This window comes from Schistocerca piceifrons, chromosome 6 (assembly GCF_021461385.2).
Source record: "Schistocerca piceifrons isolate TAMUIC-IGC-003096 chromosome 6, iqSchPice1.1, whole genome shotgun sequence".
Lineage (NCBI taxonomy): Eukaryota > Metazoa > Arthropoda > Insecta > Orthoptera > Acrididae > Schistocerca > Schistocerca piceifrons.
In genome coordinates, this window is record NC_060143.1 from 224,000,097 (window position 1) to 224,288,454 (window position 288,358).

Here is a 288,358-nt window from a genome sequence, read left to right on the forward strand (position 1 = left end):
CGTATTAATTACATCTTCATATGGTGATCTAATGAGAAAAAAAATATTGGAATATCTCAATCTTTAGAGAGACAAGGAGGAACGCTTCACTATGCTGCTGTTAGATCTATCGTAGCTACAATTTTATTATTTCGTTTCGTTATCGATCGAGAGTCCAGAATATGAAAAGAAAAATGGAAACAGAAATACGACAGAAATTAATCGTTTCAGTGAAGGAGTGTGTTTTCAGATACTTCAGGAAATGGAAAAATAAAAGAAAGAGGAAATTTAAACTTTGATTGGCCCGACTGCGTTGTATAACAGTTCGTTAATAATACTAAATAGCTCCAAGTTTAGTGAGGGCACTCGTAGCGAAGGCACGGTCTCACTGGTCAGTCATATGACCAATCTCAACGGTAAAGGATTAAAACATGCCGTTTAACTCTTGGTCTTTAAAAAATAAAACAAAAAAAGTGTCAGTCTTGTTGCAACCCTTGTTGACTCAAGTACGAGCAGCCCTCAGCGGCTCGCCATCTTATTTACAACTATTCATGCCGTCGCATTTCCGGGTTAGATCTTTTTTAAAATGTGACTTGTAAGTACTGCATCTCGTTCCAGTCAGTACAAACTTTAATTTTATTAATGTATTATATACCTGATATGTTTTAGAACAGTTAGTTTAATTCTGAAGACGGCGCTCATAGTAGCGTCGAAACCTGGTCAATTTTGACTTAATATTTGTGACAGAGGGCTTATTTGTTCTAATATAAAATAAAACAAATATTATTCTCGCAGCGAGAAATAAGCCGACGTTTTTTGTGTTAACGATGGGTGTCGCATGAAAAATGTGGTGAGCAATAAACGTTTGGTCTGATTTCAACTGTGCACTGAAAAAATTGCACATATATACCGAAACACCGTGGAAAATGAACATGGCGGCTCGCCTGATACTCGTGGTACATGGTTTATGTTCGTTGCCTACTCTTTATAGAATGGGATTTAAGAAAAATATATACTGCGTTATTATAAATGATTGCTAGGGAAACTGGACTAAAGCTTGTGTCACGGATAAATAATTCCCAAAATGTCGTATATTTTCCTGTGTTCACGGGGCAGAAACGTAAATTTCTGCATGATATCTCTACACCAATTAATGATTCAGTGACAAAACAAAGCGTTTTCTAAAAAAATACTTTCGGGGCTGCTGTATGCTAATACAATGAAAAGTAAAACTAAAGCTTCGCGCAACTGTTAAGGGGTGGAGTAACTTGGAATGATTGGGCCTGTTGATAAACGACGGGGAACGAATAAAAATTTTCGATATGCAGTGGCACTGAAGCGTAAATCGTTCGCCTGTAATAAAAAGGAAAACATGAGGCTATAAATTCAACAGATGCCGCATGAATATGTATCTCACAGTTCACAGCTTCATCTCGCGGGACAGCGCGATAGGCCACACAAATAGCTTATTTTGATTGTTCTTAAATTATTCTCTATTACTCTCTTACAAAATTCCACTTTGCAGTGAAGAATACGGAATGAGAAGTTATCAGAACATAAAATTTCACAATTAATACTGGGGAGAAAGAATAGCGGTGTTCAAGTAAATTATCTGGCATATGTTGATGGTTCTACTGTAATTTCAGACAGCCTAACAAATGTTATGGTGCAGAAGAATCTCTTGCAGGAGGTGGTGTTCAAGAACTAGAGAATTTTCTTAGGAACACGAAATTTGGTACAAAGATAAAGAATTATCGGAAAGTTTCGTAACAGATATTTGTTAAATACAAAAAGTAGAAAAAATATTTGGGAAAAATAACTGAAGAAAATAAATTACTAAAATCTTCTGCAAAGGAAAGAATCGTAAGTCACAAATAATCTTGATCTAATAGAGAGCGTCATGATGGATACAGGGATTAGTGAACACAAGGTCATTCTAGCGAGGCTCAAAACCATATCAACCAAAACCACTAAAAATAAACGCTAAATATATCTATTTAAAACAGCAGATAAAAATTCGTTTGATGCCTTCCTAAGAGAGAGTCTCGATTCCTTCCAGGCTAATTATGTAAGTGTAGACCAGATACGGCTCAAATTCCAAGATACGGTATCGATAGCAATAGATATATTCATACCTCATAAGCTAATAAGAGTCGGGACTGATCCACCATGGTACACAAAACACGCCAGAACACGGTTGCAGAAGCAACGAAAAAGCATGCCAAAGTCAGAAGAACGCAAAATCCCCAAGACTGGCTAAGTTTCACGGAAGCTCGAAATTTAGTGCGGACGTCAATGCGGGATGCTTTTAATAGTTTCCACAATGAAACATAGTCTCAAAATATGGTAGAAAACCCAAAGAGACTATGGTCGTATGTAAAGTACACCAGTGGCAAAAAGACTGTCAATACCGTCACTGCGCGATAGCGATGGAAATGTTACCGATGATAGTGCCACTAAAGCGGACTTACTAAATACAGTTTTCCGTAATTTCTTTACGAAAGCAGACGAAGTAAATATTCCAGAATTCGAAACCAGAACAGCTGTTAGCGTGAGTGACGTAAAAGTAGATACCTTAGGTGTTGCGAAACAATCGCCTAAGAAAGGCAAGTCTTCCGGTCCAGATGGTATACCAATCAGGTTCCTTTCAGAGTCTGCAGACACAATAGCGCCTTTCTTAGCAATCATATACATTCTCACTAGACAAAAGGTCTGTTCCTAAAGACTGGAAAGTAGCACAGGTCACACCAATATTCAAGAAAGGAAATAGGAGTAACCCATTGAATTACAGACCCATATCACTGACCTCAATTTGCAGTACTCGAACATTTTGAATCACCTTGAAGAAAATGAATTATTCATACATAACCAACAAGGATTCAGAAAATATAGTTCTTGTGCAACACAGCTAGCTCTTTATTCCCATGCAGTAATGAGTGCTGTCGACAAGGGATCTCAGGTCGATTCCATATTCCTAGATTACCAGATGGCTTTTGATACCGTTCCTCACAAGCGACTTTTAATCAAATTGCGTGCATATGGAGTATCGGCTCAGTTGTGTGACTGGATTCGTGATTTCCTCTCAGAGAGGTCACAGTTCGTAGTGAAGACGGTAAATCATCGAGAAGAACAGAAGTGATATCTGGCGTTCCGCAAGGTAGTGTCATAGGCCCACTGCTGTTCCTGATTTACATAAATGACCTAGGTGATAATCTGAGCAGCCCTCTTAGATTGTTTACAGATGATGCTGTAATTTATCGTCTAGTAAAATCATCAGACGATCAATCCCAATTACAAATGATCTAGAAAGAATTTCTGTATGGTGCGAAAAGTGGCAATTGGCTCTAACCAAAGAAAAGTGCGAGGTCATCCACATGGGCACTAAAAGAAATCCGATAAATTTTGGGTATACCATGAATTGCACAAATCTAAGGGCTGTCAATTCGACTAAATACCTAGGAATTACAATTACCAGCAACTCAAATTGGAAAGACCACATAGATAATATTGTGGGGAAGGCGAAACAAAGACTGCGCTTTGTTGGAAGATCACTTAGAAGATGCGACAAACCCACTAAAGAGACAGCCTTCATTACAATTGTCCGTCCTCTGCTGGAATATTGCTGCGCGGTGTGGGATCCTTACCAGGTAAGATTGATGGAGGACATCGAAAGAGTGCAAAGAAGGGCATCTCGTTTCGTGTTATCGCGCAATAGGGGTGAGAGTGTCACTGATATGACACGCGAATTGGGGTGGCAGTCACTGAAACAAAGGTGGTTTTCTTTGCGGCGAGATCTATTTACGAAATTTCAATCACGAACTTTCTCTTCCGAATGCGAAAGTATTTTGTTGACACCCACCTACGCAGGGAGAAATGGCCAACATAATAAAATAAGAGAAATCAGAGCTCGAACGGAAAGATTTAGGTGTTCCTTTTTCCCACGCGCCATTCGAGAGTGGAATGGTAGAAAAGCAGTATGTAGATGGTTCGATGAACCCACTGCCAGGCACTTAAGTATGAATTGCAGAGTAACCACGTGGACGTAGATGTAGATGAAAGAGATTTTGGGTAGCAGAAAGATTGTTTATAATAGAAAAAGGTTATATATCGAAGTTAAGTGGGCATGCTGAAAGCTAATGCGTCCGAAATGTTCATATGAAAGCTCTTACAACTTTTTAAATAAAACAAACTTAATCAACATTATACATATTTATTCTTCGTGTCTAGAAGTTTACTTCTTAACATAGTCACCCTGGCGACGAACTCATTTCTCCCAACGAGAGACCGCCAACGACAGACCAGTTTTTTGATGTCGTCACTGTAGAATGTTTGACTATGTTGACGGACCAACAACCTCACCTCCGCTTGCTCCACTTCATCATTATCAAAGTAAGTCCTCGAAGATGTTCTTTAAGTTTTGTAGGTAGATTAATACAGATGGAAACCCAGTTTTAAGCAAAGAAGGGAAAGCAGAAAGGTGGAAGGAGTATACAGCTGGTCTATAAAGGGGCGATGTGCTTGAGGACAATATTATAGAAATGGGAGAGGAGGTAGATGAAGATGAAATGGGAGATGTGATACTGCGTGAAGAGTTTGACAGAGCACTGAAAGACCTAAGTCGAAAGAAGGCCCCGGGAGTAGACAAAATTCCATTAGAATTACTGACAGCCTTGGGAGAGCCAGGCCTGACATAACTCTACCATCTGGTGAGCAAGATGTATGAGACAGGCGAAATTCCCTCAGACTTCAAGAAGAATATAATAATTCCAATCCCAAAAAAAGCAGGTGTTGACAGATGTAAAAGCCGGCCAGGATGGCCGAGCGGTTCTAGGCGCTACAGTCTGGAACCGCGCGACCGCTCCGGTCGCAGGTTCGAATCCTGCCTCGGGAATGGATGTGTGTGATGTCCTTAGGTTAGTTAGGTTTAATTAGTTCTAAGTTCTAGGGGACTGATGACCTTCGAAGTTAAGTACCATGGTGCTCAGAGCCATTTTTGACAGATGTGAAAATTACCGAACTATCAGTTTAATAAGTCACAGCTGCAAAATACTAACGCGAATTCTTTACAGACGAATGGAAAAACTGGTAGAAGCCGACCTCGGGGAAGATCAGTTTGGATTCCGTAGAAATGTTGGAACACGTGAGGCAATACTGACCCTACGACTTATCTTAGTAGAAAGATTAAGGAAAGGCAAACCTACGTTTCTAGCATTTGTAAGCATAGAGAAAGCTTTTGACAATGTTGACTGCAATACGCTCTCTCAAATTCTGAAGGTGGCAGGGGTAAAATACAGGGAGCGAAAGGCTATTTACAATTTGTACAGAAACCAGATGGCAGTTATAAGAGTCGAGGGACATGAAAGGGAAGCAGTGGTTGGGAAGGGAGTGAGACAGGGTAGTAGCCTCTCCCCGATGTTATTCAATCTGTATATTCAGCAAGCAGTGAAGGAAACAAAAGAAAAGTTCGGTGTAGGTATTAAAATCCATGGAGAAGAAAAAAAAAACTTTGAGGTTCGCCGATGACATTGTAATTCTGTCAGAGACAGCAAAGGACTTGGAAGAGCAGTTGAACGGAATGGACAGTGTCTTGAAGGGAGGATATAAGATGAACATCAACAAAAGCAAAACGAGGATAATTGAATGTAGTCGAATTAAGTCGGGCGATGCTGAGGGAATTAGATTAGGAAATGATACACTTAAAGTAGTAAATGAGTTTTGCTATTTGGTGAGCAAAATAACTGATGATGGTCGAAGTAGAGAGGATATAAGATTTAGACTGGCAATGGCAAGGAAAGCGTTTCTGAAGAAGAGAAATTTGTTAACATAGAGTATAGATAGAAATGTCAGGAAGTCGTATCTGAAAGTATTTGTATGGAATGTAGCCATATATGGAAGTGAAACATGGACAATAAACAGTTTGGACAAGAAGAGAATAGAAGCTTTCGAAATGTGGTGCTACAGAAGAATGCTGAAAATTAGATGGGTAGATCACATAACTAATGAGGAGGTATTGAATAGAGTTGGGGAGAAGAGAAGTTTGTGGCGCAACTTAACTAGAAGAAGGGATCGGTTGTTAGGACATGTTCTGAGGCATCAAGGGATCACCAATTTAGTATTGGAGGGCAGCGTGGAGGGTAAAAATCGTAGAGGGAGACCAAGAGATGGGTACACTAAGCAGATTGAGAAGGATGTAGGCTGCATTAGGTACTGGGAGATGAAGAAGCTTGCACAGGATAGAGTACCATGGAGAGCTGCATCAAACCAGTCTCTGGACTGATGACCACAACAACAACAGGTAGATTAATATCTTATGGATCGAAGATGTACAGAAGTTGATCGATGATAGGGAACCCAAGCAGCAGGTGTCTGCGAATGTCGAAACGCTCGTGCGTGGTCTGGCTTTGTCGTGCTGAAGCATAGGGTGCTCCATGTGTGGAACAATTCTTCGAATTCCAAAATCGATTACAGTACGCTGTTTCTCAAGGACTGGCACAGTTATGTTACCCAACGACATGTTACACACCACATTTCGGAGCCATCTAGTGACAGAGGGATGCAGATATTTAGGTATTAAAAATAAAGATGTAGAATGTTAACAGCGTTTGGTTTATTTGAAAAGATTTAAGAGGTTTGACATTAAAAAAATACAGAGGCATTGATTTTCAGCACACCGTCGTACAACTGAACATCACAATATAGTGGTGAAGCCAGAATGCCTGTATACCAGTGAGTGCCTAATGGTAAGTGGATACACTAGACAGATTGGAGTAAAGAACTGCAAGGAAGATACTGTCCTCTAAAAACGACCAGCTCTTTTCAGTTAATAAATAACGATGAAATATTTACATCACAATGCAGAAACTGTAAAAAATGGTTCAAATGGCTCTGAGCACTATGGGACTTAACATCTACGGTCATCAGTTCCCTAGAACTTAGAACTACTTAAACCTAACTAACCTAAGGACATCACACAACACCCAGTCATCACGAGGCAGAGAAAATCCGTGACCCCGCCGGGAATCGATCCCGGCATCCCGGGCGCGAGAAGCGAGAACGCTACCGCACGACCACGAGCTGCGGACTAAACTGTAAGAATCAGGAGACTGATATTCTTTTGCCATTTTTATATAATGATGTCAGCAGATGAAATACACATTTTCCCAAATACCTTAGGCGAAGGAAGTGAGCTGCAAACTGGACTGAAGAGGTCAAGAAATAATGACAGAAAAAAATCACGGCACCAAAAAGAAGTTGTGCAACGTAAATGAAAGCTGGTATGCGTGTTTCTACATCTGAAAGATGATGTCTATTCAGATTTTATGCCAATGGCATAAGAGTATAGCTAGTAGCGCCACTATGAGAATGAAAATCACGTTTGCTTTAAATACACGCTGTAACGGTCATGAGCTTTTGTTATCTCTGAGACTGGACGCGGTGAGCTGATGTTAGTCAAGAGTGGCTTTAAGGCGACAAAGACGCCATTATCAACTCAACACATCACTGAGGCTGAACGAGGTTGTTCACATGGCTCTGAGCACTATGGGACTTAACTGCTGTGGTCATCAGTCCCCTAGAACTTAGAACTACTTAAACCTAAATAACCTAACGACATCACACACATCCATGCCCGAGGCAGGATTCGAACCTACGAGCGTAGCGGTCGCGCGGTTCCAGACTGTAGCGCCTAGAACCGCTCGGCCACTCCGGCCGGCCAACGAGGTTGTCTGGTAGGGCACCGAAAAGCTGGGTGTTCCTTATGCGATACTGCAAAATAACTTGGCACGAATGCAGCCACTGTGTATGGCTGGTAGAAGCGGTAGTTACGAGGATTTGCTGAAGCAAGATGACCAGCCTCCGGAAGACAACGTGGCATTATCGAGATTGAAATTGAAATATCACCTTCATAATCGAATAACAGCGAGGAAAGAATCCATTATTGCTGACTGGTATTTTGTACTGCACAATTCTTTCTTCTATGGATGACTTTGGAAGCAATTATCATTATACGCAATTGAAAAAAAAATCAAGTTTGAAGTCGGATAACAAATGAAAAAAAGATATATTTTTCCCGTGATATAATTAAAAATGGATAATTTCGGATGTTTCCCTTTACTTGTACTGTAAAACCTTGCAAAATCTCATGATTCCGGATTAATAGGATGTATCATGTAGGTTTTGATGAGTCAGCTCTCGAGTACCAAAATATGTGGCGTAAATCTTTTGATTGAATTGACTTTAAAGCTTAAAATTTTTACACCGCCAAGGGACCACAAACCCTAGTATGTGAGATAAATTCGAACTTGATACGCCAGTTTGTTCCAGAGAGAAAGAGACAGACAGATAAAAAATACCAAAAATATTTTTTCGTGTTATATGATTAAAATTTTCGAATTTTTTCCTGTACTTGTACTGTGAAACCTTACTTCTTGTTGAAGTTGATGATTCTAGGTCAACGGGAAGTACCCCAAAGATTCTTGAGAATCAGAATATGTGACATAAATGGTCATATCTTTTGATTGTTTTAGATGCTTAAAATATTTACACCGCAGACCGTAATATGTGACATGCATTTGAACTTAATGTCTACTCGTTCCTGAGAAAAATGGTTCCTAGCAGTCGGACAGACAAACGAATGGACAACAAAGTAATCCTATAAGGTTCCGGCTTTACAGATTGAGTCACAGAATCCTAAAACCACACAAGGAAAATATTATCTTCAATTAAACAGGAAAGTTTTTTCGTATTGTGTCTGTGTTTGCAAACTCTCATAACAACACAGATCAACATATTTTTGTAAGGTGGCGTGGTCTCCTGACCTTCATTTCTTACATATTCCGACCTCACCATCGTATTCTGTGTAAGACGTTTCATTCGAGCCCAAACTCTGTGGGGTAGAGTGAGTTTTACATATTTCCATTTAATCGATATGCTAATCTAATAAATAAATCGCAAATGCGCACCGAGATTAAAAAGTCGAGGCTGGCGTACATAAACATTCAAGACATGACGGCCACAGGAGTTTTTGTTCGGCAGAGGTAACCAGCCCACTGGAAAGTCCATAGGAGGGTGACTTAGCATGCAGCTGTGTCGGCCGGCCGACTGCCCAGGGACCAAAACAGTTTTTGCCAGAGAAAAGGGATAATGGCTTGCATGATCACCTTAAAAGCAAAACTCACTATATTGTTTGGGAGAGCCCCAGCATACGCATTTTTTGATGGACCTAATGCGCATTTCAGAGTTCTCACAGGTGGACAGTAAACACCTAATGCAGATGCTGTATACAGGGTGATTCAAAAAAGAATACCACAACTTTAGGAATTTAAACCTCTGCAACGACAAAAGGCAGAGCTAAGCACTATCTGTCGGCGAATTAAGGGAGCTATAAAGTTTCATTTAGTTGTACATTTGTTCGCCATTTCAGCCAATAAAGTTTTTGGTCCCTTTTTCTTCGAATGTGCTACTGTAACTGGACTACAGTATCTGGAGATGTTAGAGAATTGGCTGTTCCCTCAGCTCGAACAAGAAGCACAACAATTCATATTTCAGCAGGATGGAGCGCCACCACATTGGCACTTATCTGTCCGTATCTACCTGAACGTCAACTACCCGAGGCGATGGATCGGCCGCCAGGCAGCCCGTGACAGAGCACTTCATCACTGGCCTCCAAGAAGCCCTGATCTTACCCCCTGCGATTTTTTCTTATGGGGGTATGTTAAGGATATAGTGTTTCGGCAACCTCTCCCAGCCACCATTGATGATTTGAAACGAGAAATAACAGCAGCTATCCAAACTGTTACGCCTGATATGCTACAGAGAGTGTGGAACGAGTTGGAGCATCGGGTTGATATTGCTCGTGTGTCTGGAGGGGGCCATATTGAACATCTCTGAACTTGTTTTTGAGTGAAAAAAACCTTTTTAAATACTCTTTGTAATGATGTATAACAGAAGGTTATATTATGTTTCTTTCATTAAATACACATTTTTAAAGTTGTGGTATTTTTTTGAATCACCCTGTATTTCCAGATTGGTCGGCTTAAACGGAAAGCCATTCTGCCGTTTGTAAGAGTAACGCTGATTGGCGGACTATTTCTGATGCAATGAGCCAGAAGAGTGAGGGAAAGACAGCAGATGATATACCCTTTCACTTTTTGCGTGGAGAGGGGTCATTCTGGTGACGCTCTTGATGCGGGAACACGTAATGGGAGCGAGTGCCCTCGTGTGTGTATGCAGAGAGCGAGGAACAAAGACTCTACTCAGTACTGCACTAAGAGAGCACCTCTGTCGCTACCGAATTGGAGTGATACTCTATATTGAGTTGCTCGTGATTAAACATTTGTTCACTGTGTTGGCTGCAACACTTAATGTGCGGTGTGCGGTGTGAACACAGACAGAGTATTAGCGGCTGTGAGCGAACATTGAGTGGCATCATGGTGGACTGGTTATCTGACTGATGTACCACGCCAATAATTAGACTAGGGTCAGATAGGAGTCCTTGACTTCATCAAGGCGTAGTGAGAGTTCGATTGGCGAAGGTCAATCCATAGTTTTGTTATTTTTCAGCGGCGAACGACACAGGCAGCAGTCGTTGCAGCTCATGATATTGTGCGCTACAGTGTAGGCGAGCCCCATCTTTCCCCCATTAGAAATAACGTACTCCATTCACGTCACTCCATTACATTTCTCACGCAACAGCCTCGACCGTACTTAGAAAAATACAGTTGGATAATTATTCAAGTTGAGTAGGTGCAGCTCTCAGCGATTCTGCCGAGAAAATAACACTCTTAAAGAAAAGGGATAAAAGAGCTTTCCCACACTTTGTATGTAAATTTCATTAACAGGATTCCTATCCATAAGAGGTAACCTCCTATTCCGAAAAGAACTCGGAAATTTGTGTATCAGTTGTTAAATAAAAGTTTCACTTGATTTTCTCAGATTTTGCAATAAATAATATGTTACATTCGTTTAATGTTTTTCTTACACTAACTATCAATACTCCAGTATCCAAGTATCCCACTAGTTACATAAGAAAATAGATTATTTTTGTGTCTTTTTCCTTACAGTGCACGACTCCAGAAGATATTTATTTCTGAAAGTTTTTCAGGCAAGAAAAAAAAAAAAAGGTTCAAATGGCTCTGAGCACTATGGGACTTAACATCTGAAGTCATCAGTCCCCTAGAACTTAGAACTACTTAAACCTAACTAACCTAAGGACATCACACACATCCATGCCCGAGGCAGGATTCGAACCTGCGACCGTAGCGGTCGTGTGTTCCAGACTGAAGCGCCTAGAACCGCTCGGCGACTGAGCCGGCTTTTTCAGGCATTTGTTTTTGGTACGTTAGGAGAGTCTGTCTGAATTCTGTGGTAGTGTGGGGTGGAAATTGCTTCTTGCAGGAGCCAAAGGGTACTTGTCAGATAAATCCGTTGCGCAGCTCGTCAACAGAACACCCAAACACTTACATTATTTATATTTACACAATTCTACTATAATAATTTGTTTAATATAGTGATGATTTGTATTGTGGTGGCTAAAGGAGGTGTGTCATTATTTTTATTTTCAGAGATAGACCCATGTCGGAAAAAAGTAGACAATAAAGTGCCGAATATTTAAACTATGGCTTTATTCAACAAACCTTAAACAAGGCATTACGAATGTGTCTCATATATCAGGGAGTACTCTCAAAGTAGTGAAACATTACATGTTAGAAGAACAGCAAACAAAACTACATTCTGACTGAAAAAAGAAATAAAATAATGCCTTACTTTCAAAGCCTCAAAGCACAACTTCCAAGGCATCAAACGTTACCTAATATATCTGGGGTTGCATCGAATCTAGAAGTAGTTGGGTTGCTTGCCTCTTATAAAGTTTCTTTACATATCGTTAAAGTGGGAAAATCCCACAGCACTGACGAGAAACTGATACTGCCAGCTGTTAGTGATGTTTCTCAAACTGTTCTGCACAAACCACCACCAGATACCATTAAGAAAGTCCCTTTGGAAAACAGAACGGTATACAGATCAACCGTTGAAGTTTTTGTGTGTTTATCATTTTGACTGGAGGTCTGTGGGAACACGGCCGTTCACCATTGTAAGAAAACGAAACACCTACAGCCGTCCTTATGGTCTTACTTATTGTGTATCTACCAGTTTCGGCGCTTCAGTGCGCCATCTTCAGGACGCAGTTCATGCTGAAGGGGTTATCACGATCCATAATCACGCTGCATCAGTGTCCAAAATAACTGGATTATGCAGGTTATCTGTAACTGAGATGTCAGCACTGCAACCATCAACTGCCAGTTGGGTCTTCCTCCCTCTGTCCAAGAATGCACTCCACACACAAGCAAAATTTCTACTAACAGTCTCTCACAGCTCAACCTCTTTGGGGATGTTGCCCGCTATTACTCAAATGCTACTGAAGTTTTACTTTTCCGCGTGACATCCAAAATATTAGAATTTTCTGTATAAAACAAAACTCTTACACATTGACCTGTAGACTTGGTACGTAAAACACATACGTCTTCAGAAATTCTGTTATATTGTTTATATATTGGCGTATGTAATTTTGGAAAAATTTTGTAATGTGCACAGGTACACCTCAAGATGGGACGTGAAGTCTTGAAATCGATTACGAAATAAAAATTTAATACCATCCTTGCAGATTAAGGTATGTTATTTACTGTTCCTATACTAAACTGCTGCGTTCCCACCAGTCCACTATAATGTATGGTCAGGGCATAGGAAACATTTCCGAAGCATTGTCTTACAAGTGGAAGAGACTTGAGACAGGACACTCGAAAGCTTGGATGAGTAAATTAGAAATCTGTACTGAGCCGCACGTGCTCTATAAAAGCTGAAAACGGGCCAAGTGTGTCACAAAAATAAAACTTAATGTTCCACAATCTGAAACCCATGTGATTTACAGCCAAGTAAACGCAGTACAAATGTGTGAACCCAGCAACAATTTCACCATAGACCAGAAAAAATCAGGTGAATGCCTCAATCCTTAGATCTGCATATGATGTCGTCACGATAGCAGGAAGAGAAGATGTGTTCCTTTATGGTGCGACCACGAGGCTTCCCAGACCTAAATGCGGTGCCCAACATTGTGATTGGCCAGAGCCTGTCAAGAAACGCTCGTCGTGCCAAGGTAAACGTTGCAGCTTCTGCCAAGAGATGTACTGCGTTAGATACGTATAGGTAACTACATAGCTTTGGGGCTAACGAGTGACTGCCGCGTAGCACCCACAAATACAATGTATGGAAGGTGTCAAGTTCTCTTCGACAATAATGTACACTACCTGCCCATTAAAATTGCCACACCACGAAGATGACGTGCTTCAGACGCGAAATTTAATCAACAAGAAGAAGATGCTGTGATATGCGAATGATTAGCTTTTTAGAGCATTCACACAAGGTTGGCGACGGTGGCGACACCTACAACGTGCTGACATGAGGAATGTTTCCAACCGATTTCTCATACACAACCAGCAGTTGACCGGCGTTGCCTCGTGTACGGAGGAGAAATGCGTGTCATTACGTTTCCGACTTTGATAAAAGTCGGATTGTAGCCTATCGCAATTGCAGTTTATCGTATCGCGACATTGCTGCTCGCGTTGGTCGAGATCGAATGACTGTTAGCAGAATATAGAATCGGTGGGTTCAGGAGGGTAATACGGAACGCCGTGCTGGATCCCAACGGCCTCTTATCACTAGCAGTCGAGATGACAGGCATCTTATCTTCATGGCTGTAACGGATCTTGCAGTCACGTTTCGATCCCTGAGTCAACAGATGGGGACGTTTGCAAGACAACAACCATCTGCACGAACAGTTCGACGACGTTTGCAGCAGCATGGACTATCAGCTCGGAGATCATGGCTGCGGTTACCCTTGACGCTGCATCACAGACAGGAGCGCCTGCGATGGTGTACTCAACGACGAACCTGGGTGCACGAATGGCAAAACGTCATTTTTTCGGATGAATCCAGGTTCTGTTTACAGCATCATGATGGTTGCATCCGTGTTTGGGGACATCGCGGTGAACGTACATTGGGAGCGTGTATTGGTCATCGCCATACTGGCGTATCACCCGGCGTGATGGTATGGGGTGCCATTAGTTACACGTATCGGTCACCTCTTGTTCGCATTGACGGCACTTTGAACAATGGACGTTACATTTCAGATGTGTTACGACCCGTGGCTTTACGCTTCATTCGATCCCTGCGAAACCCTACATTTCAGCACTATAATGCACGACCGCATGTTGCAGGTCCTGTATGGGCCTTTCTGGATACAGAAAATGTTCGACTGCTGCCCTGGCCAACACATTCTCCAGATCTCTCACCAAATGAAAACGTCTGGTCAACGGTGGCCGAACAACTGGCTCGTCACAACACGCCAGTCACTACTCTTGATGAACTGTGGTATCGTGTTGAAGTTTCATGGGAAGCTGTACCTGTACACGCTGTCCAAGCTCTGTCTGACTCAATGCCCAGGCGTATCACGGCCGTTATTACGGTTATTACGGCCAGAGGTGGTTGTTCTGAGTACCGATTTCTCAGGATGTATGCACCGAAATTGCGTGAAAATGTAATCACATGCCAGTTTTAGTATAATATATTTGTCCAATGAATACCCTTTTATCATCTGCATTTCTTCTTGGTGTAGCAATTTTAATGGCCAGTAGTGTATTATCGACGGAATGTAATATCAAATTGAGGATGGATGGTAATCAGTAAATGGTACTAGAAGTACGCTACGTCACACACCGTCAGGTTGATTGCGGAATGTTGATGCAGATGCAGAAATAGGCCCCTCCCTTTCTAAGGAACGATCGCCGGTCACGAAAACTGACAACGGCCGGGAGAGTGGTGCGCTGATCACATCAGTCACCCCCCCCCCCCCCATGACCGCATCCACTGGCGCCCATCGGCTGACATGACACAGCGATGTTTGTTTGTTTGGCCTGTACGGTACGTTTCCCAAAAGGGTGCGTGCGACAGAAATGCGGTAGCAAATTGGGAGTGCATTGTGATGTAGTGTAGAGCAGATAAGCACGCTCATTTCTAAAAACATTATCGTTAATGCAGTTGCGTCAATATTGCGTGACTTACTTTTTACACGCAAACGAAGTAAATGTGTTACATCACGTCTTATCAGCATACTATTTCTTCGGAAATAATAGGCCTAACAGTGTAATTCTCGATCTGCATGGTTCTGGTATCGGAATCTATTCAATAAATAGTTCTTGTACAGTGCATGGAACTCCTGAAATGCGTACTTTTGTCAGTACACACTCCTCGCCTTATTCAATTAAAACACTGTGATAGGAGAGAGTTTTCACATGTGTTTCTTGTAAGCAATAAGGATTTGATGTCTGCACGCACGTTTCGCAAGGATTTTCGCCTTCACCACTGAATCTGTAAATATTAATACTGTGAATAACGTAATGACTACAAATACTGTGCACTATGCACTGTCTTTTACATACAGACTTGAGGTGATAAATCAAGAGATAAGAGAACTAAAAATAAATACCAGAAAGATGAAAGTCATGGTTATAAATTAGAAAGGAGGCGGAGGAAAAACCGACACAGAACTAGGCATTGAACTACGCTAAGAAGTTACCGAATTTCAACAACTCAGTAGGATTGTGGAGGAAAACAACCGATGCCTCAAGGAAATCAAGAGAGGAATAGCAGTGGCCAAGACTGCCTTCCTAAATAACAAGAACCTTCACTGAGCAACCGCATCAGCTTCCACTCTAAGAAAAGATTTGAAAGGATCTTAGCGTGGAGTGTCCTGACATATTGATGGGAAACCTGGACGCCATCAAAGCATGTGAAAGCCCCTCTGGAAGGTGCGGTAATGTAGTTCTGGAGAATTACAGGAACTAGGTGGAGTTCAGAATAACAAAACAAATGAGATGGTTCTGCAAGAAGAAAGAACTGCCGAACGTTATGCACCAACGCTAAGCAAAACTCATTTGGCACTTAATTATGCATGATAATTTTCTGTAAAAAATTTTAGACGGAAAGATTGCCGAGAAGAAGACGAGGGGACGGACTAGGACATCCTATTTAAAAATGTGGTTAGTAAGTTGGGATGTCCATACTTAGAGATGAACAGAATTTCTGAACAGAGGAAGCTGTTGCTGCAGCGAAACTTTTGAAACAAGAAGAGTAAGAAGAAAAAAAAGTGAAACGAACAACAAAACACGACACATCAAGTTTGGCAATGAAATCTTCTAGCAGGTAAATATTTTTCCGATGACCAGTACCACTAACTGTAGGTAGCCACAGGGCTGAAGAGAGAAAGTGAGAGATTATACAAATGAGCACGTACATCTGGTATGTATAAAGTTATTAGAGGTGGTGCAGCTGAGAGCTTGTTTTGTCGGACATACACGGCTGTGGCAGGGGGGGTACATTGGTACTAATTTAAGAGTACGGCGGATAGACGTGGCTTCCCAGGTAGATGCCGTGTTTTTTGACTTCCGCAAGGCGTTCGATACAGTTCGCCACAATCGTTTAATGAACAGAGTAAGAACATATGGATTATCAGACCAATTGTGTGATCGGGTTGAAGAGTTCCTAGATAACAGAACGTAGCATGTCGTTGTCAATGGAGAGAAGTCTTCCGAAGTAAAAGTGATTTCAGGTGTGCCGCAGGTGAGTGTTGTAGGACCGTTGCTATTCACAATATATATAAATGACCTTGTGGATAACATCGGAAGTTCACTGAGGCTTTTTGCGGATGATGCTGTAGTATATCGAGAGGTTGTAACAATGGAAAATTGTACTGAAATGCAGAAGGTTCTGCAACGAATTGACGCATGGTGCAGGGAATTGCAATTTAATCTCAATGTAGACAAGTGTAATGTGCTGCGAATACATAGAAAGAAAGATCCTTTATCATTTAGCTAAAGTATAGCAGGTCAGCGACTGGAAGCAGTTAATTCCATAAATTATCTGGGAGTAGGCATTAGGAGTCATTTAAAATGGAATGACCATATAAAATTAATCGTCAGTAAAGCAGATGCCAGATTGAGATTCATTGGAAGAATCCTAAGGAAATTCAGCCCAAAAACGAAGGAAGTAGGTTACAGTAGACTTGTTCGCCCGCTGCTTGAATACTGCTCACCAGTGTGGGATCCGTACCAGATAGGGTTGATAGAAGAGATAGAGAAGACCCAAAGGAGAGCAGCGCGCTTCGTTACAGGATCATTTAGTAATCGTGAAAGCGTTACGGATATGATAGATAAACTCCAGTTGAAGACTCTGTAAAAGAGACGCTCAGTAGCTCGGTACGGGCTTTTGTTGAAGTTTCGAGAACGTACCTTCACCGAGGAGTCAAGCAGTATATTGCTCCCTCCTACGCATATCTCGCGAAGAGACCATGAGGATAAAATCAGAGAGATTAGAGCCCACACAGAGGCATACCGACAATCTTTCTTTCCACGAACAATACGAGACTGGAGTAGAAGGGAGCACCAATAGAGGTACTTAAGGTACCCTCCGCCACACACCGTCAAGTGGCTTGCGGAGTAGGGATATAGATGTAGATAGCGAAAGTATGTATCAGCAGACAGAAGGAAGACTCTGGCTGGCGCTTTCACAAAGCGGAAGCCGCTGCAGAGGACACAACATAACCCACAAGGGGTCCACGGCTGTGAGAAATGGCGAGCTACGAGCAGGCCACAGCGTATTGTCCCAGAGGCCAGAGGCAGAACATTTTACTACTGCTTTTGCCTTGTTGCGATGAACCGAGGCACTGACAACTGGTCTCGGGCGAGCGGCAGTGCACTGCATCGTTTCTGCAGGCATCCTTACGTTATTTTCTGGGAACCTTCCTGTAAGACTGGCATCAGGCCTGCGCGAAAATTTCGTCGAAGCGGCCGAAATGGGTTGACAGTGCAGGACGCCTGAGGCTGTATTGCCAGGAGAGCTGGTGCATTTTTCTGGGGCCACTTAGGCACACAGGCCGCACTGTTAACTGATCACGCGAAATAACAGTGATCTGCTTGAGACACTGACCGTGACAGCAGCAAGGGTAACAGCGGACTCCTGTTTAATACCTAGAGATGTGTTAGGACTGGAGGAACAGCTCTTTCCCGTCTTACGGAGGAAGGCTGTACAGTACAGCGTCTAATATGCGTTAGTGATACGCGACTGGATAAGGAGACTGCTACCATTTTCGATTGGTGGTTTTCAGCTTTCTGGCATGCTCTACAAATGGAACATTTCGCGGACTTGCACTAAGTGTGAGGAGGAAGAATTCAGTCAGATGCCGTGGAGCTGACAAGTAGACTCAATCTTGTGGTGTGTAGAAGAGTAGTAGGGTTCAGATGGATGCCGTGGAGCAGAGAAGCTGATTTGATGTTGTGCCCGGGAGGAGGGAGGTCGATTTGTGCTGGAATGTGGGAGCGAAGATGGACCCGAACGAGAGACGGAGATCCACCATTCAACCTGATGCAGAGGCGCAATGGCAACCACATTGAAGGGTCCTACACGTAAATGGTGAGCTTTCGCAGCATCATTACGATAAACCTTTAGAGTGAATTTCACTCACTGCACCCCATGCCCACGGCAGCAGCAGTCACTGTCCGATTTAAGCACACTGTGCTACTTTGCAGCAGTCAACAGTTCACAGTCACTGTCAGTCGTGTTAGTTACAGTCTGGTCATGTTATTCGTCTTTAAACTCTGAATTAGAGTAAAATTGCCGTCCCCTGTTCAACATTGTCACCTGTAACTCAGTACACTTCATTTTATGAATCAAAGTATAAATATAATCGATGTATTATATTGAGCTACGTCAAAGTAATTCATGTCTTTTGGAAATAAATCTGTCGTGATACTGAATTATATTTGTTATTCAGGAAGACAAGATTCCTTGATCACCTGTATCAATTTTGTTTTACTACGCGTGGAATAATAGGATTAGTCGTGGAATAAAATGCTTTATTTAATTTTCAGTTTCACTACACATTCTTGTCGTTCGTGTTTCAACTCTGTTGCATAAAAATTTTGCAGTAGTGTAAGAGAAGGGTGGTTCTGTGTCTCAGAGATATTCGGAGGCAGAAGTCATCAGACGTGCTGCCATACCTGCACACCAAACAGGTCATTACGTATGTTCTGAAAAGGCTGGACGGACGTTCCTAGTCTCGCAAACGGTCGCATGGGAACTGCTGAGTAACATACACAAGTTATGAGGTAGGAGCACTGATTATAAAACTCTTGTGGCGGTTTGCTTTAGAAATATTGCAGGAACTCGTCCTGGTATGCAATTTAGAGTGGTCGAGGTAGCATCTTACGTGGCCAAGCCAAAATCCATGTAGATAAGCAACTGCTCTGCATGTCTCCGCTGGCGCAAAAGAGTGTTTCATGAGCACAGACTCATGTGTAATTTCTTCAAAAGCAAATTAACATACAGTGCATGCTCACACTACAGCATGCAAAACTGTCACCTTTTTTCAATTATTCCCACAGCATTACTTGGTATTGATTGAATGGGAATTATTTATGTCTTAGGTTATCAATATCATGTCGATGGTAGGCAACGAAAACCTCGTAACTCTATTTTGTTAAATTTTACAAGAGAACTAAGAACGGTTTCTTAAGAAATGTATGAAGTGATACAGTTAATGTTGTTACATGTGTAACAATCTAGTGGAACGCTACTTATTGACAGATTACAGAAATCCATGCACTTTTAAATCTGTCTTTGGTAATGGAGTTACTCGTTACTGGAAACACGAGGTTTTCACAGACAGATGGAGTTAGGAGGTTTTCATTGCCTAACATACTGCTGGACAAAAAAGCGAAGCACGGAGAATGGTTGGAGAAACGGAAATGAAACTGCACGGGTTGAGAGGGTATGTAATGTTAGTTCAGTTATTTTTCGGAGAACCCTCTTATCAGTATGACGTTGCACTGATTCGGCTGGGAACAGCGTTATAAAACAACTTCATCCTTTCCTGAGGCAAGCAGTCCCACAACTGATGTAACTGGTGGTTGAAAGCCTAGACACTGTGCATGGGGGCTTAATTAAATAAAATGCAAATATTTTTAGTTTTTTGATTTAGTAGCTGACTGTACGGTTACGCAGTCTCGTAAACGGTTGGCCCTGACTAGTATTTGTACGCAATCTGGCTGCATAGAATAACAACAAAGAATGAAAGAAAATGTCCGTTAACACAATTAGTTAATTAAGTCCCCAGCAACTATAAAACCTACGAAACAACGAGGCACAAGTGTCGCTGTTATGTATGTGGAAGTGTGATTCAACGTACACATCTGGCACGGTTCTTCCTCAATACGACAAGATATTTTAAATACCATTTATACTGAAGTAATTAAAAAAATAAACACAAATACTATAATTGCACATAGAAACCAGAAATACAGTCTAATACAAGAACACGAGCCAGATGCTTTGTTGACTGAACCTGTGACCAATAGGCATTATTGTTTAAGACATTGAAATAATGAAAAAAAAGGAATTTTTGTACCTTCATATATATTGACGGAAAGCACACTCTGATCATTACAGCATCAGAAAGGCAAGGCCTACGTTACAACATGGGAACTTCTCAACAACGACTCACCACTGCTACATCTCAACAAGCACTCTCCACCACGACTTCTCGACAAGAACTCTCCACTACCACATCTCAACAAGCACTGCCCACTGCTACTTCACAATAAGCACTGCCTACTGCGACTTCTCGACAAGAACTGCCAGTGGAGGCGGCTGAATAACGCTCTTTGGCGCAATCTCTGGCGCTGTGGCTCAGTGTAGCCACCTTTCATATGCCCCTCCTCCACGGACCAGAATTTGATGGTATTTTTGCCAGCATTGGTGGTGAAAATACCACCAAATTCGTCCAAAAAATACTGACAAAAATAAAAGATAATATTAATAAGTAAATATCACTTCACTAAATAAATTTTGGTTTTGCACTGACCATTCCATAACCTAATATATAAAATACAGTAAGGAGTATAAATGCTTTCATTCATGTGATTTTACATAATAGTTTACACAAGTACCATTCAATCAATGGCACCAGCAATGTCAAATAGGTGTAGGTAAGAGTCCATAACATTTCACAAACAGTAAATATACAAAAAATCAGTTTATACAAATATTCACATAAAATGCTTTCCATAGTTCAATAGACAAGTAGTTGCCAGTTCCAGCAGTAGCACCCAGCAATGGTCAACAGGTGCAGACACCAACGAGTGACATTATTTCAGTAGAAACAGTTCCATCAGTGGCACCCAGCAATGTTAAACAGGTGCAGACACCAACAAGTGACATTATGTCAGTAGAAGCAGTTCCATCAGTGGCACCCAGCAATGTTGAACAGGTACACACAGCAACAAGTCACATTATTTCAGTAGAAGCAGTCCATCAGTGGCACCCAGTAATGTTGAGCAGGTGCAGACAGCAACAAGTGACATCATTTCAGTAGAAGCAGTTCCATCAGTGACACCCAGTAATGTTGAGCAGGTGCAGACACCAACAAGTGACATTATTTCAGTAGAAGCAGTTCCATCAGTGGCACCCAGTAATGTTGAACAGGTGCAGACACCAACAAGTGACATTATCTCAGTAGAAGTGGTTCTATTAGTGGCACCCAGCAATGTTGAGCAGGTGCAGACACCAACAAGTGACATCATTTCAGTAGAAGCAGTTCCATCAATTGCACCCAGCAATGTTGAGCAGGTGCAGACAGCAGTCCATAATATTCACTATCACTAATCACACTGTTCATTAGAGTTTATCAGCAGAAATTAAACATTTCCAAGTGGCACCCAGCAATGTTAATACGTGTATACACAAACAACAGTTTGAATGCACACACAATTGCTTTTACAAAATTATCATCAATGCTTTTACACTAAACATACAATTTATAACAAACACACAAATGATATCAGATAATTGTCATATTAAATATTACAAATACACAAATATCAGTAAACCTATAATATTTATGGGAGTCAGTGCAAGCCACAACAAACAAGTAAAATAATATTTAGGAGATAGGTCGGTACCAATTATTTGGGATTAGGAAAGGAAAACACACAAAACACACTCACTCATCTTTCATCCAGATTAAGTACTACTGTGTAATTGAATAGTGTTAACTGTGTAAATGCAATTCTGTCAAAATTTGATGTTCGACATGTGTATCAAGTAGTAATGGCAGCAATGGATAACAGTCAATAATAGTTAGTCAACGTCGTAGTCATCATGTCAAGACCAATGTTTGCCAAGCCAAATCAAAATGTACGGTTTCTGAACAACTGTCAGTGTGCCAAGATATGCAAATACTTCCTCTCTCCAAAAAAAAGTATATACTGCTTAGTGATTTAACAAAGTGTGTGTGTAGAAAATATTCCTTCCACTTGAGTGTTCTAGTCTGCTATCTTCATCCTCATTGTTTCATATAAACCAACAAAAAAAATGCACCTCACTTACTTTACCTCTTATCCACCAAAACTCCAATAATCATCAGCATCACATAATCTTAATACTTCAATAATACCTCTTACGTCGATACATATAAACCTTATCATCAATATCATTTACCTTACCTCTTGTCCACCAAAACTCAAATAATCATCAACTTCACACAATCTCAATACCTCAATAATATCTCTTAAATACGTCGACACATATAAACCTTATCGCCAATATAATTTCACTTCCATAACAACTCTTTCCTCTAGTCGGTCTCCTCGAACAAGTACAGATAAAATCCTAGTGCAAACTTCAATTCATCATCCCATACAATCCGAAGACACAATGTCCACACACAACTTCTGTGTAAATTATTTGACCCAAATCTTCTACCCATTATGAATTATAAAATAAATTTTGGTTACCTTGTCCATCATTAAATAAAAGAAATGCATACATGACCTCTAACAGCCTTTAGTTCGAATAACTCTCAGTAAGTACGTACAAGTACGGAGTGTTAATGATAGTAATAATTCACAGTGTGTAGACCACTTTAAGAATCATGGCAAAACAGAAGCAAACATGTGGAGTATTTCTTGTGTCAAGTGTCACTTGCTATTTCAATTGCTCACGAAGAATGCAGTGTAATTACTGTCAATGGTCTAAACCTAGTGTTGGTATGTCATGTCGTTAGCTTCCTTCCTATTAGCATAAATTTATACAGCTTCCATAAAAAATCCAGCTCATGTGACTTCTATGAAGTTTCTTGTACTAATGTCGTTCGTCGAATTATAGCAGTTCATTTTCTTATCTTAAAAATATAAGGCACTGAGCGTAAGCAAAACATGCAATAGCGAGCAAATATACCAGTGGAGAACAGAATGTCAACAAGTGGATGCAGCACAATTCCTACAACGAGGCTCTGCCAAGCGAACAATCTATAATTAATACCATAGTGTAACCTAAACTCCATGTTCGTACACCGCATATCAGCATTTCTATATACCAAATTAAAGAGTAGTTATGACAACAAACAGAAATGTAGAAATATGCAATCCATACGCAAAGCAGCAAATATGTATCTTACATAATAAACAGGTCATTAGCATCATTTCAGCATAAGCAAATAAATGTTCATATGTAATCTTAATAAGTAAACATGAAGGCGCAAGCAGATAAATCACAAAGTGTAACCTACATGCATAACCACATCAGCACAATTAATCAGGTGACAATTATAATTTAAATAAATAAGCACAGCAGGCACATAACAGAAAAATATGACATAAGTGAAAAAGCAGTGCAGCCAAGCGATGCATAATATACACAAGTAACAACCCTGTTCATTAATCAATCATTGTCAAAATCAGTTAATGTACGCAAGCACGTCGCTTCACAAGTAAATTCATGGAACATAAAATTTAGCACAAAGTATGAATCATGTAATCGCGAGCAGCAAATTACGTCTAAAGTACGTACCTAAGTGGAAATATGTTACCTGAAAAATAAACTCAATTAATAGTTACCTTTTTAGTTTATTAGTTTCTTCTTCGAAATTACGTTCTTCCTGAAAATATTCTCGATAGCAAGTCCTCTTAACGTCGAACACGCACATAATTTACCTGAAGTTCTTAAATATTTTATACAACCGTATCCTGAAAAATACTGAACATTAATAACATAATTTATCAAGTCACTACAGCTTGATACTGAATTTATTCAGAGAAATTTGACTGTGTATTTGTTTACGGCTGTCAGTGCATTCGCACTGAGCGCTCGATCAGCTGTAGGTACGCGTGACGTAGGAAGTAATTGTTTGCGGTCAACGACTGCCTTGTGCGGCGCGCAGACTTCACTGTTGCTTTGAGTATGTGCCGCCGCCAAAACACGGCGCGGTATCCTTATACTCTCTACGTGTTTTCGTATAACTGCTGATGTCTCAAAAGTATGTCATTCCACAAAAATTTTAACGTTTGATATATGATGTATTCCCTTAGAGCGTCGAGATTTGAGAGTTTCTACTTCGACAGTGTTATCATGAATAATTTTGCGAACTCTATATGGACCGTTATAAAGCAGAAAAAATTTGCGACTCAAGCCTTTTCCTTTGTGAGACAAAGGATGAGACTTAATTAATACCTTTTGACCAACTGACAAGGTTTTCAAACGACCAGGACGTTTAGCTGATTTCTCTCTTCTAGCAGCCGCAGATGCAATATTTCGTAGAGCCAGGTTGACAACTTCAGAATGCCGCAGTTTCCGTGTAGGCGGAAAAGGAACGATTTCAGAAATGCGATTTGTCGGTGCTTTATTTTTTAATATCAATATAGGCGGTAAAGAAGTTGAATCATTAGGAAGTTCATTCAGAATGTTTTGAAAAATATGAAGATACTGATCCCAAGTTCTGTGATTCTGATGACAATAAAGACGACACAATTTATTGATTTCCTTCATCCATCTTTCTGAGGCGTTAGATTGAGGGTGAAAAAATGAAATGAAAATTGGTTTAATCTTCCGACGCCGTAGAGTACGAAGCCAAATTTTAGAGCGAAACTGTGATCCATTATCTGATATAACCTTATCAACATGCCCCACTTCTTTAAGAAAATGTTTGATGAAAGCGTTAGATACTGAACGAGCTGTTGCTTTGCGTAAAGGTGTAAAACACACACATTTTGATGTCAATTCCACTGCTACCAAAATGTACGCAAAACCATTAGTAGAACGAACCACTGGACCGAACAAATCGACTGCAGCCATGTCCTTTAATTTCGCTGGAATGATAGGAAACAACGGTGCTCTGTGAGAAATAGTTGGCGGCTTAGCCTTTTGACATAATTTGCATTTGGCAAGAACAGATCGAATACGTTTTTCCATATTACTGAAGTAGCAATTTTCTCGTAATTTATGAAAGCATTTTCTGGGACCAAAGTGTGCATAACTGAAATGTGTGTACCAAATCAATTTATTAACCCACTCATCAGGAATGCAAACTAACCAAACAGAGTTGTCGACCGATTTTCGTTTAAAAAGAACATCATTGCAAACTAAATAATACTGTCTAATCGCTACGCTTTCCTTTCTCCTCCACTTCTCCTTAATGTCCTTCCAGATTGGATCCTTACTTCGCTCCTTAGCGATGTCCTTGACCGAGGACGAAATAAAATTTTCAAACGCAACACCTTGAATATACATCAAACAATAATTGTTTTCCTTGCAGTCCTCCTCAGCACTTTGTTTCAAACCCATAGGTGCACGTGATAAAGCATCAGCAATAATATTTGAAGAACCCTGTATGTAAACAATATTAAAATCAATTTCCTGTAGATACAGCGCCGATCGTGACAATCTTCCACGAGTTAACTTTGTTGACATAAGAAACTCCAGAGCTCGATGATCGGTGTAAACCTAAGTATGTCTGCCATACAAAAATATGCGAAATTTTGTGAAAGCCCAAACAACAGCCAAGGCTTCAAGTTCCGTAATCGAATAATTCTTTTCTGATTTAGAGAGAACACGACTTCCAAATGCAATAGTTTTCTGTACTACAACGCCGTTTTCTTCTATCTCTTGAAATAAGTGTACACCTAGGCCTTTGTATGATGAGTCCGTCGCCAAACAAAAATCTTTAGATAAATCCTGGTGTGAAAGAAGTGGAGCAGCAACTAAAGCATCACGAAGTTGTTCAAATTCTGATTGAGCTTCCTCATCTCAACACCAATTAGAATTCTTTCCAGATAGTTCACATAAATGAGGTGTGGTCAAATCATCCAATCTAACAAAGCGTCTAAGAAAATTACAGACACCAAGGAAACTACGAACATCACGTTTTGTAGTAGGAACAGCATAATTACGAATAGCGTCTAGTTTCTCTGGATCAGGAAGAATACCTTCTGTAGAAATAATATGACCAAGAAATTTCACCTGAGAACGACCAAATTCAGATTTTTCCAAGTTCACTGTAATGCCAACTCTTGTAAAAATATGTAATAATGAATCCAAAAATTTGTTATGCTCACTCCAAGAACGTTTAGCAATAAGAATATCGTCAACATATGAAGTAATATTGTCACGAAGATGAACAGGTAAAATTTCGTTTAAACTACGAATGAATGCTGCTGAAGATACAGTAAGTCCAAACGGTAATTCCCGAAATCACTTTTGGGTAAAATAGTCATATCCGGTTATTCTTTACCGACTCTCTAGATAGATTGATAGTTGAAGAGTAGTTTTGATAGATACAAAGAATAGTAAAAGAGTAGGCAGCAGTGCAGAAAACTAAAAGGGAAATAGCACTACTAAAGCTCGGGGCCCTGTGCACGCTACGGCACATATTCACTTAGTGTAGCGAATCCCCTGAGGACATTAATAGCCGCACATAATTTCCAGTTTGTGACTTAGTGGACCATTTGGTGGAAGTGCGTACATAAATTGATCTAACCATGAACATGGATGTATGTCATTCTTAGAATTGCGAAAGATCTTAAATTTCCAAACAGATAAGAAGTGTTTATAGTTAAAGTTTTAGCCTCGTGGCGACAAAGACCTACCGCGTCTGCCCCAGTCCCAATGTCGATTATTGTCAAGTTCGCGCGCCTGGCGCTCTCTTGTTGCATCCCGTAAATGAAATAAATTATTGTCTTCAAAGCCCTCTGCTATCGGTGATTCCAAATTTCTTCTCCCGTCTTTTTCTACGATTTCGCCTTCAATTTGCTTGACTTGCTTTCGTAATGCCTCAAATTCCCTTTTAACGCTTTCATTAAATTTTCCCTGATTTTGAACATGTTTATTTATGTTCTGATACTCTTCGGTTTCTGAAAATGGCAATGCAGCTGTATCATCTGAATCTCTGTCCCCATTTAAACTAAGACTTGTCAGTTTATCTGAAATCTCCTCAACTCTTTCCGATGAGTCACCTATTTTTTCTTTCTGTTTATTTATGTCTTCCGTGAGTGTCGCGACTCGGGTTTCGGTATTGACACATTTAGTAGTTAACTGTTCACATTGTTGTGTTAGTTTATTTATTCTGTCATTTGGTTCGGATCCCTCAATTCTTTCAAGTATTTCTTCCTTATCGTGTGCACGTTGTAAATTTAACTCTGAAAATTTTTGTACTATCTCGCGATCTCTTTCTTCCTGTTCTCTGTCCTGTTCCTCTTGTCTAATTTCTATTGAAATTAAACTATCATTGTGAGCATTCAAAATCGGTTGTACTTCTTCTCTAATTTATTTCTTTGATTCATCATTCATGTTTTTGAAACCTGTCCTTATTCGTGAGCTTAACCGTGTTGCCATTGCTTCCATCTCGGTTTTAATTGTTCCTATTTGTGATCCCAAATTTAATATTGCACTCATCAACTGCTCCGTATCTTCTGTCGTTAATCACGTATTCTGAAAATTTTTTGATTTTGAAAAATTTTGAACTGTTTCCGGACTGTTTTCCCGACTTATTAAATTGTTTTCCATTTCATTATTCATCATCCTGTTCTCCTTTGTTGGCGAGTTCGCCATGTCAACAATTTCGTTATTCTGACTATTCATCATTTTTGCCTTTTTCATCGATCGTGTAATCATTTACAAAATATACAAAACTTGTCCCTATACGAAAATTACACACAATGACACCTTATCTCCAACAATACCATTCACACGAAATACTTTCCGACAAACGCGATTAACGAACAATTGAAATCTTCATAATTGCACAAAATTGTCAAACGCGTATACAAGGCATCAAAAATTAAATTCTGCAAAAAATACTATTAGAAGAATGACAATTACCAAATCTACATATGCAATATAGATTATAATTACTAAACTACAAATTACTACAACAATACTACTGTCTGCTATTTTTACAATCAGAAGAATTCCAAGGGACGATCCGAAGTAGCGGTCGCCACGTGCATGGGGGCTTAATTAAATAGGATGCAAATAATTTTAATTTTAGTAGCTGTATGTACGATTACGAAGTCTCGTAAACGGTTGGCCCTGACTAGTATTTGTACGCAATCTGACTGCATAGAATAACAACAAAGAATGAAAGAAAATTTCCGTTAACACAATTAATTAAGTCCCCAGCAACTATAAAACCTACGAAACAACAAGGCACAAGTGTCGCTGTTCTGTATGTGGAAGTGTGATTCAACGTACACATCTGGCACGGTTCTTCCTCAATACGACAAGATATTTTAAATACCATTTATACTGAAGTAATTAAAAAAATAAACACAAATACTATAATTGCACATAGAAACCAGAAATACAGTCTAATACAAGAACACGAGCCAGATGCTTTGTTGACTGAACCTGTGACCAATAGGCATTATTGATTAAGACATTGAAATAATGAAAAAAAAGGAATTTTTGTACCTTCATATATATTGACGGAAAGCACACTCTGATCATTACAGCATCAGAAAGGCAAGGCCTATGTTACAACATGGGAACTTCTCAACAACGACTCACCACTGCTACATCTCAACAAGCACTCTCCACCACGACTTCTCGACAAGAACTCTCCACTACCACATCTCAACAAGCACTGCCCACTGCTACTTCACAATAAGCACTGCCTACTGCGACTTCTCGACAAGAACTGCCAGTGGAGGCGGCTGAATAATGCTCTTTGGCGCAATCTCTGGCGCTGTGGCTCAGTGTAGCCACCTTTCAACTGGATCTAGGATTTGACGCCTGACCAGGTCCCACACGTGTCTGACGATCTTGATGACTACGGGGTACCTAAAAAATGATGCAGGCAATTCGTAGAGATACGTGCCAATATGCAGTTGAGCATTGTCCTGTTGAAAAATGGTAGCACAGTACTGTTGCTGTGGAGTTATCACATGAGAACGCAGGTTGTCCATGATGTACCGTTGTGCTTTCAGTGCTCCGTCAGTCACTACCAGCTGTGACATGATGTCATACACGATGCTTCTCCGTACCATAACGCCAGGAATAAGGCCGCTGGGCCTCCCCAAAACATTGGAAGAATGGTAAATCTCCTGAGACAGCCGCCATACTCCCCGAGGACGGTCATTCGGGGTAGTGCAGAACCGCGATTCATCGCTGAACACAAAGCGACTCTTTGCATTACCGGTCCATGCTTTCCGTCCACAGCAGCACTCAAAACTCTAGAGGTGTTGACAGCTACGCACGATATGCATTCTCTAGCTCTGGTGCTGCTAGTCCCCGAGCAATAGTGTGGGATGACAGAATGTTGGAGGTGTCTATTACTTGTTCTCGAACGGCAGACGTAGTTGTGGATGAATTACGATGTACCTGGTGCACAATACGGCGATACTCGCCTGTGGTGGTCAGACGCAATCGATCGCAATCTTGACGATGTGTACGCCTATCCACACACTCCAACATCGGGCCATTGGCACATCCAGATGACCTTCAAATTACACCATTCGACCAGCCAGCCAAATGGAGACCTATTTCAAACTCAGATGCTGGTAACGTTTTCTCACACGAATATGTGGCGTCTCTGTGGTACTTACAGTGATCACTCAACATCTGAAACTGCTCACACCCCATGTATTCCCTATCAGGGCTGGTAACAATACTAAACACGATCATTACTAACGTATTCTGGTAGCCTTTCTGTCTGTCACAGAGAGTTACAACTCTATTCATTTACACACCTGCTGTCGGTGTGTACGTATACGAAATTACATTGATATCAGACCGTGTCTTCAGACTGCTTCACTCTCCTTCTCAGGTAGTGTATAACGTTTTATGAGAAGTAGTGCGTTTAAATACAGAGTGTTTCGTTTCATGTGATCCGTACTGGAGCGCAATCCTTTATGAAACTCATTTCATTATTATTGGCTGACCGGCTCAAAAGCTGCTTTGTTGAACTGTAGCATAATGGTCACTAAGGCAGAGTGCATAGTAGGGGAGAGACGATAGCGACAGGCAGTCGGAACCAAGCTAATAGAAATAGTGGGGAAAGCATAGTAACCTCGACTTGACTGTGAGGTCGCGAGGAAGCGTCAGCGACTCGAAAGAGTGAGGACCTCCGTCTTCAGAGCGCGGCCTTATAAATTTTATGTGTAACCTGATTTCTGCACGGTAACTGGCTGCGCCGTGCTAATGTTGGGACCTCGAATTGCTTCGCGAGTACAGTTCACATCGTGAATTAGAATTATTCCGCATATGAAACTTTTTACGAAGAAGGGTGTTGACATACATCGAGGATTTATTCATGAACTGCGAGGACGCTTTGAATCAGCTGTTGTGAATTTGGTTACGAGCTTTTGTTGCTGAGACAACTAATGCCACTACATCACACTTATGTTCTAGTGAATAAACTACTGTCTTCCTCCCGGATGCGAGTCTATTGTATTAACCACTGCGCCACCTCGCTTGGTAGTCGAAGTTATGCAGTATCTAAACGCTGAAGTGGAAACTGCACGAGGTGGAACTAACACTGCATGAGCCGGTGTTATGTAATACCCAGGTCGTGAAGACTCACGTTCAGATTCTGCACAATGGAAGATAGCGCCATCAGTACTTGTCAAACGACACAAACTTTGTGACCTTGTACAGTAGACATCACCTATATCAGCCAGTATTGTTGTCCCATATATTACATTTCCTATAACTGCGTGTACAAAATGTTCAAATGTGTGTGAAATCTTATGGGACTTAACTGCTAAGGTCGTCAGTCCCTAAGCTTACACACTACTTAACCTAAACTATCGTAAGGACAAACACACACACCCATGCCCGAGGGAGGACTCGAACCTCCGCCGGGACCAGCCGCATAGTCCATGACGGCAGCACCCTAGACCGCTCGGCTAATCCCGCGCGGCTAACTGCGTGTACACAAGTTCGGGTTCCAATAAAGCGTCTTCAATACAGGCGATGCTGTGATTACTCCTCGTGTAAATTGTAATGTGTGACGCATGTCGTTGAAATGACAACTTCGAGGCTCTTTACATTTTTTAACTCTTGTCTGTAATGCGTCTCTGCAAATTCACGAGGGCTTCAAAGCCACACCAAATACCGATGGTGGACGGATTAAGGCCGATACACACAGAACTTTACGTCACATCACGTCATAGACTGTGTCACCGCAGCATTTCGCACAGTATTTTTTTTAAATGGCCGCACCCACACTGTCGACGGAAGTGGATCGTACGTAACCGCATGAAGCGCCACCATCACCTCACGTCAAAGACTGTCAGCGGCAATGTTTTGATGTGGCGTTGACGAGGCGGTGACGTCAAAAGACCGAATGATCCAGTGCAGTCCGATTCTGTCAAGTTCTGACGTGAACTACTTCGCGCAACGCAAACGTTGAGTCACGTTAATATTTATTTTATCATCCGCTCTCCTCGCAGCAGATTTTCTGTACTCACGTAAGGAGCGTTTTCATGAGAAAGGAATGCTGTTGTATTTCGGAAGGAGAAACATTATAAAATTTTGGATTACATCGACCAATAAGTGTATAAACAGAAGTCCTGAAATTTCTTCCACGACTTTTGCTTCAACAGTGAAAGACATGTCACAATGCTGTTTATTAAAGGTATTTTAAAATTATTTAAAAAAAGGAAGAAAGCGAAGGACAAGGAAAGCTAGGCTGCCTAGCAAATATTCTACTTTACCCGTATTTATTAGTATCTGCTGGCGTGAAAAAAAGCTTTTGTTCCAAAAATAACAATAATTTCTTGTGGCTTAGTGCCCTTGTGCAAGTTTTTCTATTGGACGCCACTTCGGCGACTTCCGTGTCCCTAACCTACCACAGTTGTTAAACTGAGGTCAGAGAGCTATAGTTGAGCCGTGGCTGGCTCGTGTTATGCTTTGCATTAAACCTTGGTTGCTATTCTGTGATTAGTCTCCTGCCGTTATAGCGATTATGCTGTTATCCTCTCTCTCCGCGAGTGTCAGCAGCAGCGTGTGTCGATATTCGCACCCTTGTACCATCTTTGGCCTCGCGATTATAGTTTCCGGCTGTGCCGTATGGGCAGTTGGCCGGTTGGCCTGAGAATCGAGGAAATCTTCGTGGTGAATGTCTGGAGGACGCCGCTGGCTCACCGATCCCGGACACGAAAGTTGAGTCTTTACTTAATCTACCAGCCAGCCCCAACTGTTAATATTTGGTCGTTTGAATTTCGTTGTGAGCTGTTGGGACATTCCCGCGAGCAACAACGTGTGTTTTCAAGTTGGCGAAATTCTAGCCGTCCTCCTGTGGATTTTAACTTAACTTTATAATTTTTGAATTGAAGTGCACCAGCGGAATCGTCCGTGCCGGCCGAAGTGGCCGAGCGGTTCTAGGCGCTTCAGTCTGGAACCGCGCGACCGCCACGGTCGCAGGTTCGAATTCTGCCTCGGGCATGGATGTGTGTGATGTACTTAGGTTAGTTAGGTTTAGGTAGTTCTAATTTTAGGGGACTGATGACCTCAGATGTTAGGTCCATAGTGCTCAGAGCCATTCGAACCATTTTTTTAAATCTTCTGCCTTGTGACCGTTAACGTTCCGGTTACCTGCCCTGGCCGTTGACGTAAATTCAGGCAGTGTATCTTCCTCGTCGTGTTGTGGCTGTCCAGCACAGCGTGTATTTTGACAGCTGAATGTGTAATTCGTTGTGGCCGCCGATACCTTCAACGCAGGTTGTTCCATTGAACTCCCTGTTGTGTGCTGGTCGGGTGGAGCGGAAGTTATCCTGTCGCTTGGTCCGTTGACTGTCTGTCGGTTGGGTTGCCGTCGTATTGAGAATTTCTGGTCGACTGCCTGTCTCACCTAACCGAGCGTTAGTGTTCGATTTCCAGGCCGATCCTTGGAAACTTCTGAGCGCCGTTTGATGTGCTGCCTTTTCTTATTTATCCTTGTTGTTTCTTTGTGTATGGTTCTAGCCGAGTTTAAAATAAAGTTGTTTTCCCCTTAAGGCGTGAGATTGCTTGGGCCTTCAGCCTAATTCAGAGAAATGTTTTAGGATGAGGCCTTATGCCTTTTAAAATTCAAATTCTTGTTTTTGAGTCTTAAGTGATTGGCCTTCAGTCGGTTTTAAATTAAAGTTGTTTTGCCCTTGAGGCGTGAGATTGAATGGCGCATTTAGCCGAGAATTAAGTTCTAAAATTAAAGGTTGGCTTGCTCTGTTTTTAATGTTTTCTCTACTCTTGTAATGTTTGTCAATTGAATAAAGTAGTATGTTCGAGTGCAACTTACAGCCACTCATTTTGGCCCCTTTCCACCAATTAAACTGTCTGTCCTGTCCTGCGGGTATAGCAGGGGATCTCAATAGTTTTTTTTAGATTTTAACGTCCCGTCAACAACGACGTCATTAGAGACGGAGCACAAGATCGGATTAGAAAAAGATGGAGAAGTCGGCCGTGACCTTCCAAAGGAACCCTCCTGTCATTTGCGTTAAGCGATTTAAGGAAATCACGGGAAACCTAAATCGCGATGGCCGGACGAGGGTTTGAACCGTCTTCCACGCGAATGCGAGTCCAGTGTGCTAACCACTGCGCTACCTTGCTCGCTTTTGACGTAGAATCCGAATCTCGATTCGTTCATGGCGATTGTTCACATTGTTGAGAGGTGAAGGCTAGGTTAAAACACTAGTTGAAAAATCCACGGGCAAGTCGGATTGGATCCCTCGACTTTTCGGCTTCCAGGCACGCGATTTAAGGCCAGACCAGTATACCCGACATCTGCTTCTATCTAGCGTAGAGGTACTATGGTTTTCTTCTTTTCTGTGCCCTGTGACTCGGCGATACTGTCTTGCATTACCTAGTTTCTAAATTTTACTGGCGTCTCACTGCCGTGACCAAAAACCATCCTTGGTCATGCGACTCTTAAATCTGGACAAATGAAACATTTTAAAAACAAAATTTATTAAAACAAAATACAAATGAAAATGAAAATCCTTTTACATAAAAGTAGTGGCATCATTCAAGAGTAACATTACTCGATGTAAACCCCTTCAGCCGCAATGACCGCCTAGAATCTTGTCCTGAAGTGATCGCAGGGAGTCTTTAAAAGAGCGGTGTCCATATTCGCGAATGCTGCTTCGATAGCGGTGCGTAGAGATGAGACATTAGTATGCCTTGTCTTATTGGTAACTCTTTCGACTACGCTCCAAACATAATCGGCGAGGGGGTTCAAATACGGGCTGTTCGGTGGCCAGAACTCCTTTGCCCAGAACATGTCAACGCTGTCCGCGAGACAGTTTTGGACTAAATGGTTCGTATGAGGTTCTCCTCTGCCGTCCGATGCATTGTTCGTTCGCTGACATTCAATGCTGACGCCAGTTTCCTCAGCGATTGCCCCGGGTCCTCCAAAATCAGAGCGTGAGCCTTTTCGATGACTGATGCAGCTCGTGACACGCGTTTTCTGAAATGAGGTTTCCTCGACGGGTTTGCGGAAACTTCCCCAGACTTCACCGAAACGTTATACTTGGCCACAATACCGTAAAGAGTTGACATTGGGTATACGAATAATCGAACTATTTCAGTGGGCGAACGCCCAGCGCGAAGATTTTCGACAATCGCAGCTCTTCGGTTGTACTCCACACTTGTCCGTAACATATCGGCCATTTTGAGGTTCTGCAGCAAACACATCGTAGCTCTTTCACTTCTGCGCCACACAAGAAGAAGCAACAGACTCCCTGCAGTATTCTGTCTCATATCGCAACAATGGACGGAACCTACAAGCAAATGGACTAGGGAATTTCCGTCCCACACGTAGCCCGCTGTTAACAGAGGAACACAAACGGGTGCGCCTGGAGTGGTGCTGTGACCAGAAGCGTGGACTGCTGATGAATGGCGTCGCATACTATCCACGACCCTGGATGACCATTGTGGGCGAATATGGCGGCGATCTGGGAAAGTCTCGCTTTCCAATGTTTTGGAGAGGCACAGCGGTCTTACTTCTGGAGTCGTGGTGTGGAGGTCCATTTGGTACGACTTCAGGAAAAGAAAGGAAGATTGGGCTTAACGTCCCATCGACATCGAGGTCATTAGAGGCGGAACATAAGCTCGGATGGTGTCAAGGATGGGGAAGGAAATCGGCCGTGCCCTTTTAAAGGAACCATCTCGGCATTTGCCTATAGCGATTTAGGGAAATCACGGAAAAGCTAAATCTGGATGCGGGTTTGAGCCATGACTTCAGGCCATGGCTGAGAGTGACTGAAGGAACTCTGACAGCACAATGGTTTGAGACGGATATCCTGCGTCTTCATGTGTTATATCTCATGCAATAACATCATGGCACCATTTTTTAACTGGACTATGCTAGTTCCCACATGGCACGTATCTCTATGAACTGTCGGCGTTATGTGGAGTTACTCCTGTGGCCATCAAGATCCGCAGATCTGTCCCCAATAAAACATGTGTTGGACCAGTGCCTAAACCCAGAATATCAAGGATCGGTTGCTACAGCTGTAGACCAGCGTGCCTCAAGAGATTATACAGCAACGTCACGAGACATTTCTTAACCGACTAAGGATGTCCATCCAGGAAAGAGATGGCCGAATTGTCATCCTGGTAAGTGAGCTCCTACTACCAAGTGCTTTGTACATTACATTCGATGTTTTAGTCACTGAAATAACGTCACACACTTTCTCAACTCGTGAAGTTTCATTTCATTTGTTCCTCACCTTTTGAGAGATTGACATTTTCCATCAGGCACTGTATGCAGCTCGGCTGTATACCTATTGTAAAAACTCTTTCCCACGATGCTTGTTAATGCTGCTGTACGGAAGTATTAACTACCTCTACAGCGTGTATTAAAAAGAAAACTCTGTAAAATTCATATAAAAATTGAAACCACAATAATAGCATGTTTTAGCATATGGTGAAAAATAACTGAGACAGGAGAAGAGGAACAAAAAATGTATCATAGCTGGTATCTGGACCACCTGCTTGAAGAACACCAGGGATCTGACTAGGGACTACATTGCTTGTCGAACAAATGCACGATCGAATTTGGTTCTGCAGATTACCGGTCATTAATGTCATGACTTCAATATTTCAGGAGTGAACCGTTGTAAGTTGCTAATGGTCTGGGTACGAACTTGATGAAGAGACTTGGATTTACAGCTAAATATGCTGTCGACCTGACGAGGGCGTAGTCTCCGTATTCATAGCAGTGCAGCAGAATGTCGCTTGTTAACTGGCGGTCAGAGTGGCAGGGATTACCGCAACTGTCGTTTCTACGTTGTTATCCCGACTGCTACGTTAACAGCTTCAGGCAGACACAAGGCGACAAGGGTTTAGTCCTGCAGTCCAGATAGCGGCGATTCGCTCGACCGTAGCAACACACCAGCTAGCGTGCAAAACAGTCAGCTGTCTTCGGGGGCGAGGCAGTCTCTAATCTGCTTCTGACGTGAAGGGAAAGCTTTACTTCTGCTAGGCGTGAAATAACTCAGGGATTTAGCGCCGAATTATTTGTCAGTAGCACGGACACCTGGCTTTCAGAATATCGTTAAGCACTCCAGAGGAGCACCGACAGGGCGTCAAACATTCAGAGGCTGTTACGCTCTTAATAACGTAGCATCGTAGGGCGAAATCTGTTAAAGTCCCAGTTCATAAGAGCTGCAGCGCCTGACACGATACCTGACTAGCTTGTACCTTTTGTTTGCACGGTTGGCTGTTTCATGTAGTATGTACAACGTATGTACATGTTACAACGAAGTGCATCCAGACAGCTTCCAAAACTGATTCATTTCTGTATGTGGTTATGTGCAGATCATTTATGCTTTTTGTTAACTGAAAAGAAATGTTTTGTTTCAGTACCACATCATGATGACAGTTGCTCTCTATTGTTTATTTATTCATTTATCTGCGAACAATCCTGGGATAGAACATTTTTAACACAACAGATACGTTAGAGAGAACAATCGCATTAAGCATAACACAGGACGTAGTGGTAGTCATGAAGTTTTGATTATGACCTCGAAAGGAAAATTTTATGTAATTCATTTTTATTTTTTTGCGGGTACATGTCGGCAGTGTTGAAAAACAATGAAATCCCGGCGACACACTCTCTTAGCACACTGCTACAGGAGCCGAAAGGATCATGTAGATTATCGCGTTGTAAACGTCTTGTCTGCATTTCAAGGGTAACGACGCTGCATCAGTCCACACTGAGTTGATGATAGGGATGGCGGCTATCGCTGAAACAACCGGTTATCAGTTATATAGTTTTTTTTTTCGTGCCACTTTAACCAAACAATGAATACAGCTCAGAATAAACGGCCCTTCGAAGTAACCGATTTTCGGCTTTTTATTCCTATTATTTCCTGTAATTAACGTAGAAATCGAACAAAGATAATTTCACTCTTTCGGTTTCAAGATGCATATAAACAAAATATCAAGCTAAAGAGGTAAATGAAAGGAAACTTAGTCCGTCCACCGTTTGCTGCTTTTCTTGAATAGCAAGAAGTGGTTGAGTACTACAAGAAAACACCATTATTGTCCTACTGATTCTAATTTCTTGACATTCTGCTCAAAAATTATGTTGTAATCGGGGATTATATGACTATTTAAGTATTATGATCAAGGACTGTGCGGCTGGTCCCGGCGGAGGTTCGTGTCCTCCCTCGGGCATGGGTGTGTGTTTGTCCTTAGGATGATTTAGGTTAAGTAGTGTGTATGCTTAGGAACTGATGACCTTAGCAGTTAAGTCCCATAAGATGTCACACACATTTGAACATTTTTTTGAGTATTATGAGTAGTCAGTGCTAAAGGGTAAAAGCTGAGGTTGAAGAACGCCGTTTTTCGTTTTAATTTGTCCATTTTCAAGGGCCGCAAACAGGTAAGGGCATGCTATGCAGACAGCCGGCCTCTGTGACCGAACGGCTCTAGGCGCTTCAGTGCGGAACCTCTCTGCTGTTATGGTAGCAGGTTCGAATCCTGCCTCGGGCATGGATGTGTGTGATGTCCTTACGTTGATTAGGTTTAAGTAGTTCTAAGTCTAGTGGACTGACGACCTCAGATGTTAAGTCCCATAGTGCTTAGAGTCATTTGAACCATGATATGCATTCCTTAGCTCTGGTGCTGCTAGTCCCCGAGCAATAGTGTGGGACGAAATAGAATGTTGGAGGCGTCCATTACTTGTTCTCGAACGGCAGACGTAGCTGTGGACGGATTACGGTGTACCTGGTGCACAATACGGCGATACTCCTCTGTGGTGGTCAGACGCAATCGACCGCAATCTTGACGATGAGAATGCCTGTCCACACACTCCAACATTGGGTCGCTGCCACATCCAAATGATCTTCAAATTACACGATTCGACCACCCAGCCAAATGGAAACCTATAATGAGGCCGTTGTCTTACACTAATATGTGGCATGTGTGTGGTATTTACAGTGGTCACTCAACCTCTGAAGCTGCTCACACCCCCTGCATTTCCTATCAGGGCTGGTAACATTACTGAACACCATCAGTTCAAATGGCTCTAAGAACTATGGGACTTAATATCTGAGGTCATCAATCCCCTAGACCTAGAACTACTTAAACCTAACTAACCTAAGGACATCACACACATCCATGCCTGAGGCAGGATTCGAACCTGCGACCGTAGCAGCAGCGCGATTCTGAACTGAAACGCCTAGAACCGCTCGGCCACAGCGGCTGGCTGACGATCAGTACTAACGTATTCTGGTAGCCTCTCTGTCTGTCACAGTGAGTTGCAACTCTAATCACTCACACACCTGCTGTCGGTGTGTACGTCTACGAAGTTATATTGGTATCAGACCGTGTCATCAGACTGCTTCACTTTGCTTGACAGGTAGTGTATAACGTCGTATGAGAAGCAGAGTGTTTCGTCTCATCTGATCCGCATTGGAGCCCAATCTTTCATGAAACTCATTTCATTATTATTGGCTGATCGGCTCAAAAGCTGCGTTGTTGAACTGTAGGATAATGGTCACTAAGACAGAGCGTATAGTAGGGAAGAGACGATAGCGACAGCCAGTCGGAACCAAGCTAATAGAAATAGTGGAGGAAAGCATAGTAACCTGGAAACATCAGCGACTCGAACGAGTGAGGACCTCCGTCTTCAGAGCGCTAGCTTATAAAGTTTGTGAGTAACCTGATTTCTGCACGGTAACTGGCCGCGCTGTGCTTTTGTTGGGACCTCGAATTGCTTCACGAGTCCAGTTCACATCGTGACTTAGGAGTTATTCCGCTTAAGAAACCTTTTATGAAGATGTTAAGTCCCATAGTACTTAGAGCCATTTGAACCATTTTTGTTATGCAGACACAGGCTACTTCCTATTTTTGTTGAACACTAAGTTTGAATTGTTGTTAAGTTTTCAATTTATTACTGTTATCACAATTTCCTTTTTTATTTATTATTGCATAGAAATGGCAGAAAAATGTTTAAACTGTTAAAGCAAATGAAGCATTGTACTTCATTGCTACGTAACGCCATAAGAATGTTTCCAGGCTAGGGTCGGTGCCACTCTGCAATACGATGTATGTCCAGCGGCGACGGCGAGAAACTGCAATATAGGCAGGGTGGGGCCAAATCTCGCACACTGCACGTACACAGGTACCATAAGCCACGGCACACGGCAACAGGGACATACCTGTCTCAGAACTACTTTACCAACTCTCATGTCGCGTGTATGTTGCTCGTTTCTGTCGGCATTACTATTAAGATGGCCCTGATCACTTTTCCAATTTTCTGTATTGACGTAGTACTTTTACCAATAAAAAAAAAGGTTTATTTAAAATCGAAAATTTTAGCACTGGTGCTACGACTAATTGCTATTAGATTTTTCTACTCGGTTATTAGTAAAATATAAAAATTACCTGTTATAAAAGAGACCAAAGAAATACCGAAAAATACCGGAGAAATAACCTGCTCAACAGACTGGCAGGCACCACTTGGGGCTGTCATGCTGCCACTCTACGAACTGCTGCACTGGCACTGGTGTATAACGCTGCAGAATACTGTGCCCCAGTCTGGAGCAGAAGCCCGCACGCCAAAAAAGTGGAGGTACAACTAAATGCCACTCTGAGAACCATCACCGCCACTCTCAGGCCAACCCCCCGTTGAGTGGCTTCCGGTGCTGGTAAACATCGCTCCTACTTCCATACGTAGAGAGAAAGCAACCCAGTAAATAATAGAAAAAATTGAAGCAAATCCAAGGCTAATCCCAACATACCGACATGGGAGGACCCACTAAACTCAAGTCCAGGAAACCTATCGCCTGGAGCAGAACATTGGGCACAGAGGGCCTCGATGCTGAACGCAAGAATGCATGCCAGGGTCTGAGAAGAGGCGTCGTGGAAAACCATCACCTAATCCACGACCCAACAAAAAGGGTTGAAGGCTTCAGTCTCAACAGGAAACACTGGTCGGCTCTAAACAGGTTTCGCACGGGAGTTGGATGACGCAGACAGCAAACAACCAAATGGGGCTATACAGACGATTCGTGTTGTGACTGTGGCGAGGTACAAACAATGGACCATCTTCTGGTTTGTAACATTCATGGTTTCAGAGACGGCTCTCTGATGTCGCTCCACAAGTTAACGGACAATGCCAGGAAATGGATCCATAATCCTTATGTAACTGTGTAGTTAATTGTCATAAATGTATGTGATTTTTGTCATTTTAATGTAATAATGTAGTTTCCCTGACATAATTGTAATGCAATAACTGATATAATTTGTTTCCACATTGTAAGTTCCAAACATTTATTGTGATCTATATTAATCTTATATGTTCTTTGTAAAATGTATCTGGCAGATCGAACGAGAAATTAAAAAAAAAAAAAGTTTATTCAGAACTAAAACACCGGTTTCGGGTTCAATCGGCCTGCTTATTCCGTAACTAGTTGGTGATCGTGACAGCAACAATACTGTTACAACACACAGTAGGTACGTGGCTGAGATGGTTCAATATAGCAGGACAAGACTAAATGGTAATGAATAGAATGGTACAAACAGAATGGTAGACAATTTATGTGTGAAGAGCTGATCAATAGAAGTAAAGACCTTGGAGCTGGAAGACCAGCGTACCACAGTCGAAGCGATAGTGGAAAACAGTGAAAATTAGTCATCGATCCGTTTTAGACATATTTATCGACATTTTGATCACGACGAAGATCGCCGACCGTTGGGTTCTGCGACTGCTCACAAAATTCCAAAAAACCTCAACTACCGAGGCAGCCGCAGAAAAGTTGCAGCGGTATCAGGCCAGTCTGGATGATTTCTTTATTCACTCAACTCCTACCGACGTGAGTGAGGTGTTCACTATGATCATTCAGGCAATGGAGCAAATGAAGCAGTGGAAACATTACGTGGATTTACCATCGCCAGAACTGCGACCCCTCAACCACCAGTGGGAAAGATGATGCTGAAGGAAAAGCTTCTATCCACAGATGAGGAAGTATTTGGAAAGGATCGCTCGTGCGAAATTCAGCTTGCCCTTTTTTCGCATCATGTCCTCCGAATCGTAGACGAAGCGCAGCAGGCAGATTCCTTATTCCTAGATTTTCGGAAAGCATTTCACTTGGTGTCCCACTGCAGACTGTTAAAGAATGTACTTGGATATGGACTAGGTTCCCAGAAACGAGAGTGGCTCGAAGACTTCTTAAGTAATAGAACCCAGCATGCTTTTCACCAGAGATAAGGGTTTTGTCAGGAGTGTCCCAGGGAGGTGCGACGCGCGGGGTAGCAGCGTGGTCTTAGGCACCTTGCCACGATTCGAGCGACTCCCTCCGTCGGAGGTTCGAATCCTCCTCGGGCATGGTTATGTGTGTTGTCCTTAGCTTAAGTTAGTTTAAGTTAGATTAAGTAATGTGTAAGTGTAGGGGCTGATGACCTCAGCAGTTTGGTTCCATAGGAAATTACCACAGATTTCCAAATTTCCTGGGAAGTGCGACGGGACCACTCTTATTCTCAATAAACCTAAATGATCTGGCAGACACGGTGAGCAGCAGTCAGCGGTTGTTTGTTGATAACACTGTGGGGGCACGTGAAGATGTCGTCACAGTCTAACAACGGTCATGGCACTCCGTCTCGGATCGCGCGGGGCCGGCCGTTGTGGCCGAGCGGTTCTAGGCGCTTCAGTCTGGAACCGCGCGACCATTACGGTCGCAGGTTCCAACCCTGTCTCGGGCATGTATGTGTGTGATGTGCTTAGATTAGTTTGGTTTAAGTAGTTCTAAGTTCTAGGGGACTGATGACCCCAGATGTTAAGTCCCATAGTGCTCAGAGCCATTTGAACCTTGTGGATCGCGTGGTTAGAGGTGCCATGTCACGGATTGTGCGGCCCCTCCACCTGGAGGTTCGAGTCCTCCCTCGAGTTGTGTGTGTTTTGTACATAGCATAAGTTAGTTTAAGTAGTGTGTAAGTCTAGGGACTGATGACCTCAGCACTTTGGTCCCTTAGGAATTCACACATTTGAACTCCGTGTCGCTTTATTTACCCACAGCGACAACAGTGCCCCAAGCGGCCTGTAAGCGACACTTCTGAATACGATATCGGATGAGTGCGAATACTAACTTGATCTGCAACATACTTTCTATAACAGGAAGTGTATGTAGTGCCATAAAAATCGACAGTAACTAAAAAAAAATTTCATCACTTTTGTGATTATTTAGTAACCTAAAGACCGTGGGAGATACGAAACAGTGCATTACAGGATAGTTTATTTACGATCTTAGCTATCAGAGAACGTTGAATATGAATGTGATAGCTGTCAGGACTCAGAGCTATTACATTCATATTCAACATTCTACAACTTTCGCTTAATAACTATCGACACGCGCACCCCACATAAAAAAAATCATACATTTACACTATCTCTCTCTCTCTCTCTCTCTCTCTCTCTCTCTCACACACACACACACACACACACACACACACACACACACACACACAGAGAGAGAGATATAAACATAACAGAAATGAAAAGATGTTAGTTTTCGGCGTATACTTCTTTAGGTTGCCAACATATTTGTAGACAACCCAAACAGGATGAGACACATAGTGAACTCACAGTAGTTAAGTCTTGAAATTACAGCTTCCGATCAAATAGGTGTAATTAATGACAGAAGACTGGCGATGCAGCACAAGAAGAAGGGCAAACAAGATTAAAACTGGGAAGAAAAAAGTTCGGGACATAAAAACATGCTTGTGTTTCGTACATAGAGCTGTAGTGCAACCTCCAGTATGTGACCAGAGAAAACGCAGATGCCAACCAAAAACGCGAAGAACTGTAAGTAAGTACATATTTACATAAAGAATGAGATGTCAACTGCTGTATACTCTACAAATAACACATATCAAAACAAAACTGTATCATTCTAGATCCCACTGATAATGCCTCAAAGTGAAAAAGGCGTAACGCGTCTGGGAGAAATAAACAGTACAGCAAGAAAAGACCGTTTTTATTTATACAACAAATATTATCCAGGGAATTTTGGGTGTTAGCTCTGAACCGGATAAGCAATGACTGTAAAGAGATTTAGAATGGGTATTTGGTGAACTAGTTTTATGGCAATTTTGATGTGGTTTTGACCCCTCGCTTTTTAAAATATAAATTTCTTGTGTACTTCATTTGGCTGTAGTCCGCTATGTGCTCGTAAATTATATTTTATAGACTCAGCACAGGATTTCCTTGGGGTGTTCAGTGTTTAGTTGTTGATTTGATTTGGTGTGCACCCAGCTGTGGTGTCCGTAGTTCAATACTTACTAATGCCAGCTCTGTGATACAGGTATCTATGCTAAACTTAACTGCTCATGGGACTTGTACTGCTATGCGCGTAAGTGTGTGTCCGAGCCTGGTTGATGCTTGTCATCCTTGTTTTGCACGCCTGTGGTCTCCTGATTAGTAACTCGGAGATGAAGAAGTTTGCCCAGGATGGAGTAGCATGGATAGCTGCATCAAACCAGTCCGTGGACTGAAGACAACAATAACAACAGTCTACCGGTACACCGTTTGTCCCTCAGGCGGCGTTCGAACGGTTGCGCTTGTGAGGTGTTAACTGTGCCCGCCGTTGATTGCGACGGTGTCATCGGAGCCCACTCATACATGGAATTCATTTATAAGGTAAGTTGTATTCCTTTGGTACTACCACTCAGTCTTTGACACAAATTTGGTGTGTTTGCTTTAATAGCTTGTGCTCTCCATGCCGTCACTAATTTCTTCGTTAAAGAAAATGGTTTTAATTTTGTATATTACCATACCTTCAGGTTGCATATCGATATTGGTATACTTTTTACTCTTGTTGTATTTTTATATTTCAAAAAAAGTGTCATATGCCTATGCTTTCCTAAAAATGTTGGTGCACATGAAGAATTTCGCCCTTGTTATGCACAAAGAGTATGGGGGTCTCTCGCCCCGCTAATAGCTATTATCACGTATTGTTCAAAACAATTTTAGTAAGCAGGGGTTTCAATCCCGCCATTTTCCTGGATCGACTGCTAACCTTTTATTATCATCATCTTGTCCTTTCTAGGGTCAAATTATTATCAGTATGGTTGCCGCCCCTTCGGGCTTGTTATCTGCCGAAAATAAATTTAGGGAATTGTTATTATCCGTTCAACCCTTAGTTAATTGCTAAAATTGTTATTAATTGGTTCATGTGAATGATCTTTTGTCCATTAATAGGTTATTTCTAAAGCCATTTTGAAGTTACTTTAAATTATTGTTTTTCTATCCGGAAGCTGTATATTGTCGAATTATTGTTTTCAAATCGTAAACTTTGTTTGAGTTTAGAGAACTTTTATATTTTCATCTAAAGCGTATTGTTTTCTTTAATTCTGAAACTTTTTATGAATTAATCATTTTGTGTGCAATAAGTGGTGAAAGACGATCCAAAACTCACGGGTTCAGTCCTACCACTAAAATCCTTACGGCGATTTTGGGGCCCTAGGTGTGATGAATGACAGCTTTCTCTGAACATGAAAAAATGTAACTTAATGTGAATGAGTAGGAAAAATAATCCCATAACATTCGATTACAGCATTATTAATGTACTGCCTGGCAACACTTCGATTAAATATCTAGGCATCATGTTGCAAAGCTATATGAATTCAGAGGAGGACGAAATATACTCCTGGAAATGGAAAAAAGAACACATTGACACCGGTGTGTCAGACCCACCATACTTGCTCCGGACACTGCGAGAGGGCTGTACAAGCAATGATCACACGCACGGCACAGCGGACACACCAGGAACCGCGGTGTTGGCCGTCGAATGGCGCTAGCTGCGCAGCATTTGTACACCGCCGCCGTCAGTGTCAGCCAATTTGCCGTGGCATACGGAGCTCCATCGCAGTCTGTAACACTGGTAGCATGCCGCGACAGCGTGGACGTGAACCGTATGTGCAGTTGACGGACTTTGAGCGAGGGCGTATAGTGGGCATGCGGGAGGCCGGGTGGACGTACCGCCGAATTGCTCAACACGTGGGGCGTGAGGTCTCCACAGTACATCGATGTTGTCACCAGTGGTCGGCGGAAGGTGCACGTGCCCGTCGACCTGGGACCGGACCGCAGCGACGCACGGATGCACTCCAAGACCGTAGGATCCTACGCAGTGCCGTAGGGGACCGCACCGCCACTTCCCAGCAAATTAGGGACACTGTTGCTCCTGGGGTATCGGCGAGGACCATTCGCAACCGTCTCCATGAAGCTGGGCTACGGTCCCGCACACCGTTAGGCCGTCTTCCGCTCACGCCCCAACATCGTGCAGCCCGCCTCCAGTGGTGTCGCGACAGGCGTGAATGGAGGGACGAATGGAGACGTGTCGTCTTCAGCGATGAGAGTCGCTTCTGCCTTGGTGCCAATGATGGTCGTAAGCGTGTTTGGTGCCGTGCAGGTGAGCGCCACAATCAGGACTGCATACGACCGAGGCACACAGGGCCAACACCCGGCATCATGGTGTGGGGAGCGATCTCCTACACTGGCCGTACACCACTGGTGAACGTCGAGGGGACACTGAATAGTGCACGGTACATCCAAACCGTCATCGAACCCATCGTTCTACCATTCCTAGACCGGCAAGGGAACTTGCTGTTCCAACAGGACAATGCACGTCCGCATGTATCCCGTGCCACCCAACGTGCTCTAGAAGGTGTAAGTGAACTACCCTGGCCAGCAAGATCTCCGGATCTGTCCCCCATTGAGCATGTTTGGGACTGGATGAAGCGTCGTCTCACGCGGTCTGCACGTCCAGCACGAACGATGGTCCAACTGAGGCGCCAGGTGGAAATGGTATGGCAAGCCGTTCCACAGGACTACATCCAGCATCTCTACGATCGTCTCCATGGGAGAATAGCAGCCTGCATTGCTGCGAAAGGTGGATATACACTGTACTAGTGCCGACATTGTGCATGCTCTGTCGCCTGTGTCTATGTGCCTGTGGTTCTGTCAGTGTGATCATGTGATGTATCTGACCCCAGGAATGTGTCAATAAAGTTTCCCCTTCCGGGGACAATGAATTCACGGTGTTCTTATTTCAATTTCCGGGAGTGTAAGTGTTTAACGTCCCGTCGACAACGAGGTCATTAGAGACGGAGCACGAGCTCAGGTTAGGGAAGGACGGGGAAGGCTGTGCCCTTTCAGAGGAACCATCCCGCCATTTGCCTCAAGCGATTTAGGGAAATCACGGAAAACCCAAATCAGGATGGCCGGACGCGGGTTTGAACCGTCGTCTTTCCGAATGCGAATCCAGTGTGCTAACCACTGCGCCACCCCACTCCGCGATACGAAGTGGAACGGGCACGTAAGGACGTAGTAGGGAAGGCGAAAGGTGGGCTTAGATTTGTTGGACGAATTTCAGGAGTGTGTTTCATCAATAAAGGAGACCGCGTATAGAACACTAGTGCGACCCATTTTTGGGTACTGATAGAGTGTTTGGGACCACCACAAGGCCCGATTAAGCATACAGGGTACTTTTCCGGCTCAATATTACGTAAAAATCAACACCTATTTCTTTCAGGCACTGTTTATTATATATATGTCTTACAGATTTTTTTGTTGATTTCAGGTAACACAGCACACTTTCTAAACAAATCAGAAGTATTTTGAAAATTTTTGAACCTGCTTAGGATTATTAAAAAAATTAGAAAGAAATTGATGCAGTTTTGTTTTTTCGAAAATGTTCCTCAAATTGACGTACCATTTAATCCAATATTGTAAATTTGAAGGAGACCAAATTTTTACCAGATATGCTGGCTTAGATATGATGGCTTAGATACTAGACCTATTTGATTCTAACTCTTATGCACGTTGCAATGATAAAAAAATCACCTATTACATTTTAATTTTTTTAAATTTTTTCCCAGTAAAAATGTTATTTTTTCTATAATTTAGTGGATTCTGTAATAAAGCTTAGGTCTACTACACAAGTATGGACTGTTGCAAATTACAGAAAAGAATTTGAGCAATGCTTTATAAACTTTAGGAAATGTTTGTACCTGAATTCTGAAAAATGCAACTTGTGGGAAATTGTGAATGAAGATACGAGTCCAATTGAACTCCTCAGAACATTCCTGAAGCATAGTCTTCATCCTGCAGAATTTCTTCATCTTCAAGCATCCTCTTGGCATTCCTTTTAGCACTTTTTGCTTCTTTGGTAACTTGAGGAGCGAATCTTTCGGCTTCATGCACTCGTTGTCTGTCATGTGCAAGCAGTTGATCTTCCATATTACAGCTACGCTTTACGCCTAAATTTCTAAGGACTTCCAACCTTCCTGTCACTCCAGCTCCGAAACATATCACTGCATCTAGTACACCAACTTTTAATGTATTTAGTCCTACAAAAACATTCATGAGTAATCTTTCCCATATGCAATGGTTGAAACTTTCATTTGCAGCCGGCCGGAGTGACCAAGCGGTTCTAGGCGCTACAGTTTGGATCCGCGCGACCGCTACGGTCGCAGGTTCGAATCCTGCCTCGGGCATGAATGTGTTTGATGTCCTTAGGTTAGTTAGGTTTAAGTAGTTCTAAGTTCTAGGGGACTGATGACCTCAGAAATTAAGTCCCATAGTGCTCAGAGCCATTTTTTTCATTTGCATTCTGAGTACCCCCATGAAGACATTTACTAAGCAAAACACGGTCACTCAGGTCTCTAGAAATTGGTTTTATTTCATTCATAACAGAAAGGTTACAGTTCTTTTCGAAATAATACTGGTTTCTTAACGGAAATAATGGGGATGTGGCACCATACATGACCGTAACTTTAAAATTTGGTATATATAGGTCATTTTTCATTTGAAATCCCATAATGTATGTATCAGTGTAATCAGGAATGACTATAGAATTTAATGAAGTCATAAAAAATTTCGATTTTCCACCATTTATAAGTACCCTGTATCCTTAAGGGAAGACATCGAGGCAATTCATAAGTGTGCTGCTAGATTTGTTACCGGTAAGTTCGACCATCATGCGAGTGTTACAGAGATTCCTCGTGAATTCAAATGCGAATCCCTGGAGGAAAGTCGACATTCTTTTCACGGCACCATTGAGAATATTTAGAGAACCAGCATTAGACGTTGACCGCAGAAAGATTCTTCTGCCGCCAACATGCAGTTCGCTTAAGGATCATGAAGATAAGAGAAACATTGGTCTCTTACCAAGGCTTATAATCAGTCGTGGGTATACTAGTAAAAGCATGTATGTGAATGTGATATGGTCCACCTCCCTCACTACACTGGTCCCTCTCAACCCTACACCTGTGGTCGAGCCGGCCGCTGTGACCGAGCGGTTCTAGGCGCTACAGTCTGGAACCGCGCAACCGCTACGCCTTGGGCATGAATGTGTGTGATGTTAATTAGGTGTAAGTAGTTCTAAGTTCTAGGGGACTGATGACCTCAGAAGTTAAGTCCCATAGTGCTCAGAGCCATTTGAACCTGTGGCTGAGATGGACGACTCCTGTATTTTAAGTGGCAGTACCTTAATAATATGTTGTACTGATGTTAATATGACACTCTATATCAACATGCTGCCAGAAGTAAAAAAAAGTTGAAAAATACAAATTTTCTGCTAAAAAAAAAAAAAAGCAAAAATGGTTGAAATGCCTCTGAGCACTATGAGACTCAACTTCTGATGTCATTAGTCCCCTAGACCTTAGAACTAGTTAAACCTAACTAACCTAAGGACATCACACACATCCATGCCCGAGGCAGGATTCGAACCTGCGACCGTAGCGGTCTCGCGGTTCCAGACTGCAGCGCTTAGAACCGCACGGCCAAAAAAAAAAAAAAAAAAAGCAATCCAACACTCCCAGACCTAGCTTGCCAAACGCCTCCAAATAGGCCCAACTTGCTGTTGTTATTCTTTTCTTACCTGCCAAATGACAAAAACCGGTAGACATCCATCGGTGTATGAAGAGTGTGTTTGGGTCAGCATGTCTGCCAAAACCACCGTTGTGGAATGGCGAGTGAGAAGGAGTGCTGCTGCTTCGTGATAACGCCTTCCCCATATTGGAAATGGTTTATCTCAGAAGAAGCGCCAGCTAAAGTGTGTTCAAAAAATGGTTCAAATGGCTCTGAGCACTATGGGACTTAACATCTTAGGTCATCAGTCCCCTAGAACTTAGAACTAGTTAAACCTAACTAACTTAAGGACATCACACACATCCATGCCCGAGGCAGGATTCGAACCTGCGACCGTAGCAGCCGCGCGTTTCCGGACTGCGCGCCTAGAACCGCGAGACCACCGCGGCCGGCTGTGAGAGACAGGAGCACCAGCCCTATACTCATGATATACATTGAAAAAGTTCAAATAAGGGCAGCACGTTTTGTGCTAGGGCGAAATAGGAAAGTATGTCGTTGAAATGATACAGGATTTGGGATGGACATCATTAAAACAAAGGCGTTTTTCGTTGCAGAGGAATCTTCTCATGAAATTCCAATCACCTACTTTCGCCTCCGAATGCGAAAATACACTCCTGGAAATGGAAAAAAGAACACATTGACACCGGTGTGTCAGACCCACCATACTTGCTCCGGACACTGCGAGAGGGCTGTACAAGCAATGATCACACGTACGGCACAGCGGACACACCAGGAACCGCGGTGTTGGCCGTCGAATGGCGCTAGCTGCGCAGCATTTGTGCACCGCCGCCGTCAGTGTCAGCCAGTTTGCCGTGGCATACGGAGCTCCATCGCAGTCTTTAACACTGGTAGCATGCCGCGACAGCGTGGACGTGAACCGTATGTGCAGTTGACGGACTTTGTGCGATGGCGTATAGTGGGCATGCGGGAGGCCGGGTGGACGTACCGCCGAATTGCTCAACACGTGGGGCGTGAGGTCTCCACAGTACATCGATGTTGTCGCCAGTGGTCGGCGGAAGGTGCACGTGCCCGTCGACCTGGGACCGGACCGCAGCGACGCACGGATGCACGCCAAGACCGTAGGATCCTACGCAGTGCCGTAGGGGACCGCACCGCCACTTCCCAGCAAATTAGGGACACTGTTGCTCCTGGGGTATCGGCGAGGACCATTCGCAACCGTCTCCATGAAGCTGGGCTACGGTCCCGCACACCGTTAGTCCGTTTTCCGCTCACGTGCCAACATCGTGCAGCCCGCCTCCAGTGGTGTCGCGACAGGCGTGAATGGAGGGACGAATGGAGACGTGTCGTCTTCAGCGATGAGAGTCGCTTCTGCCTTGGTGCCAATGATGGTCGTATGCGTGTTTGGCGCCGTGCAGGTGAGCGCCACAATCAGGACTGCATACGACCGAGGCACACAGGGCCAACACCCGGCATCATGGTGTGGGGAGCGATCTCCTACACTGGCCGTACACCACTGGTGATCGTCGAGGGGACACTGAATAGTGCACGGTACATCCAAACCGTCATCGAACCCATCGTTCTACCATTCCTAGACCGGCAAAGGAACTTGCTGTTCCAACAGGACAATGCACGTTCGCATGTATCCCGTGCCACCCAACGTGCTCTAGAAGGTGTAAGTCAACTACCCTGGCCAGCAAGATCTCCGGATCTGTCCCCCACTGAGCATGTTTGGGACTGGATGAAGCGTCGTCTCACGCGGTCTGCACGTCCAGCACGAACGCTGGTCCAACTGAGGCGCCAGGTGGAAATGGCATGGCAAGCCGTTCCACAGGACTACATCCAGCATCTCTACGATCGTCTCCATGGGAGAATAGCAGCCTGCATTGCTGCGAAAGGTGGATATACACTGTACTAGTGCCGACATTGTGCATGCTCTGTTGCCTGTGTCTATGTGTCTGTGGTTCTGTCAGTGTGATCATGTATCTGACCCCAGGAATGTGTCAATAAAGTTTCCCCTTCCTGGGACAATGAATTCACGGTGTTCTTATTTCAATTTCCAGGAGTGTATTTTGTTGACGCCGACCTACATAGGGAGATACGGAGAAACGATCACCATGATAAAATAACGGAAATCAGAGAACCCATGGAAAGATATAGATGTTCGTTCTTTCTGCGCGCTTTACGAGATTGGAATAACAGATAATTGTGGAGGTGCCTCTGCCAGGCATATAGATGAGATTTACAGAGTATCCACGTGGGTGCAGGTGTGGATGTAGATCTCCCGCCACGCGATTGTCAGACCTCTGAACCCTTACAAAAGGCATTAAAGGGTCGACGATTTCTGTTGGAGGCGGACTTGCAGCAGGCAGTTACGGTCTTCTTCACGAAATAGAATACGGTGCTCTACTATCGGACATATTCAGCCTGATTCGTTGGTGGGATGATTCCATCAATGCTCACGGAGATTTTGACTGATTGCGTACCGATTCTGGACTGTACGACCTACAAACGGAAGCTTTCTGATCGCCCCTTATTCTATCTAAATTTCGTGGAAAGGTTCTCGGAGGCTGTTCAGGTGAGTGTTTCTGCTCCACGCCCGAGCTCATTCCGTACAGAGTACAGACACATATGCAGCTTTTGTGCCAATCAATTTTTCCTCGCGCACGTAATGCGCTGACACGGCTCCCAGTGAATTTCTCCTCTTTCACCGTATGAAAATACCATTGCGTGGTCCAGAATGACAACGAGATAATTTGCGGAGTGGAAGGTTTTCTGAATCCAAGGTCTCCGCCAAATCATCCATAGCTGGAAAATAGTATGCCGCAATGAAAGGTGGATATGTAGAGTAAGTCTAACACACCATCATCAAATTACATCGCAGCAGCGTGGTTTTGTTTTCGAGCTGATAACTAAAATTTTATGATTAGCCCTCATTCATGCGTATCATACCGGTAATTTCATGCAGATGTATTACTCCGAAGTGGTGATCCTCTATCAGACAAATAAAATGATTGACAGTCGAACAGATCTGAGCGTTAAAGCGGGCAGCGTTGCCGGCTCTCCGATACCCTCGCACACAGTGGAGTGAGGCTACAAACGGCAGCTGTTGTGGTTCCACGTAGAATACACTAGTGTTAGCGACCAGCACAGGATTGTCACTTCTCCGCGCGGTCTCGATATTCGCTTCTGACGTCTGTTGCGCAAAATAAACGTGTCGGACAGGGGTGCAAAGCGCGCAGTGATAACGAGTCACAGCTGGTATCTTATCGGCTGTAAGCGCTGACCACATGTCACTGACATAGCAGAGAGATGTGGCAACAACGATGAGCTTGGAAGGTGCGACCGAACTAATTCTCTGATTATTTGTTGGCGTGGTAGCTGCCTTATAAGCAACTTTGTCTCATTCACTTCGTTTTTCACGTCTAGATGAAGAAGTGGAAGCCCCTCATACTTCCTAAAAATTGCCAACAGTGCACTATACTGAAAAAATACTTTGAGTTAATTAACAGTATGGGGTATGCTACACTTTTGGAGTAGACATATTTTGCACTATTCCAAATAAAAATTCCTCTCTCGGGTAGAAGGAGACATGGCAAAGAAACGTATTCAGCTTGACTTCGAAATTCACATGCGCCATGTGTCAGCGTTCCCTCACTAAGTTCCGTAGTTGTAGCTCGGTGGCATAACGGTAAAGTATTGCGCTATGAACTTATGGTATTAGGTTCGATCCCTGATCAGTCATAGGATTTTTATGTTTCGCCTCTGATAATGTTAACAAATGTGAAAAATGCCAAGTTATGTCACGGTCCAGAACCCACGCTAAACAATAGGTACCGCTACAACCGCCTGTGTAAGCCAGTTCGAAGGTCGGAGTAACACAATGGCTTGCCAACCTCAATAAAACAATGCCTAGTAAAGCACTGTCCTATTCAAACCAACCTTTCTAACTGATGATAGGTCTACATTTCGGTGAACGAAGAGCTCCAGTAGCAGTGCACGCTATGGAATGCCACGCTAACTACACCAATCGACCATGTCTTATGAGAGAAACCCGTCGTTCATCTTTTCAATTTCGCTAACGCTGTTTAACTTGGTTCCGCAAACGTTGCCAGTACTTACACCATCCTTCCAAAATGTTCCGTGACGGGCTTTATTCCTGCTGTATACTCTCCGTCGCGACGTTAGTGCTGTAACTACGGTGTCAGCCTTAACTAACAACTGTAAGCAACAGATGTGCATTCTTGAACGAAGTCTTTCTCCTGTGCAGGTTTCTTTTAATTTCGAAATGAACACTTTGCTTTTAACGAATTTCGACGGGCATTTTCAAGCCACGTCTGTCGAAGTGAAGAACAGTACTCACTTAATATTTTACTTTTCACACATTTGTTCGGAGGAAGCTTCCTCTAACGGTGTCCTCAATAAAGATTCTTTCTGATCATAGTAATAATTTGGCACACGTATCACAATTGTGGATTACGTGTGCAAAATGAGAAAAATTCAGCTCATATGTTTAGTTTCGTAGCTTTACCAGCATACTTCACATTGAAATACACACATCAAAAAAAAGTTTAGCATCACCCCGGTTCCCAGAACTCCTGAAGATAGATGTTGACCGTGGCTATTGTGTCACAAAGTTCCTTTAACTGTTCAGAGACGTCACTAAACCCGCCCAGAAATATAAACATCCATTCGTGAGCATCGCCTGTTAGACGCAGGGAGTCAGACAGCCGATCAGTTCCAGTCATTCCATCAGGAAGGAGGTACATGGCTCGTGTTGTCTGTAGTTCGCCCATGCTTCGACGGTCAATACCGCGGTTCGATCGCGTCCACATTGTTACTTTGTGCCAGGAAGGGCTCTCAACATGGTAAGTGCCCAGGCGTATCGGAGTGAACCAAAGCGATGATGTTCGGAAGTGGAGGAGATACAGAGAGACAGGAACTGTAGATGACATGCCTCGCTCAGGTCGCCCAAGGGCTACTACTGCAGTGGATGACCGTTACCTACGGATTATGGCTCGGAGGAACCCTGTCAGCAACGCCACCGTGTTGAATAATGCTTTTCGTGCAACCACAGGACGTCGTGTTACGACTCAAACTGTGCGCAATAGGCTGCATGATGCGCAACTTCATTCCCAACGTCTATGGCGAGGTCCATCTTTGCAACCACGACACTATGCAGCACAGTACAGATGGGGCCAACAATATGCTGAATAGACCGTTCAGGATTGGCATCACGTTCTCTTCACCGATGAGTGTCGCATATGCCTTCAACCAGACAATCATCGGAGACCTGTTTGGAGGTACAGCCGGTCGGGATGAACACCTTAGACACACTGTGCAGGGAGTGCAGCAAGGTGAAGGTACCCTGATATTTTGGGGTGGCATTATGTGGGGCTGACATGCGCCGTGGTGGTCACGGAAGGCGCCCTAACGACAGTACGATAAGTGAATGTCATCTTCCGACTGATAGTGCAACCATATGGGCAGCATAATGGCGAGGCTTACGTCTTCATAGGCGGCAATTAGCACCCCCATCGTGCTCATCTTGTGAATGACTTCCTCCAGGATAACGACATCGCTCGACAAGAGTAGCCAGCATATTCTCCAGACATGAACCCTATGGAACATGCCTGAGATAGACTGCAAAGGGCTGTTTTTGGATCCACCAACCACTCTGAGGGATGTACGCCGAATCGCCGTTGAGGAGTGGGACAATCTGGACCAACAGCGCCTTGATGACTTTTTGGATAGTATGCCACTACGAATACCGGCATGCATCAATGCAAGAGTCCGCAGCTCGTGGTCTAGTGGATAGCGTTGCTGCCATTGGCTCACAAGGTCCCAGCTTCGATTCACGGCCTGGTCTGGGATTTTCTCTGCCCGGGGACTGGGTGTCTGTGTTGTCCTCATCATTTCATCATCATTATCATCATTCGTGACAGTGGCTAGATTGGACTATGGGAAAAAATTGGAGAGCGAAAAAAAAAATAGAAATTGGGACTTCGTAAGGGCACAGATGACTGCCCAGTTGAGCGCCGCACAAACCAAAAATCATCATCAATGCAAGAGGAGGTGCGACTGGGTATTAGAGGTATCGGGGTGTACAGCAATCTGGACCACCACCAAAAAAATGGTTCAAATGGCTCTGAGCACTATGGGACTTAACATCTGTGGTCATCAGTCCCCTAGAACTTAGAACTACTTAAACCTAACGAACTTAAGGACATCACACACATCCATGCCCGAGGCAGGATTCGAACCTGCGACCGTAGCAGTCGCGCGGTTCCGAACTGAGCGCCTTAACCGCGAGACCACCGCGGCCGGCGGGACCACCACCTCTGAAGGTCTGGCTGTATGGTGGTACAACATGCAATGTGCGGTTTTCATGACCAATAAAAAGGGCGGAAATGATGTTTATGTTGACCTCTGTTCCAATTTTCTGTACAGTTTTCGGAACTCTCGGAACCGAGGTGATGCAAAATTTGTTTTGATGTTTATACTTTAGTTTCACATTTCATCTAAAACTACACATGATGTGGTCAACGCCTTAAAATTGGCCGTTTGATCTTGGCAGTAACTGGTAACTTATTAATATAAATACTAAGTAAGCTGCAAAAATCGGGGACCACTACCTCTGTATCTGAGGAATATCACCTCAAGATTGTCTCGAGACTATTCATAAAATTACTTAATAACAAGTAACTTTTGGTACTATTTTTTTTTAACTTAGCTCACTTAACCGACTTCGAATATAGTGCGATAATCGATGCAAGATGTATACAACATAGTGTGTCGGAGATTACACAAGAATTCTTGCTTTTGAATTCGACAGTGTCTTGGGTGTTTCTCTAACACCACAGAGACAGATTTTCTGCACATGTAACCCGCCGCGTAATACGACCGCGATAATCTGATGATAATTATAATCTGATCAGTAACCCGCTCTAGCTTCGCATGGGTAGTACTAATTGTCTAAGGTTGGACGACTTGTGTGGTGTCGCAGTAATCTCGTTTATGGAGCACTGAATAGAATTATCATTAAAATTCAGAGAACAACGTTAAGTACTGAATATCATCACCTCCATATGACTTAAACAATTTAAGCAGCATACAACTGTAAAGTTCTCAGGAGGCACAAACGGTATCTGTTCCACTTTTAATGGGAGTTTCGAGTGACATCTTGTGGAAGTGATGGGAGCTGAAAGCTACAGCGATGTCCGGTCCGCCCAAATGCAGCGCAAGTGCGCCACGATTTGCTCGACTGCAACGGAGTGCAGTCACTTGCCGGCCGTCTGAACCTAGCGCAATTCCAGCGCAGGCTAAATTTTTTGTGTGAACTTTTCCTCCGTTTCCCTTAACACCCAAACATTGCTTCTATACCAAAATAGGTTCTTATCAGCTTAATGTCTGATACATCCCACGTATAGGAAGTCGGCTAGCGCCGTTCTCACGACAGGGGTAGTTTTCGCTGGCCTGGCGCCGCAGGCCGCATTACCCCTATCTCCTACGCCCCTGTCTCGTGAATCAGTCTATCTATAGTGAAATGCATATCAAAACCTCTACAGCAGTTCCTGAGATTAGCCTGAACCTAAGGACAGAAACCGGTAGGGGACTTTAATCGATACAAGTCGTAACTGAATTCCCTTTACAGACTTTGAGGACAGGTTCGTTACATCAAAACAAGAAAAAAATGCCAGAATGAGATTTTCACTCTGCGGCGGAGTGTGCGCTGATATGAAACTTCCTGGCTGATTAAAACTGTGTGCCGGACCGAGACTCGAACTCGGGACCTTGCCTTTCGCGGGCAATTGGTCTACCATCTGAGCTACCCAAGCACCACTCACGGCCCGTCCTCACAGCAGGTCCCGAGTTCGAGTCTCGGTCCAGCACACAATTTTTATCTGCCAGGAAGTTTAAAAAAAAATGGTCTCATAAGTTGGATGGGGTCTTAATTAAATATAATGCAAATAATTTTAATTTTAGTTGCTGTTTGTCCGATTACGAAGTCTCGTAACCGGTTGGCCCTGACTAGTATTAATACGCAATCTGACTGCATAGAATAACAACAAAGAATGAAAGGAAATTTCCGTTAACACAATTAATTAATTAAGTCCGCAGCAACTATAAAAGCTACGAAACAACAAAGCACAAGTGTAACTGTTCTATGTGTGGAAGTGTGATTCAACGTACACATCTCGCACGGTTCTTCCTCAATACGACAAGATACTTTAAACGCCATTTACAATGAAGTAATTTAAAAAAAAACAGAAATACTATGATTGCACAAAGAAATCAGAATTACACTCTAATACAAGAACACAAGCCAGTTGCCGGCCGCGGTGGTCTAGCGGTTCTAGGCGCTCAGTCCGGAACCGCGCGACTGCTACGGTCGCAGGTTCGAATCCTGCCTCGGGCATGGATGTGTGTGATGCCCTTAGGTTCGTTAGGTTTAAGTAGTTCTAAGTTCTAGGGGACTGATGACCTCAGATGTTAAGTCCCATAGTGCTCAGAGCCATTTGAACCATTTTGAACAAGCCAGATGCTTTGTTGACTGAACCTGTGACCAAGAAGCATTCTAATTTAGGAAATATGAAATACAAAAAATTTTTTTTACCTTCATATATATTGACAAAAAATACACTCTGATCATTACAACATCCCCATTCGAACAACATCTGCTGTCTAGCCCATCAAAACAACTGCACACGACATGGCCTCAACTAGTACAGCTATCGACATCCTCTCAGCAAGCACTGCCCACGGCAACTTCTGAACAACTACTGCCCACGGCAACTTACGAACTACCACTGCCAGTGGAGGCGGCTGAATAATATTCTTTGGCGCAATCTCTGGCGCTGTGACTCAGTGTAGCCGCCTTTCATATGCCCCTCCTCCACGGGCTAAAATTTTATGGTATTTTTGCCAGCATTGGTGGTGAAAATATCACCAAATTCGTCCAAAAAAATACAAGTAAATATCACATAACTAAATAAATTTTGGCTTTGCACTGACCCTTCAATAACCTAATATATAAAATGCAGTAAGGAATACAAATGCTTGCATACATGTAATTTTACGTAATAGTTTACACAAGTATCATGTGGTTAAACAATTCAATCAATAGCGTCAGCAATGACGAATAGATGCAGGTAAGAGTCTGATAACATTTCATAAACAGTAAATACACAAAAAAATCAGTTTATACAAAAATTCACATAAAATCTTTTCAGTAGTTCAATAAACAGGTAACACTCCTCAGAGTAGTTAACAGTTCCAACAGTAGCACCCAGCAATGGTCAACAGGTGCAAAGAGCAGTCTCATAACATTTCATCAGCAGTATTTAAACAGCTCCAACAGTGGCACCCAGCAATGGCGACCAGGCGCAGACACCAACAAGTGACATCATCTCAGTAGAAGCAGTTCCACCAGTGGCACCCAGGAATGTTGAATAGGTGCAGACAGCAAGAAGTAACATTATTTCAGTAGAAGCAGTTCCATCAGTGGCACCCTGTAATGTTGACAGGTGCAGACACAACAAGTGACATCATTTCATTAGATGCAGTTCCAACAGTGGCACCCAGTAATGTTGAGCAGGTGCAGACACCAACAAGTGACATCATTACAGTAGAAGCAGTTCCAACAGTGGCACCCAGTAATGTTGAACAGGTGCAGACAGCAACAAGTGACATCATTTCAGTAGAAGCAGTTCCATCAGTGACACCCAGTAATGTTGACAGGTGCTGACAGCAACAAGTGACATCATTTCAGTAGAAGCAGTTCCATCAGTGGAACGCAGCAATGTAGAACAAGTGCAGACAGCAACAAGTGACATCATTGCAGTAGAAGCAGTTCCATCAGTGGCACACAGCAATGTTGAGCAGGTGCAGACAGCAAGAAGTAACATTATTTCAGTAGAAGCAGTTCCATCAGTGGCACCCAGCAATGTTGAGCAGGTGCAGGGAACAGTCCATAATATCACTAATCAGGCAGTTCATCAGAGTTTCTCAGCAGAAATTAAACATCTCCAAGTGGCACTCAGCATGTTGAACAAGTGCAGGCAACAGTCCATAATATTCACTATCACTAATCAGACAGTTCATCAGAGTTTCTCAGCAGAAATTAAACTTTTCCAAGTGGCACACATCAATGATGATAGGTGCAAGCACGAACAATAGTTTGAATGGACACACAATTGCTTTTACAAAATTATTATCAATGCTCTTACACTACACAAATTATAATAAACACACAAATGATATCAGATAATTGTTATATTAAGTATTACAAATACACAAATATGAGTAAACCTATAATATTTATGGGTGTCAGTGCAAGCCACAACAAACAAGTAAATAATATTTAGGAGGTAGGTCGGTACCAATTATTTGGGATTAGGAAAGGAAAACACGCAAATCACACTAACTCATCTTCCTAATCGAATAGTGTTAACTGTATAAATGCAATTCTGTCAAAATTTGATGTCCAACATGTGTATCAAGTAGCAGTGGCAGCAGTGTATAACAGTCAATAATAGTTAGTCAACGTCATAGTCATCATGTCAAGACCAATGTTTGCCAAGCCAAATCAAATGTTTGGTTGCTGAACAACTGTCAGTGTGCCAAGATATGCAAATACTTCCTCTCTCCAAAAAAAGTATATACTGCTTAGTGATTTAACAAAGTGTGTGTGTAGACAATCTTCCTTCTACTTGAGTTTTCTAGTCTGCCATCTTCATCCTCCTTATTCCATATAAACCAACAAAAAAAATATGCTCCTCACTTACTTTACCTCTTATCCACCAAAACTCCAATAATCATCAGCATCACATAATCTTAATACTTCAATAATACCTCTTATGACGATACATATAACCCTTATCATCAATAGCATTTACCTTACCTCTTGTCCACCAAAACTCAAATAATCATCAACTTCACACAATCTCAATACCTCAATAATACCTCTTAAATACGTCGACACATATAAACCTTATCGCCAATATCATTTCACTTCCATAACAACTCTTTCCTCTAGTCGGTCTCCTCGAACAAGTACAGATAAAATCCTAGTGCAAACTTCAATTCATCATCCCATACAATCCGAAGACACAATGTCCACACACAACTTCTGTGTAAATTATCTGACCCAAATCTTCTACTCATTATGAATTATAAAATAAATTTTGGTTACCTTGTCCATCATTAAATAAAAGAAATGCATACATGACATCTAACAGCCTTTAGTTTGAATAACTTTCAGTAAGTAAGGACGAGTGCGGAGTGTGAATGATCGTAATATTTCACAGTGTGCACACCACTTCAAGAATCATGGCAAAACAGAAGCAAACATGTGGAGTATTTCTTGTGTCAAGTGTCACTTGCTATTTCAATTGCTCACAAAGAATGCAGTGTAATAACTGTCAATGGTCTAAACCTAGTGTTGGTATGTCATGTCGTTAGCTTCCTTCCTATTAGCATAAATTTATACAGCTTCCATAAAACCTTCAGCTCATGTAACTTCAATGAAGTATCTTGTACTAATGTCGTCTGTAGAATTATAGCAGTTCATTTTCTTATCTTAAAATATAAGGCACTGAGCGTAAGCAAAACATGCAATAGCGAGCAAATATATCAGCAGAGAACAGAATGTTAACAAGTGGATGTAGCACAATCCCTATAACGAGGCTCTGCCAAGCGAACAATCTATAATTAATGCCATAGTGTGACCTAAACTCCATGTTCGTACACCGCATATCAGCATTTCTATATACCAAATTAAAGTGTAGTTATGACAACAAACAGAAATGTGTAAATGTGCAATCCATACGCAAAGCAGCAAATATGTATCTTACATAATAAACAGGTCATTAGCATCATATCAGCATAAGCAAATAAATGTTCATATGTAATCTTAATAAGTAAACATCAAGGCGCAAGCAGATAAATCACAAAGTATAACTTACATACATAACCATATCAGCACAACTAATCAGGTGACAATTATAATTTAAATAAATAAGCACAGCAGGCACATAATAAAAAATATGCCATCAGTGAAAAAGCATAGCAGCCAGGCGATGCATAATATACACAAGTAACAACCCTGTTCATTAATAAAACATTGTCAAAATCAGCAAATGTACGCAAGCACGTCGCTTCACAAGTAAATTCATAGAACATAAAATTTAGCACAAAGTATAAATCATGTAATCGCGAGCAGCAAATTACGTCTAAATTACGCACCTAAGTGGAAATATGTTACCTGAAAAATAAACTCAATTAATAGTTACCTTTTTAGTTTATTAGCTTCTTCTTCCTGAAATTTTCTCGATAGCAAGTCCTCTTAACGTCGGACACGCACAGAATTTACCTGAAGTTCTCAAATATTTTATACAACTGTATCCTGGAAAATACTGACCTCAATAACATAATTTATCAAGTCACTATAGCTTACACCGAATTTATTCGGAGAAATTAGACTGTGTATATGTTTACGGCTGTCAGTGCATTCGCACTGAGCGCTCGATCAGCTGTAGGTACGCGTGACGTAGGAAGTAATTGTTTGCGGTCAACGACTGCCTTGTGCGGCGCGCAGACTTGACTGTTGCTTTGAGTATGTGCCGCCGCCAGAACACGGCGCGGTATCCTTATATTCTCTACGTGTTTGCGTATAACTGTTAGTTTCTCAAAAGTATGTCATTCCACAAAAATTTTAACGTTCGACATATGATGTATTACCTTAGAGCGCCGAGATTTAAGAGTTTCTACTTCGACAGTGTTATCATGAATAATTTTGCGAACTCTATATGGACCGTTATAAAGCAGAAAAAATTTGCGACACAAGCCTTTTCCTTTGTGAGACAAACGGTGAGACTTAATTAACACCTTTTGACCAACTGACAAGGTTTTTAAACAACCAGGACATTTAGCTGATTTCTCTCTTCTAGCAGCCGCAGATGCAATATTTTGTAGAGCCAGGTTGAGAACTTCAGAGTGCCGCAGTTTCCGTGTAGGCGGAAAAGGAACGATTTCAGAAATGCGATTTGTCGGTGCCTTATTTTTTAATGTCAATATAGGCGGTAAAGAAGTTGAATCATTAGGAAGTTCATTCAGAATGTTTTGAAAAATATGGAGATACTGATCCCATGTTCTGTGATTCTGATGACAATAAAGTCGACACAATATTGATTTCCTTCATCCATCTCTCTGAAGCGTTAGATTGAGGGTGAAAAAGTGAAATGAAAATTGGTTTAATCTTCCGACGCCGTAGAGTACGAAGCCAAATTTTAGAGCGAAACTGTGATCCATTATCTGATATAACCTTATCAACATGCCCCACTTCTTTAAGAAAATGTTTGATGAACGCGATAGATACTGAACGAGCTGTTGCTTTGCGTAAAGGTGTAAAACACACACATTTTGATGTCAATTCCACTGCTACCAAAATGTACGCAAAACCATTAGTAGAACGAACCACTGGACCGAACAAATCGACTGCAGCCATGTCCTTTAATTTCGCTGGAATGATAGGAAACAACGGTGCTCTGTGAGAAATAGTTGGCGGCTTAGCCTTTTGACATAATTTGCATTTGGCAAGAACAGATCGAATACGTTTTTCCATATTACTGAAGTAGCAATTTTCTCGTAATTTATGAAAGCATTTTCTGGGACCAAAGTGTGCATAACTGAAATGTGTGTACCAAATCAATTTATTAACCCACTCATCAGGAATGCAAACTAACCAAACAGAGTTGTCGACCGATTTTCGTTTAAAAAGAACATCATTGCAAACTAAATAATACTGTCTAATCGCTACGCTTTCCTTTCTCCTCCACTTCTCCTTAATGTCCTTCCAGATTGGATCCTTACTTCGCTCCTTAGCGATGTCCTTGACCGAGGACGAAATAAAATTTTCAAACGCAACACCTTGAATATACATCAAACAATAATTGTTTTCCTTGCAGTCCTCCTCAGCACTTTGTTTCAAACCCATAGGTGCACGTGATAAAGCATCAGCAATAATATTTGAAGAACCCTGTATGTAAACAATATTAAAATCAAATTCCTGTAGATACAGCGCCCATCGTGACCATCTTTCATGTGTTAATTTTGTTGACCTAAGAAATTCCAGAGCTCGATGATCGGTGTAAACCTTAGTATGTCTCCCATACAAAAATATGCGAAATTTTGTGAAAGCCCAAACAACAGCCAAGGCTTCAAGTACTGTAATCGAATAATTCTTTTCTGATTTAGAGAGAACACGACTTCCAAATGCAATAGTTTTCTGTACTACAACGCCGTTTTCTTCTATCTCTTGAAATAAGTGTGCACCTAGGCCTTTGTATGATGAGTCCGTCGCCAAACAAAAATCTTTAGATAAATCCGGATGTGAAAGAAGTGGAACAGCAACTAAAGCATCACGAAGTTGTTCAAATTCTGACTGAGCTTCCTCATCCCAACACCAATTAGATTTCTTTCCAGATAGTTCACATAAACGAGTCGTGGCCAAATCGTCCAATCTAACAAAGCGTCTAAGAAAATTACAGACACCAAGGAAACTACGAACATCACGTTTTGTAGTAGGAACAGCAGAATTACGAATAGCGTCTAGTTTCTCTGAATCAGGAAGAATACCTTCTGGAGAAATAATGTGACCAAGAAATTTCACCTGAGAACGACCAAATTCAGATTTTTCCAAGTTCACTGTAATGCCATCTCCTGCAAAAATACGTAATAATGAATCCAAAATTTTGTTGTGCTCACTCCAAGAACGTTTAGCCAAGAATATCGTCAACATATGAAGTAATATTGTCACGAAGATAAATAGGTAAAATTTCGTTTAAACCACGAATGAATGCTGCTGAAGGTACAGTAAGTCCAAACGGAAACAGTTACCAAAGGCTAAAAAGGCAGTGAATTTTCCACAATCAGGGTGGAGTTCTATTTGCCAAAAACTTGGGCGCATATCTATCGTGGATAAAACTTTAATTCCATGGAAATGTTGAAGAAGTTCATCTAAATTTTGTGGACGGTCAGTTTCAGGAATTGTGATATTATTTATCTGTCTGGAATCCAGAACCAAACGAATTGACCCATCCTTTTTAAGAACGACGTGTAATGGGCTGGTATAAGGACTGACTGCTTGCTCAATAATGCCTTGACCTAACGTGTATTGAAGTTCACTCTTAACTTTGTCTCTGTAAGCCAAAGGTATAGTGTACGTTTTTCCTCGAAATGGTGTGTGTTCTTTTACTTTCAATAAATATTGTAAGCCTTTTATAGTTCCTGTGTGATGACTAAATACTGTAGCAGGTGAACCCAAAATTTGGTGCAATTCTTCTCTTGCAACGTCATCTGGCACTTCAGATTTGTTAACCTTTTCCTTAATTAATTCTTCACTATTAATTATGTCATCCCTCGCGTCTCTGTATCTATTATCGTTGTCTTGAATGAACACATTGTTGTCATAATGCTCAGCGAAAACATCAGAAGTAAGAAACCTTAAACATTTTGTGTCTGATTCAGATTTCGTTAAACACTCGAAAAATTTCAAAGATCTCGGCATTCCGGCAACAGTCAAGTTCACACTTCCTTCCTTAAAGTTTAAAATTGCCTTATGTGTGTTAAGAAACTCCATACCTAATATAATTTGTGCACTGAGTAATGGAACAATAACAAAATTAGCAGAAAATTCATATCCTTGACAAATGAAATTTAAGTTGGTCTGTTGTTTGACTTCCACACTTTTCCAGAAATAGCTCCTCGAATTGTAGTTTTAGAAACAGGTAACACAGGACAAGCAATAGTTCTTACACATATACGAAAAACTGATTCACTAATAACATTCAATGGGCTCCCAGAATATAAAACCGCGGTGAACTTATTCTTACCCACACATACTTCAATAACAGGATGTAAAAATGCGTCTACATTATTTTCCTTTTCGTCTAGCAAAATGTCTCTCATGTCTTCCAGGCGTACGTAGCCTAAAGTCGTAGTGTCATTACTTTCTGAACCGTCTATATTGCTGCCAGAAGCCGAAGCTACAAGTCATTGTCGATTGTTTGCGTCACGTCTTTGATTATTCGCGTCATTTCGCGGATCAATTTCTACGATTTGCACTTGTCTCTCTGAATTTCTGTCACGTGGAGGATGCCAATTAGGTCCCTCCTGTCTGTTACATGTAAATTCTTGGTTGTGTCTGTTATTAAAATTTCTGTTTTCCTGACTATCTGCATGACTACTTCTTGTGTAATTGCGACTGTCACTTCTGAAATTACTGTTAGATCTACTACCCTGGTTATTTCTGTAGTAAGAATTTCTATTATTGTATGAATAATTTCTGTCTTGATGGTACCGATTACCGTTTCCGTATGATTGACCATTCCGGTAGGAGTTTCCGTTATTATAATTGTCTGTGTAATTTCTGTTAGAACGTCTGTTATAGTCATAAGGCAGGTATCTATTGTCCTGTCTGTTTCGTCTGTCATTCTCAAAATTACCCATATAACGTCCGTTCTGATCATTATCCCTTCTCTCTGAAAATCTATTGTGATTACCGTTACTGAAAAAATTACAAGAAGTTCCGTCGTCGTTGTCATACTCAAGTTCTTGTAGCAAAGTCTTAAAAGTCTCAATGTCGTCTTTACATCTTCCGGCTAAAGCAATTTGTCTTATCGATTGTGGCAGCTTAGTTAAGCAAATGCGAATTAATTCAGTCGGGCTATAAGGATTGGAAAGGAACTGATTCTTTAGAATCATGTCTTCAAAGTATTCTGCCGGCGTGCGGAACTCCGACTGTTTAAAATTACGCTGCATAATAAGACTATGTTTGACTCTGTCTTGCGTGTTTTCGGACCAATATGCCGATAGAAATGCATGATAAAAATCATTTAAATTATTACAATCTCTAATAAGTGCGCGCATCCGCGTCGCCGGTTCGTTTTCTAAATATCCACACATAAATTCCAGTTTGTGACTTAGTGGCCAATTTGGTGGATTGATCTAACCATGAACATGGATGTATGTCATTCTTAGAATTGCGAAAGATCTTAAATTTCCGAACAGTTAAAAACTGTTTATAGTCAAAGTTTTCGCCTCGTGGCGACAAAGACCTACCGCTTCTGTCCCAGTCCGAATGTCGATTATTGTCAAGTTCGCGCGCCTGGCGCTCTCTTGTTGCATCTCGTAAATGAAATAAATTATTTTCTTCAAAGCCCTCTGCTATCTGTGATTCTAAATTTCTTCTACTGTCTTTTCCTACGATTTCACTTTCAATTTGTTTGACTTGCTTCCGTAACGCCTCAAATTCCCTTTTAACGCGTTCATTAAATTTTCCCTGATTGTCAACATGTTTATTTATTTCTGGTACTCTTCGGTTTCTGCAAATGGCAATGGAGCTGTATCATCTGAATCTATGTCCCCATTTAAACTAAGACTCGTCAATTTATCTGAAATCTCCTCAACTCTTTCCGATAAGTCACCTATTTGTTCTTTCTGTTTATTTACGTCTTCCGTAAGTGTCGCGTCTCGGGTTTCACTATTGACACATTTAGTAGTTAACTGTTCTTATTGTTGTGTTAGGTTATTTATTCTGTCATTTGGTACGGATTCCTCGATTCTCTCAAATATTTCTTCCTTATCGTGTGCACGTTGTAAATTTAACTCTGAAAATTTTTGTACTATCACGCGATCTCTTTCTTCCTATTCTCTATCCTGTTCCTTTTGTCTGATTTCTATTGAAATTAATCTATTATTGTGAGCATTCAAAATCGGTTGTACTTCTTCTCTAATTTCTTTCTTTAATCCATCTTTCATGTTTTTGAAACATGTCCCTATTCTGGAGTCTAACCGTGTTTCCAATATTTCCATTTCAGTTTCTAACCGTGTTGCCACTGTTTTTCCCGCAAAACCAACTTCTTTCATCATAGCCGTAAAGATATCTGTGTTCGATACTATTCCAGAATCTTCTGTCGTTAATCTCGTATTCTGAAAATTTTTTGATTGTGAAAAGTTTTGAACTGGTTGCGGACTATTTTCCCTGCTTATTAAATTATTTTCTACTTCATTATTCATCATACTGTTCTCTTGTGTTGGCGAGTTCGCCATGTTAACAATTTCGTCATTCTGACTATCCATCATTTTTGCCTTTTTCATTGATCGCGTAATCATTTACAAAACATACAAAACTCGTCACTATACGAAAATTACACACAATATGACACTTTATCACCAACAATACCATTCACACGAAATGCTTCCAGACAAACACGCCTAACGAACAATTAAAACCTTCACAATTGCACAAAATTGTCAAACGCGTATACAAGACATCAAAAATTAAATTCTGCAAAAATACCATTAGAAGAAAGACAAGACAACTACAAATGTTCATTATCAAATCTACACATGCAATGTAGGCTACAATTACTAAACTACAAATTACTACAACAATACTACTGTCTGCTATTTTTACTATCAAAAGAATTCCACGGGACGATCCGAAGCAGCGGTCGCCACGTGCATGGGGGCTTAATTAAATATAATGCAAATAATTTTAATTTTAGTTGCTGTTTGTCCGATTACGAAGTCTCGTAACCGGTTGGCCCTGACTAGTATTAGTACGCAATCTGACTGCATAGAATAACAACAAAGAATGAAAGGAAATTTCCGTTAACACAATTAATTAATTAAGTCCCCAGCAACTATAAAAGCTACGAAACAACAAAGCACAAGTGTAACTGTTCTGTGTGTGGAAGTGTGATTCAACGTACACATTTGGCACGGTTCTTCCTCAATACGACAAGATGCTTTAAACGCCATTTACAATGAAGTAATTAAAAAAAAACAGAAATACTATGATTGCACAAAGAAATCAGAATTACACTCTAATACATGAACACAAACCAGATGCTTTGTTGACTGAAACTGTGACCAAGAAGCATTGTTATTTAGGAAATTTGAAATACAAAAAAATTTTTTTTACCTTCATGTATATTGACGAAAAATACACTCTGATCATTACAACATCCCCATTCGACCAACATCTGCTATCTAGCCCATAAAAACAACTCCACACGACATGGCCTCAACTAGTACAGCTATCGACATCCTCTCAGCAAGCACTGCCCACGGCAACTTCTGAACAACTACTGCCCACGGCAACTTCCGAACTACCACTGCCAGTGGAGGCGGCTGAATAATACTCTCTGGCGCAATCTCTGGCGCTGTGACTCAGTGTAGCCACCTTTCAAAGTGCGTAGCTGATGTACTACGAGCACTTGTTCATCTTCGCTACTGTGAAACACATCTTTTCTATAGAACAAGTGCTCACAGTTCGTAAGATATGCGGTTTAGAGTCCGTGTTTACTATACATTTTTCTTGTTATGATTTAAGGAACCTGTCCTCAAAGTCTGTAAAGGGAATTTAGTTACACCCTGAACATGTAAAGAAGACAGATGGTATGCCACCCCTTGAAAGTACATGGTGTCGAATGATTTGAAAGGTAAATTAGTCCAGAAGTTATGGGAAGGGTTGTCCGATTTAATTTGAAGATGCGCCTTGTATGACGTCTGAATATTGCGGCAAGATGCCGCGTAGAAGTATGTCGCACGATAACTGAGCAGTCTGATATGGATAAACGTGCAGCGAACATGGCAGTACGTCCCGAGTTAATCGATTTTGATTATGGTACGATGATTACATAAGAATTCTGACTTTAACAGTGTCTTCGGCGGTTTTCCAATATCGCAGAGATAGAATTCCTACATAAATAATCTGCCACGCAAGATGACCACGAAAATCTGATGAACGGACGTCACACCGATTTCTCAGAGCCATAAGGGGCCACAGACGGTCGATATGAGTCAAATTACCGCCGCCAATTTGAATTTTTAGCCTTAGAAAACCATTTCTAGCAGAACTGTACGGAGACAAAGGCATCACAAAGGCACGCAAAGGCTACACCAGCCGACAATCGAAATAACGTCCAGGTACATCTACAGCTACATCCACACGTACAGGAGGTTTCAAAAATACATTGACAAACTTTGGAAACTGATTCGTTATACGAAAACAAGAAACTAAGTTCATATAAACGTACGTCCGAAAATGATTCTTTTTCGAGTTACCACTGAACCTCAAGTTCAACCGCTTTCAAGGTACTGTACAATCCAGAAAGTTCACCGACCTATTTACCTACCCAGCCGTTGAACTCATTGTATCCTAGATGACGTTTTGTTGTCAGGGACTCTTGTTTAGATTCGTCATTCGTCTGTCTTCAACGTGTCCATTGTGTACATGTACTACAGATTGTGAGTTAACTGAAAGTGCTCCGTTCAAACTTAGCAGGATATTCATATCGTGAGCAGGGATCCATGGTGTTTATGTACGGCCGTGCGATTGGTAATGGACACTAGGCTGCACAGCTGTATCAGATGGCGTTCCGAGATTGAAGACAACCGAGTCATCCTGCCGTTGGTGCTGTGTATCGTTGGGTTGCTGAGATAGAATCCTTTGCAACACAGGCTACTGACCGAGGAACACCAGGTGTTCCTCATAGGCCAGACCAGGAAGAGCATGTTCTACGGGCCCTCAAAGAAGAACCAGGTGTGAGCACAAGACAAGCGCTCCTGTTTTGTGGTGCATCTCCAAGTACAGCATGGAGGATACTTCACGAGCGACTCATGTATTTGTATTTTCTTCGACATGTGCAGGGCCTTACGTCTGCCTATCGCCCTACAAGGGAGAACTTTTGCCAGTGATTTGTTGCACAAACTGGCAATCCGTTGTTCGTCTCCTCAGTGGCAACGTCTGGAGGAGATGAAATAACAGATTTTCAGTGCCTATGGGGCCATCAGAATCTTGACGGTACAGCACAGACTAGACATTAGCATCAGCTTAAGATTAATGTGTAGGCTGGAATTGTTGGTGCTGTCTGGTAGGATTGTGAGGTCTCCCAGCATGTCTTACAGAAGCTGTCTCCAGGGACATTATTAAGGACACCTCGAAGACTTACAAGAAGACCAGAAACTCTTCATCGACTGTCATGGAAGCCTCCGAAATCTTTGGAAACCGTCAGGGGGTATTTGTAAGAGCGCGACAGACTATGATTTGACGGGTGCATGTGCGTTTAGAAGCAAGACGAGGACAGGTGTTGACGATCTCCAGTCGCCCAATCTATAAATTTTCAGAATGAGATTTTCACTCCGCAGCGGAGTGTGCGCTGATATGAAACTTCCTGTCAGATTAAAACTGTATGCCGGACCGAGACTCGAACTCGGGACATTTGCCTTTCGCGGGCAAGTGCTCTACCAACTGAGCACCCCAAGCACGACTTACGCCCCGTCCTCACAGCTTTACTTCCGCCAGTACCTCGTCTCCTACCTTCCAAACTTTACACAAGCTCTCCTGCGAAACTTGCAGAAACACTCCTGAAAGAAAGCTGTGAGGACGGGGCGTGAGTCGTGCTTGGGTAGCTCAGTTGGTAGAGCACTTGCCCGCGAAAGGCAAAGGTCCCGAGTTCGAGTCTCGGCCCGGCACACAGTTTTAACCTGCCAGGAAGTTTCATATCAGCGCACAGTCCACTGCAGAGTGAAAATCTCATTTTGGAAACATTCCCCAGGCTGTGGCTAAGCCATGTCTCCGCACTATCCTTTCTTTCAGGAGTGCTAGTTCTGCAAGTTTCGCAGGAGAGTTTCTGTAAAATTTGAAAGGTAGGAGACGAGGTACTGGCGGAAGTAAAGCTGTGAGGACTGGGCGTGAGTATAGATTTTCGTTAATAATCCGAAAACCAAGGATTTTCTTACTTGTTTATACGAAATTTTTTCTGTTTCTGATGTAAGGAAAATGTTCCCAGAGTTGTAAAATTATTTTTGAGATAACCTGTATACACCCCAAACCACCACACGGTGCATGGCTGAGGATACTTTACACCACAGCTAGTCTTTCCTCTCCTGTCCCACTCGTTAATGTTTCCTAAAAAGAACGTATTTTTTCGTCCAGGAATTCCCATTTGAGTTCATGTAGCATTTCCTCAATACTTATTTGTTGATCGAAACTGCCGATAAGATATGGGTATGGATCGCAAACACACGAGCAGCACTCAGGAATTGATTGCACAAGTGCTCTCTAAGCGGTCTCCTTTATAAATGAGCTATACTTCGCTAGATTTATCCCAGTAAACCCGAGCTAACCATTCGACTTCTTCACAATCGACGTCAAGTGCTCACTTACCTTGACATCGCTTTGTAACATTACACCTAGATATTTGATCAACAGAGCAATAGTAGTGGATCTGAACATTACAGGATCGTTATTCCTATTTATATGCATTAATTTACTACAATGCACATAACATCTGGCGCAATCCGATCTACTCTAGTTCACAGGCTTTCACTGCTAACCAGAATAATGAATCCTAATCTATGCCGATCGATTGACCTCAGTAGGGAATTCCGCAAGACCTCTAAGTATCGTAGTCTACCCATGCGAACTGATCTGGTGCTTTTGAATCTTAAAAGACTAAAATATATGATCCTTTACCAAACATGGGACATCTTTATAATGTTACAATATTTCAGAGCAACTTTGACACACATATGTTTGTAAACACTTTGTACCTATCAAAACATGCGGTGCATGGTAGAAATCTTTTCTGTGACAAATCTAAAGCGCTCACTGATACAAATTTACGTGTACAAATATAAGACTGTGGTGGAAATGTATTCAGTGACAAATCTAAAGTGCTAAATTATACAAATTTATGTGTGCAACGATAAGAATGTGGTGAAAACTACGAACGTCATCTGTTGGACGAAAACTATGAAAACAAACACTACAAACCGACATTTCATGACAAATAACCAATAAAAAACGCATCACATGTTCTAATGAAAGGATGAAAGCCGTCTAACGATGAATTGCAATGATTCGAAACCAGTAACTGTACCTTTCGAAAAAAGGAGCTTACAGCAAATTTGTGGCTGGTTGCTGTCTCAACACCATCAACATTTGTCTTTAAATAACAGACACAGTCTCCAACCATGTCATCATATGACAAAATTGCACTAAAATCACATCACCCATCCATTCCTGATGGCCGGCAGGGGTGGCCGAGCGGTTCGAGGCGCTTCAGTCTGGAACCGCGCAACCGCTACGGTCGCAGGTTCGAATCGTGCCTCGGGCATCGATGTGTGTGATGTCCTTAGGTTGGTTAGGTTTAAGTAGTTCTAAGTTCTAGGGGACTGATGACCTCAGAAGTTAAGTCCCATAGTGCTCAGAGCCATTTGAACCATTTGAACCTGCGTGATGCTACTGACATGAATGTTAAGGATTTTAAATCTCTTGCCGAATGGGGAGATCGCTGGGACGCAATAACAGATGTGCGCCTGCATAACGTATTTTCTGGTGCTACCACGCGGGATATCCGCGCGGTCTATGACGCCTTGTCGCGGTCCGTGCTGCTGTCCCCGTCGGAGGTTCGAGTCCTCTCTCGGGCATGGGTGTGTATGTTGTCCTTAGCGTAGGTCAGTTTAATTAAGTAGTGAGTAAGCTTAGGGACCGATGACCTCAACAGTTTGGTTCCATAAGACCTTACCACAAATTTACAATTTTTTTTTTTCAGGTGCTAGATGTGCAAGTTGTTTCGAGCCTTTCACGGTGATGAAGAGGACTGCCTGCAGGGCAAGTCCAGATGATCTGCGCTGAATTGAAAGACTGTGTATCCTGTTGTGAAGCACGAACATCATTAAGTTTCTCATATGTAAATGTGTGTATGTTTGCATGTATACGTAACCACTGGTATGTCTGTACTAGCTGTGCGCTAAATAAATAATAAAATACACTATTCCACATTTAGCACAAGATGCCATTCGTTACACCAAATAGAAATTCTGGCCAAGTCTTCCTCTATCTCTCTACTGTCACTCAATGGCAACACTTCCCGATACACTGTATTATCATTAGCAAACAGTCGCAGATTTCTGCTCACTCCTGGCCATTCGCCTTTCAGTGTATACTGTACGAGATAATATCAACGAAGTCGTTCGCTGTTGCTGCTGTCCTCCACTGGAATAAGCTGTTCTGCGCTCTGTGCACATTTCAGTGTCTCGTTGCTCTTAAGAAAAAGCTGAGGACTTCCTTCTGTCACTCACATAACATTTTCCCAAGAAAATGAGGTGTGTGGCTAATTTTCCATATGTCAAGTAGGAACGTCAGTATTCCTGTCTTCCCCCAGTTACGCTTTTCAATCTTTCCCTTTGTGTATGAATCACGTCACTTTCTTCCCTTATATTCATTAACTGTGTGTAGTCACGTTCTTCTGTCTCTCCCTCTTCCATCTTTTTCTAGCAAGTGCATTTCTGCTGGTACCCATATATAAAACCTTGTTGTTGTCTGCGGAGCTAATTGGCATATAAACTTTTACTACTGTGGTAGGCGTGGGCTTCTTATCTATCTTGGCTACAATAATGCGATCACTGTGCTGTTTGTAGATGCTTATTCGCATTCCTATTTCTTTTTTTCATTATTAAGCCTATTCCTGCATTACCCCTATTTGATTTTGTATTTATAACCCTGTATTCACCTGACCAGAAGTCTTGTTCCTCCTGCCACCGAACTTCACTAATTCCCACTATATCTAGCTTTAACCTACTCATTTCCCTTTTTAAATTTCTAACCTACCTGCCCGATTAAGGGATCTGACATTCCACGCTTCGATCTGTAGAACGCCAGTTTTCTTTCTCCTGAAAACGACGTCCTTCTGAGTAGTCCGAGTGGGGGACTATTTTATCTCCAGAATATTTTACCCAAGAGGACGCCATCATCATTTAACCATACAGTAAAGCTGCATACCCTCGGAAAAACTTACAGCCGTAGTTTCCCCTTGCTTTCAGCCGTTCGCAGTACCAGCACAGCAAGACCATTTTGGTTAGTGTTACAAGGCCAGATCAGTCAATCATCCTGACTGTTGCCCCTGCAACTACTGAAAAGGCTGCTGCCCCTCTTCAGGAACCACACGTTTGTCTGGCCTCTCAACAGATGCCCCTCCGTTGTGGTTGCACCTACGGTACGGCACGGAAGCCTCCCCACGAACGGCAAGGTCCATGGTTCATGGGGGGGATATAAAACCTACCTTCCCGTAATTACTACAGGGTTCTTACAAATGATTGAAGCGATTTCACAGCTCTACAATAACTTTATTATTTGAGATATTTTCACAATGCTTTGCACACACATACAAAAACTCAAAAAGTTTTTTTAGGCATTCACAAATGTTCGATATGTGCCCCTTTAGTGATTCGGTAGACATCAAGCCGATAATCAAATTCCTCCCACATTCGGCGCAGCATATCCCCATCAATGAGTTCGAAAGCATCGTTGATACGAGCTCGCAGTTCTGGCACGTTTCTTGGTAGAGGAGGTTTAAACACTGAATCTTTCACATAACCCCACAGAAAGAAATCGCGTGTGGTTAAGTCGGGAGAGCGTGGAGGCCATGACATGAATTGCTGATCATGATCTCCACCACGACCGATCCATCGGTTTTCCAATCTCCTGTTTAAGAAATGCAGAACATCATGATGGAAGTGCGGTGGAGCACCATCCTGTTGAAAGATGAAGTCGGCGCTGTCGGTCTCCAGTTGTGGCATGAGCCAATTTTCCAGCATGTCCAGATACAAGTGTCCTGTAACGTTTTTTTCGCAGAAGAAAAAGGGGCCGTAAACTTTAAACCGTGCGATTGCACAAAACACGTTAACTTTTGGTGAATTGCGAATTTGCTGCACGAATGCGTGAGGATTCTCTATCGCCCAGATTCGCACATTGTGTCTGTTCACTTCACCATTAAGAAAAAATGTTGCTTCATCACTGAAAATAAGTTTCGCACTGAACGCATCCTCTTCCATGAGCCGTTGCAACCGCGCCGAAAATTCAAAGCGTTTGAGTTTGTCATCGGGTGTCAGGGCATGTAGCAATTGTAAACGGTAAGGCTTCTGCTTTAGCCTTTTCCGTAAGATTTTCCAAACCGTCGGCTGTGGTACGTTTAGCTCCCTGCTTGCTTTATTCGTCGACTTCCGCGGGCTACGCGTGAAACTTGCCCGCACGCGTTCAATCGTTTCTTCGCTCACTGCAGGCCGACCCGTTGATTTCCCCTTACACAGGCATCCAGAAGCTTTAAACTGCGCATACCATCGCCGAATGGAGTTAGCAGTTGGTGGATCTTTGTTGAACTTCGTCCTGAAGTGTCGTTGCACTGTTATGACTGACTGATGTGAGTGCATTTCAAGCACGACATACACTTTCTCGGCTCCTGTCGCCATTTTGTCTCACTGCGCTCTCGAGCGCTCTGGCGGCAGAAACCTGAAGCGCGGCTTCAGCCGAACAAAACTTTATGAGTTTTTCTACGTATCTGTAGTGTGTCGTGACTATATGTCAATGAATGGAGCTACAGTGAATTTATGAAATCGCTTCAATCATTTGTAATAGCCCTGTACTTACTTTTACTGCGAACGAAAATAAAGTGTTCTGTATATTTTTTTTTATATATACGAGGGGCTCTCGGCCAGTGTCGGCTGAAAAAAATGTAGAATTTGTTGAGGGACACTGTGGTGTTTTTCTGCTTCATTTCCTACAGCTTCATGAAGTCCAGATAGGTGGTATGGTTTTACGTTATACGCAACCTTAAAAATGGCATCTATAACGGTGGTGCTTGCAGCAGAGAGCTGTCATTGAGTTCCTTTTGGTGGAAAACCAGAGCATCGCAGACATTCATAGATGCTTGCAGAATATCTGCGGAGACCTGGCAGTGAACAAAAGCACGGTGAGTCGTTAAACAAGGCGTCTGTCATCATCGTAACAAGGTCTTTCAGACCTGACCGATCTCCCGCGTTTGGTCGGCCGCACGCAGCTGTGATTCCTGCAGTTTTAAAACGTACGAAGACACGGTGCTCCATGGATCTCTATCAAAAACCTCGCTGCACTACTGTACGTCTCTGTTGGTTAAGCTGACACTCTCGGCCACCAGTTAGGGTAGTAAAGGCTGTGCACCCGCTGGGTTCCTCGCCACGTAACACGACACCATAAAGACCAACAGAGGAGCATCTTTGCCGGATTGCTTATACGTTACGAGGGTGATCGTGACAGTTTTTTGTCGAACGCCGTCATAGGCGATGAAAGTTTTGGTTCATCACTTGGAACTAGAAACGAAGTGGTAATCCATGGAACGACGCCGCACCACCTCTCCTCTGAGGAGGAAGTTCAAATCTGCTCCCTCAGCCGGTAAAGCCATAGCGACGTCCTTCCGGGACTCTGGAGTGGTTCTTCTGTTTGATGTCCTCCCTCATGGTGCAGCGATCACTCTGAAGTATACTCTGCTACCTTCAGCAAATTGAAGAAACAACTTCAGCGTGTTAATCGCCACAGAAATGTCAACGAACTTCTCCATCTCCATGACAAAGCAAGGACTCACACAAGTCCTCCAACTCGAGAGGAACTCATTAAGACGGCCGGAATGGCCGAACGGTTCTAGGCGCTACAGTCTTGAACAGCGCGACCGCTACGGTCGCAGGTTCGAATCCTGCCTCGGGCATGGATGTGTGTTATGTCCTTAGGTTAGTTAGATCTAATTAGTTCTAAGTTCTAGGGGACTGACGACCTCAGAGGTTAAGTCCCATAGTGCTCAGAGCAATTTGAACCGTTTTTGAACTCATTAAACGTCATTGGACAGCACTTCTTCATCCACTCTCCATCCAGGATCTCGCACCTTCCGATCTCCATCTGTTTGGCCAAATGAAAGATGCACTTGCAGGGAGCAGTACGTGGATGGTGGTGAGGTAGTTGATGTAGCAAGAGGTTGGCTCCGAAGTCGACCAGAAGAATGGTACCATGCCGGCATAGAGGCCCCCCTCAGTAAAGTGGCGTAAGGCCGTTGCATTGAAAGGAGAGTGTGTTGAAAAATACGATTATTTCGCCAGAACAGTGGGGAATAATATGGTGTATAGGAAAGCTGCATTCAGAAAAAAATATGTTTTGTTACTTACTGAAGGCCACTCGTACTACAGTCATGCTCATAAATGAAGGATAATGCTGGTACATGGTGAAACAACGCTCTGGTGGGCAATTTGCGTGTTTAAATCACCTCGGGGTATGACCATGCGGCGCATTTGACCTGCGGTCGTCGCACGGTGGCGCTGGCAGCAGTCCACATACGCAGAGGTGTGTTGGTGCATGCCAGAGTACGGTACAGTGAGTAAGTGTGCAGATATTTTCAGACGTGCTAATGGTGACTGTGTGTTGAAAATGGCTCAAAGAACAAATATTGATGACGTTATGAGGGGTAGAAAACTAGGGCGACTGGAGGCTGGTCAAACACAGCTGGTCGTACCACGGGCCCTCCGTGTGCCACAAAGTGTGATCTCAAGATTATGGCAACGATTCCAGCAGACAGGAAACGTGTCCAGGCGCTACAGTACGGGATGTCCACAGTGTACAACACCACAAGAAGACCGATATCTCACCATCAGTGCCCGCAGACGGCCACGGAGTACTGCAGGTATCCTTGCTTGAGATCTTACTGCAGCCACTGGAACAGTAGTCTCCAGACACACAGTCTACAGACGAACGAACAGACATGGTTTATTCGCCGGAGACCTGCAAGGTGTATTCCACTGACCCCTGGTCACAGGAGGGCCCGTAAAGCCTGGTGGCAAGAACATAGTACATGGTCATTGGAACAGTGGCCCCAGGTTATATTCACGGACGAGTCCAGCTATAGTCTGAACAGCGATTCTCACCGGGTTTTCATCTGGCGTGAAACAGGATACCAACCCCTTAATGTCGCTGAAAGGGACCTGTACGGAGGTTGTGGTTTGATGGTGTGAGGTGGGATTATGATTGGTGCACATAGACGCCAGAATGTCTTTTACAGAGGAACTGTAACAGATGAGGTGTATCGGGACGTCATTTTACACCAGTATGTCCGCGTTTTCAGGGGTGCAGTGCGTCCCACCTTCCTCGTGATGGATGATAACGCAAGGGCCCACCGAGCTGCCATCGTGGAGGAGTACCTTGAAACAGAAAATATCAGGCGAATGGAGTGGCCTGCCTGTTCTCCAGACCTAAACCCCATCGAGCACGTCTGGGATGCTCTCGGTCGACGTATCGCTGCACGTCTTCAAACCCCTAGGACACTTCAGGAGCTCCGACAGGCACTATTGCAAGAGTGGGAGGCTATACCCCAGCAGCTGCTCGACTACCTGATCCAGAGTACGCCAACCCGTTGTGCAGCCTGTGTACGTGTGCATGGTGATCACATCCCATATTGATGTCGGGGTACATGCGCAGGAAACAGTGGCGTTTTATAACACATCTGTTTCGGCACGGTTTTCTCAACTTATCATCAATACTGTGGACTTGCAGATCTGTGTCGTGTGTGTTCCCTATGTGCCTATGCTATTAGCGCCAGTTTTGTGTAGTGCCACGACGTGTGGCATCACATTCTGCAATTATTCTTAATTTATGAGCATGAGTGTATATGAATTTTAGTTTCTAAATGTAGTGTAGGATGCTTACATAAATCTAAAACAGGAGAATGTCTATTTTCCTCATTTTGTCAGGCTAAAAAGAATAAGGCTGAGTAAAGGGCTGGAGGAATCGAGAAAATCTGTGAAAGACCTCTTTGGTTTCTTATTGTGGCAGAGTCTTCTGGCATAAGGTGGCTGTAACTTTGGACTACTGCTCCGGCATAAGGGGGCTGTAACTTTGGACCACCGTTCCTGTGAAAGAGCAGCCAGTGTGGAGAGGCGTCCGTCTGTCAGGCCGGGGGCGGTGCGGCCCGCCCCCGCGCCAGCAGACTTACCTGTTCGCCGGCGCGACTGCTGAGAAACCGCTCCGCAGGTGGCGAACTTATTAGGGAGCGGGAGGCAGAATAATTCTCGGCGGACAGCCGGATTAGTGACTCGGTGCGCCCTGTCGCGGGGCCTAATTAAATTAAAATAAAGCCTGCGAGGCCGGCGCGTAATGAACTCGCTTGACAGGCCGACGTGCCGTGCTCTGCGGCCGTGACGCGCATGCGCCCTGCGAGCCGCGGCCACGCTGCGGACCGCTGCTCGCCTCGTGGCGAGGCCGCCGAGTTCCAGGCCACCGCTTTGTTTACTCGCTCTCACGTGGACTGCCAAATGTAAACAACCGTTCGGTTAGACGAGGGTCATTCGAAAAGTAAGAACTTTTTTCCTACAAAAAAACTTTTATGTAATGTAACTAAACGAAACTGTATTTTACATATTCCCTTTTCAGAAAAGTTCCAGCACAAGTTTCTTTTTATTTTTTTATTTTTTTATCTCTGAGGATGCATTATCAAAAAGGAAGAAATGTTATTTTTATGTTACCTGATACGTGTGCGTCCTTGAAATCACCTTGGCCATGTTTCCGCATGAACTCACTTGCAGGCAGGGCTGTGCTTAGCAACACTTGGCACGAAAGGCAATGGTCCCGATTTCGAGACTCGGCCCGACACACAGTTTTAATCTGCCAGGAAGTTTCATATCAGCGCATACTCCGCTGCAGAGTGAAAATCTCATTCCGGAAACATCCCCCAGGCTGTGGCTAAGCCATGTCTCCGAAATATCCTTTCTTTCAGGAGTACCAGTTCTGCAAGGTTTGCACGAGAGCTTCTCTAAAGTTTGGAAGGTAGGAGACGAGGTATTGGCAGAAGTAAATGTGTGGGGACGGGGCGTCAGTCGTGCTTGGGTAGCTCAGTTGGTAGAGCACTTGTCGCCGAAAGGCAAAGGTCCCGAGTTCGAGTCTCGGTCCTGCACACAGTTTTAATCTGCCAGGAAGTTTCATATCAGCGCACACTCCGCTGCAGAGTGAAAATCTCATTCTGGAAACACTTGGCACATTAGTTACGGTAGCATATTGGATGCTGATCGTGAGCGAAGAGTGAACATTAAGTTCTCAGTTAAGCTCGGGAAAACTCCTAGTGAAACGTGAGCAATGATTGAGCAAGCATGTGCAGTAGGGGCACTTTCAGGAAGCCAAAGTCGTGTTTTGGAGTGACACAAAAGGTTTCGTGAAGGCAGAGATTCAGTACAAGATCATCCCAGAGTTAGCCGCACGTATATAGCATATACCGATGCAAACATGGAGCGTGTAAGGCAGCTATTGCAAGGAGACCTTCATGTAACTGTGGGTGCGAATCAGAAGAACTTAATTTGAATCGTGGTGTACGTCGTAAGATTCTACACGAAGAGTTAGGGAAACGGAAACTTAATGCAAAATTTGTCCCTCACACATGAACAGACGAACAGAAAGAGGAAAGACGAAGAATTTCTGGTGATCTGCTGGATAGAGCTAAATGCGATCCCACGTTTCTGTCAAAGACTATTGCTCGGGATAAAAGTTGGTGCTACTAGTATGACACACGAAGTGTCAACGTGCTGAATGGCGGATTTCTGGGTCACTAGTCTCGAAAAAAGTCAAACGAAAACATTCCAGAACAAAGACAATGTTGTTCGCTTTCTTTGATACTAAAGGATTAGTTAACCTTGGGTATGTTCCTCCAGGTCAAACAGTGATAGAAACGCTTTACACCGAAGTCTTGAAACGCTTACGACAAGCAGTTCGACGTCGCTGCCCTGATTTGTGGCATTCTCAGGACTGGTCCTTATTGCATGATGATGCAAGACCCCATATTGCTTCATCTGTAACCAAGTATCTGGCCAAATACTCTGTTATTGCCATCGCATATCCACCATATTCGCCAGACCTCTCGCTTTGTGATTTTTGCTTGTTTCCGCGAGTGAAAAGGCGACTCAAGGTAAGCGTCATCAAGATATCACACACATCCAAAGGGCTGTGACAAATGAACTTACAAGCCTCGAAGTTTAAAATTTCCCTGCTTGCTTCCAAGATCTCCAGAAATGGTGGCAACCGTGTATAGACAGCCAAGGGCACTGCTTCGATAGGAGCTAGCATCATTACTTGGTTAGTGCAGTTTTCTATTTTTTAAAAACAAAAATACCCTTTCTGGAACTTTTCTGACAAAGGGAGTACATTGAATAAAATGTTCTCGGGTTTCCAACCGCGTCAATTGGTTAAAACTACACGAGCTTTCGGCCAAGCACTCCCTGGCCATTGTCAAGTGTTATGACTGCCAGTGGGCTGTTGGTGCGCCCTTATATACGCTAGCTGCCGGCTGTGACGTCACTGGTGCCCGTGACATTGCCATATATGGACATGTATTGAACGCCAACTCAACCCGAGAACATTTTATTCAATGTTATCGCCGCGAGACTCTGCATTGAAACAAAGGGAGTACTATTTTAACCCAGAATGCTTTTCTGCGTAGTCACCGTTCAAATTTATGCACTAGTCGTACCGTTTTACCAGCTTTTATATACCTTTTGCGTACTACGGCTTCTTTAAGCTCATCATGACTTCCGTAGCGTCGTCCACTCAAAAAAATCTTTCACTTCGGGGAATAAGTGGTAATCACTTGGGGCCAAGTCCAGACTGCATGGCGTATGTTGAAACACTTCCCACTGAAACAGCTCATGCAAGTATTACATCATTCCAACTGCATGGTGACGTGCATTATCGTGAACGAGGATGACTCCACAGGCTAGAATTCCGAGCCAATTGTTTCCAATGGCACGGCGAAGTCGTTGAAGGGTTTGACAGTAGGCCGCTGCATTTGTGGTCTCACCTCTAGGCATGTAGTCGATGAGTCAGACACCTTTACCATCACAAAAAACTGCAGTCATACTCTTTCTGGTTCTCAAAATTTATTTTGCTTTTCTCGGTTTCGCTTAGGGGTCCTAACGATGCCATTCCCCTGACAGGAGCTTTGTTTCTGTGTTAAACATGATATCCAAGTCTCACCACCAGTGACAATGTCATTCAAAAATCCATCGCCATCCTCTTCATAGTGACTGAGAAGTGTCAGCGCAGCTAACATTCGTTTGGTTTTGTGTTGTCTGACAAAATTCGAGGAACACACCTGGCACACACTTTTTTATAGCACAGATCTGCACTAGCAGTCTCGTACAACACAGTTCTTGAAATTTCCGGAAAGAATGAGTACAGTTCACTAACAGTGAAACCCCTGAAACTTCCTGGCAGATTAGAAGTGTGTTCCGCACTGAGACTCGAACTCGGGACCTTCGCCTTTCACGGGCAAATGCTCTACAATCTGAGCTACCCAAGCACGACTCACGCACCGTCCTCACAGCTTTACTTCCGCCAGTACCTCGTCTCCTACCTTCCAAATCCCTACCTTATCGATTTTTGTTTCAATCCTTGCTTTCAGTCCGTCTGTTACCACTGAGGGCTGGCCCAAGTGATCTTCTTTGTGAACATTCTTCTGTCCACAATTAAGCATGATACACCACTTCCGAACTGACGCTTCGTTCAGCATTTTTACCTTAAACCTCAGTTTCCTGTCCATAAATTTCTATGAGTCGGACTTCTTGCGCACTTAAAAAGCTGATAACACAACACAATTCACACTTGGAGGGATCGTCGGTTTTGTAACACATTTTAAAGTCGCACAGCCAAGGAGTAAGCAAGTATTGGGTCGTGGCTGTTGCCAGACTGAAACGGATGAGTACCAAGGTCAGTGGTGGGTCGGCGGTGATGGGGGGAGGTGGTCACGTGTCAAGACAAAACGTCCTTTACTTTCCGAATGACCCTTGTAGTCTGACATATCGGTTGGATTATTCATTCATCTAGTGAGTGGGGAATTTAAGGAGATGGGACCTGGAGAAACTGACTAAACCAGAGGTTGTACAGAGTTTCAGGGAGAGCATACGGGAACAATTGACAGGAATGGGGGAAAGAAATACAGTAGAAGAGGAATGGGTAGCTCTGAGGGATGAAGTAGTGAAGGCAGCAGAGGATAAAGTAGGTAAAAAGACGAGGGCTAGTAGAAATCCTTGCGTAACAGAAGAAATATTGAATTTAATTGATGAAAGGAGAAAATATAAAAATGCAGTAAATGAAACAGGCAAAAAGGAATACAAACGTCTCAAAAATGAGATCCACATGAAGTGCAAAATGGCTAAGCAGGGATGGCTAGAGGACAAATGTAAGGATGTAGAGGCATATATCACTAGGGGCAAGATAGATACTGCCTACAGGAAAATTAAAGAGACCCTTGGAGAAAAGAGAGCCACTTGTATGATTATCAAGAGCTCAGATGGAAACCCAGTTTTAAGCGAAGAAGGGAAAGCAGAAAGGTGGAAGGAGTATATAAAGGGTCTATACAAGAGCGATGTACTTGAGGATATTATTATAGAAATGGAAGAGGATGTAGATGAAGATGAAATGGGAGATACGATACTGCATGAAGAGTTTGACAGAGTACTGAAAGACCTGAGTCGAAACAAGACCCCGGGAGAACTACTGACGGTCTTGGGAGAGCCAGTCCTGACAAAACTCTACCATCTGGTAAGCAAGATGTATTAGACAGGCGAAATACCTCCAGACTTCAAGAAGAATATAATAATTCCAATCCCAAACAAAGCAGGTGTTGACAGATGCGAAAATTACCGAACTATCAGTTTAATAAGTCACAGCTGCAAAATACTAACGCGAATTCTTTACAGACGAATGGAAAAACTGGTAGCAGCCGACTTCGGGGAAGATCAATTTGGATTCCGTAGAAATGCTGGAACACGTGAGGCAATACTGACCTTATGACTTATCTTAGAAGAAAGATTAAGGAAAGGCAAACCTACGTTTCTAGCATTTGTAGACTTAGAGAAAGCTTTTGACAGTGTTGACTGGAATACTCTCAAATTCTAAAGGTGGCAGGGGTAAAATACAGGGAGCGAAAGGCTATTTACAATTTGTACAGAAACCAGATGGCAGTTATAAGAGTCGAGGGACATGAAAGGGAAGCAGTGGTTGGGAAGGGAGTGAGACAGGGTTGTAGCCTCTCCCCGTTGTTATTCAATCTGTATATTGAGCAAGCAGTAAAGGAAACAAAATAAAAGATCGGAGTAGGCATTAAAATCCATGGAGAAGAAATAAAAACTTTGAGGTTCGCCGATGACATTGTAATTCAGTCAGAGACAGCAAATGACTTGGAAGAGCAGTTGAACGCAATGGACAGTGCCTTGAAAGGAGGATATAAGATGAACATCAATAAAAGCAAAACGAGGATAATGGAATGTAGTCGAATTAAGTCTGGTGATGCTGGGGGTATTAGATTAGGACATGAGACACTTAAACTAGTAAATGATTTGCTATTTGGGGTGCAAAATAACTGATGATGGTCGAAGTAGAGAGGATATAAAATGTATACTGGCAATGGCAAGGAAAGCGTTACTGAAGAAGAGAAATTTGTTAACGTCGAGTATAGATTTAAGTGTCAGGAAGTCATTCCTGTAAGTATTTGTATGGAGTGTAGCCATGTATGGAAGTGAAACACGGACGATAAATAGTTTGGACAAGAAGAGAATAGAAGCTTTCGAAATGTGGTGCTACAGAAGAATGCTGAAGATTAGACTGGTAGATCACATAACTAATGAGGAGGTACTGAATAGAATTGGGGAGAAGAGGAATTTGTGGCACAACTTGACTAGAAGAAGGGATCGGTTGGTAGGACATGTTCTGAGGCACCAGGGGATTACAAATTTAGCATTGGAGGGCAGTGTGGCGGGTAAAAATCGTAGAGGGAGACCAAGAGATGAATACACTAAGCAGATTCAGAAGGATGTAGGTTGCAGTAGGTACTGGGAGATGAAGAAGCTTGCACAGGGTAGAGTACCATAGAGAGCTGCATCAAACCGGTCTCAGGACTGAAGACAACAACAACAATAGTGAGTGAAACGAATATGAGACCAACTGACCCTAAACGATCGATTCAGTAGGGTGGACTGCTCGCTGATTGTTTTCAGTGTATCCAGCTTGTGGGAGAAACCGAATAAAAACAATCGAGGATGTTGGTTTTAGTTTTACGTACAAGTTGGATTATTGTTCGCCGGCCATTGTGGCCGAGCGGTTCTAGGCGCTGCAGTCTGGAACCGCGCGATCGCTACGGTCGCGGGTTCGAATCCTGCCTCGGGCATGGATCTGTGTGACGCCCTTAGGTTAGTTAGGTTTAAGTAGTTCTAAATTATAGGGGACTGATTGTAACGCCGGAAATACATATCCTCCTATTTCCATCTATTGTACTCTAAATTTTTTCCTTATTTTGTTACCTGAAGATATGACATTTCTGTATCTTTATATATTGTAATTGTTTCACTATTTGTATATACATATTTATGTATTGATGTCGATGTATAATTGGTTTCTTTTGTAAATACTATTTGTATTTTTATGCTGGGTCTTGCCTAGGGAAAACTATGCTATCGAACGATTACATCGATAGGTCGTGTGGAGAACCAAAGTGTTTAGGATCTTTGGTAGTGTTAACTCGGCCGCATGGAGCGCGGGCAGAGGGAGTCTGGCTGGAGCAGGGCGGTGGAGCAGGTGTGTCGTGTGACGCTCCCGGGAGTTGCTGCGCTTTCGGGGTTTGGCAGCATGTAATTGCGCTCGACTTGCTATGATAGTTTCTGACACGGTGTCGCGGACGGGAAGCATTAGCTGGAGACATCATGAGCCCGTTTCGCCTTGTGACCGTGTCGGGAAGAAGGCGCGCCAACATCCAGCTTCTGCAACAGCGACGGCCGACAATGAGTGACTGTCGCCACCTCCTCGACCGACGACTTCAAACCTTCAATCAACCAACAGGGAAGACTGGAAGCAAGTAAAGTTTTAGAACTGTATGGCAGACCTCAACTTTTAAAATTGTTCCATGTGCCTTGCAAAATTACAGCAACTTAGCATGAACCTTTGTTGCTTATTGTCCCAATTGCATTACCAAGCAGGATCCCTTCCTATTCCGGAATGAACCCGAGTGTCGTTGAAATTCAAACGCCAGCATTAGAGTAATATAATTCCATTTCACTGCTTTAATTTCAAAGTTCAGTTAAAGTATTCATAGCTGGCTACAATATTTAGATTACACAAGCACAAATTAAGAGTGCGAGTTTCGTTACGATATTTTGGCTTACCTGTGACTGCAGCTCAGCTTGGTACGTACTAAATTTTACTATTGTTAAATGTTCAGAATCATTTAATTCAAGTCCAAAGTTAAATCTATTATTTCTAAATTGCGTAGATTGAAGTAGCTTTTGAAATGAATGTTGAGGTAGCCCAAGACTAACCTTATTTTATTGAATTTCGTAGTGCTTCAGAAACAAAGTTCACTATTAATTTCAGTCGCTAAATTAACTTTCAATTTTCCAGTTTTATTAATTCTTTTGCTAAATTAAGTCAGAGTGTAGCGAAATTCATTACTTCTGACGAACATTCAGTTTTCACACAACACATGTCAACCTTCAGTTGCCACTCTTTTAGTGCTAATTACATGTGCAATAATCTTTCATTTTCAGTTACTATAGTATTTGCCCATAGGACTGGCGACCGTAATTTTCCCCAAATCTCAAATATCTAATTAACGCCAATTAATTGTTAACGTAATGACCGCACATTTACTTTCTTTATTAATTTTACTCTTTTCTCAAAATTAATTTCCACCAATTTCATTTGCATTTTTTCTTTCATTTAGATGTAACCCTTTCCTCCATCTTTACCGAGAAACTAACTTCGGTGACGATTGCTTTTCCCAAATTTCCATTAGGTGCACGCGGTTTAATTTTTCACTGTCATTAAGGTCGATAAGAGAGGGGGAGGTTACATGATGACCTCAGATGTTAAGTCCCATAGTGCTCAGAGCCATTTGATTATTGTTCACTCATGTATTTCGAGCGAAACCAGCTTGTGGGAGCAACCGAATGAAAACAGTCGACCCAGTCCGTTGTAGTTTTGCACATCGACTGAATTACTCATTCTTTCTTTTCAAGTGAAACCAATCTGCAGATTTTTTGTTGGTTGAATAATACATTCGTTCTTCCAATGAAATCATTTTTTAGTGTTTTTGTTGGCTGAGCTGTTCATTCCTCCGAGTGAAACCAGGCTGTACTCTTTCCTTAGTTGAACTAGAGCAATGCTACAAAACAGAGTACACAAAACCTCCAGAGGGTAGACTTACCCCTAGAGTTACATGAGGACATCTCAAGTGGCATGCCGAAGTTAAACTACACATTATCGTTACAGCGCTGTAACAAATATATATGAAAAGTCCGAGCACAGAATTGCGGGTTGTGGGGAGTCTTGGTTCTATTTGTGCTAGGGACATGGGGTAAAAATTTTTCGGTTTAGCCAATTTTACAGCCACTCGAAAATCTGTCTTACTGTGAATATGTTGGAGTATAATGAACGACGTACAGGAGTTGGTGCCCAGGCAAATCCTGTGAACAGACTAATTCCTTTTGCAAAAGATTTTATTTGTGCTCAGATTAATTCTCAGTGAATGGCGCCATTTGTATGTGCACCGTTCGGACTTTACGTGCAGAGACAGTCACCTTTCAATAAATCCCGACTGGAGCGAGACTGATAGTTAAAATCTGGTATAGCGGTGTATTGGACCTTCGTCTTAGATAAGTTTTATCCGTTTGAAAAACCTAGATCCTGTTGGGTGTTACGAGCAAAAAAACACGTTTTTCAGGGAGGTTTGTGAAGGGCATCACTTCTAAATTGTAAACTTGTATGATTCGGTTCAAACTTTGTACGAAGGTAGATGAACGGATACCGTAATTTTTTATCCAATAATGTTTATCCGTTGTGGAGATACGAGGGTTTAAAGTCGAGCTAAATGTAGCACTAAAAATTCGTTCTGATGTGAATTGAATGCGCAGAAGTGATTTAAACTGAGTAAAACAATATAAAACCAAAAAAATCGTTTTTACGATAAAACTGAAAACCTGATTTCAAAAAAATTGGATTCACAGGATTTTACGTACAAAAAAAGCACGTTTCCTGTGAGTTTTTTTACGCTCGCCACATCTATGTTTTAAACTTGTGCGAATCGTTTCAAATTTGATAAGGCAGACAAACACACGTAATTAACAGTCGTCCTGTTGTTTTGTGAAAGCTGTATCCATTTCCGCTATATAACCAACATGTTTCAATAGGCAATGAAAAAACCTATACCAGATCAGTCGTAGCCCAAGTCAACAACAATCTACATCGGTTGCCAAGCTATGGCGGTCTAATGTAAAAATTGTGGTACAGTAAACTATTGGAACGAGAATGAAAAATGTGCCTATCAGAGCACAAAATAAGCGAAAATGTCCTGGGCAGAGTAGGGGATGTAAAAGAAGAGAACAGATTTTCGACTTATCTGGCACCTTCAATGTCACACAAATCAGAACTGCTTGACATATTAGCACTTTTTTTTACGAATTAAACCTACTATTCCATCGCAGTGAGTTCTCGTAGCTGCAAGGTGCTGGCACATCTGCATCTTGCAATTTATAGGCTGAAGCTCTAATTCTGTGCCCAAAATCCAGAAGACTCGCCAGCCATGGCAAACAATATATAATATCATATGGCTGAAGAGCATGCATGTTACAGCTGAAGAAGTTTCCGTGGAGGGGATAAAATTTCTGGGGTGGGATGAATTATTTTGCATGACATGGGAACTATCACTAACAAGTAGAAAACCGCGAATATGTCAAGATATTTAGTTTTTAAAGCTTTTAAGCTGTCAGATAAATCGACAAGCTACTTCCCTTCTTTTACACGCCTAACCCCGCTCAGGATATATGCGCCTTTTTTGTATGGTGATATGAGCATTTTTTCATTCTGGTACACACATATTCCAGAATGAAATTTTCACTGTGCAGAGAAATGGACGCTGATATGAAACTTCGTGGCAGATTAAAACACGCGGCCTTTTCCTTTTGCAGGTGTATGCCCTAACGACTGAGCTACCCAAGCACGACTCACTGCACTACCTCACCGTTGTACACCCACCAGTACCTCGTCCCGTAGCCTCCAAAATATGGAAGGTAGGAGCCAAGGTACTGGCGGAGGTAAAACGGTGAGGCCGGGTTTGGGTAGCTCGAAGGAGCACTTGCCCGTGAAAGGCAAAGTCCCAAGTTGGAGTCTCAGCGTGCCACACAGTATTAATCTGAGATGAAGTTACATACATATTCATTTAATTACGTGCTGAGCAGTCTGATATCCCGGCTCGACAAGCTCGAAAGCCCGCCAGAACGCATGGGCTAGACGCCAGCCTTTAGGCGGCGCCTCTAAAATTTGCTAGCGCTGCTGTTGCTGCCTCAGTGAGCCGACCACGCCCCTCTCACCCCCTCCCCCATCCTCCCCCTCCCCCCACCACCCCCCACGACAGCGTATCGGGGCTCACGGCCACGGTACAAGACTGGCAGTTCAGGGGCTCGGACCCAGCGCTGCCAATTTAGCGACTTCACCACTAGATTAAGCGACTTTTTGACATCAGTAGAGACATTTTAAAAGTGTTTAGCGACTAAATTTTGCGGCTACTTTTCAAACTACGTTTCTTTAACTACTACATGCAACTCCTCTTGAGAATATATGTGCCCCAACTCTTAGTTCTGCTGGGAAGCGCTAACTAAACTCGAGAAGAACAGCTGTTTGATACTTCTAAAAGCTGGAGCATGGCAGTCTGAAATCGACATTTGTCTCGTGACACTTCGGAACTGTTCGAGTAGCTTGGAGTCGGTTGTTGTCTCGTGTCATTTCGGAAGTGTTCGGGTAGATTCGGATGGCAATGTTAAACGCTAAGGCTAGGTTCAAGTGAATTTTTGCACATTCTAGTTTCTCTGTGTTGAGTCGTGCATAGTGAGCGAATACAATGTGGTGTAATGGAATTAACAGTGAAGAAAATGTGTGGGTTCAAAAATATAAAATAGAATGGGAGAATAAATCTTAATTTAAAGGCTGGCTGACAGTATTTTCTGGAAATGATGTTAGAGATATGTGTCGCTACTGCCACACTGAATTTTATACTAAACTGAGCGTTATAAACGAACACACTGAAACCAGGAAACATAAAATCAGACTTACATAAAAACTGCACAGAAGACCTTGCCAGTAGAAAAAAATAGAAAATATTACACCTTTTAGTAAAGCAGAAACATCACTTGCATTGTTCATTGCTGAACATTGTTCGGTTTTGACCGTGGAACATCTGGGACAAATGTGTAAAAATATATTTTCTGACTAAAAACTACAGTTACACCGAACGGTGTGTTCAAACATAAGAAGTGAAGTGTTGGGTCTACATTTCAAGGAAGTACCGCTTTCTGATATCGGTAACGAAAAATTTAGTCTGCTGGTTGACGATTCCACTGACGTAAGTGTTTCAAAACATGTGGGAATTGCAATAAGATATTATAGTGAATGAGAAAAAATTGTTGTCGACATTTTTATCACTTACTGCAGTCGAAATGCAATAAGATATTATAGTGAATGAGAAAAAATTGTTGTCGACATTTTTATCACTTACTGCAGTCGAAAAAGCCGATGCAAAAGGTCTGTCCGATGGAATCGTAGTAACTTTTAAAGACCGCAGCCGGGAAATTAAAAAATTGATGGGATGACACAAAAGCTTAAAAACTAATTAAGGACTGCCGAATCTCGTACTTGTGAGTTGCCTATGTCATTCTTCACAACTAGCAGCGAGTCATTTCTTAGAAAACACTATACCCCGAAACACTAAACATGGTAAGAGAAACTTCCGAGTCGTCAAGAAGAACACAGTAAAGTAATTGAAACAATAAGTTGCGCCAAAGCATCATGGAAAATACTTAAAGTATGTCTGACGTGAGGACTTTCCGTACAGCCAGCAGTCTGTCCTACTTTCAACAATGGCATGTACTGAAAGTACATTTGCCGCGTGGGATTAGCCGAGCGGTCTAGGGCGCTGCAGTCATGGACTTTGCGGCTGGTCCCTGCGGAGGTTCCAGTCCTCCCTCGGGCATGGGTGTGTGTGTTTGTCCTTAGCATAATTTAGGTTAAGTAGTATGTAAGCTTAGGGACTGATGACCTTAGCAGTTAAGTCCCATAGATTTCACACACATTTTAACATTTTTTTGAAAGTACATTTCTCTGTGTAAAACTAGAGAGAACTGTTAAACAGCGGAACTGCTCCATACTATATTCGAAGATCCAAACAGCCTGCTGTCCTTACGTTATTTACAAAGTGTTTTAGGTGAAGTCTGAACAACCATGAAAGCATTTGAGAGTGAAAACACCTATCCCACAAAATTGGTGGACATGTTTACTTTTCTTTTGCGATCATTTTATAAAAGAGGATTTGCGAGCCTGCAGTTGCCATGAACGTCCTAATTACATATGATCAAGAAATACCTCTTAATCCATACACGAGACTCGGCTTGCTTTTGTAACCTGTGCTAGCGAGTATAACGTATCTGAGGACAGTATTCTTAGCAACAACAAGAAATAATGCACAAAGTCGTCTACAAGAATAATTACATAATAATTCAAACAAGATTGATTAAGTCAAGGTATACCATTACTGGCTCCTCTTAAGGACTAATAGACACTGTAATTTGGATATGCAGCAAGTGGCAGATGGCTGGTTAAAATGTAAAGCTATAACCTGAAGGCAACACGGAGTAAGGGAGCATACACGTACGTACCTTTAGCCTCAGCGCACACAACTTTAGTTACAGGCCAAAACCAATAACTCGCCCCCAGGAAGGGCCGTAAGGTCTGAAACAAACAGAAATTACAGCCAATCCTAATGATAACTAACAACGATTTCAAGTACAAGATAAATATTGCCAAATACTAGCTTGGCGCATACAGAAACCTTCAGATTGACACGCACAGCCCCAAAACGGGTCACTCAAAGGTACAAAGAAACCGGAATCCTGACCAGATCACACTGGAGCACAATTAACAATCTTTTAAGTACAATACTTATTGAACAGTCTTCATATATAATTTCAAATACACGCCAAGGAGGTCAACAGCTTCAGGACCCCAGGTAGGCACCGGATAATACTGTCCTCGTGCTTGTAGTTGATAACAAGTTGTCGAATACGTCTCGGCGTATTTAGCACACCACAGTTAACTGATGCACTTTGTAACCAGGTTGCATGCGACGAGAGCCGCTCCTTGGCCGCTAAACTCGTCGGTAGCAACAGTCTACGCTGTAGGAAAACGTGGGCCTCATGGCCCATCTTTCAGAAGTTTCAGCCCGCTGCAATCGTCAAAACGCCGAGTACTCAGGCTCACCCGTCCAGTTCCGTGTCCCACACACCGCTCACTACCCACAGCTCCAGAGGGATCACATAACCAGGCAAAGATGCTAGGACGAGGACCATAATCGATGGAACGCGCACACAGGTGGTGGCAGTAGGATAGCGAGCGTGACGTCACGGGAGCCGCCACGGCTCAATTCGTTTGGTGCATAAGTTCGTGGAGTTTTGATTTGTATGTAGGTATTCACGTTGCTATGGGTCTATTTATCGATTGTCATATTTTATATCTGTAGTCCACCGTTGCTATTTGAATTTACGTATTGTTATTTTGTCATTAGGAGATAGTATGTGGAGCTGTGGTCGCTAGAAAATGAAGTGCCAAGTGGAGTAATCGGAACATATTCGGTATATTCTTCTGTTTCAGTTCAATAGAGATATGGCAGCAACGGGGCAGCCACAAACGGTTGCTCCGTCTATGGGGATAGTGAATTTGACAGAGCACGGCAAGAAAATGGTTTTCTCGTTTTAAGAAGGATGGAGGAAGGCAATGGCAAACAACCTCCGCTAGAACCTTGCCCAGTCGGCGGTGCGGGTCTCCCGCATCGTCCCCTACGCTCCTCGGAGTATGGGACCTCATCATCATCATCATCATCATCAGTTTTGAATTAGTGACTCTCCACGTTCAGGAAGATCTTCGTAGTTCGATGAAGATCGTTTAAACGCATTAATCCACAATCACGTCAATGTACTAGGGAACTAGCAAATGTGATGATCTGTGATCATTCCACCATTGTGTGGCACTTGCATGCTCTAAGCCAAAATTACATAAATCAACAGATGGCCAAATGTTCATCTCTGCTTGATCATCATGAACTGGCTCATGAACAACATCCACCATTCCTACCCTATATCGTCACTAGTGATGAGAAATGGTATCTTTATGTTACCATAAGAAAAATAAATGAAGGATGAAACCGAACATTGGAGTAACTCCCCTTCTGAACAATGGAGCAACTCCCCGACATCCACAAAAGATAATGTTATGCATCTGGGGGAACAGCGAACGTGGGCTGTATTATTAATTGCTTCCCCGAGGTGTAATCATCACTGCTGACATTTACTGTCAAAATCTGAGACGTCTTGCAGACACAGTCCAATAACAACGACCAGGGAGACTGTGTGAAGTAACGCTACTCCACCATAACGCCCACCAGCATTCTGCTAGACTGATCATAAACTCTGTTATGGAGCTGGGCTGGGAAGTCATCCCTCACCCATCTCATTCACCTGATCTTTCTCCCTGAGATTTGCACCTTTCCCGCTCTCTATTGAACAACCTCCAAGGAACTTCTTTTCCAGATTAAAATGCACTCCGAACATGGCTCGACGAGTTCTTCTCCCCAAAACCACGTTATTTATACAGTTGTGGGATCGAGAAACTACCTCAGCGTTGGCATCCTGTTGTAGACAGTGAAGGGGAATATATTACTGATGACTAAAGCCTGTATCATGTGTATCTGGTGTGTTTGTTCAGCTTATGGCAGAATGCCTGGAACTTATGCACCAACCCAATATTTTAAATTTCCCATTTATGCAGTAAGCAGTCTGACAGCATCTACGTTCGCTCCCATCTGGACCGATGAGACGTGTAACGTTATCGGTGCTGCAGCCCACTGGCTACAACCACCAGCTATTGTACGAAGCCTGTGAATGCAGCATGTGTGACTGTGAGCACTTCTAAGCAGCACGAGCGGAATACTTTATGAATGAGAGACCGAGAGGTCAGCTGTATTCTGTGCATGTTTTGAGCATGGCGACCGACACTACAAGCCTAATTTATGTTGGCTTCCAGAATATAATATGGGATACGTGTAATTTCAGGTCTTCCACTATAAAGACCTTAAAATCAGTAATAATGTTTTCGAACTCAAGGAAATATTGAGGGAGGAAGTGTCCAGCCAATGTTTGAGAGAGACTAGTCTTATTCAACAGCTTTATGCCGTGAAACCAAAGTAAGGTAGCATAAATATGTATGTTTACTGGAATTGCGTAATATGAGACTGGTACATGGATAACGTTAATAAGTGCCATGTGCAGTATCTCTTCTTTTATGTTGTGATAGAAAGGTGATCCAAGGTAAATATGAGAGTAGAGCAGGATTGTTGGGATGCAGTAAATCTTTTGATGCATAGTCGCTTCTTTAATAGTGAAAGAGATTCTTCTAGATTAACCTATTTGGAACAATGGGAAAATTCAGGTCGTTGGTGTTGTAGCTTGCACTTCTGTGTGTCCAGATAACTAGACAGTTTTAATGGCGCTGTCACAAGCAGACGAAATCAGCGCTAGTTGATAGATACTCGATTGTCTCTGAGTGCTGCCAACGTTAAGTAAGTATTCACTGTACATTTGTTAAGGGTAATGGTGCCAGCACTGCTGGAAGCAGCCGATATTTCCCTTCCCTCACCACTCCTCTGCCCTCGACATTCTAAATGCGGAGGAAAGACCATTCCTGACAACCGCTGCACCAGTAGTCATCTTGCTGTGGCCAAGCACTACAAAGGCGAAATGGTTAAAGAAATGTTTCGTGATGAAAAAGCATACAAAATCTGTTACATTCGCAGCAGCTATAAGCGATCTCTTAACAAACAAGATATATTTAAAAAAGGTTGAATGTACTATTTCTCACATAGAGGGTGCTAGATGTGTAAGCTCAGTAAGTTGGCGACTGACGAAAGTGAGCTGAACCACATTACATAAGTGTTTACTTCATTTGTAGACTAATTATTGCTCTAATAGAAATATGTTTTAAGGTTGGTTAGTATCTCCAAATACATGTGGCAAGAGCAGGGGAGCAGGTCAGATGTTGAAGTGTGAATACGTGGACTCAGAGCTATACTGACAAGCGTAGTCCACTTAGTGATGCAGTTACTACCGTGCAGAAAACATGAGGTAGTAAATTATGTGATGATTCGCTGGAAGACTGTTAGATGCAGAGAAAAAACAACTAACATGGTAAAGTGAGTGCATACTAGTACACCAATGATTACAGTTTCTGCAGTTATATTCATCTCATCCTGTATTACGAGAAGAATGTGAAAGTGAAGCTAAGGTCATATCCAGTTCAATTTTGAACCATTTGGTAATCAATGGTGTTGAGCAATGTGGATAAAACGTGTTCATTTGTTATTGTGCTGTAGCTAGAAACAAGTGCACTTATGTCATTTAGAGATTCTACATGTTAAACAATAAGTATAATTTGATGCACAGACTGATGCCATTAGTTTTCAACAGTGTGGATTTAGATGGTGTGCAGAAATTCTAGAATGTCCAAATAAAATTACAAATCGGCATGATACATGATATTGCGTTATTGACTAGGGAGCAGTCTGGTTATTCAGCATTTTTTGAAGAGTGGAAACCACTCATATCTTCCAGTTAACAGTCATATTTACAGTAGCACAATGCTTTATGCGTCATCATTTACTCCCCCAAAGCCTTTTGCAAGATTCTCCCCTAGGGAGTAGGACTTGCAGTTTGCACTCTCCCTATTTTTATATTAAGTTAGTAAGTGTAATTGTTAAAACCTATCCTCTCCTTTAGGAGTCATAGAAAAGGATCCTTGCCTCCTTCGCCAGGTGTTGTAATAATGTTCCCTTTCCCATTCTTCAGTTCCTGGTGTTTTTTGTGGCCAGGTTTGATTCACATTGCATAAGCCCTGACGCACACTAGCGCTCAGCTAAATAAAAATAATAACGTAATTCTCATTTTTAATGTAATATTTAATGAAGGTTTATAAACTGCAACATTTTTAATAACAGTTTACAAATTGCTCATAGTTGAAAATGTATGGGAGAGATCATAATTCGATGTATGTCGTCTTCCTCTAACGAACTAGGTGGCTTAATATGTTTATTTTGTAGTAGGCTGAAGGAGCGGTGTGTGCCACTTTCACAACTAATGCTAAGCAAGGATGTCCAGCGTCCACTCTAGTCCGATTAAAATTACTTGACAGTCGCCATCTGTCTCTTGTCACTATAGTGTTGCTGCTAACTACTGCTCGCTTACAGGCAGTAGTTGGACAAAGAGAGCATTGTCAAAATAATACATTTAAAATGCTCTGCAGACATGCTCGGTAACAATAAACTGTCAAAATAATGCATTGCACAGCCTACGGACACGAAAAAAACTAGTAAATTGTCAAAAAATAATGTATGTGTAACACAATGCATACATGCTCACAACGCATAAACAGCTGAAAATAATATGGTGCACAAACACTCAGTGCATGTAGAAAATGCAATGTATCACCGAACTGTTCCAACACGCACACGTGCTTTTCAGAGCCAGCCAGAATGAAGCCAGCGCCGGAGCGCGAGCCATCACTCACACGCTGCTGCAGACGACAGCCAGAAGGTGAAAATAACGTCTATTTTCGGGTACACAGTTTGAGATCTTTGAGTGTTACACTGACTTCACAAGTCTAAGCAAATAAGTGCCATGTCACCCTCTGGGCCTCACACATGTGTTTATCATTGCTGGCGCGAAACCCCTCTACCTATGGATACAGACGTCACAGGTTGTGCTACAGAAATCTCTTATAGTGCCTCCCAGAATGACGTCGAGTGCTTTCTCCCTTGTGATCCTAAAGGGGCATGCAAGCTGTGTCTAGCCATGCATGCGTTTACCAGCCAAGTGTGGCTGACACATCGCCGCAAAATGCTCGCATAGCTACACACCATCGCAAGTGCATCTAAAAGGTTCTCAATGTAATACTGATGTCACCACATGGCTATGTAAATAAGACCCAAGTCAACCCCTCAGAAATTGTATAGCGTCGTAGAAATAGTTAACGGTCGATTTTGCAGAAGTTTTGTGATGGAAATTCTTGTCATAACAGAACCTGCTTACGACAATAGCCCAGAATAACACCAAATGCATTCATCCTCATGGTTCAAATGTAGCAGCCCGTTCATCACGTTTTACCCTTCCTGGAAATCGTCAAGTCCTGCTTCCAACGAACTTCTCTGAAATGCAAACGTTGTCTCCGGTATGTAGAGGCTCCTATGTCCCAGCACAAATGATGACTTGTGAATGGATGGAGCATTATGATAGGCTCTTACGGAATTTACCAGCTAAATTACTGATGCTGCCGGCATGGAAGCACTGTCCACCCTTTTTGTCTTTCTACAGAGGAGATTTTCAGTGGTAAAACTATTTTGTACAAATCATCAGCTGCAGATTAAATCGGTAATGGTGCTGCAGGGTGGGTTGGTCGAAGACAGTGCAAGGGGGTCTTTCAGTCTCTAATTTTATCCTAAGACTGTGAGAATGCTCTGTGACTCCCATCCGCTTAGAGAGAGATCATAAATTAACCACTATGCTCGAGGTGCTAGAGGTATGTAGAGCACTGTCTGGTATACTTTGATAATGTATATGTTCAAGAATTAATAATGAATGGACGTACTGCATAGTCATCTATCTACATTCACAATGATACTCACAAAGTAGAGAAGGGGCGGTTTAGCTATGATACTGAAATTGGGAAACATGCTGTCGAATCACTGGTCAATGTTGAAATTACTGTAAAATTACTAAAATTGTTCGCACTATCTACTGTGATGCTTATTATTACAGTACATCGACAGCGTCTTCTCCATCTATAATATAATAAAATAATGGAATAGATGATAATAAAATGTTGAAATGCGTGGCTTTTTAAAATGTATTGAATTAATGAGATTAATTTTTCGGCATGAATGACAAGCCCAATAAGTTGAGCTATGCCTGGAAATAAGTTCGTATTAGTTCATATTATTTTGCAGGTCGAAGTAGTTTCTTTCTCCGCTGTAGATTTGTACTTACCATTCTTTATAATGCTTCGTTTGGTCGCCGTGTTCACCTTTGAAGTCCTGACCGTGTTCCCATTAAGCTTATCGGATCTTCGTAATTTTCCGAAATACACAGGTGGGCTTCAGTTCTTGTAATTATTGTACTATTTGAAATAACAACTCACACGACCTTTCTGTTAATAAAACAATACTGTATTTTTCTAAACGGAGCACATAAGAAATACATACTCCTCACGTATTCATAGCGACCCCAAAATGGCGGTCTACAATTACTCGCTAAAAATGGCGTGCTTCTCACTCGTTCACTAGCTGAGCGCGGATCCTTCCTTCCTCCTACTGGTACCAGAAAAAATCCTCTGTTTTTTAACAACTGAAAGTCAAAAATACATGACGGTAGGCATAGGCTCTATGATGGACTACCGCTCAATATTCTCTCTTTGCCTTTAAAGAAGACGAAAACATAAAGGAAATGCAAAAGGTTTATCACAAATGCCCCCCCTACTGTATACTGACGGAAATAAGTCTCTTTATTTAGGGAGACAGTATACAGTAGCCTTATTAACTTTGGGGCTCATAGTTCAGTCACTTGGTGCACGTCAATGGAGTTTTAATACCCTTATGCTACTACAAGTATATCTACAAAGCTCATTTCCTTGTCCATTACAAATTCATACATGTAAATACATTCACATATACTTATATCACGTAATTACATTCACATATATTCATATTACATATCGCACGTCCATGGCGTGCTAACGTCGTAGTCTCTTATTTCTCCTTACATTTGTTAAGCAGTATTAACAGGGGGAAAGTGTTACATTTCTTAAATTGTCCTTTCACTATATTTTAAAAATTGTTTTTCTCCTTGGCTTTTCGTTCTTTAGCCATTCTGAGAAGCTGTCCTTTCGGCACACGCTGTCTCATTGTTCGCTGCACTTATGGCGAGCAGCAGCTCATTGTTTTAACGCGCCCGACGCAGTGACGCAAGAGCCACGTGAGCAGCAGCACTGCCCGCGCACACACTGGATACGACGGATTCAGCTCGAACGCTCAACCCGAAGAACACCAATACCTCATCTCGCGCCTGGGCGAGGTTTTCGGCCAGTAACATTGAAGGTAAGAACCGCACTGCAGGATTCGGCATTATCTTCTGTTGTGCATTATAGTTCAGCGGTTCTCACACCGCAACTCGTGGTTATACGGATTTCCTCTGGTATCTCCGTCGCACACGCATCACACTCTCTGTATTCACTTTGCTAGACTGTAGCGTTTACTCATATTGCGGCTCAGCCGTTATTTTCAGTATTATCAGGCCTTAATATTTTTGTATCACTTCACACGTGCGAGTATTTTACTCGTCCGTCGCGTTGCACTTCACATACATACATAAATTGTTCTTCTTCAAGAATATAATCTCACATAAAATTGATAATAGTGCATACATAGACAAACATTGAAAATAATAAGAGGTGACACATAAATTTACAATTCACATTCACATTTCATATACGGACTCCATGAGATGCACCCTCTTACACACTAATATGTAAATCATGAGGTTTCTTACATTTATTCTGAATATTGGCATTTTCTGTTCTTGTCTTGCAGGACCGACCTCCTGAGCGTTTTTACATCCACAACTACAATAGAAAATACTACATACATTTTTTCATAGACATCGACATTGGCAATAATAAAGTTGATACATAAATGTACCAGTCACATTCACATTTCCTATATGGGTTCCATGTTAGGCATCATCTTACACACTAATAAGTAAATTAGAAGGAATCTCTCAGTTGCTCTGAATTTTTGCTTTTCTCTTGACTTGCAGGCCCAACCTCCTGCGCGTTTTTACCTTCACAAATACACATGGAAAATACGTTCCAGCACTACTCACTACATGGAAAACAGAGGATTTGCTAAGATCTGTTTCAGAGATCAAGCTACTTCTACGATTGCTATTTGTAGTGCGTCGTTAGTGTACTTATTATATCCTTGGCATTTGATAAATCTTCATACTATGTATAATATTTACAAGTGCTCGTTTGTGAGCGAGTGTGGGGGATGTTTTATCCATTGACAATCCTGACTTCATCACTGCTTGTTAATCGTCGTAATATTCCACATTCGTGAACACATATTTCAAGCCATATTTCTGCCTTACTGATGCGACGACATGTACATGTTTACCTTTGTGACGTGTGACCGATAATTTTACCGTATTTTTGTCATGGTCAATTCCACTCATAATTCATTACCGCTAAATAAGAACGCGCTTATGCTAAAGTAATGCTTTCGCTCCTGTGTGTGTCAAGAACTCAGTGTGGAAAATATTGTTTCACTGCATTTTGTGTTCATTTCTCATACGAATCGTATATCATATTTTCATTTATACTCATCTTATAGTTTCTCGCGCTGTAACAGGTAGTCGCTAAGGAAATATTTTTCATACTAGGTTGTTTTACATTCTGATGTCTGTGTAGCAAATCACTGTGCTGTGGTGTGTTTTAAATGTATCATGTACCATTGTTACTATCGACTTCACTGTTTCTTCTATGCTCTTCACTGCTTCTTCGTGATGTTCGTTTTCATAATTACTTACCGTACATGCATCATCATACTTTGCTTTCCACACTCATACGACCATTCATTCTAAGACTTAAAACTATATAGTGTATTCTTTCTTACGTCGGTTTCGTGGCCCTTTCCTAGGTACCCTTGTAATATTAATCTTCATATTCATCGCCGTATACCCATATAATTATTCATTAAAAATCTTCCACATAAATCGTCATTTATACCCATGTACTACCTACAGGGTTCTCATACTAGAACCACCGTCCTATTTATTTCTTCCCACAAATATAAATAAACTCATATTACTCTAATACACTTTCATTCTCTTCCTAGATTCACTCCGTGCACGGTATGTCACCACAAACGTAGATTAACTAATTAATACCTTCAATCGAATCTAATAAAACCTTTCACACTCTCTCTACTTCAAAATATTATCCAGCAGTGAAGTTTCATTTATTTCTATATATCGCTTTATAAACATACAGTACTAACCTCAGTTATTTTGTTTTAAGTTCATGTAATTACGTTGTGTGCGTATTGGTTGGTTTTTGTATTTCCTTAGCTTATCTCCCGCGTGTTGTTCAATTCTCGTTCACAGCATTATTTTGCTGCTTATAATATAAGGTGTCGTATAATTAATAGCAAGTAACATAAGTGAGTTCTGTAATAGCAAATTTTATGTATATGTATTCTCCCTGTTCATTAAGCTCACTATTTCTAATGTCTGTAAAGAAGTGTAGTTCTATAAGTGCACAACTGCTCCTCTCGCTAAATCTTGTACGATATGTTACTTTATAGTGTACGTCTCAGTCACACGCATTTTTCTATGTGTATATCTCATTCTGCTTTTCACATCGTCGCTCACTTATGTGTTGTATATAAGTCGCTTAGTTCTTAAATTAGGTGCTGATCACGTTCTTTCAAGTGTACATGTTGTTGCTTCTCTTTTCAACTTGTCTTAATCCTGTTGTGTATAGTAGGATAGGTCATTTCCTTTGTATATTCTCTTCTACGTTGAATACTGAGAAATCAGTATAACTATGTACGTTCAATGGACTGCGTTGAAGTTCACAAATTTAGCGTATTCTACGCTCCTTATATTTTACTTGCGTCCGTGCGCTCATTTTCTTAAAGCTAAATATGCTTAACGTAATGATATACTCTTAAAATTAGTGCTCTTTACAGTATAGTCGCCGACTTAGGAATAAATGTCTCTATTAGTTTAGTTTGTGTTGCTCATCTACGTCAGAGTAACTAGCTGATAGGTACCCAACTTCGTGTCGCTTCCGTTTTGTCCAGCTGGTTGCGCGGTGTGGATGCCGATTCGCTTAAAATTCTAGAATGGTTTCCGTCGCGGTGCGCAGTGTGTCTTTGCGCATCTTACAGGGGACACTGAACTCAACCTTGCTTTTTGCCTACTTGGCCCCTACGATCAGCTGTTAGCCGCTTCGTATATAATTGTTGAAGTACGCGCAGTGAATTAAATCTTAAGAAAGTACAATATCAAAATACAAGGAAAATTTCTTTTCACTATGCTGCATCTCACTCTCTGCATGTTAGATGGTAGAAGAAAATTGAACACTCCTTATTGGCTAAACAGGATAGTAGAAGAGGGAGAAGGCACCGGAAATATAAATATTGTACCCCCTAGCTGGAGAGGAACCGAGTGCCAGTCGGTTTATTCGTCAAAGAGCGACAAACCTCGTACCTTCTTGCGTTTTACTGATGCAACAGATAAGGACAGAATGAGACTTGAATCTTCATTTAATAAATTTCCGCAAATCTTTATGTGGATACATGCTTTTTATTTTACCATTTTTTATATTTCCTATCAAGTAGCACCCCGGATGTGGCTTGTCAACAATGGTATACGGACCAACATATAACAATTGCCATTTTTTATTCAGTGACTTTAATTTCGATGATTTCGGATGCGTTTTTAGTAGTACCTCCTGTCCAATCTGGAATTCTGTTACGTTTTTCAATTTCCTGTCGTAAATTCCTTTCCTTATTTGAGCTTGCTCTTCCAATGTTATTAGCGCTCGCCGTACTTTCTCATCTAAGGCTACGTCTTTGTGCCGTAATTTAGATATCGGTTTTGCCCATTCATCTAGCTCCACCTTTTCAAACATTATTTCGGCCGGTGTGTGCCCTGTTGATGTAAGTGGTAGGTGATTTACTATGTGGTGAAACGGACCCAGGTATTCTATCCATTTCCTTTGGTTCTGTGGTAAATATGTGCGGATAAACCTATTAAATTCACGGAAGCACCGTTCGACGGGACTTGCTTCCGGGTGGAACTTGGATACTAAAATATGACGTATGTTTTGTGTTTTTAAAAATGATTTCCATTGGTCACATGTAAAATTTGATGCGTTATCAGCTAAGACAGCGTGGGGTTTCCCAATGCGTGGTATGTAGTCTTCCAGAATCCGCCTTGTAATTGGTCCTGACCTAACTGTTTTGACTGCGTACAGCTGGAGATACTTACTAAAAACATCATACAGGGCTACGATGTATTTAACCCCGCCGCGGGCTTGGGATAAGGTCCTGCGGCGTCAATAGATACAAGATCTCTGGGTTGCTTTGGTATTATTGGGTGTAGCACATTAAGACATGTCCTATTTTGATGTTTGACCTTTTGACACGCCGCACAGCGTCTGATTACTTGCTCTATACGTCGCCTCATATTAGGAAATAACAATACGTAGAAATTTTGGCGGCACACTTTAGCACTCCGTAGTGTCCCCATGTGCGGTGCGTGTGTTGAATTAAGTTTTCCACGTATTCCTGAGGTATGCACTAACACCACTTATCCATTCGTCGATCTCTTTTGTGAAAGAGGACGCCATTATGTATAATGTAATACTGCTCTAAACGTTCGTGTGTTCTAGCCTGAAATTTTTTTCCTTACCTTGCTCCATCTCGGGTCTTCTTCCTGTAAACGTTGCATGTTTTTGCACATTTTAATTTAATATGGTTTAAAACTTCCATCATTTATTAAAAGCACCTTGCAGTCTGATGTTTGTTCCTCTAACTCGTGGAAATCGGTAAGACCTTGAGGTAACCGTGATAGTGCATCTGCCAAAACATTCTGATCCCCTTTTATGTACACTATCTCAAAAACAAACTCTTGGACATACATGCACCACCTCGCTATTCTCTTATGTAACAACTTGCACGTAAGAAGAAAGGACAAGGCTTGATGATCACAGTAAACTTTGGTATGTTTTCCCAAAGGTAATATTGAAATTTACGAAACGCCCAAACTACTGCTAACGCTTCTAGCTCGGTTACGGAATAAGATCTTTCACATTCTGTGAGGGTTCTACTGGCAAAACTGATTACATTGACTTCTTCCTTACCATCCATTACCACAGACACGCACCGAGCCCCTAGGATCGGTGCTTAAACAAAAATCCAATTCCATATTTGGGTGTTTCAGGATAGGCGCGTTAATCAGTGCCTGCTTAATCCGCTGAAAATCATTTTCACATTCTTTAGTCCACAACCAACTGTGGTTTTTACGCAGTAAATTTAATAGTGAACTACTGTTCATCAATTGTTGTGGCAGAAACTTCCTGAAAAACGAGGCCATTCGTAGAAAACCCTTTAATTGTTTCTCAGTATAGGGTGTTGGAAAATTCTGTATCGCATCTAGTCTACTGGGGTCAGGTAGAGTTCCTCCTGGTGAAATAATATGCCCTAAGAATTTTATTTTTTCCTTTTCGAATTCAGACTTCTTAAAGTTAATTGTGACATTGTATTCATCAAATTTTTGAAAAACCTTTTCCAAAATACTTACATGTTCATCCTATGTTTGAGTTGCAATTAATAGATCATCAACGTAGAGTGTAACCTGGCTAAGCAGTTCCGGTCCAAGTACCCTGTCTAATGCTTCAATAAATACACCAGCGCTCACGTTTAATCCGAAAGGCAGCACCCTAAATTGGTAGCTCCTCCCGGCATTTATGAAAACTGTATACTTTCTACTCTGTTCATGTACTAAAATTTGCCAGTACGAAGCTTTCAAATCAAGGGATGTTAAATACTTAACGCCATAAAACTTTAATAACTGCTCTTCTAGATTCTCTGGCCTTGCTCTTATAGGAACGATGATTTTGTTTATTTGCCTCGCGTCTAACACCAACCGCACCGTTCCGTCAGTTTTACCAACTGCGAGAATCAGACTGCAGTAAGGTGAGTGCGATGTTTCAATAACCCTCCACCTAATCATACGCTCTATTTCTTGTCTTACTGCCTCTTTCTTTGCCCAAGGGGTGCCATATGACGTTCTACAATATGTTTCATGCGGGTATACTTCCATTTTATACTCATATCCATTAATAACACTAGGTTGTTTACGAAAAATGTTATGATATTTGAAGAGTAATTTTGTCAGTTCACTTCGCTGTTCGTTGTTAGGATAAGTGGATTTACTTATTTTACTGTCTACTATTTGCTCATCGAGGATCTCCCTACCAGCGTCATCAAGTTCCATCTCCTTTGCCATTAAGGAACACTAATGTCTGGTATCGGCCTAATCTGATTTGTCATTGTAGTTCTTATTAAGTCCACAGTCAGTGTGCGCTCCCCTACATGAAATTGACATTCCCCGCTGCCAATATCTATTTTTATCCCATATCTTCTGAACACCTCCATACCAAGTATGCAGTTCACTATAAGTTTGTCTACCAACAAGAAAGTACACTGCAAAATTACACCACATATGCTAATGGGTATGCTGGCCTGTAATTTTATAACTTTAGATTTACTTCCCATCGCCGTTACGATGTTACAGTTCTCTACAGGTAGTGTGGGAACATTTACTTCCCTCGCTATCTCTTTGAACAAGCTAGTAGACATTAAGCTTGTCGACGCGCCAGTATCCAAAACAACTAGTACATCTATGTTTCCCACCTTTACCTTTACTGTTGCTTGAATAATTTCACTTACCTTGCGTGTTGTTTCTTTCTCTTCGATAAACAAGTCTTCTCTCATTTCTGCGTCCTTATCATACCTTAAAAATAGATTCCGGATATGCTGTATATGTAGGTTTGTTTCAGTGTCTGCTTCCTCCTTTCCGTTCCTGTTCGTTTTAGTGTTTAAGTCGCTCATATTAGTACTGTGGCACACTGACAGTTCATTATCTTCTTCCTCTAGTAACTCGATTATTATTTCCTGGGGCCGGTAAAGGTATTGTTTCATTTTCTGCCGTCACTTCTACTATGTTTACCGTATGTTCGCGTGCTCGCCAGTTCGTGTCCCGGTTGTTTCGATTTGACTGTACATGCTGCCTGTTCTCTCTCGGGTCACTGTGTTGCGTATTCCGTTCCTGGTAATTTGCATTTCCTTGTCGCCTGTTGTCGGTTTTCCCTCGAATTTCTATTGTCTCGGCCATTACCGTACCTATGGGGCTGACATTTAGTTTCGTATCCTCGGTCACCCTGTGGCTGATCGGTAGACCGATTGTACGGATTTCCGTTGTGGCGCGGCGGTGCATACGGATGCCATTCATTCATACGCACACGACCGTTATAATTTCCAAAGCAATTGCCGTTACCGTAGTTCTTCCCGTTTGGGTTGTGTTCATTACCGTTACGATAACTAGGCGTGGCTTGCCAATCCTCATGAATCAGATCTATTGAGTCGAGCACTGAAAGAAAATACTCGAGATCATATTCGGGAACGGTTACTAGTTTTTCCCTAACATTTATAGGTAACTTGTTCATTAAGATTTTCAATACATCGGCATGAGATATCGGATTATTCCAGTAACGGGTCTTGTTTAGGTATTTCTCAAAATTGCTTCTTAGCCCCCAGAATTTTGAATGATATTGTACTAGGTTAAATACTTCTCGTCTTAATCTCTCCTGGATAGGTGTTGACCAGTATTTATCTAAAAATGCATTCTCAGACTGATCATATGTCTCGCAAAGTTCTGACATCTCCGTAGCCCACAAAAGAGCATCACCCTCGGTGTGTCCTACTACATATTTAATCTTTTGAGCTTCTGTTCAAGTCCTGGGCAGTACATTTCTAAAGGCTCGGACAAACACTACCGGGTGCGTTCGCTTTTTCTCATTTGAGAACACGGGAAACTGTCGATGTTTTATTAAGATCTCATCCATTAACAACGCTGCCCAGCACGGCGGAACAGCATTTCCCTCCGCTGCTCGCGTCGCGCGTCGACATGCGGTCGCGCGGCGTGGGTTGGGCATTGTTGTCCCCATCACTGATTTCTCCCACTGGCGGATGGCTGTTTATCGCTCCGCTTACTGCCCCCGGCGATGATATTACCATACTTCGTTTGCTAACTATTTCGTCTCTTAACCTTTGTTCTAACTGTCTGATATCATGACCTACGCGTTTCAAGATTTTTTCTTTCTTGTCCCCCATTACTTCCTTTACCGCTTCCACATAAGTACGCTGTTCACGTACGCATTTTTCTGCGAACGTTGTATTTTCGTCCTTTGCATTGCTCTTTACCGATTCATAAAGCTGCACAATGTCTGAGTTGATTCTTTTGTGATCTAACTTGAGTAATCCTATCTCCAATGTGATTTTTTCTACATTTTCTGGCAAGTCGTCACAGAAAGAATGTAGTTTCGCTACTTCTGATTGTACATTGTCTAAGTTGACCTGCGTATTCTTTGGCATTGCCTGTAAATTCTCTTGGGTTTCTCTGATTCCGGATAGCTCCTGTCGATACATGTGTGTTAAGGTTTAAAAATTTTCTCCCATTATGCCTTTTAATTTCTCACCCATATCGTGAACCGAAATTTATACTTGTTCATTAATTTTCCTATCCACCTCCGTGGAGATTTGCTGAGTCTGCTGTGTGAACTTCGTGTCCAGGCTATTGAGTTCTGTGCGCAATTTTTTACCTCGTCTGAAATGTGCGTCATGTTTGTATTAACCTTTCCGATCTCGGACTTTACTGTGGTCATGTCTGCTTTCATATCAGTCATGTCTGCTTGTATCGTTTCTAAACTTGACATTTTAGTCTCTAAACCCGACATTTTTGAATTTATGTCTGCTTTCATTGCATTCATGTTTGTTTGTATGGATTCTGTTAAGGCTCGAAATAAGGCTTGCATATCTTCCCTATTCACTTCCGGCCTACTCCTGTCAGCATCTGCGTCCGTACTACGCGTTCTACTCTCATTTAAAGTATTATCTTGCCTCGAGGTGCCGTTAGTTACGTCTACTGTAATCAACGTATTGCTTGTAATTAAATGTTCTGTATTCACGGGCGTCGAATGCAACAATGGCTTGTCGCGCCGAGCATCTAAATAAGCACCGCTTAACGGTTCCAAACCACTCATTGTTGCATTTTGCAAATGAACATCCACTACATTGGCATTGTGATTTTCGAATGACATTTCCTTATTGTTTTGACCCTCCATTATAGAAATCCTTATGCCTCTACAGTTATCAAAATCATAATTTTCTCTCTTAAGATCTTACTTCCGCGCTACTTCTCACGCGAAAAAATGCATATACAGTTGTATGTAATTGTAGTCTCAACTGTTCTTTAATCAATATATTTTCCGTACTAATAAAAAAATGTCATTGTCTCTACATGCCAACAACAGCGTTAATCTCTGAAGCTTTAGGTTCTGGAATTTAGGAAATAGGTGGATGGATATTCTAATAGGTCTACTGGGAACGCATTCTCTATATGCATTGCGCGGTCCTACCTGTTTGTTGTCTTGTAAATGGTACTTCCTCTATTGTGCTTTATGTGTGCTCTTGGTATTGTTGTCTTCTTCCTTCTAATTTATACATTATTTCCTTTCGATAGTATTTCTTCAGTATCACATCACCGTCTCGGTCACATCATAAGCGTACATGGAACATAAAGAAATTGTTAACATACATATATATTCACTTTCCTAACAATACTAGAACTCACAGTTTTGCCCACTACGTATCGTGCCTGTCACCTGTCGCCACTTTATAATATAATAAAATAATGGAATAGATGATAATAAAATGTTGAAATGCGTGGCTTTTTAAAATGTATTGAATTAATGAGATTAATTTTTCGGCATGAATGACAAGCGCAATAAGCTGAGCTATGCCAGGAAATAAGTTCGTATTAGTTCATATTATTTTGCAGGTCGAAGTAGTTTCTTTCTCCACTGGAGATTTGTGCTTACCATTCTTTATAATGCTTCGTTTGGTCGCCGTGTTCACCTTTGAAGTCTTGACCGTGTTCCCATTAACCTTATCGGATCTTCGTAATTTTCCGAAGTACACAGGTGGGCTTCAGTTCTTGTAATTATTGTACTATTTGAAATAACAACTCACACGACCTTTCTGTTAACAAAACAATACTGTATTTTTCTAAAAGGTGCACATATGAAATACATACTCCTCACTTATTCATAGCGACCCCAAAATGGCGGTCTACAATTACTCGCTAAAAATGGCGTGCTTCACACTCGTTCACTAGCTGAGCACGAATCCTTCCTTCAAAAATACATGACGGTAGGCGTAGGCTCTATGATGGACAACCGCTCCATATTCTCTCTTTGCCTTTAAAGAAGACGAAAACATAAAGGACATGCAAAAGGTTTACCACACATCCCATCTGTCCACTGGTACATTGTTGGTTACCACATAATGATAGGCTGACATTGATTGTTTGAGTTGGAGAAAGAGTATTGTTGGAGGGGCAAAACCTTCTGGGGATGGCTAGCACCGAAACAGTGATCACGTACATAACTGCAATAAGAGGAATCAATCGAAACGGTACGCAGAGCCATCAGCTATTCCGCCTCTGTGACAGATGAGTTTAAATGTAGAGGTCGTTAGTCACCTTTGGACAGCAGTTTGGAAACTCTCCACAACGCCGCAAAACTCTTCCAGTTTAAGGACTGTAACTGTCTTTTATTTAAAATCATCCGATGTGTGTGGTCTGTTATGGTAGCAGCAGTAACAACGTGACTTATGCTGTCGACATCTAGTTTTCTGTGAGAAGCAATGGATCAGAACGTGTTAATGTCAGTTTAGAACCTGACACAGACCTCGAATTCGGGACAGAAAAAAAAATGTATGGCAGTGTACAAAGCATGTTACAGCAGAAAGAAACAACGTTTCAAACAATGACACAGGGCTACATGGAGGGTCTCTTCGACTTACAGTATAGTTTGCGGGATAAGGTCATCCTCCTACAGTACAGGCGATGCAACTTTACACTGGTCTGTGCAATGGATCAATAGTTGTATATTTAATATTATCGTCACATGTGCAGATGGTATTTGTTTTTGACGTATGGGAGGAGAGAGGTGTGGTAAGAATCTTATCAAGTTCTCTGTCGGATGAAGTTAGTGGAGCTTTTATAGTTCGTAATTTCTCTCTGTTGGATGGTAGAGCATAACAAAGGTAGCATGTTGGGGCGTTAGACATGAATGGGCCCTGAGGGACGCAGATCTGCCTCAGACAGCAGTACTTGTACGTAGTTTGGGGACGCACCACAATGCAGTAACAAAATCCTTGTCCTTCCCCCAGTTCCTGTAATGTCTTTTATACTACCTCGTGTTGCAGCAGCAGGCTTCTTTAGGCGCTGACCTTACACATCGTACACTGTTGGCGAAGCTACGACAACATATTCCCATTTCCATGGAATGGTCAAAACACGGCCCTGTCGCACTAACTCAGGTCACTCTGTTTCTACAAGGGTTGCAGGAAGTGGTAGATATAGCTCTCTCTGACTTCTGCTCAGTTCCAACTTAAATTGGAACAATCACATGCGGAAAGCAGCAGAAATGGAAACAGTTGCAAGAGGCATAGGCAATATCTGAAATTTTACGGTAGCAGATAGGTTCCGAAAAGGTGACTCGTTTCGAGATACGAGAGTGCCAGAAATATGATTCACTAGTGGCTGTAATCATTAAAGGAATTCTCCATTGGATACAGCACAGGTATGTGGTTGAATGGAAAGACTTCATTTCAAATCATAGACATCATTTCTACCAGAGAGTGTAACACTAGAGATCCCAAAAGCTAGTGTACATTTCTTACAACCACAATCAGCACGCCGTCTGCAGTTTGTGATCCTTCTCAATAAACTTCTCCTATGACCCAGTGGGTATATCACCGAACCTCTGATGTAGCATCGAGACAGAATGCGTTACAAATACTGGGGAAATATCTAGTGGCGGCATGAGGGAATTGCAAATAGCAGTTTTATACCACATTCCTTACCTGAATCACTTTCTAAATTCAGTGACTTTATCATGAGGTCGCACCATCGGTGATGTGTAGCCGCACTGTTGGTCTGATAATATACACTCCAGCGATCACCATCTATATTCGGTATCCAGGTATTTATCTGGAAAAACCACTTCATTTGATGAGACATGTCCACCCACTGTTGACTTTCGGTCAGTATTATTTCCTATCACTGGCCATCAGGTATTGGCCAAGTTAGTAGTAGGGGATGTGTGATAGGTTCGCCTTGACTATCAGGCTTATAAAGTATGTCTGTGTTCCGACCTGTGCAAAGCAAATGATTATGTCCAGTCATAAGGAAAGTATGGACTTGACGTGGAATACTGTGACAGCATAGAGAAGGGTATGTTAAGTCATAAGAATGTTACAGTTTTTTTTATTTCCACAGCCACAGCCAGCAGCAAAGTGAATTTCCAACACTTACTATCGAATGTCATCCAATTGAGACCACGATCGTAATATTTAATTGTAAGTACAGCGATAAAATATATGTTGTTGTTGTTGTGATCTTCAGTCCTGAGACTGGTTTGATGCAGCTCTCCATGCTACTCTATCCTGTGCAAGCTTTTTCATCTCCCAGTACCTACTGCAACCTACATCCTTCTGAATCTGCTTAGTGTATTCATCTCTTGGTCTCCCTCTACGATTTTTACCCTCCACGCTGCCCTCCAATACTAAATTGGTGATCCCTTGATGCCTCAGAACATGTCCTACCAACCGATCCCTTCTTCTGGTCAAGTTGTGCCACAAACTTCTCTTCTCCCCAATCCTATTCAATACCTCCTCATTAGTTATGTGATCTACCCATCTAATCTTCAGCATTCTTCTGTAGCACCACATTTCGAAAGCTTCTATTCTCTTCTTGTCCAAACTATTTATCGTCCATGTTTCACTTCCATACATGGCTACACTCCATACGAATACTTTCAGAAATGACTTCCTGACACTTAAATCAATACTGGATGTTAACAAATTTCTCTTCTTCAAAAACGCTTTCCTTGCCATTGCCAGCCTACATTTTATATCCTCTCTACTTCGACCATCATCAGTTATTTTGCTCCCCAAATAGCAAAACTCCTTTACTACTTTAAGTGCCTCATTTCCTAATCTAATTCCCTCAGCATCACCCGACTTAATTAGACTACATTCCATTATCCTTGTTTTGCTTTTGTTGATGTTCATCTTATATCCTCCTTTCAAGACACTGTCCATTCCATTCAACTGCTCTTCCAAGTCCTTTGCTGTCTCTGACAGAATTACAATGTCATCGGCGAACCTCAAAGTTTTTATTTCTTCTCCATGGATTTTAATGCCTACTCCGATCTTTTATTTTGTTTCCTTTACTGCTTGCTCAATATACAGATTGAATAACAACGGGGAGAGGCTACAACCCTGTCTCACTCCCTTCCCAACCACTGCTTCCCTTTCATGTCCCTCGACTCTTATAACTGCCATCTGGTTTCTGTACAAATTGTAAATAGCCTTTCGCTCCCTGTATTTTACCCCTGCCACCTTTAGAATTTGAAAGAGAGTATTCCAGTCAACATTGTCAAAAGCTTTCTCTAAGTCTACAAATGCTAGAAACGTAGGTTTGCCTTTCCTTAATCTTTCTTCTAAGATAAGTCGTAGGGTCAGTATTGCCTCACGTGTTCCAGTGTTTCTACGGAATCCAAACTGATCTTCCCCGAGGTTGGCTTCTACTAGTTTTTCCATTCGTCTGTAGATAAAATATATATGTGGCCCATTTTCTAGGATGATTCTGTCTATGCATGCTTGGCGGTAATACCCCCTGTGGCGGGAATGATTCAAATTTCCATCTAACCGTAGGAGGTGTCCAAATGGAGAGGCCTATTGGGGTACAGGAATGTAGCTGACTTAACTATGTCGTCCTCTAGACGGCTGAATAGCGAACTAATATTTAGTATGTGCTGGACAGCTTTCGTGATCACATGGAAATTTGAGAAGATTAAATAGGGAAATGTGTCTGCACTGGACCATTTTTCACTCCCATGTAAATTGTCCGATTGACTGCTCCTGCACATTTCGCGCCATTATTTAGTTGAGAGAATATCGATTGTGGTGGGTGCATGTAGCTTGTGAGAGACAGGTGGAAGACGTTTGCTGGTTCTCTAGACATGAGAAACATCATAGTTGACTTTGCAAATTATAAGGATGATTTGGACTCTGTTACATCACCGATACTGCTATTTGCAAGTGGAAATATCGATTTCTTCTATTTTTTTCGAGTTTTCATATAAAGGTCCTCATAGACGGGATAAGTTTCTAGTTAGTGGTTTACAGCACTCTCCACCTCGCTAAAGTTTCGGGTTTCTAGAGAAATAATATCCAGTCTATATCTTTGGAATTATGTTGTGTGAGCAATACTGCTATGCAAGCAATATCGCTGTGTTCCCGATTTCGAGAAGTGTAAATGGTATAATATTCTGGCAACCTATGTGGTAATACATGTGTCCTTACAGTCCCAGAGTCTAGAGATTGTTGTAGAAAGCAGGCAAGCAAGCAAGCAGGTCAGGACCAGAAATGGTGACACCTTTGTGCCGTCGGGAACCGACCCAGCCTTTGTACAACAGTCTTAGCGGTATATGTACGAGTGTCTCGCGAAAATGGCATGGTATTATGGCAGAACATGTGAAATTACGTACGTTCTTGTAATTCCAGAGTCTGGAGATGATTGTGAAGAGCAAGCAAGCAAGCAGATCGGCGCCAGAAACAGTAACGCCTTTGTGCCTAGGCGAGCCGACCCCAAATTTGTAGAACAGTTCTGAGAGTGACTTTGGTCTGCTGAAGGCGCTCTGGTCACACGTTTGGAGTGGATGACCACCCAACCTCGCAGGAAATATATAGTGCAGTGAGGAGTATACTTAAAGTGCTAAAGTGTTTGTGCTTATGCTGTCTGTCTTCGTGGTGTATGAACAAGTGTCTGGCGGTCAATAGGTATATGCATGATGCAAAACGGGCGATTTTGTATGGCCCAGGATACGAATTGTATGTTCATTACATCGACATGGTACATGGTGATATATTGTTGAGTTGGAGATCAGTTTCACGCTCTAATATTCAAGCTTCCATCCTCAGTGGCAGAGCAGTGTAATTGAGGAAGAGTCTTTCTGTATTTGACGATCTGTATGTCACTATGCAGGGCTCTATTGTCATTGCAATATGGCGATCTGTACATAACAGTTTTGTCACTGAAAGTCTCCTCTGCAGAAAGAAAAAAAAAAGGTGGATAATGCTTCCACACCGGCTTGGTGGATAAATTCAGTAAGAGCCAATCATAATGCTCCATTCAATCACAAGACATTATTTGTACTGGGATGTAGGAGCCTCTACATAGCGGTGACAACGTTTCCGTTTCAGAGATGTTTTTTGAAAGCAGAACTTAACGATTTCCAGGTAGGGTAACACGTGATGGACGGGGTGCTACGTTAGGACCATTAGGTGGAATTCTTTTGGCGTTATTCTGGGCTATTGTCGTAAGCAGGTTCTGTTAGGACAAGGACTTCCATCACAAAAGCGACTGTTAACCGTTTCTGGGACACTATACAATTTCTGAGAGGTTGACTTGCGTCTTATTTACAAAGCCATGTGACATCAGCATAACATTAAGAACCTTTTAGATGCGCTTGCAATGGTGTGTAGCTACGAGAGCATTTTGCGGCGATGTATCAGCCATAACTGGCTGGTAAATCCATGCACAGCAAGAGACAGCTCGCATGCCCCATTAGGATCGCAAGGGACAAAGCAGTCGATCTTATTCTGGGAGACATTGGAAGAGATTTCTGTAGCATGACCTGTGACGTCAGTATCCATAGCTAGAGAGTTTTCACACCAGCAACAGTAAACATGCACGCGTGGCCCAGAGGGTGACTTGGCACTTATTTACAAAGACATGTGACATCAGTATAACACGCAAAGAACTGTCACTGTGTACCTGAAAGTAGATGCTACTTTCACCTGCTGTCTGTCATCTACAGTGGCGTGAGAGTGATGGCTCGCAGTTCAGTGCTGGCTTGCATCCTGCTGTCACTGCAAAGCATGTGCGCACATTGGTCAGTTCACTGATACATTGCGTTTTTTTACATGCACTGAGTGTTTGTGCGCTATATTATTTTCTGCTGTTTAAGTGTTGTGAGCGTGTTTGCATGATGTTACACATTCATTATTTTTTGACAATTTACAAGTTGTTTTCGTATCTGTATGCTGTGAAATGCATTATTTCGACAGTTTATGGTTAATGAGCATATCTGTAGAGAGTTTTGCATGCATTATTTTGACAATTTACTATTTATTTGCGTGTCTGCAGGCTGTGCAATGCATTATTTCGACAGTTTACAATTTGTTTGCGTGTCTGTACATCAATGTACCGCATTTTTTCGGTAATTTACGAGTAGTTTGCAGTTCTGTAAGCTGTTCAGTGCATTATTTCAACAATTTACAATTAGCAAGCATGTATGCAGAGCATTATACATTCATTATTTTGACAATTTACGAGTTGTTTATGTGTCTGTAACTGAGTGTAATGGATTATTTCATTGATTCACAAGTAGTTTGCCAGCCTCTGTGGCCGGATGGTTCTAGGTGCTTCATTCTGGAACCGCGTGACTGTGATGTCCTTATGTTTGTTAGGTTTAAGTTTTTTTATCAGTGTGATAAATACACTATGTGAAATTCGTCCCTAAATAAATTGTTGCAGATAAATAAAGTACACTCCTTCCTCTCTCCAGCAGCCCAGCACAGGCTGAGTCCTTTTGCCACCAATTCCTAGGAAGAGATATCGGGTTGGGGTTGGTTTGTTTGAGGGAAGAGACCAAACTACGAGGGAAGAGATATCTGTCGGATGATTTAGGTTAGTGGAAGTAACTGAAGTGACCTATTTTCCCACCAAAATTTGAACTTCCCACCATGACGTCATTGCAACGTTGCCATATGTACGCCGCCATCTTGGATAAGTTTGGCAACAATGGAGAGTGGGACCATGCTCTCTTTGTGACACTACTACTGGCTACTCACAAACATGGCAGGTCACTTCACAAGTGCTGTTAATGTTTAGTGTGGAGCAACGTTAAAGTTGCTAACGTGAGGTTTGACACAAATGTGAGATGCTCTTTCGGCAGCCGATTTTAAGTGACCAATGACGGAACAGTGGGAGACGACGCGTTTTGTAGCCCTGGGTTTAAACTCATGTAGTAAGCTAACCACAACGTCGTGATGCGCAATGTATCTGAGAAAACGGCAGTTAAAAATTTTCAGGGGAGGACTAAAACCGCTTTGTTCACGGTGATTGAAGCTAACCTCTACGAACAAACTCAACACAGAAAAATTTTAGTTCCAGCGCTAAAGCAAGCCGTAATTTCTCGCTATCATTGGTTACATGGAACTATCGTCACACTGGCTGCACGAGCTGCCGCGTTAGCAACCAACAAGCGGTCCTGGCTGTTACTTGGTTGCGAGATTATAAGTGACAAAGGCTTGTTCCAGACGTAACAAGAATATTAGGATGAAAAATAAAAGCAAATTACAAAGCCAATCCGATGATGAAAATGACATGGCAAAGTATTAGTAATGAAAACAACTTACATTTAAACAAGTTAAGGCACAGTTAGATATAATAATAAACGTTCGTTACCTTTGACACGTTTCGAACCTACGGCCTTCTACACGGCAGGTTTATACACTAACAACTGTACCACGACACTTTCCTGCAATCAGTTCTTGTGTTTATGCCTCTGGTACCCCAGTCGCAACGATAAATTGCAGCTACTAAAAATGCTGTTTCAGTTAACGTCGTGCGAAGCTTATCTAATGTAAACCGATCTCTGCAATTGTAATAACAGTGCGAGTATACCTGACGATGAATCGCTTCTTCTGCGGAAGGATCCAGTAGTGTTTAGTTAGTGCTGTGTATGAAACGTGTGTATTTCCTCAGCGTCGTGCCAGACCCAGGATTCGGAATCCAAACATGTCTAGAGAGAAAGACGGACAAAGAATTGGAAGTGAAGTTACCAGTTGTCGTGGCACTTTGACGACGAAGGGAGGTTCGCTGGACCAACGAGACGTGCGGGCCCTGTAACGACCTTGTGACGTCACACTAGTCGGCTTGTCCGCCACACTCCGCGGATACTAGGCTCCGAGCAGGGACCACGGGAAATTAATATGTAAATATGTAATTGAAAAGGTACCCACTAAAGGTCTTAACTTTGTCGTGTACTATCTAGAACTTGCATGCATTTAAACGCGCAGACATCGGAAGTTCACTGAGGCTTTTTGCGGATGATGCTGTGGTATATCGAGAGGTTGTAACAATGGAAAATTGTACTGAAATGAAATGCAGGAGGATCTGCAGCGAACTGACGCATGGTGCAGGGAATGGCAATTGAATCTCAGTGTAGACGAATGTAATGTGCTGCGAATACACAGAAAGAAAGATCCTTTATATCATTTAGCTACAATATAGCAGATCAGCAACTGGAAGCAGTTAATTCCATAAATTATCTGGGAGTACCCATTAGGAGTGATTTAAAATGGAATGATCATATAAAGTTGATCGTCGGTAAAGCAGATGCCAGACTGAGATTCATTGGAAGCATCCTAAGGAAATGCAATCCGAAAACAAAGGAAGTAGGTTACAGTACACTTGTTTGCCCACTGCTTGATAACTGCTCACCGGTGTGGGATCCGTACCACAAGGGTCGATAGAAGAGATGGAGAAGATCCAACGGAGAGCAGCGCGCTTCGCTACAGGATCATTTAGTAATCGCGAAAGCGTTATGGAGATGATAGATAAACTCCAGTGGAAGACTCTGCATGAGAGACGCTCAGTAGCTCGGTACGGGCTTTTGTTGAAGTTTCGAGAACATACCTTCACCGAGGAGTCAAGCAGTATATTGCTCCCTCCTACGTATATCTCGCGAAGAGACCATGAGGATAAAATCAGAGAGATTAGAGCCCACATAGAGGCATACCGACAATCCTTCTTTCCACGAACAATACAAGACTGGAATAGAAGGGAGAACCGATAGAGGTACTCAAGGTACCCTCCGCCACACACCGTCAGGTGGATTGCGGAGTATGGATGTAGATGTAGACTGAACTATTAAACTCATCTGAAATAGTTACTCGCTCCTCGCCGGAGACAGCTGGTGGCACTCGTAAAGACCTGCAGTGTCACGTGCTGTGACGTACGCGCCACAGCCTGTCTTTCGGGCGGGTCTCGACGGTTCGGGTGAGACGTTGAGCTCTCTGATAGGAGGAAACCAGCTCAAATGGTTCAAATGGCTCTGAGCGCTATAGGACTTAACATATGAGGTCATCAGTCTCCTAGAACTTAAAACTACTTAAACCTAACTAACCTAAGGACATCACATACATCCATGCCCGAGGCAGGATTCGAACCTGCTACCGTAGCGGTCGCGCGGTTCCAGACTGAAGGGCCTAGAACTAGTCGAAACTAGCTCCAACGCTTGAAGTGTCAACTGTAAAGTAATTTTAATCAAACTTCCTGGCAGATTAAAACTGTGTGCCGGACCGAGTCTCGAACTCGGGACCTTTGCCTTTCGTGGGTAAGTACTCTACCCTGAGCTACCCAAGCACGACTCACGTCCCGTCCTCACAGCTAACCTTCTGCCAGTATCTCGTCTCCTACCTTCCAAACCTTACAGAAGCTCTCCTGCGAGTTCGAGTCTCGGTCCGGCACACAATTTTAATCTGCCAGGAAGTTTCTTATCAGCGCACACTCCGCTACAGAGTGAAAATCTCATTCTGGAATTTTAACCAGATTATAGATATTGTCTTTCGATTAAGATATGTAATTCAGTGCACCACCAAGACTTACACTACGTCTTGTAACTGTACAAAATCTGTTTCCATCCATTCGTATGCTGTTTCTGGAACCATAGATGCTGTAGAGCAAAATGCGTCAGGCGTAAAAACAAAATAATTTTTGCGACTACGATAAAAGTCAATCATCTGAGCTAAATCTAAAAGTCTACACTTTGCTTAAATTTATAAGAAATAGGACAATATTTAATACTCAAGTGAGTGGCACATCGTAATCACTCATTCGCAGTTACCCCGCCAATGGCTCGTTTCCAAATGCGTGTCTACTGGAACGGTTCTGCTTCTATAATTGTAGATTTTCACCTATTTAAATTTTCACTACTGTTTCTGGCACAATCTCTACACGATGTTAGCATTTGGTTGCCTCTGTCACTCCTACTGACCTGTCGCCCCAAGCAGCCGTTTGTTTCTCTTGGGCCGTAAACCGGCCCTGACAACATGGAATTAATACCCGTAATAATGCAACGACTAAACATACGCGGTGGCAGCCGTGAATTTAGTTAGGAAATGCAAACGCTGCAGAAGTGCTATCAAAATTATCTCCTATTTTATTCCATACGTACACAAATTGGTTTTGTGAGTAATTAATCAGAGAGCATTAGCGTGTCATGTTCTGTCAATACTCGACGCTTTAAACGTAATTGATGTTCCTAAATGACCCCGTACATTGTGAAGTTTGGAGCTACACAACGGGCAATGGGTATATGGCGGTGTCCCTTTGTCCTCTCCCAGTAAGAGGGACAGCCTCTTGTTCACGCTGCACAGATACGGTGCGGCCCACATTCATCTAAGTTTGCACTAACGAATCATCAAAAGACGTATGACAGCACTACTCATCGCACCATGTTTTTAAGACATGAACGCTGGCGTGGTTCTCCAACGGTTATAGTTCGTATAACCTTACCGTCACTGTTCGTCTAGTAAACGAATGCGCGAAGTTACACGAAACTTTAGATTAAATATTTGTAAATGGTGCTGGAAAATTTCATTAACTAGATTTCCATAAGGTTCACACTGCTTTTGAAACGGCTAGTTTCAGTTTTCCAGTACATATCCAGCAGACTCCAGCCATTTAAATAGGCCTTTGACGCTTCTGCAGCATGTGTATTGGCTGATTGGGTGAATGGCTGGAATCGCTGTCATTTCTCCTCTTAAGGGCCTGAATTAATTGTACCAGCTATCATAGTTCCCTAGCAGATCAAAAACCTGCTGATCTTCTGTCCCAGGTGCCGGACTTCGTTTCTTACAGCAAGTGTTTCGTCGCCTAACAAAGAACTGATTAATGTGACAGAAGGCAGGTTCTGGGCGCTTCGGTCCGGAACCGCGCTGCTGCTACGGTCGCAGGTTCAAATCCTGCCTCGGACATGGATGTGTGTCATGTCCTTAGGTTAGGTTTAAGTAGCACTAAGTATAGGGGACTGATGGCCTCCGATGTTATGTCCCATAGTGCTTAGGGCCATTTGAACCATTCTGACAAAAGGGAAGCCACAGACCAATAAAGTCTGCATCGTCTGGCAATGCATCTTTTCATAAATGGTCACATAAATGAGAGATAGCGCCGTCACAAGTTTCCTACCGTTTTACTCACATAAAAGCAGCCCCTTGACGAACAATGGACAAGTCAAAAGAACAGAAATTCACACAAACAATAATGTCTTCACTATAAAGACCAGTCCCTAGAGAGAGAGCGCAAATGAATTAACATGAATCACTATACCAAAGAAGTTAGCTCTGGATCAAGAATGCGTTTAGAGTAACAGTGGTCGGACAATAGAGCCTACCATACTACATGTCGAGTTGCAGTGCCTCTGTCTCGCGGTGCAGCTATAACGGCAGCAAAGACGCAGTCATCGTGGTTGCAGCGTGCTTCGGAATTCTAAACCTCACGAGCAACTCGCGGGTGTTTAACACAAAGCTGCTCCCAAAGTAATGGAAGACAATACTTGCCCAAAAATGGCGGTAACTGCTGCACGATGCATTTAGTAACCACAACGGAATGGGATGGAGACTGCTCTCTGGACTACTTAAATACTCGATCGACGAACTAGGGTGCACATCTGCGATATACGAATAGGCCCTAGTAGCTAACCTAACAGAAATAGGAGATATAACCGTTCCCGTTGTTCTGGTCGATTGGGGCGTCTGAGTTTTTGCCTTTAAGTTGCGTGGCACGGATTCCCAGAACGCGGGAGACTTTGTATGTCTCCTCCACCGTGTGGCCTCCAAGACGAGACCAAGGAACGACGAGGTAATCAAGCTAGATTTCTCCATTTTATGCGTTGACTGTATTAAAGAAACTGGGAGTGCCAAAATTATCCTGCTGTATCCAACTGATGATGCTCTATGTAGACAATTCCTCGGCATTGCCCGCGGATCTGGGAGAATTAGTTTAGTAGTAGTAACTGAGAAATTAAGATGAACGGCTTGTCAATTAATTGATCGAGCGGTCTTTGTTTGGTACCGGTAGCGATTTACTCTAATTTTATTTGGAGTTCGAACCTGTGATCAGAATAAGAGGATTAATATTAGTACCTTCTCTTCTTTGGCGGTGGGGACTGGTCTGATCAGACGCTGTGGCCTCGGGACTAAATTACGTGTTGACAAATTCTCTGCGTTACTACTTGTACTTCAATATAATAATTTCAATCGCAAAGAAAGCAGGTATTGACGGATGTGATAATTACCGAACTGTCAGTTTAATAAGTCACTGCTGCAAAGTACTAACACTAATTATTTACAGACGAATGGAAAAACTGGTAGAAGCCGACCTCGGGGAAGATCAGTTTGGATTCCGTAGAAATGTTGGAACACGTGATGCAACACTGACCCTACGACTTATCTTAGATTACGGAAAGGCAAACCTACGTTTCTAGCATTTGTAGGCTTAGAGAAATCTTTTGACAATGTTGACTGGAATATCCTCTTTCAAATTCTGAAGGTGGTGGGGGTAAATTACAAGGAGCGTAAGGCTATTTACAACTTGTACAGAAACCAGATGGCAGTTATAAGAGTCGAGGGACATAAAAGGGAAGCAGCGGTTGGGAAGGGAGTGAGACAGGGTTGTAGCCTCTCCTTGATGTTATTCAATCTGTACATTGAGCAAGCAGTAAAGGAAACAAAAGAAAAATTCGGAGTCGGTATTAAAATCCATGGAGAAGAAATAAAAACTTTGAGGTTCGCCGATGACATTGTAATTCAGTCAGAGACAGCAAAGGACTTGGAAGAGCAGTTGAACGGAATGGACAGTGTCTTGAAAGGAGGATATAAGATGAACGTCAACAAAAGCAAAATGAGGATCATGGAATGTAGTCGAATTCAGTCGGGTGATGCAGAGGGAATTACATTAGAAAATGAGACACTTAAAGTAGAAAAGGAGTTTTGCTATTTGGGGAGCAAAATAACTGATGATGGTCGAAGTAAAGAGGATATAAGATTTAGACAGGCAATGGCAAGGAAAGCGTTTCTGAAGAAGAGAAATTTGTTAACATCGAGTACAGATTTAAGCGTCAGGAAGTCGTTTCTGAAAGTATTTGTATGGAGTGTAGCCATGTATGGAAATGAAACATGGACGATAAATAGTTTGGACAAGAATAGAAGCTTTCGAAATGTGGAGCTACAGAAGAATGCTGAAGATTAGATTTGTAGATCATATGACTAACGAGGAGTTATTGAATAGAATTGGGGAGAAGAGGAGTTTGTGGCACAACTTGACTAGAAAAAGGTATCGGTTTGTAGGAAATGTTCTAAGGCATCAAGGGATCACCAATTTAGTATTGGAGGGGAGAGTGGAGGGTAAAAATCGTAGAGGGAGACCAAGAGATGAATACACTAAGCAGATTCAGAAGGATGTAGGTTGCGGTAGGTACTGGGAGATGAAGAAGCTTGCACAGGATAGAGTAGCATGGAGAGCTGCATCAAACCAGTCTTTGGACTGAAGACCTCAACAACAACAACAACAACAACTTACTATATTTGCAGTATGTCCTATATTTCCAGTACCTTCTGTTAGTCCAGAAAAATAACTGTTCCATGTGTTCGAACAATATTGCAGAGAGATCGCACAAGCGTTTTACCAGGTAAACTCTTTGGGAAATAAACTGCAAATTTTCTATATACCATCAGTGGATAGTAGTCTGTGATTGTAGTAAGCGTGACCAAGCCTGTGTCATTGTTCTGTTCCATGGTATACCTCCGTTGCACCTCCCTTGATAGTAGGCAGGTATTTTATGGTATGACAGCCTTTGGGTGCTACTTATGAATCGACTGGTAATATATTTTTACGTTTTATAAACAGCAGTTTATATGATTTATGTACCTGTAGAAACAAAACTCAGAATTTGACTCAGGTTGCTATATTTCCAAGATCTGTGTGGACAATCGGGTAGTTTTCTTTTATTAATCAACTGATGTTGAAATAAAAATCATATCACACGTTACAGGTACAGGGTGAACAGTAATCTTCCTATAAAACATCCTGGACGACACCAGAAATTAATTATTCTTGTTGATGATGTTCTTTCCTCTTACCGTGTTGTGTTTTGCCTGTTACTAAATCTCACAGCACTCTGCAAAATTCGTGCTGACTGTTATGGAGAAGACTGATACGTACAAGGTAACTGATTCGACGATGTAGTATTTCTGACTTAATTTGCTCGGTAAATGAACATTGAGGCATTTCAACGACAACACATGCGTTGTACGTAATGCGTAAACGTTTAGTCTGTCGTTCTGTTCATCAGTTCACTTGGCTTCTTGCCGATGTTTGCCATTCTACATTCCTACAACAACGTTTTCTGCGTAAGTGGTCCGTAGTAAATTTCGCTTAAGAGGCAAAATAAGTAACTTATAAAGTTCCCTCAGAATACTAGAAGAGATTCTCGGCCTGGAATTATTGAATTTGAATGAATTCATCTGTTCTTTCTCGTAATTACATCTCCATCGAAACTTGGAACCCACTCTGCGGTGTGTGGCTGAGGGTAATTCTACCATTCGCGAATGACGCATGGGAAGAGTGATTGTCCAGTACCTCATTATTAGCTCCTACTTTGGTGGTGTTTTTGTTCCGTTCATTTTGCATGACGCATGCACGCTCCGGAATAGTTACACTAATATCGATGTACGCAGAGCGGGTGTAATAAAGATAGCGTGGAAAATATTCATGCACCTTATGACAGTCAATTCAGTTTACATCATGCACATCCAGGGCAGATGATGTTAGCTGAGTTCCCTGGTGTTAAGATGCTTAACATACGGGGGTCAGTGTTTTTCAACTCCGATCGGTTGCGAAATGGCATTTTTTTAAAAGAAAGCTCTGTTTGCAATATCCAGATACGTCTTCCATCTATTTCTCTATGTAGTCACCGCTCCGACTTAGGCATTGGTTCGCAGTGTGGAACCAACTTCCCAATGCCTTCGTCATAAAAGGCCGCCACCTGCGCTTTTTATCAGTTGCCTACACTGTTCTGCAGCTCACTGTCTCAGAGCCAGCGGTTCGCGTGAACGAAGAGATGAAAATGAAAGAGAGCCAGGTCCAGGCTGTGTGGTGGGCGATGAAACAGTTGCCATCGAAAATACCACTGGAGCGTCCTTGTTGCCTCTGCTGTGTGCGACCGACATGGTCATGAAGAAGAAAGCACATGACAGGTACGTTATTTGTGAGAGGCGGAGATATATAGGTGGACTGGACATTTATCTGTGGATAATTTCAGAATGAGTGGAAATTTCGTGTTACGAGAGAGAAGCAGTCGCGTGTGACACCTGTGGTATAGTCAACTTTTACGGCAGTGACAGTAGTGTCTCTAAACTTGTGTATCTTTGGCTCATTTGTCGAGCGGAGAGTGGTCCAGTGTTGGACATGGGATAAGCTGGCAGACCTTTTAGCGTAATGCATATTGGAGGAGAATTACACTGAAGAAAACTGTTAGGAATTATTAATCTGACGGCAAGACTTAACAGACGCAGCATTTATGGAACAGAGGGAATGGATTAGCATTATGGATATGTTTTTAAGGTAATAATTTTTTTGCTGTCGTCTACTGATAATGTTAGCGATTCTTACAACGATTCTTACAACAGAACAGCCCACCTACCTGCCTCAGAGTAGGTCATTTCAGGTTAATTCATTTCAATATGCATAATCGTAAAAGCATTGCCTTGTACAACTTTCGTAAAGAGAGTAAAGTTTTTGGTTTTCTGTTAGTTTTATTTTCTTGTGAATTAAGAGTTTAAAATACAGCTTTCTCATTATAATGAACGGATTCGTATTTTCATTTCAAGTAAGACGTTTTTTGAGAAAATCATCCCAATCTTTCTCCCAGTAGTTTAGTTTTACTTTAGCACATTATAGTTGGCGCGATTTTCCATGCTGTGCTGTTGCTGCTGATTATGCTGTAATTTTTTAGGTCAGACTCTTTTCCTTTTTTTTTTTTTTTGGTTCTTTCCTTTCTCATCTCACGTTTCCATTTCTTTGTAATTCAGATTTGTAATGGGCCGATGAAGAGGGCGTGTTTCATAGTGTTGTGTGTTTCATTTTTTTGAGCAATGCACAGTTTCATTTTCGTAGTGGTTTTTCAGTAACAGTTTTCATTTAATTTCCTGCACAGTGAACGCCAGTTAGTTTTGTCTTTATGTAAATGTGTGCACTGAGACACGCTGTTCGCAATAGTAATTTCGGTTCAATCTTTGTGCAGCAGAGGACAGTACATTCAGTTTTGAGTAAAAGGTAGGCAAACATGTTAATGCTCATGAATGAACGAACGATTGAGTAGAGTAAATAACTTTCATGTGTGCCGCACGAAATTTAGCGGAATTCGTTAGCAGCCACTTCGCGCTTGGTAAGAAAATCTATTGTTCTAGGAATTTTCAAGTGCTTACCGTGCACTCAGAACTGAAATGGGCGACGTGTCGCGAACGAAAGACATACTGGAGATATTGGACAGCACATCTGCACAAAGCCTCGTCGGATTTTCACTGTGGCTTTAATTTCGCTGCCGACTGGAGGTTGGAAAAAAAATTGGCCACCGTATTTTCTGGCAAATATTTATTTTACTCACCCTGTATGTTTCTTCAAGACATGAAGAAAGAAAATCAAGAATAGAAATAGTCATTTAACTAAATTAAGAGAACTGAAGGCAAATTGCCGGTAGGTATTTAAGGTCCTATTAAGACTAACACCGGAAGTTCTACGCTCCCCAAGAATACTCACAAGGATATCTGAGGGGAATGATTACATTAGGCATCAAATTATTAGTAGAGAACGAAGAAAATTTAGTTTGCTGCTAAGGGTTAATTCTGATTTTCTCAGGGTCTTGTGAAATCACACCACAGATTGCAGCAATCAAATCCGCTTCTACAGAAAGGAATATACGCGCTCTTGTCACTTTAATGTGATCGCTGCTTATGTTCTACGTCAACGTGCAATAACCGCTCACAGACGGCTGGTGGCAGCACTAGCAGTGGAGGATATATAAAGCATTCGGGGGATGATGAAATCACACCGGTAGTTTTTGTAATGCGGAAACGGAGCAATTTTTCTGACGTCGAAAAGGGCTTGGTCATCGGCTTTCAGTCCAAGGGTGGAAGCATTTCCCAAACGGCTAAGTTTGTTAACTGTCCGTGTCCTGCTGTGGTTGAAGTTTACCGTGCACGGCAAAATCGCGCTATCCAAAACCGACGTCAAGGCCACTATAGTGCACCTTGAGCCATAGATACCAGGTGTGAACGACAGCTGCGTATATATATATATATATATATATATATATATATATATATATATATATATATATTTATTTATTGTGTGTGTGTCGTGTTTGGCTACGTGGTGTGTGGTATCAACGAAGCCGCAGGGGCGGTTTACAACGATAAAGGAGAGAGCCATGTGGTTAGATGTTAAACACCATAGGCGACACCATTTTAGAGTTTTTTTTATTTTGACGACTATGTGGAGATGCACCTTGGAAGACACGGCTGCAACAAGGGAAGTAGCCACGATGTTTTAATTTTATTATCAATTTTATTGTGCCTGGTGCACGTTCGATTTTAGCGAGTTTTAACAGGTTCTTTTACTTTTTAATTATTCTGATGATGATGGAAGCTTGACTTCCGAAACGCGTCAATCTTAGTGTTTTACACTATAAACAAGTGGTTGAGCCGATATATTTTTGAACATTGACATTCACAACCACGACCTCCCATCCTGTATGGATAAAATTAAAACGAGTTGGAATCCTATTTCCAACAATTTTGCGACCACAACTGCTGAGGTGTGTGCTGGTGCATTGTCGTGATGGAAAATAACATTTTTCCGGTCCAGTCGCCGGCGTTTTTTTGCAGTATGTTTTCAAACTGTCCAATAACGATTAATAATATGCACCTGTAACAGTTTTACCCTTTTCCAGATAGTCGATGAGGATTATCTCTTGGGAATCCCAAGAGACAGTCGCCATAACCTTTCTGGCCGAAGGAATGGTTCAAATGGCTCTGAGCACTATGGGACTTAACATCTATGATCATCAGTCCCCTAGAACTTAGAACTACTTAAACCTAACCTAAGGACAGCACACAACACCCAGTCATCACGAGGCAGAGAAAAAGGAATGGTCTTCGCCTCTTTTGGTGCAGATTCTCCCTTGCCAACCCATTGTTTAGATTGTTGTTTGGTCTTAGGAATATAGTAATGTGTCCATGTTTCATCCACAGTGACAAAACGACGCTTAAAGTCCTGCAGATTCTTCGCGAATAGCTCAGACCATCTTTGCAACACTTCACACGATTCCGTTTTTGGTCAAGCGTGAGCAATCGCGGAACCCATCTTGCGGATAGCTTTCTCATGTCCAAATGTTTATGCAGAATACTATGTACCCATTCACCCACAGCACTAGCAATCTCATGCACCTTAACTCTTCTGTCATTCATCACCAAATCATAGATTTTATCAATGATTTCTGGAGTCGTAAGCTACACATGGCGTCCAGAACGTCCAGCATCACTTGTGCCCATATGGCCACTCTGAAAATTTTGAAACCACTTATAAACTGTTTTCATCGAAGGTGCAGAGTCACCGTAATGTTTATCAAGCTTCTCTTTAGTTTCCTGAGGCGTTTTTCCTTTCATAAAGTAATGTTTGATCACCACACGAAATTCTTTTTCGTCCATTTTTTAACAATCACTCGACTTCCTTGATTCACACGAATCAGAGACACAAAGAAATAGACCAATATGGCTGAAACCTGGTGTGCCTTCTTTCCAAAGATGCTACTAACTAAACATGACCTCGATACGTGCCGGTTGTGTTATCTCTCGGACTTTGTACGGACTTTTCAAACGCCCCTCGTATATATATATATATACGACGAATAGCTGTACAGATGTTGAGCAGCTGTCCGTCCAAATGAACCGAGGGGGTACCAGAAATGCCTCCCCAAGACTGTTGAGCAAACGTTGCTGTGTACGCACCTCCACATCAGGCGCCTGGTTCACGCACCGATGATGACTGCTGTTCATCGGTGACAAAGGCTGGAATTTGCACGTCAGTACCGCAGCAGGACTGAGTGGCGACAGGTGGCCATTTAAGATGAATTGCATTTAAAGCTCCATCGGGCAGATGGCCGTTGGCTTGTGCGGTGTGAAGCGTCTGAAAGCAAACACGTTGCAACAGTTATGGTCTGGGGAATGTTTTCACTGCATTTCCTGTGTAATCCTGTCATCGTGGAAGGCAGAATGGATCAAGTACGCGTTTATCCTTGGGGACCGTGCCCACTCCTACATGCAGTTCATACACTATTGGCCATTAAAATTGCTACACCACGAAGATGACTTGCTACAGACGCGAAATTTAACCGACAGGAAGAAGATGATGTGATATGCAAATGATTAGCTTTTCACAGCATTCACACAAGGTTGGCGCCGGTGGCAACACCTACAACGTGCTGACATGGGGAAAGTTTCCAACCGATTTCTCATACAGAAACAGCAGTTGACCGGCGTTGCCTGGTGAAACGTTGTTGTGATGTCTCGTGTAAGGAGGAGAAATGCGTACCATCACGTTTCCGACTTTGATAAAGGTCGGATTGTAGCCTATCGCGATTGCGGTTTATCATATCGCGACATTGCTGCTCGAGTTGGTCGAGATCCAATGACTGTTAGCAGAATATGGAATCTGTGGGTTCAGGAGGGTAATACGGAACGCCGTGCTGGATCCCAACGGCCTCGTATCACAAGGAGTGGAGATGACAGCCATCTTATCCGCACGGCTGTTACAGATCGTGCAGCCACGTCTCGATCCCTCAGTCAACAGATGGGGACGTTTGCAAGACAACAACCATCTGCACGAACAGTTCGACGGCGTTTGCAGAAGCATGGACTATCAGCTCGGAGACCATGGCTGCGATTACCCTTGACGCTGCATCACAGACAGGAGCGCCTGCGATGGTGTACTCAACGACGAACCTGGGTTCACGAAAGGCGAAACGTCATTTTTTCGGATGAATCCAGATTCTGTTTACAGCGTCATGATGGTCGCAACCGTGTTTGGCGACATCGCGGTGAACGCACATTGCAAGCGTGTATTCGTCATCGCCATTCTGGCGTATCACTCGGCGTGATGGTATGGGGTGCCATTGGTTACACTTCTCGGTCACCTCTTTTTCGCACTGACGGCACTTTGAACAGTGGACGTTACATTTCACATGTGTTACGACCCGTGGCTCTGCCCTTCATTCGATCCCTGCGAAACCCTACGTTTCAGCAGAATAATGCACGACCGCATGTTGCAGGTCCTGTAGGGGCCTTTCTGGATACAAAAAATGTTCGACTGCTGCCCTGGCCAGCACATTCTCCAGATCTCTCACCAAATGAAAACGTCTGGTCAATGGTGGCCGAGCAACTGGCTCGTCACAATACGCCAGTCACTACTCTCGATGAACTGTGGCATCGTGTTGAAGCTGCATGGTCAGCTGTACCTGTACACGCCATCTAAGCTTTTTTTTACCCCATGCCCAGGCGTATCAAGGCCGTTATTACGGCCAGAGGTGGTCGTTCTGGGTACCGATTTCTCAGGATGTATGCACCCAAATTGCGTGAGAATGTAATCACATGTCAGTTCTAGTATAATATATTTGTCCAATGAATACCCGTGTATCATCTGCATATCTTCCTGGTGTAGCAATTTTAATGGCCAGTAGTGTATTTCCTTTGCACGATGGCATCTACCAGAAGTGAATGGAACGTGCACACAGCTCGCAGCGTCCCGGGTTTAAACCTAGTCGCGGATCTCTGAGACCTCCTCCACCGGGCTTTGGGGCCATGGATCAGCAACCGAGAAACCCGGGGCAGATGGCCTCGGAGCTGGTCTTGGCATGGCTGCACAGCCACGTCAGTGCCTCCTACGACCTCAGTGACTCTCTTGTTGCACGTGTCGCAGTTGTCCGCGCTGTAAGATGTGCTTACTTAAATTTTTGACAGGTGGTCGCATAAATGTGACACTGTATAAGATGGAGTACCGTTATGTTGTGAAACTTCAAACATTTCTAGTATCCACAATCTGCCTATTTTAATAGAAGAATGTCTTTTGAATTTATGACCATGGAAACAGGTTACAACCTACTGGCTTACGTGGCAGAAGTCCGAATTAGTAATCTAAAACTTGATGTGCCTAGCAGAAAAAGCACTACAGTTTCTCCAGGCACATCAAAAATAAAAATTTATACTGATGGGCCAATCCATTAAGATCACAGCCCGCCGCTAGATTGAAGGCCGCCTGATGCCGCTGCAGGCAGATGACGCAGTATCGAATGTCTATAGCCAGAGTGAAGACGAATGGCGAATCATTCTAGCGACGATACAAGCCAGAAATGGGGAATCCATTGACATAAGTGACTTTGATAAAAGGCGGATTGTTATGGTCCAGGGTCTGGAACGAGCATCTCGCAAGCAGCGGAGCTGTTGGACCCTTCCCGTGATTCTGTCATGACTATCTGTGCAAAGTGTTTAAAGATTAGAGATTAGATTAGATTAGTACTTCGTAATGATGTGGAACGTGTCAGGTTAATAAAAGATGCCTATACAAGATATTACATTACACAAAGTATTACATGACACTTAATATTTTTAATTTTTTTTGTGGGGGGTGGGTAAATTACCCATTTACTATATTCAAAACTTCATCTAATGAGTTGAAGGAATTGCCATTCGTAAATTCTTTTAATTTCCTTTTAAATGCTATATGTCTATCCGTCAGACTATCGATGCTGTTAGGTAAGTGACCAAAGACTTTTGTGGCAGCATAATTTACCCCATTCTGAGCCAAAGTTAGATTTAACCTTGAATAGTGAAGATCATCCTTTCTTCTAGTGTTGTAGCCATGTACACTGCCATTACTTTTGAATTCGTTCGGATTGTTAATAACAAATTTCATAAGTGAATTTATATATTGTGAGGCTACAGTGAAGATCCCTGGCTCTTTAAATAAGGGTCTGCAGGATGATCTTGGATGAGCTCCAGCGATTATTCTGATTACACGCTTTTGTGCAATGAACACTCTTTCACTCAATGATGAGTTACCCCAGAATATGATACCATACGAAAGCAGAGAATGAAAATAGGCGTGGTAAGTTAATTTACTGAGATGTATATCACCAAAATTTGCGGCGACTCTAAGAGCATAAGTAGCTGAACTCAAACGTTTCAGCAGATCTTCAGTGTGTTTTTTCCAGTCCTACCCCTCATCTATGCATTCACCTAGAAATTTTGACTATTCTACCTTAGCTACCGATTTCTGATCAAAGTCTATATTTATTAATGGTGTCATTCCATTTACTGTGTGGAACTGTATATACTGTGTTTTGTCAAAGTTTAATGAGAACCCATTTCCAGAGAACCAATTATTGATTTTCTGAAAAACATCGTTTACAGTTTCATCAGTTAATTCTTGTCTGTTGTGTGTGACAGCTATACTTGTATCATCGGCAAAAAGTACCAGCTTTGCATCTTCGTGAATATAGAATGGCAAATCATTAATATATATTAAGAACAGCAGCGGACCCAAGACCGAACCTTGCGGCACTCCATTCTTTATTGTTCCCCAGTTTGAGGAATCACCAGTTTTTTGCATATTATTAAAGAACGGTGAAACTTGGAGTGGGTGAGAAGGTATTGATAATCCCCGCCTTGAGTACTTCAAAGCACACCTTCCAGAAGACACTGTTGAAAATTGGGCTCCGCGACGTATGAGCCTTACGGGCTCTCAAATTTCCCCAAGGACATCGTCAATTACGATTGCAGTGGGCACGAGATTATTGACACTGTACTGTGGATCAATGCTAACGCATTGCGAGGTCGGATGAATTACGTTTCCCGTCACACCTTGTCAATGGCCGTTTCCGGTTGTGCTCTTTTCCAGAGGAATGGCTGCTCGAAACATGCACTGCGCCACAGACTCAGGCTGGTGTCGTCAATAAAATCCACCTGGGCTTCCGTGGGACCTGTGGTAATAATCGCATCCACGATATCTGTGGACTACGTGAACGTTAGAGCGGACCACGAGCACCCCTCCATGCTTGATGTCTTTCCCGTCATCGTTGGCGTCTTCCAGCAGGGTAACTGTCCGTCTCACAAGACCAGAATCGTAATATGGTAGTTTGAGGAGCACTGATGTCTTGGCCACCAAATTTGCCTGATCGGAATACAATGAAACACATATGGGATACTACTGAGGACAGCTTCACGTCCACAATTCACCGGCCAGTAATTTAAGGAGAGTGCCGTGACCCGACATAGACATCTGGACTTGCAGAATACATGCTGTGGAGAATCGCTACTGCATGGCGTTCCATAGGTGGATCAACAAGCAACTGAACGGATGTACATAAAGTTTTAGCTCATCAGCGTATACCCTCCCTTATGTAGTGAACCACTCCAGATAGAAACATTTGCCTGCTCCAATTCCTTCATACAGATGTGCTGAATGCGTGGTATGTCCGTAACATTGGTACAAATGTGTCGTTGACGAATTGGTACATCACGTTGTTTTGGATCTGTAGACGGACAGGTTACGAAGACAAGGGAATATTCTCATAGGTTCGAAGCTACCCGCCACGAATTCCACTCCTGTGCCAACCTCTTCATCCCAAAGTAACACTTGCGCCCAAAGTTCACAAATATTTGCTCTATGTATTCCAATCTCTGTTCTGTACAGTTTCTACCCTCTACAACTATATCTAATACCGTGAAAGTTATTCCCTAGTGTCTCAACGTATGTCCTCTCATCCTGTCCCTTATTCTCTTCACTATCTTCTATATGTTCCTTTCTTAGTCCTATTATACGAGGACACTCCTCATTCCTTACTCTATCAGTCCACCAAGTTGTCAACATTCTTCTGTTGCACTACATCTCAGACGCTTAGACTCTCGTCTGTTTCTGTTTTCCCACATTCCATGATTCACTATCATATAAGAGGCATTCAAATGAAACCCGGTCACTAGTGAAAGATAACGATAACGATTTTATTAACTCAAAAATGTAGTTCTACACAGTACACATACTCAAAAATAGTCGCCATAACTGATGGCACATTTATGCCATTGCGACACTTGCCGGTAGATTCCATCCTTGAAGAAACTAGTAGGCTGCTGTCGGATTCAGGCCTGGACCCAGTCAAACACTTCATCGTCCGTTGCGAATCGATGTCCGCAAATACCTTGCTTTAGGTAAAGCAACTATTTCCGGTGTGATGATACGGTGAGCCTGTCCAGGGCGAGAATGGTCTTCCAGTGACCCGCGCCCATCAAGGAATCGTTTGCGCCATCCACAACACTCGAAGCGTACACAGCCTTCATCCTTCGATACATTTCACTGCCTCCAGATCCCTCCGCCGCCAAAAATCGAGTCACTCCTCGTTGTTCCTGCTTACTCGCCTGCATGTTCGGTAGTGGACGGTAACTTGTATGACCACCCTCTCTTAGGCGTGAAACTACACTGTCGCTATACAACATCAAACGGTGCGCACGCGTCATTCTCCTTCCAATAAATAGAAGGCGCCACCATACCCGCAGTTACGTGGTGCCACCTTACCTATAAGGCACAGGTAGATGCACTGACTAGGTTTCATTTGAATGAACCTCATATAATGATGCGCTTCCCAGAAATTTCTTTCCCAATACTAGTAGGCTTCTTTTGGCCAGGAACGACCTTTTTGTTAGAGCTAGTCTGCTTTTTATGTCCTCCTTGCCTTACACATCATGAGTTAGTTTGCTTCCAATGTAGCAGAATTCCTTAACTTCGTCTATTTCGTAACCACCAGTTATGTTCTTAAGCTTCTCGCTATTCCCATTTACGTTTCTTGTAATTACTATTGCCTTTCTACGGTTTACTCTCAGTTCATGTTATGTTCTCATTAGACTGTTTATTCCATTTAACAGATCCTGTAATTCTTCTTCACTTTCACTAAGATCTGCAATGTCATCATCGATATTCTGTCATCCTGAATTTTAATCCCATTCCTGAACCTTTTTTTTATTCCCATCATTGCTTTTTCTATGTATGGTCTGAACAACAGGAAGATGACATTCTATCTTACACGCTGTTAAACCGAGCACCTCATCCTTTGTTTTCCTTATTGTCATACTTCTTGTTCATAGCCGAGCGGAGTGGCCGTTCGGTGTAAGGCGTCCTGTTATGGATTGCGCGGTCGCTCCCGCCGGAGCTTCGAGTCCTCCCTCGGGCATGGGTGTGTGTGTTGTTTTTAGCGTAAGTTAGTTTAATTTAGTTTAATTAGTGTGTAAGTCTATGGACCGATAACCTCAGTTGTTTGGTCCCTTAGGAATTCACACACATTTCAACATTTTCTTCTTCTTTGTATATTAACTGTCGTTCCCTACATCTGAATCCTGTTTTCCTCAGAATGTCGAATATGTTACACCATTTTACTTTGGCGACCGCAGTTTACATACCAACAATTCGTATGGACGTGTATTGATTTTTCTTTAGTCTTGCTTCCATTATCGGGCGCAACGTCAGAACTGCTTCTGATGCCTTTACCTTTGCTAAAGACAAACTGATCGTCATCTAACAGACCCGCAATTCCTTTTCCCTTCTTGTGTATATTATTATTGTCAGAAAATTAGATGCATGAGCAGTTAGCTGATTGTGCGACTGTTCTCGCACTTACCTGCTCTTTCTATCTTCCACATTGTGTGAATGATAGTTTTTCGTGAGCCTGATGGAACGTCGCTTGCTTCACAATTTTACACATCAACTTGAATAATCGTTTGGTTACCGCTTCCTCGAGTGATCTTAGAAACTGCGAAGGTATGTTATATCCCTTCTGCCATATCTGATCTCATGTCCTCCACGGCTCTTTTAAATTCTGACTGTGGTACTGTATCCGCAGCCTCTTCCATATCAACTCTAATTTCTTCTTCTGTCGCACCATTAGGCTATTCCTCCCCCTCTTTCCACTTCTCCGCTCTCACCTCTGCATTTAACAGTGGAATTCCATTCACTCTTAATGTCGCCGCCGTCGCTTTTTGCTTCACCGAAGACTGTTTTGATTTTTCTATACGCTGAATCAGTCATTTGGACGATCATTTCTTTCTCGATTTCTTCACACTTTCCTGCAGCTGTTTCACCCTGGCTTCTCTGCAGTTCCTTTGTACTTTATTTCCAAGTGTTTTATATTACTACATTTCTGTCTTTCCCAGAACGTTTTTGTGCTTCTTTCTTTCCTTTGTCAGTTGAAGTATTTGTCCTGTTACTCAAGTTTCTTCGCAATTATCTTCTTTGTATCTACGTTTGTCTGTCTAACATCTGAGATTGTTTTTGTTGGAGATGTCCACTCTTCTTCCATCGAACGGTATTCTTCATCGCTGTACCTACATCTTTAGCGAACTTCAAACGCATCTCGTCACATCTTAACACTTCATTATCCCACTGCCTTCCTCAGTGGTTCTTCTGGACGACTTTCTTAAACTTCAGTTTACTTTTCTTCATCATTACCAATTTGTGATCTGAGTATATATCTGCTTCTGGGTACGTCTTACAATCCAGTATGCGACATCTGAATTTCTGTCTGACCATAACGCAATCCAGCTGGAGTCTTCCATTGTCTCAGGGTCTTTTCCAATTATACCTCTTCCTCTTGTGATTCATAAACAGAATATTCGCTATTACTTGTCGGAATATATTAGTCTTTCTCCCCTCCCCCCTCCCCTTATCCACCTTCCTACTACCAAAGAAATATTCTCGCGTAACTCTTTCTTCTACTCCTTCCTCTATAAATACATTGCAGTTCCCTTTGATTAATAGATTATCATCTCTCTTTACATACTGAAATATCTGTTCAGTATCCTCATATATTTTTTCTAGCTGTTCATCTTCTGCTTACGACGACGGCATCTAAGCCTATACCTGAACTATTGTTGTCTGCTTTGGTTTGCTGTCGAATCTCCTTAGAACAATCCCTTCACTGTACTGTTCACAGTAACTTACTGTCTGCTCTACCTTCCTATTCATAACGAATCGTAGTGCCGTTATACAATTTTCTGCTGCTGTTGTTATTATCCTATATTCTTCTGACTAGAAATCCTTCTCTTCTTTCCACTTTACTTCACTGACCCCCACTACATCTAGATTAAGTCTTTGCATATCCCTCTTAAGATATTCTAGCTTCCCTGCTACGTTCAAACTATTGTCAAATTCGCAGATTGTTACCATTTCTTTGGTTATTCCACCTCCCCATTGGTAATCCTCTACTAGTGAATCGAATGGTGAAGTAATCCGGAATCTTTTGCCAATGGAGAGATCATAAATAGACTTTTCCAGTTGTGGGCCACATGACCTATGGATTCACCTCATGTGTTTTTAATGCTGTGGTTTCCATTGTTTTCTGCATCCTCATGACGTTAATTATGACTGATTAATCCACACCTCTGCCCCTTTTGACAAGGCCGTTGACAAAACGACGGTGACTTCTCGTGCCGGAAGTATTCGCCCGTCGCTGCTGGTGATTTTTATTTAAATTTTGAGTTGTGGCCAGGTATGAAATCCGGGACGCAGGACGTTTCAATTACTAGTCAAAGGCACTATGCCCTTTTTTTCTCTTCATTCAGTTCGCCACGGCTCTCTTCATTTGTTCTGGGCAGACGTCACATGACACCGCTACAGCTTCATCGTTGAATACTTTACACCCAGTTTTTTTTTTTTTTTTAATTTAAGTGCGCAGCCAACCCTCTGACCGAACACGCAGAGCTAGTGTGCAACCCTTAGGTCACGCTTTCTATCAGCATAATGCGCAACCAAGCGCTATGTCCATGAATCATGAATCCGTACAGTAATGTCTGATTCTGAAACAGATACTGGGAAGTCGAGGATTACTGTGAACTGCTTTGCAAGAGGCAGGGGAGAAACGACATTTCGAGATGGTCCCATCCTCACACGGGACGAGGCAACTAACATTGACGTGGACGCGGACGAGACATCAGTTCTCACGGGAGACGGTGTCGTCGGTACACGGGACGAGCTGGTTAACGCGATCTGCGCTGTCAGTGCTCTCCAGCGGCAGATGTCGGCCTTATTTGGCTCGCAGACCACACAGTTTCTTTAAGAAAACGGACGCGCGTAATATAACTGCGTTAACTTCGTTCGCCGGCCGTGGTGGCCGTGAGGTTCTAGGCGCTACAGTCTGGAACAGCAGGACCGCTACGATCGCAGGTTCGAATCCTGCCTCGGGCATGGATGTGTGTGATGTCCTTAGGTTAGTTAGGTTTAAGTAGTTCTAAGTTCTAGGGGACTGATGACCTTAGACGTTAAGTCTCATAGTGCTCAGAGCCATTTGAACCGTTTAACTTCGTTCGCGATCGTCGAAGAAGGGCGGTGAAAGTCGCATTGAAAATTCTGAGCTCGCTGATGCCTTGAACAGCGAATTGCTCGTAGAGGAACTCTACATAATACTGAACAACGACCTGAGACACATAGTAATAAAAGTTACTCACTAACTCAATAGAATTTTCATCCCATTTTCATTCTTAAATTTGAATATGGTAAAGGTAGAGTGTCTAATGTCAGTTTGCGCACCCATAATACCTATATTCTCGACGTTGCATTGGCTAGCAGCACTATGAAATAATGCACATCACATACATTTCAAGATCGACATTGGTTTCGTAATTTCATTAAAATGGAAGAGGAGATTTTTTTGAAGCATTGAAAAAGACACTTACCGGCAAGATACAAAAACGAGCCAGTCCATAAACCCAGAGACAGGTATATACATCTTACAGAGAGCTTCATAACAGTAAAAACTTCCGATGTGTAAGTTATTTCTACTTTCAGACAAAGACTGGCAAGCGTGTTAAGATTTGTGGCCACTGGGGAAACATACAACTCGTTGATCTTTGCAACAGGAACTGGAGCAGGTTAATTATTATTACGCTTATCATTTTTCCGGCAAAAGAAAATAACATTTCTTACACAAACGAAGGCCATGGCGACACCGAGGGGGCGCAGTGGTTAGCAAGCACACTGCACTCGTATTCGGGCGTACGACGGTTCAAACCCACTTCCGGCCATCCTGATTTAGGTTTTTTGTGATTTCCCTAAATCGTTTCAGGCAAATGCAGGGATGGTCGCTTGGTTGTTGTTCCTGTAAAAGAAATGTCACGGCCGACTTCCTTCCTCATCCATCCCTAATCCGATAGGACTGATGACATCGCTGTTCGGTTGCCTCCCCCCAAATCAACAAACCGACCAATTTGTTTACAGACACCAGAGATGACTGACGAGGTTTCACGCTTCACGGCTACTGGTCACTTATCTTTGACACATACGTACTTACTTTGTTATAGCATCAGACCCGCTATTTGATAGCCACACTTCGTAAGCACATATTTTTTTGAAGCGGTGTTGGACGTCTGCTAAATATTTATCTTCGTGGTTTCCAAGAAGCCTTGGATATCGATGTCGCACACTCACTGCGAGCGGTACATCGGACGCTCTACTGTCGAGACGAGGAGTCTGTATACTGTTATGTGCGATGACAAGGGAATGTGGAGTTGCATTGTTAACAGGCATGACTGAATCTCTTCTAATACCTAGTTCAGGTACTCTTTAAGTGGCGACAGCTACTTCCTCGATTATTTAGTTTAGAAAAATCCTTAGAGTGGTGTTGGAATATGGCTTCTTGCCAAACAAGGAGGAGAGAAATTGAGTAGACGGTCACAATGAAACGGGTGTGAAATTGTACAAGAAGACCTCTGGTGAATTCTTCCTCTTGAGCTCTGCTGTACAAAATGCAAGAAAAGGACTTCGATAAGAAAGAACAGTTGGTCTGATAGCGTGAAACTGACCATTGAAAAGAGTATAATTAGGGTTTCGTGCTCGGTAAAAGATAACACATTACAAGCGACATCGTCAGGAAGTGAAGTGTCAGTGAATACCGTGTGCGACAATCATGTGTTTTGTCGTCAGGTCTACTATGTTATTACGACAAACGAAAGTGTCCCTATTGGCAGTTCGAATACGATTGCAGAAGTTGACAAGTCACATATCGCCACTCGCAAATACGGCATGGGACGCCTCCTTAAGAACGAAGTACTACATATATGCGTTTATATCGAAGTAATCACCAACCAGTTGCATAAACGAATGTTAATTTCTTAACTGGTTTGAGGCACTTTTACTGCCCTTCTTCAGAAGGTTACATCTACCGCATTATTTGCGAGTGTCAACAACAAGATGCATGTAGCATATTGCTGTGGACATGTGGTTCATAGTGTCTGTACAAAAATGGAATAAGGAAGCTAAATAACAAGTGCACTCATGGCATGATGTCTGAACTTCTTGTTTGGCTTCTTGTGTTCATAGGATATTTTTTCCTGCGTTTACAGTCTGGAATCCGTCCCTGCAGTTAGTCGGCTTTTTATCACCCCATATATCTTCCAGTACTTATATTTCCATATTTACGCTTGTTAGAGAAATCTCTCCCGTGTGACATTCTCGCCATATCTCTGAGAGACATCTGATGCTTCTACATCTACGCATCTACATGGAAACTCTGCAAATCACATTTAAGTGCCTCGCAGAGGGTTCATCGAACCACCTTCATAATTCTCTATTATTCCAATCTCGCATAGCGAGCGGAAAAAGTGAACACCTATATCTTTTGTACGAGCTCTGATTTCCCTTATGTTATCGTGGTGATCGTTTGTCCCTATGTAGGTCGGTGTCAACAAAATATTTTCGCATTCGGAGGAGAAAGCTGGTGATTGGAATTTCGTGAGAAGATACCTCCGTAACAGAAAACGCCTTTGTTTTAGTGATGCCCATTCCAAATCCCGTATCATTTCAGTGACACTGTCTCCCCTATTTCGCGAAAACAAAACGTGCTGCCATTCTTTGCACTTTCTCGGTGCACTCCGTCAATCCTATCTGGCAAAGATCCCACACCGCGCAGCAGTATTCTAAAAGAGGATGGACAAGCATAGTGTAGGCAGTCTCCTTACTAGATCTGTTACATTTTCTAAGTATCCTGCCAATAAAACAGTCTTTGGTTAACCTTCCCCACAACATTTTCTATGTGTTCCTTCGAATTTAAGTTGTTCGTAATTGTAATTCCTAGGTATTTAGTTGAATTTACGGTCTTTAGATTAGACTGGTTTATCGTGTAACCGAAGTATAACGAATTCCTTTTAGCACTAATGTGAATGGCCTCACACGCTTCGTTATTTACGGTCAATTGCCAATTTTCGCACCATTCACGTATCTTTTTAAGAATCGTTTTGCAATTTGTTTTGATCTTTTGATGACTTTATTAGTCGATAAACGACAGCGTCATCTGCAAAGAACCTAAGACGGCTGCTCAGATTGTCTCCTGAATCGTTTATGTAGATTAGTAACAGGAAAGGGCCTATAACACTAGCTTGGGGAACGCCAGATATCACTTCTGTTTCACTCGACGACTTCCCTTCAGTTACTACGAACTGTGACCTCTCTGACAGGAAGTCACAAATCCAGTCACATAACTGAGACGATATTCCATAAGCATGCAATTTCACTACAATCTACTTGCGTGGTACAGTTTCAAAAGCCTTCGGGAAATTCATAAATACGGAATCCATCTGAAATCCCTTGTCGATAGCACTCAACACTTCATGCAAATAAAGAGCTAGTTTCATAAGAACGATGTTTTCTAAACCCATGTCGACCGTGTGTCAATTGACCGTTTTCTTCGAGGCAATTCATAATGTTCGAACACAATATATGTTCCAAAATCCTGCTGCATATCGACGTTACGATGTCGGCCTATAATTAAGTGGATTACTCCTACCACCTTTCCTGAATATTGGTGGGACCTGTGCAACTTTCCTGTCTTTTGATGCATCAGCATACTCTAAAAGGAACCTAACTAGTATACAGCCTGGACAAGAAGATTTGCTTTTATTAAGTGATTTAGGTTGCTTCACAACTCAGAGGATATTTACTTCTACGTTACTCATGTTGGCAGCTGTTCTTTATTCGAATTCTGGAATATATACTTCGTCTTCTTTTGTGCAGCAGTGTTTAGTAACTCTGCTTTGGCAGCACTGTCTTCGATAGTATCTTCATAGCTATAGCGCAGAGTAGGCATTGATTGTTTCTTGCCGCTAACATACTTCACATCGACCAGAATCTCTTTGGATTTTTTGCCAGGTTTCGAGACAAAGTTTCGTTGTGGAAACTGTTACAAGCATCTCGCATTGAAATCCGTGCTATTTTTCGAGCTTGTGTAAAAGATCGCCAATATTGGGGATTTTGCGTCTGTTTAAATTTGGCGTGTTTGTTTCGTTGTTTCTGCAACAGCATTCTAACCTGTTTTGGGTACCAAGGTGGATCAGCTGCGTCGTTTGTTAATTTATTTGGTATAAATCTCTCAATTGCTGCCGATACTGTTTCTCTGAAGTCAAGCCACATCTGGTCTACACTTACATCATTAAACTGGAAGGAGTGGACATTGTCTCTCAGGAAGGGGTCAAGTGAATTTTTATCTGCTTTTTGCGTAGGTATTTTTTTCCCTTATTTTTGGAGGATTTGGGTGTTACAGTATTCAATCTCGCTACAACAACCCGGTGTTCACTAATCCCTGTATCGGTTTTGATGCTCGTTATTAACTCAGGATTATTTGTTGCTAAGAGGTCAAGTGTGTTTTCACAGCCCTTTACTATTCGCGTGTGCTCGTAAACTAACTGCTCGAAATAAATTTTCAGAGAACGTGTTCAGCACAATTTCGGATAATGTTTTATGCTACCTCCGGAATTAAACATGTATTTTCGTCAACATACAGAGGGTAAATTAAAGTCACCACCAACTATTATCGTATGAGTCGGGTACGATTTTGAAATCAAACTCAAGTTTTCTTTGAACCTTTCAGCAACTGTATTATCTGAATTGGGAGGTCGGTAAAAGGATACAATTATTGTTTTATTCCGGTTGCCAAAAATGACCTCTGCCCATAATAACTCACAGAAAGTGTCTACTTCAATTTTGTGACAAGATAAACTACTTCTAACAGCAAGAAACACGCCACCGCCACCGTGTTTAACCTATCTCTTCGCAACACCGTTAGGTTCTTCGGAAAAATTTCGGATGAGCTTATATCCGGCTTTAACCAGCTTTCAGTGCCTATAACGGTTTGAGCATCAGTGCTTTCTATTAGCGCTTGGAGCTCTGGTACTTTTCCTACGACAATTTACAATTGTTAAACTGATGGTTCCTGTGTCTACGTTCTTCCTGTGTTCAGCCCGCACCCTTTATGACTGAAGCCTTTCTTGTGTTTTCCCGAGACCCTCTAACCTAAAAAACCATCCAGTCCACGCCACACAGCCCCTGCTACCCGTGTAGCCGCCTCCTGCGTATAGTGGACACCTGACCTATTCAGCGGAGTCCGAAATCCAACCACCCTTTGGCGCAAGTCGAGGAATCCGCAGCCTACACTGTCGCAGAAGCGTCTGAGCCTCTGATTCAGACCTTCCACTCGGCTCTGTACCAGAGGTCCGCAATCGGTCCTGTCGACTATGCTGCAAATGGTCAGCTCTGCTTTCATCTTGAAAACAAGACTGGCAGCCTTTACTACTTCTGTTAGCGGCTCGAAACCGAAGAGAATCTCTTCTGATCCAAAGTGACACACACTATTGGTACCGACGTGAGCAACCACCTGCAGTTGGCTGCAACCTGTGTTCTTAATGGCACCCGTTCCACATCTGGAATGACTCCACCCGGTATGCACATGGAGTGCACACTGGTTATCGTTACCTTCCTGACAACAATGTTCCTAAGGGGCTTCATAACGCGCCTAACGTCGGAGCTCCCAACAATCAATAATCTCACCCTCTGCGATTGCCCGGATATTGAAGGCTGAGTAGTTTCCTCTGAAACAGGACAGGTGACAGCACCTGTCTCAGCGACAGTGTCAGCTACAGACAGCACCTGGATCCCGTTTGTCAGACAAACTGGGGAGGCCTTACGTGCGGCCGCCTGGAAAGTCTTTCGCCGCCTGCTTCGCCCTGGGGCGACTTTCCACTCGACCACAGGTGAGGGGTCACCCTCAGTGCGAGCAGTAACTGGGTTGTCCACCGGTGAGGACCGATCGGAGGACTCTGACGTGCTGGACGTCCGTTGGATCCCCACGGCCGGCCCACAACAGTGGTGCCCATCCACTGCAGCCTCAAGCTGTATAACCGAAGCCATCACAGCCTGAAGCTGAGAGCGAAGTGTCACCAACTCGACTCGCATCTGTACACAACAATCGCAGCCCCTGTCCATACTAAAGACCGTTGAAAACTTAACTATTCAGATAAACGGACTATCGCCACGTGCTGCGCAACTCTATTGTAGACCCTGACGAAAACGCAGGAACTGTGTCTAATAAATTAGTTTAATATGCAGAGATTCAAAAACCTAACTACCGAAGCACTCAGTTGAAACTAAATAATTCGTCCCTGATTAGGAACTAGTAATATGCCACAAAATCGATTTACTTTCCAACGCAAACGAAATTGGCTATTATATATTAATTGAACTCGCAGAAACTCAAGAAACTAAACTATTAAAGCACACAGGTGATATTATAAAATTCACTCCTGCTTAGAACTCTTAAGTTACAGTATCTGCTGCCTAACTGGCATTGTTGCAGGATAAGTAGCGATCTATTAATATTATAGCATATTTAATAAACACAGTCGTAAATGCATTTAAGTGGTTAATTTTTATTTTTTTAGAGAAACGGTTTCGATCTTTGACAGAGATCATCATCAGATCTATACTCCTTGATGGTAGTAGGAATCGCTGTCACGGAGCAGGTCCGTCCGTGCTGGCGTGAAGCGCACAGGTCATCTAAACAAATAAAAATTCGTCTTTTGTCGTCTATGTTGTCGACACCTGGACGGTCGCGAGCGCGGTCCCTATATGTCCTACGTGTCATCAGTGGTACTTCTACAATACTGGCCATTAAAATTGCTACACTAAAGAAATGCAGATGATAAACGGGTATTCATTGGACAAATATATTATACTAGAACTGACATGTGATTACATGTTCACGCAGTTTGGGTGCATAGATCCTGAGAAATCAATATCCAGAACAACCACCTCTGGCCGTAATAACGGCCTTCATACGCCTGGTCCTGGAGTCAAACAGAGCTTGGATGGCGTGTACAGGTACAGCTGCCCATGCAGCTTCAACACGATACCACAGTTCATCAAGAGTAGTGACTGGCGTTTTGTGACGAGCCAGTTGCTCGGCCACCATTGACCAGACTTTTCAGTTGGTTAGCGATCTGCAGAATGTGCTGGCCGGGGCAGCAGTCGAACATTTTCTGTATCCAGAAAGGCCCGTACAGGACCTGCAACATGCGGTCGTGCGTTATACTGCTGAAATGTAGCGTTTCGCAGGGATCGAATGAAGGGTACAGCCGCGGGTCGTAACACATCTGAAATGTAACGTCCACTGTTCAAAGTGCCGTCAATGCGAACAGGTGGTGACCGAGACGTGTAACCAATGTCAAACCATACCATCACGCCGGGTGATACGCCAGTATGACGATGACGCATACACGCTTCCAATGTGCGTTCACCGCGATGTCGCCAAACACGGATGCCACCATCATGATCCTGCAAATAAAACCTGGATTCATCCGAAAAAATGACGTTTTGCCATTCGTGCACCCAGGTTCGTCGTTGAGTACACTATCGCAGGCGCTCCTGTCTGCGATGCAGCGTCAAGGGTAACCGCACCCATGGTCTCCGAGAAGATAGTTCATGCTGCTGCAAACGTCGTCGAACTGTTCGTGCAGATGGTTTTAGTCTTTCAAACGTCCCCATCTGTTGACTCATCGATCGAGACGTGGCTGCTCGATCCGTTACAGCCATGCGGATAAGATGGCTGTCATCTCGACTGCTAGTGATACGAGGCCGTTGGGATCCAGCACGACGTTCCGTATTACCCTCCCGAACCCACCGATTCCACATTCTGCTAACAGTCATTGGATCTCGACCAACGCGAGCAGCAATGTCGCGATACGATAAACCGCAATCGCGGTAGGCTACAATCCGATCTTTATCAAAGTCGCAAACGTGATGGCACGCATTTCTCCTCCTTACACGAGGAATCACAACAGTGTTTCACCAGGCAACGCCGGTCAACTGCTGTTTGTGTATGAGAAATCGGTTGGAAACTTTCCTCATGTCAGCACGTTGTAAGTGTCGCCACCGGCGCCAACCTTGTGTGAATGCTCTGAAAATCTAATCATTTGCATATCACAGCATCTTCTTCATGTCATTAAATTTCGCGTCTGTAGCACGTCATCTTCGTGGTGTAGCAATTTTAATGGCCAGTAGTGTACATCTACATCCATACTCCGCAATCCACGTGACGATGTGTGCGGAGGATACCTTGAGTACCTCTATCAATTCTCCCTTCTATTCCAGTCTCGTATTGTCCGTGGTAAGAAAGATAGTCGGTATGCCTCTATGTGGGCTCTAATCTCTCTGATTTTATCCTCATGGTCTCTTCGCGAGATATACGTAGGGGGGAGCAATATACTGCTTGACTCCTCGGTGAAGGTATGTTCTCGAAACTTTAACAAAAGTCCGTACCGAGCTACTGAGCGTCTCCTGAAGAGTCTTCCACTGGAGTTTATCTATCATCTCCATAACGCTTTCGCGATTACTAAATGATCCTGTAACGAAGCGCGCTGCTCTCCGTTGGATCTTCTCTATCTCTTCTATCAACCCTATCTGGTACAGATCCCACACCGGTGAGCAGTAATCAAGCAGTGGGCAAACAAGTGTACTGTAACCTACTTCTTTTGTTTTCGGATTGCATTTCCTTAGGATGCTTCCAACGAATCTCAGTCTGGCATCTGCTTTACCGACGATCAACTTTATATGATCATTCCATTTTAAATCACTCCTAATGCGTACTCCCAGATAATTTATGGAATTAACTGCTTCCAGTTGCTGACCTGCTATATTGTAGCTAAATGATATAAAGGATCTTTCTGTCTGTGTATTCGCAGCACATTACATTTGTCTACACTGAGATTCAATTGCCATTCCCTGCACCATGCATCAATTCGTTGAATATCCTCCTACATTTCAATACAATTTTCCATTGTTACAACCTCTCGATATACTACAGCATCATCCGCAAATAGCCTCAGTGAATTTCCGATGTCATCCACACGGTCATTTATATATATTGTGAATAGCAATGGTTCTACGACACTCCCCTGTGTCACACCAAAAATCACTCTTACTTCAGAAGACTTCTCTCCATTGAGAATGACATGCTGCGTTCTGTTATCTAGGAACTGTTCAATCCAATCATACAATTGGTCTGATAGTCCATATGCTCTTACTTTGTTCATTAAACGACTGTGGGGAACTGTATCGAACGCCTTGCGGAAGTGAAGAAACACAGCATCTACCTGTGAACCCGTGTCTATGGCTCTCTGAGTCTCGTGGACGAGTAGAGTGAGCTGGGCTTCACACGATCGTCTTTTTCGAAACCCATGCTGAGGCTTCCTGGAGTGCCGATCAAGCTACCCTCCTGCTTTTGTACCGGTCCCTTGTCCGTTCGAAACTAGACTATGGGTCTTCCGTTTATGCATCTGCCCGTCCGTCCCTCTTACGCCGTCTCTATACTATCCAATATCGTGGCATCCGTTTGGCCACTGGCGCCTTTTACACTATCCCAGCACAAGCTGCTGAACTACCGCTGTCCTACAGCAGTAACTTTCTCCTCAGCAGGTATGCATGCCGTTTGCCTGCCATTCGTGGCCACCCATCCTATGCCTCCTTCTTCGATGACTCCTTGGATCGCCAGTATGGGGTGCGTCCCTCTTCTCTGTTACCTCCTGTAGTTCGCTTTCGGCTCTCGCTCCAGCAGCTTAACTTCACGCTCCCTGAACTTCCCCAGTGAGTTGAACCCTTCCCCACCTTGCCTTCATGCGGCGGCTGGTATTCACCTTGGCCCTCATTCTCTTCCTAAGGACACTACTCCAACTTCGCTCTATCGCCTTCAGTTTCATGATCTTTCCCTGGAAACTCGCGATAGTACCTTTGTGTACACTGATGGCTCTCGAACTGATCGTGATGTCGTGTGTGCCTTCGTCACTGGCGCCGACGTTTTTCGGTATCGGCTTTCGGAACGCTGCTCAGTATTTACAGGAAAGCTCTTCGCCCTGTATCAGGCCACGCAGCACATCTGGCGACACAGGCTTTTCAATTGCGTCATTTGCTCAGACTCCCTCAGCGCCCTTCAAAGCCTCTGTGTGCTGCACACCGTCCAGCTCAGCGCAATGGGTCCAGGAAAGCTATCACTTGCTCACTCTTGATGGAACCACTGTGATGTTTATGTGGGTTCCTGATCACGTCGGTCTGACAGGAAACGAGGCCGCTGACGCTGCTGCCAAGACCGCAACCCTCGTATCTCAGCCCACTAGTTCTTACACTACCTCCGATGATCTCCGTGTTGCCGTCTGTTAGCAGGTGGTGTCACTTTGGCATCACCACTGATCTTCCCTTCATGGGAACAAGTTCCGGGTTATTAAGTCTCTCCCATCGGCTTGGACGACCTCCTTTCGGCCCTCTCGCTGTGGGGAGACAATTTTAGGTAGGCTGCGTATGGGGCACTGTCTTTTTAGCCATCGCTATTTGATAAGTGTGAAACCTCCCCTTACAAAAATTATAAATTACTGTGCTGGTAAACTTCTACGTTGTTTGATACAGAGACAGCTGAGTAAAACTGAACGTACTCAGACATTTCCCTCTTTACTTATTCCGATCAACACTAAACTGACACACAATATTTTTAGCGCAACGCAATCTGACTTTCAATAATCCCAACAAAAGAATGGCCCTGACTAACAATAACCTATACCTTTCATGAATCACTTACCTCACAGAAATATAGCGAGCGCCACTACTGCCAGTTAAATAAAAGATTCAAACTACTGAAGGCACTAACTACTGATAGGCATAGTTAGCAAATGAAAGATTTTGAAAGTGAACAAACAATGTATTTACCTTAATAGTGTTCAAAAGTGATAATATATATATCAGTTCATGACATCCGGTCTTAGAAATTTCGTTTTTCAGACGGACACATGTCCACATTGTCCGCTCTCAAAACTCTTCCATCTCTCTCCCGACATCCACCACTGCTGGCGGCTCACCTCCAACTGCGCAACTCTACGCGCTGTTCACATCCAACTGCCCAACACTACAGTAGCAAATATTCCAACAATGCAAACCGTCCACAGACTGCACATAGCATTGTCAGTGATTTTCATACAGAGCACTACGTGGCATTACCAACATAAACAGCTTACTTACAAGATGTATAATAATTTTGCGACATCCAATTAAAACAAATTTCCTTTTTCTGACGGACACACTTCCAAATCGTCCGCTCAAAACTCTGGCATTTCTCTCTCCACATCCACCACTGCTGGTGGCTCACCTCCAACTGCACAACGCTACGCGCTGTTCACATCCAATTGCCCAACACTACACAAGCGAAGATTCCAACAATGAGTCCAACCAGCCACAGACTGCACACAGCACAGTCAGTGATTTTCATGTAGAGCGCTACGTGGCGTTACCAACATAAAAACCTAAACAGTCTACTTACAAGTCATGCTCTCCCACCATTTTGTGCACATTCCACCCAACTTATAACAGGCCGCCACTTCCTAACGGAATGCCCTTTTTTTAACCGCTGACGTTCCCGTTTGCTTGACGTCTGGTTTATAGGCCGTTTTAGCGACGACGCGCGGGCTGTCGACCGCGTTTTACTTTTTATCCGTTTTAGAAATAAGGCGAAGTCCATTTAAATTTTAGTACTGGACCTCCCTTTTTCTGTGGCGTATTTTAGAGACCTTTCTCCATGACTCTATTTTTGGTTGTCTTCTCTTCCGTCGATTGGGACTGACGTGTAGTCGTTTTTTAACTTCTCTCTTTCCTTCGTGTTTTACAGTTTTGACATGGGTGCAAATGACCCTAGTTGTTTTTGCGCCCTAAAACAAAACAAAAAAAAAACCAAATACACAGAGGGGTCCAAAACAATGTATCCACTGTTTAAAAGTGCATAACTGGCAAACTAATTTACAGAGTTGTCTCATCTTTGGTAGTGCAACAGTTTGTACCGGGTGATCAAAAAGTCAGTATAAATTTTAAAATTGAATAAATCACGGAATAATGTAGATAGAGAGGTACAAATTGACACACATGCTTGGAATGATATGGGGTTTTATTAGAATCAAGAAAATACAAAAGTTCAAAAAATGTCCGACAGATGGCGCATCATCTGTTAAGAATAGCAATAGTTAGCATAACAAAGTAAGACAAAGCAAAGATGATGTTCTTTACAGGAAATGCTCAATATGTGCATCATCATTCCTCAACAATAGCTGTAGTCAAGGAATAGTTATGGTGAGGTATTGGCGTCGGATGTTGTCTTTCAGCATCCCTAGAGATGTCGGTCGATCACGATACACTTGCGACTTCAGGTAACCCCAAAGCCAATAATCGCACGGACGATCATCACCAAACTACGCGTCTAGCAAAATGGGGTGTTTTTTTGTTCTAATAAAACCCCATGTCATTCCAAGCATGTGTGTCAATTCTTACCTCTCTATCTACATTATTCCGTGGTTTATTAAGTTTTCAAATTTATTCTGACTTTTTGATCACCCGGCAGTTCCGGCAATCGCCACACAACCGTTGTATTGCGTTGTTTTGTTTTGTCAGATGACAGTCGCCAGATAGTCAGTGTTTTGTTCTTAGTTGCACCTAGTTACTCGAGTAAACATGGCTGGCGCAAGGCTTACATTCGATGAAAGGAAGTCAATTTTGAAGTGATATTTTAAGTACGAAAACATTAATGAGGTTCAACGGCAATGGCGAAATGAGTATCAAACAGAGCCACCGACACATTTAACGATTCGTCGCATTCGAGACAAAGTTGAAGCGGAAGGCTGTGTTAAAGATGTACACAAACAACGATCACGACGACCTGTAACAGTAAAAAGTCCAGCCAACTCCCGTCGTGTGTTACAACAATTCACTCGCTCACCACAGAAGTCTGTGAGACAGTGTGCCCGTGAAACTGGAGTGAGTCGCTCAAGTGTTCAGCGAAGTGGAAGTGCTACATCCCACGATTGCTGCACGCAGTGACCGAGGACGACCCAGATCGTAGAATGGAGTACTGCGAGTGGTTTACTAACATGGTGCGCAACGATGAAGATTTTGCAGAGATGATTGTGTGGTCTGATGAGGCACAGTTCGAACTCAATGGTACAGCAAATCGTCACAATTGCATCTACGGGGCCACCGAAAATCCGAACGTCCATGTAGACAAAGCCGTGAATTTGCCAGGAGTAAATGTGTGGTGTGGGTTGTCTTACCGGGGCTTGATTGCGCTATTCTTCTTTGACGGCACAGTTACCGGTGAGGTGTACCTTTAGAAGCTTCAAACATCCATTTTACCTGCCATCCGAGACTTGTATGGAGACGGAAGAGATTACTTTCAACAAGATGGTGCCCCAGTCCACTACCAAAATCGTGTTAGGGCGTATCTGACGAAAGTCTAACAGGAAGATGGATAGGCCGTAGAGGCGCTGTGGAGTATCCACCACGTTCCCCAGACCTAACTCCTCCGGACTTCTACCTGTGAGGAACACTAAAGGACGGCGTTTATCGACAAAAGCCACGCACATTGGATGGACTTCGAGAATCCATCGTACATTCATGTGCAAATATCCAACTGAACACGTTGCAGTCAGTAGTTCGTGCTGCAATTCGGCGGCATCGCTTGTGTGTGGATGTTAATGGTGACCATTTCGAACAGCTGCAGTGATATTTTTAAGTTGGACTTTAAGCTACACTTTCACCAAAAATGAGACAGCTCCGTCAATTAGTTTGCAAGTTATGGACTTTTAAACAATGTCTAACATTCTGCGTGGTGTCTGTTCTAAGTCGTGTCTCCCTACCACTTTCGCGCAACGACGCTCTGAGCGTCGTTTTTTGGGAATTGACTAGTTTGAACCTGGGACCTGTTGCTGGTAAGGAGACGCCAGACCACACATGACATGTAGAGTTCAGAAGAGTTCAGTGAGACTAGTGATGATATAATCAAATACTTAATGATTTCAGCGTCAGCTCCACTGCACTCCCTGTAAAAGAATCTTAATACGAACTAAATTTACTGGAAGGTGTTCAAGGCTTTCCTATTTGTAGTTAGATGGTAAAATGACGTCGAAAAAGCAGTTAAGTTTACCACTGGAATTTTTATTCTACTCACAAAACGTTGTGTATAAATTGCGCTATTGATGAAAGGAAATATTTTAATACAGGATGATAAAAACCAACTGCATTCAACAAAAATGTGAACGAATATTCCCTGAATGGGTTTCCAAGTTCTATAATGGATCGAAGGATGACCTATGCCATATCACATCTATAATCTAGGTTTAAATTAAGTTTCATAAAAGAGAAAACTATCAAAAATGGTCTGCAGTGACCCTCAATTATCTTTAATTACTTATTTAACTTGTCGTAAATTACAGTGGCTGATGTGGCTTCTCAATAATTATATAACAGAAAAATCATCGCGTTTCAGATTTTAACTTCCAGTAGCAAATGTGAATACCACGAAGTTTAATTGACGATCGACACTAGTATTATGTAAAAAGGGGATGTAACAGATGAGACTTCTGCAGTTCTGAGTGAAGCCTTATGCGCTCTTATGCAGCATCATGTGCGTTCATTACCTTGTCGGTAGTTAGGCAGCGTCAGGGGGCGGCGGGCCGCGCAGCTCCACATTCCTCACCGTCTCGGAAGCAACTCTCTCGAACTTCCTTACTATTGTTTACCGATGTTGGTTTAAGAAAAAGGTATCTGGCTGTGTTTTCAACTGACCAATCAGGGTCTCAATGTTAACCTTAAGCTCCGCTTGCAAAAATTCTGTCTATCCAATGAGAAACGTTATACTTTTCGTGGTGGGGCAATGTTTTTAATGTTTGCAACGTATCAGAGACGCGTATAGTCTCAAGCTAAAACTTGCAGCTGGTGTGGCCCTTTTAGTGTTATCTTAAGATCTATACTGATCTTCTGGAGGGCTCTGTCTTTTAACATGGGCTGGGGGCTGCTCTTGGGGGTTGGCCGGCGAAGTGGGTGTCCTTTATTGTAGGGCCTTCTAGCTTACACGACTCTGCTCTCGGCTTCTATTCTCGTTTCTCCCCTCGGAACTGCGTCTGTTTCACGGTGGGAAGGTATGACATGCATTTAGGCGTTCTTGTATTAGTCTGTGGTATTCCATTTGCTCACTCGTTGATCATATTACTTTGGTTAATTTAATGTCAGGATTTATTCGGAGCTATGTCGCATACTGCCGGATTTGCTATCATGTCAGGGTTTTCATGGAAGGTGTTGGATTGGCCTGACACCTTACAAATGGATACATTTCTTTGGATCCTTCTGTATATTGGTCGCAGTGTGGGCGCAACTTCGATATCCTAGGCTTCTTCGAAATTTGCTTTATCTTTATACCACGATGTGTTGCGCGGAGATTACGAAGAGCTTTAATATCGCTAAGTACCGTGTGGCACTGACTCACCAAGAAGATGCTGCGGAGCCACGCCCGTATCTGAGGTCCTCAGAGACGCCTGGCGCGCGCTTCTCAGCTCTGCTCCCCGCCGTGGATAGAAACGGACGCAGCAGCTGCGCCGTTAATCCTCTGCAGAGACATTCGGCACTCGGCGCTCCAGATCTCTTTGGGTTGGCCCCGCAAGTAATCCCTGAGGATAATCCGGGCCTCGCGGACCGCAGGTAATGCAGTTGCAGAAGTTGTCGGCCGCGCTTTGCTGCCGGCGCACGTCCCGCGCTGACGCGAGAGGCAGCCAGTAGCTCTCCAGTACCCCGCAGCACCGCTTGAGTGGCCCAGTTCCCGCCTGTGTTTTCTCCTAGTCTCGTTTTCGCGTCCGCGCGTGGCATTGCTGAACACGGGAACCGCATTTGCCCATAAGCCCTCACTCGATTTCGTCCCTCGTAGTCGTTACTGCAATCGACTCCGGCGCCGTCTGCGCCATTCCGCGCCTACACTAGTCACGTCTGCGATGTTCTCTTACACCTCTCCAGCCTTCTGTCGCGTACGCCGCAGTACGTGCAATACGGAAGGAATAATCTTCCGTCGGCAGAACCATGTTTTGGTATTTTTGCCTCCACATTCGTACCCACACCAAATGTAGCAGAACAAAGAATCGTAAGAATATTCGGTGGTGGATATACTGTATGCAGGGTGTCTTTAACTCTGCCACTTCAAATATCTCTGGAACAACAATAGCTATTCAAAGACGGTAGGGGCTTAGGTTCAAATGGTGCAAATGGCTCTGAGCACTATGGGATTTAACATCTGAGGTCATCAGTCCCCTAGAACTTAGAACTACTGAAACCTAACTAACCTAAGGACACCACACACATCCATGCCCGAGGCAGGATTCGAACCTGCGACCGTAGCGATCGCGCGGTTCCATACTGAAGCACCTAGAACCGCTCGGCCACACCGGCCGGCAGGGGCTTAGGAAACCAAAGACTAAGCGAAATTTTTAAACGTAAACAAATACTATTTTCAACACAAACTTGCATATTTTTAAATGGATACCCCTGTTTGTTATGCAATCAGTAGCATGAAAAGTCACAAAAATAATGACATGGGTTGCATCGCAATACGTCAATTGCATCCCCAGAAATTGCGAAGCGAAGTTGACGCTTGAAATAATTGGAGCACACAGCTAGTGCACGTCCTGAGACTCAAGCGTGCGCCTCACGCTGCTGGTAATCGTGATGTGCTTGACGTACTACGCCAGTGGAGTATTAGTGTATGGTGTGGTATTGTATGAGAACACATCAGTGGCACTTACGGCCCGCCCCCGGTAGCTGAGTGGTTCAGCGTGTTCGGTCAGAGGGTTAGCAGCCCTCTGTAATAAAAAAACTGAGTTAATGGATCAACGACGAACTGAAACGGGTATCTTGTTGCGACGTCCGCCCCGAGCAGATAAAAAAAAAAAAAACGGCACGGTAGCTCAGCATGTTCGGTCAGAGGGTTAGCAGCCCTCTGTAATAAAAAAAAACTGAGTTAATCGATCAACAACGAAATTAAACGGATGCCTTACGACGTCCGCCCCGAGCAGATGCAACGAACGAAAGCGAACAAAATGAGATTTAAAAATTAAAAAAAAAGTGGTCAGCGCGACAGAATGTCAATCTTAAGGGCTCGGGTTCGATTCCCGGCTGGACAAGAGATTTTCTCCGCTTAAAGACTGAGTGTTGTGTTATCCTAATCATCATCATTTCATCTCCATCGACCCTCAAGTCGCCGAAGTGGCGTCAAATCGAAAGACTTGCACCCGGCAAACGGTCTACTCTACGGGAGGCCCTAGTCACATGACGTTTATTTTATTGGCCCTTATTTCATTGATGGCACTCCTAAAGAGGGATAGTTTAGCCGCTTCTTGAGCTGTACCTTACTTGAACCGACCCACCTCTTATAATGTGTCAAATAATGCGGTATGAGAATGATCGGTGTCTTGCGCATACTGTTTTTTTGTTGTTAAATGACAGCTAGAGGTACAATTAGTGGTAACACACTTGGTTTCACGTTTCTTAACCTCATAAGTTCTGAAATATGTGGCTTGTAAAGGATAGCATCGGCGTCACAGTTTCTGTCATAGCCGGCCGCGGTGGCCCAGCCGTTCTAGGCGCTTCAGTCCGGAACCGCGCGACTGCCACGATCGCAGGTTCGAATCCTGCCTCGGGCATGGATGTGTGTTATGTCCTTAGGTTAGTTAGGTTTAAGTAGTTCTAAGTTCTAGGGGACTGATGGCCTCAGGTGTTAAGTTCCATAGTGCTCTGAGTCATTTGAACTATTTCTGTCATAATACATCGCATGTAGTGCTGTGCTCAGGGCAGGGGTTGCCTGCACTGGTGCCTGTATCCTGCCGTAAACATACCAATATCACCACGGCACGCTCTACCTTCAGTGTACGAGTGTCTCCTAATCTGGTCTGCTAAACTGCTTTCATACCGTAACGTAATTCACATACGTTGCCAAATTAATACCTGTTTCTTGTGGCTTGTTACATTTCACGTCATGTGGTCGATATGCCGGCCTTCAGTAATGAAGAAAAACTAGATATTATTTTAATTTATGGAGACTGTCACACAAAAGCAACCGCACTTCTGACAGTGTATGCTGAACGCTACCCAGATCGGCGGTGTCCGTCACGTCGAACCATTGGCAACATCTGCAAGACACTCACGGAAACAGGAAGCTGGGCTCCCACAAAACGTCGACCTACAACGCAGTGACTGGCAATGGAAACGAAATTGCTGTTCTGGCTGCTGTAGCGCACAGTCCTCAGATGGGTGTACTAGAAATTGCACGAGGTGTCGCAGTAAGCCACAGTAGTGTGTGTAGAATCTTGCGTCGATGTGGTTTTCATCTGTTCCATATCTCACTGCACCAAGAACTGTACGGGAATGACTTTGAATCCCGCATTGCATTCTGTCGTTTTGCACTTCAGCAGTTGCAAGGTAATCCAGCATTCCTAAGCAATACGTTGTTTACGGACGAGGCTTCATTTACAAATCATGGTAATGTGAATCTGTGTAACATGTACTACTGGTCGGTGCAAAATCCCCACTGGATTCGCCAACTTGCTCATCAACGACAGTGTAGTGTCAATGTTTGGTGCGGTATCATTGCTAACTGTATTGTAGGTCCCTATTTTTAACGTGGAACACTGAATAGACAGCGATATGCATCATTTCTTCAACACACACTATCGCTCCTCATGGAGGATCTAGGATTGGAAACTCGTCTATCAATGTGGTTCCAACATGACAGATGTCCCGCACACAATGCAAAAGTTACCAGAGACGTTCTAGATGCGACAGTTCCAAATAGGTGGTGGGGCGGGGAGGTACTGTGCGATGGCCAGCACGATCCCCCGACTTGCCGCCATTAGACTGCTTTCTCTGGGGTGCAGTGAGAGACAGAGTGTATCAAAAAACCCCAAAGACAGTAGAGGATATGCAACATCGTATTACTGCGGCGTGTGCGGCAATATTTGTAGAAACTCTACAATCTGTCCAACACTCTCTCGTTACCTGTCTGCAAACGTGTATTGATGCAAACGGAGGGCACTTCGAACATATGTTGACATGACACAGTCTCATTTCTCAAGATGTGGGTGTATTTTCTATGCTGGATGTAATGCACAACAATACAGTTTCTGTGGACGACAGGGCACTAGGAAATGCGTTTAGCAAAGTGAATTCAAGTGTGTTATCACTAATTGTAGCTCTAGTTGTCATTTTGCTACAATAAATATATATTTACAAATTGAAAAACGTAATTTTGCGCTGGACGTGTTACTTGTTTGTTTTTGTGGATTGTGCATACCTTCCCGCTGTGTGAACCCCAGACTCAGGCAGGGTGAGGTGCACGCTAGCGTCTCAGGACACGCGCAAGCTGTGCGCTTCGTTTATTTCAAGTGCCAACTTCGCTTCGCAGTTTCTCGGGATGTAATTGACGTATTGCAGTGCAACTAACGCCATTATTTTTGTGATTTTTCATGCTGTTGATTGCATGCGAATTAATAGGGGGGGTGTCCATTTAAAAATACACAAGTTTGTGTTCAAAACAGTATTTGTTTACGAGCAGTATTTGGTTTCCTAAGCCACTGCCGTACGTTCATGTTGGTGAAAACCGTTTTTGAATATCTACTATTGTTGCTCCAGAGATATTTGAGGTGGCAGAGTTAGGTGAGACATATATATATATATATATATATATATATATATATATATATATATATATATATATATATATATGTGTGTGTGTGTGTGTGTGTGCGCGCGCGCGTGTTATGATCCCTTTCTCTCTCAAATTTCTTTCATACTTCCTCTCAGTTACCACAAATTTGTACTAAGATTGCAGTACAAGCGAAGTGCCTATTTGCTTCGACCGTCCTGAGTGGAATGCAACCTGCAGTCTCCTACAGTTGTCCCTTGCACAGAAAACAGCACGTATGTCGTGAATCCGTTATCTTGCGGCTGTAAGAAACTCTTAGCGAGGAATTGATATTATGTGAATCATAATTAAATTTTCATTTCAGTTTGTTTATGTGGGATGCCACTCGCTTTTTATTCTGCTGGTCGTTAATACTTGTGAAATAAGGAATCGTTGCATGCTATTAAGAGGTGATTTAATTTTAAATGCAAAGCCAGAAATATTACTTGAGGTTCGAAATAAGCGAGGAAGTTGAAGCGACAGAACCATTTTCTTGTCGTACTTACATGTACGCATTGTCCCACTGTACGCAAAAATGTTTCGAGACACTTTCTCGAGATTTTCACCTCTACTAACAAGGATCTAAAACACGTGTGGATAAAAATCCTACGTCAAGATCGCAAATTTTCATTATTGATTACCGGTTACCGCTCATTGAGGAATCATCTTCGGATAAACCTAAAATGTTGTTCATTGTGTGAAAATCATTCAAACTTGTCGTATTATTAGATATCAGTCGCGCTAAAATGAAAAAAAATCGTAGTTGGTTATGTAAAAGGACAACGTTAATCACTAATCGCTAATCAATTTACGTAACCAACTAAGACTTTCTCATGTTAGGGAGACTTCGCTCTAAGAATACGACAATGTGTAATGATTGGCGGAGACAAGGCACCGTGCAAACTGGTGGCGATCCCATAATGATGTATGCTGTGTTTACATGCGGTGGAGTGGGTCCATTGGTCCAGCTGAACCGATCGTTGATTGGAAGTGGTTCTATTCGGATACCTGGAGATCATCTGCAGCCATTCGTGGATTTCATGTTCCCAAACACCGATGAAATCTTTATGGATGAGAATGCGTCATATCAGCGTGCCACAGTTGTTCACGATTGGTTTGAAGAACATTCTAGACAATTCGAACGAATTATTTGGCCACCCAGATCGCCTGACGTGAATCTCTTCGAAAATTTAAACAACTCAAAGTGTTGAAAACAAGTAAGTCGCCAGGTCCGGATGGAATCGCAGCTCCGTTTTCCAAAGAGTACTGTATATCATTGACTCCTTACTTAGTTTGCATTTATCGCGAATCTCTCGCCCAGCGTAAAGTATCAACCGACTGGAAAGAAACGCAGATGATTCCTGTATACAACAAGGGCAAAACAAAGGAGCCGCAAAATTACAGGCCAGTATCCTTAACAACGGTTTTGCTGCAGAATTCTAGACCATATTCTGAGTTCCAATATAATAAACTTCCTACACACCGGAAGGCTTATGTCAACGAATCAGCACGTCTTTAGAAGGAATCGCTCGTGCGAAATCTAGCAGGCTCTTCCATCACATGATACACTGGGAAGTATGGATGAAGGGCCATAGGCAGGTTCCGTATTTATAGATTTCAAAAAAATGTTCAAATGTGTGTGAAATCGTATGGGACTTAACTGCTAAGGTCATCAGTCCCTAAGCGTACACACTACTTAACCTAAATTCTCCTAAGGACAAACACACACACACCCATGCCCGAGGGAGGACTCGAACCTCCGTCGGGATCAGCCGCACAGTCCATGACTGCAGCGCCCCAGACTGCTCGGCTAATCCCGCGCGGCTAGAGATTTCCGAAAAGCATTCCACACGCTCCCCCATTGCAGACTGTTAACGAACGTACGTGCATACGGAATAGGATACCAGATATGTGACTGGTTTGAATACTTGTTAAGTAACAGAATCCAGTGTGCTGTCCTCGACAGCGAGTGTTAATCGGAGACAGGGATAACATCAGGAGAGTGCCAGGGAAGTGTAACAGAACCGTTGCTATTTTGTTTGTACGTAAATGATCTGGCAGACAGGGTGGGCAGCAATCTGCGTTTGTTCGCTGATGATGCTGTGCCCTGCAGGAAGGTGTCGAAGGTAAGTGACTGTAGGTCGATACAGGATCACCTATACAAAATTTCTAGTTGGTGTGATGAATGGCAGCTGGCTCATAATATAGAAAAATGTATATTTTTATGCGGATGAGCAGGAAAAACAAATCTATAATGTTCGGATATAGCACTTTTAGTCGCCTACTGGACACAGTCACATCGTTTAAATATCTGGGCGTAACGTTGCGAAGCGATATGAAATGGAACGAGGACGTGAGGATTGTGGTAGCGACGGTGAATGGAGAATTTTTAGGAGAGAGTGGTTCATCTGTAAAGGAGACCGCATATAGGACGCTAGTGCCACCTATTCTTGAGTACTGCTCGAGTGTTTGCGATCCGTACCAGGTCGGATTGAAAGAAGACATCGAAGCAATTCAGAAGCGAGCTGCTAGATTTGTTACCGGTAAGTTCGATTAACACGTAAATTTCACGGATATGCCTTGGGAACTCAAGTCGGTATCTCTGGAGGGAAGAAGACATACATTTCGAAAAACGCTGCTGAGATAGTTTAGAGAACCGGCATTTGAAGCTGACTGCAGAACAATCCTACTGCCGCCAACATACACTTCGCGCAGGGACCACGAAGGTAAGATGCGAGAATATAGACAGTCGTTTTTCTCTCTCTCTATCTGCGAGTGGAAAAGGAAAGGAATCGACTAGTTGTGGTACAGGGTACCCTCCACCAATTGCTGTACAGTGGCTTTCGGAGTATGTATGTACACTACTGGCCATTAAAATTGCTACACCACGAAGGCGACGTGCTACAAACGTGCAATTTAACCGACAGGAAGAAGATGCTATGATATGCAAACGATTAGCTTTTCAGAGCATTCACACAAGGTTGGCGCCGGTGGCGACACCTACAACGTGCTGACATGAGGAAAGTTTCCAACCGATTTCTCATACACAAACAGCAGTTGACCGGCGTTGCATGGTGAAATGATGTTGTGGTGCCTCGTGTGAGGAGGACAAATGCGTACCATTACGTTTCCGACTTTGATACGGGTCGGATTGTAGCCCATCGCGATTGCAGTTTATCGTATCGCGACGTGCTGCTCGCGTTGGTCGAGATCCAATGACTGTTAGCTGAATATGGGATCGGTGGGTTCAGGAGGGTAATACGGAACGCCGTGCTGGATCCTAACGGCCTCGTATCACTAGCAGTCTAGATGACAGGCATCTTATCCGCATGGCTGTAACGGATCGTGCAGCCACGTCTCGATCCCTGAGTCAACACACGGGTCGTTTGCAAGACAACAACCATCTGCACGAACAGTTCGACGACGTTTGCAGAAGCATGGACTATCAGCTCGGAGACCATGGCTGCGGTTACCCTTGACGCTGCATCACAGACAGGAGCGCCTGCGATGGTGTACTCAACGACGAACCTGGGTGCACGAATGGCAAAACATCATTTTTTCGGATGAATCCAGATTCTGTTTACAGCATCATGATGGTCGCATATGTGTTTGGCGACATCGCTATGAACAAACATTTGAAGCGTGTACTCGTCATCGCCATACTGGCGTATCACCCGGCGTGATGGTATGGGGTGCCATTGGTTACACGATGGGGTGCCATTGGTTACACGTCTCGATCCCCTCTTGTTCGCATTGACGGCACTTTGAACAGTGGACGTTACATTTCAGATGTGTTACGACCTGTGGCACTACCCTTCATTCGACCCCTTCGAAACCCTACATTTCAGCAGTGTAATGCACGACCGCATGTTGCAGGTCCTGTACGGGCTTTTCTGGATACAGAAATTGTTGGACTGTTGCCCTGGCCAGCACATTCTCCAGATATCTCACCAACTGAGAACGTCTCGTCAATGGTGGCCGAGCAACTGGCTCGTCACAAAACGCCAGTCACTACTCTTGATGAACTGTGGTATCGTGTTGAAGCTGCATGGGCAGCTGTACCTGTACACGCCATCCAAGCTCTGTTTGACTCAAGGACCAGGCGTATGAATGCCGTTATTACGGCCAGAGATGGGTGTTCTGTGTACTGATTTCTTAGGATCTATGCACCCAAATTGCGTGAAAATGTAATCACATGTCAGTTCTAGTGTAATATATTTGTCCAATGATTACCCGTTTATCATCTGCATTTCTTCTTGGTGTAGCAATTTTAATGGCCAGTAGTGTAGATATAGATGTAGATGTATAGGACATAATGGAGAGATCAGTTCATGCACAAAATCTTGCACGACAACATTACGCAATTATGGATGGCTATAGAGGCAGCTTGGCTCAGTATTTCTGGACGGGACTTCCAGCGACTTGTTGACTCCACGCCACGTCGAGTTGCTGCACTACGTCGGGCAAAATAAGTTCCGAAGTGATATTAGGTGTCCCATGACGTACGTCATTTCAGTGTAAAATGGCAGCCAGAAAGAGGGCTTAACTCCTTATTTCTCCCGTGATCTTCAAATCTGCAAATTAAGGTACGTTTTCCAACATGATACACGAAATAACGTGTGACGAACGAGCAAACTAAACCTCAGAGGTTTAATACGAGGGTCACTCCAAAAGAAATGCACATTATTTTTGTAAAAATACAGTTTTCATTCTGCATGTGTGAAAGTTTTACAGTGTGTAGATACATCCTTCCCCCTTATTTTCAAACTTAGTTCAAACTGTTCCCGTGAGTGGCGCCGTCACAGCATGGCTTCAAGATGGCTGCTACACTTGACGTTCGTCAGAAGGAACGTGCTGTCATAGAATTCCTGTGCTGTGAAAATGAGACAGTGGAAAACATCCAAAAGAGGTTGAAAAAGGTGTATGAAGATGCTGCTGTCGATCGCAGTACAGTTAGTCGGTGAGCAAGCAGGTTACGTGATGAAAGCGGGCGCGGCAATATCCAGGATTGCCCTCGCAGCGGCAGGCCTCGTACCGCACACACTCCAGACAATGTGCAGACAGTTAACCAGTTGGTGACTGCTGACGGATGCATAACAGTCAACGAATTGTCACGCTACGTTGGGATAGAGGAAGGAAGTGTTTGCAGAATACTGAAAGTGTTGGCGTTAAAAATGGTTTGTGTCAGGTGGGTTCCCAGGATGTTGACAGTGGCTCACAACGAAACAAGAAAAACGGTACGCAGCGAACTTTTGGAATAGTACGAGAATGGTGGAGATGGATTTCTTGGAATAATTGTGACAGGTGATGAAATGTGGCTCCATCATTTTTCGCCAGAGACGAAGAGGCAATCAATGGAGCGGCATCAGGTAAATTCACCCAAGAAAAAATATTCAAAACCACACCTTCTGCTGGAAAAGTTATGGCTACAGTGTTTTTCGATTCAGAAGGACTCTTGCTTGTGGACATCATGCCAAGTTGGAACCACCATAAATTCTGATGCACATGTGACGACACTGAAGAACTTCAAGCTCGACTGAGACGTGTTCGACCACATTGGCAAAAGCAGGATGTTTTGCTGTTGCACGACAATGCACGGCCACATGTCAGTCAAAAAACCATGGAAGCGATCACAAAACTCGGATGGACAACACTGAAACACCCGCCTTACAGTCCTGACCTGGCTCCATGTGACTATCATCTCTTGGGGAAACTGAAAGACTCTTCGTGGAACAACGTTTGAAGATGATGACTCCCTTATGCACGTTACCAAACAGTGGCTCCAACAGGTTAGTCCCAAATTTTACCGTGCGGTTATACAGGCGCTGGTTCCAAGATGGCGTAAGGCAGTTGAGAGGGATGGAAAATATGTGGAGAAATGAAAATATTGTTCCTAAAGAATGTATCTGCACATTGTAAAAATTTCAAACACGTGGAATAAAAGATGGATTTTTAAAAAAAATAGTGTGCATTCCTTTTGGTTTGACCCTTATAGATTAAACAGGACGAAAGCCTGTACGAACTGCTACACGTATTTGAAAGATGTATTGAATGATACATTAATGATTTCAATGGTTTTATTGCGTCAATATCACAGACTTTTGGTAGAGATTTTGTTGTAATGAGAAGTTGCATATTTTCTCAGTAGATATTGTGACCCTTTTTGTTTGCCGGAAAAACTGTGCCCCCGTTTCCCGTTTAATGGTAGCACTCTCAGAATCGGCAACCGCAAAAGTTTCTCTTGTACTGTACATCGGGCCCACAGCGACCGCGTCGGTCTAATGGCGGAGCTCTCGCTGGGATCCCCGCGGCGCGGCTGGCTGTTGCTCTGAAACCACACTCAGCGGGGAGTCCCCGCTCTCTGACGCCCTGATTAATGGCGGGAATTGCTGTTCGCGCTGCTGCTCAGTGGGGCGTGATCTCCCCCGTAATCCACCACGTTCACCGTTCATCAGCGACGTCACTAATTGAACCAACACTGGGAATTTACAACTTAACAACAATTAAAGTTGTGATATGGCGGTTGGTCTGAAGTGTACAGTTTTCCCGTGAGATCACCGAAGTTAAGCGCTGTCGGGCGTGGTCGGCACTTGGATGGGTGACCATCCAGGCCGCCATGCGCTGTTGCCATTTTTCGGGGTGCACTCAGCCCCGTGATGCCAATTGAGGGGCTACTCGACCGACTAGTAGCGGCTTCGGTCAATAATACCATCATGACGACCGGGAGAGTGGTATGCTGATCCCACGCCCCTCCTATCCACATCCTCCACTGAAGATGACACGGCGGTCGGATGGTCCCAGTAGGCCACTCGTGGCCTGAAGACGGAGTGCATGCATTATTATAACAGATAACATTTTGTTTTACGAGGGCTATTCAGAAAGTAGGGAACGTTTTGGCATTAAAAAACTAAGTACAAGAAATACATTTTATTACGTACATCGGAAAGAGAGACTGACATACTACTTTTCCACATAGTCACCTAACAAATTGAGGCACTTATCATAGCAGTTGACAAGATTTGAAATACCTTCTTCGTAAAATTCTGCCGCTTGAGTCTTCAGCCAGTGAGTCATGCCCGCCTGGCGTTCCGCGTCGTCATCAAGCAGTTCATCATCTTGGGAAACAGTGGATGTCGCTTGGTGCAAGATCGGGGCTGTAGAACGGATGAGGGAAAATTTCCCGTTTGAATGAATGAAGGAGTTCTTTAGTGCGGTTTGCCGTGTGAGGTCGGGCATTGCCGTGCAAAAACAAATTTTAGACGTCAGCTTTCCTCGGCGTTTGTTGTGAACTGCTGTTCTAAGGCAGTGCAAAGTTCGACAGTACGGGGTAGAATTTATGGTTGCTACACGGTAGAGAAAATCAATAAGAAGCAGACCTTGCCTATCCCAAAACACTGTCGCTATCAACTTCTTTGCTGACAAGGTTTGCAAACATTTTCTTGGTGTTTAGGGGTACCTTGTGTGCCCCCACTCCATGGACTGTAATTTTGTCTTGCAGTTGACGTGTTTCATCCAAGTCTCGTCACCGGTTACGATTCAATCCAGTAATGAATCACCATGTTTGTGGTAGGCCTCCAGAAATGTCAACGTTGCCCCCATTCACTGTTCTTTATGGTGCTCTGTAATCATTTTGGGCACCCATCGTGCACAAAATTTGTGGTAGCCTAGATTTTGAGTGACAATTTCAAACAACAAAGTCCGTGGAACTTGTGGAAAAGAAGGCGAAAGCTACGCTATTGTGAAGTGACGGTTTTCACGAATCGTTTCATCAACTTTAGCGACAAGACCGTCAGTCACAATGCTCGGGCGCCAACTCTTCTCATCATCATGAACGTTGGTTCGGCCATTTTTAAACCGAATGCAGTATTTCCGGACGACACATTCACTCCTTATGTTGTTTCCGTACCCTTCGCACAGTTCATGATAAATTTCTGTAGGTTTTAGGTTTTTGGCAACAAAAACCGTATCACAGACCGCACCTCACAACTGGCGGGATTTTAGATTGTAGAGCAATTTTCAAATTCCAGTATCGACAAAACCATACGCGCAGAGACGTTTTTGCTGTCATGGATGGATGCTGCGGGTATTGTTGGGGCATCTTGAGTTGCCCAGTCTGAAAGAAGTACAGACATTGCGGCTAAGCCTTCAGTAATGACATACAGGGTGTTTCAAAATGAACATACCAGTTTCAAGGCGTTGTAGCATTTATTATGTTCAACTTACAGTTGTAAATAATACACCAAATGAAAGAGCAACTCAAACAGTTTTGTTTGTATACCTGTGCGCATTGGGAAGAGTATGGAATGACAAAGAGTGACTGAAAAACGTGTTGAACAAGTGCTAGTCTTTCACGCTTATCCCCAAGAAATATCCCTGCGGAAAGTTTATGGGCCTTTCTTTTTCTGTGAGTCAATTGTAACTGATCTTTCTTATCTTGATGTGCTACAGCTATGGCCCATGGATCAATGGGAAGAAGCTGAAAAACACATCTTTATTTGGGGGCAAGATGGTGTGCTGCCTCACTGGCATAACTCAGTACGCGATTAGTTAATCAATATTGTATCCAACTGGTGTATTGGGCGCAAGGGGCCGGTTGACACAGCATTTTATCCATGACCTCCACGTTCACACACGATCTGATGCGATAATGTTGTGTGACTCCGATACCAGCTGATCTGTCCGACTTTAGAAACAGTGTTATTGCAACAGTTACTCCTGACACATTGATCAAGGTTTCGGAACAACTTGCCTATCGGCTCGATGCGTGATGAGTGTTCACCCTGAATAATTGCAAGAAAAACTGTGTGTTTCTCTTTCATGTAGTGTATTATTTATAATTGTAAGGTGAATGTAATATGTGTTACAAAGCCTTAAAACCCGTATATTCATTTTGAAACACCCTGTATATTGGAAATAAAACATTGGCTTTTTGATGGGCTTATTTTTTTCCTGCATTAAGATGATTTCAAAACACTGGCTGGATCTCTTTTTTTTCCATTCGTTCACACATTCACACGATATATACATTGCACATATTTATGCATCTTAACGGTAAACGCATTCACACACATATTCATTCATTTTTTAAAAAAATTGTTTTTGTTTGAGCTACCGAGCACGCACATACCAAAATATACGCGATCGGCGCGCGTCTAGCGGCGTTAGACGGAAAAGTTCCCTACTTTATGAATAGCCCTCGCATGTACAGGGCTATTACAAATGATTGAAGCGATTTCATAAATTCACTGTAGCTCCATTCATTGACATATGGTCACGACACACTACAGGTACGTAGAAAAACTCATAAAGTTTTGTTCGGCTGAAGCCGCACTTCAGGTTTCTGCCGCCAGAGCGCTCGAGAGCGCAGTGAGACAAAATGGCGACAGGAGCCGAGAAAGCGTATCTCGTGCTTGAAATGCACTCACATCAGTCAGCCATAACAGTGCAACGACACTTCAGGACGAAGTTCAACAAAGATCCACCAACTGCTACCTCCATTCGGCGATTGTACGCGCAGTTTAAAGCTTCTGGATGCCTCTGTAAGGGGAAATCAACGGGTCGGCCTGCAGTGAGCGAAGAAACGGTTGAACACGTGTATCTGGACATGCTGGAAAATTGGCTCATGCCACAACTGGAGACCGACAGCGCCGACTTCATCTTTCAACAGGATGGTGCTCCACCGCACTTCCATCATGATGTTCGGCATTTCTTAAACAGGAGATTGGAAAACCGATGGATCGGTCGTGGTGGAATCATGATCAGCAATTCATGTCATGGCCTTCACGCTCTCCCGACTTAACCCCATGCGATTTCTTTCTGTGGGGTTATGTGAAAGATTCAGTGTTTAAACCTCCTCTACCAAGAAACGTGCCAGAACTGCGAGCTCGCATCAACGATGCTTTCGAACTTATTGATGGGGACGTGCTGCGCCGAGTTTGGGAGGAACTTGATTATCGGCTTGATGTCTGCCGAATCACTAAAGGGGCACATATCGAACATTTGTGAATGCCTAAAAAAAAACTTTTTGAGTTTTTGTATGTGTGTGCAAAGCATTGTGAAAATATCTCAAATAATAAAGTTATTGTAGAGCTGTGAAATCGCTTCAATCATTTGTAATAACCCTGTATTTAATCCAGATCACAGACAGTATAAAAGTGCCCACCATTCTTTATGGGCTCTCTGTTCTAAATCGAACGCTTTACACCTGTGCATGCCCAGGATTCCCCGATCTGAAAAGTTCCACCCAAGTGTGAGATTTTATTTGGGGAGTTCTCTGGCGCGACGATTGAAATAACTGTATGTCAGTGAGTCAGTCGTGGTATTGTGCAGCGCATATAATTCTGATGTTGTGTTCAACATGAATTTGTCCCAAAACTTTTACAGTGCTTGAGTTAAAAGGCTTGACGACAAGTCGAAATACATATGTGAACAAGAAGTTAAACGATTATGGAAGCTGAGCTGAAGTTCACTTACAACAGTTCTCTTAGTTAACATGTTGCCGTATTTACAGACTATAAGATGCTACTTACAATAAGACGCATCTCCATTTTTAAGCATTAAAAAATAACATTTTTACCATTTTTGTTATTAGATTGCGAAGTCAGACTAAAAAGAATTCTTAGTCTATAAAACTGAACTGTTATTTAAAATCCCCGAAAATCATCTCCTGCATTTTGCCATTTTGCATTCAGTCCTCTATTTGCACGTTTAGTCTTCCTCATGTTTTAGTTGTTATTTACTAGTCGGCCAACCGCGATTATTTTTTTATGTTGGTGGAGGGTCGAAATGCCGCTCGGCTGCTCTATTTCTATGTTCTTCTGTATGTGCTATTATTTTAAATTCATAGCCGACATCATGTGAATATATTTATTTTCTTCCATTAAGAAACTAGCTACTAAGAAAATGTTGCACTTTTCGCGGTAACACAGATCACCTTCAATACAAATTCACTGGCACCTTAGACTGCAATGGGTTTGTGATGGCGGGGAGGCAGGAAACAGTGTTAGGAACTTTGTGAATCCCCGCAACTCATATTCGTCACATCGGTGTCCTGCTGCTGCCACTTGATTGCAGTGTTGCCGACAGAGATAGGTTTCCCGCGACATCCAATATATGGCCATCTTTAAGACTGGGGGAATTTTATATGAAACACTGGTTATTTTTATGTTAATTTCGAGTTTAAGACACACTTGAATTGTGGATGCAATTTTTCGAAGGAAGAAAGCCCTTCTTATAGTCCGTAAAATACTGTAATCAAGAGACTGAAAAGCTACGTAATCTTACGGTTCAGAAGAAGATACAAATAATGTTGGTTTTCATCCGCAAAGTAAGTAAAGGTTCAATCACATTTGAGAAAAGGACGGTTTTTAGAAATGCGTCAAGGCTGTTGATGCTGTTATTGTGGAAGGTTTTCCTCTTTCTGTTTGCCTGTACGAATATCACTTAGGGTTGGCGTGTCTGAAATATTTTTGATCGTATCTTAAAACCACTTTTCAATGCGCTTTGTAAGTAAGACACAGTTTTATTGTATTGTTTTAATCAATGTTTAAAACTAATTTAGAAAACTTCATTTTTACGTGTTTTTTCCCGACTACACGGTCAACCTCACTTACGTGAGAAGGGTTGGTGGGTGGGGGTGGGGTGGAGGGGAGTTCTTACTACACCTCATCAAATCTCACCCAGGGGGGAGGGCAGGAACAAATATTAGAGAAAACTTTTTACGTAATTAATGGACGTCCCCTAAGCGCGAGGAATAAGTAAAAGGAGGAATAATGAGATATACCATAGCGATATATCAGTACATCTCCGAATCCAGGAAGCGGTTTTATTCAGAATTTCGTGTCGAGACGTAGTATGTCGTCTTGCATTCGCGGCGTATGATGTAAGGTCTTCCTGTTCTTTGCCGAATAGAACCTCGAGCTTCTATCAAGCTGTAACTGTGCTCTCTGCCACGCCTACTAATTTGATCTTGAACGTGCGCATGCGTTTCGAGCTGTGTTGCAGGATAGTAGGAAGCACTTCTTAAGGATATGTTTTTATGAGTTGTTTGACTTCGGAGTCCCACTTCGACACAGTGTAGTTAAATGCATAATGGGATAGTGTTGTGGGACAACGTCGTTCAGCATAGAATTTTTCAACAGGATGCAGACGTTACTATCACGCAAATTTCAACGTCATGGTTGTTTGACATGCAGAGCAAGAAACAAATGTGCGGCTTCGAGGAAGTGTGGAGTCACAGAAGTCAACGGTCGGAGGCGGCGAAAGACCAGAGGATTTCTGAAAAATGCGAAGTCAACTAGGAAAGCTTTCATTGACCCATAGAGTGGACGTTTCGAAAATATTGGAATGGAATTAATGACATTTTTGCGCGAGAAACGTAAAGGGAATGGCAGTTTCCCGTGACGTGATACGAAATAAAGCACGTGAACTGGTAGAGGAACACGGTGCCCAATTTAAAGCCTGCTCTCGCAGCCAGATCTATACACTTACGAAGAAATTTTAACTGGAAGAAAAATTAGAGTAACTCTTAATGGTAAAACCAGCAGATGTGTAACGCTCAACAATGGATCCCTCAGGGCTTGGTACTGGCCGCATTATTGTTTAACTTGTACACTGCCGATATCCCAGAAACAACGTCCCGTAAGTTTATATACGTGGACGATATCGCAGTAGCTTATCAAAGCAAATATTTTGAAAAAATAGAGCGGAAATTGAACGAAGACTTAAACCTGTTGCACCTATACTGCACCTAATGGCGTCTGCAACCAAATCCAGACAAGACAGTAAGTGTAAACATGCATCTCAATTACAGAGAAGCCGAGAGAAAGCTGAACATCTGCATGAATAACCAGACCATTAAACATGAAGACAATCCTCGGTACCTTGGAGTAAAGTTCGATCGGTCCCTAGTGTACAGAGCCCATCTAGAGGATGCAAAACAAATACAGAAAACTAGAAATGACATTCTAGCCAAACTCACCGGAACGACCTAGGAATGTTATGCACATACCTTGAGAACTTCTGCTTGGCACTGGTATACAGCGTGGCCGAGTACTGTGCACCTGTATGGGCCAGAAGTGTGCGTATATCAAAAATCGATATCCAGCTAAGAGAAACAATGAGAATAATATAGGGAGCACTTAATCCTACACCTGTAGATTGGCTACCCGTACTCTCTAACATAGCACCACCTGAAATCAGAAGAAATTAGCTACTATCAAGAGAATAGAGCAAAATACTGGTTAACCCAAACCTTCCCATATACGAGGACCTGGCGCCAAAAAACCGCCTGAGACCAAGATCACCTTTATGGCAAAAAGGAGGTATTTCCCTTCGACCCAGAAAATGAATGGAAACGTTTGTTGAGTAGAAGCACAGTAAATAACCGAAAACTGGTTACTGATCCAAGCATACCAACAGAGGACTTCAAGCTTTCCAGAAGAGTGTGGACTACGGCGAACCGTGTGAGGACGGGTGTCGGAAGATGCAGGGAGCTGTTGGCAACATGGGGCCTTGCGAACGACCCCCAGTGCGAATGTGGACTCAACCAATCAATGGCCCACTTTATCGAGTGTACTGTTCTTGGTTTTAATGGTGAACTGGAGGATATACATAAACTCACGGACAATGCCACGGAATGGATTACAAAAAAGTCATATTGTATGTGTCTGTTCAAATGTGTGTGAAGGCTTATGGGACTTAACTGCTAAGGTCATCAGTCCCCATATTGTATAATTTTTTTATTTATTTTTATTAGGTAATTAAGTAACGTTGAATGTCTCATTTTAATGCTGTATTGTCCCAGTTTAATATTTCGCCTTGTAAATGTGGATAGAGTAAAAAATAAACCTGCTCTGGATGGTGTACAAGGATAACACGACGCAACTGTCAGACATTCATTGCTCAGCGTCTTCCAGTATGGTATACTGAGAACTTGGTCGAGACTCAGCGACACGTGGTAAGACTGAGGAAGGAACCTTTTAGGGCAAATTGGGAACGCTGACGAGACTCCTGTTTACTTCGACATGCTATCTAGCACAATAGCTGAAGAGAAAGGCACCAAGAAATGCGACATTACGTCACCCTCAGTGGTTAATGTATGCCTAAGGAAAAGCTGCCACCTATATAATATTTTTTTGCAACGGAAAAGGATGGATGACCAGTAAGTTGGTAATAGATTGTCTCCTTACAGTCTGGAACAGGAGGCCAGGTGCTCTTTTGAAGAACTGTAGAATGTTGATCGTTGGTGCTTTCAAGGGGCATCTGACACCAGTAGTGAGGGTAGAAATGCTGAAATTAAACACAGAAGTTATATCAGTCCAAGAAGCATGGCTTTGCAGCTACAAGAGTTTGATGTGGTGGTGAATAAAATATTTAAAGGCCACATTTAAAGACCATCTGAAGCAGTTGTTCAGCAAGTGATTACTGCAAGGTGGTCAAGCCCTGACCACTACCGGGAAGTTGGTGAATCTTCAGTGTCTCTGATAGCGGAATGGACCCAGGCTCTTGAACACTCATATCTAGCACATCAGCTGTGAACGGCTTTAAGAAGTGTTGTGTAACAAATGCAGTAAACGGGGGTGCAGACGATCTGCTGCAGGAAGAAATGCAAGATAACTCAGACAGTGGCAGTGACACTACAAATTCTGTGTACCATTCCAGTGAAAAGGACTAAAGCGGCCGGAGTGGACGAGCGGTTCTAGGCGCTTTAGTCTGGAACCGCGCGACCGCTACGGTCGCAGGTTCGAATCCTGCCTCGGGCATGGATGCGTGTGATGTCTTTAGGTTAGTCAGGTTTAAGTAGTTCTAAGTTCTAGGGGACTGATGACCTCAGATGTTAAGTGCCATAGTGCTCAGAGCCATTTTTGAAAAGGACTAAATGGCATTTGTATCTGACTAAAGGAGAACTTTATCTGATTATATTTTCTGTATATATTTTGTCTCCTTCAGTTATGGATTAATAAGATAACCGTTTGTATGTTCTCAGAATGAACCAAGTAAGTGTACACATGTTTTTCTGTAATCCCTTGTTGAACGAGGCATTCATTCGGAGTCATGCTGGATTCGGGAGATATACGGCAGGTATATACTGATCAGTGCTATTCTTATGTTTGTGTCCAACGGCTTGATTCGTAGGTCGCGTAGCCCACAGCGTGACAGCGACGCTACGGACACAGCGGGCGAGGCAAAGTAGGATGCAGACACAAAGGATGTGCCGATCAACTGACCACAGCCCTTCCCCCCGCGCTCGCGTGTCGCTCCTGCTGCTAGTGTTGAGTCACGTAAGTGCGAACGGGAGTTTGTCTGCTCTGCGCCTTGCCCAGAAGGACAGGGAACTGCTTGAAACTTCCTGGCAGATTAAAAGTGTGTACTGGACCGAGTCTCGAACTCTGGACTGACAGAAGTGAAGCTGTGAGGACGGGGCGTGAGTCGTGCTAGGGTAGCTCAGTTGGTAGGCAAAAGTCCCGAGTTCGAGTCTCGGTCCGGCACATAGTTTTAATTTGCCAGGAAGTTTCATATCAGCGCACACTCCGCTGCAGAGTGAAAAAGCTCATTCAGGTAAGTGCTTGTTTTGTTTAATGAAGAACTTTTAGTTTATTTTACCACAAGATTACCTTAGAAAGAGGACTGGGCCATTAAGAAGACTGAGCACTTCGCACCGCAGCAAGAACAGTGACACTGAATGATACCAGTTCTTCTCAAAACTCAGATTTAATGGAAAAGTCGATATTCTGAATGAAACCTGTACCTGACTTTATATACCAACATTGAGTAAACTGAACGTTAATAAAAATAACACCGTTCCCTAACTGAAATAATTTGTGTAGCATGATTACCGATGCGTACACTGAAGAACGACTACTAGTAATTCAAACGAAAGTTAGGTTCACACACTTGGACATACGCAGCTACAGACCACCACTCAGACCATCCTTACACCCCTGCGGCCCAGTGAAAAGTAGAACTTACACCTTACCGTAGCCGGGGTCACAGGGCTTCACAGAAGCCAGAAACGGTCAGAGAGCCTACGCGTTGGCTACCTGTGGCAACCGTACAATAGCTGTTGATTAGTGGCCATTAATGTCTCTTTGATCCAATGTAGCTCTTTTCAAACTTTACACAAAGCTTGGCTAAACTGCTTGTAACGTCCACAAAAAACTTCTTACACCCAAAGAATTCTGAAATACCACACACGACAACTCGCACTTTCACTTCTGCAGACGAAGTAGGAACGGGGAAGATATAGTTTGGATATACGATAAACAGGTTATATGCACACGCATAGACATGGAACTTAAATTATAAACTCCGCTGAGGCTATTAAACCACGGACTCTCCCACCCATCTTTCTCTGCAGTTTCAAGCACAGACGGAGGTGCGAAGAGATGTAAAACCGAAGACTATTTTGCAAATTCATTGGACCTGCTCAGTTGAAGACGTTTCACCACAGCTAAAAAATGCAATACTAGAGCAAAAATGACTTAAGGAAGTCTATAAAACTTACACCGACGTACTACAAGCGTCATTGAAATGTCAAATAAGTAATTTGGCAGTAAATTCCATTATAGGCTGTACAACGCTAATACGAACATACAGTTCTGTTCACGTCGAATGTGAGGTGCAATAAAGTAATTACTAATTAATTTTTTGAGTTGTGTCCCTTTTTTTGAATTTCTAATTACTTTTTGCTGTTCTTATGATCTCTAATGTAATACTTTTGCTACTTTTCCACACTAAATAATATTTTTTTATTTACCATAATGTATACGACATTCGAATCTCCACGAGGCAAAAATAGTACCTAAATTAAAATAAAAACAAACTGAAATTATTGTATTAGAAAAACACAAAATTCAAAATTGCAATTCATGAAAATTAATACATTTTGATCAGGAATATCAGTTCAAACAGTATATAATCGTAACTGGGCTTATAAAATGTTTTCTCCGAGAAAAAGGATTCAATATGAACTGCCTTTGTAGCAGAAATTTCCATTTTTTTCCTTGTACGCTGCAACGCATGAAGCTTAATATTTACAACTACTGTAATTGTCAAAACACTGTCTTTTCCTTCAGATATGCTTACATGTCTCAAGGACTTTATAACGTAACAGAGAGATATTGTATAAACACAGATATAGCAGTAATCACTGATATTAAAAATTGCAATCGACTTACCTTATAAGTGAAAAGTTTCAAAACTTATAATGTGCCGCATTTCTTGAATGACCCGAGCACACCTGCCCGTAGCAACACTGTTGCCGTGGCGAATCATGAAGTAGCCTACAACATTTCGAGATAGAGATATGACGTTTTCGGTGGAATTTGGGGCCCCTCACAAGCGTTTCCGATGACAGAAACTAGAAATTGTCGCTATTTGACATGTGTCACTTTTACTGTCGGAATGCAATATATATATCACAACGATGCTGTGTCTCCAATCAACAACTACCAACCTAAGACATTCTCCAAAACCCGTAATTTCCTTCACTTTCGGTGAGGGTAACAACATCATCAGTGAACCTTATCATTGATATCCTTTCACCTCGAATTTTAATCCCCCTCTTGAACCTTTTTTTAAAATTTTCCTTGTTGTTTCTTGGTTGTGTAGACTAAACAGTACGGGTGAAAGACTACATCCCTACCTTACACCCCATTTAATCCGAGCGCATCTCTCTGTTTTCCGGTCTTACAGTTCCTTGTTGTACATGCTGCGTATTACCCGTCTTTCCCCAGAACTTTTTCTCATAATTCCGAACGTCATGCACCATTTTAGAGTGTCTAACGCTTTTTGCAGATCGACAAATGCTATGACCGTGTCTTGATTTTTCTTTAGCCGTGCTTCCATTATCAACTGCAACATCAGAATTGTCTCTCTGCACGCTTTCCCTTTTATAAGGCTAACTTGATCGTCATCTAACATATCCTCAGTTTTCTTCTCCATTATTCTGTATTTTATTCTTTTCAGCAAATGGGATGCATGAGCTGTCAAACTGATTGTGCGATAATTATCGCATTTGTCGGCTTCCGCAACCTTCTAAATTGTGTGGATGACGTTTTTCCCAAAGCCAGATCGTGCCTCTAACAGTCTTCACACCAAAGTGAACAGTCGTTTTGTTTCCACTTCCTCCAACGATTTTAGAGATTCCGATGGAATGTTATGTGTCCCTTCTGCCTTACTCGATCTTAAGTCTTCCACAGTTCTTTTAAAATCTGATTCTAATACTGGATCCCCTTCCTCTTCCCTGTCGACTGCTGTTTCGTCTTCTATAATGTCTCCAGACAAGTCTTCCCCCTCGTAGAGGCCGCCAGTGTACTCTTTCCACCTATACGCTCTCTCTGTACACTTAACAGTGGAATTCTCATTACAATCTTAATGTTACTGTATGGCCTGTATGTACGCCTCTAACGATAATAACAACGCGCTCCTGAATTCTTTTGATTTCTGCTGTTCTCCTAACCTAATAATGACTCCAGACACTGGAGGATTACTTTAGAACTGGTCGCATTAAAGTCTAGTATGTGATGTCTTCTAGAGTAACACCGCATTTTCCCGAAGGCCCTCACAGCAAATCCTTACTACTGACTCTACTTTTAAAAGTAATTTCATATCACTGGGTAGTGTTTTACCTAATATGTACGCCGAGTGACGGGCTGTACTACTATACTTGTAATGTTGTAGCCGGATACTAATGTCTCTGATTGATTAGGCAATGATATTTGTTTTGTTCCCAAGATGCAGCGTGCGTATGGAAGAAGAAAGAAATGTCCCGTTGTCGAAGGGGGCAACAGGGACGAAGCACAAGCTCAGGTTGGAGAAATACGGCGAAAGAAATCGACTCTAGCCTCTCAGTTATTTCGGCAATTTCCATGATTCATTTAGGTAAACCCATGGAAAAGCTAAGTCGGACTGGCAGCGGGGTTATTAGCCGTAGTGGGAATTCAGCAGTTGTAGAGAACCTTGTGGGACGCGGTGCTAGGCAGCATCAGAACTATCCTGGCGTTTTATGCGTGAAGTCCCGTGAGGTAAATTGCTTTACTGAAATCGTCTGGAATTGAGCGACGATTACTTAGAGCTCGTGGCACATCGCTCTGGGTCGCTAGTTTTTAGTAGTTACGCTGGGAGACAATTACTTTGGATCACTAGAGGTTGAAAATACCGCTTCAGTTGTAAATTTCTTTTATTATCACGACCGGTTTCGGCATTTTGAACGAGCAAACTGTGCTTCAGTACCCAGTCCTGCTGAATAACTTTTCTTTTTTCAAGCAGCGTCCAGACTCATTTCCTTCTCTTTGTGGTCCCTGATTACTGTACACCATACATGTATACTTGTTAATTCGGTCAGTGTTTTATTGCTATTATTTATGCGTCCTTCAATAGCCTTAACGTATGTACGGCATATGCCTCTTCCCTATAGTGGGGTCCTCAAGATCCACCTAGTTTAATTTACATAGCTGCCAAATTGACCTCTCATAATAAAAGTTTGCATGTTTTTCATTTTATCCTATAACTATGGCGAATCATAATACTGTGGCATTATTTATGCCCTCACTAATTAAAAAGATTTACCTTCTTTCATGATGTAAAATGTGTATCGTGTCTTATCGCATGTGAGCCCCGATTAGATGTCGACTGTTGGTTAGCAGGTTTTAAACTGATCCAACTTTTAATGTGTCCTTTTAGTGCTATTGCTGCTAGCTATTAATTGCCATATTACTTTCTGATAGTGTAGACTGTAAGGTTTCGCTACTTTCCCTGTTGATCAGTAACGAGAACTTGTAAATAGGAGTGGCACATGTGTATGTCTTTTTAAGTGATGACTGTGGAGTGTTGTTCCGTGTTGCCACTTACATATCCCCACTAAATTTAAAACTTGTTAGCCACTTATGTAAAAGAAAAGTTTCAATGCGTCATACGGTTCATATAATAATCTTATATCGCAGCTTCCACTCAGTTTTATCAAAGTTCTGTGCCGACCTGTTCAATACGCTCCTTTACTACGTATAAGGCACTTTTAACTTATTTCGTGTATTTTTTATATATTTTTTTGTTTTCTCTTCATTTTAAATGAAAGCCACTAATCCAAATAGTGAACGGCGAGGCTTGTGGCCCTGCGTTCTTCTCTCCGTCAATAGACGGCAGCACTTTTGCCACTCTGGTTTACCAATTTGCTTCCTCGTTCGAATCCGCTACTCCCTGTTCTGCGCTAATAGGCGGCACACCGCGCCTAGTACACACAGTGTAAGTGTCCTGCTATTATTTGTATATTTCCCTACCCAGGCAGTTATTCCGTAGTACTATCTGGTGTCACTTTCGCATTGGCGTAGGTTTCACAGCACCTAGACCGACTGGCGGGTTCGAAATTTTTTTTAAAAGTTTTTAAAACATTTTATGAATTTTTTGTTTCTTATATGTGTTGCGGCGTGTGAAAATTATCTCCCGCCTCTTGCTATTTCCATTGCGACACCTGAGGATGGGCTTATGAGAGCTCGAAACCGGCCGTGATAATAAAAGAAATTTACAACTGAAGCGGTATTTTCAACTTCTGATATAATGCTCGGTTGCGGATGTTCTTCCAGCAGGATTGTTTGTACTTTGGATTAGTAGCTTGCGCGAAGGCTTCTTGAATTCCCGTGAGATGTACATGTATCTTCGATTTGAAACTCATACAGATGTATTGGAACGTAGCCTCTGCAATTTAATCTTTTTTTACCAGACGCATGGGATACTAACGCCGAAATGACAAAAGTCATGGAATAGCGATATGGTCATATAGAGATGGTGGTAGTGTGGCTTACACAATCTATAAAAGCGCATTGCATTGGTGGAATTGTCATTAGTACTCAGGTATTCATGTGAAAAGGTTTCCGATGTGACTATTAGCATACCGATGGGAATTAACAGACTTCGCAAGCGGGAAGTTAGTTGGAGTTAGACGCATGGGGTGTCTCGTTTCTGAAACCGTTAGGAAATTTAGTATTCCGGGATCCATAGTGCCAAGTGTGTGCCGAGAATACCGAATTTCACCCGTTACCACGGAAAGTGCAGTGGCTGACACCCTTCACTTGTAAGTAGGCTGTTGAGGTTTCTATGTTGGTGATGCCACGTAGCGCTCTGTATGAAAATCACTGGCTGTGCTGTGTGCGGTCTGTGGCTGGTTGGCATTGTTGGAATATTCGGTTGTGTAGTGTTGGGCAGTTCGATGTTAATAGCGCGTAGCCGCCAGCAGTGGTGAATGTGGAGAGAGAGATGGCGGAGTTTTGAGATGTTGCTATAAGCGGACGACCTGGACGTGTGTCCACCAGGTAAAGGAAATTTTTAAAGATGGATGTCATGACTTTTGTACATTATTAAGGTAAATACCTTGTTTGTTCTCTATCAAAATCTTTCATTTGCTAACTATGCCTATCAGTAGTTAGTGCCTTCAGTAGTTAGAATCTTTTATTTCGCTGGTAGTATTGGCGCTCGCTGTATTGCAGTAGTTCGGGTAACGAAGATTTTTGTGAGGTAAGTGATTCAAGAAAGATTTAGGTTATTGTTAGTCAGGGCCATTCTTTTGTGGGGATTATTGAATGTCAGACTGCGTTGCGCAAAAAAAAAAAAAAATAAAATAAAATAAAAAAAATTAAAATAAAAAAATAAATTGTGTGTTAGTTTAGTGATGTTCAGAATAAGTAACGAGAGAAAAGAAATGTCTGAGTACGTTCAGTTTTGCTCAGCTGTTTGAAAAACAAGTAACGTAAGACGTTTACCAGCACAGTTATTCATAATTTTTCCAAAGGGGACGTTTCACACTTAACGACCGAGAGCAGCGGCGCTTGGCGAAATTTGGTGTTGTTGATCTCAGGCAGCCTTTGCTAAAGGAACAACATCGCTTGTAGGGCCTCTCCTGCTCTCGTTACCATATCGGTTGGACTCTACACTACTAGAAAACCGTGGCCTGGTCTCACGGGTCCCGATTTCAGATGGTAAGAGCTGATGGTAGATGCAGGTGTGGTGCAGTCCCCATGAAGGCATGGAGCCAAGTTGTCGAGAAGGCACTGTGCAGGCTGTTGGTAGCTCCACAATGGTGTGGGCTTTGTTTACATGGAATGCACAGGGTCCTCTGGTCCAACTGAACCAATCATTGATTCGAAACGGCTATGTTCGGTTACTTGGGGACATCTGCAGCCATTCGTGAAATTCGTGTTTCCAAACAACAATGGGATTTTTATGGAATGGGCCATGTGACCAGACCAAAATTGTTCACGACTGGTCTGAAGAGCATTCTGGACAGTTCCATCGCCCTACGTGAATTCCACAGAACGTTTATGGGACATAATCGAGAGGTCAGTTCGTGCACAAAATCCTGCACCGTCAGTAGTTCGGTAGTTATGGACGGCTATAGAAGCAGCATGCTTCAGTATATCTACAGGGGAGTTCCAACGACTTGTTGAGTCCATGCTAAGTCGAGATGCTGCACTACGCTAGGCAAGAAGATGTCCGACACGATATTAGGATGCATCCCATGACTTTTGTTATCTCTGTGGATTTGCTGGCCAACCAATCTCCTACAGGCTGCAGTGGGGCGGGTAATGATATGAGGCATAAATGTATCTTTCGTTGTACTGTTCACTACAAAAGTTCCACTTACTTCAGTAAGGCGTCTCATCACCATCCCGTTTCTCTGCTGCGTAGGTACTGTTCAGACGACGTCAAAAGCAGCACTGATGAAAAACGTTGTCGATACTCACGTTACGAAGTCCGCGTAAACTCTAGTAGCAAGCTATCCTGTAATATCTCATAACAATTTTCGGGTGGAGGGCGATTGCTTCATCTCTTTAATAAAAGGTCAAAATTCTGAAACTAAGGATTTATTTTCTTAGTTCAACAGAAAGTACCTGCCATCAGCCTTAATTTACTTAACTAAAAAGATCACTGTTCTCCGTTCACAGTCATGCAATGCATTTCACACGCAAAGCAGCCAGAAATGCACTTAACTCCGACCCGAATTATTACGTGATCTACAGTCAAATACTCCGCTACTATATATGAGTTTCACATTTAGTCCTTTTCAGTGGATTTCTATTAAAGAAACTGCTCGCCAAATATTCCATACACGAAAACGATAGCGACTCCTGTTCAATCTGCTTCTCTCCCAGTATAGCTACCTAGCAGCGCGCGGGAACTGCTTAACTCTGATTGGTTGGTCAAAATGATCAGCCAATCAGAACTATCCTTCGACATTATTCTCGCACCAGAATTGTCCTACGCCAGTGACTATTCACCGATGCATTTACGTCATTTCAAAATGCAAATATTAATATATTGTTTAACAAAACCAAACAAAAGGAAAACTAAATTTGAAATAAATTTAAGAACTTATTACTCTGCAAACCGCTATTCTGGCTACCTCCTGACAAAAGCAGTTACACTTAAATATACTTCATCAGTAATGTGGGTAAAACACAACTTTCCCACGACACAGTTACTTAATGGTGTATATAATATAATATTGAAATTTTACGTATGTCCCATATACACACTCTCACTCATTCTATTCATTCCACATCAACAAAACAAATAGTTATAAATTTTTTCTTGAATTTTTTTCTTACAAAAATGAAAAGTAGTTAATGATTTTAAATGTGAAAATCATGATTAAATAATGCTCTCCACTGAGAGTCCTGGAAATGTTTCCTAATGATACCAAAAGGTAAACTACTATAGATCCTAACTGAATTTAATCTTCTAAGTGTCAGTTTTTGATTTTTTAAGTAAATTTCTCTGACTCCGAAACTATGACAGATAGAAAACTGAAATTTTTATACAATATTCTCTTGAGTAACAAAGGGTAGTGTACCGATTTTTAACTAGATTGAACTATATTTAATATAGTTTATTTAGCTTCTCAGGGGTTTGAATATACAGTTGCTCGAAGTGACACGGATATCGCTTCCAACGGCTAGCAAAGCGACAGGTGGGAATGACTCATTGCTGAGACGCAACTGGCGGTCTCCTTCACAGCCAATGGCCCCAATGCTACGGACTGTTCTGCAAAGTGGCTTACTGCTATAAAGTTATCGCTTATTGACTCGTGATATTACACGGCGTATAATTTCATGAAAAGTTGTGCGTGGATCACAAGCGGGAGCCCAGCCTCAAAACTTGTCAGTCGAAGTAAGGTAGCTTGGTTTACTGGCCGCAGCGTCACTGATGTGGACCGACTGGCAGTAACAAGCAGATGGGTCGAGTCAGTTGACACTGCGGCGAGTTCCTGCAGGTAAAGAAGTTGCACGTACTGTAGTTTTCCCGTAACGCGTAGAATTCGATGCAGAAACATTAGTTGACGGGAGAAGCAATTTACAAAATGTGTTAATTAGATAGTGAAGTGTACAGAACTGTGATTTTGTTCATCAAGGCTGTATTTAGATGAGACTATAATTTTAAGGAGCTGTCTATTGTGCACACATCAAATTGAAGTTGATACAGACTGAAGGTGATCGATTGTAAAGGCCATTCGCACTGATAAAATAAACTTGTAACGGCCGTTTACTGTTGACTTGTACTAACAATGTTGTACTCTAATTGGACACCAAACTTTTATCCTAGTCCCCTTCCGTGATCGCTGAGAGTTTCAGCAAGTCGCAAACTGTTGAATGGTGGACTCACAGTGCAGAACTTGAGCTCTAAAAGTTTTAATTTTATGCCTGCTGATATTAAACTTCGTAGGTACGCCATTACCAAGCTCGTCCATTTTGTCTTAGTGTAATGGTGACCACAAATGTTATAGCAGAATTAGCGAGGTCGCGCCCTCGCAAGGTACATCGTCTGTGACTTCTCTCTCTTGACAGTGTTGACGAGGTAAGACGACATAGATACTCATAGCCTCGTACGTCAATGTTTATATATGAGTGTGAACTTCACTACTGCTAAAGTTGACTCAGAATTAAAGCTAGTAAAGGTGTAAAAACATTCTCGACGGTTGTTTTGCCTACATGTTCGTCTCAACACAATGTATCTTACATTTTTATTGGTTATTTATTCGATGCTTTGAAAATGCGGCCTGTTATTTGAATTTCTGATTGTGTAAAATGATTAAAAGTGCATATACTTTGTCAGTGTAAGTTACGCTAAAATCTGACGGATAGGAAGTGAATCCAGCATTTTGGTAGAAAATCTATATAGTGGGGGACAATGGCGTTTCTGACGGTCGTTAACATATCGTTCTATGCGAATCATTTTATCCAAGAACAGGCTAATTGGAATAGGCTTTACTCAGTTATAATGTTCAAATGTGTGTGAAATCTTATGGGACTTAACTGCTAAGGTCATCAGTCCCTAAGCTTACATACTACTTAACTAAATTATCCTAAGGACAAACACACACACCCATGCCAGAGGAGGGAAAACTCGAACCTCCGCCGGGACCAGCCGCACAGTCCATGACTGCAGCACCTTAGTACTCAGTTATAATAAACTGGGCAGTGTATGACGGGAATTCCAAGACCGGATGAAAGAAATCTGTGTTCTAAGTTGTTCAGTTTTAGCCAGACATTGAAGTCTATTAAAAGGAGTTAAATATATTGGATCGTACCTTGGCTGAAGTCCAAGACGGAGACGGTACGGAACGGTCCTCTCCTATTTCGTTTGCACATGTAAGACTTGATTGACAGCGCTCAGAAATCAATTTCCTAAACTAGTACGATGAATTTCTCCAAAAATACTCGAAAAATTGCCTTAGAGATTGGAAGATTTTCGAGTTCCGTTAAGTATAAAATATTTGTAAAATGTTAGTGAAGTCACTGGTACCGGAGTGTGTACAGCTTACCATAATTGGATGGTAGTTACACAGTCGTTGGATCAAATACTTTATTTTATACTTTTTTGGGATTCCGTAATTTACTGGAAAGCTTAATAAAACAAAAATCGGTTTTTAGATCTTATATTATCAAATTACCATAAAAATTTTCTATTTTGGCGCGAAAATGTGAGTATTTACAACAAATTCAACTTTAATACAAAATACAAAATATGACTAGAAAATCATTTTTTTAATTTCTAAAAACTGAGTAGTACCGGATGGTTATAATTACATTGACGGTATTTCGAGTGTCGCAGAGCGGGCTGTATACATCGCATGATACTGTGTGTTCATTAATGGCTGTGCTCGCGGAGTATGCTGAAAAAAAGAGTTCAACTTTCTGCCACTAGGTGAAAATATGGAAATGTAATAAGTGAGAATGTGAAATGTTTGACGTCAGTATGCATCTTCAAATTGCTTAGAGATGATGCGGAAGGTTTCTCGAAGCAAATCTTTCACCTGGCAAACGACTTGTGGTGTCGTTCCATCTCGCATGGAAATAGTGTTGTAGGCACAGTTGCGTTCTTTCAAAGCTGGAATCACGTATTGCACTAGGCGGTACTTATAACATGCAGATGTTCCGGACACCTGGCTGAATATGACTTACAAGTTCGTGGCGCCCTCCATCGGTAATGCTGGAATTCAATAAAGTGTTGACCCACCCTTAGCCGTGATGACAGCTTCAACTCTCGCAGGCATACATTAAATCAGGTGCTGGAAGGTTTCGTGGGGAATGGCAGCGCGTTCTTCACGGAGTGCTGCACTGAGGAGAGGTATCGATGTCGGTCGGTGAGGCCTGGCACGAAATCGGCGTTCCAAAACATCCAAAAGGTGTTCTATAGGATTCAGGTCAGGACTCTGTGCAGGCCAGTCCATTACAGAGATGTTATTGGAGTGTAACTACTCTGCTACAGGCCGTGCATTATGAACAGATGCTCGATCGTGTCGAAAGATACAATCGTCATCTCCGCATTGCTCTTCAACAGTGTGAAGCTAGAAGGTGCTTAAAACGTCAGTGAAGACCTGTGCTGTGATACAGCCACGCAAAACAACAAGGAGTGCAAGCCTCCTTCATGAAAACCACGACCACACCATAAAACCACCACCTCCGAATTTTACTGTTGACACTACACACGCTGGCAGATGACGTTCACTCGGCATTCGCCATACCCACACACTGCCATCGGATCGCCACATTGTATACCGTGATTCGTCACTCCACACAACCTTTTTCCAGTGTTCAATCGTCCAATGTTTACGCTCCTTACACCAAGCGAGGCGTCGTTTGGAATTTACTGGCGTGATGTGTGGCTTATGAGCAGTCACTCGACCATGAAATCCAACTTTTCTCTCCTCCCGCCTAACTGCCTTAGTGCTTGAAGTGGATGCTGATGCAGTTTGGAATTCCTGTGTGATGGTCTGGATAGACGTCTACATATTACACATTACGGCCCTCTTCAGCTGACGGCGGTCTCTGTCAGTCAACAGACGAGATCGGCCTGTACGCTTTTGTGCTGTACGTGTCCCTTAATGTTTCCACTTCACTATCACATCGGAAACAATGGGCCTAGGAATGTTTAGGAGTGTGGAAATCTCGCGTACAGACGTATGACACAAGTGACATCCAATCACCTGACCACGTTCGACGTCCGTGAGTTTCGCGGAGCGCCCCGTTCTGCTCTTTCACGACGTCTAATGAGTACTGAGGTCGCTGATATGGAGTACCTGGCAGCAGGTGGCAAGACAATGCACCTAATATGAAAAACGTATGTTTTTGTGTGTGTCCGGATACTTTTGGTCACATAGTGTAATAGCCCCGCGAGGTGTCATCTTCTCGAAGACAAACGGACCAGAACGAAAGAGCTTGTGAAACCACACCAGACAGTCATGTGTTCCTGCAGAACAAGTGGCGTAGTAGAATCCCATTACACGTTGTAATATCACATCTTTTACGGCAATAATTGTGTCAGATACTGTTCTGTGTGTAGGAACCAAAGACTTTACTCCTTGCATAAGAAAAGTAAAGACTGTCATTGCATTATCCCTGATTTTTATTAGTTCTGTTGTTGAATGGGATGTTAATGACTCCGATTTTGTTTTTGTTCTGATAACGACGAAGGGAACTTATAATAGTGAATATCACGTATTACAACCCGATAGTAAGAGTAGAAGTTCTATTCAAGAAAGAAATAAACTAGCGTTCATCTCTGAGAAATAATTAGGTCAGACTCGAACATAAATATTACTCTTTCTAGTCGTTATAGTTACTATTGAAAGTTTCAACTACAGCACATCTTCGTGGAGTTGGAGAGGCTCTGGGCAGATTGGCGAAGAAACCTGCAAATTAAACCACGACGACTTTCAACGGAATCAAGAGCACGCAGCAAGAAATCTGCCACAGCTCTATACCAACATATTACCACACGACAAAACGCACACAAGGCGAATTTAGTTTCAACGGACGTTTCAGTCCTCCATTTGAAAACCAAGGAGACATGCTAATCTTTTCTAAAAAAACATAACATACCGTAAAATTAACAATATATAGTTTTGTATGTTTAAGGCCCCTTGAAGAGTATACAGGGTGTATCATAATCAATAACGTAAATGCATACAGTTGAAAGCACACGATACTAGAAGCAAAAAAATCTCAGTAAACATAGGGTCGAAATGCTTACTTTAAGAGCTGCGAGCAATTTTTCATTTTTGATACTGTGAAACAACTCTCTTCTACTGCAAGCTGTTTGCTTTCCATATTTTGGGAAGTGGTAGAATGGACCAAGAAGAGTTGTGTTTCAAAGTAGCAAAGATGACGCAAAATACTCAATTTTCCGATGAATGCTGCATGATGACGTACAGCACGCGAAAGGTAGGACAATGACGTCGTCACAGTTCGGGTGGTGGTGAATTGTAGAGTAAGTATTTGTCGTACACTTTCAAACAGAAAGGCTGGTTGAAGTGGCCGAGCGGTTCTAGGCGCTACAGTCTGGAACCGCGCGACCGCTACGGTCGCAGGTTCGAATCCTGCCTCGGGCATGGATGTGTGTGGCGTCCTTAGGCTAGTTAGGTTTAAGTAGTTCTAAGTTCTAGGGGACTGATGACCTCAGTAGTTAAGTCCCAAAGTGCTCAGAGCCATTTGAACCAAATAGAAAGGCGAAGTCAAACAATAAAGTTTCGAGATTGGTTTCTTCTTCTTCTTCCTGAAGCGGTTCTGCTTACGCAGGTCGTTCACAGAGCGCCTTCGAAGCTTCTCTTTCCTCCCACAGTCTATTATTTAGCATCGCCTTGCATTGCAATCCTCTTCGGTTCACATCATCCTTCATCTGGTCTCTCCAGCTTGTTCGTGGTCTTCCAATTAGTTTTCATCCAGATTCTGTCCATTCTATGGCTCTTTTCGGAAGCTCTTACGGTCCCAGTTTTTAAATGTGGTCAAACTATTTAAGCCTACTACTCTCCATAATTTCTTTTAGAAACTTGATCTGCAGTGTGTTTCATATTATTTTATTTTTTATCCTGTCCATTCTCGTCTTACCAGAGATCCCTCTCAGAAAGTGCAGCTCTGTTGCTTGTATTCTGCTTAGATCTCTCTGTGTCCAACATTCTGATCTATAGGTCAGAATTGGCATACAGAATTCTTTGTACATCATGGTCTTTGCTTTGACGGCTATTTTACAATTTCTAATTATGACCATTACAGAATAATAAAATTGCAAACAATTTTCTGTTCTCTCCGAAATTTCATCCTTGATGTTTCCTTTCTTGGTTAATTTACGTCCTAGACATTTGAAACCATCTACTAATAATTTTCCATTTCACGTTACATTTTTTATTTTTCGTGCTGATTTTCATTACTTCACTTAAGCTTATTTCCATGCCCACTTCTTCAGTCACTTTCTGCCAGGTGTTTAGTTGTTCTCCCAATTTCTGTTCATTTTCTTGCTAAATCATCACATCGTGTGCATATGCTATAATTTTCATATCATCTACTGTTGACACTTGGCGAACTTTCCTGATGATCGCGTCCGTGACTATACTAAAAAGCAATGGTGAGAGCACATTTCCTTGCCGAACCCCTCCGTCCGTTGTAAACCATTCTGTTTTTTTTGTCATCTACAGTACCACAATGGAAGTATTTTTTGTACATATTTCTGATGCTCAGCAGCATTTCTTTTGACAATTACAGTCTGTTCAGATGTTGTCGTAAATATTGCCTCCTAATAGTGTCACAATCTTTTTTTACATCTATGAAAGCAACTACGACGTCTTTCCCAAGTTCCGGATTAATAAAAAATTCTGGATTCATAAAAAAATAAAGTTAAAAGTATGGCTTTAATGTTCAAGATTTCTGCAAAGTAATCTGCCCACACTTGAGTACATTAATTTCTCTCGGTATCTAGTTGTCTCCTGGCCACTCACTACCTCTTTGACACTGTAAAATAGTCTTGAGGAAAGAAAGGCGTCCTGTTCTTTATTTCCACCTGTATTTAAAGAGTGCCAGCATTTTCCGTGCCCTTGTCCTGTATGCGAAGTAATGTGAATGATGACACTGAATGAAACGTGCTTATCATGGCTAGTCGAAATCACAGTCTGCTGAACAGGTGTACTAAGCTGTGGGACGTAGAATTTGTCCGGAGGGGTCAGCTGTATCAGGAATCTGCAGCATTGGTCAAGTACTACTGAGCTTGCGAGGGGACCACTGGTCGTCTTTGAGACTCAGGCTGCCTCTCCACCTTCCGGGTGGTCGAGGAACGGAACAAGCGGCATAGTCCATCATTATTCTTTCTCCGAGAGATCGTGTTTGCAGTTCGCACTGTTATGGTATTGTGAAGGTGTTCATATTACTTTTAAGTAAGATACATGGTCCAGTCACGTTAATTTGACCACCTCCCATGTTCGATGTCAACGTGCAGTAACCACTCACAATCGACGGGTGGAAGCAGTAGCAATTGGTCGTACGTAAAAATCTATGAACGCAACAAATAATTCAATACCTCCTCTTGCTGACAGTACGGGTAATGTAACGGATTATGATAAACACAAGGCCGAAACTCTAAACCTAGCTTTCAAAAACTCGTTTACGGTTGAAGACTGCAGCACCATTCCCCCTTTCAATTATCGAACAAACACAAGGGTAGTGTTTAGTGTATCTGGGATTGTACAACAGTTAAGATCCTTAGACGCCAGGAAGGCATCTGGCCCAGACGGTATCCCCGTAAGATTATATGTTGACTATGCTACAAATATAGCACCATTCTTATCCATCATCGATCAGAGATCATTGGGACAGCGGAAAGTTCTACGGGGCTGGAAGAAGGCCCAGGTCATAGCAATCTATAAATAGGGTAGAAAATCGGATACACATAATTACAGGCCAGTTTCATTGACGTCGATTTGTTGTAGAATCATGGAACATATTTTGTGTTCTGACATAATGACCTTTTTAGACTCTGAGAAGCTCATCTGCAGAAACCAGCACGGTTTTAGGAAACAGCCGTCATGCGAGACACAGCTGGCCCTCTTTGTGCATGATATACAACAGGCTCTAGATACTGGCTCCCAGATTGATGCCATATTTCTCGACTTTCGAAAGGCGTTCGACTCAGTTCCACACTGTCGCTTGCTCCAAAAAGTGCGCGCTTACGGTCTATCCGACGACTCGTATGCGGTTGGATAGAAGGTTTCATAACAGACAGAGATCAGTATGTCGTCCTGAATGGGGTGGCTTGAACAGAAACAAGCGTAACTTCAGATGTGCCCCAGGGCAGCGTAATAGGTCCACTGCTTTTTACGATATACATAAACGATCTGGTTGACAGCCGCATTAGACTGTTTTGCCGATGATTCTGTAGTCTACAGGAAAGTAGTATCACACGAAAGTTGTGAACGAATCAATGAGGATTTGTAGAAAATAAATGCGTGGTGTAGTGAATGGCAGTTATCACTCAATATTAGTAAGTGTAACCTACTGCGTATAACAAGACGAAAATCCCCATTAATGTACGAATACAAACTAAATGCCCGGTCTTTGGAAACAGTAACATCTGTCAAGTATCTGAGTGTGACTATTCGAAATGATTTTAAATGGAATGATCAGATTACACAAGTAACGGTCAAGGCGAACTCTAGATTGCGGTTTGTTGGTGGAACCCTGAAGCGATGCAGTCTTTCAACAAAGGGAATTTCTTACAATACGTTAGCTCGTCCAGTATTAGAGTATTGTTCGTCTGTATGGGACCCTTATCAGTGCGGTCTGATTCAAGAGATTGAGAAGGTCCAAAGAAGAGCAGCAAGATTCGTGACTGGTACATTTAGCCATCGCGAGAGAATTACAAATTTCATAGAGAGTGTGAAGTGGGACACACTTGCAGAAGACGACCTGCTAAACGGATGGGGCTGCTCTCTATATTCCAAAATCCGATCTTCGCCGAGGTTATAGAGCATATATCATTACCATCAACTTTCAAATTGCGCAATGATCACCATTCAAAGATAAGGGAAATTAGAGCTCGTACCGAGGCGTTCAGACAATCGTTTTTTCCTCGCGCGATCCGCGAGTGGAACAGTGGGAGGGAAATCTGACTTTGGCGCAAATTGTGCCCTCCGCCACACACCGCTTGGTGGCTAGCGGAGTATAAATGTAGATGTAGAAGTGCTGCCAACTGTTGGGAATCACTATGAAAATATCAGAAATTCACTGTAGCAGTGCGCAGCAGCTTGCTACAATATTGTTATTGACATTTTGATTGGTAATTATTGCGTGACCTTTTCTCTACTTATTACAAGAGAGAATATTTCGTAATTAGTCATTTTAGTCCAAAAAATGAAGCCAAGTGTACAAATTATATTTTGAAAGGTGTACATATTTTTGTATAAATCTTGTATTCAAAATCATTAAAAAATTACCTAATAGCATTACCACATAGAGAAAAATTTTCCATCCTCTACAAAAAATTCGGGTCTGAATGGCTTAAAGGCTGTTATACACACATCCAGCTGAGTTACACCTCAATTACAGAAAAGTTTCGTCCTACGTTGCATTTTCTTCCCTAGTGTTTACTGCGGTATTATTAATCGACAAAGTCTGAATCATTCAATGGAGTGTTAGACTAGTACAGATGCAAACAGGAGGATGAGTAGAAGACAATGAAACAAACAGATAATACTAATAAACTTGTGTCTGGAAACCAATGTATTCCCTGATATCACATACAACAGAATATATGAACACCTCATAACAGAGTCCCCAAGGATCCAAACTTCAGATATACATTTGAAGACAAACATAAGAACTGTCCCCTAAGGTCAGTGTTCATGTGAAGGCAGGATTCAGGGAGCCCCCTGACGACGTGCTCGTTCACTGGGCAGTTTGCGCCTCAGTAACACTGCTACGAAAGAAACGTAGCCTTATACATTTACATCGTTGTAACATAGGCGTGACAATGTAGTGCGACCTTTTTGCCGAAAATGTCCCACAGCTAATAAAAAACCTGGATTAAGAAGACAGATGAAATAGAATAAATTAACGCCTAACGATAGATGAAATTGTATCATTACCGGCGACTGCCACTATTTAACTATATACATTACCAATTTCTATATTGAATTACATCTGCACTTAAATAAGAAGCTTCTATGAAACCACATTGTACTTGGCTGTAGGCGAGGGGAAGCGCAGTGGTTCATACATGTAAAAGCCGGTAGGTAAAGAGCCCCCAGCAGAATTCGTAGGAGGTCGAAGTCAGGCTCCAACACCCCCGAAGAACGACGGCAGGCGGTGAGGCTGGACAATGCTTTGAAATAAGCCGACTTGCCATCGGACGCAACGTAAGTCAAGACGCGCAGATTGTATCTCTATGGATCTATGCGGGAACCGTGGAGACTGTTCCCTGAGATCTGTGTGATCCAGGGAGGAACGCTGTTATGGCAGAGTCCTGGAAGATCGGCTTTTGCGGACGGCATGGCAGGGAGTAAGATTTCGTCGCAATGCACAGGACATTTGCTGAAGAATCCTTGCATGCAATACATTTCCTGAGACCGAGAAGCTTAAGTCCGCGCATCAGCATGTGCAAAATTCTGCTTGCCATTTTCTCAGGTGATACACTGTAAACAGTGGATGAACGGCAAGAGGCAGATTCCATATTACTAGATTTCCGGAAGGCATTGGATGCGATGCCCCATTGCAGGTTGTTAACGAAGGTGCGAATATATGGAATAAGTTCACAGATGTGTGAGTAGCTCGAATATTTCTTAAGTAATAGAATCTAGTATGTTGTCCTTGATGGCGAGTTTGCATCAAAGGCAAGGGTATCGTCAGGAGAGCCCCAAGGAAGTACCATACGTATACCTTCTATATACATAGATGATATGGCGGACAGGGTCGACGGCGATCACCAGTTGTTTGCTGATGATGCTGTGGTGTGCGGCAAAGTGTCGGAATTGACTGACTGTAAGAGGACAAAAGATTATTTAGACAAAATTTTTAGTTTGTATGGTGAATGGCGGCTAGCTATAAATGTAGAAATGAGTAGGAAAAACAAACCCGTAATGCTCAGATACTGCATTAGTAGCGTCCTGCTTAACACAGTCACGTCGTTTAGATATCTGGACCTAACGTTACAAAGCGATATGAAATGGAACGAGCATCTGAGAACTGTGGTACGGAAGGCGAATGGTTGACTTCCGTTTATTGGGAGAATTTTGAGAAAATATGGTTCATCTGTAAAGGAGACCGCATACAGGACACTATTCCGATCTGTTCTTGGGTACTGCTCGAGTGTTTGGGACCCGCGCCAGGTCGGATCAAAGGAGGACAATGAAGCAATCCAGAGGCGTGCTGCTAGATTTGTAGGTTCGGACAACACGTAAGTATTGCGGAGATGTTACGGGTGCTCAAAGGGGAATCCCTGGAGGGAAGGCGACGTTATCTTCAAGGAAGACTACTGAGAAAATTTAGAGAACCGGCATACGAAGCTGAATGCAGAGCGATTCTACCGACGCCAACGAATATTTCGCGTAAGGACAGCGATGATAATATACTAGTAATTTTGGCTCATATAGTGGGATGTATTGGTTTTAGCTTGCTCTATTTGTGAGTGGAACAGGAAAGGAAATGTCTAGTATTGGTACAGGGCACCCTTCGCCACGCACCGTACTGTGGCTTGCGTACTATAAATGTAGATGTACATTAAGACAACATCCTTGGGGGTGGAATGGACACAGTAGGTTTTGGACACCGTTGAAGACTGCGAGACGCTACCACCACGTTCACGCACGCGCAAAAATCGGAATGTTTAACAAAATGAAAAGAAAAAGACCAGCTACTATTGGTTAGGAGTGGGAGTAAGAAATACGACTGTCCTTACAGAGGCCCACCCTTGTTGTCAAACACATGGACGTAGACGGAGACAGGGAGAGAGTAGGACACAGTTTTGTACTGCCAAGTGTAACGACTTTCGTGACATGTGAACTACCTGAAAGCAGAGTAAGAGACGGAGACCAGCGCCTTCTCAAACAAATTCCTAATGGTTAGCATTCGGAATATTTATCGTTCAGCCAACCAAAATCGTTCAGCCAACCAAAATACTGTGGTCCCAGAAAAAAGAACAGAACTGAGTCTTCCTTGGCAGAAGCAGATGGCAGTCAGTTACTTCTCAGGCAGGCATTAGCTGTGTATTGTCAATGATTGTTAAACCCACTCCTTTGCATTGCCATGTAATACACTGAGTTAACTGAGACCCTTTTTTTAATTTGATAGGTAATCGAACTCCACTACCACTGTTTTGGTGGAAAACTATTCAGTTATCTCAGATACGCAGTGCCTTTTTGATGTATCGAATTAAAGAGTCGCACCTTGAAGCTATGACCTCCAATCAACCCCTAGCGACATCTTATAACAGGACTTGTGAATATACTGTTACAGAGGAATCATTGGTTCTGCCGGCCGGGGTGACCGAGCGGTTCCAAGCGCTTTAGCCTGGAACCGCGCGACCGCTATGGTCGCAGGGTCGAATCCTACCCCGGGCATGGATGTGTGTGATGTCCTTAGGTTCGTTAGGTTTAAGTTCTAGGGGACTGATGACCTCAAATGTAAAACCCCATAGTGCTCAGAGCCATTTGAACCATTTTTGAATCCATTTCTTTATAAATAGCTTCACAAATCGCTTTACGCCCTTGTACCTCGCTACGAAGATAATTTGTCATTTCCGATTTTTTCCGACATTCAGTAGCCTAGACATACACTGATGAGCCAAAACATTATGACCACAGGCTTCTTTGAAAAGAAATGTATCACTGATTCCGCGTATCAGGAATCCGAAATATTGTTGGCAGGTTTGTGGGGGTACGTGGCATTAGATGTCTAAGCATAGGTCATCTAACTCGCGTAAATAACGGGCCGCTGATTTGAGTAAGTGGCGACGGTGCCAGATAGCGACCCAGACGTGTTCCACAGGCGAATTTGGTCGCCGAGACATCAATGTGAATGCACTATAATACTCCTCAAACCACTGTAGCACGGTTCTGGCTCCGAGGCACGGACCATTACTCTGCTGAAAGATGACATCGCCATCGGGGAAGACGTCAAGCATTAATGATGCAAGTGGTTCGCAGCTGTCAACCTGTCTTCGATTACTGCCGCAGGTTCCCATTCAAGCCCAGGAGAATGTCTCCCACTGCATTATACTGCTCCCATCAACCTACTTCGGCGCCGCGCTGCACGTTTCGAGCCGTCGTTCACCTCGATGATGGCGTTTGTGGAGACGACCATCGACCTAGCGTAGCAAAAATATGATTCACCAGAAGAGCGGACACGTTTCCATTGATCGAAGATAGAATCCCGGTGGTCCCATGCCCACTGCAATCGTAATTGGCGAAGTAGTGGCGGTCTGCTCTGGAGCTTCATGTTCAACAATGTTTCAGCAGAGATGCCCCAGATCGTCATCTATCCTACTTTACAGAGCAGAAAATCCTCCGAACCCACGATCTGTGCCGGTCGCTGTGCCCGAGCGGTTCTAGGCGCTTCAGTCTGGAACCGCGCGACCGCTACGGTCGCAGGTTCGAATCCTGCCTCGGGCATGGATGTGTGTGATGTCCTTAGGTTAGTTAGGTTTAAGTAGTTCTAAGTTCTAGGGGACTGATGACCTCAGATGTTAAGTCCCATAGTGCTCAGAGCCATTTGAACCACGATCTGTGAATAGTCGTGGACGACCAACCATCTAGCGCCTAGTGGTAGTTTCACTGTCCACCTACCTCTTTCCGGGGATGCTCATGGTAGTAGCGCGTGAACACCGTTTTCAAGATACTCGATCACAGGGAACCACGATCTGTGAATAGTCGTGGACGTCCAACCATCTAGCGCCTAGTGGTAGTTTCACTGTCCACCTACCTCTTTCCGTGGATGCTCATGGTAGTGGCGCGTGAACACCATTTTCAAGATACTCGATCACAGGCTCTGCGTAATAATATTCTACCCGTTGTCAAAGTCACTTGTCTCAATGGATTTCCCCGCTTGCAGCCCATGTCTTCGCTAGGGTGACCGCACTACAGTGTGTGCTCCGCCTGCATACTTTTGTCCCCGCGTCCTGCAACGGTACCAAGCGGCATAGTGTGACTACGACAACAATCAAAATCTCTTGGCTAATCACTGTATCTCATATTACTTGCTTCCTGCTGTCAACATATCGCAGAGAAGTAAACTTTTACCTGCGAGACTGCAACTGGTTACTGCGTGCTCAGATTATCAACAGTTCAGTTGCTAACGAGGCGTGACTAGGTGCTCCGGTACCTGGCTTGCGGGGGAAATGAGGGTGGCATGGTCACCTACGTCCGGATGTGGTTGCACTGAAGCAGTGTCTGTCACAACTCCACAGCTGGAATGACCAACAGATTCTTGTCAGTGATCAGTTCTTGTTGCAGCTCTTGCTAAAAACGATTGCTTGTGCATCACCATTCTTTGCAGCTACATACTGAATATCCCAGAATATCTTTCGTCTGGACGCTTAGAATGTTTTTAGGTTCTCTGTAAGCAATCAGGCACGTCTGTTGTCAGTGCGAACATCACCTCAGTCTTGAAATAACGTGTGGCATGCATTTACGGAGACTGGCGCAGACTGAGTTGAACAACGACACTCGAAGCTCACGTCACATTGTAAACGTTAACATTTTTTTCCACATCGTACTCACCTCTTATATCACAAAGGACGATTGTCAGTGCAGAGTTGGATCACGTGATCTCCGTTGGGGTAACCGAACTTGTATCCTTCGGAGCTTTGGTCGGAATCCCTTGACCGTTATGCCAATATGTGATCGATGGTTTCACGAGGGCCATGCCCAATAGTATATAGGATCTCAATGGTTCCAACTGAATACCGCCTGAGAGGGCAGACATATTGCTTGCTCAGCCACGCAGGATCGCAAAGTATCATCACTTATCTTGAGAAAGAAAATGGGCTTGAATACAACAAGACATGTATTCTGCAACTATTTTACTGCCGTCATTCAGTAACTTCATTTCACAACAGGTCACAGTCACTACTTACGAGGGTCTAGTTTTTTCTTCTGTTTTACTGTTACTAAAAATAAAAATATTTTAGAGGGCACCATCACTGGCAGTACTACCCTAACAAAGATTTTTAGCCCACGTCGTTGGTTTTTCCCTTAAGTTCTGATTACCAGTTACGCCACCAACTACACTCGGAAAGATAAACTGCAGTCGCTCATTGGAAGCCAGTTGTCGCCCTCCTCATCTCACAGTGTGGTGTACTTTTTTTCAGATTAACAACCCTCTCCAGTTGTCGAACTAACATTGGCACAGGCCAGGCCGTCCCCAGGCGATCCACTTTCGCCTTCGGAGAGCCACTTAATTTGCAGCCGCCGACCGACCACGTAATAAACGCGCTGCTTTCTCGCCTTCCCTCACTTCCCAACACTAAATACAGCTACGCGACAATTCATTCTGTACCTAATTTTGAAATCTACTATTTTTGCTAAAGTCAACCAACAGTAGTCGTACAATGAGGTGACAGAATTCATGAGACACCTCCCAGTATCGTGTCGGACCTCCTTTTGTGCGGCGTTGTGCAGCAGCTCGCCGTGGTGTGGAGTGAACAAGTGGTTGGAAATCCGTGCAGAAATATTGAGCCATGCTGCTTCTGTAGTCGTCCATAATTGCGAAAGTGTAGCCGCTGCAGGGTATTGCGTACGAACTGACCCCTGGATTGGTGGTGGTGTGGTCTTCAGTCCAGAGACTGGTCTGATGCAGCTCTCCATGCTACTCTATCCTGTGCAAGCTTCTTGATCTCCTTCTACCTACTACAACCTACATCCTTCTGAATCTGTTTAGTATATTCATCTCTTGGTCTCCCCCTATTATTTTTACCCTCCACGCTGCCCTCCAATACTAAACTGGTGACCCCTTGATGCCTCAGAATATGCCCTACCAAGCGATCCATTCTTCTAGTCAAGTTGTGCCACAAATCCCTCTTCTCCCCAATTCCATTCAATACCTCCTCATTAGTTATGTGATCTACCCATATAATCTTCACCATTCTTCTGTAGCACCACATTTCGAAAGCTTCTATTCTCTTCTTGTGTAAACTATTTATCGTCCACGTTTCACTTCCATACATGGCTACACTCCATACAAATACTTTGAGAAAAGACTTCCTGACACGTAAACCTATACTCGATGTTAACAAATTACTCTTCTTCAGAAACGCTTTCCTTGCCATTGCCAGTCTACATTTTATATCCTCTCTACTTCGACCATCATGAGGAGTTGTTTTGCTCCCCAAATAGCAAAACTCATTTAGTACTTTAAGCGTCTAATTTCGTATTCTAATTCCCTCAGCATTACTCGATTTAATTCGACTACATTCCATTATCCTCGTTTTGTTTTTGTTGATGTTCATCTTATATCCTCCGTTCAAGCCACTGTCCATTCCGTTCAACTGTTCTTCCAGGTCCTTTGCTGTCTCTGACATAATTACTATGTCATCGGCGAACCTCGAAGTTTTTATTTCTTTTCCATGGATTTTAATTCCTACTCCGAATTTTTCTTTTGTTTCTTTTACTGCTTGCTCAATATACAGATTGAATAACATCGGGGATAGGCTGCATCCCTGTCTCAATCCCTTCCCAACCATTGCTTCCTTTCCATGCCCATCGACTGTTATAGCTGCCATCTGGTTTCTGTACAAATTGTAAATAGCCTTTCGCTCCCAGTATTTTACCCCTCTCACCTTCAGAATTGGAAAGAGAGTATTCCAGTCAACATTGTCAAAAGCTTTCTCTAAGTCTAGAAGTGCTAGAAACGTAGGTTTGCCTTAATCTATTTTCTAAGAGATTTCGTATGGTCAGTATTGCCTCACGTGTTCCAACATTTCTACGGAATCCAAACTGATCTACCCCGAGGTCGGCTTCTACCAGTTCTTCCATTCGTCTGTAAACAATTCGTGTTAGTATTTTGCAACCGTGGCTTGTTAAACTGATAGTTCGGTAATTTTCACATCTGTCAACAGCTGCTTTTTTGGGATTGAAATTATTATATTTTTCTTGAAGTCTGAGGGTATTTCGCCTGTCTCATATATCATGCTCACCAGATGATAGAGTTCGTCAGGGCAGGCTCTCCCAAGGCTGTCAGTGGTTCTAATGAAATGTTGTCTAGGCCCGGGGCCTTGTTTCGTTGTGTTGTCCTGGATTATATCGCATAAATTTTCGACGTGATTCATGTCGTGTGACCTGGTTGGTCAGACCATTTTCTCGAGCTGTCCACAATCTTCAAACTAATCGCTAACAATTGTGGCTTGATGACATGGCGCATTGTAATCCATAGAACATCCATCGTTGTTTGGGAACATGAAGTTCATGAATGTATCAAATAGTATCCAAGTAGCTGAACATAACCAGACGACCCAGTCTATTCCACAGTCCACACCATTATGGAGCGCCCACCATTTGGCAGTGTGCCTTGTTGACAATTTGAGAGTCGCGCGGGATTAGCTGAGCAGTCTGAGGCGCTGCAGTCATGGACTGTGCGGCTGGTCCCGGCGGAGGTTCGAGTCCTCCCTCAGGCATGCGTGTGTGTGTGTGTGTGTGTGTGTGTGTGTGTGTGTTTGTCCTTAGGATAATTTAGGTTAAGTACTGTATAGGCTTAGGGACTGATGACCATAGCAGTTAAGTCCCATAAGATTTGACACACATTTGAACATTTTTTTGACAATTTGAGTCGATGACGTTGTGGGGTCTCCGCCACCATATAATCCTACCATCACCTCTTAGCAACTGAAATCGGAACTCACCTCACCTGACCAGGCCATGGTTTTCCATTCGTCTATGGTCCAACCGATATGGTCACGAATCCAGGACAGGTGCTGCAGGCGATGTCGTGCTGTTAGGCAAGACACTAGCGTTGCCCATCTGCTACCACAGCCCATTAACGCGAAATTTCGGCGGACTGTCCACTTGCATAGTTGAGTGTAAGATGCTTGCCTCCCAAGCAGCGGGCCCAGGTTCGTTTCTCAGATTTTCTTCGCTCGTAGACTGCGTGTTGTGCTGTCCTCATCATCATTTCATCCTCGTCACCGGAGAGCAATCCGCCCAATGTGGCGCCGACTGAAATAAGCCTTGCACTCGGCGGCCAAAGTTTCCCGGATGGGGCTTTCCGGCCAACAATGCCACATGCTCATTTCATTTTTCGGCGGACCCTCATTACACATATGATCGTAGTACATCCCACATTAATTTCTGCAGTTAGTTCACGCAGTATTGCTTGTCTTTTATTAAGACTTGTCTGAGCTTTCAAAGTGATTTATTGTTTCCAACTAAAGTGGCGTCATTCCTCTCGGTCTGCGTCACAGGGTCCTGCAATACTGAAGACACCGCTTTGCTGTATGTGAAATGGCTTGGCGTGGAATAGCTGCCTCAGCGACCTGTGCACACACTGCTGTGTGCCAGCCTTCTATGGCAGCAGAGTTGCAGCATCATCAGGATGCACTGGCAGCCGACTCAGCCGCCTTCGCCTCTGCCGCCTCAGCGACGCCCGCTGCAGGGCAACCTGCAGCCCGCTCCCTCTCTCCGGCGTCCTAATCTGCAGCCCTCTCCCTGGATGTCTGCAGTGCGTGTTGGGAGCCAAGACGACTGCCCACGGTACCGAGCTATGGAGTGGCCTGTCGCTGGAAGGCTACGGACCCCACTGCAGCCTCAGAGGGTCGAACCAGCGACCTGCCATGGACTGGACTGCTGGCGCCCTACCATCTGCTGCGTGTAGCTGGTGGTGTGACACACCTCCCCGTCCAGGAGAGCTGCCACACTTGAATGCCGTGTTAAAAAACCGGCACCTGTTTATATGTGGCTATGTGCCTCTGTTTTGCTAACGCACCGCTCCAAGTCACGTACTCATAACACCTAGGTAGGCCAGTGGGCCCCTTCTGCCTGTAACTTGCGCCATGCAAACCGCTGCGTTTAGTCTTTCCAGTGGGTCTACGGCCCTGTGGCCCTCATTCTGCTTCACAACCGCTGGTAGCGTGACTTACTGTCAACAGGCCCATGCCTGGCTGAAACTTGCACGCTCAGAAATATTGCACCAATACTGACTTTTCCTACCCCAAACGGTAGTGTCGCTACAGTACTAAACACTCTACACAAACGACGCTTGTCTCTGTGAAGTGAAGGTGTTGGCCACTGCATTGTCTGTGGTGAGAGGTAATGCCTGAAATTTGTTATTCTCGGCACATGTTGACGCTGTTGGTCACAGAATATTGAATTTCCTAACAGTTTCCGAAATGGAATGTCCCATGCATCTAACTCACATTACCATTCCGCGTTAAAAGTCTGTTAGTTCCAGTCGTACATCCATAATCATGACGGGAACCTTTTCACACGAATCGCCTGAGTACAAATGACAGCTCCGCTAATGGTCTGCCCTTTTATACCTCGTGTACACGAAATTACCGCTATGTGTATAGGAGCATATCGCTTTCCCATCACTTGTCACTTTAGCGTATAGCTTCTCACACAGTCACTTTTCCTGAAGAATGTTATGCACTTAACAGTGTTGGAAGTCAATCAACGCAGAAAAGCTAAATGACAATTCAGAAAACGTGACAGACACTGGAATTACACATTACAGACATATATACTAATTAGTCATGACACTAGTGCATGTAGCCAATGTAAAAATATTTAAAAAATGGAATTAAACTTTTTGCTCTTCGCTTTTATATTACGACAACAATTTCACTATTACTATATTGAATTTTAATAACAGAGTAAATCAGTGGCGAACTGTTTCAAAAGCGAAAGTCGCCACTGAGCAGCGCAACATTCCTCCAGGCATCTGTCAACATAACGTGCCGACCCCACGACGTCTCTCTCTACTACATTCCTTCCACGCCGTTCTGTACCTCTCGAGTATGGAAGCACCCCACTGGCTCACTACCTTTAACCTGTTTCGTGTCTCTTTTAATTTATGTGAAGCCTTTCTTTTGGTTAAGCCACAATAATTCACCTCGTTTCATGTTTCCTTGACCTAAGACAAATTACTAATTTTTCCCCTTTTAGATTTCTGATAAACTGAATAAAATGACTATTTTCACATTTAAATTTCTTACTGCATTGTTTTGGTGGAGCATGGTACAGCCAATTATATTCGCCCAGGTCTTCAAAAAGATGGACGTTTCAGTTTGTGGAGGTCCAAGGAGAGAGGTGTACCCTATCTCGCGGTCTCCGTGACGTTCTCTTTCAATAGGACAGTATAAGACCACAGGTTGCCCATGTCGTCCTGACGTATCTCAGAGGGGATTTGAACCGTTTTCTCCTAAATAAATCATCTTATCAGCTCGCGGCTGCAGAAGCAGACACTGGCAACGTAAGGAAGGCTTTCCAGAACAAGAGAAATTGTTAACATGAAATAATAATTTATGTGTGAGGGTGACATAAGAATGGTGACAAGAGAGGTGCCAGAAAACTACAGAGGAATATCGCTACTAGAGGTCGGATACAAGGTGCTGCCAAAACTATTGCTCAAGAGAGTAGAAAAACAGGTAGAAAGAACAGTTGGCGTCTACCAAGCGGGATTCAGGAAGGGAAGAGGTTGTATAGAACAGATATTTATTCTGAAGCAACTGATAGAACATAAGGCCTTAAAAAACAAAAAGAAAGTAATAACCTTCGTGGACTTCACAAAGGCATATGACTCCATCGACAGACAGACTCTTGTTAGGGTCCTGAAGAACAGAGGACTGGATGAAACTATACAAGAACTCATAAAAGAAATTCTGACAGACACAAAAGCAAAGGTGAGATTCATAGGAGCACTGTCAGAAGAATTTGAGATCAAGACTGGTGTTAAATAGGGAGATGGATTGTCACCATTGTTGTTCAGTATAGCACTGGACGAAGTGATGAGGCAGTGGAGAGCAATAAACGAGGAAATGGGAATACCAAAGACCCATGTGGGGGACAAAAAGAACAACAGGGCTCAAGTGGACAGCCTAGCCTTTGCAGACGACGTAGTAATAGTAAATGAGACGGAAGAAGACGCAAAGACACAACTCGACAACTTAAGTAAGGTAGCCACAAAGGTGGGACTGAGGATCGCCTATAACAAGACAAAGACATTACATACCACTACAGACTGGGAAACACCGGAAGGCACTGTGCAAATGGTGGACAAATTTAAATACCTGGGAGAATTTATACCAGGAAGGAACAGGAGCAAGGAGGGAATAACTGAGAGGATAAAGAAGATGAGGTCAGCCTTCTGTATGACGAGAGAGATATACAATAAAAAGGATATATCCTCAGAGGCAAAGATAAGCCACTAAAATGCAACAGTGAGGAATGCAGTATTATATGCAGCTGAGACTATGACACTAGGAAGAAATGGGGCAGAACAACTAGAGAAAGAAGAGAGAAAAATACTGATAAAAATACTAGGTCCCAAAAGAGGTGGATGCGAAGACCTAGGGAAGAGTTGTACCGGAACATAACAGTATCTGGGGAAATAGGACTCAAAAGGGCAATGTTTGCTGGACATGTAGTTAGGATGAGTATAGACAGAATGACGAAGAGAGTGTGGGAAACAACAGGGAGGACAAGGGGAAAGACAGGAACCAAGTGGGTTGTTGAACTTCGGAAGGACTGGTTGGAATTGGGGATCAAGGTCGAAGGGAAGGAAAATTGGAGGAACAAATATACACCGACCAATATGCCGGAGATCAACGATAGAGAAGAATACAGGAAAAGATTAGAGTGTCACCAGTGTAGCCGACAGGAGAAAAGGACACTGAAGATCTCGGAAGGAGAGCGGGAGGGAAGAAGAGAAAGTATGAAGAGGTTCTGGGAGAAGAAGAGGAAAATGCAGTCCACGAAAGGGCAACCCGTGGTCCTACAGAGACCCTAACACAAGAAGAAGAAGAAGAAGAAGAAGAAGAAGAAGAAGAAGGTGTATTTTTTCAAAACATTTGTATGGAGAGTAGTGTTTTACAGACGTGAAACGTGAACGATAAACAGTTGAATAAGAAGGAATCTGTTGATACAGAAAAATGCTAATGATTAAATCGATAGATAAACAATGAAGAGATACTGAATCGAACTAGTGAGAAAAGAACTTTATGACGCAAACTGTACACAAAAAGGAATAGCTTAATAGAACATCATGACACGTTAAGGAATAGTTTATGTGATTATTTAGGTAGGCGTGAGGGGCTCAGTATTCTAAAGAGACCAAGACTTAAATACGGTAGGCAGTTTCCAATGTACACAGTTCGTAGTATTTGCGCAGGTTCGGAAAGATTTCTCCCCTAAGCAAAGCCTTTTGAGGTATTTTGTGATCTTTTATGGTGTCTCTTGTCCAAGTTGTGGCGTTTTCCAACGTTGGGGTTCTTTTTTCTGCCAGTTCATACTGGACTAATAGCAGTTTGATTTAGCAGCTGCATCATTCTGGTCAGCTACTAATTTGCTACTCGCGGACTGCTTCCTGGCAAGGAGGTCGGAGAACCCACATATCGTGGCGCAACAGATAAAGAACCGACCGAAATGAAATATATGGGGTTTATTTTTCACTGAGCTTATCATTAAGAAAACTATATACCTGGACGTATTGGATCATACGTTATATCTAAGCTATAGAAATTTCAGCAAGATGGCGCCCCTCCATTCTGAGGGCTGTTTGTTCTCTGCTTCCTCTTCTTCTACCAGGAACGTTTCTTCTTATGCAGGTCGTTCACAGTGCTTCTTCCAAGCTTCTCTTTATTCCCACAGTCTATCATTTAGCACCTCCTTCCATTGCAGTAGTCTTCACATCATCCTGGTCTCTCCACTTTGTTCGTGGTCTTCCAACTGGTCTTCGTCAACATAGTAGGAGATGGGCAACGATGAGATTAGATTAGATTAGATTAGTACTTGTTCCATAGATCATGAATACGACACTTCGTAACGATGTGGAACGTGCCAGGTTAATAAAAGGTGTCCATACAAGATATTACATTACACAAAATACTAAATGACACTTAAATTTTTAATTTTTTAATTTTTTTTAATTTTTTTGTGGGGTTTGGGGAAATTACCCACTTACTATATCCAAAAATTCATCTAATCAGTAGAAGGAGTTGCCATTCAGAAATTCTTTTAATATCCTTTTAAATGCTATATGGCTATCTGTCAGACTTTTGATGCTATTAGGTAAGTGACCAAAGGCTTTTGTGGCAGCGTAATTTGTCCCCTTCTGAGCCAAAGTTAGATTTAACCTTGTGTAGTGAAGACCATCCTTTCTCCTAGTGTTGTAGCCATGTACACTGCTATTACTTCTGAATTCGTTCGGATTGTTAATAACAAATTTCATAAGTATATATATATATATATATATATATATATATATATATATATATATATATATATATATATATATATATACATATTGTGAGGCTACAGTGAAGATCCCTAGCTCTTTAAATAAGTGTCTGCTGCAGGATGATCTTGGATGAGCTCCAGCAATTATTCAGATTACAAGCTTTTGTGCAATGAACACTCTTTTACTCAATGATGAGTTACCCCAGAATATGATGCCATACGAAAGCAGAGAATGAAAATAGGCGTTGTAAGCTAATTTACTCAGACGTATATCGCCAAAATTTGCAATGACCCTAATAGCATAAGTAGCTGAACTCAAACGTTTCAGCAGATCTTCAGTATGTTTTTTCCAGTTCAACCCCTCATCAATGCATACACCTAGAAATTTTGAATATTCTACCTTAGCTACCGATTTCTTATCGAAGTCTATATTTATTGATGGTGTCATTCCATTGACTGTGTGGAACTGTATATACTGTGTTTTGTCAAATTTTAATGAAAGCTCATTTGCAGAGAACCACTAATTGATTTTCTGAAAAACATCATTTACAATTTCTTCAGTTAATTCTTGTCTTTTGGGTATGATAGGTATACTTGTATCATCGGCAAAAGTACTATCTTTACATCTTCGTGAATATAGAATGGCAAGTCATTAATATATATTAAGAACAGCAGAGGACCCACGACTGAACCTTGCGGAACCCCATTCTTGATTGTTCTCCAGTTTGAGAAATCACCAGTTTTTTGCATATTATATGAACTGCTTATTTCAACTTTCTGCACTCTTCCAGTTAGGTATGATTTAAACCATTTGAGCGCTGTCCCACTCATACCACAGTACTTCAGCTTATCTAAAAGTATTCCATGATTTACACAATCAAAAGCCTTTGAGAGATCACAGTAAAAATCCCAATGGATGACTTCTGGTTACTCAGAGCATTTAATATTTCATTAGTGAAAGTATATATAGCATTTTACGTTGAAAAACCTTTCTGGAAACCAAACTGACATTTTGTTAAAATTTTATTTTTACAAAGGTGTGAATCTACTGTACAATACATTACTTTTCCAAGAATTTTGGATAAGGCCGTCGGAAGAAAGATTGGGCGGTAGTTGTTGACATCAGGCGTATCCCCTTTTTTATGGAGTGCTTTAACAATGGCATACTTCAGTCTATCTGGGAAAATACCCTGCTTCAGAGAGGTATCACATATGTGGCTAAGAATCCCACTTATCTCTAGGGAACAAGCTTTTATTATCCTGCTGGAAATGCCATCAATTCCATGTGAGCTTTTATTCTTGAGAGGGTTTATTATCATCCTAATTTCAGAATGGGGAGGTTGGTGGAATTTCAATTGTATCAAATTGTGTGGGTAAGGCCTCTTCCATTAACTGCCTTGCTTCTTCTAATGAACATTTAGATCCTATTTTCTCTACAACATATAAAAAAATGATTATTCAAGATGTTTTCGACATCCGGCTTGTTGTTTGTCAAGCTTCCATTCGCTTTGATGGTAATGCCGTCATCCTGTACTCTTGGTTGCCCTGCCTCCCTTGTAATAATATTCCAAATTGTTTTGATTTTGTTATCAGAGGTATTAATCTCAGACATTATGCACATGCTTCTGGACTTTTTGATAACCTTTCTTAATGTAGCACAGTAGTTTTTATAAAATTTGGCTCTTTCTTTGTCATTACTTTTTCTTGTTGTTAGATACAGTTCCTTTTTGTGGTTACAAGATATTTTTATTCCTTTAGTAAGCCTAGGTGTTTTGCATGGTTTCTTATTATTAGATTTAACTACTTTCTTGGGGAAACAGTTTTCAAATTCGTTTACAAGTGTATAATGAAATAAGGTATATTTTAAAGTAGCGTCGGGTTCCTTGTACACCTTATACGACATGAAATACGGGACTGCCTGTAGAGCTGAAGTACAGTTGGGACAGGGTGTGCTCGAGACCGCTGTCAAGGCCTTAGAGGAACCCTGAAAAGTTATGCCAAGGGCGCTCTGATGAGTAGCTATAGGTGCCGCAAGCCAGTAGTGGATAACCCATTTGCTTTTAACAATCAGACGAGCCGTGAATCAAAATCAGAATCTGCTCTCCATTTCTTGGACGAAATCCTTCGTAACATACTGATGGGCACAGACTACCAAACATCATGGCCACCACGTTCACCAGACATAAATAACCCCCTTGATTTTTCCTTTCTTGTGGGAGATATACAGGATATAAAATCCCGTCAGAGGCCTGCGATCGTTTTTATGTTAATAATTGGCAACTAATACTGTACAATCGCAATAAAGTCATGAATGTTCAATTGACTCTTTTATTAGAACACGTTACGCGTTTCGGGATTCCATCCATCTTCAGACAACACAAACTTCAACTCCTTCCTAACCAACCAGGGCCGCGCGGGATTAGCCGAGCGGTCTCAGGCGCTGCAGTCATGGACTGTGTGGCTGGTCCCGGTGGAGGTTTGAGTCCTTCCTCGGGCATGGGTGGGTGTGTTTGTCCTTAGGATAATTTAAGTAGTGTGTAAGCTTAGGGACTGATGACCTTAGTAGTTAAGTCCCATAAGTTTTCACACACATTTCAACATTTGAACAAACCAGGCGTGCAGCCTTGACATCTGAAAGAAAGTGTCCAATAACATATGACTGTAACTGCGACACAAGCAGTCTTGAAGCAGAGCGTTGTCAAGGCTGTGCGCGTGGTTGGTTAGGAAGGAGTTGAAGTTCGTGATGTCTGAAGATGGTGGAATCCCGAAACGCGTAACATGTTCTAATAAAAGAGTCAGTTGAACATCTCATGACTTTATTGCGATTGTACAGCACTGGTTGCCAATTATTTCTTGTGGGAGTCTGTGGGGATAAAGCGTTTAGCTCAGGAGTCCCGATGTGCAGAATCGTACGGCATGAATAAGAATTGCTGTGAAAGCAGTGAAGGAAAAAGACTAGAGAGACATAGAGAGAAATTTAACGTCGCATGTTGGAAACGGACGATACGGTGGAGTGTATCCATTAAAGCAAGAAACCGCATAGCCTTATCTAGGATAATTCTCAAGGAGTAAATTTTTCTGATACTTATGTATAGTAAAAAGATAAGGAAGTCATTGCGCTTCCATAAGTCAATACGCCGAGATTGAGGTGTCAAAAGTCATAGGGTAGCTATATGCACATATACGGATGGCGGTACTATTGCGTACTCAAGGTATAATAGGACATTGCATTGGTGAAGCTGCCATTTGTAATCAGGTGACTCATGTGTAAAGGTGTCCGACGTGATTAGCGCCGCATGACGGGAATTAACAGATATTGAACGCGGAATGGTAGTAGGAGCTAGACACATACGACATTCCATTTCGCAAATCATTAGGGAATTTAATATTACGTGCTCCACAGTTCACAATGGCTCTGAGCACTATGGGACTTATCTTCTGAGGTCATCAGTCCCCTAGAACTTAGAACTACTTAAACCTAACTTACCTAAGTATATCATACACATCCATGCCCGAGGTAGGATTAGAACCTGCTACCGTAGCGGTCGCGCGGTTCCAGACTGAAGCGCCTAGAACCGCTCAGCCACTCCGGCCGGCTGGTCCACATTGTCAAGAGTGTGTCGGGAATACCAAATTTCAGGCATCACCTCTACCCACGGATAACATAATGGCCAAAGGCTTTAACTTAACGACAGACAGCAGCGGCGTTTGCGTGGAGTTGTTATTGCTAACAGGCAAGCAACACTGTGAAATAACCGCAGAAATCAAAGTGGTACGTGTGACGAACGTATCCGTTAGGACAATTCGGCGACATTCAGCGACAGTGGGCTATGAAAGCATAAGATGGACGCAACTGTGTGTGCTAATATCATGACATCGCTTGCAGTGCCTCTCCTGGGCTCGCGACCATGTCGGTTGGACCCTATACGACCGGAAAACCGTGGTCTGGTGAGATGAGTCCCGATTTCAGTCGGTAAGAGCTGGTGGCAGGGTTAGAGTGTGGCGCATACATTATGAAGCCATGGATCCAAGCTGTCATCAAGGGACTGTGCTAGCTGGTGGTAGCTCCATAACAATATGGTCAGTGTTTACTTGGAATGGAGTGGGTGGTCTGGTCCAACTGAACCGATTATTGACTGGAAACAGTTATATTCAGCAACTTCGAGACGAGAAATTCATGAATATCATGTTCCCAAAGAACGATGGAATTTTTACGGGTGACGATGCTCCATGTCACCAGGCCACATTTTTTCGCGATTGGTTTGAAGAGCATTCTGGGCAGTCCAAGGGAATGATTGGCCACCCACATCACCCGACATTTATCGCATCGAACATTTATGGGTCATAATCGAGAGGTCAGTTCGTGAACAAAATACTGCCACGGCAACTTCGTAATTTTGGACGGTTATAGAAGCAGAATAACCCAGTAATTCTTCAGGGGACTTCCACATCCAACGACATGTTGAGCCGTTGCCTATTGCTGCACTACTCCGGCCAAAAGGAGGTTCAGCACGATATTAGGAGGAATCGCATGTTTTTTGTCACCTCACTGTAGTCTAAAATAATACAAAAAAAGTAGTGCAAGATTCACTAGCTCTTCAGTACATTGGATGAATTAATACTTGTTCCACACATCGCGATTACGATATTTCGTAATGATGTGTAACATGTCAGCTAAACGTACGTTTTCTTTACACAGGAGTTGTCATCCAGAAATTCTTTTAATTTGTTTTTGAGTACTGGTTGACTAACTATCAGACTTTTAATGCTATTTTATAAATGACCAAAGATTTTTGTGGCAGCGTAATTCGCCCCTTTCTGCGCCAATGTCAGATTTAATCCAGAATAGTGAAGATCATCCTTTCTTCTAGTGTTGTAGCTATGCGCTTTGCTATTGCTTTTGATTTGAGATGAGTTATTACAATCAAATGTCGTAAGTGAATATATGTGTTGCGAAGGTAATGTGAATATTTCGAGTCCCTTAAACAAATGCCTGCAGGGTGATCTTGGACGGTTTCCATCTATTATTTTGATTACACGCTTTTGCTTAATGAATACTTTCCCTCTTACTGATGAATACCCCAAAATATGTTGCCATATGAAAGCAGTGAATGAAGACATGCGTAGAGGGCTAATTTACTGATATGTTTATCAAAAAATTTGCTATAACCCTGATAGAACAACTAGCTGAACCTAAAGGTTTCAGCAGATCATCAATGCGTTTCTCCCAATTCAATTTCTCACCGATGCACACATTCAGAAATTTTGAAAATTCTGCCTTAGCAACAGACTTCTGTCCAAAATCTATATTAAGCAATTGTTTAGCGGCATTTACTGTACGGAACTGTATGTGCTGCGTTTTCTCAAAATTTATTGAGAGTCAATTTGCAGATTTCCACTTCATAATTTTCTGAAATATATTTTTGCAATTTCCTCAGCTAATGCTTGTTCGTTGTATATGATTACTATACTGCTGTTATCAGCAGAAAGAACAAGCTTTGCATCCTCATGAAGATAAAGTGGCAAGTCATTAATATACATGGCGTATCAAGAAGAATCATCCTATTCTTAAAAATCATGTAATTATTTCATGTGGAGGTTTATAAAAGACTAAGTCTATGTGCCTCCGTTACCAACAATTACATTACTGACTTTCAAGGTCATCGGACCTGACTGTATGTCATTATTCCATGTGGAGGCTTATAAAAGACTCTGTGCCTCCGTTAGCAACAACAATGAGTGAACTGAGACATCGCATAACAGCAGCTGTGGAAGCTGTAACTCAAGAAGTGCTCGCTGCAGTGTAGGAAGAATTTATTTAACACGTATGCCGTGCATCTCGAGGGGGGCATATTGAACACCTTTGAAAAGATATAAATAAAACTTTTTGAGTTTCTCGTTCATCAACAAAAACAAAATTAATTGTATACTGTATGTTTATTAGGTTGAGAAATATAGACGTGCCAAATCGGATGATTCTTTTTGATACACCCTGTATATTAACAACAATAAGAGACTCTAGACTGAATCCTGTGGGACAACATTCTTGATACCTACCCAGTTCGAGGCCTCTGCTGATTTTTGCAGACTATCTGTACTGTCAATTTCAAAATCGGTAACCGACTGACGGTGACAATAACAACAGAACACGACTACCAGAAGTTGCTGAGACATCCCTATGTGGCGTAGCGTGCAGCGATAGAAGCATGCTATGCAGAGAGGTTTACTATCTGCCCCTGGCAGGAGCTATTAGTAACGTGTCGGCGGTCACATACCTGCAGGGCTCGGGAGGCGCGCCGATACGTCACGTGGTTCGTTGTGCTCCGATACTGCTGCCCCCAGTAATGCAGTCGGTGGGTTAGCGAGCCCCCGCATCGGAAAGCCATTCGTCTCGGGCACCGCGAGCGACTGACGCAAATGAAGGCATTTCGCATAATCGCGAGACCCACGAGCGGTAGCGACAACGGTCCCCACGGCCCGACCTGATCCCACTCTCTGGAAGGACACGCACTGGCGGCCATTATGGCTCACCTGCCAATCACTCAAAGTCACGGGACCATCCAGGGCTCTGCCCTGCACTACGACTGGCGAGGATGCCCAGCCATGCTCAGCTATGGAGGGAAGACCTCAGACACCTACTCGTGAGTGATGGAGTCAGTCACAGATGCGTTCCACAGTTCTTTCTGCATCTTTATTTTGTGCAATCTGAAACGGTAAGTTTAGTGCCAAAGAGGCGAGCGCCAGCAAACCACTCGGCTATTCTTAAGGAACCGGTTTTTGGTTACACCGTTTCTTTCCATCTCCATTTTAATCTGAGTGTGAAAACCGCTCAAAATAGCCGATTTCTGAACGAACCAATTTCCGTCTTTTTTTGTTGCTATTGTTACAGTAATAAAGGTGGACAACGAACAAAGACTTGAGAATTCTGAGATCCCCTCACACTTTTGTGTTATACGTTTTAAGATACAAGGCTCAAAATAGTAAATAAAACAGGCAAAGAAAGGAATTATTAAGACTTTTAGGAAATATTTTGTATTTACATTGTAATTTTATTTCACCAAACATTATATTTTGACTGACTATCTGTTTAAAATTTTTGCTTATATGCTTTTATACTGCATATTGCTAATTCACATCCTTTTATTTTTGACACTATGGCTCATAGTATTATAATTTTAAATTGCTTCCATTATTTTTATTTGTTTATAAGACTGGCATACAACTTAAGGAATAGCATTGCCTTTTAAAAATTGTCACATGTAATTTATCTACGAACTTCTTAGATAATATTTCATAAGTATGAATAACTACTTCGTATCGTATTTGTGCAGCATGTAGTATACATGTGAGCTAAAGATTATTGCAGCCTACGCAATGAAAATCGTTTCAGTGTTGCTGCTCAGTAATACATCCTCTGACGTGACAGTCTTCACCATTCCATTTTCGCAACAACTTCGTTAGAAAGAAGCCTGCTGCCACATCTTTGCACTGGCGTTTGTCCTCACCATGGCAACCACTAGTTCGCCTATCGACATTATAACAACTTCAGTGGAAAGAAGCCTGCTGCCTCATCTTTGGAACGGCGTCCAACTTCACCATGGCAACCAGTGGTTCCAAATGGTTCACTAACAGGCTTTGAAAGGGCAACCCATGTACTACCAAACCGAAGTTCATTTATCCCATATATTTAAATATTTTTAACGCTTCTTAATTGACGATAGCTGTTTAATAATCTGAGTTTAGTGTATATTTATTATTTAATCATAACAATGTTCTTTTAACTAAGAAATTTTACATTGTTATTCGACTTATAACTCATTGGTTGGTAATGACATCATGCCTTCAGAAGTGGGCGGAGCCTCTATTATACATAGTAAGACGTGCACTGGTTTCTCCAGTAGTGATTCTCCAACAGAAAGAGGTTCCTACTCAATGGTAATTCATCGATTTATAGCTTTATAACTTTATGTAGTTTCTTTAATGTATGTAGCCCTCTAATTAAAGCTTTGTACACAACTTGTAGGTCTGAAGATGACCACAGTAGTGGTCTCAAACGGTCACCTTGATAAATAAATCGTGATCAAGACTCTTTTAATAGTAAATAAAAAAAAGAAAACTTATTCTGACCACTGTTCGCAGCTTTTCTCGAAAAATAATGAGAGGTTGTACACTACAACAAATTCACCAGTGTTGTCCTACTGGTGTCATTTTTTTAGATCTCTACTCGAGAAGCATAAGAATAATGAGTACTAACGAGTGAAAACTGAGGTTGGAGAACTCTATTATTTTTGTTAATGTTGTGTTTCCAATGGTTGCAAGCAGATAAAGGCGTATTGTGTAGCGTAAGCAGCAGACCAACTATTATATATTTTTATTCAAACTATAAATAATTGTTACGTTTTTAATTTATTTCATAAAAATGACAGACAAATAATAAACTTTCGTATAAAATTTGTAGAATTCTTTTTCTATAACTATTTAGAATGAAAAACCAATGTTTTAGTCACATGCCTTCATTATTTAACAGGAATTTGAACGCAGCTGACTTTTACTGACAAAAACTGCTCTTTAAAAAAATTCAACTGAACGAGTGATTTCAAAGGAAAAATACGACATTCACCGGAAATGCTTAATGACAAATTCAACCAAAATTTCAATAATGAAGTAATGCACTGGTCAATGTTTATTTCTCAATCTGTTCAAAAATATTTGTTCTGTAATGTGTTCATCTACACTCCTGGAAATGGAAAAAAGAACACATAGACACCGGTGTGTCAGACCCACCATACTTGCTCCGGACACTGCGAGAGGGCTGTACAAGCAACGATCACACGCACGGCACAGCGGACACACCAGGAACCGCGGTGTTGGCCGTCGAATGGCGCTAGCTGCGCAGCATTTGTGCACCGCCGCCGTCAGTGTCAGCCAGTTTGCCGTGGCATACGGAGCTCCATCGCAGTCTTTAACACTGGTAGCATGCCGCGACAGCGTGGACGTGAACCGTATGTGCAGTTGACAGACTTTGAGCGAGGGCGTATAGTGGGCATGCGGGAGACCGGGTGGACGTACCGCCGAATTGCTCAACACGTGGGGCGTGAGGTCTCCACAGTACATCGATGTTGTCGCCAGTGGTCGGCGGAAGGTGCACGTGCCCGTCGACCTGGGACCGGACCGCAGCGACGCACGGATGCACGCCAAGACCGTAGGATCCTACGCAGTGCCGTAGGGGACCGCACCGCCACTTCCCAGCAAATTAGGGACACTGTTGCTCCTGGGGTATCGGCGAGGACCAGTCGCAACCGTCTCCATGAAGCTGGGCTACGGTCCCGCACACCGTTAGGCCGTCTTCCGCTCACGCCCCAACATCGTGCAGCCCGCCTCCAGTGGTGTCGCGACAGGCGTGAATGGAGGGACGAATGGAGACGTGTCGTCTTCAGCGATGAGAGTCGCTTCTGCCTTGGTGCCAATGATGGTCGTATGCGTGTTTGGCGCCGTGCAGGTGAGCGCCACAATCAGGACTGCATACGACCGAGGCACACAGGGCCAACACCCGGCATCATGGTGTGGGGAGCGATCTCCTACACTGGCCGTACACCACTGGTGATCGTCGAGGGGACACTGAATAGTGCACGGTACATCCAAACCGTCATCGATCCATCGTTCTACCATTCCTAGACCGGCAAGGGAACTTGCTGTTCCAACAGGACAATGCACGTCCGCATGTATCCTGTGCCACCCAACGTGCTCTAGAAGGTGTAAGTCAACTACCCTGGCCAGCAAGATCTCCGGATCTGTCCCCCATTGAGCATGTTTGGGACTGGATGAAGCGTCGTCTCACGCGGTCTGCACGTCCAGCAAGAACGCTGGTCCAACTGAGGCGCCAGGTGGAAATGGCATGGCAAGCCGTTCCACAGGACTACATCCAGCATCTCTACGATCGTCTCCATGGGAGAATAGCAGCCTGCATTGCTGCGAAAGGTGGATATACACTGTACTAGTGCCGACATTGTGCATGCTCTGTTGCCTGTGCCTATGTGCCTGTGGTTCTGTCAGTGTGATCATGTGATGTATCTGACCCCAGGAATGTGTCAATAAAGTTTCCCCTTCCTGGGACAATGAATTCGCGGTGTTCTTATTTCAATTTCCAGGAGTGTATAAACTGACTCCTTCAATCACAAACAATATTATTTAAAGACCATACGAATCTTTGAGAAGCCACAAGATCTTCCTAAGAAACTGTTTTTTTAAACTTTTATTTAAAAACAAAAAATTTTAGCACGGCTGCCATGATAAACTGATATATCAGTTTTTAATCGGTAAAAAATGAAAATGCTTGTTATAAAAAGCGAGACCAAGTAAATACCGAGAAGTATCGCTTATTCAGAAATTAAATATCGTATTGGTTTGAACCATTCGGCTTTTCCCACCACAACGGCGCCATCATCTTTGCAGTGGGAACCACAATTCTACCGACAAAATCTGGAAGTTGTTCAGGTGTCACTAAGGCCGATAGAAAGTTAAAAGCCAAAAACAATATAAAGATAATAACAGCGAGCTGACAGAAGAACAGGAAGACGGGAAAATCATGTACATGCTCTTGAATTATAAAAGAGAGGTTTCAGAAATTACTGCTAGACAATTTCGCAATACCAATTTGCGCATAGGGTTTAAGTCTAAAGACATTATTCGCTTCAGACTGAGGAACAGCGTGAATAAAAATTTTCTGAATACACGGCAGCAGGTGCTTATAAACTAAAGCGAGGGAACTGTTCTCAAGTTTACGTAGGTCAAATAGGCTGTTTGAAATACACTTCAAAGAGCACGCTTCAACTCACAATCATAAAACGGCGTTTGGTGAACATCATCTAACATCGAAGGACGCTTTTGGAACTAATTATGCACGTTCGGATGCGGTACACACTGATATCTCTTGCCAGTGTTGGAAGAAACTCTTACGGGGAGGGGGGGGGGGGGGATATTCAGAAAATAAATTCCATTCGGTCTCGAAATGGAAACCACTAAGAAACTGTGAACAAACGGATGAAGCTTTGTTCATATGTGTTGGGGGTGTCTCTATTATTCCCATCAATCGCGTCATGTTGCTCTTTTTTAGCTCTGAGCGTAAAGCGAGCACTTGAAGATGCCTAGAAATTAGTGTCTCCCGCCAAGTATGACGGCCTGGTGAGAGATTTCATCTGATGTCATGCAGGTCACAAAAATAACTGCCATACGTTTATTTCTTATTGACAGTTCTCAGCCGCACTCTGCAGGGGCAATGAAGATGCTCCTCCAGCGTTTTCGATGGGAAGTGTTTGATCACCCACCATGAAGCCCACAATTGGCTGCCGCTGAGTTTTATCTCTGCTCACGTAAACTGCTGGCTATGATGACAACGTTATGATACAGACAAGAAGCTGTAAATCAGAGTACAGAATTGGCGGAAAGCATTGGCGGCTGCCTTCTATGACGAGGGTATTGACTTTGTAGAGAAGTAGCTGGAAGGCATAGCTAACTGTTGCAAATAAAACATTTTTGACATAAAAGTTTTCTGGGTTTGGTACCGCGTCATAATGTAAAAACTACAGCTGCTATAGAAAAGCCAACGTTTCGGCCACGATTGCAGCGGCCTTCTTCTGGGTCTAATGGTGCGTTCTAGCTATGCGGTGTCCTTTATATTTTGTTGTTAGTGTTCACTGCGCATGCCATTACGTCTTCTGCGCTGGGTGGTGGTAGGATTGGGCGTGCAGATACCTTCTTTCAGAAGAAGAAATTTGAGCAGCTAGCAAAGACGATACGGAACACTACGCAGCTACAGAAGCACTAGCTAAAGGACTAAACTTTGCCATCACACCTGAGCGGATTCCCACGGAAGAAATTATCGAATCCGTGGAAACAGCACTCCGGCACACATCTGCGATAGAAGCTGAGAAAATTAGACAGGAAACCGTTCGAGTTCTACTACGTGCCAAGCCACAGAAACACAACCTTAACAGAGAGGAAAGAGCAGCTACCAGGGAACTGAAGAACAACGACGAAATTGTGATATTAACAGCAGACAAAGGCAATGCTACTGTCATCTTAGACACCTTGCAGTATGAAGACAAGATGAAAGAATTATTAAATGATCCCATCTACAAAGAACTAAGGGCGGATCCTACGGCGAAGATAATTCGAAAGATTCAGGCCGCGATTAAGGACCCGAGAATTGACGCTGACACAGCCAAGGGTCTTATTCCCAGAGTACCAGTTTCTCCTAGAATTTACGGTGTTCCAAAGATACATAAAGAGAGTTGCCCTTTGAGGCCAATAGGGAATGGGATCAATTCGCCTACTTACAACTTGGCAAAGTACCTAGCCTGGAAACTAAGACGTCTAGTTGGCAAGACGGACTCTTATGTGAAGAACTCGACACACTTTATAGAACGCCTAAAGGGAGAAACAATTTTACATACGGACATCATGGTCAGCTTTGACGTGAAATCACTATTTACGAACGTGCCAGTAGATGAAACCATCCACATCCTTCAGGAGCATGTCTCGCCAGACATATGCGACGTGGTTGAGTTGTGCCTGACATAACGTACTTCAAACGGCAAGGAAAATACTAAGAGCAGACAGACGGCGTAGCAATGGGGTCTCCCCTATCTCCGCTGGCAGCCGACATATTCATGGAAGCCTTTGAAGCAACGGCCCTCGGTTCAGCTCCTTTACGACAACGTTGCTGGTTTAGATACGTGGACGACACGTTCGCTATATGGCCTCATGGTGAAACGGAGCTACACAAGTTCCACGAATATCTGAACAGTATGCACGGGAAGATACAGTTCACGCTGGAAGTAGAAAAGAATGGTACTATCCCGTTTCTAGACGTCGAAGTGTACAGGAGAACGGAGGGCACACTGGGGCACAGAGTATATCGTAAGCCTACACATACTGACAGGTATCTGCACGCCCAATCCTACCACCACCCAGCGCAGAAGACGTAATGGCATGCGCAGTGAACACTAACAACAAAATATAAAGGACACTGCATATCTAGAACGCACCATTAGACCCAGAAGAATGCCATTGCAATCGTGGCCGAAACGTTGGCTTTTCTATAGCAGCTGTAGTTTTTACATTATGACGCGGTACCAAACCCAGAAAACTTTTATGTCGACCGACTCTGGCCGCGGAAGCCTACGCAATTATAAAAACATTTTTGATTTTCATAGTGGTTTCCATTTCGCGACAACCGGAACTTACTTTCCTCATATTCTTACACACCATTTGCAAGAGCCTGGCAACACACTAAATTAGCAGAACGATTTTATGAAATGTGCATTATTTGGAATTTGAAGGCCTCTTCCAACCGTCCACTTCGCCACAGGGCACGTACGATCAACAGCCCCATAACCCAGAAGAGAGAGGGGCAACACATCGGCTCACACACCGTCCTAGCACCAAACTGGCGGGCAGACTGACTTCCGTACACATTGCAAAACAATGCACCGTACAACGCCAAAGAGCGGAAGGAAGTACAACTAATAATAACTGTCACACTCTGTGCCCTGCAGCTTTTATTGTTGCGCTCGCATGTCACCAGTTTTGCTATGATAAGTGATGTCTGTGTATATAGTTGTTATGAAATATACGTACAGTGCCGGTATGTAAGTACATAATGAATGTGTCTGTTATTTTGATCTACGTCGAATCAGAAAGCATGCATTACATTTTCTAATTAAACAGTGAAGAGCTATTGAAACGGGTACACCTGCCTAATATCGTGTAGGGGCCCTTCGAATGCTGCAACTAGACGTCGCATGCACTCGACTAACATCTGAAATAGTGCTCAAGGGAACTGACACCATGAATCCCGCGGGGTTGTCCATAAATCCGTAAGAGTACGAGGGGATGGAGATCTCTCCTGAATGTCACGTTGCAAGGCATCCCAGATATGCTCAATAATATTCATGTGGGGGAGTCTGGTGGCCAGCAGAAGTGTTGGAATTGCTCAAGTCGGTCGGGATGCACAATTGACATGAATAAATGCAGGTGATCAGACACGACGTGTCACCTGTCAGAGTGATATCCAGACGTATCAGGGGTTCCATACCACTCCAACTGCACACGCTCCACACTATTGCAGAGCCTCCACCAGCTTGAACAGCCCCCTGCTGACATGCAGGGTCCATGGATTCATGGGGTTGCCTCCATACTCGCACACGTCCATCCGCTCGATACAATTTGAAAAGAGTCTCGTCCGACCAGGAAACATGTTTCAAGTCATCAACAGTCCAATGTCGATGTTGTCGGGCCCAAGAGAGGCGGAAAGCTTTATGTTGTGCAGCCATCAAGGGTACACGAGTGGCCATTCGGCTCCGAAAGCCCATATCGATGATGTTTCGTTGAATGGTTCGCACGCTGACACTTGTTGGTGGCCCAGCATTGAAATCTGCAGCAATTTGCGGAAGTTTTGCACTTCTGTCACGTTGAACGATTCTCTTCAGTCGTCGTTGGTTCCGTCGTTTCAGGATCTTTTTCCGGCCACAGTGATGTTGGAGAGTTGATTTCTTACCGGATTCCTAATATTTACGGTACACTGGTGAAATGGTTGTACGGGAAAATGCCCACTTCATCACTATCTGGGAGCTGCTGTGTCCCATCGCTCGTGCGCCGACTATAACATCAGGTTCAAACCCACTTACATCTTGATAACCTGCCATTGTCGCGGCAGTAACCGATCTAGCAACTGCGGCAGACAGTAGTTGTCTTATATGGGCGTTGCCGACCACAGCGCCGTATTCTGCCTGTTTACGTATCTCTGTATTCGAATACGCATGTCTATACCAGTTTCTATGGCGCTTCAGTGTATTTTAAAGAAGTTAAGATTCATTACTTACGTACAGAAGTTGAGTTATTGGGGGTTCCTCTGACTCACCTAGTATTTGTCACCATAATAACACATACCACCCGTTTCATTCCTTCTACTTCAAAGCATTGTAGTGCCTATATTTTTAATCCATCCCCTAAGATGACGAATTTATGATTAACATGATCTCTTAAGAGATCATACTCAGTCTCACATGTAAAGGTGCGACGTCTCTGTGTTTGTCGTACAGCCTTTAAATGACGCCGTCTTTGTGAGTCTTCAAGCGTCTCTGAAGCAGTAAGTAATGCTCGACGACCAGTAGCTAAAATGCGAAGGACTTGCGATCGTTTTACTTTCTCTGTAGCACTCATAGCCGCCTAGCATTCTGCATCTAAGTCCCGGTGGCCTCGGATTACTCCGAGGTTAGTTGGATTTGAGAAACCTTCGAGCTCTCTTAGAAACCTCTATGCCCTAAATCAAACGTATGTTTCCGAGTCTTATCGTAATAGTTTTAAATATGGCTCTCGGACTTACCGTCGGATTTTGTTTTTGTATCTCCACATAAACTCTCCAGCTAAGCCAGGTGGTCCAACAACTCAATATCATAAGCTGCCGGCACAATACATTGGATTTGCACTGTCACAGAATAATCTATAAACACTAAGAGTCACCAAACATAGCGCCGGCGTCGTCTGCATCCCATTCACGTACACTGTGTTTAAAAATGTTAATGATACTCAGAAACATACAATTTTCTAAAGAAGCCTATGACCTTCTCCACACCAAATTTCATTGGAATCTGTTCTGCGGGAGAGTCGTTAAAACGTAATAGATAGTGTTACTTTCGTAGTTGTTAATATGGAGAAATGGATTATCACGCATTATAATCTAGCTGTTACCGGCAATGCCCTCGCGTGTGTTTATGTAAAGTGATATGAAATGTGTGTGGCTTTATTGGCTGTAAGACCCCAGTCTTTTTGGGAGCTTGATGCAAGTCTTTGTATTTAACCCAAGTTCGGCAACTATCTCGTTGATGATGATTAAAGCAATGATGAGGATAACAGCGAAAACAATCCGACCCAACTAGGGTTCGATCCCGGGATCCCATGAACGAGAAATTCTAAACCTAACCGCATAACCTCTATTTTTCCACGGTTTCTACCGTAGTTCCTTATGAGACATACCTCATAACCGACCCTTGACGCTTAGCGCCTATAATGCGATGAGTTTGTGATAGATATTAGGATGGAAGTATGGAATAACTACACTGAGATTTGCATAACCATTGTATTCGATTCGTTTAATGTAGAGCATATCAAACAATAAAAGCATTTTCACAAATATGATAGTGTTCAAAAGTGAAACAGTAAAAGTTTTTTTAATAGAATAATTAGTTTTCTGTTACACACTTTCTAAAGTAACCTTTGTTGTTCCTCAGCGTTTAAGCTATCTTCATATTAAATTTCATCAAAATCGGTTCAGTTGTGAAAGCGTACCATGCAGAATTCTTTTGCATTTATAATTTTAGTATGGATCATTTTAAACGTTTTTGGTTTTATACTTGATACTTTAAAAAGGGAAATGGATAGGTTAAAGTTAGATATAGTGGAAATTAGTGACATTCGGGGGCAGAAGGAACGAGACTGTTGGTGAGGCGAATACAGGGTTATAAATACAAAATCAATTAGGGGTAATGAAAGAGTAGGTCTAATAATGAATAAAAAAATAGGAGTGCGGATAAGCTACTACAAACAGCATAGTGAACGCAAAAGCTACTACAAACAGCATAGTGAACGCATTATTGTGGCCAAGACAGACACGAAACCCACGCCTACCACAGTAGTACAAGTTTATATAACAACTAGCTACGCAGATGATGAAGAGATTGATGAAATGTATGATGAGATAAAAGAAATTATTCAGATAGTGAAGGGTGACGAAAATTTAATAGTCATGGGTGACTGGAATCCAATAGCGGGAAAAGGAAGAGAAGGAAACGTTGTAGGTGAATATGGTATGGTGGTAAGAGATGAAAGACGAAGCCGCCTGGCAGAATTTTGACAGAGTGCAGCTTAACCACAGCTAACATATGGTTCAAGAATCATGAAGGAAGGTTGTATACATAGACGAGGCCTGTAGATACTGGAAGGTTTCAGATAGATTATAAAACGGTAAGACAGAGATTTAAGAACCAAGTTTTAAATTTTAAGACATTTCCTGCGGTAGATGTGGACTCTGACCACAATCTATTGGTTATGAACTGTAGACTAAAACTGAAGAAACTGCAAAAAGGTGGGAATTTAAGGAGATGGGACCTGGATAAAGTGACTAAACCAGAGGTTGTACAGAGTTTCAGGGAGAGCATTAAGGAACAATTGACGGGAATGGGGGAAAGAAATACAGTAGAAGAAGAATGGCTAACTTTGAGAGATGAAGGCAGCAGATGATCAAGTAGGTAAAAAGACCAGGGCTAATAGAAATTCTTGGGTAACAGAGGATATATCAGATTTAATTGATGAAAGGAGAAAATATAAAAATGCAGTAAATGAAGCAGGCAAAAAGGAATACAAGCATCTCAAAAATGAGATCGACAGGAAGTGCACAATGGCTAAGTAGGGATGGTTATAAGACAAATGTAAGAATGTAGAGGCATATCTCACTAGGGGTAAGATAGATGCTGCCTACAGGAAAATTAAAGAGACCTTTGGAGAAAAGAAAACCGCTTGTATTAATATTAAGAGCTCAGATGCAAACCCAGTTTTAAGCAAAGAAGGGAAAGCAGAAAGGTGGAAGGAGTATATAGAGGGTCTATACAAGGGCGATGTACTTGAGGGCAATATTATGAAAATGGAAGAGGATGTAGATGAAGATGAAATGGGAGATGTGATACTGTGTGGAGAGCATAACAGAGCGCTGAAAGACCTATGTCGAAACAAAGTCCCGGGAGTAGACAACATTCCATTAAAACTACTGACAGCCTTGGGAGAGCCAGTCCTAACAAAACTCTACCATCTGGTGAGCAAGATGTATGAGACAGGCGAAATACCCTCACACTTCAAGAAGAATATAACAATTGCAACCCCAAAGATAGCAGGTGTTGACAGATGTGAAAATTACTGAACTATCAGTTTAATAAGTCACAGCTGCAAAATACTAACACGAATTCTTCACAGACGAATGGAAAAACTGGTAGAAGCCGACCTCAGGGAAGACCAGTTTGGATTCCGTGGAAACAGTGGAATACGTGAGGCGATACTGACACTATGAACTATCTTAGAATGTAGATTCAGAAACGGCAGACCTACGTTTCTAGCAATTGTAGACTTAGAGAAACCTTTTGATAACGTTGACTGGAATATTCTCTTTCAAATTCTGAAGGTGCCAGGGATAAAATACAGGGAGCGAAAGGTTATTTACAATTTGTACAGAAACCAGATGGCAGTTATGAGTCGAGGGGCATGAAAATTAAGCAGCGATTGCGAAGGGAGTGAGACAGAGTTGTAGCCTATCCCCGATGTTATTCAATCTGTATACTGAGCAAGCAGTAAAGGAAACAAAAGAAAAATTCGGAGTAGGAATTAATATCCATGGGAAGAAATAAAAACTTCGAGGTTCGCCGATGACATTGAAGTTCTGTCAGAGACACCAAAGGACCTGGAGGAGCAGTTGAACGGAATGGAAAGTGTCTTGAAAGGATGATATAAGATGAACATCAATAAAAACATAACGAGTATAATGGTATGTAGTCGAATTAAATTGGATGATGCCGGGGGAATTAGATTAGGAAATGAGACAGTAAAAGTAGTAAATGAGATTTGCTATTTGGGGAGCAAAATAACTGACGATGGTCGATGTACAGAGGATATAAAATGTAGACTGGCAATGGCAAGGAAAGCGTTTCTGAAGAAGAGAAATTTGTTAACATCGATTATAGATTTAAGTGTCGGGAAGTCTTTTCTCGGAGTATTTATATGGAGTACAGCCATGCATGGAAGTGAAACATGGACGACATATAGTTTGGACAAGAAGAGAATAGAAGCTTTCGAAATGTGGTGCTACAGAAGAATGCTGAAGATTAGATGGGTAGATCACGTAACTATTAAGGAGGTGTTGAATAGAATTGGGGAGAAGAGAAATTTGTGGCACAACTTGACTAGAAGAAGAGAACGGTTGTTAGGACATGTTCTGATGCATCAAGAGATCACCCGTTTAATATTGGAGGGCACTGAGGAGGGTAAAAATTGTAGATAGAGACCAAGAGATGAATACACTAAGCAGTAGGTACTGGGAGATGAAGAAGCTTGCACAGGATAGAGTAGTATGGAGACTGAATCAAACCAGTCTCTGGACTCAAGACCACAAGAACAACAACAACAACAACAACAACAAATCTCAGTGTTTTAACTTTTTAAATTTAATGACACTTAATGCAGTTCTACGCAATTACGTAATTATTTCACTTCTACATGTTTAGAATTTTTATGTTTCTTACTATTTACACATCGTTTGTTCTAGGCCTAGACTAATTCAATTTTAACTACTCCGTTTCCACTTTTACAATTTACTGTTAAAGTTTTACACATCTGACGGTCTACTTTTTACTATTTTAGCGGAATATTTTTTGCATAATTAATTTTTTGAATTTTTAGTTGAAGACTCTCTCTTGTTAAATTGATACCATTCCTGCCTCCTCACCCCATTTTATAATTTTACCATTTTATGCTTTTTACATTTTACACCCTAATTGGTCTGCTCTATTAACATTTTAACGAGAATTCTTACATAATTTTTCTTTCTTGTTAAACTCATGACTTCCGCACCACTCCCCTTCCCTGCTTCCTTCCTCTCCCCAATCCTCCTCTCCCCATTTTCCCCTTCCTCCTCCCACTGTTTCCCCATTTTCCCCTCCCCTCTCCCGTACCTTCACGGAATACATATTTAAAACACTGACCGCTGATGAGAAACACAGTTCTCTGATATAAGGTACTGAATAGACAATATGGGTTGCTGATTTAACTACTTCGGTAAATTCTACATTTGAGTACAATTCTTTTCTACTTATTTTTTTGTGAGATATTAGACGGTAAAAATTTTGTTTTACTTTGTTTTATGTCTGAAGATCACCCAGAGTCATCGAAACATGTCACATGTCATGTAATTAATAACGTGCAACTGAGACCGAAGCATAAATGAGATTATTTGTTCAGCGATTTTTTTTCTCGTTTTTTTCGTAAAATATAATTTGAATGTTCTAGCTGGGCAATGGATCCACCTTCTTCAGTGCGGATGTGCAAATATGTCCGACCTCCTGCGGGAATCTCAGAGAGCGAATGTGAAGGAAATGCGCAGGGAATGCGCATAGGTGGAGCTCGATGGGGATGTGGATCGGCCGTGAGGCGTGTCGAAATAGTCCGTGTAGTTGCAACAACGCTGTGTCCCGGATGATGCTCTGGTTGACGCACCTGCCTAGTAAGCGGGAGATCCCGGTTTCAAATCCCAGTACACATTTTCACTCTTTGTCGTTAACACCGCATAATGTCCCGATGCAGCTGAGAGCAATGATCCCCTCCCTCCCCTTTCCTTATCTCCCTTCTCCACCTTCAGTGTAAGTATTGTTGGTTTTAGCCTTGAGCTGACGCTGGTACAGCCCATGTATAAATAACAATTCAAAACAACTTGGGACTGGTACACGCTACTGGTGTAAGGTTGCCTAGGAATGGAAGGACCGTGCAAAACAAGGACTGGCCACATTCGTATCAAGGTTTTATACGCTGAAGCGAGAATGAAACTGGTATAGGTACGCGTATTCAAATACAGAGATATGTAAACAGGCAGAATATGGCGCTGCGGTCCGCAACGCCTATATAAGACAACAAGTGTCTGGCGCAGTTGTTAGATCGGTTACTGCTGCTACAACGGCGTGGCAGGTTATCAAGATTTAAGTGACTTTGAACGTGGCGTTATAGTCGGCGCACAAGAGATGGTCACAGCATCTCCGAAGTAGCGTGAAATGGGGATTTTCCCGCACGACAATTTCACTAGTTGACAGTGAATGTCAGGAATCCGGTAAAACATCAAATCTCCGACATCGCTGAGACCGGAAAAAGATCCTGCAAGAACAGGTACGAAGACAAGAGAATCGTTTAAAGTGACAGAAATGCAAGCCTTCCGCAGATTGCTGCAGATTTCAATGCTGGGTCATCAACAAGTGTCAGCATGGGAACCATTTAACGAAACATTATAGATATGGGCTTTCGAAGCCGAAGGCCCACTCGTGTACCCTTGATTACTGGACGACCAAAGCTTTACGTCACACTGGGCCCGTCAACACCGAGACTGGACTGTTGATGACCGGAAACATGTTGCCTTGTCGGACGAGTCCCGTTTCAAATTGCACCGAGTGGATGGACGTGTACTGGTGTTGCGGCAACCTCATCAATCAATAGCCATTACATGTCATCAGGGGACTGTTCAAGCTGTTGGAGGCTCTGTAATGGTGGGGGCGTTTGTAGTTGGAGTGATATGGGACCCCTGATATGTCTAGATACGACTCTGACATGTGACGCATACTTAAGCATCCTGTCTAATCACCTGCATCCATTCATGACCATTGTGGATTCCAAAGGACTTGAGCAATTCCAGGAGGACAATGTAACAACCCATACGTCCAGAATTGCTACAGAGTGGCTTCATGAACACTCTTCTGAGTTTAAAGACTTCCGCTGGGCACCAAACTACCCAGTCATGAACATTACTGGGCATATCTGGGATATCTTGCAACGTGCTGCTCGGAAGATATCTCCACCCCTTGTACTCTTACGGATTTACTGACAGCCCTGCTGGATTCATTGTGTCAGTTCCCTCCAGCACTACTTCAGACATTAGTCAAGTCCGTGTCACGTCGTTTTGCGGCACTTCAAAGTGCTCTCGGATGCCCTACATGATATTAGGCGCGTGTACCGGTTTCTTTGACTCTTCGATGTATAACACTGTTATTCTCTTTCCTAAAATATGCAAATTTAGTGTGCCGCTGGTTAGTATTGTTGAACTGCTTAAGCATATTTCAATAAGAGAAGCAAGATAATATTTCATCAGTTGAGGTTACATAAAAGTTTTTGCAAATGTTGTAAGACAACAATCTGAAAACAGGTAGGCCACAACCATCTTTAGAATGTGTTTGACTAAAATACAACAAATAATTCAGGTTTGCTTAAAAGGAGTTTATTAAGAAGGAAACAACAACAATTATGGCTGCTTGATATGAAATCACCGCGCATCGGACAAAGTGGTCTGGACGAACGGACTCGAAATTGCTTAGGCCAGGCCCGATACGCTGCTCACACCACCACTCCTTTTCTAATAAACCGGTAGAAACACACGCCGAGGCACAAACATACAATGATAGCCTGATGAACAGAATAGTAATTTATAAGTAAGACGAGTAGAACTTAAAGTAAGACGAGTGAAACTTAAGTCATCATTGCTGCGGCGTAAGGACAAGCACCGGCACGAAGGAGAAGAACGCAAGAGCAGAGAAGGCTGTGAGACGACGTCAGCCAATAGTACGCTGACTAGGACCGCACCACGACAGGAGCGGCCTCTACAAGAAGAGGAAACAAGTGCCGCTCCTGACAGCCTCGGCCGGACAGTAAAAGACGGACCCTAGTAGACCCCAATTGGAAGAGAGCACTAGAAGAGCTGTTACTTGTGATCCATGTCCATTACTTGCATGGACATTCTATATAGCGAAAGACACTGATTATTTGCATGTCGCCAATAGCTTGCGACACAACATTGTAAACCAAAGTATTGTCAGTCTACTTTATTGTAATAAAAACAATTAATGTGATTTGCTTGAATTGTTGTACAGCTATCCGGACACGCAGCATCCTTTAGGCACCCTATAAGAGACGAGTGGACTGGACCCCACAATCATAATACACGCTGGGAGCGTAGGCAAAACAGTTGTGAAAAGTCGCTAAAAGATAATGAGGTAATTGGCCAAGGCAACCACACCTCACTTACACCTGACAGCAAAGAAGCTCAGCGACCAACTGAGATCCAGCTTCAAATCACACCACGAGGCAGGAATGGTAAATACTTAACCATCGCGCGGGATGGAAATTATGGGTGGAAGGAAGATACAAATTGTTGGCTAATGAACCTCGCCTACGTAAACACAAGTATGGCTTGGATGTATAGCGCACCAAAGTACATGCGACATTATTTGCCCTGGTAAGGGACATAAGCTTGCGGGCTCCAAATAACTAAAGAAAGAGACTTGGCGATTTACTGCACAACTTACCAGGTGGACAAAATATTTTGGACATTCTTAATAATGACACATTTAACATAAAAGAGACGTACAAAACGTAATTTAAAGCATACATCAGATCACAACTCTATAACAATTATCAGATGAAAACTGTTATGTTTTGATGCGAGCGAGACGACCCTCAGATCGCTTGGCCAGAAACAACAACAACAACAACAGGGGGCTGAACCGAGTCCGATATAGAAGCAGCAGGGGACAAACACCCACAGGAAGCGAACCAGTCATAGTTATCACAGTCACAGTGGGGAGCAAGATCAGTCTTTATGAATGCCGCGTGGTCTCGGCACCGAAGCAACGAACCAAAAGTAGCCCACCGAGCATACAAAGCCTCTGTGCGATGACAGACAGTGGAAACAGTTGTAGCCGCCGGGAGATGTGTGCCTGCAGACCTATCTGGTCAAAGGATTGATGTTTCCACTCCCGTTTCCCATGCAGGTCCCTCGTTTCCATAAGATACTCAGCCAGACGAATTTGAAAATCACACGGGCGGTGGAACTAACAGCCAGCCGGTTGCCCCGCGGCGACATCGCGATGAAAGCACATTGGAAGCGTGTATTGTTCATCGCCATACTGACGTATCACCCGGCGTGATAGTATGGGGTGCCACTGGTTACACGTCTCAGTCACCTCTTACTCGCACTGATGGCACATTGAACAGTGGACGTTACATTACAGATGTGTTACGACCCGTGGCTCTACCCTTCATTCGATCCCTGCGAAACTCTAGATTTCAGCAGGATAATGAACGACCGCGTGTAGCAGGTCCTGTACGGGCCTTTCTGGATACAGAAAATGTTCGACTGCTGTCCTATCCGGCACATTCTCCAGATCTCTCACCAATTGAAAACGTCTGGTCAATGGTGCCGAGCAACTGGCTCGTCACAAGATGCCAGTCACTACTCTTGATGATCTGTGGTATTGTGCATGGGCAGCTGTACGTGTACACGCCATCCAAGCTCTGTTTGACTCAGTGCCCAGGCGTATCAAGGCCGTTGTTACGGCCAGAGGTAGTTGTTCTGGGTACTGATTTCTCAGGGTCTATGCACCCAAATAGCGTGAAAACGTAATCACGTGTCAGTTCTAGTATAATATATTTGTCCAGTGAATACCCGTTTATCATCTGCATTTCTTCTTGGTGTAATGGCCAGTAGTGTATGAAACGGGTTCTCGAAGGGCCGCAGTTATTCATGTACCAATTTTAGATTTTGAACGTGTGGCCTAAAATATAGTTGGGGTTAACTGAATTGAATGTAATTTTGTTAATTTCTATTTATTGATTGCAAAGCAAGGCTCGAGAGAATTTCGATTGTTGCCGTGGAGCGGCCAAGATAAAACTTACTGAACTCATGGAATCTGTATAATTTTAAAAAATGAACTTTAACGTAAATTAATTATCTGTTGCAATTTAGAACGGTTCTTACAACGAAATCTCTCGCATTTACATTTAGTGTTAACACTTTGAAAAATAAATTAATACTTCGGCGCGTAACGACCGACCAGAGGCTGCATCGGAAGATGAGCTTCTCGCAGCGCAAATTACTAAAAAAAGCTTATTAAAAATAATTAGCCACTGCGAGCATTTGAGGTGACAACTATTACAAAGAAACTAATTTTGTGATAACAATAATATTTTATTTTAGTAGAAATACGAATAACTTACATAAAATATGTGTAGCCGCTCAATGGCTGCCTTCCGTATAGCGAAACAAAACAGTGTGTGTACCACAAAATACGTCCTTCCTCCTCGGCCGTACAATCGCGTCTCTTTCGATCCTTTTTTCTATTTTCATAGACATTAAATAAAGATGCTACTCTTAAATTATCGCTGCAAATCAGTTGTTTCAAGAACATTAACTATATCTTTTATACTAATTATATTCATAAAATACTTTAACTGCGGTTTACAACCGATAAAAATGTCAATATTTATGTGACGTACCGTCACAAAGTGCAAGCATGTGCAGATCTTTAGACTCCATGCAAAATTATTACATGACTAGGAAAGTGCCCTTCATAATAAGAATAGAAAGAAACAAACGTCAATGAAACAAAGTGAAGAAAGACTGTATCATTTTTTAACAATATGTTAGAATCAGGTTGGGGAGAATGTCGTTCCTTGGTACACTTTTCAGACTTCCACCTCTAGCCAACACCTCAGTAGAGGTTTATTATTTTTTATTCCCTGTTGGAGTGATGGGATTTACTTTCCTATCTGCATTCTTTCCTGAAATAAAAAGAAGATTATTCCAGAGAGTTAAGGTTTGTCCAAATGTGAATTGTGCCACAATCATCCACTTGGCATCTAGTCAGTCGTGGCTCTAGCATACGCGCGCGCTTCGTCACACGTGTACCCTGTGACACAGTCAGCAGCGGAGGAAATTACCATTTTTAGAGGGTTCGTGTCCAGAGGATGTGCTTTCGCAACATGGACGCCCAGCTCTTGGGACGGCCTGTAACAGCGGCGACTTCGTTAGCGCCCGGCAATATGACAGCACGCCACGCAATTAAAAATAATTAGCCTCCCTTTCGCCACGGATGGGAAGCATTCGTCCCTGCAAAGCAATATCCATGTCATGCCATCTATTTCATCAGAGAGAACTGAAAGTCAAAATTCATTCACTGCCCAAATGCAATCTCTGTGGCGAATGTAAATGATGTGCGGCAGGCGTATTCGTTGAAACCATATTAAAAATATCGACGTGGGTAACTTTATTGTACGAAAATGGTGAGAAGTACTGCGCAACGTATTTCAGTATTTCTGATACACAAGCGACACCATCCCACAATCCCGACACTTCAAAAAATCGAACTCTTACGTACTGTGCAATGGTAAAATTTTGTAGGTTTCTTCAGAGGTATATGTGAATAGTGTCTGGAAAATAGAAAAGGAATGTATTAGTACACTACTGCCATTAAAATTGCTACACCAAGAAGAAATGTAGATGATAAACGGATATTCATTGGACAAATATATTATACTAGAACAGGCATGTGATTACATTTTCACGCAATTAGGGTGCATAGATCCTGAGAAATCAATATCCAGAACAACCACCTCTGGCCGTAATAACGGCCTTCATACGCCTGGGCCTGGAGTCAATCAGAGCTTGGATGGCGTGTACAGGTACAGCTGCCCATGCAGCTTCAACACGATACCCCAGTTCATCAAGAGTAGTGACTGGCGTATTGTGACGAGCCAGTTGCTCGGCCACCATGGACCAGACGTTTTAAATTGGCGAGAGATATGGAGAATGTGTTGGCCAGGACAGCAGTCGAACATTTTTCTGTATCCAGAAAGGCCCGTACAGGACCTGCAACATGCGGTCGTGCAATATCCTGCTGAAATGTAGGGTTTCACAGGGATCGAATTAAGGGTAGAGCCACGGGTCGTAACACATCTGAAATGAAACGTCCACTGTTCAGCGTGCCGTCAATACGAACAAGAGGTGACCGAGACGTGTAACCAATGGCACCCCATACCATCACACCGAGTGATACGCCAGTATCGAGACGACGAAAGGCGGGCTATGAGCACTATGGGACTTAACAGCTGTGGTCATCAGTCCCCTAGAACTTAGAACTACTTAAACCTAACTAACCTAAGGACATCACACACATACATGCCCAAGGCAGGATTCGAACATGCGACCGTAGTAGTCGCGCGGTTCCAGACTGTAACACCTAGAAGCGCTCGGCCACTACGGCCGGCCGATGACGAATACACGCTTCCAATGTGCGTTCACCACGATGACGCCAAACACGGATGCGACCATCAAGATGCTGTAAAGAGAACCTGGATTTATCCGAAAAAATGATGTTTTGCCATTCGTGCATCCAGGTTCGTCGTTGAGTACACCATCGCAGGCGCTCCTGTTTGTGATGCAGCGTCAAGGGTAACCGCAGCCCTAGTCTCCGAGCTGATAGTCCATGCTGCTGCAAACATCGTCGAACTGTTCGTGCAGATGGTTGTTGTCTTGCAAACGTCCCCATCTGTTGACTCACGGATCGAGACGTGGCTGCACGATTCGTTACAGCCATGCGGATAAGATGCCTGTCAGCTTGACTGCTAGTGATACGAGTCACTTGGGATCCAGAGGCCGGCCGTGGTGACCGAGCGGTTCTAGGCGCTACAGTCTGGTGCCGCGCGACCGCTACGGTCGCAGATTCGAATCCTGCCTTGGGCTTGGATGTGTGTGATGTCCTTAGGTTAGTTGGGTTTAATTAGTTCTAAGTACTAGGGGACTGATGACCTTAGAAGTTAAGTCCCACAGTGCTCAGAATCATTTGAACCATTTTTTTGGGATCCAGCACGGCATTACCCTCCTGAACCCACCGATTCCATATTCTGTTAACAGTCATTGGATTTCGACCAACGCGAGCAGCAATTTCGCGTACTATTAACCGCAATCGCGATAGGCTACAATCCGACCTTTATCAAAGCCGGAAACGTGATGGTACGCATTTCTCCTCCTTACACAAGGCACCACAACAACGTTTCACCAGGCAACGCCGGTCAACTGCTGTTTGTGTATGAGAAATCGGTTGGAAACTTTCCTCATGTCAGCACGTTGTAGGTGTCGCCACCGGCGCCAAGTTTGTGTGAATGTTCTGAGAAGCTAATCATTTGCATATCACAGCATCTTCTTCCTGTCGGTTAAATTTCGCGTCTGTAGCACGTCATCTTCGTGGTGCAGCAATTTTAATGGCCAGTAGTGTAGTAAAGAAATAAATTAAAACGTTAAGCTTGATGCTATAGTTTTACTGCAATAACGACGAACAATTAGTAGCCGATGAACTGTTCTCCGTTCTGTATTTCGAAGTGCTGTAAACGAGAAACAATTTCTAAATCGTAACTAAGGACTCTCATTATCAATCAGAGGCTGAATATACGAGGAGAGTTCAATAAGTAAAGCAACACGTTTCTTTCTCGTGTCATGGGACATTGTGAAATACCCCTGCTGTAGTTTCGTGAAGCTCCGATAGTTTGCAGCGCTATACGTAGTCTTCGAAGTGGTGTCTGTAACGGAGCTGTGTTCCAAGTAGAGAGCTGTCGTTGAGTTTCATTTGGCAGGAAACGAAAGCACTGCAGATATCATAGGCGCTAGAAAAATGTCTACGGAGACCTGGTAGTGAACAAAAGCACGGTGAGTCGTTGGACGAGGGGGTCTGTCATCATCGCTACAAGTCGCACTAACCTGTCCGATATGCCTAGTGCCGGCCGACCGTACACAGCAGTGACTCCTGGTCTGTCGGAAAGTGCGGACGCTCTCATTCAAGGTGTTGACGGATCGCAAACACACCTTACATGCGCAACTGGTCGTCTGTTGGTTGTGCTGACACACACGTTCACCGGTCGGGGTACGCAGAGGTGTGCGCTCGCTGTTTTCTTCGCCGCTTAACAGAAAATCGTAAATAGTAACCAAGGACCACCGGTGCAGAATTGCTTGCGCATTACGAAGTTGATCGTGACAATTTTTTTGCCGAACGGCGTCACAGGCAATGAAACATACGTCCATCACTTCGAATCGGAAATAAAATGGCAAACCACTGAGGGGCGCTTCGGCACTTCTCCTCCGAAGAAAAAGTTCAAAGCCACTCCATCAGCCGGTAAAGCCATGGCGACGGTCTTCTGGGTCTCTGAAGTGATTATTCTATCTGATGTTCTCCGTCAGGCCAGAGCTTACACTTAGAGATATATAAACTGATCCCGTTGATATGGGAGGAGACACTGCCACAAGAATGGAAATCGGCTAAAATATGCCCAATATAAAGGAAGGGATATAAATTGAATGCGGTAACTACGAGGAATCAGCTTTTTGAATGTAACGTATTAGGTACTGTCCATAATTATCCTCAGAAATTTGCAAGCACTCATAGAGAACAACATACAGGAGTACCAAGCTGGCTTTCGACCAAACCGATCAACAATAGATCACATTTTCACACTAAACCAATTGTTTGAAAACATTGGGACTATGATAAAGATATCTACAACCTGTTCGTCGATTTTCAACGTGCATATCACAGCATCCGCAGGAATAGCCTAGACAATGCAATGCGGGACTTCAGAATCCCTGAGACGCTAGTGAGAATGGTGCAAGCTTGTATGGAAGGGTTAAAGGCAGCAGTACGTCTCCGAGAAGCCACATCAGAAACATTCGAGATTTAGACAGGCCTAAGACAAGCGGACGCTCTCTAAAGTGTTTTGTTCAATGTCATCTTAGAGAAAGTAATAAAAGAGTGTTGGCAACTGAAGTGGGCTGGAGTAGAGATGGACGGTAACTTCAACTGTCTCGCATATGCAGATGACGTAGTACTATTAAGGGAATCAAAGCACGAGTTGAAAGAAATGTACCAGAAAATGGACAATTCTGCACAGAAGGTAGGGCTCAAAGTGAATCGAGACAAAACAGAGTTCATGCAATTAGGAAGAAGACAAGAGCAGGTAGAATTTCTTGACATAGATGGCAAGAGGTTCAAGAGAATAGACCAGTTCAAATACTTTGTTTACCACGGACAAGAACATAAAAATGGACATCAACGGAAGAATAGCAGTGGGAACGAAATGCAAGCATTCTCTCAGAGAAACGCTTGGCTCTAAATCGATCTCAGTGAACAACATAGTGAATATGCCCAGCAGTAATGTACGGTTCAGAAACATGGAGCATGACTAAGCCAGAAAGGGAAAAACTATTAATATTTGAAAGAAGGGTAATGAGAAAGATATGGGGACCAGTTTTATATAACGGAGAATGGAAGAGGAGGATAAACGAGGAAATCTACCTTCTGACGCGACAACCGACTATCCTACAGGAGATGAAGAGCAAAAGAATACAATGGGTGCGCCATGCAGCCCGTATGCCAGATGGAAGACAGGCGAAGGTGGCACTAACGGGGAAACCAAACACCAAACGCCCCAGTGGACGACCTAGGGAGCGCTGTATGGACGACCTGGCGAAGACCTAGCAGCCCTGGAAATTGAAGACACCTGGAGGAACCGGGCACAAAACAGGAAGGAATGGAGGCAGTTTGTGGAAGCAGTGCGTGGTCTGCAGGGCCTGTGATCGCTGAATATCTATCTATCTATCGATGTTCTCCCTCATGGAGCAACGATCAGTTCACAAGAGCACTGTGCTGCACTCGGGAAATTGATAATGGCTCAAATGGCTCTGAGCACTTGACATCTGAGGTCATCAGTCCCGTAGAACTTAGAACTGCTTAAATCTAACTAACGTAAGGACATCACACATCCATGCCCGAGGCAGGATTCGAACCTGCGACCGTAGCAGCAGCACGGTTCCGAACTTAAGCGCCCAGAACCGCTCGGTCACAGCGGCCGGCAGAAATAAAAAGCTTAGAAATGATATATAATATGGAGCAAGCGATATTCTTTATTTTGTTGCATTACATTCGCTGGTCTTAGTCTCGCTCACTGAACAGTATTCAGAAATCAGTAGTGCGCCGATACTTTACTCGTCGGGATAATCTTTCAGTACTGCAAGGTGTGATTTTATTGGAGTCTGACAGTGCACAAACGCGTATGGTCATTCCCACAGTGTTGCAAAAGGCTGTGTTATAACTGCTTCACCAAGAACACTGTCACATAACTAAACAGTTACAGCACTGGCATTGTACTTGGCAAGGCATGGACGCCCACATTGAACAGATGACGTCACTGTGTCGCGCAAGCGTGGGAAACCAATCCGTTCCGCCACAGACATTCTCAGCTTGGCCTAAGACTCAGTCCCCATGGCATCGAGTACACATGGACTTAGTAGGACCATTTTGGATCACTCGTTGGCTCATAGTGATAGACTTGTTTAGCAAGTTTCCAATTGCGGTGCCTATGAACTCTACCACGTCACGTAGCACCATTCAACTGTTGTCCTCAATTTTTTGCATTGAAGGCTTGTCTGAAGTCATTGTTGCGGACAACGAATCTGAGTTCATATCACATGACTTTGAACAGTTTTGTGAACGGAATGGCATTCGTCATCTAACAAATGCTCCGTTTCACCCCTAGTCCAATGGAGAAATAGAACGGCTCGTACGCACTTTTAAATATCAGATGGTCAAGCTTTGCACTCCCCACACACGGGAAAAGACGCTGCAACTGTTTCTCGCCTCCTATCGCTCCCACCCACGCGACGGACCATCACCGGTGGAACTTCTGCATGACTGCCGCCATCGGACGCTGCTTCACTTACTCCACCTACCGCAGCATCCAGCACCGCCGATGGTCCGCAAGTATCGCTTTGCACCTCGTGATCTTGTTCTTTACAGGGTTTTTGGCCCACGCTGTCTGCTACACGGGCGGTCACCGGCCGACATAGGCTGGGTCGTCCTCTGAAAGGACCGGCGTCCCGTTGTGCGGTTTCTCTCCCAAACTAAAAGCTACTGTGACCGTCGTGTCTGGAATTTATGTGTGTACGCCAGCCTCGAGTATTTCAACCACGGTGCGCTTACTTGTTAATTGCATATCGTTTACATGAATTCATACAACACTGACTTTATCTTATCGAGTTTGATTTCGAATGAAGCGTCTTGATGTGCGGAATATGATTGTGAGGGCGGAATATGTAAGCAATGAAGGTCAGGAGACCACGATGTCTTACAACGTCAGTTCTGGGAACGAAGCGAGATCCATAAACATTGGCACACATATGTATCTCATTGCAGATCCCGATCGTTTGCAGCACCGTCATCTGAATGAAACTCGCATTTGTCGTTTGCCCCGTGATTCTGCTGCTTTTCTTCCCCCAGATTCACTGCCTCACGGGACCCTTCGCAGCCGCCAGCTGGGGTCGCCACGGTATCCCAGGGCGAGCCACTGGACATCGTGCTCTCTGGCTTCCGCCGTCGCCGCTCTCCGACCCGATGGACCTGGACCAGCCATCACCGTCGCTGTCGCTGTCATCGCTCCAGGGACATCCTCAGGACTGGCTCATCTCGAAGTCCAGCTTCCTGTCTGCTCTTGCGCCCCCGTCCCCCGCCACCCAGTTGTCGTTCGCATCTCTAGTACACGAACGACAACGGGTGGCGTTTTCGGGGGGGGGGGGGGGGGGGAGAGAGGAGGAGGAGGAGGAATGCGCTAGCGCACGCCTTCGGTAGCACACCGGTCGGCGCTAGGAAACATTGTATAGCAGACGCTGAACTAAGTGCGCCTATAACAAGAGAAGACCAAGACACGCCCCCAGGCCAAGCGTCGATAACGCCCCCTGGGCAGCGTACATATAGGCCGTCGCCTCCGACCGAGGTGTCGCAATCGCTCATTTTCTCAATCTCGCAATCAGTTCCTCAGTACGTCGCATAGGGACTCATTTGGCATTGCACCTCAATACCTCACACTGTTCTCTGGTCATCCACAGTGATAGTAGTTGCCTCGCACCTTAGCCAGCTTTGTGGGAACGTTAGTCAGAAATGATTCAAATGGCTCTGAGCACTATGGGACTTAACTGCTATGGTCATCAGTCCCCTAGAACTTAGAACTACTTAAACCTAAGTAACCTAAGCACATCACATACATCCATGCCGTGGTAGGATTCGAACCCGCGACCGTAGCGGTCGAGCTGTTCCAGACTGTAGCGCCTAGAACCGCTCGGCCACACCGGCCGGCGAACGTTAGTCATTGCAGACAGTTGTGATACGTTACGGACAAGATTCAAGAATATCATTGAAGGTCAGTACTCAGCTGGCTCCTGTAATAAAGTGTATTTTAAACACGAGTGCATTTTGTGTTGTAGTGAGAGGAAACTGGCCACCCACCTATCATACCACCCTCTCCTCATCCAGCCAGGAACCACAAAACGTTATAGGAGGGCGTAGCCACAACACTAGGTTTCCACATCACCTGTATCAGATGATGCATACATCCATGCAATGTCTCTCATCCATATTTTAATATCTCAACCAAAATTCCTTCAGTCCCAGTTGCCATTTTTTTGTGTTTGGTACTTCGCAGCACATCTTCATACGTCGGTTCCGGAAGCTGATCGTTATAAGGGATGGTGCTGGAATTTGTAATTGGTGACTCCGGATGAGAATAGTTCAGTAGATTGTCAAAACATACTTTCCTTGTTGATGATATTTTGCATGGTAATTAATCATGTAATCTCTCGCTTATGGCGTACTTTTATCCGTATCAGAAGAGGCACACATTTACGAGTTAATATATTTTTAAAAGATGTTAAGTACTGACACTACAAATTAAGTGCCTCTGCATCGATCATATGAGACAACGAGACAAACTCGTAGCGAATTCCGCAACGCTGAGCTTGGACATTTTTTTAGTGCGTCCACAGTTTCTGTCGCCGTGATTCTAACGTATTTTTGTTCATGTGAACACGTGAGTGATGAAGTGAGGGTGCTTATTTGTACCGGCAGCCAGCATAAATTTTTGTTACTGCAACCATAGGAATCGTAAACTCCAACAGCACGCGTGACGCCACAGTAAAAATATTCGGAGCTCCGTTTCCCGCCTGTTCTTTTTTATGAGAGCCCACCGATGCACTTGTCACGCGCTTCGTCTGGCAGGCGGCATTAACACTTTCGTGGCCTGGTCGCCGCAGACCTTTATTTTTATTCACTGTGCGCTCCGACCGTATCTTTCTCTGAACCCGCTCTGTGTGACAATAGGCGACAACCATAAAGTTTCTCGTGCCACCCGTCAACGTATCGTAAATACGTCGCCAGCCGTGACTGAAAGAACAACGCAACCTGCCCGATTTACACAACGCTTTTCACAGCCTTTCAATTACAGAACTGTACCGGAAAAACGTCATAGTAGAGAACCGTCTCCGGATTCCTTCCGCTTAATTAGTCTCCATGTGCGCAGCGTCTACGACAGTACAGGGAGTTCAAAACATAATATGCTAGGCAATAACGAGAGCGTCTATAAATGTAGAAACACTAATTTTGGTTTGCCGAAGGCCCCAATATCTAATTTTTCTACATTTTGTATTTAAGTGGAGTTACGTATAATGCCATCAGTATATTAGAAGCGGCCAGTGGCCTAAGCAGAGGGATGGATACAGAGAAACGAAATGCTGAGAGCTACCGTCTCTGGCAACAAAACAAAACTGCTATGAATGTGAAGAAACATGTTGACTGGCGTAGAACAAGTGATGAAGATATCCGATAAGTACTAGAGTGTTTCCACCGTGCACCCTAGAAATCTGTCCAAATATGCACCGATGTATACAGGGCAGTCGGCAAAACTGTGTATTGTGCGAAAAGTAGAGCGCAGTATCGTAACATTTTGTGCGTGGCGTTGTCTCGTGATTGATCACATCATTAGACCATTAGCATTTGTTTTATTGTTTGGGAGATATAGTTTCTGTTACACATTCTTATCTAGCTACAATAAATCTTTTTGCAGCAAGATGCGGTACATTTACATCAGCCCCTTGAAAGGAGGGGTGTCTTGAACAGCCCAGTCCTTGGATGTTAGATTTGTAGCGATGGCATAATTTTCTAGCCCCCCGAGTTGCTGTGACATTGAGGTCAACTTTAGTTTCGTCTTTTTCTTTACCGTAAAAGGCGTGGATCAAACAGTAGATTTTCAAATCCTTAACTCTCTTGGATATACTGCTTGGCGAAGTAAAACGAGCCCAGAAAATATTTCATGCACCGTAAGACAGGTAACGCAACTTACATATGCACAGAGAGCAGTGATGCAAGTTGGGTTCTATATCTTAAGGTGCATCAAGTTTATACTGGGTGAGTTTTATTTTGCCCACTCTGTATTTTTAACGTGAGATTTACGTGGAGTGGAGTTTAGGCTAGGGGTTGTGCAGACGCGGGGCTCAATTTAGCAATAGTTTTATTTACTACCAGAAACCACTTACAATAAAATACAAGGTTCGTTCAAGAGGTAATGCCCCACATTTTTTTTCTCAGAACATATTTATTGTGTGTGTGTGAAATCCTATGGGACTTAAATGCTAAGGTCATCAGTCCCTAAGCTTGCACACTAGTTAACCTAAATTATCCTAAGGACAAACACACACACCCAAGCCCGAGGGAGGACTCGAACCTCCGCCGTGACCAGCCGTACAGTCCATGACTGCAGCGCATAAAACCGCTCGGCTAATCCCGCGCGGCCATATTTATTGTTAAGAGCCAGAATCTGGTGACAATATAGATCAACATGTCTTGTCCCTGCCCTATTTTTCTACGTAGTCTCCATCACGTTGTATGGCCGTACGCATCGTTGTGGAACAGCATATATTCCCTGCTGGTAAAAGCTCTTGTCCTATAGGCATAGCGATATTTTCACTACATGGCTGACACTCTCGTCATCTTCAAACTGTGGAGCCAATTGTCGAACTGTGATGCGCCAGTCGGCACGAATAATGGCACCCACACGATTCAGTATGTCTGGAGCAGTGGCTGTGACAGGACGTCCCGAGCATGGCTGATCATGGAGCTCTGTTTCTGCATTTCCTCAGGCTGTAATTTTCTTTACCCATCGCCAACTGTACTATCAACTGCAGTATTGCCACACACGGCGCACAAACGCTTATGGATGTTCACCACGGTTTCATTTCCTGCACACAAGAATTCAATAACAGCACACTGCTTGTAACGTGAGTCGTATGTAGACGCCATTCTGACGCTGTACTACGGCTCTTCCGTGTTCCAGAACGGTTCAAAACTTCACCGGTGCACAAAACAAACATCAAATGTGAAGCACCAACAAGATCGTTTTTCTATGTATATTAATGGCTTTTTTTTTTTTTAAATTGGGGCACTACTTACTTAGCGACCCTCGCAATTATAATCCTCTGTAGACCAAAAGAACATAAATGGGGCTAAAGTAACGAAGCACAAAATATCCTTCTGACAATAACAGAACAAGGTCAAATACATAAAAAATTCAAGCTGGCCGACCAATAGGCCACCAGGCAACGACTTGGACTTTGAAATGAATGGTACGCTGCCAAAATAAAAAATAACAACAAAAAACTAGCAACGCCAAAGAATTTTTATTTAGGATCAGTAATCTAGCCCTTAACTGCACATTGATCTACTATTACAACCAATTCCTGACACTAAGATACTAGCTACCGACAATACTATCAAGCTAGTCTTTCTTATGTCTGACTATTTCTTATGCAAAATATATATGACAGTTCATTACATATATGACAATTCTTACCCATCAGGCAGTACTAAATATTGATGAACGAGAGTTAACCACAAGTTCAGTCACAGAACTCAATACAGAACAAACTATTCATCTACGTCTACATGATTACTTGGCAATTCAAGTGTCTGGAGAAGGTCAAACAATTTGTCTAATGTTGCACTCTCGAACTGGGCACTGATGACCGCGCAGTTGAACGCCGTACAAACCAAACATCATAATCGTCGTCATCGAACTGCGCACGGGTGAAACTAACACGCAAATCATTCATTTGGGGCTCTGACTTCTATTATTTTATTACAATGCTAACTTCTCCCTGTGTAAGTTTGTACCAAAAAATATTTTCGCATTCGGAGGAGAAAGTTGGTGACCGAAATTTCATGGGCAGACCTTGCCGCAACGAAAAACGCCTTTGTTTTTATGCTTTCCACCACAATTCACGTATCAAATCCGTGACAATCTCTCCATTATTTCACGGTAATACAAAATGTGCTGCCCTACTTTGAACTTTTACGATGCCCTCCGTCAGTTCTATCTGATATGGATCCCACATCGCGTGGCAGTACTCCAGAGGAAGACGGACAAGTGTAACGTAGGCAGTCTCTTTAGTAAACTTGTTGCATTTTCTAAGCTTTCTGTCATTAAATCACAGTCTTTGTTTCGCTTTCCCCACAATATTTATGACACTATTACCGGCGTTCCCGCGCGTGTGTGCTACACTGTTTCCTTCTAACGGAACTTACAAACCCGTCACAAGGAAGCCAAATATAACACTACCGCTGCAATTTGCCTAAATATGACTTAAACGCACAGTATGTGTTACCCTCTGAGAGGAGTTTTTAATTTTACCGTGTGTTACCTAACAGAAAGAGAGTATCGAACATGACATTCGTAAGGGTCGCAGTTGGTAGACAACAGGAAGACTAAAAATTTGGTAAGAAATTACAGTAACAGATTTAATATAAATGAAATAATAAAACGGTCGCCAGCCTAATTAGGCACAAAAATGTGAAAACATTATTTTTCAGTGGATTTATATATACCCTTGGAAAAGTGACTTTCATAGATTCTTTCTCAGAAAAGTGCAATAAACACCTACAATAACCAGACGAACTACACAGTGGGTAGCAATAGTTATCAACAGCGTAGTTAAGCAATCACAGAAATGGAAAAGAGACTTTATCCCTGTTAACCACAATCTTCACTTCTGCCTTTCACTAATTTGTTCCCTAGGGCATACACAAGATTAAGTGGCATCTGGTAAGAATTATAGTTTGAGTAACAAACACATACACATCACAAATGCAATAAGATAACACTGTACACATACCTTTTATATATACTCTTTTAAATAATCACTTCTGGTTTGTTTAGCTAGAAAATAACTATTCAGTTTGGTTTTTTCCTGATATAAGAAATTGGAAAGGGGGTGGGGGCCACAGACTATCCCTTCTTTATATATGCAAACTATACATACTTTTCATAAATATTTTGAATTATGATGAAATCTGAATTACCTTCCTACTTAAGATAAATTATCTTGCAATATTTTAATACCATTTGCACTGACAATACTCTCTACAAACTTTAGAAAAGACTTCAATTAAAAGGTAGCTTCAAACAGCATCTAAACCAACTTGTGAAGCAAGTTTTATACTGCTGAACATTAAAACATTAATATTTGTAAAATATAAGCAAACCGTAACACATAGGAGATTTTTATAAATTCATCATTAAGTGTCTCCATTGATTTCAATGAAACCATTACTCTGACCATCCACATTTATATATTTTTGCATTCAGAAATTACGCTTAATTAAATAACACAGATTATTATACTCGGTGTTTAATAATTTTGAGGAGAGGACCCTGTTAGGTACCATGAAAGAAGTAAATTCATGGTTCGAACACAAAGTTCAGCAATATTTGAATTATTATAGCAAATTAAGTCACACAAACACTTTGGTTCATATTGTTATATAGTTCTAACCTCTTGGATCTGCTGAATTGGTGTCGCAATAGTGGTGGCGAGCAGGTGGTGGCTACCTGGTCTATCGTTTTAGTTCTTCTTGGCGACGTGAATACCATTTTTAGAGCCATTTCCAATGCGAGAGCACCATTTTACAGCTGCAGTTACACCCGAGTGCATTCCATCTCAAATCAGATACTGGATGCCTCTCTCGGCAGCTGTGCTGTTGACTGGTCGGCTGCTGGTTACTGACTCCTTACTGTGCTCTCTCGCTTCCCGCTCAGCTTGAGCGCCAATTCCACGTTTTAGCTCGCGCCACACCATTTCCGTAGCGGAGGGGAATCACTATGTCTTTGACATTATATAATACAAAGTCCCTAAGTATGAACCAGTTTTTACATTGCAGTTTCTCATACATAAATAAACATATTTAACAAATATCCATTATTTAAGCACACAGTTGTAATTCTACAAAACATATTTCGCTAAACTCCATTTCCTTGCAAAGACATGAAGCAGTAAAGAGTAAACACTTTATACTTCACATAATATATTACACTGTATAAACTACTCACTATCGATTATGGTGTTACATATTATCTATGTGACCATTCCAATTTATGTTATTTGTAATTATATTCCCTTAGTATTTAGTCGAATTCACAGCCTTTAGACTTATTTTAGATTTATCTTGTAACCGAAATTTAGCGGATTCCATGTAGTACTCATGTGGATGACTTCATACTTTCCGTTCTCTAGAGTCAGCTGCCAGTTTTTGCACCATACAGACATCTTATCTGAATCATTTTGCATTTGGTTTTGATCATTTTGTGACTTTTCTACACTAAATGGCAACATTATCTGCAGACAATTTAAGAGGGATGCTCAGAACGTTTTCTTAATCGTTTATGTAGATCAGGAACGCCAAAAGGTCTGTAACGCTTCCTTGGGGAACGCCAGATATTACTGCTGCGTTACTCGATGACTTTCCGCCACTTACTACGAACTGCGACCTTTCTGATGGGAAATCACGTATCCAGAAGCACAAATGAGACGATACTCCGTAGGCCCGCAATTTGACTGCAGGTCCCTGTGAGGAAAAATGCCAATAAATAGTTTTCTCGAAGTCGTTCATTGTGTTTGGAGACAGTACATGTTACAAAATCCTTCCGCAAATCGACATTAGTGATATGGCTCTGTAATTCAGAGCACTACTCCTATTTCCTTTCCTGGATATTGGTGCCCGGTGCAAATTTTCAGTCTTTAGGTAGGGATATTTCTTGAGCGGACAGTTTTATATGATTCCTGAGTACGAAACTATTGTATCAGCACACTCTCTAAGGAACCAGACTAGTATACAATGTGGAATGGAGGGCTTGCCTTTATTAAGCGATTTAAGCTGCTTCGCTTCAGCGACGATACCTACTTCTAAGTTGCTCTTGTTGCCAGTTGTTCTTAATTCGAATTTCGCAATATTAATTTCATGTTCTTTGGTAAAGGAATTTTGCTTGGTATTGTCATCTGTAACATTATCATTGCTGTCCTACAGCGAAGGTATTGATTGCGTCTCACCGCCAGTCTACTGCACGTACGACCAGGACATCTTTGAGTTTTCTGCCAGATTTGAGGACAGAGTTTCGTTAACAACTGAATAAACTACTGATACACGTGGGTGGCGAAAAAAGACTTCTGTTTAATTTGCTTAATCACGCCCACACTGTGCACTGGCAGAACTTTGTCTGCTGTGTATCGCAACGCCTGACTCGCATACCATCAATACGAGCAAGCCGTTACTCAGCACTCGCAGACTTAAGTTCAGGAAGTCGTTTTACAACTTTTTCTTACTATATTTTTTGCCCAAGCACCTTCGCACTTGACACCTTCAATCGCAAACAGTCGCAAAGCCACCAGGCTTGGATACCATCACTTTCGAAAGATCTCACACAGTGCTACTAATGACTAGCAGAAGCCGTTGCTTCGCCGCCGCAAGGATTGGTGTGCATCCGGCTATGTACAGACAGTAACTGCTCCCACAGGTTGTTGTGCAGATGGCAACCCCATCTGCTTTGTCTGTCGTCTGGTCCGACAACTGTTCCGCAAACAAAAGGTCTTGAGGTCCCTCCGGCTCTTCTCCGCCCAAGACTATCTGCTTTGTGTAATTCCAGCACCTGACTACGACACCATTTCTTCCGGCTCGTTTGCAGTGGAACCCCCGGACTTTACGTCACTACCCACCACGAAGCACAACCCGAACCACCAGCCTCGGCCCCCTCAGACCCATCGGTACGTTGCTACTGGATCCAGCAGCAGCAGCTGACCGCCCATCGCCGTCCCCGCCTGCCAAAAGCGCGGTCGTGCCAGCTCTCCCGTCCGTCACAAGACCCTGCTCCGACCGCCCTCTCATGGAGCGAGTGCAACACATGACTTAAGAGGAGTCTCCGGAGATGAGGAAATCGATCTTACAATTGAATATTCGATCTATTCCATCCAAGGTAGCGGGTCCATGCCTTCATACGTCTGAATTAGTTGTAAGACAAACAAAAGCTTCACGTAAAGTTCATTTATTTTCAGCGTGAAACAAAAAACGTATTGCCCCCACTACAACATGGCGTGCTCAGTATTGTCACCATACTACGAGGGCTATTCGGAAAGTAAGGAACGATACGTCGCGAAATGGAAACCACAGTGAAAATCAAAACCATTTTATTTGCAACAGTTAGCTACAACTCCAACTACTTATCTACATAGACGCCGATCCGACTTAGACGTTTGTCGTGCAGTTGTACCAACATTCCAATACCTTCGTTGTAGAAGGCAGCCGCCAGTGCTTTCCGTCAATTCTCTATGCTGGGCTACAGTTCGTTGTCTGTGCCAGATGTTGTCTTCATAGCCAGCGGTTCATGTGAGCAGAGATGAAACTCAGAGGGAGACAATTACGGGCTGTATTGTAGGTAATCAAACATTACCAATTGAAAACGATGCAGGAGCATCTTCATTGCTCCTGCAGAATGCGGCTGAGAATTGTGTTGAAGAAGAAAACGCACGACAGTTATGTAATGTTGGCTGCATAGCTTCAGGCGAAATTTCTCACCAAACCCTCGTTCTTGGCTTGAGACACTATTGTTCTAGGTATGTTTATGTGCTCCCATTGTGCTCAGAACTAAAAAGAACGACGTAACGCGACCGACGGGCATACTAGAGACACTGCCCAAAACACTTGTGCAAAACTTCATCAGATTTTCACTGTAGTTTCGCGGCCGATCGTTCCTTATTTCCCGAATAACCCTCAAGCTGCAGCGCTAAAGAAACTGGTATAGGCACGCGTATTCACATTCAGAGATATGTAAACAGGCAGAATACGGCGCTGCCATCGGCAACGTCTATATAAAAAAACAAGTGTCTGGCGCTGGTGTTAGATCAGTTACTGCTCATACAATGGCAGGTTATCGAGATTTAGGTTAGGTTAGGTTAGTGTTTTTTAACGTCCCGTCGACAACGAGGTCATTAGAGACGGAGCGCAAGCTCGGGTTAGGGAAGGATGGGGAAGGAAATCGGCCGCGCCCTTTCAAAGGAACCATCCCGGCATTTGCCTGAAACGATTTAGGGAAATCACGGAAAACCTAAATCAGGATGGCTGGAGACGGGATTGAACCGTCGTCCTCCCGAATGCGAGTCCAGTGTGCTAACCACTGCGCCACCTCGCTCGGTATCAAGATTTAAGTGAGTCTGAACGTGGTATTGTGGTTGGCGCACGAGCGATGGGACACAGCACCTCCGAGGTAGCGATGAAGTCTCGATATCCTCGTACGACCATTTCACGAGTCTACCATGAATATCAGGAATCTGGTGAAACATCAAATCTCTGACATCGCTACGGAGGGAAAAAGATCCTGCAAGAACGGGACTAACGACGAGCGAAGAGAATCGTTCAACGTAACAGAAGTGCAACCCTTATACAAATTGATGCAGATATCAACTCTGGACCGTCAAGTGTCGGCGTGCGAAGCATTCAACGAAACATCATCAATATGGAACTTCGGAGCTGAAGGCCGTCTCGCGAACCCTTGATGACTGCATGGCATGAGGTTCTACGCCTCGCCTGTGCTCGTCAACGCCAACATTGAACTGTTGACGATTGGAAAAATGTTGCCTGGTCGGACGAGTTCTCGCCTCAAATAATATCGAGCAGATGGACGTGTACGGGTATGAAGACAACCTCATTAATCCATGGACCCTGCATATCAGCAGGGGACTGTTCAAGCTGATGGAGGCTCTGTAATGGTATGAGGCGTGTGCAGTTGGAGTGATATGGCACTCCTGGTATGTCTAGATACGAATGTCACAGGTGAGACGTCCGTAAGCATCCTGTCTGACCACCTGCGTCCATTGATGCCCATTGTACACTATGGCGGACTTGGGGCAATTCCAGCAGGACAATGCGGCACCCCACACATCCAGAATTGCTACAGAGTGGCTTCAGGAACACTCCTCCAAGTTTAAACACTTCCACTGGCCACCAAACTCCCCAGCCATGAATGTTATTGAGCTCATCTGGGATGCCTTGCAACGTGCTGTTCAGAAAAGATTTCCACCCCCTCGAACTCTTATGGATGTTTGGAACGCCTTGCAGGATTCATGGTGTTAGTTCCCTCCAGCACTATTTCAGACATTAATTGAGTCCATGCCACGTAGTGTTGTGACACTTCTGCGTGCTTGTGGGGACCCTACACGATTGTGAGCGTGTTGGTGCTATTGTGTCATTCTGCACAACCGATTAATCTGAGATGTACCCTTTACCCTGTGGCTCCTGCAAGATGCAATTTCCACCCCCACGCTACTACAGAAGTCAGATAGCCACTCCTAACGTTCTAAAGAGAAATGCCTGAAAAACTTTCAGCAATAAATATCTTCTGGAGTCGTCTGCTGTAAGGAAATGACATAAAATTCACAAAATTTCTTATGTAACTAGTGGGATACTTGGGTACTGGAGTAGTGCTAATTAGTGTAAGAGAAACATGAAACTAACGAAAATTATTATTTATTTTGCAAAAATTCTGAGAAATCACAATGGCAATTTTAGTTATGAACTGAACAAGTTACTTCCAGGTTCTTTTCGGAATGTGAAGTTACCTCTTAAGGATAGGATTCGCTAATAAAATTTCTATACAAAGTTTAAGATTGTTATTTACTTGGCAGAATGGCTGAGAGCCGCACCTACTCTACTTGAATAATTATCCATTAGAATGTTGCTGGGTACAGTCGAGGTTGTCACATGCGAAATGCAGTGAAGTGTACTGTTGTGGAGAAAATATGGGTCTCGCAAGAGCTGTAGCGCACAATACTGTCTGTGCTGTTCGCTGCTGACAAATAAGATAACTCTCGTTCTATCTGGATTGACCTTCGCCAATCAAACTCTCCCTATGCCTTTATGAAGTCAAGGACTCCTATTCGCCCCTAGTCTAACTATTGGCGTGGTACACCGGTCAGATAACCAGTCCACCGCGATGCCACTCAAAATTCGCTCACGGGCCTTTAAAATACAACTCTCCATTCACACCGCACAATAAGTGTGGCGGCCAACACAGTGAACAATGCTTAATCGCAAGGACTCAATATAGAGTTGCACTTCGATTCGCTCTCGACAGAGGTGCTCTCCCAGTGAAGTACTGAGGAGAGACTTGTTCCTCGCTCTTTGAGTACGCGTACAAGAGCACATGCTCTCGTTACCTGTTCCCGCTCCAAGAGCAACAACAGAACGGCCCCTCTCCACGCCAGACGTTAAGGGGTATATCTTTCGGTCTCCTCCATTACTCCTTCAGCTCAAGGCGTCAGGAATATCGTCTGCCAATCAGCATTGCTCTTCTAAAACGGGAGAATGACGTTTTGCTTAAGGCGACCAATCGGGAAATCTGTAGCATCGGCATGTGGCGTTTGCTGTCTCCCTGTGAAAACCTATGAAACTGCATGCTATGTTTGTAAAGAATGCGTAGGCTGGGTGCTCCCACACGATGTAGCGGAATTCTCTTTTAAGCCGAACTCAGGGTCGTTCTGCCTTTCACTCGGCTGTCTGCTCTACGGGCGACAACTGGCCGACATAGATAGGTTGACTTGTCCTCTGAAAGGACCGGCCCCTCGGCGTGCGGTTTGCTTCTCCTGAACTAAAAGTCCCTGCGACCGTTGTGTCTTGAATGTGTGTGTGTATGTCAGCCTCGAGTATTTCAATCTCGGTGCGCATTTGTGATTTACTAGTATTTGCATATCGTTTACATGAATTCACACAGCATTGACTTTATCCTATCGAGTTTGGGTTCGAATGACACGTCTTGATGTGCGGAATATGATTGTGAGGACGGAATATGTAAGCAATGAAGATAAGGAGACCACGACGCCTTACACTATATTAGGCAGATGTACCAGTGTCTTTGGATCTTCAGCGTAGAATCGAATCATCTGAAACAGTTGCTCCCTTCAGTATGCTAGTAACTAATGTAAATGAATGAAATCCCTCCAGAAACACACTGAACTCCTCACCTCCAGTTTAAGAGGCTACTGTTGTTACTTATTTATTGTTGTGTCACAACTGGGAAGTACATAAGCAACAAAAGGAAATCGATCATTGACATCAGTTAATACATTGATTGACCATAAAGAAATTGGCCACTTCGAGTGCATTCGATATCGCCATCAGGTCTCACTCGGCGCATGTAGCTGGAGATGGAGAACAGTGCAGTAAGATAGTTGTCAGTCTGCATAGCACCACATCTACAAGAAACGGAGTCCACTGGTCGGCTAACGTTCTACGGTGTGGTCTTGCATCTCGTAGTACTAGAGTGTAGTCTGCTGAGAGCCTTCCAAGTTGTCCACGTCTGTGAATGAGCAGTAGGGAGTTCTTCCTTCGGAAACATCCATTCATTAATTTCTCCATACGTTGAGATTTACCGCGCAACTTTGAGACCCTTGCTTCCTGTGGTGTTCCTGTAAGAAATTCAGCAGTTGCCAATAAGGTTTTTCCTCATTTCAGCTGCGGATGTATTGGCTGACGCCCATACAAGTGCGCCTTCCGTAGCCAGAGCTTTGCTTTTCTCGGATCTAGCAGCTATCTCGAGTCTAATGTCGGGAAGGGCTATGCCAGAAGGACAGTGGAGTTTATTTGCGGCGTAGTCTTAACCAACCAGTGATAATGCGACAGGTCTCATTAAGCTCCACATCTGTTCTTATGGTGTCTTGTGACGTAATTCTCGCGCTGTCGACCTAAGCCTACGTCAGAATTGTGAATTATCTTCTGATGGCTATTTGTACAATTATCAGTCATACTCGATGTCAGTTAAGCCGGCCGGCGTGGCCGAGCGTTTCTAGGCACTTCAGTCTGGAACAGCGCGACCGCTACGGTCGCAGGTTCGAATCCTGCCTCGGGCATGGATGTGTGTGATGTCCTTAGGTTAGTTAGGTTTAAGTAGTTCTAAGTTCTAGGGGACTGATGATCTCAGATGTTAAGTCCCATAGTGCTCAGAGCCATTTGATGTCAGTTCCTCAGTACGTGTTAGTGGAACAAAATAGATTTCATAGATCCTCGAATACTGCTGGCTCTGTTTTCATGCAAATAATGTTTATTACATAATAATTGGAACAGGTTAACATTGGGGATAAAAGTACTAAAAACATACAAAAACGAAAATCAGCACAAAAATTCAAGAGGTGTGGTTAAGAGGGAAGGACAGGGTGACTGTCGAAAAAACTCGAGATTTTTTTATTACGTAATTCGAATGTGTAGGATATACAGTGTAAAATTATTCCCCAAATTCTTAGGCCCGAACTCCAAAAAGTAACGATTCTGTGAGCATTTGAAACCGAATGTGCAAAGCACGCTTCGACGTCAGAGAACCGGTTGCGATAAGTCGTTACCGATGTCATCACCCGTATTTGTGCAGATTTGACTAAATCTGATTTGCTGGAGCGTTGTTTGGGTGCTTTTACTCATAACGTGAACGGAAGTTTCACTACTCTCATCCGGAGATACGCTACAAAAATAACATCCAGCCGAAGCGAAATTGTCGACATTGCTTCAAATTTGGACGTATGTCTATTCAATGTAGGCCATACTGCATTAATACATGTGGCAAATGCCCTTCAAATCAAAATCGGCGACGAAATGTGCCGATACTGTGGAGATAGCGCGTTGCGCGGAGCTACGAAAAGGGCTTTGAAGACAAAAATATGGGCTTATCAGGTCAAAGTAGCAGCAAGCGGCCATCCGCTAGCCGGGTTGATAGTTATTATGGACCAGGCATCGATGATATCACGCATGTTTCAAGATTAGTCTTTTTCTTTTACATGATAAATACGTGTCAAACTTTAACCGTGCCGTTTTTATCAAAACCACATTTTTCGGCATGGTTTTCGTCACCGACGCTACATTTTCATCCAGTTTTAATGATTTTTTGGTCTCCCTTGAAGCAAACTGAATTCTCTTCAGTTCATCGTAGCCCATTTATGTATATTGATATTTAGTATTTTTTTAGGACGAAAAGAGGGTTCCAAATATGGCCGTTTTTTCAAATATCTATTATCTCACAAAGAAATGGTTTTGCAAATCCTTACGATGAACTAAAATTACATCACTAAGGATTAGTGTGATACGTTCATTTCATGTTTCAGTTAAGCACAACCGGAATTACAGCGACAACAGCCGATCTATCTCCTTTCAGAACTGCCCGGGAAAATCCCAATTGTGCAGTGAAGATATTAATATTTTTCAATAAGAAATACCAATAAAAACTTGAATGTAAGCTTTATTCATTGCAGCAAACCCCATTTGTCTGTTACTTTTCAGTACGGAGAAAAAAGATACTGAATCTGAGCAATATTTTCGTCCGTCACCGTGTCGTTCCCCCTTAGGATAAATCCAGCTTAGGCTTTTCGTAGTTTCCTTGAATAACAACAGAAGAGTGGTGCTATGTTTTCTTTTAGGAGAGCACCGACGTTTTCCTTCACGCCGGCCGGAGTGGCCAAGCGGTTCTAGGCGCTACAGTCTGGAACCGCGCGACCGCTACGGTCGCAGGTTCGAATCCTGCCTCGGGCATGGATGTGTGTGATGTCCTTAGGTTAGTTAGGTTTAAGTAGTTCTAAGTTCTAGGGGACTGATGACCACAGCAGTTAAGTCCCATAGTGCTCAGAGCCATTTGAACCATTTTTCCTTCACTATCTTCTCCGACAGAGCTAGTGCTCCGTCTGTAATGACTTAGAAGTTGAAGAGACATTTAGTCTTCCTTTACTGACGCCTGGCTGTGAGAATATGGCATGATAGTACTAGAGACTCTGATATTTGCTCCAGCGGGTGCGACGCAAACGGATTCGCTTACGACGTGCACTCTCTTCAGTGACAATAAAAACTTGGCTGCGTCGCTCCCGAGAGGAGATTCTCTGATATCCGGAAACGATTTATGCACGGCTTACAACAGCCTCACTTACTCCAATGGTCGTTCTTTGCTTAAGTATTGGCGCAGAAGTAATGGGAGGACAGCCGGGACAAGAAGAAGAACCAGAGGAGCTGGTCGGCGCTAAGTGAGCTGAGAAACTCTTAATGCAGGCTCGGCTCCGTAAGCGGAAGAAGAATTGCGCCGTCGTCCCGTGGAATGGTTGGTGTAGGGCAGGGTGTTGGAGCGAGCGGGTGGGTGGGGGTGGGGAGACGCAGAAGAATGTGCCACCCCGACCACGGCTCGCTGCAGCCGCTCAACTTCCTAAAGTCGACAAATGCTCTAGCTGTTCCTCCCTGTGCTATAGTGCAATCGTTAGCACGTAAAGGGGTCATCCAGACTGGGAGCCATTGAACGAATAACAGTCCAGGGTCAAAAAACTCAGAGAGCGCATCACAAACGTAAAAATTCACACTACTGACCATTAAAATTGCTACACCAATAAGATATGCAGATTATAAACGGGTATTCATTGGACAAATATATTATACTAGAACTGACATGTGATTACATTTTCACGCAATTTCGGTGCTTAGATCCTGAGAAATTAGTACCCAGAACAACCACCTCTGGCCGTAATAACGGCCTTGATACGCCTGGGCTTCGAGTCAAACAGACCTTGGATGGCGCGTACGGGTAAAGCTGCCCATGCAGCTTCAACACAATACCACAGTTTATCAAGAGCAGTGACTAGCGTATTGTGACGAGCCAGTTGCTTGGCCATCTTTGACCAGACGTTTTCAATCGGTGAGAGATCTGGAGAATGAGCTGGCCAGGGCAGCAGTCGAACATTTTCTGTATCCAGAAAGGCCCGTACACGACCTGCAACATGCAGTCGTGCATTATCCTGCCGAAATGTAGGGTTTCGCAGCGATCGAATGAAGGGTAGAGCCACGGGTCGTAACACACGTGAAATGTAACGTCCACTGTTCAAAGTGTCGTCAATGCGAACAAGAGATGACCGAGACGTGTAACCAATGGCACCCCATACCATCACGCCGGGTGATACGCCAGTATGGAAATGACGAATACACGCTTCCAATGTGCGTTCACCGCGATGTCGTGAAACACGGATGCGACCATCATGATGCTGTAAACAGAACCTGGATTCATCCTAAAAAATAACGTTTTGCCATTCGTGCACCCAGGTTTGTCGTTGACTACACCATCGCAGGCGCTCCTGTCTGTAATGCAGCGTCAAGGGTAACCGCAGCCATGGCCTCCAAGCTGATAGTCCATGCTGCAAACGTCGTCGAACTGTTGGTGCAGATGGTTGTTGTCTTGCAAACGTCCCCATCTGTTGACTCAGGGATCGAGACGTAGCTGCACGATCCGTTACGGCCATGCGGATAAGATGCCTGTCATCTCGACTGCTAGTGATACGAGGTCGTTGGGATCCAGCACGGTTTTACGTATTACCCTCCTGAACCCACCGTCAATGGATCTAGACCAACGCGAGCAGCAATGTCGCGATACGATAAACCGCAATCACGACAGGCTACAATCCGACCTTTATCAGAGTCGTAAACCTGATGGTACGCATTTCTCCTCCTTACACTAGGCATCACAACAACGTTTCACCAGGCAACGCCGATCAACGGCTGTTTGTGAATGAGAAATCGGTTGGAAACTTTCCTCATGTCAGCACGTTGTAGGTGTCGCCAACGGGGCCAACCTTGTGTGAGTGCTCTGAATAGCTAATTATTTGCATATCACTGCATCTTATTCCTGTTGGTTAAATTTCGCGTCTGTAGCACGTCATCCCCGTGGTGTAGCAATTTTAATGGCCAGTAGTGTACTTTTACTATCAGCAGAAAATTGAATTCGCAACTGTTACAGGTGTGAATACTACCGAGCCATCCTTTTCATATGTCCTGGTTGCAAAAAATTGGCATGAATTATTCAGAAAGCAATGGGGAAAGTGATCGAAGCCGACCTCATGGGCGATCCATTTGGCTTCTCAAGAAATGTAGGAACAAGTGAATCAGTATTTAGCCTTCGACGTATCTTCGAACACAGCTTAAAGAAATGAAAGCCTACGTTCATAGCATTTGTTGAACTAGTGTAAACTTTTGACAGTGTCAACTGGACTAAACTCCACGTGGTGGCTGAGATAAAATACAGGAAGCGAAAGGTTATTTACAGCTTGTGCAGAGACCAGGGGGCAGTTGTAAGTGTTCAAGGAAATCAAAGCAGCTTGTATTTGAGAAGGGACTTAGATAGTTTTGTAGATTTTTCACGATGTTACTACATCTGTAGGAACGAGCAAGCAGTTAAGGCGACCAAGGAGAAGTTTGGTAGGGAATTAAAGTTCTCAGAGAAGAAACAAAATCTTTAAGGTTTGCTAATGACATTGTCACGGCAACGGCAACGGCAACGGCCGTGAGATCACCGTAGTTGAGCGCTGTCGGGCGTGGTCGGCATTTGTATGGGTGACCATGAGCTGTTGCTATTTTTCGGGGCGCAATCAGCCCCGTGATGCCAATTGAGGAGCTACTCGACCGAATAGCATCGGCTTCGGTCAAGAATACCATCATTACGACCGGGAGAGCGGTGTGCTGAGCCCACGCCCCTCCTATCCGCATCCTGCACTGAGGATGACACGGCGGTCGAATGGTCCCGGTAGGCCACTCGTGGCCTGAAGACTGAGTGCTTTTTTTTTAATGACGTTGTCATTCTATCGGAGACGACAAAAGATTTACAAGAACAGTTGAACGAAACGGATTGTGTCTTGAAGAGAGATTATAAAATGAACAACAACAAAGTAAAAAAAGGGTAATGGAGTATAATGCAATTAAATCAGACGATGCTGAGGGAATTGGGCTTAGGAATGCGAATCTAAAAGTAGTCTATGAGTTCTACTGTATGGGCAGTAAAATACACTGCGCAACAGAATTCAAGAATCACTTTTTCGATACCCCGCAATTCCCACCCATTGCAATGCTTAAATTTGAAATTTGGCTCATAGGTGGGTAAAGTCTTCCTCCGTAACAGGGCAGTAGCGTGGCACCCTGAGATGTCATTCTCCGGCTCAACAACGCTTCAGACGGCAAGGTGTCGACACCTGCGAAAAGCAGGCCACGGCCCGGAAGTTCATGTGACGTATAAGACGTGTTAGTGATGTCGCACTGGCACCAAATTACACCACAATGCTTCCCAGTGTTACCGTGGAATCGTCACGAGATTGTAAGGTCGTCACACACCCTCTTACTTACATTTCACCCCTTCTTTTTACGCCTCTGCGATGGAGATTACCACAACGACACCCACCGCGGTTTTCATATGAGTGGCCGAGGAAAGCAGTCAACACACACCGCCGAAAATCTCCCACCCAGCCCGGAATCGAAGCCGATCCCCTTCGCTCGGCAATCCGGCCCGCTGAGGGCACAGCTGCCGAAACGGATCATGCGTATAGTTCACTGAAGTTGGTGTCACGAATTTCCCGGGAAGGAGCGGTAGCAAGCCACCCAAAAGGGTAGATTATTATTACGTAGGGCATATGAGCGAGTATCTCGAATACGGCGCAGCCGGTCGAATGGTCATGTGCTAGTGTTGTGAGCGTCCACGGAAAAAGGTGGAAGGACAGTGAAACTGCCAAATGGTTGGACGTCCACGACTTTTCACAGAACGTGGGGTTCGGAGGCTTGTCCGCTCTGCAAAGCAGGACAGATGGTGATCTGTGGCATCTTTGCCGAAAGAACACAGTGGTGGTGCACGCGCAAATGTTTCAGAGCATGAAGTTCATCATATATTGTTGAACATAGAGCTACGCAGCTTACGACCCCAACGTGTTCAAATGTTGACCTGACGACATCATCAGTTATGACTGCAATGGCCACGGGACTATCGGCATTCGACCATGGATCAATGTAAACGTGTCGACCCTTCGGGTGAATGTAAACGTGTCGACCCTTCGGGTGAATCACATACGCCGTCATCGAGGTGAACGGTGGCTCGAAACCTGCAGCGCGCCACGGACCCAGACTGGTTGGAGCAGCATTATGCTATGGCAGAAATTCTCCTGGTCTTGCATGGTACCTGTGGTAGTAATGGAAAAAACGCTGACAGCTGCGAACCACCAGCATCCGTTCACGCTTGACGCCCTTCCCGACGGCGACGTCATCTTTCAGCAGAGAATAGTCAGTGTCTCGGAGCCAGAACCGATCTGCAGTGGTTTGACGATCATTATGGTGAACTCACGTTGATGTCTCGGTGACCAAATTCGCCTGATCTAAATCCTATGGAACTCATCTGGGTCGCTATCAGGCACCATCACCGTGTACGCAAATCAGTGGCCCGTTACTTACGCGAATTACATGACCCGTGCGTAGGCATCTAATGCCACATACCTCCAAAAACCTATCAACAAACTGTCCGATCCCTGATACACAGAATCAGTGGTGTATTTCGTTCCAAAGACGGACAAACAAGCTATTCAGGAGGTGGTAATTCTGTTTTGGCTCATCAGTGTAATTCGCCCCTACTTGCTGTTGTACTTAAAATGTATTCGTACTGCTGTTTCTCGGAAATAAATATTTGCTCTAGTTGAATAATTCAACAACTTAAAATGAAATTGGGTAATTTTGAAATAAAACGGTAGCGAGTGAAACTAGATAAATTCTTTGCAAAATCACCTAAAATGGTGAGTGCAACTATGTTACATAATCTTTTATCGTTACTGTTGGGGCAAATATCCCCTGTGAGTACAGATCGTCGAATGCCGGCCTCACTCTGTTCAATAATAATAGCAGAACATTCTTAATACGATAAAATGTACCCCAATAACTATAATACTGAAATGATCTTGAACGCGACAATACATTAATGTCGCAGCACACAAGATTTACCTTCCAAAAATTCAATTTTAGTTGGATTGTAATATCAAAAAAATAAAACTTTCAAACTACTGAAACTATGAAATATGAACTGTTGAAATAACACTGAAATACTACGCAGCAAACATCAACACACATGAACAGAAAAGCAAAACAATTTCCTTTCAGTATTTAACTTGTTTAGTGTCAGCATTCAAATTTAAATGAATAATTACTTAAAAAAACCAGAAAATAGTCTGCAGACCTGTTATGATGGAAATTGGCTGTAAGTTAATTTAGATTTATTGAAGATTTTTTTGAAGAAACAAAATCTGATATAATTCTAATAAAGTCTGTGACATATTTGCGACACTCATTCATGCCAGTGGGAATCATGGAATCAGGAACCTATCCCCGGTAACAAAAATGTAATGCGATAATGCAACCTACACTGATACAATACACTAGCTTATTGAGAGGTTACTGTTTTCGGAAGAATCGGCAGGATGTACAATTGAAATTACGCAGTCTCATAGTCTCATGATGCTGCAGTCGTCGAATGTCGTGATCTTTAGGAGAGGTTGGTTGGTGGTAACAATGGTCCCCAATTGCTCTGTACCCGAAGTGGTGGCATATATTGTCGTGGAAGCTTTCTTCTCAGCGCATTGCAACACATGATTGTTGGTACAGTAGAGCGTCGATTATCCGAACGTCGGTCAACCGAACGACCGCTTAACCGAACTGTGTACTCGCTCGCACCTGTTACTCTCCCACCCTACCGTCTATCATCCACCTCACTCCCAAACCAAGCAATGGATGAAAATCGATGATGCGGATCCAGGACACCAAATCATGCAGGACAGCGAGATTGTAAACGTCGTCACTGATAAAGATGACGCCGCCAGCATCTCATCAATCCGTGCTTCAGAAAGTGAAGATGAAAGTATACTAACAGCATCTGAGGCGTTCACTTGTTTAGATACTGCCTTGCGATGGTTTGAATCCCAAGATGAAAGTGACCAGTTTCAGATATCTGTCATGAAAAAAAGTACGTGACTTAGCTGCTCGAAAGCGTGTAGGCTTGCTTAGACAGACCAAAATAAATGATTTTTTAAACGTTAATTTTGTATACTTTGTGTATTGTTCATGCAAAATGCGTATGTAATATGTATATATTCCTACTGAAGTTGCCTTTGTATGTTACTTTGTAATAGTAAAAGAGATGCATGTTTTTATGAATAAATTTACAGTACAGTACTTCTTTTTGGCAAATAAACATGTACAGTTCGATTATCTGAACGAACCAGTTTTCCGAACACCGATGTTCCCCTATTACTTCGGACAATCGACGCTCTACTGTATTGCCAGAAAGTCACACTCCATGCATGGGGCTCTCAAAACCGGATTTCGTAAACCGATTCCACAGTACTATTTCTGGTTCATCATGAAAACACTCCAAAATCAATTCTGAAAATCCTTCTCCAGCTGCCGGTTTCCACTTCCACAATCAGTTTTCGCTTCCACGTAAACGAACAATCGTTTCTGAAACGTTCTTGGGTTGTCAACTTACGTCTTGTTTTCAAAATATTCCGGTGTTATTCACGGGGCAACTTATTGTGCAGTGAAGGCGAAGCAGAAATATTAGACTGGGAATGAAGCTGTCCATCTCTAATGTTTAAGTGAAGAGAAATAACAGCTGTATTGACTAAATCAGAAACTGGAACAGCTGTTTTCCTGACACCATGATTAACTGGGCTAGCAAATACGCTTCAGAATGTAACATGTGAACACAACAGCGGAAAACGGGTTCCGACATTCGGTTTCGTCTTTGGGAAGCTGCCTACACTACGCTTGGCCTTCCTCTTTTGGAGTACCGCTGTGCGATGTAGTACCTTTACCAGACAGGATTAACTGAGTACATCTAGAAGGAAGAGTAGCACGTTTTGTATTATAGAGAATAGGGGATGGAGTGCCAGGGACATGATATAGGATTTGGGATGGACATTATTGAAAAAGGCGGGATCTTCTCACGAAATTTCAGTCACCAGCTTTCTCCTCCGAATGCAAAAATATTTTGTTGCCAATGACCTACATAGGAGAAACCATCATCTTAATAAGGAAAATCAGAGCTCGCACAGAAAGAAATAGGTGTTCGTTTCTTCCGCGCGCTGTTCAATAGTGGAATAACAGAGATTAACTGTGAAGATGGTTCGATTTACTTTCTGCCAGGTACTTAAGTGTGATTTGCGGATTATCCATGTAGGTTCAGATGTAGATGTAGAAGATTTGGCGCACGTGAACGTGGTGACATACTGCTTACTTGCGCCTCGCAGACTGCACACGAGGGTAGCCCATCGTTTTTCGAGCACGACTTGACGTTCACACCTGCTAACGATGCGAACAGTAGCCGAATTCCCTGTCTGCTATCAGCGTGCGCATGTACACATCCCAAGTATCTGAATCGTTGCTATTAAGATGTATTAGTGCTAATCTTTTCAGTTGTCTATGCCCTATCGCATCCCTGTGATTACGATAGATACTATGTCGGATTAAGCCAGCGCAAGGCTCGTAGCAAATGCTAGGAAGAGGTCCTTGGCTTGCTTTAGGGCTCAAAGTTCAGGGTATAAAACTACACTTCACTTTGGTCCCAAACGTCATGTACATTTTTGGACGGTTATCTTCATAGAACCATTTAAAACATAAATTATTTTCGCAGCATGAGAAAATATAAACGCCACCATACTGCAAACATTTTTAAAATAAAAATTCACTTCATTAACTTTGTGCAAAATTTAAAGAAATTGAAGCATTCAAGAATCAGAAATTGAATTTATGGAAGGAATTATATTTAAAAGGAAATCAAATGCATACAAATAAAGACCACAGTCACCATATCCAAATATTCGTGTTGTGGGAAACAGCAGCTGTACTGATATTTAAGGTAATTTTCATTTAATGTTCCGTCGCACATTTTTAAGTAAATTACGTGTTTAGATCAGTCAGGAACATCTTCAGAGCTTAGTTGTTCCATCAGTAAAGACCGCAATCATTTTGACAAGGGAGGTATTTCAGTTAACTCACGTTGTTTTTAATGACTTAGTATCTCACGAGAAATTATTTTCGTAACATTTTCGCAAACGAAAGTGCACCAAGTTGGGTGGGTGGTCACTTTTTCACAAACGAGAGTGCACCAAGTTGGATGGGGGCACGGTGTGAATCTTGGTACACAATTCTACATCACCGCGTGGGTGGTTTCAAAATGTCATTCCCACCCCTGGCGTCACTGACAAATACATCTTTACAATATTCGGAAGCAAATGAATTATAATGATATCATTTTATTATCGGATCAAACATCGTAATTGTTACTTAGATTGTTATATACGTTGCACATAGAAAGTACTCTCTCCTTTTTTTTAACTTGGCAACGTGTATAAACAAAAAACTAGGGTACCTCATTACTCAGTGCTTCGCGTTTTCCTGTCGGCAAATTTTGCGGTCACTAGACAAAATTATATTTCACTTCCTTAATATCTTCTACTGTTTCCTGTTAGCCTGTAGCGACCTGCAAAGAAACGAGACACGAAAGAAACTCAGGAACTGCGAAACTACAACAGGTTGTACAAGTCCACCAACAAGAAGACGAGCTTTAGCTAGGCGGCTCGTGTCATAGGCACTGTAAGAAAAATAAATACACTGTAGAAAGAATGAACGACTGTAATAGTACTCACAAAAATAAATTCAGTATCCGTTAATTATTTTCTCATCAGTGCAACCCTATTCTAATTGATCGGCTTATTACGACTACCTAGGACGACGTTAGGAAATTCTCCTGTAAGGTCTTCGGGGTTGTCAACTTACAAATTCTGTTTTGCAGTGAAACAGTTTCATTGAGTTTTCTTGCTAAAGTGTGTGCACGCCATAGTTTGTAACTAATTTACGTTTATTTTCATATCGTTCAATAGCTGTCATCCTGCACATCTTAACTGCTTATTTTCACCCCATTCGGGTATTTTCTTCGTGGTGCGTCTTTTCCTTCTTCTTTTATGTCTTACTCTGTGTTTTCATCACTCGACTATCATCATCTCCGTCAGAGTTACAATGTCATCGTAGTTAAATTGATGAAAATGTTTTTAAAATTGCACGTACTGTTCTGTTGTGGGGCAATACAATGTATGCTACGTGAAAGTCGCAGCACAGCGCCCATTCTCGTCGCGGGGGGTTCATTTCAGCAGTGGACAGTAGGTTTATTTAATGAGCATTTCGTACAGCAAGCCATTTCAAAACTACCGAAAATTTGTATTCAGTCTCTTGAACTTATAAATATTCTTTTGAAGTCAGTGATCATCATCCGTTCTCCAAGTCATACGGTCTGACTGAATAATCTTTTGAATTATAATGAAGGAACTGTGACGTATCCTTACTAAGTTGGTGGGACCATAGTGCTGACGCCGTTTGGTGGCTGTCTTCGGAGGATGGGGGACTTTTTCCCAAAACGGAACATTGAACGGCTCTCAACAGAACTTGCAAGTCACAGTGATTACTTTGCTGAAGTTTGAGCACCACGCCTTGCTCCTACCTGTGTTCATAACTTCTTCCTTGACATTGCGGAAACTTTGCTGGTTATTAATAGTCAAAGTTGGATTATAAATGGCTCTGATAGGCTGTGATATCAAATAGTCAACTGTTATTAGCTGCAGAGGGGCCTAAACCAGTGAGAATGCCGATGGGTGTATAACAAGGCAGTTATTTTGAAGCCACAGAGCAGATTTACAAAATGGTAGAGCAAGTTAAATACGTTTTGTGAGTTGCTCTGTACTCGGGAAATTGGGGATCGGTCGTGGACCCTCAAGAAGAGGGTAGGACCGGTGAAGTACCCAGAAAAGTTTATTATCGGCAGTTCCTAATTGTGTCAGACGAGCACTGTCTCTTCTGCACAGCTCTGCATCTAAACATACGCCCATACACTGCAGACTGTGTATTTCGTCATCATACCATTTCTATAGATTTTCTTTCCTATTACTTTTGAGTGCTGTGCGAGAGGAAAGTGATAGTCTATTTACTTCTGTTCGAGTCCCAATCTCTCTTATTTTATTCTCATGATCCTCAGGCGAGATACAAAATGAGAGCAGCATAACTGTCGCACGGAGTACCTTGAATACGGACACCCTACGCTTACCCATCAAGGTTTCGCGCGAACTACAGGAGTTGCACAAAAATATAGAAATACCACGACAACATAACTAAGTGTAGGAAACCAGTTACTATTCGATTAGCTTCCGTCAGTCTCGTAATGACTAAATAAGGGGACTGTATGGTTTTCCAGGGAATCATATTCCAACCTTCCTGCAAAATAGTAGGAAGTTCAGGTTACGTGGTGCATATCGCTCACGCACTCTTCTCTTCAAAGCACATCAGAAACGTCAACAATACTGAGATCTCGTGACTGTGTTGAGCAGGGAGATACGACATTCCATCCTCGTACTCACAAAACCAGCCCTAGACGACGATGCGAGCTGTGTGAAGAGGGACCCTTTCGTCTTGCAATGAAGCGTCATGTTTAGGGAACAAACATGGTACCATGGGATGGACCTGTTCAGGCAAAATGTTCGCATAATCCTTGGCAGTAAAACGATCTTGCAGAGTAACCATAGGGCCAACGGAGTACCACGATATACACTACTGGCCATTAAAATTGCTACACCAAGAAGAAATGCAGATGATAAACGGGTATTCATTGGGCAAATATATTGTACCAGAACTGACATGTGTTGACATTTTCACGCAATTTGGATGCATAGATCCTGAGTAATCAGTACCCAGAACAACCACCTCTGGCCGTAATAACGCCCTTGATACACCTGGGCATTGAGTCAGAGCTTGGAGGGCGTTTACAGGAACAGCTGCACATGCAGCTTCAACTCGATAGCACAGTTCATCAAGAGTAGTGACTGGCGTATTGTGACGAGCCAGTTGCTCGGGCACCATTGACCAGACGTTTTCATTTGGTGAGAGATCTGGAGAATGTGCTGACCAGGGCAGCAGTCGAACATTTTCTGTATCCAGAAAGGCCCGTACACGACCTGCAACATGCGGTCGTGCATTATCCTGCTGAAATGTAGGGTTTCGCAAGGATCGTATGAAGAGCAGAGCCACGGGTCGTAACACATCTGAAATGTAACGTCCACTGTTCAAAGTGCAGTCAATGCGAACAAGAGGTGACCATAACCAATGGTACCACATACCATCACGCTGGGTGATACGCCAGTATGGCAATGAAGAATACACGCTTCCAACGTGTGTTCGCCGCGATGTCGCCAAACACGGATACGACCATCATGCTGCTGTATACAGAACATGGATTCATCCGAAAAAGTGACGTTTTGCCATTCGTGCACCCAGGTTCGTCATTGAGTACACCATCGCAGGTTCTCCTGTTTGTGATGCAGCGTCAAGGGTAACCGCAGCAATGGTCTCCGAGCTGACAGTCCGTGCTGCTGCAAACGTCGTCGAACTGTTCGTGCAGATGGTTGTTGTCTTGCAAACGTCCCCATCTGTTGACTCAGGGATCGAGACGCGACTGCACTATCTGTTACAGCCAAGCGGATAAAATGCCTGTCATCTCGACAGCTAGGGATACGAGGCCGTTGGGATCCAGCACGGGGATCCGTATTACCCTTCTGATTCCACCGATTCCATATACTGCTAACAGTCATTGGATCTCGACCAACGCGAGCAGCAATGTCGCGATACCATAAACCGCAATCGCGATAGGCTACAATCCGACCTTTATCAAAGTCGTAAACATGATGGTACGCATTTGTCCTCCTTACACGAAGCATCACAACAACGTTTCACCAGGCAACGCCGGTCAAGTGCCGTTTGTGTATGAGAAATCGGTAGAAAACTTTCCTCATGTCAGCATGTTGTAGGTGTCGCCACCGGCGCCAACGTTGTGTGAATGCTCTGAAAAGCTTATCATTTGCATATCACAGCATCTTCTTCCTGTCGGTTAAATTTCGCGTCTGTAGCACGTCATCTTCGTGGTGGAACAGTTTTAATGGCCAGTAGTGTAACTGCCTCAATCATCATCTAACCCACTCCATGTTTCATTCTTGGAAGGTGAACTCGGCGAGAAGTTTGTAAATAGTGTGCAATCAGACTCATCCGATCATATTACATTATTCCATTTTATGGCTTCAGTTCCATATGTTCCTGTTACTGGCATTTAAATCAGTGATGAGTGGTTTTGCAACTCCCAGTCTTCCCACGATGCTCCCTTTGTGTTGTTTTGGTGCTGACAGAGCTCGTGAGTGCGATAATCACATCTGTTCAAATGGTTCAGAGCACTATGGGACTTAACTGCTGAGGTCATCAGTACTCTAGAACTTAGAACTACTTAAACCTTACTAACCTAAGGACATCACATGTCCTTAGATGTTAAGTCCCATTGTGCTCAGAGCCATTTTGACTGGAAAAAAACAGCTTGTTGTGGGCAATACACGACACGATATATCAGTTCAGGCTGGCTAAAATCTGTAGGGGTTTGTCGTACACCGTTGCTTTGAAGCAAAAATCGTAGCATAAATATATTTTTGCAGCCTTTCTACTAGTACAGACATCAAAATAAAATAAAAGAAATGAACATAAAATAAACAATTTAAAGGAAGTGCAACAACACTCAAAGGAAAAAGAAAAAGAAAAAAAAACACGTATTATGAAGGGATTACGTGAATGGGACGGAAATCGGTAGAGGTGATGTACATGTACAGACAAACAAATTGGTTGATTCACTGAAGAGGAAGAGCTTCTCAAACTGAGCAAGTCAATAATGCGTTGGCTCAGCGCAAGCAAGGTTCGGCTTGGCAATGATTGACAGAGTTATTCGATGTTCTCCTGACGGGTGTCATGCCAAATTCTGTCCAATCGGCGAATTAGATCGTCAAAATCCCGAGCTGTTTCCAGGGCCCTGCCCACAATGCTACAAACGTTCTCAGTTGGGGAGAGATCCGGCGACCTTGTTGCCTATGGTAGGGTTTTGCAAGCACGAAAACAGACAATAGAGACCGAACGTGCATTATCTTGCTGAAATTTGAGCCCAGAATGGCTTGGCATGAAAGGAATCAAAAAGGGGTGTAGAATATCGTCGAAATACCGCTATGATGTATGGGTACCGTGGATGGTAAACAAAGGGATCCTGTTATGAAAAGAAATGGAATCCCAGTCCATCACTCCTGGTTGTCGGACTGTATGGCCGGCTACAGATCAGGTTGGTATACTGTCTGGGCAGCCACCAGACACGTCTTCGGTTAGGAATGTCATCCATGGGAGTAGAACTGTCTTCAGTGATGACACGCTCTTCCAAATGAGCCCCGATTGCCAGCGAAGAGGTATGATAAGCTCAGAACACTGGTAGCATATGGTTAGCGTCATAGACTCCCAGTTTCGCCTCCTGTGTTCGACACCCGATTATTATTTTTATTTAATTCATTTTATTTTTTTCGCTGATATACCCATCTCCGTAGATGGTTACTACACGAATGTTCGTTATCACGTTAGGGGCTACAAGTGCGTTATATTAATTGTAAAATTGCAACCGGATTTCACAATAACTGTTATACACTACTGGCCATTAAAATTGCTACACCACGAAGATGACGAGCTACAGACGCGAAATTCAACCGACAGCAAGAAGATGCTGTGACATGTAAATGATTAGCTTTCCAGGACATTCACACAAGGTTAGCACCGGTGGCGATACCTACAACGTGCTGACATGAGGAAAGTTTCCAACCGATTTCTCATACACAAACGGCACTTGACCGGCGTTGCCTGGTGAAACGTTGTTGTGATGCTTCGTGTAAGGAGGACAAATGCGTACCATCACGTTTCCGATTTTGATAAAGGTCGGATTGTAGCCTATCGCGATTGCGGTTTATGGTATCGCGACATTGCTGCTCGCGTTGGTCGAGATCCAATGACTGTTAGCAGAATATGGAATCGGTGGGTTCAGGAGGCTAACACGGAACGCCGTGCTGGATCCCAACGGCCTCGTATCACTAGCAGTCGAGATGACAGGCATCTTATACGCATGGCTGTAACAGATCGTGCAACCACGTCTCGATCCCTGAGTCAACAGATGGGGACGTTTGCAAGACAACGACCATCTGCACCAAGAGTTCGACGACATTTGCAGCAGCATGGACTATCAGCTCGGAGACCATTGCTGCGGTTACCCTTGACGCTGCATCACTGACAGAAGCGCCTGCGATGATGTATTCAACGACGAACCTGGGTGCACGAATGGCAAAACGTCATTTTTTCGGATGACTCCAGGTTCTGTTTATAGCATCATGATGGTCGCATCCGTGTTTGGCGACCTCGCGGTGAACGCACACTGGAATCGTGTATTCGACTTCGCCATACTGCCGTATCACCCGGCGTGATGGTATGGGGTGCCATTGGTTACGCGTCTCGATCACCTCTTGTTCGCACTGACGGCACTTTGAACAGTGGACGTTAAATTTCATATGTGTTACGACCCGTGGCTCCACCATTCATTCGATCTCTGCGAAACCCTACATTTCGGCAGGATAATGCAAGACCGCATGTTGCAGGTCGTGTACGGGCCTTTGTGGATACAGAAAATGTTCGACTGCTGCCCTGGCCAGCACATTCTCCAGATCTCTCACCAACTGAGAACGTCTGGTCAATGGTGGCCGAGCAACTGGCTCGTCACAATACGCCAGTCACTACTCTTGATGAACTGTGGTATCGTGTTGAAGCTGCATAGGCAGCTGTACCTGTACACTCCATCCAAGGTCTGGTTGACTCGAAGCCCAGGCGTATCAAGGGCGTTATTACGGCCAAAGGTGGTTGTTCTGGGTACTGATTTCTCAGGACCTATGCACCCAAATTGCGTTAAAATGTAATCACATGTCAGTTGTAGTGTGATATATTTGTTCAATGAATACCCGTATATTATCTGCATTTCTTCTTGGTGTAGCAATTTTAATGGCCAGTAGTGTACATTTATAATGTAATATGTCTGTGTACGGTATTTTCAGGGATAATTTTTTTTTTTTAAATTTTTGTATTCGTATAGTCGATTGTTATACGAATTCTTAATTCTTATATTTTATTCTTTTGTTTCGTCTTCAGGAACATTTGGTACAATCCCTTGGATGACACCGATCGTAACATACGACGCGCAGCAATTCCGAGTACCATTAAACACCGCGCGAGGGCAGGATTGCCAGACTGACATTTCTTTGTAAAAACCTTACTTGGGAAAGAAATGCCATTAACATTACTGATATTTCAGGAGTTCGCAATAATTTCTCGGAAAAGCACTCTTAGCGTATCACTTTTCCGAGAGCTGGCGCGAGCAGTTAATTATGGATCAGCATACACTTCAGTCATTTCACCGAATACGAGTGCAAGTTATTTTCCATTCATTTTTTTAAAATTTGTACAGTTAGTAGACGAATAAATACAATGTTATTTCAATATGCATTGGAAAATGTTCATGTAATAATCTTCTATGGACATGGGTAGATGTATGAAAATCATAAACAAGAATAACAATTGGGTTTCGAACAAGATGGGCAAACGTGTGAGGTTGCACCGCTAACCAGTTTTGGCTGACCAAAGTACTTTCTAAATGGCACATAAAGTACCTCTAAAAATTCGCCCGCCTTTTTCAATGAGAAATGGTCGAATATATAGGGACAAGCAGAGACACATGTTCGCTTATTTTGACCGCTCTTCCACTGAGCGAAGTTTCTGGGAAATCGGATTATGGCTCTTCGTTTGTTGACCTAGTCCTCGGTGAACAATGATGACTAAAGTAATGAAAAACAGATTCCGCTCAAGGAACCATGGCGTTGGGATTTCATACGTATTAAATATTTACTGACGTAATGAGTGCGCTTGTTTTTTGAACAAATGTCAGTTAGGAATTAACTTAGTTCGTTAAACTTTTCTGCAGTGTGCATACCAGCCGTCATTACACCTCCTGTAGTCATTAATCTCATTTTCTCAGTAAGAGAAAGACACTAGGAAACATGCAGTTAAGTTCGTTCTCAGATCGGTTGATCAGAATTCAGTAGTTAAATTTCCATTGCGCGGTTTCTTTGTGACGGAACATAGCGCCAAATTCAAATAATTTTTATGTGACTTCCCACGGCGTGGCATTCAGTGGAAGTTGGAGAAAAGATAAGCATTGTTTTGTTCAATAGGAATCTCGCGCCTACGAACAAGTCCATTTATGTCACATCTCGGCGCAGTTTCCCTACACTATTTTTTTTTTCTTTTGGCATCCTTGGTATCTGCTTGGCTCAGTCAGTTTAGTTAGCCTGTTTATCAACCTTTATAGTGGAGATGAGAAGGAGAAGCTCACCTTGGTTTGGATGATCGTTCGGTTACAACAGGTTTGTAAATCATATGGAGTTGGCAGGATTGATCTGCTGAAGTAGCGAGTTATTACTTTTCGTCAGTTCTTTTATTGTTCTTCCCGACACATTTTTTTACTGAGGTATCAGACTTAAACCTCTCAACAGAATGCCAGATGCTCTTAGTAATCACTAGGCAAGACCTTTATCAGACACGAGTTCTTCCACTGCCACTCGCTCTGTTAATTACTGACCACTCATAAATCATCAATACTTTGAAATAACTTACTATCAGTCAAGGGTCACTTGCCCTGTAGTACAAGATACAAGTACCAGTCAGTAACTTGTCCCTGCTCTTCACTGAAATTCCTGTGACATAATTCTTTAGACAGAGACAGGCAGTCTCTTTTCAATGCTATTCCAAAGAATACTGAAATCTGCTGCTTAACCAGCAGTTGCCGTGCGTCTACGAAAGTCTACCACTATCTTCCCATAGTTGAAGTGTCTATTGATCCATCAGGTGCTGCTGAAGAGCGTCACTGCACGCCGGCTTCCCGGATTACTCGCTGAATCTCTGCTCTTCTCTAATCTGCCCCTTTCTGATCTTTTATTCCGTTCTACATTGATTGTGAGCTTACACTGCCCTCTGCAATATCCGTTGGGAATACTGCCTTGTAAACTTTCCGAGAAATATGATGGTGTTAATGCTCGACTATCATTCTAACTTCCACTAGCAATTGCTCCATTACGCGCTTCGGAAGGTTACCACTGACACCTGTGGCCTCGACACTAGTCTCCTTGGCGAACCACCAAGAAAAGTCCTCACTCCGTTTTTGATCAGCCACTGAGAATCGAAGAGCTTACAGCTGCCTCAGGACTCGTTACTTCACCAGTGGTATTTCCCAAGGTCCCGGAGCGAAATGGAAACGTGCACCAGTTCTGTCAGTAGCGAATGTCTACAAAAAAGTGATGTTCCATGTATCCCACAGCAGCAGATGCTATGACCATCTTTCTGTAATATCTGACAACAGTTGCCGGTATCTGTATCGTGTGTGTAGGAACTGAGTTCAGCATATGATGCAGCAGTGAATCCGAGCAACTCTGACCCCAGTCGACGGACAAAACACTTTGCTGGTATTCAAGATTATTTTGTCTGCTAAAGGATGTCTCAGTTACCTAGCGAACAAACAGGCTTAACATATAAAATAATTAACGATATACTTTTTCGGTCACTGTTTGTTTGAGATATCGCTATAGGTTTCAGTTGAAATCTACATCTGCAGCCATTCCATGCAGACAATTGTGAGGTACGTAGTAAAGAGTAGTTCCCATTGAACCGCACATTAGGGTTTCTTACAGTTCAATTCCTGTATAGAGTGGGGCAACAATGATTGCTAAAATGTCTTTGTGCGCATTGTAATTAGACTAATCTTGTCTTTTTGCATACATTCATTATCCCGATCTACAATGATGACCCAAAACAATACGACCTATTGCCTGAAAGTGTGTCGGCGCATCTATGGAACGCAGCGTAACAGCGACTCAGGGTAGCGTGGATTAGACAAGTTTGGGGAAGTGTAGAGCACAAGGTGTCTACGCACAGTTTACGCACTTACCGTAAATTACGGACCAGTGGTTTGTGAGTGCAGACCAGGCGCCTGATAGTTTACCAGACGTCTTACAGAGGCTTCAAAGCAGGTAAATCTGATGGCCAAGACTTCACCATGAGTTAACTAGCATGCTCCTCAAACCACTGTACACGATTCTGTCCTTGCAACATGGGTAGCTTTCCAGCTGGAATACGTTATCACTCTCGCGCTCACATACAGCATGAAGGGATTCAGGTGGTCCGCAACGATGTTCACGTGCTTCACAGATCGTGTGGTGCCTTCGATCATTTCCACAGGTCCCGTGGAAGACCACGTGAACGTCGCCCGTAGCTTAATTCAGCCCCCACGGGCCAGCCGGATGATGAAGTAACCAGACTAAATCGAGCTGTGGCAATAAGAAACGTGATTCATCCGTTCAGGTGAAGCGTTTACATGGAGTCAAGGTTCATGATCTAGTGACGACTACAATCTTAACTGGCAATGTCGCTGCACGGGGATGTCGCGGAACACGTACGTTTCGTCTGCTGTGGAGCTGCATGTTCAACAATGTGCGCCGAAGGTGTGCTCCGAATAGCTTGTACCTGCAGCAGGACAGTAGTGTGTCGGCAGATCCGTAATACATCGCCACCTGTCCTCCTTTACTGTACTGGTAAACCATCTTCTGTGACGAGCAGCGGACATCCAACACGTTGTCGCTTATTCATGGATTCATCGTCCTTCAAGCACTTGCTGCGGACGGCTCAGAACAACAGCGCTTTTTCTGAGACGCTCGTTCCCAGTGTGACGGTACGTCACATAAATGGACGTTTGGAGAAAGTGAAAGGAAGTTTTTGTTCAAAAAAATGGTTCAAAAGGCTCTGAGCACAATGTGCACACCTAACTAACCTAAGGACATCACACACATCCATGCCCAAGGTCGGATTCGAACCTGCGACCGTAGCGGTCGCGCGGTTCCAGACTGTAGCGCCTAGAACCGCTCGGCCACTCCGGCCTGCAAGTTTTTGTTATGAGACGTGTGAATTATAAATTATTTCAAGACTGTGTACGTGAGCGCGATGTATAACAAATAGTAAAGAACGTAAGTTATTATTATCAAAACACAAATATCGATGTAATTAACAAAACACGGTTTTTTGGTATAATCTCTGTGTAACATAGGCTATGAAGATCAAGAGACAATGCTTTGACTGAACTAGCTCTCTTGTTTTGTTTCATCTAGCGGTAGCCGCCATTGTAGCGCTGGTCAATATTTAATGTAAGTTTGGTTGTAATTTAGTAAAATATACTTATAATTGTTATTAGAAAGTGTGTATTATTGACTTAGTTGTCACCTCTCATGATCGCAACCATTAATTATGATTAACAAGATTTTTACAGAACTTGGTAGTGCAGGGAGCTCACGTCCCCTAGCAGGACTTAGTCGGCCATTGCGCTGACGATTCATATTATTAAATGTAAATGCGAGAGACTTCTCAGTTTTGATCTTTCATTAATTTCAAAGTTAAAGACAATAGGGATAAATTTTATTTACTAAAATTCACAGCACTGAATGAGTTCAGTATGTTTCATTTTGGCCGCCTAACGGCCAGTTTTGCCTTGCAAATAATGAACAAGAAACATTGAAAATCATTACCTTCCGCAATATCTCAGCTATCTTTGTGTAATTTGGTACATAAATAACCAGTAGCCCCTGAGACACATGTTAATAATTACAGTTTACGTAAGAATACACATATTTTCGTTTCTAAATAGCAGCGCTCACGCAAAGTATTTATTAGAAGGCGGTGAGTCGCGCGTTGTGTTTAAAAAATGTTATATCGTACGCACTTCGGGGCAGCCGATGTCCGTAGGAGTGTTATCGCGGTATAGCTTAATTAAAAGTCTCATGCTAGCCCAAAATATTAGAACCACCTCAACCAAAATCATAAAATATATAATAATAAAAATAAAAAATGTATAATTATCCTGTGACAAGTGGCCACACACACCCACACGTATCTACTTATACCGTGATACCAGGAGCCGTGCCACAACAATATTCCCTTTGTCAAAGTCGCTCATGTCAATGGATTTCCCTACTTGTGGCCTGTATCATTGCTGGGTGTGATTCCAAATTCGTCTCTAGTTCGCTTATGTTCTACTTTCCTTAACGCGTCACTTGCCTGCAAAGCTTCCAGGCGGCATTCAGTCCCGCAGTGGGTTGTGGTCATAACCAAGTGCTGATCTGTGTGTTTGGCAAGGGCCCAAGACACCTGACCAGTATTCTAGGATGGGTCACGCGAATGTTTTGTAGATAATCTTTTTTGAAGTCTGACTCCACTTTCCCAGTATCCAACTACTGAACCAAAGTGTGCCACATACTTTCACTACGACTGAGCATACGTGATCATTCCATTTGAGATTCCCACAATATGTTACACCTACGCATTTGTTCTACTAAACTGATTGGATTTTTGTCCTACTGATACTTCAGGGGAAATCAGTATTCAGGCATGGACATTTGCAGGAAACTTAAAATTGTCTGTTGGAACTGTTGTGCACAATGTACGCTGATCAGCCAGCAGAACATTACAACCACGTACCTAATAGCCGGAACGGAGTAACAGCGGCGACGTTTCGTAGCATGGAAGCAAAGAGGCCTTGGTAGGTTGGTGGAGGGAGTTGACACCACACCTGCACACCTAAGTCACCTAATTCCTGTAAACTTCGGAAGGGGGGGGGGGGGGTGGATGACCTCTGACGCCACGCTCAACCACATCCTAGTCGTGTTCTATCAGATTCACATCTAGTGACTTGGGGGGGGGGGGGGGGGGCAGCACATCAATTGGATCTCGCCACTGTGTTCCTCAGACCACTCCATCGCACGCTTGGCCTTGTGACATGGTGTACTATCTTGTTGAAAAATGGCACTGACGTCGAGAAATATGATCATTACGAAGGGCTGTACATGGTCAGCAACCAGCGCACTATACTCCTTGGCCTTCATGGTGTCTTGCACGAGCTCCATTGGACTCAAGGATGCCAACGTGAATGTTGGCCAGAGCTAATGGAGCCACCGCCAATTTGTCTCAGTCCGGGAGTATAGGTGTCAAGGAGCTGTTCCCCTGGAAGAGACGCGTTCACGTGCTCCCATTTGCGTGGTGAAGAAGGTATCGGTATTCATCAGACCATGCAACGCTCCGCCACTGAGCCAGCGTCCAGTGGCAATGGTCACTTGACCATATCTGTCGTAGCTGCCGATGTCGTGGTGTTAACGTTGGCACACGCATGGGTTGTCGGCTGCGGAGGCCCATCGTTAGGAATGTTCAGCGTACTGAGTGTTCAGACACAGATCTACTCTGCCGAGCATTGAAATCTGATGTTACTACCGCCACAGTTCGCCGACTGTCCTGTTTTGCCTGTATGCCCAGCTTATGATGCCCGACATGTGTAATGAGGTGTGGCCACCCAACCCCACAATCTGGACGTGGTTTCACCTTGGTTTCGCCACGTGATGAAGACGCTCGCCACACCACTCCTCGAACAACCGACAGGCCGACCAGGTTCGAAATGCTTGTGAAGAGCCTCCGAGCCATCACGATCTGCGCTCGGTCAAAGATAGATCACGCGCATTCCCACTCTACACACATACATCACACTCATTCACACTACATGCACCGTGCGTGTGTCTGACTATCAATGATTCCCCGCCAGGTGACGCCGCTGTCGCCTGGGCAGGTTTATATCGATAGTACGTCGGTGGTCATAATGTTCTGGTTGGTTGGTTGCATGATTTGGGGAAGGGGACTAAACAGCGAAGTCATCGGTCCCATCAGATTGGGGAAGGATGTGGAAGGAAGTCGGCCGTGCCCTTTCAAAGGAACCATCCCGGCATTTGCCAGAAGAGACGCAGAGAAATCACGGGGAACCTAAATCAGGGTGGCCGGTAGCGAGTTTGAGCCGCTGTCCTCCCTAGTACGAGTCCGGTGGCCTAACCAATGCGCCACCTCGCTCGGTATAATGCTGTGACTGATCAGTGTATATGCAACAGCATGAAATACAGTATACCGACAAATGTAGTCAAATGTTATCGCATTTGATGTCAGTAGTACAGTATATAACAAGATATCAACAATTCGAGTGATAGAGGTTGGAACTTGGTATGAAGGCAGTCGATGTTAGTGTGTGCATACGTACCTTTACTGCTCACAGAAAATAGACACCATCCGTAACAACGTGTGTGTACATAAAGCACGACTGTGACAATGCCACACGGCAAACAGTTACATGTGATGAAAAAAGCCAAAATCATTCCGTACAAGAAAAAGGGACACTCTGGTCGTCAGAGTGCCAAGAAGCTTAATTGTTCAAATACAGTCATTGATAATTTCATTACATTGAGTACACGCTTCCATGTATTCTGAGATGCTACAGACAGCATTTATTAGAAGCATGGAGACCTATGGGACGAAATTATAGTTTTTCAACAATATAATGCGTCAACAATATAATGCTTCAGCTGCAGTCAAAAAGTCGTTTGAAGATAAAGATATCGAGGTCTTGCCCTGGACTGCATGTAGCCCAGATCTGAACCCCGAGGAGAACCTTCAGGGAATACCAGTGTGGCGTATTTGTCTCAACAGAAGATAATCTGGGGCCGTATGGCTGAAAAGAGCGACACGAGAGAAGTGGGCGACAATTTCACTGCAAAAACTGCATTGAAGCGCCAGAGACTCTGGTGTAGGCATGAATATTCAAATACAGAGATATGTAAACAGACAGAATACGGCGCTGCGGTCGGCAACGCCTGTATAAGACAGCAAGTGTCTGGTGCAATTGTCAGATCGACTACTGCTGTTACAATGGTAGCTTATCAAGATTTAAGTGAGTTTGAACGTGGTGTTATAGTTGGCCCACGAGCGATAGGACACAGAATCTCCAAGGTAGCGATGAAGTGGCGATTTTCCCGTGCGACCTCTTCAAGAGTGTACCGTGAATAACAGGAATCCTGCAAAACATCAAATCTCCAACATCGCTGCGGCCGGGAAGAAATCCTACAAGAACGGGACCAATGACGACCGAAGAGAATCGTTCAACGTGACAGAAATGCAACCCTTCCCCAAACTGCTGCAGATTTCAATGCTGGGCCATCAACAAGTGTCGGCGTGCGAAACATTCAAAGAAACATGATCGATATGGGCTTTTGGAGCCGAAGGTCCACTCATGTATCCTTGATGACTGGGCAACATAAAGTCTTTCGCGTCACCTGGGCCTGTCAACACTGACATTGGACTGTTGATGACAGGAAACATGTTGCCTGGTTGGACGAGTCTCGTTTCATATTGTATCGAGCGGATTGACAGGTACGGCTATAGAAACAACCTCATGAAGCCATGGACCCTGCATGTCAGCAGGGGACTGCTCAAGCTGGTGGAGATTCTATAATGGTGTGGGGCGTGCGCAGTTTGAGTGATATAGGACCCCTGGTAAGTCTAGATACGACTCTGACACATGAAACGTACGTAAACGTCCTGTCTGATCACCTGCATCCATTCATGAACATTGTGCTTTCCCAAGGTCTTGGGCAATTCGAGCAGGACACTGAGACATCCCACACATCCAGAACTGCTACAGATTGGCTCCAGGAACACTCTTCTGAGTTTAAAGCCGCTGGCCACCAAACGTCCTAGACATGAACATTATTGAGCATATCCAGGAGGCCTTGCAAAGTGCTGTTCAGAAGAGATTACATCCCTCTGCGGCGAGGCGGGTTACAAGTCACGTTGCGTTGCGTAATTGTTTGACCATTGTCTTTCGTCGTACCGTGCACTACAAAAAGTTCCACCTACCTCAGTACGGCATCTTGTCACCAGCCCGATTCTCTGCATACCTAGATACTATTCAGACGATGTAAAAGCAGCATTGAAGAAAAACATCGTCAATACTTACATTTGCAAAGTCCGTCTAAACTCTGGTACCACGCTATCGCGTAATATAACGATTCTCGAGTGGAGGGCGATTGCTTGATTCTTTTATAAAAAAAAATGTCAAAATTCCGCAACAAGTTCTTTATTTCTTTAGGTTCAAAATTAAAGAATTAGCCATCAGCCCGTATTTATTTAAACGACTAATATCAATTTCCTCAGCTCACAATTTATACAACGCAGTATACAAGCAAGACGGCCAGAAATCTACTTAAGTCCGACCCGAATTATTACGTGATCTACAGTCGATGCTCTGCTACAATATATGAGTTTCACATTCGGTCATTTTTTCAATAGATTTCTAATAAAGAAACTGCTCACCAACTATTCCATAGATGAATATGAGACATCTTTCCAACTAAACACTTCACGAAGCTCAAATTTCCACAATCTGTCCGTAAATGCAACTGCTTTCACAGCAATACCATCTGGACGTGAAATACCAGTAACTGCTTCATTTCACTCATAACGTAGACGGACACGTCCAACATGATCTGTACGTCCGATAACTAGCCAACGACTGACTCCCTGCCGTTCCTTCCAGGGCCTGTAACTACTTGATAGAGCACGGGAAATGATTAACTCTCATTGGTTGTTCAATATGACCAGCCAATCAAAAAATCCTTCGAGTTCTCTCTTGCGCCAAAACTGTCCTACGACAATCAATATTCGCAGACGCATTTACTTCACTTCGTCGTGCAAATATTAATAAAATGTTTAACAAAACCAAACGAAAAGAAAACTAATCTTGAAACGACTTTAGAAAATCATTACTCTGCAAATGGCTATTCTGGCTGCCTTCTTACAAAAGCAAGTACCCTTGGACATACGTCATTAGCAAGGTAGGGAAATTACAGAGTTTATTGCAACTGCTTGCTTCACACTTTCCCATGACATAGTGATGTAATGTTTAACATCAGATAATATTGAATCTTTACGTATGTCCCACATATACACCGTTACTCATCTCATTTATTCACGCAACAAAACAAATAGTTATTAAATAAATATTAATTGTTTCTGAATTCTATGTTAAGAAAATGAAAAATACTGAATGTTTTTAATTATAAAAAATGTAAATAAATTGTTCTGCCATTTAGTGAACTTCAGTAATAATTCCAAATGATACTAGAAGACAATCTGCTAAGAATCCTAACTGACTTTAATCTTATAAGTGACGGTTTTTGGTCTTTTAGGTAATTGTGTCTAAATCTGAAAGTCTCTCAGCTAGATAGCTGAGATTTTAATCCAATCTTCCTTTTAATAACAAAGGGCTGTATATTGACTTTTAACAAAATGAATAATATTTAATACTGTTTATTTATATTCCTTGGGGCTTGAATATTCTGTCGCTCGAACTAACACAGGTTGCGCTTCCCACAGCTAGGCTAGCGATAGGTGCGAGTGAGTCACGCTAAGATACCAGCGGCTGTATATTGCCACCACCAACGGCACCAAAGCAACGAGGCCATACTTCAAAGTAGCTTACTGCAATAAAATGCTACTGCGTATTGACTCGCGACGTTACACCTCGTACTTTTACGGATTTATGGACAACCCTGTTCGATTCATGGTGTCAGTTCTCTTCAGCAGTACTTGAGACCTTAGTCGACTACGTGTCACATCGTGTTGCGGCACTTCTGCGTGCTCGCGGGTCCCTACACGACATTGGGCGGGTGTATCAGTTGTAAGTAGGCTGTTTAGGTTTTCTTATTGGTAACGCCACGTAGCGCTCTGTTTGAAAATCACTGGCTGTGCTGTGTGCAGTCTGTGGCTAGTTTGCATTGTTGTCTGCCATTGTAGTGTTGGGCAGCTGGATGTTACCAGATGGTAGCGTTGCGCAGTTGGAGGTGAGCCGCCAGCAGTGGTGGATGTGGGGAGAGAGATGGCGGAGTTTTGAAATTTGTGAGACTGGATGTCATGAACTGCTATATACATTATGGCTTTTGAACACCATTGAGATAAATACATTGTTTGTTCTCTATCAAAATCTTTCATTTGCTAACTATGCCTATCAGTAGTTAGTGCCTTCAGTAGTTTGAATCTTTTATTTAGGTGGCAGTAGTGGCGCTCGCTGTATTGCAGTAGCTTGAGTAACGAAGATCTATGTGAGGTAAGTGATTTGTGAAAGGTATAGGTTAATGTTAGTCAGGGCCATTCTATTGTAGGGATTATTGAAAGTCAGATTGCGTTGCGCTAAAAATATTGTGTGTCAGGTTAGTGTTGATCAGAATAAGTAAAGAGAGTAATGTCTGAGTACATTCAGTTTTGCTCAGCTGTTTGAAAAGCAAATAATGTAAGACGTTTACCAGCACAGCAATTCATTAATTTTTCTAAGGGGACGTTACATATTGCGACCCTGCCAGGATTTGAACCTGGAATCTTCTGATTTTTTCTTGTAGTTTGTGTAATTAGTGTAGCTTTTGTTTATTGCTAGTGCGTGATTGTAGAGAGAATTTCCTTTGTAGTTGTAGTTTTTTCATTCTTGTACAGTAAGACAGTTGTGGCATGCATCGCAGCTGCGCTTGCAATTAACTAGATATTATTTTCAGTGCTATGTTAATGTGTTTTCTTATTTTGCTCTTCAAATTGTGCTTTTCTGTGTTATCGCGTGAAATATTGTGACAATAATGGCGTGTGAAAAACGTAATACTAGGCTCCAAAGTAAACTGAGAAATGACAGTGAAGACGAAAGCAGTGTGTTAGCGCCACCGAGTAATGAATTAACTAATGTTCGAAGTAGTAATTTGGTAATTGTGCATAGGGAAATGGAGCGGGCTGCAAATAATGGTGTAGACAGTAAAACAATTAGTGAACAGGGAAGCATTATCGATCGATCGGTCGGCAAAAGCTCGCCTCAAGATTCCGAAACGACAGGACACAATCTTGCAAATACTGTAGATTCAGGTTTTGCGTCCTCACCGTTTTCTCAAATAAGTCAAGACACATTATCTGCTTTTCAAAATGCGAATATTGCAGGTTCAAATGCACTGCCGAATAGCACTGAGGAACGTGTTTCAGACACCAGTGCATTGTTATTGCAGTTAATGCAACAAATGGGACAAAGACTACAAAAGTTAGACACAACGCTTGAACAAAATCAGAAACAAATGGGACAAAATCTTTAAGGTTAGATACAATGGAACAAAATCTTCCAAAGTTAGACACGATGGAACAAAATCAGAGACAAACACAGCAAAAGCTTCAAAAGTTAGACACGATGGAACAAAATCAGAGACAAACACAGCAAAAGCTTCAAAAGTTAGACACAATGGAAGAAAATCTTCGACAGTTAGACACCACACTTGAACAAACACGTGAAGGTTTAACTGCTGAGTTACTTAAAATCGAATCGAAATGTCAAAAAGTCTGTAATGACGTAAAAACACAAATTTTTGAGCATTTCCAACCTATTTTTTCGCGTCATGAAAATGCATTACAGAATCACGAAGCAGCCATAAAAGAACTGCAAACTATTGTTCATGAAAATCACGACACCTTGCAAGCTAAAATTGACTCAGTTGCATCTACCGATTCAGTTACGCAACTTGCAAAAACTCAGGAAAACTTAAAGGACACAGTAGATATGATTTCAACACAAATGGACACTCTGAAACTTGGTTCAGAAAAACACACAAAGGAAATAATTTCACTATCAGATAAAGTAGCCGAACTCTCAGATCAGTTCACTAACTTACCTACAAAGGTAGATGATGATCTGAATGACACAAGACCTGTAGCCTTCACTGACACTGAAGAGTATGAACAAATCAGAAAATTCAAACAAAATCAAAATCAAATCAATACACAGTACAAAAGAGAAATCCGGGAAGTACAAGATCAGTTGGCACAAGTAATACAAGAATTACATATTTCAGAGGACGCTCGCACTCCAGTACGGAAAGGGGGACATAGAAATACGGAACAACCACAAAATAATAACACAGGACACTTCGGAAATTATGAAAGAAATTGGCAAGGCGCATTCAATTTTGAGATGGAACCGCCGAAACGAAGTAACAATGAGCGATGTGCGACTCGCCGACACAATGATTTTGTCTATAAGCTGTTCATTACTACACGTAAATTCAAAACATTTAAGAATTCTGACAACGACATTCATCCAAAAGCATGGCTTCATCAATTCTCTCATTGTTTTCCTCCCAACTGGTCATTGGAGCACAGGTTAGAATTTATGTGTGGCTACTTGGAGAATGAACCAGCTGTAAGAATGCGATCGGTCATTCACGATTGTCACAGTGAAGGAGAATTTTATCATGCCTTCCTCTCAGCGTATTGGTCTCAAGCTACACAAGACAGAGTAAAACATAGCATCATAATGATGAAACATTTCGAACAATCTGAATTTTCCAGTCTTGTGAAATATTTTGAAGATATGTTGCATAAGAAACAGTATCTTTCAAAGCCATACAGCCCCTCAGAACTCTTCCTCATTTGCTTAATCAAATTTGCCTGAACATTTACGACATATTATTTTAGCAGGACGTTGCGAAGACGACTTTGAAGCTTTTCAGGGACTGTTACAAGAACTGGAAATTGGCACTGAGAATCGCGGAACGTGAAAACAGGAGCACAACAATTAAAGGTCACATCTGTCACAATTCCGCGATGACAGAAATAATAAATGGACACGACAAGGCTATTCTTACAACGTAAATCGTGACCAAAACAGACACTACCCATATGACAACCGTTGGCAGAGTAGTAATAATTACAGGGAAAGATCACCTCTCTGCGGCAATGAATATAAGAGAGACAATCATAGAAACATACAATATGGCAACCAGAACTATTATTATCACAGGAGACAGAATAACGTCAGACGCAACAGTTCAGCATGCAGTTACGATTCAGGGGGAAATTCTCCACCACTTACCGACAAGAAAGAAACTACAGACATGACGACAGACGATATAATCGTAACGACAGACTTGAATTGCATCAGAACTGGCGAGATTCAAACAGAGCGGGGCACTCTGGACAAGGTGAATTTGTAGTAGTTAGGTCTCCTAATTCTAATAACGAAGCGCGCCAACAAAGAGACAGACAATGACTGGCACCGCAGGCAGCCACGTGCACCGGCTGGCTCAGAGAAAAATAACATATACGCTAACCTAGAGAAAAATTTTAGCATTCCTTACCGATGTATACAACATGATAATTGCTTGGAAGTTGAAACTCTGCGTTTGTTGAAAGATAATCTGCTTTTTAACTTAGTCTTTGCCATAAAAAATTCACTTAACGTTATTGGTACTCTTTGTCACACTTAGAATCTGTTAACATGCAACTATGTTTTAAAGTTAACTATCCAGTCAAGAACCTGGGGAACATATTTTGGCAGTAATTACGAATACATTGTTATAGTGAACAGACGACACAGTGTTATTGTGTGTGTACATTTTTGCTTGTTAGTTGCACGATTACGTAACGACTATCAGGCTTACATACTTAGAACATATACTGGTACTGCTAATGAGATTTTAATGCAACATTTTGGTTTACTTGAAAATACATTCTGGATTTAAAGTACTTTCTGCGAGATACCAGATGACACAGTGGTTAGTTTATGTGACAGCTACACGATTTTATCACGACACTACTAATGAGTGACAATTTACAATGTTGCTTTTGCAGTGTTTCTGTTTTATATCTGCACAGTTTTTCTGAATTCTTCTGGAAGGAAAACATGTTTTAGTAGTAACTTTTGTGGTATAGCTACAATGAGACAGCCTTTTCCCTAGCACAACAATACGTTACATTATAGTACTTTCTTGATCACGGTAAAGTACGTAATAACTACGATATCTATAAGCAAAGCATTTCACTTTTGTTTATGATGAGGTGAGTACATTGACTTCAGCAGAACTTCGCTTACAGAGGATGATAACTACGACACTTCCACAGGTTTATCTTACAGCAAGTTGCACATTTAGCACTACAGTACACGTATTTGAGTGATTAATTTTTAACTGAAACATTTACACTCCTGGAAATTGAAATAAGAACACCGTGAATTCATTGTCCCAGGAAGGGGAAACTTTATTGACACATTCCTCGGGTCAGATACATCACACGATCACACTGACAGAACCACAGGCACATAGACACAGGCAACAGAGCATGCACAATGTCGGCACTAGTACAGTGTATATCCACCTTTCGCAGCAATGCAGGCTGCTATTGTCCCATGGAGACGATCGTAGAGATGCTGGATGTAGCCCTGTGGAATGGCTTGCCATGCCATTTCCACCTGGCGCCTCAGTTGGACCAGCGTTCGTGCTGGACGTGCAGACCGCGTGAGACGACGCTTCATCCAGTCCCAAACATGCTCAATGGGGGACAGATCCGGAGATCTTGCTGGCCAGGGTAGTTGACTTACACCTTCTAGAGCACGTTGGGTGGCACGGGATACATGCGGACGTGCATTGTCCTGTTGGAACAGCACGTTCCCTTGCCGGTCTAGGAATGGTAGAACGATGGGTTCGATGACGGTTTGGATGTACCGTGCACTATTCAGTGTCCCCTCGACGATCACCAGTGGTGTACAGCCAGTGTAGGAGATTGCTCCCCACACCATGATGCCGGGTGTTGGCCCTGTGTGTCTCGGTCGTATGCAGTCCTGATTGTGGCGCTCACCTGCACGGCGCCAAACACGCATACGACCATCATTGGCACCAAGGCAGAAGCGACTCTCATCGCTGAAGACGACACGTCTCCATTCGTCCCTCCATTCACGCCTGTCGCGACACCACTGGAGGCGGGCTGCACGACGTTGGGGCGTGAGCGGAAGACGGCCTAACGGTGTGCGGGACCGTAGCCCAGCTTCATGGAGACGGTTGCGAATGGTCCTCGCCGATACCCCAGGAGCAACAGTGTCCCTAATTTGCTGGGAAGTGGTGGTGCGGTCCCCTACGGCACTGCGTAGGATCCTACGGTCTTGGCGTGCATCCGTACGTCGCTGCGGTCCGGTCCCAGGTCGACGGGCACGTGCACCTTCCGCCGACCACTGGCGACAACATCGATGTACTGTTGAGACCTCACGCCCCACGTGTTGAGCAATTCGGCGGTACGTCCAACCGGCCTCCCGCATGCCCACTATACGCCCTCGCTCAAAGTCCGTCAACTGCACATACGGTTCACGTCCATGCTGTCGCAGCATGCTACCAGTGTTAAAGACTGCGATGGAGCTCCGTATGCCACGGCAAACTGGCTGACACTGACGGCGGCGGTGCACAAATGCTGCGCAGCTAGCGCCATTCGACGGCCAACACCGCGGTTCCTGGTGTGTCCGCTGTGCCGTGCGTGTGATCATTGCTTGTACAGCCCTCTCGCAGTGTCCGGAGCAAGTATGGTGGGTCTGACACACCGGTGTCAATGTGTTCTTTTTTCCATTTCCAGGAGTGTATTTTTAAAGGTTTTTGAATTACAAAGAAAGTTTTCCGTGCTACATTTCATTCCATTGTTGTAATCTGTAACACCTGAGGGTATAATTACATTAATCCTCAGGGGGGTACACACTTACTTTCTGTACCATGTATTTGGCAAGCACAAGGAGCCTTAGCTAATATGGTATTTGCTTATACAATTTTACACTAGTTACCATATTTCTCTAACACAGAATTACACAGCTATCTGATTATTTGACAGAGAAACAAACATTCTTTTTTCTACATAAGTGACACATGTTTACGTAATTGCACAGTTGGATAACTTCACACTTATGAAATTGTATTTTGCCTGTACTTTGAGAAATGTTCATATTTTTTCGGAACCATTATGATACTATGAGAGCTTTGAATGATGTATTTGGTATGGGATCATGATTTTTAAAGTACGTTTGAGGTAGATGACACTTTTGACATGAGCAGAGAATTTTTTTTGAGGTTTTGAAATTATTGGAGGAAGCTACGACGATTTTGAGATTTGGCTGAGGTTTTATGATGTTATGATGACTATGTGTATTACGCTGTTGCGGTATGTTTATGATCAATAAGCTGATGCTATATGAGGAATTTGATTAGGCTACGTATTTATTATGATGAAATATTGAAGAAGTGTCTATGAATACGTATATGTGTAATAAAGCAAGGAATAATGAGTAGTGGTTAGGAACCCTGGTTTGTGAAAAAGGATGTTGGAAACCGAGAATCATACTTTAAGAATTATGAAATGTGTGTATATGTGTGAATGTATCACAATGCCACCGAAAATTTTTTGGGCACTGTTGTATTTACAGGATTTTGTTTCTACGCATTTCTACTGTAATTTTTCGATCTGTGAAATTTTTTTGTATGAGACTGTCACTGTAGCGCAAACTGCTGTCGTAAATATTTCTGTAAGAAAGCTAAGTGACCTTCACGTAATGCATTGTGGCACGCAGCTGTGCCAGCCGCCTGAAAAGAAAAAGCCATTAGGTAAAAAAAAAGGCCATTAACCTCGCTATTGGCATTCCTTTCTAGAAAGCATCGCAAATACGACACACTCATTACACTGATTATGACAAGCGTCTTTCTACGAGAATTAAGAGAATTTCTACTAACTTATGAAATGCCACATGACTATTGAATGATATTTTTATGCTTTACTTTGTACGTAGTTGCTTATTTCATGTGATATCTGGTTTCCAGCTGTGTTGCAGCATTGGTTTTATAAAATAAAATTAAATACATTTGCTAATGTGAACACTTTCTGTCAGCAGATCTATTAAATAACAGTTTTATGATCCACATTCTTCCAAAAAGGAGCACTTGGAAAGGAAAGAACAATAAGAAGGGATTAATAGTAACTGCATAAATGATTTTCTTTTCAAGTACTTGATAATTTTGTTTTGTAGAATAATTGTTGTGGTGCACCACTTTAATTACATAGACATTAAGATGTGAATATACATTTCCCTTATCTGCATTGCTGTCTTTAGTGTAATATTTTTTCTGCTTGAGCTTTGTCATGTTTAGGTATAAGTTATAGCATTTGCTGCTGCTGTGTGCCAGGCATAGTGTTACTGAATTTGACTTTGTATTACTCTGTTAAGCCAGTTTTACTACTGATTTATTTTTCTTGTTTGCTGCACAGTGCTTTATATTAGTTGTAATGTTGCATTTGCTTAGTAATTTAGATTTACTGTAGCTTGCTTTGCCAATTTCCATTTTTTTGTCATTGCCACTTGTATCAATTGTTTTGTGCTGCTGCATTGCCTCGTCCCTTAATTTGTGCATCTGAGCTCAGTAGATTTAAGTTAGCTTAAGAGGGGGTAGACTATATAAGAGAATGAGTTGCGATGAATTGGAAGAAATGCATTGAGAAATTATGCGAAAAATGTACAGAAAGCAGGTATAGATTGGACTCTTTGGAAATAATGAAGAACGATGGGAGATCTCTGAGAAGTAAAGAAAGTTTTGTTTGCAAAATACTGCAGTAAAACAAACACTGTCCTTTCCTTTTGTGTCCACTGTGTGTTTGTGTACCATTGTGTATTTGTGTTCTTCCTGTCTTTATGTGTTTATCTGATAAGACTTATGTTGTAGAATTTTTCTAGTACTAAGCTACATTCACTATAATAAGGAATACTGTTATCCTAAAATATAATTTGCATTAATAATATGTTATTTTCTTTGTAAAGATGTTTATAGACATTATTAATTCTGTTCTGTTTCGATGCTCATGTGTGACATTAATGTTTCGAAAACTATTCTCATTATTTTATATATTTACTTATGTCATAATTCTTGTAACACTGATGTATATGTTTATTTCTATTCTTTTGTAAAGCCTGTGTTATTACAAATGTTATCTGTACTGTTATGTTCTTTAATGATGTATTTTGTACCTTTGTAATTGTATTCTTATGTTGTAAATTTATAATTGTATAGACACCAGTTCTTCAAATTAAGTTACATTTCACTGCACACGTTTCTTTTGGTCATAGTAATGCACAATATGTGAGAAGTTGGGACTGTTAATGTTTGCACGTGTGTTAATAATTCAGCAAGGGACTGGATAACAGGATTGCTGGTTCTAAGGACAATTAAAAAGACCTTTGTGAGTGCACAAGTGGTGGTTTATGACTTGCTATATTCTCCGCAAGACTCTTCAATGGTGATTGTGCACCTGCACAGTCGCAACAGATGGCTGCTGGCCGTCTCTACATGGACTACAGTGGGTCTGCATCTTTGATGGCCCACCAATGCCATCATTTCTACAAGGACTGCAGTGGGTCTGCACCTCTGGTGGCCCACCAATACCATAATCTCTACCAGGACTACAGTGGGTCTGCTCTGTGATGACCTACCTACCAGTATTCTTCAAAACTTCGAATGACTTTGCTGTGGGTTTGCTCTGTTGTGGCCCATTACCCGTCTGCATGTCAAGAGTCAGCACTGTCTTTCCGTTGGAAGGACAACACTACTTCTTCAAGACTGCATGGAAATCCACTACTTCCGTGTGCATTTTCTTTTACTGCTCAGACATTGAGAAAAACACTGCTATTTTACTGTGATGAACGATCAGGACTGTCTTTATGGACTGTGAGAACATTTTAGCTTTTGACCAACATTGTATCAATAAGTGTGTGCATTTGATTTGTTATTGTAATTGTGAAATATTTTTAACAAATATGTATTGGCCAGTGCCCAAAACAATCTGTAAAATTTTTTGTGGGGAGCATGGGGGCTATGTAAGTAGGCTGTTTAGGTTTTCTTATTGGTAACGCCACGTAGCGCTCTGTATGAAAATCACTGGCTGTGCTGTGTGCAGTCTGTGGCTAGTTTGCATTGTTGTCTGCCATTGTAGTGTTGGGCAGCTGGATGTTAACAGCGCGTAGCGTTGCGCAGTTGGAGGTGAGCCGCCAGCAGTGGTGGATGTGGGGAGAGAGATGGCGGAGTTTTGAAATTTGTGAGACTGGATGTCATGAACTGCTATATACATTATGACTTTTGAACACTATTGAGGTAAATACATTGTTTGTTCTCTATCAAAATCTTTCATTTGCTAACTATGCCTATCAGTAGTTAGTGCCTTCAGTAGTTTGAATCTTTTATTTAGGTGGCAGTAGTGGCGCTCGCTGTATTGCAGTAACTTGAGTAACGAAGATCTTTGTGAGGTAAGTGATTTGTGAAAGGTATAGGTTAATGTTAGTCAGGGCCATTCTTTTGTAGGGATTACTGAAAGTCAGATTGCGTTGCGCTAAAAATATTGTGTGCCAGTTTAGTGTTGATCAGAATAAGTAAAGAGAGTAATGACTGAGTACGTTCAGTTTTGCTCAGCTGTTTGAAAAGCAAATAATGTAAGACGTTTACCAGCACAGTAATTCATTAATTTTTCTAAGGGGACGTTACACAGATTCTTTGGCTCTTCAGTGTACTAACCCTGACAAAATCAATGCCGAAGTGAACTTTTAAGCTTATTAGGAAGAACGGAGGTTGGAAAAACAGAGTAATATCGCAATAGCACAGTGAGTGCATTTATGACAATTTCAATCCAGGAAATGCAAACGCCTTATTTTGTTACTCGCAGTATGAAAGAAACTATGTAACTCCATCATGATTTTTATGTCTTATATGTATCTACTATTTTCATAGTAAGTTGGGTACATGTATGTTTCAGACATTGTATTATTACTTTCGTGTAATGCCGTCTTTATACTGATTTCCACTAAACTATTGTAGTGATTGGAACTATGTTTATGAGTTCTGTGAAGTGCATCAGTTTACATTTTCAACGCTCATGCCATCATCGTCATACGAAAAATGATACATTTACATCGTGGAATTTATTTTCGATGTGCACCTGTACCGCCTATTGGCAAACATCTTTGTGACAGGATTACGTTACGTATTGAATTGGTGGAAAAATCTTAGCATTAATTTACAGCACTGAAAGGTGTTGCTTATACTGGTAACTAGGAGATAGGAGGTAAGCGCCACACTGAGCCCCAAGCACTGCCTCTGACTCTCCATAGTTAAATTTATATGCTCAGAACATTATCGCTGTCACGGTTTTTGCTTTACGCCACCCACAATGAACATTACAGTAGCTACGAATACTTAATCACACCTAAAGTAACAGGAAAGTCAATGAAAAAATCCTGTATACACACTGGAGTGCCACACGATACACTGCCCATTGCCACTACACAACGCCCCTACACCTGCCGTCTCACGTGGACAGTACTTCAGACACAGTAGTCAGGAACCGAAATGATAAAAACTTACAGATAAAAGGGGATTCGAAAAAATAAGTTGGAAGCGTTAACGTACAATTGGACCGATATCTTTCATATTTAATCTTTTATTGCCTTTACATGCGGCTTTCTCCATGGGGATTGAGCTGCTTTATTCAAATCCATACATTTT

The 288,358-nt window shown here is 42.9% G+C and overlaps 1 non-coding gene across 1 annotated transcript; it reads left to right on the forward strand.

The window, feature by feature from the left end:
- The first annotated feature begins 71,132 nt into the window (after window positions 1-71,132).
- On the forward strand, window positions 71,133-71,207 carry Trnas-cga. The gene has a single exon. It is a non-coding gene; the product is annotated as a tRNA-Ser (tRNA).
- The last annotated feature ends 217,151 nt before the right edge of the window (window positions 71,208-288,358 follow it).